Here is a 256,529-nt window from a genome sequence, read left to right as displayed (position 1 = left end):
CCTGTCTGTAGCAGAATTACTTGAATCAAGTGAAGGCCCTACAGTTTCCAAGTAAGGCATCCAGGTGCTTCTGAAAAGACAGGTCGTGATGGAGCAGAGGTGCCACAACCTGCCTGCTCTGGGCTCTGAATTTCTCCAAGATGTTCTGCTGTACTTTGGGAGACACTGTCACTATGAAAATATGAAGTGTTGGAATGCATGAAATAGAAGCCTCTCAGAGAGTCCCTCAGAGAGATAAAGGAATTCAGGGATTGAATTGGAACCTTTAGAGAAAGGGTGCAAGTTTCAGTTCTGAGTAAGTAGAAATATATCTTAAGTGCCTTAAGAGACTGTGTTAGATAGTAAAAAGCCCTAAAACCTAGTTTAAAGTTCAGTAGTAGTACCTTTCAAAGGTTAACTTAGCTCCAGACAAAACGAAACATAGCAGGACACTGCATACATTTCTAGACAGAATAGACAGAACTACGTGTGTAGATTTTGTGTCAGAACTGACACTATTTTTGTACATTAAAATTAAGCTCAGATAGGTGTAGGAAGAATGTTTTAGAATTGTGTTTTTAGTTGACTGGTTGATTTATGAGTACAATCCCCCTGTATTGGGGTGCAAAAAAAGATGTGGTAGTAGCTTCTGCTAGCTGCTTCTGCTAGGAACATGGGGACTCTATGCCAGAAAGCTCTTAGCACAGACTTTAATACTCTGAACTCTTTACCTTGGAGGCTGATGCATTCATGCAATAAACAACTTTACAACAATCAACAACTGTCCCTGTCTCTTTAAAGACCCAAGACCCATGCATAACTCAACAATGAAGAACTAATTTTTTAACTAAGCAGCATTATTAGGTTCAGAGTGCTGCTTGTGTTTGTTACGTTACAATAAGTGACTCATTGGAAGACTTATCAGTAACTGTGCTTAGATAGTTTTTAAATATTAATGGGACTCCCACCTTTTATTTTCTTTCCCTTGACTTTTGGAACTGGACTCCAACAACTTCTCTCTTGGGAGAAATGGCCTCAAGCCTGCTACCAGCTCTCCTTTAGTTCCACCCTTGGGATATTAGTGCTTTGACAAGTACAAAATTCTTTTACAAACCTGAAAGGAGTATCTTGAGACAAGTAAATTAAAAATGACCAGAAATTGTATGGGATGTGCCAACTTGAACATATGTTCTTCCAGAAAGGCTGTAGATTTTTTACAACTTGCTGTCCTGAACAGATCTTCCTTTTATCTCTTGACTTTCTCCAGCATGAAACAAGAAATCACAAATGACTGCAATCATCTAGCTGCACAGAAGGGAACTGGAGCTCTTTCTAATGCAAAGAGCCCAAAATTAGCAAGCCCCAAATGGCCAAAACCCTGCAGGTAAGAGCACAGACTAAGTAGAAGCAGTTAACTCTCCTGGAGCAGACTATAAATGTGTGCTTTACATGACTTTTTGGTGCCTTCCATCATCACATGGAACAGATAATGGAACCCTGTTCAGGACACACAAAGGGCAAACCAGTACTAATAGTCATCACCAGGGAACTGCTCCTCAATGCCTTTCACCTACAGTGCCAACCCCCAGCCCTTTTGGAGGGATTGTCTGACCACCACCACAAACCTTTCAGAAGAAAGAGGGACAAGCAGCTCTCATAGGCTGGGTCCCATGGCTGACAAGAAGACTGACACTTGTAAAAACTACTCACATCACTATTCTCTCTCTCACTTCACCCAAAAAAGATAAGAAGCAGCTCCAAGCTTTTCACTGACTGCCTTCTAGGTGAGGATCAATCGGAAGCTGCAATGACACACCGAAGTCTGTATTGCTGCAGTGTCTGTCAAGAAAGGAAAACTAGGAATTGAGACTCTCAATACCAGGACAACTATGTATTTGACAGAAATACAATCAAATTAAAAGCTGAGCCACAATCCATAGTTCAAGTTGGGCTTTTTGTTGTTTTTGTTTTTTTTTTTTAGGTCTGCAATACAGAAAGTCATTTACACCATCGTTAAATGAAAAGTATAGAACTGGCAACTTCTCCACTGTGTAGGTTATAAGAGCATGATTCCCATGCAGGGCCCCCTCCACCCACTATCCAAGCAGAACACAAGCCTGGCATGTTCTTGCCCATTCATCTCTGAGGCAAATCTTATCACCTCCAGCACCAAACCCTCAGGAAAAAGTATAAAAGCAGAGAAACATCTCCCAGCAAACCAGTCTCAACGTTTCTGAACCTGCAACAGGATTCCTGTAGTCAGTGCTTCCTAGACAGGCTTCAGTACCAGCACATGGAGGTGACTCCCATCTCAAGGCACACCACCTCAGGGAAGGACATGTGTAACAGCTTTGAAAGCTATGAGCTAGAAAAGCTAAGTCAAGTTTAAGTCAAGGGCACACACCCAACTGAGTCAAATGAAACTTGGCTGAGGGATTTCTAAACCATTCCCTCTTTTAGAAAACACAGCAGGTAACAGATCAATGCAAATGACTGAGCGCCAAATTTCCATCCTCAGTTCTGTCATAGGTCTCCAATATTCAACAATGGCTCTTTATGATTACAGATCCCTTCTCCTGGGCTTTTATCACTCTTGGAGCACATTCCACCTCTCCATGAATGTTTTGAATCTCCACAATATTCTGTGGCAGGTCTGAGGCAACTGCAGTCTCACAGCCCAAATCCTCACCACCAACATCATCAGGGAGACAATGCTTTATATTCCCCCCTCCACTTTTCATGCAACATTTAAGAAATTTACAGATGTGGTCCACAGCACCTCCCCAGGCAGCAGTGGCACAGCTGGGAATGGAGGGCAGCAACGGCAGGAGGCAGCACCACACCCCTGCTGAATGTGTCACCCTCAAGGCGAGCAGCTCCGAGGCTCCAGTTTCTCTATTGAGACACTGGGCCTCCACAGCAGCAGAAGCACCCCTTCAACCTACCCAAACCACCTCCACTGTGGCTTTAGAAGTTGTCCTCCTGCTCAGCTTTACCCTTGTTCTTCAGCACAAACTGGGGAAGGCAGGCTTTATGCAGCTAGGCCAGTGCCAAGGACTGTTAACAGACAACCAGGGCCTCAAGCCAGTGAGGTGACTGTGCCAGGCAGGGGCAGCACGTGGGGACTGCTCTCCTCTGCTTGCTACACAAATAGACAGAGATAAAAAAATTATTGTTCCCCCTTACACTCACAGCAGGATGAAGATTTACTACAGAAATTACAGGCCTAGCTCAAGCATAGAATTTCTTAGTGGACCACCAACAAATTCTAAGTAATTGCTTGAAATACAGAAAATATTCCCCCGTGCCTGCATATTTGAGCAAATGAATAAAAATAACTGAGTAGGTCTACAGAGCATATAACTTTTCAGTGAGTTCTCATTTAAAATCGACCCATTTAATTACACTAATTAGCAGGCAATGCCTCACTTTTGCAAAAGAACAGATTAGAATGCCAACTTGGAAAGACTGAGCAGGATAAATCCCTATCACATAATAAATATGGTATTTCACTCTCAAACTACCTTTTTTACACAAAGAAAACCCAACCCATAAATATATTAGTGAGCCATTTCTATAATGTGTTGAATTAGAAGCCTTTAACACCTGTTCAGTACAGAACTTCAAACCTTACAGCACCATACCCAGCCACATCTGCTAACCAGTTGCTAAGGGCACACCAGAAGCATGTTAAATCTGCTTGTGTCAGTCCCAGAGATAGACCATAACAACTTCCCACCCTACTGAAAGCTCTCCAAAACATACAAACCATGATGTAAACCTCTGCTTTTTCACCTTGGCATCACAAACTACCAGAAAACCAAAATAAGACCCTTCTTTATGCCGAATCAGTGGTGCTGCAGAGCAGCATTGCCAGGAGGCTGGGAAGTCCAGGCTGCCTTCCCCAGTCACACCACAGAAATGCATCTTTGCTGGAAGACTCAGACACGCTTCCTTCCTTCCCTGCAGACAGCAAGCACCTGCTGCCAGCCGAGAGGAAAAGCAAAGCTAACTGTGTGCAGCCACAGCCCTCACCAGCTTGCCTGCAACACCAACCCAGCCTCTGTTACCTCCTGAGAGGTGAACACCCACAAGCCAAGACTGCACCAAAATCAAGCCCATCTTGTCCCAGCACAGGCACATGGAGAGTTGGTTTGATGACTCTTACAAAAGCAGTGGCAGAAATACCAGTTCTTTTGCTGAAGGCAGATGTGGAGGAGTACATGGACATTCAAGATAGACAGCGGTTTATCAGGATAAGAGGGTGTGTCACTAAAGGAAGTTAATTAATTTCAGTTCACCTCATCAACACCAATATTAAAATGCAAGGGAAAAAAAAAATCGAAAAAATCCTCAAAGGGAAAGAATCATCTGTGTCCTCTGCCCAGCCCTGTGTCAGGCTGCCACAGCACGACATCCTTCCCCAAAGATCCTTCCATGCCTTTTGCATATTTCTTCCCCTCCCTTCCTGGCATCCTCTTCCCTGTTCTTCCTCCAGCCATCCACACCCAGCAAGACTTTCACAGAAGATTCACTTTTCCTTGAGGTCCACAAACACACAAAGTAAGCAGGCAATTAAAATCTCCCAGCAATTTGAGCAGCCTTTGTTTTGAACCCTTATAACTCAGGAATCTGAACTATATTTATGAGGACTTGAGGCATTTAAGAATGGCAGCAGAAATTAGGTGTTGCTGTCCTAGGTGGAGTTGAGCCAAGTGAGGAGACTGCTATCACCAACTCCTTACGAGACATTACCACCCACTCAGATATGTATGAAAAAATTGTGCATAATCAACTAAATTACTTAAAGAAGTCTCAAAAACGCTCAGATTTGCTCAAATCAGCATCAATTCATCTTGCTTTGGCTTGACTCAATCCAGAAAATAAACTAAACCAAAGACATGCTGCAGCGGAGCTATGACTGTTACAGAAAACTGTTACCGTTCTAAGTTTTTATAGACTTCAACTGGTGTAGCTCTGCATGAGACAACATATAAATTACTGGAGACAGGGACTGTTGGTATTTATGCACTGCTCACCTCTAAGGTGTCCTTACAGTAACAGCGAGCAGCGACCTGAGCCCTGCGGTGCTGCTGGCCCGGAGGGCTCGCAGCAACACGGCTGTTCTGGAACAGTCACGGCTCGGGGGCACGGCCGGCAGCCCCGCGGCCACCGGGTGTGTGTCCCTGCCCTGTGCTTTGTCCCTGGCCCTCCCAAACACCCCGCGCACCGCTCCGCCGCACACACCGGCACACTCCGGAGCTCCGGGCTGCACACTCCGGGCGGTGCAGCGCAGTCCCCGCCGAGCTCCCCTCCCCGCAGCTCCGCTGCCACCGGCCGGGGAGCGAGGGCGGCAACCACCGCTCACCTCCCGCGGGCCGAGCTGGGCCGGGCCGACCGCCGGCCCTCGGTGGGCGCGGCGGAGGGCGAGGCGGGGGCGGCTCCCGCACCGCCCTCCGACCGCCCCTCGCACGCCGGGGCCCCTTGCCCGCACTCCCGCTCGGGGTGGGCGCTGGCCGGCTGGGTCCGGCCGCGGCTTCCCGGCCGCGAGAGCGCCGAGAACGAGGTGCATTGGCCCTTTCCGGGTGCTAACTTCTGAGCAGCCCCTCCCCTGGAATGTCCTGTGGGAAGCAGAGCCCCAGAGGGTCAGCCGTGTCCTGGGGCACGTCAGGGACAGCATGGCCAGCCGGGAGAGGGAGGATCTGTCCTGCTCTGCTCTGAACATAGGCAGCCTCATCTCGAGGGCCGGGGACAGTTTTGGGCACCACAGTATTAGAAAGATATAAAGCCATTAGAGAGTGTCCAGAGGAGGCCTACAAAGATGTCAAAGGGTCTAGAGGAGAAACTGTTTAAGAAGCGGCTGTGGTCACTTGGCTTGTTCAGCCTGGAGGAAGGTCTACTGTGGTCTATAGCTTCCTCATGAGGGGAAGTTGGAGGGGCAGGCATTGATCTTCTCTCTGTGGTGACCAGTGTGGCAGGACCTGGGGGAATGGCCTGGTGTTGCGTTAGGAGAGGTTTAGGTTAGAAATCAGGAAAAGGTTCTTTACCCAGAGGGTGGTTGGGCACTGGAACAGGGAGCCTTGGTCACAGCACCAAGCCTGACAGAGTTCAAGAAGCCCAGGCACACGGTGTGGTTGTTGGGGCTGTCCTGTTCAGGGCTGAGTTAGACTCAATTCTTCCGGGTCCCTTCCAGCTCAGAAGATTCTGTGGTTCTGGGACCCTTCTCACTGCCCCTTGGGCCCAATTTGCAGCTGGCAGCTCCTGTGCAGGGCCAGCAATGGCCAGAGTGGGGCAGGACCCAAGGACCTGGGTTTCCTGGGCAGGCATCACTGGTCTTGGCTGCACTGTAGTGGGTCAGGCAGGAAAATCTGGACTGAAGCCTCCCCGACGCCAGACAGGTCTGTCCCTGCAGCTGCACCCACTGGTGCTGCTCCCAGCCTGCAGGTAAAGCTGCCACGGCTCCCTCATCCCAGGCTGCTGCTGCTGCGAGGGTGAAGGCACCTGGCAAGGGGTCAGGTAGTGCTCTCCAAGACTTTTTGCAAGCTCCTGTAGCTCCCATCAGAACATGCACTAGAGGATGGCAGCACTCTCCTTGCCTGGGATCGGATCAGTCCCAGTGGCGTGAAGGCCCTTTAGGCTGCTGGGATGCATTAATTCTCTCGATTGCCAGTCCTGATAGCCAGCAGGCCCAACAGGTTTGGTGTCAGTTTTTCCTTCAGGAGCTATAAACAACAGAATGACACAGTGAACATACTGTAACCCTTTCAAAACAAAGTATCTTCTTCTGCCTGAAAACCACTCAGAAATAAATTTATAGATCACACAAAACCGAGACACTGATGCTATCTAGATTAGATTGGTGTCTGAGGCTGTTGGTCAAGGATCTTGAATGCTACTTTGGTGTATTGCCAGATCAACCCATTAATATAAATTTGATTCAGCACAGATGCAGGCACACAATTTTGTTTTAGACCAAGCATGGTTTTGATGTTGGTTTTGTATTTTTACAGGAGCTAAAGGAGATGGGTGATACCTGATACAGTATCATTACAACTGCAAAGGCAGGCGATATCTGATCTGGTGTAAAGCTTACCAAGTTAACCTTGTCAACATTTTTTTAAACAATCTAATTTAAACCAAAAAAAGAACAAGACTCATCACTCTGTGTTACGCAGTCTTGACATTTTTGATCCAGCTGAGAGCCATAGTGTTGCATTTACTCTGTCATCACGCCATGACCTAAACTGGGTGAAGTTATAGAGAGTGGAGAGGAAGGGTTGCTTGCTCTTGGCCCCCCTCAAAGGGATGGTCTCAGTTTCCTTATTCTGACGACCAGTGTGAGCTGCCAGCTTTGGCTGTCCTTTGGACTTTTGGCTGCTGACGTCTTCCTGTCCTCCTTTTATAGCACTGATCTTTCAGCAGTGCATTATCTTCAATTTTCTGTCTTCTCAAGCCTGGGAGGTAGGTGGGACTGAGGGATCCCTTGTCACAGCTATCAATCCATTTGCTGTCTTTGTCTGCAGGATCCTGCTCGGTTCTCTGGACTCAAACACAAGGAACCCCACATGATTTGTATATAAAAGAATTTCCTGCATTTACCAAAACACTTTGAAATTCTCATATAAAATTATAAGACTATTTTTAAATTTATCTGTAGCATTCCCTCAGTTAAAATGGACTGCAGAAGATTTACTGACCCATAGGGCACAGAATTACAGTGGCAAGCTGCACCAAAAACCACTTGCTTCCTCTTTGCCATGCTGGAATTTTTGTTAATAGAAGCTCTGTGAGCTTTAGATGGAGAAAGTGAGATTGAAGCAGAGAGACGCCACTGGTCTGCACTTTGCCAAAAAACCTGGTCCAGCCTGGGTGGCTCCACCAGATAAGGTGCAGTCCCAGTTTGCCATAGACAGCAGTATGTGGGATAATCACTGTATAGGCAGCCACCCTTTCATTATCAAGATTCAGAAAGTCGAACTAACAGTAAAAAAGATTTGGGTTTATTCACTGCTTCAGCTGGTGAAATGGTTTGCCAGACCTCTGCATGTAGGGGGCTGCCTCTGCACTGAGGCTTAAAACTAAGCAGATTTGAAACTAAAACTGAGCTCTCAGTACAGACACACAGCCTGTGTGTGCATAGGGTAATCTTCTACATGACATAAAATATATAACCAGATTTCATTATCAACCTATCTACTTCATGTTGCCTCAGATGGTCTTGATACAACTCATATTTATGGACAGCAGGATGGGTACTATCCTGATGGATAGTAAGCACACAAGGATCTCTGTGGTTAGGACCATGTAGTCTAAGTAAAAAACAACTTACACATACTTTACAAGTTAAACTAATATTTAAATCTGTGTCTATTAGTAGCTCCACAGCATCATTATTCTCCACCTCTAAATTGGGAAGGCTATTCTATTGCACAAGACTTGGCAATTACTGCTTATTAAGACTAATTATTTTAATCTATTTCCATGTTTTATTTCTAATTAAGTATCATTAGAATAGAGAATCACTTTCATATTCCTTTAATGCTTAATTTAGTAAACATTCCCTTTGGAAAGAGCACAACTGTGGTTTGCATGCTAAATACTTGGAAATGATGAATGGAAGTTACCTAAAATTCAAAAGCAGGAACTAGCCCTTGACAGCAGACAGATCTTATGGATCTGTTCTTTCAAGGAGGCATTTAATTTTCCACATAAAATGTTACTCTTGACACTGACCTTTGCTGAACCATATTATGCTAATTAAAAAAAAAAAATCTCCTTGATTGCTGGCAAGGTCAGGCACAGAAGCAGGCAGAGAACAAGGAAAGTGCTCCCCAGGCTGTGCTGGGAAGCATCACCTGGACTTTGCTGCAATTCCAGGGCTGACCACCACAGCAGCTGCTGCTGAACACCTGCTCTCCACTGAGGTGCACAGATAAATGACATGAAAATCTTGCTGTGGAAGGGTTTGGCTTGGTTGTCATACACAATTCGTCGTTGTGTCTACAGACAGAGCCTGTAGATGGTGGCAGTTAAAAGGGAACAAGCATCTTGAACAGTGAGAGGGTCTGGTGCAGTCAACACCCACAAGATGATTTTGATCCACCACCAAGAACTGCTGTCCAAGGTTAAATCATGGTTTTACCAAGTAACTTCTCATAATACCTAAAGGGAAATGTTTTCTTTTGTACCTCACTGTCTTGTTATGCCTCCTGATTAGGTTTGCATAGCTTCATTAACTTGGATCTCTGCTTTTGAAGGAGTTTCACATTCATGTTTCCTTCTGCCTCTCATCTATTCCTACCCCTTAGTGCAACCAGGGCTTTTTATATCAAAATGCTTTCATTGAACCACAAAGTCTGTCTCCTGTTATGAAATGAGAGTGAACTGCCTAATTCTTTGCAGGCATGTTGGTTGTTTGCTTCTTCTAGTGGTAGTAATTAAAAAATATTTCTATCATTCAGTGGAACAAAATTAGCTAAACATTTAAGTCCCCAGCACAGGAGCATCAGCTCTTTCTCCTCATTTATAAAAAAATTAGACACTGGGGTTTAAGTCTATTCCTGAGGTTATTTGTCAAAGGAACTTCAAATCTGTAATACCTTATGCAGAAACTTCAAATCTGTAGTACCTTATGCAGACAAGACAAGAATATGTTCCAGAATGAAGCAATAACAGCCAAATTCAGTCACAAGAACTTTCTTTATCAGTTTTCTGTGGACACTTTTCCAGTCTAGGCTCAAAGCAATAGATAACAACTTCCTCCTTCATTGAGGAAATACATCCTACATTTTTAGCCTCGAAATTTAAGGAAAGCTGGAAAGTAATTGTTTAATTAAAACCTGAAGGAATGTGAGAGGATGACTAACTGCATGACTTGGCTCCAATGGCATCACCAAATTACTCTTCAAAGAGCCTCCAGCAAGCCTGGGCTCTCATGACGTAACAAAGCCAGTGTTTTATTTATAAGGTTATCGTGGCTTTGCTGTAACAACACATGAAAATGTGCCATTGCTGCTGGGCATACAGCCCATGTGAACTTGGTAGGGTGTTGGCAAAATACCAGTGCAAACAGTCTCAGTGTATGAACTAACACCAATGTGTGACATAAATGCAGTAAGAAGATTTTAAAAACAAAGGCTTTGAGGTTATCATCCAAGAGGCCAAAGCAGATGAATTTGAGGAGGAAGGCAGAGGTGCAAAAAGGCTGCAATTCTTTCCTTGTGCAAAAACCAGGTCTTGGAAAGATGACAGAAGAAGAAATTGCAGTAAAACAGCAGGATGAAAATCTGACTGAGGAGAGAGAAAATTTCACACTGTCCAGTTTGAGACAACATTGTGGGCATGACTGATACTGATTTGCCTTAAGAATTTTAATAGAAATTATGTGGTAATAAATATGTGCCAAGTGTCTTAGCATTCTTCAGTGACTGTGACCTTCATCCATTCATCAGCTCATTTATTTGCTAAATCCACCAGCAGTTTCCTTTGCTACAGGACACCTGCCCTAAAGCCCAGCACTGGCCCAAGAACATTGGCATAAATTAACCTTGTAAAACTGTAGGTTAGAAATACAAATAGTGGTTGCTTGCCAGAAGGGAAGAACTACTGACCCAGTCTTCAGCTGGGGAAGTTTCAGCCACGTCTGACCAGGACTGTACCTGCTGCCCATGCCAGCAGGGCTTCAGTGCTGGCTGGGACACACTACTGCACACAATCAGTCTTTGAAAGACTCCTTGGACTTCTGTTCCTGTGCCAGCTGTGGTGTGGGCAGTCTTTGTCCAGGAACTGAGAGAACAAACCCATTTCAGCAGGCAATGGCCAGAATTTGTATTTGTTTGAATTTCTGTATTTAAACTCATAAGAGGTCTAAGGAAAACAAAACAAAACAAAAAAAAAGTGAAAAATATTCCTGATTGAGATTTCACACCAGGAAAATTAGAAGTCACTCCATAGAATTTAGTGGTATAAACCCCCACAGCTTAGCATGTTTAAGGTGCTAAAAATGATATTTCAGACAATGCTGCCATCTGTATTTCAAAAGAGAGGTTACTCTGAAAAGGGATGTGTGTGCATGTTAATACAGGGTTACAGGTATTGCCCTGATCCTGCTTATTGTGCTCTTACTGAATTTGGTGAGAGAAACTATTTCTAGACAAAAAAAAAAAAACACCCCAAAAACAACAACAAAAAAAACCCACAAAAAAAAAACCAACCAAAAAAACCCCAAAAAAACCCCAAAAAACAAAAAACCCCACCCCAAACCAAAAAAAACCAAAAAAACCACCACCAAAACAAAAAACCGACTGATAAAGTAATTTCTCAGATTCTGAATATCTTTTACATAAATTTTTTTTCTTCAGTTATGCAATTTTATGTCCCTTGGGTCCTTTATTGTACAATGTCAATCACCTACAATTGCAGTGGACTTCAAGTTACTGTCGTGGGCACAGCAAGATCTAAAGTGATAAGCAAAGCTGCTGGTTTAAGCTATTAATGTAACTATTTTAAAAAGTTATTGTTAGAGAAAGAACTTCCTGGAACACACAGTTCATTGCTTATTGCTCCTTCTATTCCTTGGATCTCTCCTGCATCATAGTTGGTTTTTCTCTGGAAATCATTAAGGCTTGATTATAGCAAGGATACACATCTATTTTCGTAAAGCTCCCAAGTGAACATGACATGCCATCTTCCAGAGCCTCTATTTTGATCCTGAAAATTGCAGGCCTCAGGTTATCATCAAACCTACTAGATTAAAAACATTACTAAGCTCAGTCTTGAATAATCAAAATGCTGTAAAACATATACAAGCTGCAGAGCAAACAAGGCTGCTGGGAAGAAAACAAGTATCTAAAATTCTGATGATCAAGAAACCATTTTCTTATACTTTAGGTAATCGTTTTTAAAAGCTTAAATATAATTTCTCTTAGAGTTTCTGCCTGCAGTTTTAAGGACTTTTCCACTTCACATGCTTCAACAGACATGTTAAATTGGAGTGAACAGCATCACCTACTCCTCAGCTGTAGGACATCATAAGGATATGATAAATGATTGATGGGATAAAAAAGTGGAGGAGAAATGAACATTCTGGCTGTGTTCTGGACTGGCATTATTGCACTAACAGCAATAACAAAAATGTATCTGAATATCTAAAGTTTTATGTTATTTTTAAGTGTATGTATTCTGGAGAGATTGAATTTAAACCCTGCTTTCCTCAAGATTAAAAAGAAAATCCAGAGAAAATTGCATTCAGTCATAACATACAATATATTTTCCAGATTACAGCATTGTGGCTCAGCAGTAATAATACATTTTTCAGAATTTCATATTGATATTGAAAATCAATATCCATCCCTAGTGTCAGATAACTGACACTGCCCCTTTAGGTCCCTTTGTGCACCCATAAAAGTGGCAGCACAGGTGAACCACCACTCTCCACGCTGGTTTTGGAGGCAACCAACAGCCTGAGCAACATTATCTGAAATGAAAGCAAATGAAGAGACTTTTTTCAGTTCCCATCTTGCTCCTGAACAGGGAGGGAGAAGGGAGAAGTAAGGCAGAAGTTCCACAGGTCACTAAATCAGGAAAAGGAGCAGCATATGACCACTGATTCATTTGTGCCACTTACAGCACTTGTCCCTCTTGTGCAGGACACAGGCCAGGCTTAGAGAAAACAAGATATAAACCTCAGAGTCTAGATTTCAGCTCTTGAATATTGAACTACCTACATTTTAATACAGTTTAAACCTTAATGAGAAGGATTCTTCCTCTAGGGTTTCCAGGCTGCTGTGCTGCACTGAAGCCGTTATCCTGGGATGTCAGGCTTCTCCAAACAGTGTGATCAATGCTGAAAGCCACTGTGTCACCCTGGCCAGTACAAGGGCTGCAGTGTCACACTGACAATGCCTGGAACAGGAGTAGGGTGGTGGCAGGGACACCTGAGCTGTAGTTGCTGTCAAGATGGGACTGAGGTGGGGTGGGAAGCAGGGAAAGGTGATGCTCTTTTTATGAAAGGGGGAAGATCCCCACCCTGCCAGCCAGAATACCAATCTGTGCTATTTCTGCAGCTTTCTGCACACATCTCATTAAAGGAGAGATGATGATGAACTCTGCTTCTAGCTGTTCATCACCAGATGAAAATACAGCCTGGGGGTCCAGATCCACCCCTCACTGATGCAATTTTATTTTGAAATGAACTCCCTGGGGAGACGAGATCTGGTCAGAGCCTTCACTGTGGTCCAAGGCAAGCTCTGGGTGCCATTTCCCTGAGCAACACCATGTAAATTGCTGAACCTAAAGAGAAAGCTAACTGTGATGCCCAGTTACCCCACAGGTAACTGGTGTTATTTACCTATTAGAAACTTACTGATAGTTACATAAAATACCAGCAGAAAAGCTCTACAAGGACTTGTGTGAATCAATAGTGATCCTTTGCTGCAGTTGCAAGACCACTGACAAATTCAAAGTAAAGCTCATTGCACAGTCTTGATTCACAGCAGCAAACACTGGGATGGTGCTGCTATGAAGAAGTTATATCAGTAAAAAAAAAAAGAAGCAATTTAACCCCTCAGCTGAGAGTACCTACTCCAGATATTCAGCCAAATTTGCAAAAATTACATTTGAAAGTGAATATAAAGGTAAATATGCAATTTCTTCACAAATACTCATCCTTCATACTGTTTCCTTCAATCTTAGTAAATAATCAAGTGGACAAATAACATGAATGTTTCAGAAGTCAATATAAATGAAATGAACTGTCACCATGGAAAGTATTAATATACTTAATCATAAAATTAGATTGTCTTATTTGCAATTTTGACTGAAGTGATGGTTTAAAAAAAATATTTAAAAAAATCTCCTCAGTATTACACTAGAGAACTATCAGCAGCCCCAGGCTGGTCACGTTCCAAGCAGCAGTGTGTGCACAGAGCTTGAAGACAAGTTCAGCATTTATGTCATGGGCACTCTTACAGAACTCTCAGACACTAAACAGAAGTGTCTACTTACCACAGCTCTCAAGCGTTCTTTTGCTTATTTTCTTTGCCAGAGAGCAGGGGCTGGGGCTGCAAACTGGCCCTACACTGTCACCAGCCCTCTGGATGCCACAGTTTGGAGTCCTCACCTTAAGGCTCTTTGGCCACCAGCCTGCATTTCCCCAGTGTATTGGCAGCACCTCAGAAAGCAAATTAATATATGGCAATGGGAACAAGGGTGAAATATTCTGAGGTTTTGACAACCACTCCTTCACTCAGCATTATACCCTCCTTCAGAAAATACCTCAGAACAAATTAACATACATGTATTTTTAAATCAGTCATACTGTTGTGGGAATAAAAAGTGCTAAGAAACAAGTCAGATTCATAAATGAAAATGTATTTCACCTTTATACATGCTATACAGGTCATGCAAATACAGAAATCTACAGGTTATACAATGACACCATAGTAAAATATAATATGACATTTGTCAAACACAGTGTATTACAGCAAAACAAACTGTTTCTGTTTGTTTATTATTTAGGAAATAGATGAAGGACTAATTTGGAAGACACAGTACCATGCTACAGCTTACTGCACAGTCAAAAGAAAGTATTTCTTTGAAGTACACTAACATAAATAGAGCTGGGTTGTTGTAGGTATGATTTTTTTTTAGCCATTGCACATCATGTCACTGGTTACTTTCCCACTGCTGACTTTTAAGAGCACAAGAATGGTGCTACAACTGAGGTCAATCTATGCTGTGAACTCTTACACATGGAAAAAAAAGAAGGAAAAAAAAGCCAAACACCCCCCCCCATCCCAAGTTTTCATATCTTTTGTGTTAGTGTCCAAATAGAGTTGTATTTATAATTTATTCTTATAAGGGACTGGACAAAATGTCATCAAAGCAGCACCTGATCTAGCATAAAGGTTCACCAAGAGAAAGAAAGTTAGCACTGTGCAGCACATGACGTCCTGACCTCGTACACCTCGACGTGGGCTGTTCCATAGAGATGTTTACAGAACGTTAAGGGCGCCCAGTGTTCCCGACGTGCATTTTGGCCTTTGTGTTTCTGACACTCACATATTGTTTTGCTGCTGACCAAATCCCATTTTGTTGAGCCTACAGGAAGACAAAATACTTCTCTGTGTGATAGAAAGCCTGCTGGTATCAATCAAGTGTCTGCATATTCAAAGGTTAATGTGTCACCCTCCTGATCACTCACTCGGATCTACTACAGCTATACTACACATATATTAAGGGGTTATACTTGGCATTTTGCCTAATTTGCTTACAAGTGTTACACAAATATGATTTCAAACACAGTTGATAGTTGCTCCCAGACTAATTAATATTAACTGGTAAGTGCCACTAGTGACTAGAAGTGTCAACATAATCATAAAGGGATAGTTCCCCCACTCCACAGTCAATAAGAAGGCTCTTTTGATTCCAGCAGCTATATGTTTTTCAAGCCTCTTCAGCTACAGTTTTGAATTACACACCTCATAAAAGTTGCCAATAACTCCTTATTAAAGACAAAAAAAGATAGGCACAAAGCTAAAGTACAGTATATTATTTTGTTTCAATGCACTGTGGACAAACCCCATCATTATTTACAAGAAAAAGATGTCTAAATGGATGTATGATCAAGCTTAGGAAGGAATTATTTAAAAATAAAATGCACAGGTAAAAATCACAGTGAAGTGTTGAGATGAATTTTAAATTAAAGAAGAAATAAGTGCTTTATTAGCAGCTAAAGCTCAAATTCTAATGCACGCTCTGTCTTCCCTGAAAATCAAGGCTCTAGATCATTGGTTTCTACCAAAAGCAGCCAATTATTCAACATATTCCCTGGGAAGACAAGGTATATTCAGCTCTGATTATTTGAAATCCAGTGTTCAAGGACTGCAGAAGCTTTTTCAAGTGACAAGTTCATATTTTACTGCCAGTAGCATCACAGGGATATATATCCTCCAGAAATGGTTACCTCTGTCAATCAAAAAGAGAGAGAATATCAAGTCAGCTACACAGGTTTGATGACCTCAGTTTTGCTATTTAGAGAATATACTCTTCCAAAAAACCTGACCCACGATTTTGTACTTTGAAACTGTGACTGAAGCCCACTATGGGTTTTTACTATGCTGGCTTTTCAGGGCATTCTACACTGCAAGTTTTACAGCAGCAGAGAAAAGAGTAAGCAGCAGCAAGAAGTACCATGGCCTAGACTGGCCCCACTTTTAACTGTTTTCTTCATGCAAATAGGCTCCAAAGACATACAGGGAAAGTATTGTATTAATGAAGAAATTCTGGATGCCTAAATGAAATGTTTCCATTTACCAGATACTTATGGTTGCTATGATACAATCAGTTTGCATATGATGCCAATTCACAGGCAGCTGCAAATCTCAAAGATTATGTTGAATTTAAATACCTAGGAGAACAGCTTTCTTTCTCTCCCCACACTGCCATGTACAAATGCTGGAAGCTGGGAAGTAATCACAGCAATTTATCATAAGATGTTTATCACAATACTGTACCTCTATCTGTTCTGCTGAAAAGCAAGGCTGTCAACAGATAGAATTAAGTGTATTTTCTTGTCCTGGGCTGTTAAATCCCTCAATCAAGTTTTTGTTACAGTCATCTAGGCTAAGGGTATCACTGGACATCTTGGAGTAGGTAGCTTGGCCTGTGAAATCCAAGAGGTCTTCAAGAGCCTTGGCATTACTTGTCCCATTTTGGTCCAAAGAAACACCAGGCATGAGTTCATTCATGGGTGAGTATTCAGGGATAGAGATAAGTTCTTCTTTTGAAACCGGGCTATAAAAAAGATAAAGGAAGAAAGACACAGAATTAGAGGTCTCTAACTTTTCATTAAGCAACAATCAAGTTAAACTTCTGACTTCTTAAGTCAGAAGGCATCTTAAGGCAGCTGCAGCAAGCTTTTACCTAGAGAATGTCCTAATCCAAAGAAAAAAACATTGGGCTGTTCAGGATGGAAGGTCATACCTAACCTATCCCTTAATGGTTAAGGTTTGTGGTAGCTGTGTAGCATGAGCACTCATCTCCTAAACCCACATGTCTGATAGTTCACTGAACATTATTTCAGTCCCTGCACCATTCCTTTACCTAAATGTTTATTGCATCTTTCACATTGCTGTCCTGATTCCACAAACACTTCCTTAAAGCATATACATTTCAAAACTTAAATAAAAATTTATTTCTTAAGACCTTATGATATGCTTCAGACATAAAAATCCCATAATTAAACAAGAAATGCTCCAACCAGCTGCTTTACTGAGACTAACAAGGCTAGTGCATTTTAGTTTGGAGAAGGCAGAGGAAGGCTTTCACAGACATTATTTAAACTGTGATGTGGTGGTGGATGAGTTGAAGGCAAAACTGTCATACATGAAATCCTACAACACTAAACCTACACTGCAAGTTTTACAGCAGCAGAGAAAAGAGTAAGCAGCAGCAAGAAGTACCATGGCCTAGACTGGCCCCACTTTTAACTGTTTTCTTCATGCAAATAGGCTCCAAAGACATACAGGGAAAGTATTGTATTAATGAAGAAATTCTGGATGCCTAAATGAAATGTTTCCATTTACCAGATACTTATGGTTGCTATGATACAATCAGTTTGCATATGATGCCAATTCACAGGCAGCTGCAAATCTCAAAGATTATGTTGAATTTAAATACCTAGGAGAACAGCTTTCTTTCTCTCCCCACACTGCCATGTACAAATGCTGGAAGCTGGGAAGTAATCACAGCAATTTATCATAAGATGTTTATCACAATACTGTACCTCTATCTGTTCTGCTGAAAAGCAAGGCTGTCAACAGATAGAATTAAGTGTATTTTCTTGTCCTGGGCTGTTAAATCCCTCAATCAAGTTTTTGTTACAGTCATCTAGGCTAAGGGTATCACTGGACATCTTGGAGTAGGTAGCTTGGCCTGTGAAATCCAAGAGGTCTTCAAGAGCCTTGGCATTACTTGTCCCATTTTGGTCCAAAGAAACACCAGGCATGAGTTCATTCATGGGTGAGTATTCAGGGATAGAGATAAGTTCTTCTTTTGAAACCGGGCTATAAAAAAGATAAAGGAAGAAAGACACAGAATTAGAGGTCTCTAACTTTTCATTAAGCAACAATCAAGTTAAACTTCTGACTGTTCAGAAACTACCAGGCATCTTAACGCAGCTGCAGCAAGCTTTTACCTAGAGAATGTCCTAATCCAAAGAAAAAAACATTGGGCTGTTCAGGATGGAAGGTCATACCTAACCTATCCCTTAATGGTTAAGGTTTGTGGTAGCTGTGTAGCATGAGCACTCATCTCCTAAACCCACATGTCTGATAGTTCACTGAACATTATTTCAGTCCCTGCACCATTCCTTTACCTAAATGTTTATTGCATCTTTCACATTACTGTCCTGATTCCACAAACACTTCCTTAAAGCATATACATTTCAAAACTTAAATAAAAATTTATTTCTTAAGACCTTATGATATGCTTCAGACATAAAAATCCCATAATTAAACAAGAAATGCTCCAACCAGCTGCTTTACTGAGACTAACAAGGCTAGTGCATTTTAGTTTGGAGAAGGCAGAGGAAGGCTTTCACAGACATTATTTAAACTGTGATGTGGTGGTGGATGAGTTGAAGGCAAAACTGTCATACATGAAATCCTACAACACTAAACATAAGGGGTGTCCAATGCTACCAATAAGAAACTGGGTTTAACAGGGATCAAAGAACATCATCTACCAGTGAGACTGTACTGTACAGACTGCTTCCAGGTGAGGTCCTAGACACAAAGAGGTGGTAAAAAAAAAAGGAGTTGGAAAAACTCAAAGGCAACATGTCAACCAGTGGCCATTTAAAAGATCAAGGCAAACTTGTGCCTTGAATATCCCTAAGGCTACACTTCAGTGATTTGGGATTGCAGGAAGTGGTAGGCTCATGTGCTCTCCCTCACTAGTTTTTCTTCTTGATACTTTCTGAGACCAAATAATGGGCTGTACAGTCTTCTGCTTGGTCCCAGCAGGGCATTTCTTATATATTTATGCATATTTGCTGGAAATACTAAGACAGTATAAGAGGTTCAACTGACTGAGGAAGAACAGTATTAAAATTCCATGTTTAAAATTCAGATCTAGCTTTGACTTAGCAGCCTTAAATTGACTGCCTAGATATATATATGCAAATAAAAAAACCTTAAAATTAAAATTCCTTCTTTTCTGCACATCCTTTGATGTGAATGTGAAAGTCTTTAAAAGCACAAAGTTATTTACTGATTTCTATACATTTCTACTTGTTAAGTAATTAAAATTCTACATCCATTATTTTCTTTATTCTGTTTGTATGGAGGCAGAAATGCTCATGAATCACAGCTATGCAGCCAAATCAAAAAATAGTGACATCAGAACAGTATCTACAGTAGCTGCTTTCACAAAACTGTCTGAAAGGTTTGGGCAAACTTGCATGGAATCCATAAGTAAGAACTGTGGAAGGATTTCAGAGTTCCCTCCCCCACATACGTGAGAGTGAGATGAGGTTTTGTGGCTCTTGTGCCAAACAGCCAGGAGCATCCTGGCAGGAGCAGAACACATCCAGTGCACACCCAGCTGTCACTGTGGGGGCACATGAGAAGGAAAGCAGTAAAGTATTAACAAACAAAACCTAAAATCCTGTCTCATATGAATTCCACAGCCCTGTAGGTAGATCCAGTCTGTACCTCACATCCATGGACTGAACCTCATCTGTTGAATCTTCCATGCTGTTAGATTTCCCATCAACAGCTTCCAGCTGAATAAGTCCTGAAACTGACTTCAGTCCATTAGCAACTACATCTTGGGAAGGGATGACAGAAGCAGCACTTTCTAAGCTTTTATTTTTCAGGCAGGTTGCCAATCCATTGATCTCTGTAAAAGAAAGTTAGAGTTATGACAGTAGAAACTTTATTATTTAAATAGTTTAAAGTTATAGACTGAGTAGAAAGGAAGACTGCCAATGCAGTAAGACTCAGTTTAATCCATGACTCATCATACTGTACTGTCATTCCTCTATTCCACTCCAAAACTGCTCTTTATGCTACATCTTTTAAATTTGAGAAAACAGGAAGAGAATGTTCTATATTTTATGTCATGTAGTAAAAACCTTAGCCTGGGGAAGTAAACAAAATATAGATAATGTCAGATATATTTTATTTAATAATCCTTTAAAATGCATATGGGGTTTTTCTTATGAAGTGAAATTAAATATAAGATTTAGAGTCATAGTCTAAAAAGCTTGGCTGTGTGCAAAAGTTTTCTACTTACAAAATCTGAAGGTAGGTTGCAGCAATCAAACCAAACACCAACACTGGCAGACTAGAACTTTTCATTTACAAAAAATGCTACATCAGGTACTAAAACGAAAGAGAAACTTTATTCTGCTTTTGCTTAAGTGGCAAAGCAAAGCTGTCTCCAGTTTCTAACATTTGTCACTGATGCAAATGCAGCTGTTCTTTTTGAGATGAAAGCAAAGAAGGTATGATAATACACAGTGCTCTGCCTCAGATCAAAAAAATCTGAAGAGATTCAACTGTGAAAACAGGTCAGAAAAGTATGGCAATTTTTACCTGGCTGGTTGAGAACAAGGGCCTTTGGTTGCTTTTCCACATTCAAAGTTGAGGGGATCTCCAGTTTTGGCTCTTCCTTCTGAAATCAAGTAATGACTCAGCTGTATTAGAGGGAGGACTGTAACCTTCATGGAACTGATTGGACTCAAAATTTGTCAGACTGCCCAGGGCCACAGGGTAACAAAGACCACCAACAGCAAGACAGGACTTTTTTTCCCCTTTTTAGTTAGGCATAGCATTTTTTTAAATTAAAAAAGAAAATATTCACTGAAAGTAACTGAACAGTTTCCTTAGTAGATTAGTGTGATAATCACATATCCTCTGAACAGAGAGAGACACAGCTCTCCCAGGATTTTCCTGGGAAGCTGTGAGAAAGCTAAGAGAAAGAATTTAAAACTATTATCTCAATCTCAGCAGGCAATCTCTGTTTGTCAAAGATGTTTACAAGAAGGAGTTGTCCCTTCTTGACCAGTAGGTGAGAGAAAATTCCTAAAAGCCAATCAGGTCTTAGGCCCACCATTGTTTCTATAAGAACTGTGAATTTCTAATAATAAAGCGCTTTTTCATGCCTTCTCATGGAGTCTCTGTATCACCTTTGTCTGTCCCCGATACCCCTTCAGTGATAAGATCAGGACACTCCTTAGCTGGACACAACTGCCTTCTTTTCATTCCCACATTCCTGACAGGGTAACAAAGAGTGCTCAGTAACTAATTCACTGGCTGGTACAAAGCAGGAAGACGCATCAACAGCAGCAAACATTACAGCTCCAGCATGCAGGAATGAGCTGTTGCCTCTTGCAGTAGTGAGGGGGACAATTATCCTACCTGCAAAGGCTGCAAAAAAGCTGTGTCTCTGTAGCAGTGGCTGTGACACAACAACAGTTATTCTCAGTTTGAAATGCATCTAAAATTTGGGTCTAGAGTGTACCTAAGTACATCTACTAACATGGAACTACCCTAGAATTTAATTTCCACATATGATAATAAAACAAAACAAAATAGTCTGCAAACACAATGTTTCATACCTTTGTTTCTGGGGTTTCACTCTTCCTTGTTCTCTTCATTATTTCATCTATTCTCTATAAATCAAAATAAATTTCAGGATGAGATGGCAGACAGAATATGTAACATAAGAGAAGGGAAAAAAGACAAAGAACCTTTTCTTTACTGTCATGACATCCTCTCTGCCTGTCTTGGAAAAGGGAGAACAAATAAGAAAAATAAAGAAACTTAAAGATGAAAAACATCTTGCAGCTGGCTTTAACCTACCAGATCTTACAGAATATGACTTTCTCAGCAGATGCACTTTAGAACCAAGTATTTTAATATCAGGTGTTTGCAGCTATGAGTTATGCTCAGCTCTGGAACAAGACATTTATTAAAAATCAACAGCAGTTATTTTAATCTAGGTGCTTTTCCAACTATTTCCAAACAGTGCCTTTAAAAATAGTTAGGCTTTTTGGAATAGAAGAGCAAAATGAAATATCTGAAGTTATTCTTGCTAGAAATGTGTAAGGCATTATCCTAAAATACTTCTGTTTTCCTTCTTCATTAAAAAAAATGTTCTTTGAGATGTAAAACACTTTGGTTTGATATTCTAATCTGCAACAGCAACATGCCTCCAGTTCAGTGGCAAACAGTTTAAAACATATTGGAATAACATGTATGAATAGATGATTGTTTGTAACCAGGCAGGGGCTCTGCAGCTGTTCTCTTTCCTGCTACACAGCTGTAAACAAAGCTAATTTATGCAGCTTCAGCCACTTCCGTGTGCAGCAGTGGCCAGACAATCCTGTTCCTCTGCATAATGCTACCAGAGACAGCCTGGTGGGGGGAAAACTGTTTGTTAATCACAAACTTTCTCAATTAATGACACAGAGCTTTTGTTGAGCAAGATTTAAACAAAGTCACTCATGTTTCTCAGTAGTTAGTGATGTCCTGGGTTGGACAGCAACTGACATTTGCCTTGGCATGCCATTCCTTGTTTGTCTCAGGCATTTAACTTTCAGGTAGAGGCTGGCTCTGTGTTTGCTCAGTGCCTCGGAGAAAGTCATTTGCCTCAGGCAATTCCACTTTGTTCAAATTTTGATGTCCATGTTCCCCCTAACAGGCAAGTAACAAATACTACGTTTGCCATAACCATTCACCTCTAATCCCTCCAGATTATTGTTATTAGATACTACTGGGTGCTTCCTGGGTTATGTATTTAAACAAGAAATGAAATAATTATCCTGAGATGCAAATACTCACCTTCTTCCGCTCCAGCCTTTCTTGCTCAATTTGCTGCATGATTTGCTCCCTTTCAAGACGAAGCTGTTCAGCTGCCTCACGGGCTTTGATTTCTGCTTCTTCCCTCTAATCAAAATGTGTAAAATATGTTAGGGCCATTATTTATTTCAGGCAGAGTAACAAATATTAAGAAGTATTTTTTTAACATGTATAAAAAATTCACATTTGTGTTTGAGATGATACCTGTTTCTCAAGCTTGGCTTGGAGCTCTTTTTCTTGCTTTTCCTTTAGCATTTGTTCTTCCTCAGCTCTTCTTCTGGCTTCCTCTTCTGCCTTTTTTCTAGCTGCCTCCTCTTCACGTTTTCTTTCCTCCTCCTTCTTACGAGCTTCTTCTTCCAGACGAAGTCTTTCTTCTTCTGCCTTTCTTTTCTGCTCTTCTCTCTCAAGCCTGCAAAAAATGTAACAGAAGGTTTAAAAGGCTTCATCTTGTTTAGCATGAATCCTATTGAATGTACATCACTAACTGGTAACACATGCATCAGCACATATTTTCATTAAAGATGCCAGGATACAGTGAAGACATTGAGCACATGCTCAGAATTCAGGTTGCTATCAAGGTTTTACTTCAATCTTACTTTAAATGCCTGAAATACTTCATAGAAGTTATCATTTCCATTGAAAAAAACATGCGTGATCAAAGAAAACATTCATGTTCTAATTTCAATTAGAATGTCAATAATAAAATTAAGTATCAAGAACAAAGACAAACCTCTTCCCCTGTACTTGATACCCAGAATGCTGGTATCTATAAACAAGCAAGTTCTTTTATCCTTTGCTACATCTGAAGATAAACAGACGGGATGAGTAGCAGCAAATTCCACAAAACACAGTGGAACACTGGAAGGAGTGGGTCTAAACCCCCCCTGTGTTGTTCCCTGGCCCACTGAGGGGCATCTTGCTCCTTAAGAATTGCTTCTTAAGTGATGATTCTTATCATTCTATCAGGGCCAAAATGGCAGGAGCTGGTCATTCCACTCCCACCCTGAATCAAGGGTTTAAAGAAACTGAAAAAGTTAAAAGTTTAACTAAATTTAGTGAGGGGGATCGAAACAAGTAAGAGTATAGCACAAAGAGTAGAAATAATAAGGGAGAGTTAATTATTAGCAGATAAAGTAGGTAAGGAGAGAGTGACATATCACCTGCCTGTCTTTATTATGTTTAAAGAAGCAGGATGGGATGTGGATTTAATTGTGAAAAAGAAGAGGACCATAGCCTGCACATGGGCCCCCAAACCTGAGCTACAGGCAAGGGGTCCAAAACCTACCAACAAGGCAAAAGTAAAAGGACGCTTTGACCTCAGGAGACCAGGACCCATTTCAAAACCCACCAACCCAGTGAGGTGAAAGATTGTGTAAGTGTAAAGGAACTTTGGACTCGGTTATAATACATTTCAGCACGAAGTGGGGTGGGCGGGTTAGGTCATGAATATGCATTAGGCATTTTGGGAATTACATGAATATGTAAGACTTTTCAGATACATAGAGAGCTGGAGCCTGTGATTCTTTGCACATGATTCTGGGAGATGGCTCCCATGTGTCTGGTGCTGTCAACAAACATACCCCTTTCTAAGTTTAACTAGTTGGAGAGTTCTATTCTGCGCTTCCACCCTGCCCACTGTGTCTGTAGTAAGAAAACCCAAAGTTGAATCTAGACATGCAGAATTAGTGATTTATTATTACAGGGTTGAAGGAAGTGCAAGGTTTGCTGACATTTGCAACCAGCATCCCACGTGGAAAACCACCAAAAAGCCTGTTCCCAGAACAGGGCCAGAACTTCACAGCTCAGACAGCAACCTTCATTCTGCCCACACTCTGCCCTCAATGCCTGCAGCAGAGTTGGGCAGGAAGAGGAGCTTCAGGTTAATTATGAATGATTCAAGATATTTTATGCATATCCTGCTGCTGCAAGACATTTTCTGCTACAACATCTAGCTCATTTAAAGCTACCTAAAATATTTTTTTACAATGTAGAATACTTCAGGTATGTCCAGAATGCAGGGTTAAGTACACTTCAGCATGGACATGCCTGAATTATTTGGAAAAGTAATAATTTATTCAGGGTTCTTGAAGAGGCCAAATTATTATTTTTTAACTTCACTAATCACAGAAACTGCAAAAGACACCAATGAAATTAGTCTGAAATTAAAGAAATTAACAAATACATATAAAGCAGCCTCTTGATTCCAAAACTACCACAGTTTCAAGCAACCTGTATCTTCAGCAATACAGGTTAAATTATTAGGTTATAATTTTCACAAAGCAACAGAGAGACCTTTCTCGTTCTTCTCTTTCCTGTTTCTCCTTTTCCTCTTGTTCTTTTTGCAGGCGTGCCTGTCGTCTTTTTTCAGCTAGAATTTTTGCAGCTTCTTCTGCATCACTTGTTCCTGCTGTGATCTTCCCTAGGAGAAGAAAACCAAGGATGGAAAGTCAGGCAGGGAACAAACAGAGTGCCCAGCAATTCCAGGTTCATACAGATGCTGAAATGGGCCTGGTTCAGAGTGGTGAGACACCTTTTTAAAAGCACATTTCAGTATTTTCCGCAGAAAGAAGATGGAATAGATAAGGGCATCACATCTTCATTAACAATTGGTACATTTGGCTTTTGGTACATTAATGAAAATTGTGTATTCACAGGTTCCAGTATGTATCTTTACACATTCTCATAAGCCTGTGACTGAGCAGCCTCATGAAAAGAACAGCTCATGACCATTTAAAAGTCTCAGGGACCCATCATACCTTGCACTAACATCTTGCAGCAAGGCTCACCTTCACTGTTCTCAGCCTTTCCAGCAGAAGGCATGTGCTTCTCAGGAGCCACCTGGCCCACGTCATCAGTGCGTGCTCCTGGGGACTTCAGGTGACTGACATTTTCTTTCTCCTTGTCTGCTTTCTTTTTAGGTGTTTCCTGGCTGCTATTGGAAGTGGCACGATGCTTCACAGGAGAAGCTGGATATTGTTTGGTGTTTTTAGGAGACTGAGGATAAGTCTTTGCAACAGTCCTGATGAGGGAAAACAAAAATCAAACAAGGCCAGATGTTACACAGCTTTGAATCAAACTCTATCTTCACATTTCTCATTCTTTCTTGTCTCCAGCTACAGAGGAGTGTCAGCTGTTCTGCACAATACTGAAAAGAACCACCTGGATGCAATCAGAACTTAAAATGCACGGAACTGACAGAGAAGTGTACACGATTACAGAAAATTGCCATTAAAATACAGGAATAACACTGTCTAAGGTCTAGGTGAGAGATAGGAAATTTTGGACAACCTAAACCAATGATTTCAGTAATGCCCATTTCAAAAGAATTCTGTCAACTTTACTGTTTCTACAGTCCTTCTCAACATGTAAACCAAAACAATGGCTGCTCTCTGTCTGTAGAAATCATAATGAGCTACAGCATGCTGCTGTCATCTGAATACCACCTTGCCAACCATGGTCTTTTTCCAATCGTATCTGATTTTCCAAAACAGCACCAAATATCTGTATATACAAAGGTAAGGCTGGGTACTACTGAAAGAGACAGAACTGATAAAACCATTATATTGTCAGCAACACTGTTTGAGTCAGTGCTCTTTTCAGCACCAACACAACAGACTCCAGACTCCAAACTCAGCACCTGCAGCTTTTTAGAAGCTGCACTTGTGGTGATGGTGATGCACAGCAGCAATGCAGCACATTGCTCATCTGGCTGCTGCACACTTCAGGTGAAGTGATAGCCCCGAAGTCAGTTCTGGGAAAGTGGAAGGGTAAAGATACCTGATATTCACTGAAAATAGGTGCACATAAAGAGAACAGATTACCAGGAAACATAAAACTACACATGAATACTATTCATTATTCATGTAACACCAGTAACTAGCACTTATAACATTAAGAAAGGCTGGGATGTGTGACTAAGTAGTATAAGAATAAAGAGATTACAATCTTAAAATAATGATTTATGTGAGTCTCATTAGAATAAATTATCTTACATTAAAGTGAACGTTACACATGTATTTCTAACCTTCTTCCTGGATATGCAATTATGATATAAATGTATTATCCCTTATCACTTTTTTAATCTACACTATATAGAGCTTCATATACCATAACATGCTTTCCGGACTATACACTCATTCTGGCAGACCACAAACAAGAAAAACATGATCAGCAGCTAAAAATTAATGGACTGGAGTGCCAAGGTTTGTATAGATCTAACTATAGTATTGTGTGGTCAGAGACTATTATAACTAGAACAGTATTTGCATTACAGAACAGACAATAAAAATAAGATATCTTATATAACTCCTTCCCAAACTCATGAATTCTGTAGAAAAAAGGGCTCTTTTCTACCATATTAGACTGCATTTGAAAGATGTTGAGACATTAGACTACAAGGAGCTCACTCAGAGCTGCCTGGTTTGTGGGGAGGAAAACACTGCAGAGTATTGCACCATCCTTACTCTCTTACTCCCACTGAAGAGCCACCACAGAGTCCAAAAGCCCTCGGGCTGCAGGAACAGTAGCACCCAACTAAATTCGAAGTTCAGCTCAGGTACCCCCTGCCCGCAGGCCCAGGAGCTCCCTGTCAGCTCAGCTCCTCGCCCTTGGTCCTTGGCTGAGCTCAGCTGTAGGTAAGCCTGTTCTTCTTAGCTTCCCAACCTGCTGATCCTGACATGATGTCCTGGCTTGTCCTTGCACTTGCCTCAGTAAGGCCTTTGTTGGCTGTCACTGGGCTCTTGGTAAACCCTGGTCACCTCTTTTGCCTGCCATGGGATGGGATGCTATGGGCAAGGTCCCTGTCCTTGTCTGTCCTGCTGCCACCCATGACTCCTGCTGTTCCATGACAGAAGTAGGCTTTGGAAGATGTAAACAAGCAAGTCTGATTTCAGTTATTGAAGAAAACAGCAATGAGAGAAGCCAGTGAGTTTGGTTGGGTTGACCAAATCCGGTTTTAGCATTGTCTTCAGATTCCTCTTTAGGTTACAGATGCAATTCCAGGTCCTTCTGACAGCAAAGGCAGATTTCAAGGCCCCACCTACACATGTATATCTCACATGTGCCTCATCACTGCAGTAATTTCCAACTGTATTTCATAAAAATATAATTGGTAAACAGAAAACATTTTTCTCATATTTTTCTGCAGCACAGAGGGTGTTTCTTGCTAATTAGACACTTCAAAGCAGAGTCCCTTCTCGCTGTCTTTGGTTCACATTTCCAACTTTACCGCACGTTCCTTGCAATGCTTTTGATTTAACTTGTTGTGACAGAAGGAGCAAAACAGGCTAATAACTAAGGCTGAGTCATTCTCAGTATTAGTAGAGAAGTAATTGTTCTCTAATAAAGACATGACAATCAAAGAGGTCGGTAGGAAGGAGTCTAGTCATGAGAGCCACATATCTTGCACTGCACAGGCATTAGAGCAGACTGGTTGTACAACTCAGCTGGTGGATCAGAAACATGTGCTGAATGTATTATTTAGCTACTGCATCTTTGAACTTTTAGACTTACAGTAATTTTTTTTAACCGAAGTGCTACAGGCTCTTAGACCAGAACAACAAGAAAATAGTAGTTTCATACAAAGTAGCTAAAAGTGAGAAACATAGAAGACTGATTACTGCAAGGATGAGAATAATGCAGTGTGTGAAGTGCAAAGCTGAAAAAGCCCATCAGGAATAAGAATATTTTTTCAGAATTTTTATATAATTTACTGGATGCCAGTAGAAAGTATTAAATTAACATTGTATTTTAATTGTATTTAAAACATACTCTCAACTCAGCATCTTTAACATTCCTTGACTCAGGCAGAATTGTTACTGGAAAAAGCACTCCTCCTAAATAACATTTAAGTTATGCTGTTTTACACCAAAAAGAGCCAAACTTGACTGAAAAGGCAGAAAAATGGAATTATTAAGAAGAAAAAAATTATAGTCACTTGTATAGAAGCCTTTTTAGGTTTAAATCATGGTAAGAAAGTAGGAAACACAGAATTATCCCTGATAAGGATAAGAGAATTAAGATAACAAATCACTGAAGTACAAGAAGTGGTAGCATGTCAGTGGTCAGACAGCTTACTCATTCTCAGTAACTGGATTTTACAGGGGGATACAGAAGCACCTTCCTCTCTCCAAGAAGACATTAGTTTTCTCACCTAACTGCCCTGAGCTGACATGAGGGCAGCAGCATGAAAGAAGCTGCCCCCTACATGCTCTGCTAGAACCTCTATCAATGAGCATCCACTGATTCTTAATTACCATGGCTCCTATTTAATTATGAAAGGGATAGTCCATTCTGCAGAACAATGTCTCAGGAAGAGCAGGTGAGGGGTTCTGAGCTTACTTTTGCTAAGCAGAGAAAATAAAACACATGTGGCACACAAATCAGATGTCACACCCAGCTCTGGCCATAAAGAGCAGGGCAGAGAACAGCATGCTCTCCTGAAAAGCCAGCTCTGTGGCAGGTCACTGATTATAGCTGTCCATGAGGCTGACTGTAAATCAGAAATCTTCAGCAATGCCAGAGATGCATTATTTTCCTCCTTTCTCCTCATTAATTCAACAAAAACTCTGCTGAAACCACACCAAGGACCCGCATGTTCTCAAGCCTGCTTTCTGACATTGCTCTGATCCAAGCTATTTTTGCTCTACCTGTGACACTTTCTCAAAAGCAGCTTTCTTTCACTCTTAGTTTTGATCTTTTGTAACCAAAGACAGATTCATTTCACTTTCACATTTCTTAAAAAAGAAAAAAACTCAGCATAGGTCTGTAGAATAGTCTTTTGAATAGTTGAATTATTACAGATATTTTTAAATGGTGAACCAGCCTGTTATCTAGCGAACTGCTGAAAAATCCCTCAAAACACTCTTGATCCAACATTCTACCCACTGTTTTTATCTTTCCAAGTCAACACAAAAACTAAGAGTAGTAAATGTAGCACATACAAAGTAAAAATCAAAAATGGGTCACTGCAGAACATAGAAGCTACTTCTGTGGGGAATTCACCACATGCAGACACCTTTCCAATAACTCATTTTTAAACATTTTACAAGTTTGAGGGGCACTATTTTTTCTACTAGTCTAGGTTCATATTCCATCAGTATTCTGCAATTTGACTGAGCATGCACATTAATTTCTGACATCAAAAGTGTTTCCCCCAAGCTACAGGGGGCTGTCACCCAACAGGCCCGCCAGGTGAGGGGTTCAGTTAGTGAAACCATGAGCAAAGGACAATGACCAACCTGGATCTGGAAAGGAACATGAACCACCACCCATAAGCAGCACCACCCATCAGTCACCTTCCTCCTTCTCTCATGAGGTTATGCTTTGGCAAAAGAACGTGATACAGAGGCTTGTCAGAGCTTTGAGTTTTATTCCATGGCTTACACTGTGGCTCATCTGAAGATACTTAAAACTAAATCCTACTTCCTTGATTCAGTCAGATGCTATTGATTTATTTAGGGACTATTTACCCAAAGACATGTGAAGGACACAGGCTTTATTGCCTTCCTGATCTATAAGAAAGCACACTTACCTATTCTCTTAGGGATACTAAGAAGAAAAAAATTATAGTCACTTGTATAGAAATCTTTTTAGGTTTACATCATGGTAATAAAGTGGGAAACACAGAATTATGCCTGATAAGGATCAGAGAATTAAGATAACAAATCACTGAAGTCCAAGAAGTGGTAGCATGTCAGTGGTCAGACAGCTTACTCATTCTCAGTAACTGGATTTTACAGGGGGATACAGAAGCACCTTCCTCTCTCCAAGAAGACATTAGTTTTCTCACCTAACTGCCCTGAGCTGACATGAGGGCAGCAGCATGAAAGAAGCTGCCCCCTACATGCTCTGCTAGAACCTCTACCAATGAGGATCCACTGATTCTTAATTACCATGGCTCCTATTTAATTACAAAAGGGATAGTCCATTCTGCAGGACAATGTCTCAGGAAGAGCAGGTGAGGGGTTCTGAGCTTACTTTTGCTAAGCAGAGAAAATAAAACACATGTGGCACACAAATCAGATGTCACACCCAGCTCTGGCCATAAAGAGCAGGGCAGAGAACAGCATGCTCTCCTGAAAAGCCAGCTCTGTGGCAGGTCACTGATTATAGCTGTCCATGAGGCTGACTGTAAATCAGAAATCTTCAGCAATGCCAGAGATGCATTATTTTTCTCCTTTCTCCCCATTAATTCAACAAAAACTCTGCTGAAACCACACCAAGGACCCGCATGTTCTCAAGCCTGCTTTCTGACATTGCTCTGATCCAAGCTATTTTTGCTCTGTGACACTTTCTCAAAAGCAGCTTTCTTTCACTCTTAGTTTTGATCTTTTGTAACCAAAGACAGATTCATTTCACTTTCACATTTCTTAAAAAAGAAAAAAACTCAGCATAGGTCTGTAGAATAGTCTTTTGAATAGTTGAATTATTACAGATATTTTTAAATGGTGAACCAGCCTGTTATCTAGCGAACTGCTGAAAAATCCCTCAAAACACTCTTGATCCAACATTCTACCCACTGTTTTTATCTTTCCAAGTCAACACAAAACCTAGGAGTAGTAAATGTAGCACATACAAAGTAAAAATCAAAAATGGGTCACTGCAGGACATAGAAGCTACTTCTGTGGGGAATTCACCACATGCAGACACCTTTCCAATAACTCATTTTTAAACATTTTACAAGTTTGAGGGGCACTTTTTTTCCTACTAGTCTAGGTTCATATTCCATCAGTATTCTGCAATTTGACTGAGCATGCACATACATTTCTGACATCAAAAGCTACAGGGGGCTGTCACCCAACAGGCCCGCCAGGTGAGGGGTTCAGTTAGTGAAACCATGAGCAAAGGACAATGACCAACCTGGATCTGGAAAGGAACATGAACCACCACCCATAAGCAGCACCACCCATCAGTCACCTTCCTCCTTTCTCCTTCTCTCATGAGGTTATGCTTTGGCAAAAGAACGTGATACAGAGGCTTGTCAGAGCTTTGAGTTTTATTCCATGGCTTACACTGTGGCTCATCTGAAGATACTTAAAACTAAATCCTACTTCCTTGATTCAGTCAGGTGCTATTGATTTATTTAGGGACTATTTACCCAAAGACATGTGAAGGACACAGGCTTTATTGCCTTCCTGATCTATAAGAAAGCACACTTACCTATTCTCTGAGGGATACTGCAAGAATAATCAAATTAATGTACAGATTTTCCAAGATGAAGCATAAAACAAAAAATTACTGAAACCTCTCATCCTGTTATTATTGATCCTGTGAAAGATCTGAAGAAAATGAACACTTTGCACCATCAGTATCCAATAGCAATTGAAAAAGATTAAAAACAATTTCCTAATTGTTCAAACACTCTAATCCATTAACTTTCATCTTATCCACATTAAGATTCAAAATAATAGTTTTGGATTTCTTTCTGTGACAATTCTTGACGTATTTACTTTTCCAAATAACATCATGTTTTGAATTCCTTCCCTGCTTTTAATTGTTGTTCAGCACATTTTGATTTTTTCCCCTTTTCTCCTTTTTATATCTGTATCTGTTCACTCGTCTCAGATATTATGTTTTTGGGCTGACCTTTTCTGCTTTCTCAGTAAAATTTGCCTGTCCAAAACACTAGTATTTTATTTATGTAATTACTGCAGTAATTACATAAATAAACTCTCTTCCACCATTAATCAGTGGGTCTCTTTAGGCTGAAATTTTATTGTCTTGTTTGATCCTGCTTCAGTTACTTTACCATGATTAAAGGCACCTTTTATTTAATAAATAATGAAATAACGTATTGAGAAGACAAGTTACTGCCCACTCAGAAACCAAGATGACAACTGTGAAGAACTGGTAACTAGAACAATACCAAGAAAACTTGAATGCCAAGTCACATATTCTTAAGAAAAGAAATGCATACAGCTAATTGTCATGTACTGGCTATACTTGATTCTTTCCTCAACAGCTTTACAGGTTAAGGTGCTATGCAGGATCACTAACTTCTAATGCTGTACAATATGTATTCTTATTTCTTCCAGGGTATTTTTTCAGTCATATAGTGTGCTAGAAGGAGAATGATTAAACATGTAAAAGATTGTTAGGTTTGCAAGAAGAATGAGTGTATATTTATTTAGTCAGACTAAAATTATACTTGAATGTCAGATAATGATCTTGCTGGTTAGTGGATTTAAATACAGGCAGTAAAGATTATACAATCTAAAGGAAGGTTCCAAAAGCCTATCTCCTCAATGAAAATTAACAGTGGAATTTGAGTTGCATGAAAAATGCATATATTATCACTATTATAATCTATACATAATAATACAATATGGTCATTAGGACACTTTTAATTTTAGAATTATGAGGGGAAGTTTTGAAAGTGCTGAAGCAAAACTCTCTGCAATCAGTAATAAACATGGATTTAAACTCCATTTACTGTATCTCTCATAAGGTCAAGAAGGGTGTTCTAATTGGGCCATGTTAAGATTAAATGCTCGGCAATACATTCCTAGCCATGGTCAGAATCATATTCCCTTGAGAAAGAGAAGGAGGGGTGTGAAAAAAGGGATCACTACTGTGGTTCACAATCACAGAGACACCCACCAGCAGGCTTCTTAATTCCTCCATGCAGCAGCTGTTTTTAGAAGAAGAAACAGTATTCCTTATAGGCATGAAAACATTTCACTGTACAAAGTTTATTATAATTTGCACCTCTGGAAAAAATTCTCTATCATTTCCTAATCTTTTATGGAAATTAGTGCTTCAAATTAAGACTGGGCATACCTTTTTCATGAAGCACTAAAGAGCTGCTTCCCAAGAACTTTTTCTTTTAAGCACTGGACATTTCTCTGATGATCTGCACCAACCTTTGCTTGCCCAGCAAGCAGCACTTGACACTAAGCTAATTCATTCCCCACCAATCATTTTGCTTAAATAAATCCGTCTCTTGGTGGATCTCTTTTTTTCTCTTATACTGGCTGAACAAACTGAAAAATGTATTCTGAGCAGGGAATATCAGTACTTGCAGTATAATATACAGTCTTAGAGCTCAAACTTTTTTTTTTTTATACTTTATATTGCAGAGTACCAGTAGACAATGATCTGCCCAAACTGTAATAAGAAAGCTGACTGTCATTACCATTGCATTTCAATAAATTATTCATAAAATGGATGTAGTTCACACCACAGAATCTGATGACATGTATATTATTGAAAGTTTGAGAATCTGTATCTTTATAAAGAAAACCAAGAAATGCAGTGTCCCAGTTACATGCAAGGGGATGTCTAAACCAGAAAATGCTGAGAGTCAGATGGTTTCCTTATGTTGTCTAACATCAGATTCACACAAAATCATCCCCCACTAAAGGGCTATGCCCTCAGAGCTGAAAGAGAAAAGGAACACCAGCTGGTTTTTCAGGCAGAAGAAATCTGTCAGAAAGGGGATCATCAAGCCTGGTTCAAAATATGGCCAGCTTCAGATTAAAAAAGATAAATAAGACAATTTTCAAGACAGAAGTGGCACCCACAAACAAGGTCTAAGAGAAAGTCCAAAACAATCAACCAGCCAAATAAATTAGGCAAGTACTGTAGACGAGGACTGCTTTAGCATACTCCTACATTAGAGCCAGACTTAATATTCTGCTCTAAGAAACCTGGAGACCCATTTGCTTAGACTTGAGTTTCAAGCTGTGGTACACATAAAACAGTTTTCAGCAAAAGACAATCAAGAAAAGCAAGTCAGTTGACAGCAAGCCCAGATAAGCTATAGATCCACAGCTCTGAATTAAAAAAATAAGGCAACAAAACCACAGAGGTCTGCAAATGAGCAAAGGTTAAAACTAATGGTTTAGATGACACATAGTTAAGTGTATTTATGGCACCAGATGGTCATGCCAACAATAGGAAATGCATATATTAAATGCTGGAATTTCTAGTTAGTATTCATGATGAGTGCATTTCTTCACATTAGGCAGTTTCTTCAAAACCAAACAAAAAACCCCCCCATATTTAAATATAAATATGAAGTAAAATTTCATATGAATAATGAAATGCACTGTAATTTCAAGACTGAGGAAAGGTAGAGAGAGCTGTCTCTAGTGGGTACTAACACTATTACAGATATCAGATTTGCCATCTACACCTCTCCTCTCACCCATCTGTATTTGTGCATATTTCATAAATTAACTAGATTTTATACAACGCTTCAAAGGGAGTTCCTTTGGAAGGAAGAATCTATGCCTTATTTAGAGGTAATGAAAAATTCACAGGATATTTTTCCACTAATAAGAAAAGCATACTTAGGTGTTGCAGGCGATGCAGATCTTCTGGACATGGCAGCAGGAGAATCAGACCTTCTCAGAGGAGATCCCATACCAGAAGATGAACCAGGTGTTGCAGGCCGCTTCTCCTTCTTTATCTTCTCAGTCTAGAAGCACAGTTCATTTTAATTTCCATAATTAGGATCAATAAATCAAAATGCATTTGATTGTTTTATTAGCAGGATGGCATATAAAGAGATTTGTGTGGCACACTTGTAAAAGCTTTTTAAACAGGCAGCTCACAAGTAAGGTGGTATTAATAGTTTTTTATTTTACGTAGACATAGCACACACCCACCCCTGTCTTGCACGGGCAGAGCATGCAAATTTCAGATAAGTAACACACATCAGAGCCTCTGCAAGAGTTCTTGGGAGGGGTGGTGGCACTGGGTGAAATCTTCAAAATCATCCATATGCTCCTGCTTAGATAAGATCAGCAGTGCAAACAGGCATCTCAGAGAAATGTTGCTGCATGTAACACTGAATGACACCTAAGAATGACACTACACAAGTCCTTATTCCCAGCTTTGGTTCTCTCACTTGCAGCTAATTTACATGGCATGAATCCCCCCATCATTAAGTATTATAAGATACAGGACCTTACGTGAATATTATAGCCCTAACAGAATTTTTTTAAAGCATGCCTTAAGCTGTGTAGACTCAGCAAAGGTGAGTGACTTGATTTTTCTTTTCTGGAAACTACAATGGATCGCTAATGCATCTTTTAAGCAAACAGCATTAAAAATGTCCACAGAAAGAGTTAAAGCAAATGGTGGAAAACAAAGGCATTATCAATACACTTGGGGAATTTGTGAAATATATGAAGCTTGCTCATATATTTCAGATAGTCATACTCAGGAGGGATACTTGCAGCTAATTTACATGGCATGAATCCCCCTACCATTAAGTATTATAAGATACAGGACCTTACGTGAATATTATAGCCCTAACAGAATTTTTTTAAAGCATGCCTTAAGCTGTGTAGACTCAGCAAAGGTGAGTGACTTGATTTTTCTTTTCTGGAAACTACAATGGATCGCTAATGCATCTTTTAAGCAAACAGCATTAAAAATGTCCACAGAAAGAGTTAAAGCAAATGGTGTAAAACAAAGGCATTATCAATACACTTGGGAAATTTCTGAAATATATGAAGTTTTATCATTAACCAGCAAGCCTGGACAGTCATACTCAGGAGGGAATTCTATTTGTCATCCCCATTCCCAGAAGTTATAAGCAAGTCCAAAACCATACACTTCAGTGCCTCAGTTCTCTGAAAACAGGGGTGTTGGTGTTCCAATACCAGCACTCAGCACTGATTCCCAAGAGGAAGAAGATATTAAAATACTCCTTAACAGGAGCACAAAGGCAACAGGTGTTGGCAGGGCTTACTTTTCTACTGCTGTTTCCTATAGCAGGGGAAACACTTCATTTGTATTCATGTAAAAGGAAAGCTAACAAGCAGAAGCTGCATCAGTTTACCCAGCAGTGAGATCAAAACCATTACAAACTCACCTGAGTAACTTCAGCTGCAGGTGCCCCTTTCATGGCATTGGCAGTGGAGGGTGAAGTTGCCTTCTTCCTGTCAGTGCTTCGGGTGGGGGAAGGCTTGTAGGGAGATTTAAGAGGACTAGCTGGTGCTACACGAGGACAGATATGGAATACTAAAGAGTTATAGTACAATAGCAAGAGCAAAAAGGAGCACGGATAGAGGAAGTAAAGGAGGGGAGAAAACAGCATACTTTTATGTTATAATGTTCAAAAGTAGTTTTAAAGTGGTTTTCAGTGTTTTAAAATATCGCAATACAATGCATTCAACATGATCCCATGTTTATTAAAACTGTCTCAACTGAAACATTTTATAGGAAAAAATTCTCTAAAATAGAATACTCTTTTCTTCATATATCTTTTGAATCACCAATTGACTAATACTGGGATTCTTTTTTCTTCTAAGAAGTCCAGCTTCCTTTGCATATGATAAAGAGTAAGCAGATAATGCTAACTGGGTGACTTTTGAATGCATACTGCAAAACAGGAAAGGTGACAGAAGCATAGGGAGTTTTGTCTTTTTTAAACCCTAAACATGCAAAGGCTCCTAATTAATTACTTTCCAAATAATATTCAAACAAAAAATTAACAAACCTCCCCCCCAAATCTAAACTAAATGCTGCTATAGGTATTTCAGTTATTTGAGAGAGACATAAATTTGAGCATGACACATGCATTACAACTTATAGGGCAGCTTGTTTTACTTGCAATATGATCAGGATTTTTTACTCCTGATTTTGCTCATATTGCCTTCTGAGATGAAACTTTCACATACATGTAGAACAATCAACAGAGTATATGTTCTATCAATAAGACAGACACTAATTGCAATCAAGTGATAGAATGTTTCCAATTTTAGTCAACTAAAGTCAAGAGGGGTATTGACTTTGAAAAAATAGCAATTATGCACTAATGTAAAGAAAGTCACATTCCCAAATTTTTTACTAGAGACAGCCCTAATAAAATTTTTATGAAGTCTTTTTGAATACTTTGAAGTTTAACTGGACCTTTGTACTCTTTGGCCCACTTTCCAACCAACTGGCATCAGGTCACTGTCTATTAATAAAAACATTCAGAAACTTAAAAGCTGCCTAAGATAAATATTTTTACTTCAACTGTTAAAAGAATGAATTATGCATCCAGTAACAATTGTTTGCCTGAATATCTTGACTTCGTGTGACATTAATAATGTGTTGCTGTAGAGTCTGAAATTGAGGCTCCTCATTTCTAAGCATACAGAAAATGCAGTAGCAGAGCAATTTTGACCCCAGCATAAAGACAGGAGGCACAGCATGAGCTCCTGGTAAGGAAGATCCCTCTTCCTTATTCAGAAGTGACTTCTATGGTGAGAAGTACATGACAAATGGGAGACGTCCCTCAACTGTTTGGCTGGCAATTACTGACAAAATGTCAATGGCCTCTGAGATTGTTGTTTTCAACCCGTGCTACAGCCTGATTGCCTTGTGAGGAAATGACAAGAGGATGCTTGCTCAAAAAGCTCTTTCCAAAATCAGCTGCCCTGTTTCAGCTCAATGAAAAAGCAGTTTTCAGAACAAATTGTACCCTTGTCAGACATGCCAGTGTATTACTTTAAAGATCCTGTGATGAAGAGATAAACATGAGAGTTTACAACCAAAATGAGCAAAGAAGGACAAAAGTAATCCTTATTGATTTCTTTGATATCAAATACAAAACAGGAGAAAAAAAAAAATCAACCACAGGTGGCCTCAGCAATTCAGCTTAAAATCTTAAGCAGAATGTACTGATCTAATTTTGACTTGGGTTTTGCTCACTCTTGACAGTTGCTGGTCCCTGAGCAGTAATCAAATTGGGCACTTTCTCAAGTACTATATGAAAACATTTCTGCTTCCAGTAGAGGCTGTTTTTAATGTAGAAACAAGGGAAGCAATTTTAGAGGCATTCAGTATCAATGTCCCTATGCACTGAACAGAGAAGTAATGCACAAGGGAAAGCAGGTTTACTTAGAAATTCATTTTTAAATAGCTTTGCATGAAAAGCACAGATGTAGAACTGAAGCCCATTTTAACCAAGATGTGTGAAAACACCCATCATAAAGATGATCAGTCTTTTATAGTCTAAATAGTTTAATCTTGGAAAAGTGTTTCTTTTTGCAGACAGACATTTGGGTGCATGCTTTGGGGCTCTTTTTTTGTTTGTGTGTTCTATTACAAGTAAAAAGGGCTGTTAAACTTTTGTCTTGTTTCAGCCAATGCTATCACCAAGTATGACTTTATAAGCAGAAACTACTCAAAGTCAGGTATTGTCCAAGTATTAGCAGGACTGGAAACATTATTTTTGTATGCAAAAATGTTTGCAAAATAATGGTTTTATTAGTCTACACTTTACACATAGGAATGGTAGCTATCATCCCTTAAAGATCAATAATTTCTGGAACTGACACCTTCCTATCAATCAGTCTGGTTTTCCGTATGTGTATTTACACCTATACATATATATAGGTGTCAAATACACACAGCTAAAGGCATACTTAAGAGATAGATATAGAAAGTGGTAAAATAATTAAGACCTGGTAAACATAATTAAGACTCAATGGTGCACTGGGATTTTTGTTCTACATGCTATTTGGGTATGACAGGGCTGACGTTAATAAATCAATCAAAGCCTCTGAGAGTTGTCACATCCTTGTCTAAAAACCTGTTTCTTAAATGAATATATTATTTTTTTTATAGTCTGCAGTTTTAATGATTTTTTTTCTAAAACAGATATTCAGAATAGCACAGAAAAGGTAATGTGCTTTTCAAAGATTTTAAATACACTGTTATCTGAAACAACTTAGTTCATCATTGATTTTGTACTGTCCTGTAAATTGCCATTTGTTTCATAGTACTCCGTTTGTGCCATCAGCTACATAAATGCAGCTGAACACAAACCTCAATGGTTTCAAAGTGAGGAAGTCACATTTTTACCTGGAGTATTGTACTGCTCAGAAAGCATTAATGTACTTCTGCTTCTGGCTAAAGATGACTGTGTGGGAGTCAGCAGTCGAGAAACAATAAAGTTTTCCATTGGACTAAGATGCATGCGGTGAGCTGAAGGATGGGAGCAAATAAAATAAAATTTAAAATGCAAAGAAATAAAACAATGTTACATTAAAATAACTGAAACAAAATGATGAAATGATTAAATGAAATAACAAAAAATACTTGAACTTTTTGAGATTTAGAATACTTGAAAATAATTTTCATTCCCTCTGAAAAAAACCTTCTAATTTGGCCATTGTTTTAAGTTTCCCACTTATACACTACACACAGTAAGGTTAAGATCATGTTGTATTTTGTTTTTACTCAGAGGCATGTTCCATTCTGCAAAATGGTTGCTTTCATGACTCAGCAAGAAAAAAGTTTATCCTCTTCCCCAGCAGGAAAGGTAAAACACTTGGTAGATCTGCACAGCTGCTCACTAATGTGCCACCTGTGCTGGGACTGCATTTGAAATCTGCCATCTCACCATGTTACGTAAGCCTTATTTATACAATATGCCTGCATTACTTCCTGCTCCATAAAAATAAGTGTCAACTATATAAGATATATATATATATATATATATATATATATATAGATGTTCCTATTACATGTATATATAGCCATCTGTCATAATAACCTCAAAGCTTCTGATGAGCTTAAGCAATTAAAAAATTAAAATACATTTACCTTCTCTTTTTCATTCTAGAAACAAGCCTTCATAATTGATTTTAGTAAATATATTTTTCCCATTAGACGTAAAAAAAATTGGGTAGAAAGAAATAAGCAAACACAAAATAATCCTAAAAAAATCCAAACAGTTCACAGTGAGATAAACCCTTCAGTGCTCTTTGTAGTGTTTAGCAACCACTAATCCTACAAGATGATCATCTTCTGTGGAGTCACTTGAGGATCAGAGTTTCATAAGAAATTAACGGGCTCTAAACTCTGGTCACCAGATTGCAGTCTCCCAGGTGGCTCATCAGACATATCCCTGCATATGGAACATCCCACATCTACTGCCAGGCCACACCTTTGCTTTGCTTGTTTTTCCTTATTTTGATAGGAGGTCACAAGCAGTGCAGTTATAGGAAATTGCTGCAGTTACAGCCTGCATTTACAACCAGATTTGCTGGAGTATCAGAATTTGGAAAAGGACCAGTAAAAAGCCCATGGCATTTGTTGCTGGACTACGATCTCCAGCATGGCAGCACAGCCTTGGGACAGGCTGCAGGACCATGTTATTAAGAGAATCTCTCAGATGTTTGAGTTCCTTTGAATAACAGACACGAGCAAACCCCAAAGCTCTGTGGACCAGCAGTGCTTTAAGCAGGAGAGTTTGTGCTGGAGAGACCAGCGTGTTCACTTGCCTCTGTCGGGGGAATGCGTTATGGCCGCTGTGGAGGACGAGAGGCGTTTACTGATCGGCGACTCCATTTGCTTGGGCAGATTCATTGTAGAAGCTGAAAGTTTGTCACATGCTGCAGAGAAACGCATTGAAGAAATTTGTATTCACACCACAGTGTTATTAAACTCCAAAAATTAACCTTGCATTTGTTCTCGTGGCCCTTGCACTGATCACAGCACTGACTTGGCATGAGATGAGCTCTTCCTGACCGCTGAGGACCAGCACCTATGACATATACTTTGGCATGCAACTTTTCTGCTTGTGAATTTAACATTCTAGTTTCACAAAAGCTTTTTTTTTATACTGACACTGATAAATAATTATATATCAGCACCAGCATAAAGTTACCCAAAGAAAACAAACTGCATACATGAACTCATCTGCATTCCCCCTCCCCTCTACCTTCAGTCTGGATGAGCTGAAGTTCACATGAGACATTGCTCTAATAAGAAAATGACATAACCAACATTTGTCTATCTACATGAGACCTCACTGTTTTAATGACTAAGCCAGCATCAGCCATTTGTCTTTATCTTTTGTGCTTGGGAAGAACCAAAATAGGAAAAAAAAAAAAAAAAAAAAAGGAAAAAAAAAGGAAAAAAAAAGGAAAAAATAGAGAAAAAAAAGGAAAAAAAAAGAAAAAAAAAAAGGAAGAAAAAAGGAAAAAAAAAGGAAAAAATAGAGAAAAAAAAGGAAAAAAAAAGAAAAAAAAAAAGGAAGAAAAAAGGAAAAAAAAAGGAAAAAAAAAAGGAAAAAAAAAGGAAAAAATAGAGAAAAAAAAGGAAAAAAAAGAAAAAAAAAAAGAAAAAAAAAAGAAAAAAAAAAGAAAAAAAAAATCCAAACCAACAAAAAAACCTAGACAGGTTTTTTGGTATTTTTCTTCTGACATACAATTTGATAAAATCTGTTTGAGCTTAATATCCATTTCCTACCTTGGGATTTATTCAACTGAATTAAAGAGAAATCTTACTCAAGTATTAGCACAGAGTACTAGTACCTGATGATCACTGATGATATGATATTCAGAAGCTAAAAGCACAGATGCTTTGTCCCCTACATTTGAATTTTATTTATTTCAAAACCAAAAATATTTTCAGCTAGACATGTACGTGACCCTAATTCTGCACCTCCTAAGTTACTGCAGTCCCTATTATGTCCATCAAATCATTGTCATAATGTGGTTTCTAAGATTTGCCTCCATCTACTACAGTAAACAATGCAATTCACTACATTTCCTTTTTAAATAAAGCAGATATAATGCTGGTATGTTGCAAAACATCAGTTGCACAGGCAAATAGCTTTGCACATGAACAACAATCAGTAAAAAAACTGAATCTGTTTGCACAGAAATATTAGTTCTCTGAGATCATAGGCAGAACAATATTTACTGTGAATTCTGCAGGAGTAATAGCCATGCTTAACTCCTCCTTTGGGGGAGAGAAGGAATCTACTTCTCAAAAGCACAGGCTGTGTTTTCTTTTCAAAACACCAAGTACATTTGCAATCAAATCAAATCACATTTTCAATTTGAAATCCTATATGCAATCCATTTGTTATTTTGGAGAACTCATCTACTTCAGAGCCCTTTTATGGGAATAACAATTAAAAAAAAAAAACCAAACCACAAATAAAACCCACCAAAAAAAAAAAACCAAAAACCAAAAACAAACCCCGAAAAAAACCCCTCAAAACAAACCTACAAGAACAAACCAAACCTGAACAATATAAAACATGATTGCTTAAACAAAGCCAACCACTTGAGTTTGTTACAAATACCAGCTTGGTCAAAATTCATTCTAGGAAGCTGAAAAACTAACACGGCTGTTTGTACCAAATTTGCTTGTTTTCAAAATATTGCAGAAGAAGGCCCGCCCTTGAGATGGAAAAAGAGGGCTGTTTTGATGAAACATGGTCTTCATAACACATTTTCTTACTGTGCAACTGAAATTTTTGTCAACAGCACCCTGTGCACATCCATTAGAACTGTCAAATATACATGTAATTATACACACACACAGAGCACCCACAGAATAAAAAAAAAAAATAAAGAGAATCTGAGCAGCAGAAGTCTATAGTTACTGAGAAAACCATGAAATGCCTCTACTGTGCTGGAACATGAGGCATGCACTGCTCCACCATGGCAAAATTAAAAGGAAATTAAGACACTGGTCTACATCACTAAGGGTAATGCTGTAGAGTACCAGACTGAAATAATAAGAAAACAGTGGTTAAGAAGAACAAGATCAGTGGATGGATTACAGTGATTAGAACAGTTATAAACGAGACACGATGGTACTGTGATTCTCTGAAATACCATTGAAGGAATCAGCAGGAGCAGTAGAGGTCACAGGGTCTGGAGGAAGGGTGTTGGCAGCTAAACCTAGAACAGGGGGTGGGGTATTTTCTGATTCACCTACACAGCAGAGAAATCAGAGCAAAAAGAGGTGAAAGAAATTACTGAATAAGTTGGGGGAGCTGGAATCAAGCACAAACTGCATCACAAAGAAAACTGGTTTCTTTCTCAAAGTGTAAGAGACTTCTTTCATTATTATAATTTCCTGGCTTTTTAAATGATATATCGTGAAAACAATGATATGAAACAGTTTGTCTTTTTAAAGTTAAGTATACTTATACACTGTTTACAAAAGAGCAATTGTTATATTCCATCAACACCCAAACATGGATTTTTTCCCCTATAACATTAGTTTATTCAAACGTGACAAATTCAAATAAATTATATTATTTAAAAGAGAAAGCATGCACCTTTCTGAAATATAAAAGCAGCACATGACTCATTATGTAATAAAAAGAATTTCCTCTGAAGCCAAAGCAAAAATAGCAGTAACAGAATGTACATGGGGAAAAAACCCAAACTATTTTAAACTGCACATGCTGCACAGTCATCTAGAAATTCTTACCAGGTTTTTAGAAGTACCAAACAAAAACATCTTTTGCAAGCATTATATAGCACTCAGTCCTTTGGTGAATATTAAAATTTGCTAACTGTGTGCATGGGAAGACAATGTGGAAGAAGCTATTAAGGGAGACAGTGCATCAATTTTAATTTTAGCCTTTAGCATCCTCCAAACTGATTCTGGTTCCTCTATTAAAATGATCTGCATTCCTAAAGTTAGGAGGAACCTGTCTCCACAGAAGGTATTAGGGAGAGGAAGCCCGGCAAGCAATTACAAAGCACTTATTCACGCCCCAAGGCAGCGGTACCACCCTGACTATAAACCCATCATACTTACTATCTCCACAATCTCATGCATTTTGCACTTCCAGATCTGCAATGCAGGCAGCCTGTTTCACTTACCATCTCTGCCTCCTGAGCCTGCAGCCAGTGCTCCTCCCCACGACCATCGCTTCTGCTTCTGTTCCAGCTGCTGGCTGCGTTCGAGGGACCGGCGCATCATGGCTTCTAAACGTTCCTGGTAATTTTGGTACAAACCCAGACACAAATCCCAATCAGCTCTTTGGGGGCTTCCTTCCCCCGCCTTCTGAAACCACGCTAAAAATACAGTCCCCCTGTTGCTCCACACAAGATGCTCACAGGGACTTGCTCACAATAAAAGAAAAAGAACTGAATAAAGAAGGTATCAGCATGCTACCTACCTCCAGATATGTGTGTCCTTTGTCTGCAAGCCACTGAGGTCACTACAGAGGCCTAAGTAAATAACACAGGTTGCATCACTGCCTAGCATCTGCTCCTGCTGGTGAGGCTGCTGCTGTGCTCTGGACTTAATTTGTATAAGAATAATGCTCGACAAGCATTAACTCCTTCTTGTCTATGCAGACATCAGAATTTTTTCCCATCCCTTTCTGAGCACAGTTAAATTGCTGCAATGCCAGTGGCTCCACCTAGTCACTCAGATAAATGATCACTTCAAAGCCAAAGTAGGTTACTTTGCAGGATGCCCTACTTATTTATTTATTTTTACAAAAACTCCCTCCTTTCTTCTATATTCCTTAAATCTAGGCATTTGAGACCTTCTGATTTTTTTTCTTCTCTGTGTATTTATTTTAGTACATGCCCACCTCATACTGCTCCCAAGATTTACTTTTTTCCCCTCGCTGCCACCCCCATGTTCTTCTCCACGAGTTAGGATTTTCACAGGGGTAGAATAAAATTAATTTTTTCTCTCCCCAAATCTCTACCTTTAACTTACAGCTAATTATAGTCACTTTATTCTCTCTCCATCACCTCTTGACTCTCAAAGACCTTCACTGAGTTTCATTCCCACCTCCTCCCTCTGCTAGTTTCTCAGTGATTTATTGTTGTGGCAATGATCCCTGCACTTTTTCTTTTCCTCCTTTCAAGCAGATAAAATGTGGTTATTCCCCACCCACAATTCCATCATCTAACAGCCTCTTCCTTTCCTCCTCCCAGTACCTCATTCGCATCTGGCAACCACCTCACCCTCACATTTCAGCAGCCCAACCCCTATTGTGAAAGATAAGTCTACTCTTGCTGCCTCCAGCTCCTGCCTCAGCTAGTTTTAGCCCTTTGATCCTATTAGTATTTTTGGTGCTATTCCTTATTACCTTTGCTATGTCCCTTTGGTCTAGCATAAAACTCCTACTCTTATCCACTTCAAACTGGATCCTTCTGCAGGATGTGATTACATCATACCCATTTTGATTTTTATCAATCCCCTGCTCTATCTCCAATATCTTTTGGCAGCTCAGATAAATTGTGTAGAAAACCCTTCATACATCTCTTGGCCAGATTACTTTCTCTCACTGATTAATGCCTTTGGTCTGGCTTTCCTGAGCTATTTTACCAAAAAATTTCAGTCTTTGTTTAAGTGTTTCCTTCAGGCTCTGCACTAGTGGTGACCCAGTCGTCTCTGATGAAGCTCCTTCAGCACATGAGACCCTAACACCAGGCACCTCCAGTAATCTCCATACTTTCATATATGTACCTGCAAACTTTGTCTAATCTTCCTGGGCTTCTGACCCTGGTCATACACTTCTTACATTAACAGATGTCCTCTCATCATCTTCTGGTTATCTAAAATATACTTCTGCCTCTTCCACATCTTTGAAGTATCTCTTCTACTACCATGACTTGCAGTAATTTATTTCTGAGCTCATTTTTTCCACCTCACCCAACCCTGCCACCAGTTATCCATCAGTATCAACAGCAAGGCACTACCTTTTAATCTTTAAGCTTTCTTCTAATTTTTTTACAAATCACTTGCACTGTAAAATATGCTATTACTCTCTATACAAAGAGTGAAAAAAGGAAATTCTTGCATCCTGTCTCATTCCCAGCTCTCCTGTCCCTGTTACCTTCTGGCCAGGTGACACACCCTGCTGTTACCATTTCTGCTGCTGTGCCCAGGCAGACGATCTTTCAGTCGTGTTGTGAGCTCACAGTCTATCAGGTAACATCATTCAAAGCCCACTGAGAGCAGGCAGCTGCTCCCTGTCCCCCCCCCCCCTTCATCCCCCCCCCCCTCTGTCTACTCAGTGCCATCAGTGTCCAGGCAGGCATGAAAATGAGAGCTCTGCCTCTTTCCTTCTCCCTACAGAGCAAATGAAGGAAGCATCACAAGGCTCAAGCACAGCCTCTTCTGCAAGAGCACAGAAACCCCCCCAGCCCTGAACACCCCAATTGCTTCTTACACATACCCTGTCTCTGAAAAGGAAAAAAATCTTTTTCCACACCCTGGAATCTGAAGTCATTCCTCTCTGCTTTAGTTTCCTACAGTCTTTTTTTCTTCTCTTACAACTTGATGATACAAGTTTCACATTTAAATTCTGTGTGTGCAGGCTTTGTTTACAAGTTTGTGCTTTTTTACTTTTAGCTCCCCACCTCTCTAACGTAATTCTGCCTGAGCTCCTTTTGTTAGTCTTTCCAAACCTCACATAGGTCATCACCAGTTCCTCTCTGAAGTGAGCCTCTTTTCACCACTTTCTTCTGCTATGCAGCTTGTCCCAATCTATCTACCCACCAAGGAAAATCACCCTCCCATTTCTTTCTCATTAAAGCATACTCTTACCCAGAACCTTTCTTTTCCCATTTCTAACGAATATTGTTACTCATTAATCAAAAAAAGATAAGATAAAGGCAGTCATGTTTCAATTATTTCTGTTTGCTCTCTTGTTTGGGGGTTTTAAACAATGCTTGGAGTAAGCAATATTCTATAGTTTGCAAACCACAGAATACACTTATAGCACCTACTATCAAAATATTGTTTCAAGAATAAAATTCATACTGAAATAGACTAAAGAAATTAAATGACATTTCAGACACATTTGAAAGCCCATGCTACCTACAATCTGAGGTTGAAATCTTCAGTTACATTATTTGGAGAGGATCATTCATTTTCATTTGCAAAGAGCCTCTCATTGGAGCACTATAGAATATAATTATTAAAACTCACAAAACCTCCGCAGATACAGGTTAGATAAAGAACAATAGGAAGGCTGCTTTCCACAAAGAAAGGATAGTTATTAAAAAAGATTTTAAGTTGGCACAAAACTAAAAAGGCAAAAAAATAATAAGACTTAAGCAAGCATAGCATAAACAACTCATACATTAATAATTTGTTCCATGATGAAAACTAAACCACAAGCCAAAGCTTTCCTTCATCAGCAAACAATGCGGAAAACCCTTCCAGTCTATGTTATAGGTGAAACACCTTCTTGAAAACATATCAGATTATGCATGGGATCTCATTTGGGAACTCTAACAGCTACAGACAGAGGAAATAATGTATGCTCTCAAGATATAGGGAGTCTTTGCACAAAAAACCTTATAATGCACAAGCACTGCATGTAGGTTAAATTAAGAATGAATAAAATCACAAGACAGAGCCATCTACTTCTAACATCTAAAATACACATTACTTTCCAAAATCCAGTTATTCATGCAAGTTTTCCTCAGTCTGACAATAGAATAAGCACTTGTACTGTCTGAATTAAAAACAAACAAAAATCCACCCCTCAAAACTCCGTCAAATTACTTGTTTCCTCACAAGTAAGTTTTCCTTTTCTCTGTGTAAAATATAACCGAGATGTGACAAGAAAAAAAAAAATGTTTCAAGTATTATGACTTAAAATAATTTGTGCAAATAATTCTAAACCAATCTCCTTATATCTGCAAGACAAACATCTGAAAGAGTCCCAAACCATCTCTTCCTCCTCAGTTTATATATAGCACTGTATGTAAGTATCTCACTGTTTCCTAAGATTATCAGTTGGCTTCATCTTTGGAGTGGAGTACAGGAAGTAATAAAAGCTAAAACATCTTGAGAGTTTTTCACTCTTTTGTGTTTAAGCACATACTTTTTACAAATGCAACAAATAGTGCCCATGCACCAAAACAATCTCTTCCCAATAACCTGTGTACAGCTAGACACATCTATTTACAAGGTATTTCCAAGTTACATGGAAGTTCAAGACAGGCAAAGGAAAAAAATACTTTAACTGAAAAAGTACTATCTTTACTTTTGTCCAGTTCCCTATTAAAAGAAATTTTAAAATCACTTCTATAAAACAACACACTGCTTTCCTCAAGGCTGCTTTTACTAAAAGAAGTGGGCAGCTTTAAAAGTAATACAAAGGGAAGGGCAGTGAAGACCTCTGTAGATAAGAAAGATGCAGTCAATGTAGACAGAATAATTTCTAAACATTATTTATTCAGTTTGAAGATTCTGACACTCACTGTGCTCTGAAACAACCTCCAGCTGCCCCAAAGAACTCTGACAGAATACCATGATTCCTACCAAGAGAGACTTTAAAACCACCATCTCTTATCTGACATTGTAGAGGGGGAAAACTAAGCAAAATAAATCAAAATTTAGCCACCTCTTTAAGAAGTTCTCTGCAAGCAAAACGGTTAAGCAGAAGATACTCTGATATAGGAGCCAACAAGTCCCCACCAACTTGTTAAGATCTATTCCTCTAAGACTCTTTCAGAGGCAACAACAATATTTTGTAGAAAAAGATTTACATGACCTCCTCCTATCATGAATGTGCACTACTTTCTGCTCTGTTAAAAAACAAGGAAAAATAATTCAGGGAAACTATAAAGGGCAACCAGTAAGGCAGAGAGCAAAGAAGAAAATCTCTCTGCTTGTCATTTCAGACAGCTGATGAGCAAGTAAAATGGGTACTCCAGTACCCAGCTAGTGTAAACTGGTCTTAAAAGGAGAAACACTGAGAAGATGGCACAGTACACACTGGCACACACACCCCTACACCCCAGGTGGGGGAAATACATGTTCAAAGCTCTTCCAGTAAAGACAGTCTTAAATGGCCAAAATTACTCACAAGCAGTGAGTAACTCACAATGCCCAGGGAGCTGCAGGTTCATCAACATCTTACTCAGACTTCCACTGTCATGCATACAGAGTCTGAGGAGTTCATCACAAGAGCAAGGGCCAGGGAAGGTGGGACTAAACTGGCAGATCCTTCAGTAGAATTCAAACAGAATTTGAGAAATGAGGGACAAGAAACTGTGAAGGGAGGCTAGGAGGGATGATGCCTCCCATTCCCACTTTCCTTCTTCTCTCACTCTCCCATGTTCTATAGATTATTCCCCTGTGCACCCCTTCTCCTTCAGAAGCTCCTGGACTTTCCTCTCACAGGTTTAATCCATCCCCAAACAAGCAAGCATCCTCTCCTGTCCTCCTGCCCACACAGCCTTCTCTCAGGCTCCTCATCCTGGGGGAGGAGAAGGGTGGAAAGGAAAGGGAAAGAATCCAGACCCAGGTTTAGCTTCCAAAAAGGACTTTGGACACTTTAAGCATAAAGGACTGTCCTGGTGAGCAGAGCTAGCAGTGGTACTCACATTAGGACTGAACACTGGGAATCAGCCTCTCCCTCGCCATTACAGAAGCCTGCCCTCACACGTGCAGTGTCTTGGGGAGCTGGCTCAGACCTGCTGGTGCTGGGGAAAACATCACAGTGTGCTCAGCCTCTCATGCCCCTCTCTGGGGAAGCACAGGAGGCCACTGCAGGAGAGGAGGTCGGCCCCCACTAAACAGATGCCTTGGGTCTGCCCTGTCACTGCCTCTCACATCCAACAACTCTGCTCTCATTTCTTCAGCAAAGGCAAACCTTGGATGCAGGGGAAGCTGGCGGATACTCACTCTTCCGACACCTCTCTGCCCTTCTGCCCTGCTCTGCTGAAAATTTTGAGGACAGGGTTTTGGATGCTTTTGTACCTGCTCCTTCCTCTTACAACCCTCACAAAGGGAATTGATTTTGCTTAGCTGCAGAAGGTTATTACAGCAGGAAATGCTGGGGAAGGAGCACATGACTTCAATGCTGTTACCACAAGAGAGAGACCTCCTACCCTTTGTTTCAGCTTTTTCCCTTTTTCCTAAAAGAATTTGAAACAAAACACATAACAAAATATTTTTAAATTAATTCTCAGCTATTACATAGAAGCCACAATGAGCATGTTAAAGTTGAAAAACAAATGACAGGATACAATCTTCTCTTCAAGTAAAGTGAAAAATCAAACAAAAAATTCAATGAATAGCTGTATGTTATTGTGAAATCATGCAGAAGTGTTTTACCTGTTGTGCAAAGTTATTCTGATGGAAGGACAGGAGGCAGAAAAATGGAGACTAAGAACTCTGGATTTCTAAAGCTTTTTTATCTAGGAATTGAGGAAATATTTTCTTTCGGCTTCTTTTTTTTTTAAACCACTGTCCCCTTTTCCAAAAATCATTAATTCTTTATCAGTTGTGGGTAGCAGTGCTAGTGTTCTCCACATAATGTCATGCAGAGATATACACACACACCCTGCATTCAGAGCTGTACCAGAAATTGGACTCACTAGAGCAAAAAAAGAACCTTAAATGATCTCAGCAGGGAGCCTAGAAGAGAGGAAGGGCATGAAGATGTTTAAAAATATGTGATTCTGTTTTATGTTAGAATTTGAAAACAGCCTAGATTCTTCACTGCTTTAAGTACAAATTTCTGAGTTTCTGTCACCAAAGAAAAATGGAACAACAAATTATTTCTTTCTCATGGACAGTAAACAGAACAGTAAGAATCTTTCCCTTTTTGGAAACACTCATCTTTAAAGACTTCTTTCCAGAAAGGTGATGCTTTATATTTGACAATCAGAGTCCCAGATATGTTAGCAATAGTAGATGACTATTCCAGGAGATCAAACAAAAATTTTTAAAAATTGTTTTGGAAAGTGTTTTTGATGTACAGTGGTAGACTACATACAGCTGTGGTGATGTGCTTTGCAGCTCCTGCAGTAATTGCTCACAAGTCTCCAGTCCTGCTCCCACCCCCCATCGTTTAATGCATGTCAATATTCAGCCATGTTCAGGGCTGCCATACATCTCCCAGTGGACCTCACCTCCTCCTCTTTAAGCTTTTGTCTCCGCTTTTCTTCAACAGCTGCTCTCTTCTGCTCCTCTCTCTGCCTCTGCTCCTCCAGTTTTCTCCATCGCTCCTCCATTTGCTTTTCATACTGAAGTTTTGCTCTTCTCTCCTTCTCCAGTATCTGCTGCTCCCTAGCAGCTTGTGCAGAAAAAAATGTGCATTTCACGTCATGCAAATTTTCTTCTATTTTAAAATTATTTGGTAACATGAAACAATAGTGTAAAACAACAAATACAAGTACACAGGGTTTTAGTCAACTGAGATTAAAAATATAGTGCACAGAAGTGCTGAAATGATTAGTAAATCTAAGCAATTTGTTCAATACATAAATTGGGAAGCCCTTCTACACAAGGTGCCAGTTTGCAAGCCTTATCTATGTAAAAAACAGTGCACAGAACAATTTAGCTATTTTTTATTGTTTCAAGTCCCTCTGAAGCTTAAAGCCAAATTATTTTTTCAGACATACTGTTCCTAGTAATCTTTGAAGGAAATCAGCAGTATATGTTGAAGCAAAAGCCCTTGGGGGGACTTCTTTAAAACTGTGCTTCTTGTTACAGAGCTGCCTTTAAAATAAACACATGTAAACAACATATGCTATGTTTTCTATGAAGTTTTGAAAATACATCTTTCAGCTCATAATTTTGTCCTACATCTTTACCCACTTCTGCCTTTTCATATGAAAAAAAATTACTTCTGTTACTGAGGTTTTGCCCAGCTGTTTATTCCAACTGGAACAATAATCTTCATGGGACATTACCCTGATGTTTCAGAAACTCATACTGCAACAATACATACTGGACTGTTGCTTCAGGTGTACATTGGAGAACAAGTAGCAGGAGTTAATGTGGCAAATTGAGAGGAAAATTCCATTTCCCATGCAAGTGTATTCCATAAAAAGGCAGGAAAGAAGAGTTCTGTAAGCATGCCTATATACACACAAGCCTGTAGTGTCACACACCAACACACATACGGCCAATATCAAAGAAGGAATATTGCTAGGCTAAGAACTTGAAAGTCAGGGAAAGCCAGAATTGACACTGTTTATACAAGAGCTAGTCCTTCTTCCTGCTCACTTATGCCTCTGCTCACTTATGCCCGTGCTTCTTCAGTTGCTGTTTCCTTTTGCAGCACATCATCATGTCTCTAACTCTCCCATTGTTCCTAGGCTCTTGTCCAGCCATTCCAAACGCTTCTTCTCAGATCAGCCTTTTCCCCTCAGTTCCTGCCCCCAGGCTCTTTGACCACAGCTGTGACCTTCTGTCCCTCTTAGCCCTACTCCATCCTCACTCCCTTGGGTGAAAGCCAGTCTTCCCAACACCCAAATCCTTTTCCAACATTCCGTTTCTTTCCCTTAAATACAGAGTCCTTCTACAATACTTCTTCCTCAAATCCAGCCTGCTTTCCAGAACACCTTCTAGCTTATTCTTGTTAGAAATACAGTTGATGCTGTCTTCCCCTTTTCTCCTATGAAAATCCACTCATCCTCCCCACTCGAGACAGGGCAGTATGAGGGGAGTGTCAGTGATGCAGTGAAACTGGATTGAATGCATGAAGTTCAGACTTGTCAACAGAAAAAGTTACCTCAGAGACAGTGGATAAAAAGTGACCAGGCATGAATTGTTCCAACTGCTAGCCACATCAGGTAGAGCAGGTGACAAAGCATGCTGGAGTTCATAAAAACCAAAAATTAAGTGAGGTGTCCAGAGATTGTGCTAAGATTACCTTCTGAGTAAGTAGGTGAAACCTGGGACTGATTCTGGACAGAGAAGTAAACAGATCTGTCATCATGGACACACATACAATTCTTGTTGCTTAATTTAGGGATGCTAAACCACTGATTAATGAGTTTTGGCTTGGGTAAAAAAAGTTACTTAATATTGCTATACAGTACCTGCTGACTGCTTAAAGATTTGACCCCTGGGGGAACACACTGCTTTTTCCTGAACTTCTAAAAGAAAATTCTCACAATCAAACTGTGACCAAAACCCAAAGCTCCCCATTACTTCCAAATCCCTTGGTCCAACCACTCCCAAAATCTCCAGGTTTCAGTTTCCTTTTCATCTCTTCTACTCCAAGTCCTTTCCCATCTAATCATCATACCATTTTCTTGGGAACCAGAAAAGAAGGGATAATCAGGAGGAAAAGAAGAGATAGCCTACACTGAGCATACCTGGAAGAGAAGTAAGTCCCAGATATAGACAGAAGCTCGGGTAAGGTTAAGTACTAAAGAGCAGCAGACGTTCACCAGAACTACCAAAAGGAATCGTGCTGACCAAGCCCATGGTCATGAAAAATGTCAAGTCACTGGTCTCAAGCCCCAGACTTTGCAAAGAAATGGTCAATTTTACAATTCTCTCAATATTTCCCTGGTCGTATTAATAGATTAAAAATAACTGATTGTTTCAAACAAAATCTGAAGTCATGACTTATGTTATTCAGAAACTGAAGAATGTTTTTTATCATTCTCCTGAAAGATTACCCATTTTACAGCTTACAGAAAAGTACACACTTGAATGCTCACTTAACAACTCTATTATATATTTCAATATGGCTAAAACCAAAGAGATTAAAACTGAGGTTGCTTTATCAAATCATCCTACATAATATTCTGAGTATTATTCAAGGCTTATTTGGGATTTTCAAAAACCAGGATCATAACAGCAGTATCTTGAACATAAGCCTATATTCAAAGGCACCACAAATTAAGAAAGTCAACTTGTAAATATAAAATACTAAATATTTGACTGGAAATGCAAAAAGATTATTTTTTATAATTTAAGTTAAAAGAAGTGATTTAAGTTAAAAGAAGAATTTAAGTTAAAAGACCAGGAACAGACTGAACAACAAGATTGAAAAATCAGAACACAAAAATGCTATGTTAGTTAGTTAAGCCTATTAAAATGTATATATGAATAACAGATACACCTCCTGCCAACTTACCAAGGTATTTCTCCCTTTCTTCTCTTCTTTCCTTTGCCAGTCTTTGTCTTTCATCAGTTTTTAGAAATCCATCAATAGCTAAAGAGAGAGGGAGGGGGAAAAAAAAAGCCTTAAAAATCTATTAAGCAAAACTAAAGAAGGATCCAAAAGAAATTAAAAGAATCCATCAAAAAGAAACCATAACTACTGCATTTAACAACTCCAATAACCAAACCAATTTTGCTCTTGTATGTGGGCAGGTTAACGAGCTGGGATTCAGGTACCTCTTTAACAACTCCAATAACCAAACCAATTTTGCTCTTTTGCTCTTGTATGTGGGCAGGTTAACAAGCTGGGATTCAGGTACCTCTGGAGCACAGCCTCCCACCCACTGCTGAACTCCAAGCACGGCTCCTCAGTGGAAATGCCTGACTCCTCTTCTCAGAGCAAACAAGCATGCTGCTAGTGCTTGTTTCAGAACCTGAAACTTCCTTGAGAAAAACGGTAAGGATGCAATTAACGTGCCTTTGCTAATAAGCTCATTTTAACGTTTTTGGCTAGATGGAAAAAGGTAGCTCAGAAAAGCAGTAAGCAGCTACATGGAGTCCCAGCCTTTATATTTATGGCTGACCACAGCCCCCTGGTTTTCTTCCTTGCTCAGCATTTCAACAACCAGCAATTACTGCTGGATGAGGCTACAGAAGCAGCAGCCCTCCTGCCCTCTTCCTCAAGCAGGAAACACTTTGTTTCCTACTGGAGTTGGCATCCAAAAGTAAGATGCTTGTTTGGGACGAGGTTGCCTAAGGTTGTTTTGTACCTGGATCCAGACACCCCAGCTCTTTGCACAGCATGAGCAGCTGAAAAGCCCAATTTAAGGAGGCAGGAAGGCAGAGTGTGACACGCCAGGTGCCCTGGGGTCACCTGCCTGCATGCCCTGGAACAAGCATCAAAGGGACCTAAGATGGACCTTATGCAACAGCAGGAAAAAGGCCACCAATGAGTACCTTGACAGACCATCCAGGGGATGGTATCCTCTTAAAACAGCTGACAGGGCCTCCAGTGCCCTCCCTTCTCAGGATCTCCTGAGGTCTAAGCAGTGCTGCAGTGCAAACAGGCACGGTGTCTCACAGCACAGTTTACATCATTTGCAGTCATTATCTGGACTCCCTACTGAGTTACTGAATTCTAATTAAGTCCCCTTCCTTTTGCTCTGAGAACTGCACTTATTAATTTTATCCGATAAATACAAATGGAAAAATTACATAGACTGTAACCTCAACTACCTTCCTGAAAAGTCACACTTGCAGGTTCCATTCCAAAGGCATCCTGTCTGTGGGACCAAGGATTTTGCATAGGAAATGCTTTTCTATAAAATGCACAGTTGTGTAGGAAGGCTGAAAGCCAGCCTCAGTGGCCCCTGGTGACAAAGGCAGGGTCTCAGCTGTCCCCCATTACAATAACAGCTTGCTTTTCCCCAAGCAGCATCTTCAAAGACCATCTCTAATCCTTCTCAGCACACACAGACTGTAACTACCTGAAGGCAGCCTGGCCCCTGGAAAAATGTGATTATAGCTCCCAGATGGTTAATTACAATGAAATTTGTGGGTCAAATACATATTTATTTATTACCAGAGACTCATCCTACTTCCATACTAGTCCACTTGTTTGTTCACTTGGCTGACATTTGTTTTCAGATTTGACAAGGAAGAAGGAGACAAGAGGTGGCAGCTCAGTGAAGGAGCCATGGCAAAGGTTTGTAACTGCTTTGAAGGGGCCTGCAGTAAGCAGGCAAGAAGGTGAATCAGCATAGGTATTTTACAGCTCCAACTGAAAGTTTTTCAGCGTTCTCAAAGTCAAACAAACATGAAACCTACAATTCAGGTGAGAAGCAGCAGAGCGATGTGAAATTCTGATGGATCAAGAGCCCAAAGATGGAGGACCGGGCTTGGGAACAAGGAGGCTGGAGAAAGGGAAAGAAACAAGCAGAGGCACGAGTTAAGGTCTTCTGTGACAAAGGATGTAACTCAGGTGGAGAGGTGGAACCTAAAGTACAGAAACTGGAATGGGGATAAATGGAAGGATGGAGAGGAACAGCAAGAGAGTTCATGTCCATGAGCTATGGTTCACAAAATCATGCACTGATTCTCATCACTCTCCTGGCTCACAGTAACTATCTCAGAAATCCACCAGCAAAAATGTATCCCATTATGCCTATTAATAAAGTCACAGCTAATGCATCTCTACTTTGATTGCTTCACAAACACAACTGGTAAAAGTGGATCTAAAACCCTTTCCTATCCAAAACTGATGCACAATTTTTCAGGTTGGCTTTCTCAAGCATTTGAAAATACTATAAGACGATCAAGGTTGTAATGTCACATATTAAAGAAAAGAGAATGTATCCAAATGAAACAGTCTGTACAATCTTTATTTTGCCTTTCTTACATATATATTACATTTTTTTCCTTTTAGGTCCCTTTGCTTATTCATTCAGTGCACAAGAGTTGAACCAAGTTCAAAGTTATTAGTGCTTCTTGCACTTTCTTTCTGAAACTGAAAAGCAGACAAAACTACACCTGAAGGCTTTTTGGAGAAGAGCATTCCACACTTGACTATGTCACAGGTGAAAATACAAATACATGAAATTACTGTTCATTACATAAGCAATACACCAATATGAAAAAAACCACAACCCACCAAAAAAACAGTGAAGGAAAACTGCATTCTAACACATACAGGCATCAAACACAAGATGGCAAGAGTAGCATTAAAATAGCACTGGCATTCCTAATGCTGGCATCTCTTAACTCAAGTACTAGACTTTGCAAATCAGCATGCCTGCCAAAATTCAGCAGTCTTACTTCAGAAAGTAAATACAGTTTTGAAGGACAGAACAACTGCTCCCCGGGTGATAGCTTGTACAATGGGATGACTTTCAAAGGCCAAAACAACCACACTTTATGCATCTTCATATAACATCCACAAAACATTATAAATGCAGTGGGCACAGCAGTTACCTGTGGCAAGGAATTTCACTAATGACAAGAATTCAAATCCCGTTTGGCAAAGCAGAGCTGGCAGAGGTAACGATCCCGGGAATAGTGCAAGGGCATCCCTGTCCCCTAACAGGGAACTGCCAGCAGAGGGCAGGAGAAGGTCTGGATAAATAAAACCCCACGGCAAAGTCGCTCTCACTGAGCTGTGACCTCGGGTTAAGCCTGTGTACGCAGCTTTATCCTGAGCCTTCTTCATATTTACAGCTAAGCCTCTGATCCCTCACTTAGAGAGGCACGTAACAGCTAACAACGTGTTTAAGAGTCAGGGCGCAAATGCAGGCTGGCTGTTCTTCTGCCAACCAGAGTAATGAATACTAAGGGATACTGGCAGAAAATTCCTTAATAAACGTTTATTCCCAGACTTGCAGAGGCATAAGGAAACTGCTCCAGTAATAACATCCAAGATTTTACTCTCAGAAAATGCACATATTTCTACTTATTACTCCGTCTTGCAGCCCTCCCCAAAAGTCCTTTGCACAGAGTCCCCACTCTCTAAGGCATGTACTTAGGCACTGGGCTAATTCCTTGAGATTGTGCCTCATTTTTTGATAGAGGAGGGCCAGCTGTTCATCTGGGACTTTATTACAATGAGGATTTCTAAAGAAAAAGAACATAACATAAAACCAGTTCAAATGTCAGCTGCAGACCTGCAGCAATAATGTAACAGCTGATGCTGCAGGATTCCTCCAATACTTCCATGTTACTTGAAAATAAATACTCACAAAAGTAAAATCCAACATGCTTCAACCCTTTTTTATGGGCAAGGCAAACCTATTCAGACTGATGAAACAGTGCCAGAACATGTCCACACACACTGCTCTGCTCCACATCCTGCCTGTGAAAGCCTCTTGTGAAAGCTCAAGACAGAGGAAGGTTGGCCTTTCCTGATGAGACATAGCAAGTTCTGTCTTTTGGAATTCATACCATGTTTTTGGTGAGAAAACAAGTATCCAAGCAGGACAATTAGGTTACTGGAAGCTGAGACTCCATTTCAAAAGGACCAACAGGCTGCTAGGGCATCTCCTCTCCTGAAATTCACACATGAGTAATTGTCAGCAGGTAAGGTCTCTATTAATTTTTCTTTTTTTCTACTTTGTTATTGAACTCACACCACTATCTGTCCTCTCTAATACCCCATGGTATTTGGTTTCACAATATTTTTATACACAGCAGATATCAAAGTCCTTGTTGGGCACCCTGACAGAAGCAAAGTCAGCTGGGCATCTGAGACCAGCTCTGCATAACAGTGCTCCACACAATGAGACCTTTGGCCATCCTGCATGAACACATTCAAGACATTTATACTTTTGTCCATTCTACCTGGCATTGCCCAACACTTTTAGACCTTTGCCACAATATGCTCTGATGCTGCAGAATTAGTGAAATTTCCCAGTTTGGATGCAGTTCTGCCAGTGGGTGGCCTTGCCTGGGCCACCACTGCGCTTACACCCACTGTACTGCTGGGCAAACTCTGCTGTTTCAAATAATAATCTTCATCTATAAAATTGACATTTTGCTCCCTAAAACCTGCTTTGTCTCCCTTGGGACTGTTCTTCGAGAAAATAATGAACAGCCATTTTCTACCTGTCATTGTTTCCCTCTGGGTATTTCTGAATGAAGAAATGTTCAAGTTTTCAGCTATTAGCTACACTTTGAGGAGAAAAATAGTTACAAAGCTACATGTGACTGTACCTGGATGGCACTTTCTATTGCCAAAAGGCACTTTTCCTAAATTTTAATTATTATATAGCTGAGAGGTTTTCAGGTAGAGGCAACATGCAAACACCACAAGAGCTTTGCAGGTAGGTTCAGTAAGATTTAGTGGATTGTTGCCCTTTTCAAAAATTATCTTTTTCTACATTTTTAAAATTAAAAAGCTCTCTATTCTACAGCATTCAGAAATCTTAATAAAAAGAATCAGAATTTCCCCAGTTTCAGATACTTAATTTTATTTTTAGATTTGCCAGGCTGGATTTCAAATATAACCAGAAAAGAAAAGGAGCATTGTCCATTATGTCTAATTAAAATACCAGGATGGCTATTTGTTGTTATAAAGATGTTAAGTGGATGAAGTCATTAAAGACAAACAGTTGCCAAACACTGACATTTCAGAACCCCAGGCTAATTGTCTGAGAGGTGGCCTGGCAAATAGAATAGAGAAGCTGTCAGGGACTGCATGCTCTAGTTAAACAACTAGGACACCTGCCTTATGCTCCTGCTCCCCACCCTGGATTTTCAAATTACCCATTTGAATCGAGAACTTCAGTTGTAAAACATACTTACTCAAAGACTGCAGTAGCAAAATATATCCTACTGGTATGTGTATTTAAATTTAGGGTGAAATTGCTCCAAAATGCTGGCCAAATAACCTTGAAATGATACACAGAGTATATATACATAATTTTGTGATCACATATATTGACAGAAATATCTTAATTACTACATGGGGAGGAAAAAATTGCTAAAATATTAATGGCAAATAATCTCAGTTTTGCACAAGCCCACAGACACCTAATTAGCTCCATAGGATTGTGTACAAATGTGTGTGCAGCCCTAACAGTGCTCCACGGAGACTCCAGTATCAGGCAGAAACAGCAGATGCACCTCAAGAGCACTCAGAAATGGTAAGATACATTAGCAGAACGTTTTTACTTATGAAAACACTAGATAATTAATCTAGAGTTATTATTTATTTAGTTTACTGAACAGGTCCCTGCTATACAGCCCCCCACACAGCCACACCAAGCAGTAGCACCGTGTCCATATTTCCTACACTGATGTTTTATTCATGTGCTTCCATAACCTTTCAGGCAGAAAGGAGTCCAGAGGCTTAACCAGTTCTTGACAATGTCTTTCTCACAGATTTAACACACATGAACATTTACAGCTGTATTTTTCAAACATCCCTAGACCCCAGAGCCATGTGGCACCTACAGGTAGGATCTTCTCTTTTATAGCCTGTCCAGCAACTTTCTGCAAGGAAACACTGTGCATTCTGGAAAGGATTAAAACAAACAAACAAAAAACCAAATAAACCCAAACAAACAACAACAAAAACCCAAACAAAACAAAACAAACAAACAGAAAAAAACACACCAAAAATCCTGTTTCTAATTCACAATTAACATTTTGAAATTCCTAGGGTTTGCCAAGGTGGTACTACGGTACTAGCTGAAAATTTGATTCTAAAACAACAAGCAAACCTGTGAACCCCAAAGCTATAAACATTTCAAATACAAAGTTCTTTCCCATGGCTGAAATATTTTTACTCTTCCATTCACTTACTGCCTATCTTCTGAATTAGCAATAGTCCCAACTTGTATTTGCAATTTATGCATTTATAAACTTGCACAGACTAGTTTCACTGACTTCAGCAGAATGACTTGTGTTAAAACAGAACATATGGAAATACCTCGTTAGGATCAGGAAGCCCATGCTTATCCCACCCAAGTCTGCAAAAAAGGTCCTATCACTCATGTACTATCATACTGAATGAAAAATTCATTTTTTTGGAAGGAGAGTAGCTATAAATACTGTAGACACCACTTACCTGGTTTATTGTCTGCAAGAAAAAGCCTCAGTGTAAGACAATAAACCTCAAGTCAGTTATTTTGCACAAATTATCTAAGGGAAACTATAAGATCAGATAAATTTGTTTCTCCATCACACTAAATTCAATCTCAACAGCCTCATTTTAGGAACACATATATCAAAATGAAAGCAATTCCATTTATTGGTAATAATTTTTGTTACCAAAGTGAACAAGAAAAACTTTGGCTCTATAGTGCATAGGTGTAGTCAGCAGCACTGTGTCCAATGTGTATTCTACACTGATATTTTATTTATGTGCTTCTGTAATCTCTCAGGCAGAAAGGAGTCTGAAGGTTTAACCAGTGCTTGACGGTGTCTTTCTCTCAGATTTAACAGACATGAATATTTAAAACTGTATTTATGTGTATAGTGTAGTGTAGCACAATTCAATTTCTAATTAAAAGTGTTACTGGGCTGACAATACACATCTATGTATCAACATCTGCTGATGCTATATATTGATTATGAGGTATCAGATAACCACAGCTTAGTGAGACACTAGCATCTCACTGAGAAATTCAGATATTTTTAGCATGAGCAGACCAGATGGGAACTGTAAGTACCCATTTCTCCCACCTCCACTAGCTTATAATCTCCAAATGCACATTAAACCCCACTTCCTGCTCAAGTTAATTGGCTTTGCTGGTGTGTGGCACTGAATAGTGATCTTATGCTTTGGTGGTTTTCCAAACGTCACCGCTGTGCTGCGCTCTCAGTGACAGCTGAAGTGCAGAGAGAGAGCAGGAGCGAAGGGAGCCCTGAGCTGCTCTCTGTGCCCAGGCAGGAGCAGCTTCAGCAGAAGCCCCGGGGAGCCCTCGGTGGGTGAGGAGCTGAGCTGCACTGAGGGGCACCACAGCCCATTTTCCTGCTGAACACCCCATCCAACCTCCACAGCAGCACCCCACGCTGCACGTTTAAAACCAAGGGTGCAGGAGCCAGTACTTGTAAATATTATCTACAGGAAACAGAGAGCTTCCAAATGTGAGCACCCAGGTGACCTGGAGCACACTGGGCTGAGCTCCTGTCTTCATGCTCAGGCTCTTTGGCCAAGCAACCCCAGTGGCCTTCCCCTCTGCCCTGGGTGGCTGTCTCACCTCCACCCACAGGCCAGGCACCCCCACATGACCCCCAGCATTCAAATTTAGCTGCACGGAGAAGAGGGAAGCTGGAATGATTTTCCCACTGTGACAGCTACCTGGAACATGTCAAGCTGCCCAGCTCAAGGCACTGAAGTGCACTGCTGAAGGCCATTCTTGTATTGCAGAGCTCCTTCTCACAGCACCAGTCCATAGCAGCTGCAAATCTCTAACTTCAGCTGATTCAAGGGTCACAGGACAGTATTTTGGAGGAAGCCCCAGCAGTCCCTGTACATCCTGCCTTCCACTGTGGCCTTTTTGCAGGCCATGGATCTCTACAGCAAAGTGGCTGCCTGCAGCTGGGGCAGCCAATACAGATTTTTTTTTTTAATCCTATAATCAAACTGGTAATTAACCTCTATGTCTAGGTACCCAAACAAAAGCATAACAAAAATTTACAGCTTGCTTCTAAACCAACTTCAGCCAGAAAGTTTTCTTTTGGAGCCTGAAGTGAAAATGACAAGGATTTATCAGTATGCTCTCAAAAACTATCCTTAAAAAATATTTAAGACAATCCCAGAAGACATGATTAAACAAAAAAACCCAAAAAATCTACAAATCAAAGGCTCACACTTGGGTGACAGAGGCTTGGTGGGTGACCATTTCAGAACTGGTAATTTGTACAGCGCAACGTAGACCATCAACCTTCCACTGCACATTTATGTACAGGGATGGTTCTGATTCCTTTTACTAGTTCTGGTTTCATTTCAAGTCTTATTTAATAGAAATAAGAGAGACACTGGTGCTTTGGGATTTGCTCTGAGTTGCAGCAAAGATTTAGTTAGTGAACGAAGAAAACACCCTTGGCTCCTAACAATGCTTACGGAGGCGTGAGGTGTTGCCAGTACATCTTTTATTACTACAGCACATTGGAATGGTTTCATTTCAAGTCTTATTTAATAGAAACTGCAGAAGAGACACTGGTGCTTTGGGATTTGCTCTGAGTTGCAGCAAAAATATAGTTAGAGAACGAAGAAAACACCCTCGGCTCCTAGCAATGCTTACGGAGGTGTGAGGTGCTGCCAGCAATCTTTTATTACTACAGCACATCGGAATTTTTTTCCCTAGATAGTAAAATTAAGTTTTTAACATTACCTTTATCTACCACTATACTCTGTCCTCCATGAGTAAAGATTTGGAGAAAGCTTCAGTGTGCTTCTGTTCTGCTCTTTCTGGTCAGCAAAGTGAGGATAAAGCATTTAACAAAAGAAGAATCCATTTGCAATTTTCCATTTATATATATCTATCAAAAAAAGTGTTGATGACTTACTAACATGACATGCAGCTATCAAAGACTGACCTAAATAACCTCTACTTTGCTCTACCCACGCCTCATGCCTTGCATGTATATTATGCAATGCATAATATACAGTATATTATTGCAGTATATTATTCCAAAGAGTATATTTTTTTCCCTAGATAGTAAAATTAAGTTTTTAACATTACCTTTATCTACCACTATACTCTGTCCTCCATGAGTAAAGATTTGGAGAAAGCTTCAGTGTGCTTCTGTTCTGCTCTTTCTGGTCAGCAAAGTGAGGATAAAGCATTTAACAAAAGAAGAATCCATTTGTAATTTTCCATTTATATATATATATATCAAAAAAAAGTGTTGATGACTTACCAACGTGGCATGTAGCTATCAAAGACTGACCTAAATAACCTGCACTTTGCTCTACCCACACCTCATGCCTTGCATGTATATTATGCAATGCATAATATACAGTATATTATTGCAGTATATTATTCCAAAGAGTATATTATTCCAAATAGAAGCAGCCACCAGTATCAGATGTAGAAAGCACATTTTCCCCGTGATTTGGCAAAAGCTTCCAAAACAAAAAGAAGCAAAGCTGATTAATCCCCAGCACACATGATCAAGTGAACTTCATCCTCTGTGGACCTGGCTAAGCTCAGGAGCAACAGTTAAAATGTTGCTTTTGCTGTACTTCACACTAATTATATTTCCCAGTCATTTATTTCAGGGAGAACACTCACTGACTATCAAAATCAAAACAATTTATTCTAGGAACATGCACAGTAAACCCTCATAGGAAAGAAAAGCTTTAACAATTAAATGTTTGCTTCAAAACTTTTTATTGCATTTTAGTAGATGAACTACACCAACATAGTTGATATTTATAATGTTATGTATGGACATACAGTTTTAACTATGTTTATGGTCAATGTCAACTCTTCAAAGTGTATTCCACACAGCTCCTGGTTTTGCATCTCCCAGTCTTGGCCCCTACACATAATTCTTAATAAAGCACATAATTTAGTGGTGGGCTCCAAGTACCCTTTTAAATCCAGAGCATGATTTTTTCCCCTCTGGCATTTATGCAGTCTTATCTGAGAATCTAGTAATCCTAGGTCTTCCATCAAGAGCCAATGTCCTTGTTGGGACTTCTGCTTACTCCTCTACTTGTGCTTTAGCTGGGAGCTTCTGACACTCAAGGAATTCCAAGCACGAAGTTTTCAGTGCATGCAAGTCCACCTGCAAGACGCTGCTGAGACCTGACCATGTGCTGGCAACCTCTCTGCCCCAGAGAACAAAAATATTATATTTACATACATCCTTTTATAGATATGTATGCATCTCTGAACAATCATTTATTATGACTGTTCTTGGTCCAACAATTTAATGCTGGCCACTGTGCACACAAAATGTTAACTGCCTCTGTTAGAAACCAATCAAGCCTCCTGAAGGGCTCCAAAAGCAAGAACCTCATTCAACTCTTCCCCTTGAACTGTATTAAAGGGTCTGAATTACTTGAAGCCTCTAGAAATCTAGGAAATATACCAAAGTAGAGACTGCCTTAATACTGACCCAGGCAAGCTCATCTATGCATGGGGCTGGTGTTGAAGGAGTCCAGGTCAGTGAGGAAACTGTGACAATTGAGACAGGCTGGAACCCACCCCCTTGCCTAAATCCTGCTCCATTCTGACAATGTTTGCATTTAATGGAAACAGAAGACCTTAGATCTATTAGGTTAGTGCTTGGAGGATTATTTTACAAGGGCAAGAGACAGCAAGGAGATGGACAGACACACAAATAAGGCTTGAACATTTCTTCATCCCTTGAAGGAGTTATATGAACCTATGTTCTTAAGTGGAATTTATTTGGAGATTCAAGACCTTAACAAAAGATTGTGAAAAAGATTAAGTCTGCCTTTTTAGCACCACAAAACATATATCTTTGTTTGATCTCTAATTTCTCAGAGGATTATTCAGCGTTCCAGTATAAATTATATTAGCTGTTTATGCAAACTCAGAATACAAATGACACTATTCATGGAGCTCTTAACCTACAGAATTAGAAAGATAGTATACCAAACTCAAACTTTACACACAGGAGAGGTGAGTGGATTATGCATCCACTGATCTTTCAAATCTCAAAAAGAAGGCTTTTTCCAGGTAAGAATTTGGAGCATTTACAAAGATTTACAAAAATCTATAAAATTAAAGGATAAATCAGAATATAAAATGACTGAACTGTACACAAAGTGCTTAAATGAAGGTGAAAACATATACTGAATACAGGCTGGACAGCACATTTAAGCAACACAAGGGGCCCAGTAAAACATAGTGGGTCACTAAGCTCTGCAGCAAGGAGCGCTTAGCACAGAGATCAGATCCTGTATTCAGTATTTTCTGTCAAAGTTCATCTGAACTTTTGCAGTGAGGTGTCTCCTACCTTCTTTTGTGATCTTCGTGGCCCACAGAGGAAGAAGTGGAGAGACAGAGTTAATATTCCAGTCAATACCTGCAGCTTTCAGTGCTGTGCCAAGTCTGCCTCTGCCCTGGCTCAGGGGAGCTCCGTGCAGGAGCAGGCACTGCAGGCACCGAGGAGAGCCACGGAGACTCAGCTGGTGCTCCCATGGCACGAGCATTTTAGAGCCTTTAGACACAAACAGGCTCTTGCACATACATGTGCACTCTATAAGCACAGTGTTTTCTTTCCACTGTTACCAGAATTCATTTCAAAGACCAGACACACTAGCCCCACACAAATTTTTTTAAAGAAAATACAGGTACTCATAGAACAACATTTCTTGGAGTATTTCTGTTGATCCTTCAGCCATCTGGAGAAGACTGACTTGATTCAGGACAAAGTCCAAAGCTTTGTGTTAACATCAGTAACTCAGCACCAGAGTCCAGATGCTTTGAGGGCACAAAACAAGCAAAACAGGACTTTAAATATTTAAGAAAAAAAATGTAGCTTATATTTGTCCAATATTGCAGGCATCTATTAACAGGCTCATATGGGTCTTCCACCACAGTATAAGAAAACCTGTTTGGTTCAAAGGCAATTTTTTTATTACTTTATTCCTTCAGCCTCTGTATACTCTTGCACATGATTTTGTAGCATTTTGCAACGCAAACTGCTGTTCTCATAAATAAGGGCAGAGCTAGAAATCTGGGCCACAGATTTTTATTTTTCTGGTAATTTAAATTCTTCAAACAAGTAACTTCAAAAAAGCCTCTACAGGGCACTGAAAAGCCTCATTTCTTACAGGGCTGTGCCATGACACCAGATTCTCTACTGAAATGTTCTCAGAGGTCAGGGTCATTCACAAACAATTCTCTCCTGAAAGTGGTGAATTTTAGGCCCTATAATATAGGGGTGAGCTTTTACTGTATTCTGTGGCATCACCTGGTTTTATCATCTTTGTGGGAACAGCATCATTTATGACAAATCTGGTTGATTACTGTATTCTGTGGCATCACCTGGTTTTATCATCTTTGTGGGAACATAGTATCATTTACGACAAATCTGGTTGTAGTTGACTGATGGCTTCAACAGCTAATTATTGGTGAGAAGAAAGAAGGATGGACAAAAAAATAGATGTGATCCTCCGCATTTAATTTTTTTCAAGAAATACAGACAACTGAGTTCTTGAAATTGTAGTAAGACACTTAAAGCCTGCATCAAAATCCTTATTCATTTGCATGCCTCCAAAAATACGGCATATTAAGTACACAATGTCCTATATCAATAAAGGTTTTCTATCTTCAAGGTCCCAGCTACTCACAGCATGATGGCCTTGAGTAAAAAGAAAACCCACAAGAACTCAAAAAAAATCTATTAAAGCTCAAGGAAGTTTCTACAAAGAACAAATACAGAAATCTCCATATTATGTTCTTTTTGTATAAAAAACCTGTAAAAAATCTGTAGCTTCTCCTGCACATTTTCCAAGTAACTCACCTAGAATAAAGCTAACAATAAAAATGAGAGGACACAGATGAGCCAAAAAACAAATTTAAACACACAGTTTAAATATTTCAGGAAAAAGACATATGATGTTATGCTATAGTGATATTCATCTAATTAACTGCCTGACATTTAAACTGACAAGCTTAAAGGCAGAGACAATATATAAGATGGGAACTGTAAAAGAAGCTTAATCCAGTGTCACAACGTTAAACTGCCAAGATAAACTGACCAACAATAAGGCAGAATAATTTTCACTGGTAATGTCTTTTGGGTTATTTATAAAAAGCAAAACAAGAAATTGAGTGCTTGCAGTTCATCAAAACATCACTGTTTGGCTAAAAAAGTGGAGGCTGACTGATAAGTTTGAAAAAAATATTTGCAGGAAACATACCGACCTCTAAAAGGAAACAAAGATAATTATTTGCACAAGTGAACAGTAGCATGAACGTATGAAGGTTGATGATGGCTGAATTTTCACTCAGCCTTCTCCTGTGTGAGATGCCACACTGAATCCACCAAATCTAATCACACAGTCTGACTCTTTTGGCACACAGATTTATTTAATGCTGTGACATAGTCTAGTAACACGTGGTGTGGATGAGTTTGTGGGGATAAAAAGCAAGCTCTTCAACAGAGATAAATGCATGATGAATGCGAGGAATTGAAGGTCACATATGCTTGGCAGACAATACTTTGTTCTAATTCATTTTGAAAACACTTGAATGATGATTTAGCAATTAAATTATCTACTTGTAATACAATGTAATTATACATTTTGGAAGACAGAGTTTAGTTGGCTTAATTCCGTCTAATGTGTGTTTAGACTTTGTAAGTCTACAATTAGCTTATGTATGGATTAGCTGGTATTTTCTATTTAAAATTGACTTTTAAATTTTCTCTTATTCTTTGTTCCTCCCTCTCCTCTTTTTCTGATGTGTTGAAGTTGTGGTTTTAATAAAACAATTACTGGCATAAAATTTAACCTGACTAATCCTGCAAACAAAACAAACATAGCTTTATTTGGCAGCAAAATGTAGGAACTTAACAGTCAAAAGCTTAAAACTTTGCACCACAAAATAGTAAAATAATCCTGGTTTAATTCTTGTAACAACCTGTCTCATCACCTTTCCCTGCCCAAATATCAACACTAAATCCCAAAGTATTTTCTTTCCTATCTGATTGTTTTTCTTTTCATGTCACAAAATCAGTAAGAATGTTCTAGTTTTATATAGCACTTCAGGACCTTTGCACCATTAAATTTTGCATGTTCAGTAATTCATTGTCTGAGTATCTATTTAAAATTTACTCCTTATCTTTGCCCTTAACATCTCACTGTGGTTTCCAGTGAGACTGTTCACCTCTCAGGCTGCTAGACCTGACAATACAGCTACAGAGTAGAGACACAAAGAAAACTTTCCTCATACCAAGAACATAATAAATTATTTAAAACAATTCCTATTCTGGATCCTACAAAACTGGAGAAGTTTTTATTTTAAAAATATCTTCTCAGCTATACCTCAGGGATAAACTGGTACAAAGCTGCAACACAATTATGGAAATACTGTACAATTATCAACAGACTAAATTTTTTATCTTCCAGCAACCTACCAGGTTTATTCAAGTTAGACTGTCTTTTCATCACTTTTTTTTTTGCTGTTTGCAATATAGTTATTTAGGATTTACCACATATAAACATGTCCTATTGCTATGTTCTACCTCAAAAATAAATGGGCTGTAGCAGGTAAGTTTAATATGATTGACTGAAAGAATTTCCCATAAATTATGCAATCTAAACTAAACAACAAGTGATAAATAGTTGCTAAAGGTATTAAAATGACTTGGAAACCCCTCAATTACAAATTTGTACTGTTTACAAACTGCACAATGGACAACAGAAGGGGTTAATCCAAAGGAATTTGCAAGCAAAACAAAAACCAGAACACACCAGGATCTCAGGAGTCCCCACAAAAGGCACAGTCCCATGCAGTAACAGAGCTACGGACTGCGGGAGAGTTTTGGGTGAACACTGACATCACCTCGCACCTATCTCCCCTCTGCACTCTCTTAATAAAGGCATTAAAAAAAGGAGAAAGATCTCCTGCCCATTTATTTCAACTGACATCACCTCGCACACATCTCCCCTCTGCACTAACTCTTTTATGAAGAGGGTTTTTACACAGGACACCACTCCCTTGGAGACACCTCTGGCACGGAGAAGGGGCCAGTGCCATACGGATGGACCCAAACTGGGTTAAGTCACTGGCAGCCCCATCTCCAACCCAGCTCCTGCCCATCCCATGGCACTGCTATGCCCACTCTGCAGTGCTGGGGGAGAGCACCGAAACTGCTGCGTTATTGCCAAGGAACAAAACTCTGAATTGCTCCTTTGTTTCACGTGAGAGAACCGCCGAAGTGCTCAGAGCTCCGCATCTCTGTTACTCAGAGGCCAGGACCTCCTGTACATGTCTCCTTGTGCATGGAGAGCACAGGCTGCACACCAGCACTGAACAGCCCTGTAAAAACACAGCGCCAGTAAACACTGACCTTCTCCCGGGCTCCTTTTTATTGCTCATCCCTTTTACTGCAACAGAAACCTGCACGCTCTTTTCCACTTCTGGCTTCCAAGAATCACTGACTGACATAAAATAGAGTGATTTTTCACCACATAAACCAACAACAATTAAACCACAACCAAAAAAAGGTAATAGGGTGATAAGTAGTCTGCCCAGTAGATAACAATTGAGGAAAACAATAGCTATGTCGATAGCAAGTAGTGTACCAGGTTTCAGGTATTTTTAAACACAAATGTCTCATCAAGTCCAACTGTTCTGTGAATTGGTTTAAAACAAAACAAGCTTTATACAGTGATATTTACTTCTCTCTCTTGTTTTTTTTTAACAGATGATTATAAAGTGTGAAGTATTTTTGACAGAAAATTAAACTGTTTAATACTGGTATTATTACATTCTTCTATTTCTATTTTAATAAATAAACATATAACATAACATATGTCCACTATACATGCCTACGATCATGCTGGGTCAAGTACTTTACACATAAAGAGGTTCATAAATAAACAATTTTAACACACAGAGATAGTTGCTGGTGCACAAGCAACCAGAAGCCAGGAAACCATCCATTTGCTCACTGCACAGAGGCCACCAGCTGCTAACAGAAGGGAAAGAAAACTTATTCTGCCCCATAATGCACATACCAAGAAACCAGCAGCCAGACCTTCTTAATAAGTAAAAAGTGATCAGATAAAAACAATTTCAGGAGAAAGAAAATGTTAAACATACACAGCTATATTTGCTTTGTATTAACCCCACCTCGCTTTGCATTAACCTCTCACCTTCTTCCTAAGTTTTTGGACATAGTTCTCATCAACATTTCCCTAAACTAAAGGCTGGAATGTCAGTGAGAATCATCAGGTTTTCAGTGATGAAATTAAGTATTTTTATTTTTCCACCTTAAAAAGCAAGACTTAGGATTAAGGGTGTTCTGAATACACATCTGCTGAAGGGCAGATTTCTACTCTGTGTAATCCATCATGGCAGTTCAGCTAAAAGATCAGGGCTACTTGCCTAATAAAATCAGCAGATCTAAAAGTCCAAGGTGATAGGTCTATCAAAACCCAGTTAAAGATCCACATATTAATGAAAACAAAACAAGACAACCCCATACAAACACAGCAAGTTCTGAAATTGATATAGGTAGAACCAGAAGGAAATATGAAAGGTTTCAGTTTGAAAATAGGAAGCATTCAAGGTGAAAATGAAATCAGCCTGCTTTGCAAACTCTCATTATTAATATCATAAAGATCTAGCCAGATGGGAGACAATATCCTGCACAGTGCAGCTGAGACAAACAACAGCAGGGAAACAAAATCATTCTTCTTTTAAACTGTAATAGCACAGCCAGCACTAAGAGTTGTTTTCAGAAAACACTCTGCAGGGTTTATCTTGAATAGAAAGTAAAGTACAGCCTCTCCTGAGTCTTGTCTATAACTGCCACTGCTGCAGACAAGCCACAAAGATTTCCTTCTCTCTGTTGCAGAGGAGCTCTTAAGGATGTTTCTGACAACCACTTAAGCAAACAGCATAATAATCTCAAAAACAACATACCTAAGCACTATTTGAAGAGATCATATACGTCTCCCCCCTCTCAAGAATATAAAAAATGTGTGACTAGAGGCTATTCAGTTGCATTCAAAATTACTTTGGACAAATACATCTGCAGCTAATGATGTTGGCCACTGAGCTTCCTTCATCTCACTGAAAGAGGATGCAGGTTTTGTCTAAGCACTTTCCACACTTTCTGAAAAATTAATAGGTCAATTGCTGTGATTTATACAAAGCTAACTTCTATAGAAGAATCAGTGAGCAGTAAATACTGTCCTTCTAGGCGAAAATATATATACCTTACTTAGTGAGCACATAATTAATTTAAGATTACTTTTCTTGATGGCAGAGTTCTGTCAGAAGTGTTGACTGTTATATGAAGAGCCAAAGACTGGATTAGCTCTTACTCAGCCATTTTAGAATGATTTACAGCATGAAGAGTAAATAGTAAGCTTTAGAAAAAGATTTATGTGTGACTAGATAAATAAGATTCCTCCCACATATGATCGAAGGGGGAGGACAGAAATTGAAAAACAAAAACCATGAAAACTGGAACAGTTTTCTATCAGCAGAGTGATAAATAGTAGTGCTGTGTGAACATCTATCTTTTCAAACTCCTCTTGTGTTTGTTTATTCATTGGAGATCTCATGGCAGGCTTATTTAACCTTGAAAATTGGTGAGCATCCTGGCTAGGAAATAGTCTTAAGGACAGGAAAGTTTTCTTAAGTATCAATGGAAAAATTATTGGCCACAACCTCCTTGTGCAAGGCAGACTGGGAATCGGCCAAATGGGCAGCACTGAACATGTTATAGCCATGTTAAGAATTTTTATGTGTAAAGAACAATACACACATTAAGCTTCGGTGGTGTTGAGTGTTACCCTATGCTTATTTTTAGATTTTATTTAGCAAAGAAAACAAGTTGTATTTATATACACCTGAGTAATTCCAAATATGTATACTATGCTTCTGAGAAGACACTTCAGTGTTACTAGGATCATTACCTATTTCCACTTTCATGGAGTTTGGCCATAGAGAGTACCAGTATGCCGAGTTCTGCAATTTCTCCTCATTCTAAGCAGTTTTCCTCTCTTAAAATTAGAAAGAAGAAATAGATAAATATGTCCTCTCTCTACCTTTCCCCTTCTTTTTTTGAAATAATTTGCATTACATCAAAGCCAGCTCTCTGCCTTCAGGCTCTGCCTATGCATACACACCCCTTTTCTGGCATGCCCTGCACCTTCCCACTTCTCAGCACAAATCTGCATGAGCTCCTGCCTCCCCTCAAAACCTTACCCCTCAAACAGAATGCCATCTCCACATGCAGCCCACTGTTCCTGCAGCCCTGCAGCTTTCAGCACAACTGTCCTGCACCCCACCATGACATACACCTCCCCTGACGCACAGACTGCCCCAGGAAGCTCCTGGGGGATTGCTGGGGATGATGTGCCTTGATCCTTGGCAGGGCAAGTGCCAGCAGCACTCTGCTGTCAGGAGTGGCTGGCACGCTCCAGCACACCAGCTGCAAGCAAACCATGCACCCCACATGAGCCTGCTCTTTTGGGAAGCTTGAGAAGCCAACAGCCAGAAAACAGACATTTTTCAGAACCATAAAGTCTCTCCCCCACACCCAGCCACTCCATTCACAAGGGAAGGTGGTTTTGACACAACCATGGGCTTTGCCACAACCTCTGCCAGCTATGAGACTGGCACTCCCGGCCCAGAGCAGCTCCAGGCCTCACAGAGAAATCAAATATGAGCTTTCCTTACAAAAATCACACATCAGCTCTTACTCCAAAACTTCAGTTTTGGTACTGAATGTATGTAGTTGTACTGAATACATAGTACTGTACTACATATATTCAGTTGGTACTGAATATATGTAGTGAAATTATGTAGTTGGCTTGTTGCTTTATAGAGTTTGTGCACCGAAGGGTTATAGGCTCATACAAACATAGCACTGCCCAGGGAGGAAAGGACCTCAAAAAATCATCTGGTCCAATATTCCATGAGGGAGGGAGTCCAGATGAGATTATCTAACATCCTGTCCAGCCCCATCTTGAAAACGTCCAGTGATAGGGCCTCTACCATGTCCCTCAGGAGCTTGTTACAGTGATTATTGTTGTCACTGTAAAATAAATGTATTTCTTTTATCGAGGTAAAGCCTCTCCTGATACCATTCCTTTTTGCTTTCTCCAGGTAGCTACTTGAGAAGACAGAGCTTCCATTCTCTTTGTAGCCATCCATTAAGTACTGGAATATGGCGATGAGCTCCTGAGCCTTCTCTTCTCCAGTTTAAATGCCTGATCTCCAGCAGCAACAACAGAAAAATGAAAGCAAGTGCCTGCTGATACCCAGTGGAGCATTAGAAAGATGTGAGCAGAAGACCAGGCTGCAGTGCAGATGAAAGGGCAGACACAAGAGGTGAATGCTCTTCTCCTACTGAAACTCTAGGCATAGACCTTCAGCAGGGTCCTGGAGTATTGTAAGCAGGACAGCAGCCTAGTCAGGAGCATCAAACTAATCTGAGCCAATTGCACTAATTATAAGTCAAAGAATTATCATATTTTTTGCATCTGGAACACAACAGAAAAGCATTAAGACAGGACCGTCTTAAAATGACAGTAGAAAAGAACACTTGTTTCCTTACAGTAGCTGACCAGATTCGATACCATTGTCAAATTCATTTAAGAGAGGTGCAAGCATAATTTTCTCCACTATACCTTACACTAAGAGTCTCTTTGTTTTCCAACAGAAGACAGAGAATAAATGCAAACAAATGAATTATACAGTATTAAAATATAAATTATATTCAATTGTATTATAAATAATATCTCAAAGCTCACATTTTATAGAACTTTATCTAGATGCTCCCTGACAAGAACAAGAAAAATGTTTCGTACTTAACTTACTGGGAAAATCTGTTTATTTTTCTTTTTGAACCAAATTAGTCCCAAAATATTTGATAAAAAAATGTCAGTTATTAATCAGTATCCAGATATCAATACAGAGCTTTCAGTACTACTTTAATAATAAAATATTCAGGGAAAATAGCCTAAATTTAGAGATGGGATATAAATCCTCTAGTAAAAAACAGTTCTTACTCTATGTTTAAGAATTCTTCTTATGATCCCTCAATCATTCAAACTTCACTGAGGGATTATTATTCAGCTACAAAATTAAAATCCAAACTGATCCTAAATCATATACGGCTAAAATATTCAAGAAAAATATCCTAAATTTAGAGACAGGATATAAATCCTCTAGTGAAAAACAGTTCTTACTCTATGTTTAAGGATTCTTCTTATGAACCCTCAATCATTCAACTTCACTGAGGGATTATTATTCAGCTACAAAATTAAAATCCAAACTGATCCTAAATCATGTGGTTTTAGAAACCATCTGTTGAATTTTATGCCTCACAATTCTAGATTACATGATTTCCTATATAAAACGTGCACACCAATATTTCAACACCACACTTCCATAAAATCAAGTTTTATTGGATTTTAAAAAACACATATGCCTCTATTTTTAAACTTCCAAGTCATATCTTAATCAAAACGTACATAGGAAGATACTTGAAACAACATTAATTTGTTATACCCAGTTAAACACTCTTCAATAAACAATTCTCTTGTAGCTGTAACAGTTAAAGCTATTAAAAGGGAATACTAATACCATCTCTTCAAAATCAGTTGAAATGGTTTGGCTAAAGGAGATGTGGCAATCAGAAGAACAAGGAAAATTTAACTTGAAGTGTTTTCTGCAAGCCTTGCCTTACGCTTCAGATGTATATAAGCATTGATATTTGACTACCTAAGGAACAAGAGAATGGTAAAAATGAAGTTTAAAAAATTTGAAAGCAATACCAGTACACCAGAACTACCTTAAAGCAAAGACTGAATTAGTTTTTATAAAGTACTTCTTATTGTGTCTTAAAACTTAACACACATCCCAAAATGATATCGAAGTAATCTGCAAGTATTTGGCAAATCTGAATATCCTGGCAATGACCTGACCCAAACTACAGCATCATCAGTTTATCTAAAAGGATTCAAGGATACATAGATGATGTACTGGGCATGCTTTCTGTTATGACTAAAGCTGGCTTATCTTGTGGCATTACTCAGAATTCTAACTCTATCTGCTTTTATGTTTTCCATGAGAGGTAGAAAGGTACAGATTACTTCTTTTTTTAAGTGTAAGAACTATAACCTTAACTTCAAATGGATCTTCTCAAGTTTGCTCATTGCCTCCTTGGACAGCAGGATTCTCAGTTTGTTTCTATTTATACAACCAGCAAGTCCAGTATGTATTTCTTTCTGAAGTATTCACTGTATTTCATAAAATAGAAAAATTGCTGATAACAATTCTGAGATTATAAATGAAAACTATTACATCATTCAGAAATAACACACCACTAAGTTTATAACTATGATTGATATACTGGAAAACCATCTTACACTCTCATTCTTGGCTAAAGCTCTTTTGACTTGACAGTCTCTGAACTCCCTTTAAGGAATATTTCTTCTCTTTTTCACTCCACCTATACTCATCCACAAAGATGTTTAATTCTGTAAAATTACCATTTCTGAGTCCCAAATCTCTCTGCTTTCAAGCTTTAAAGCCTTATTTGCCACCTTCTAAACAACATCTCATCATCTACACAGTCAAAACAACCATAATTTTTACTTCATACACCACTTTTCAAAGTAAGTCTTTGGATACCAAAGCCACTTCAATGCAATGCTCATAAACTGAGGGTGACAGGCTTGCTTGAGTAGAAAAGCTTTGTAAAGATGTGAAGAAACCTCCCCCTGCTAAATGGGATCAGGAGAGGGGAATGGCTCGGGGTCCTTGCGGGCAGGCTGCGGGCTCCTCCTGTCAGCTGCGAGAGCTGAGCGAGCAGGACAATTTAGGGAGACAATTACTGCTTCAGTGAGCAAAAGCAGCTAACACACATCCCAACTTACAGGCCAATTAAAAGCTGCACATTACTGCACTACATCACTGAAAGCAAGATGAGAGAACACAGTCAACTCTGCAGACCTGCTCCTTCGTTATAAATAACATCAGAATAATTTTTTTTAGGCTGCGGGCTCCTCCTGTCAGCTGCGAGAGCTGAGCGAGCAGGACAATTTAGGGAGACAATTACTGCTTCAGTGAGCAAAAGCAGCTAACACACATCCCAACTTACAGGCCAATTAAAAGCTGCACATTACTGCACTACATCACTGAAAGCAAGATGAGAGAACACAGTCAACTCTGCAGATCTGCTCCTTCGTTATAAATAACAGCAGAAAAATTTAAAAAAAAAAAAGCAACAAAAAACCCACACCAAAAAAACCCACCCACAACAAAAGAGTTCTTTCAGTCACTAATTCTGCAGCCATAATTTCAATACAAAAGGATGCCCTCGAGCATCTGTACACGAAACATACACTGTTTGTACTTGGTGAATATTGTGATTACCTTCATGCAGCTAATTTGGAATGAGCCTGCTCATAGTCCTTTAAAAAGAAAATTGCCTCTTTGCTAAAGGAATGTTTTCATAGCACTTTACAGTCAATTTCAGAACAAATTCCCCTTTGCAGGGAGTAGTACTAGGCTCTCATCTACTACACATAATTATAGCAGAGAAGATCATTTGGATGCTATTGCTTCTATGCTACAGCAGCTTCAAATTCAGTAACAAAAATAACCAACATACTGGGGCATTATTTTCCTAGGGCGATCAAAACCAGACACATTTAAGTAGTGATAATCAGCATAGCTACATATCTGATTGGAACCACAGCAGTGTGAGAAGTAACTGTATTACTTTCATTTCAAGATCCAAGTCACAGGAGAGGAACTGGGCCAGCTTACAGCAGCCAAGCAAATGGTATTTTTGATAACTGCCTTCTGGTGCTCAGAATCTAATTTCCATACAAAAATATCCAATTTTTTGTAAGTAGAATAGATCTTTATATATATGCCCTACTACATTGGCTTGAGGAAGCATGGATCACACCTATTTGTTTCACAACACGTGGGATACTGATTTGGGCAACAGGACCTTGTCCCCGACTTCATAATTATTAAAATCTATTAGGTTTATCAAATTATGCAATTAAGAAAAAAACCCTTGGGCAACAGGACCTTGTCCCCGACTTCATAATTATTAAAATCTATTAGGTTTATAAAATTATGCAATTAAGAAAATAAAACCCAAAAAAACCTACCATGAAGTGTCCTCCAGTTCTTCTGTTACTCATTAAATCAGAAATAAGCAGCTCAACATAAGACCATTCAAGCTGTTATGAAATTCACTTATTTGTAAATGACAAATGAAGCTCATTCTCAATATAACAGCTTTTCCTGGGGAGTCAATTTATTTAAAAGAAATTAAGACACTACCATGCCAGGACATAATTATGGGATTGTGTAACAGCTCTGCTTTAAAACTTCTACATCAAAGAAAGGCTTATTAACCATGACATTGTAGACCTGACATATCAGATGTGCTCCAGGAGTGAGGGAGGTCTATAGGATCACATAGCTACCCTGCAGTGGATCTGTACAGTTGGATTCCCCAGCCCCAATCAGGAAGGTTCTGAAGGAAGGCAGAAATCCATTAATGGCCACATGCAAGGCTGTGTCTCCTAGAGGACTGGCTTGCTGCCTGTGACAGCTGGAAATACCTCCACACTGCTGCAGCAAGGCTCCTGTTCAGACTGCCCCTCTGAAATCTACTTGGAAGAATTACCTACTCAATATATATGTCCCAGCAGGGTGCAGCTACACTGCAGGGCTGCTGGCACCTGAAGGGCAAAGAACAGAACAAGCCATCAGAGTCCCTACAGAGTCTATGAATCTACAGCATGCATGATTTAGTATTCCAAAACCAAGGTGATGAGTATTCTACGGATAACTCATGGAGATTACTCTCCCAGCAAGTCTGTCACACACTCAAGCGTGGTATTTGAAAATACTAGCTTGTTTTCTGACTACTTTTTAAGGCTTAGTAAGAAAATCATCATCCTACTCACTGTACCAAAATAGCTTCAAGTAGAAATATTTGGCCTTGGGAACAGAATTACTAAATTGTGTGTGTGTAGGTACACGCAATCCAGAGTGTGCCTAACTGAAATAGCTCAAGCCTGCAAGCAGCAGATCCTGTTTGGGGATTTCTGTTTTACGTTTGCACAGCAGATCCCTCACCTTCCTGCCTGCCCTGGAAAGGTGACTGTACACTGTACACTGAGTACAGTACACAGGGCAGAGAGCTGTGGGAGGGCTACCCTGTGCACTGCTAAGTGCGAGGAAAGTAAGAGACATCCCGAGCAGCACACCCAACACCTCTGCCTTGAGTGGATTGGCAGGTTACAGCTGGAGCAGTCTGATACACGGGAGGGAGGTGACATTACAGCTCTTTACAGCTGGGAGGTAAGTGTTGACCTGCCTAAATTAGGGAAGTTTACACCTAAGCCACACAACCTGATGCGCCTAATTTAGGATTTTGTTTAAGGCTTGAATCTATTTAATTATACACTTAAATATAATGCTATGCCTGAGTAGAACTAGTTTCTTTCAGGCTATTAAATCTGTTGCAGTATTTTAAATTTATCCATCCAAATGTATGCCCTTTTCATGGAATCATAAAATTGTTCAGGTTGGAAAAGACTCCAAGATCACTGAGTCCAATCTCTGACTGAACACCACCCTGATAAATAAAGCAGTCGTTTCTTGAACACATCCAGGGGTGATGACTCCACGGCTTCAGGAGGGAGCCCATTCCAATGCTTAACAACCCTTTCAGCAGAGAATTTTTTCCTAATATCTAACCTGAACCTCCCCTGACACAGCTTGAAGTAATTTCCTCTACTCCTGTCTCTGGCTGCCAACCCCACCAGGCTACAACCTCCTTTCAGGTAGTTTTAGAGAGTGATAAGGTCTCTCCTGAACCCCCTTTCCTCCAGGCTAAGAGACCCAGCTGCTCCTCACTGACTTACTCTCCAGACCCTTCCCCAGCTCTGTTGCCCTTCTCTGGACATGCTCCAGCCCCTCAACCTCTTTCTTGTAGTGATGGGTCTGGAAATGGGCATAGGACTTGAGGTGCAGCCTCACCAATGCCGAGTACAGGGGGACAATCACTGTCCTGGTCTTTGCTTAAGAACCTCATTGTGTGAATCAAAATCAAGGGCATAGATGGCTCTACAGGGCAAGGAGGAAGGGCTTTTACTTGGAGCAACTGAGACCGTTTAATTTTACTTATTTATCTTATTTGTTTGAGAACACTGAGGAGCATATAATAAAGCAGCGGCATCCTCCATCATCTGCACACAAAAAAATCCAGACCAAGCTAACTATTTTGGCATATGGAAACTAGGGAAGAAAGAGCATCACTTGAAAGTCTCCAGAGGCAAAAAAAGCTTTTAAAAAGAAAAACAAGCAAACAGTGTATGTGGGAAGACAAAGTTAGGGTATTATGAGGATTTAACTACATGCTCTTCTGGTCTGTATTATCTGCAGTCACTCAAGCCCTAGTTCAGAATACTTTACAAAACCAGTCAATCTTTTAGAGTAGTCCACTGGAAATTCCCTTAATGTGCACATCCCAGATGCCTAGAGGGGTTCAGAGCACTGTGCCCCTTTTCAAGGGTCAAAACTTCAGTTCTTTGATATCAATGTACTTTTGCATGTTGTTAACAGTAATTCTTCTGTGGGTCAAAAAAGAAAAGCACAAGAAATAGTCTGCACTATCCTGAAATGAGCCAAACTTAGAGCAGACTGTACAGCCTTAAGCTAAGGTTAGTCAAAACAGGCAGAACAGCCAAGCCCAAGGAGCCAGGGCTAGGCAGAAGGCTGTCTCAGAGCAGCATAGGGAGATAAATGGGATTCACCACCAGGACAGGGCAAAGTGCTGCTGCCTGGGATGTGGCAGAGCAGGGAAGGGAATCTCCCTTTCTCCTTGTGTTGTTAACAGTAATTCTTCTGTGGGTCAAAAAAGAAAAGCACAAGAAATAGTCTGCACCATCCTGAAATGAGCCAAACTTAGAGCAGACTGTACAGCCTTAAGCTAAGGTTAGTCAAAACAGGCAGAACAGCCAAGCCCAAGGAGCCAGGGCTAGGCAGAAGGCTGTCTCAGAGCAGCATAGGGAGATAAATGGGATTCACCACCAGGACAGGGCAAAGTGCTGCTGCCTGGGACGTGGCAGGGAAGGGATCTCCCTTTCTCCTTCTATTGACTGAACAGGCATTCACAAAACAAGCAAAAATGCAATCAGGGATACCAGCATTTTAGACAGTGTTCCAAATCCTGTCCAACTGTTGTAAGAATTAGAAGCTAATTTCTGTACCCTACACAGATGCTTGAAGGCAAAACAAGGTGCCCATCTAATAGACATGTAAGAATGAGATTTCAATAAGATACTCCATCAAACAGTTCAAAATTTGAAGAGAGCATGCAGATTTGCAGCACAGCCAAGCAATGCTCTTGATTTGATCTTGAAACCAAATAGAGCCATCATGCATGACATGCTTGGATTGCTTTCCTTTGCAGAGACCAGTTCTGGATGACCAGGACACACATAACAGTACAGAGAGGAGATAAAGAGGTGGACATTTTGACAAGGATGAAAAACAAGCAAATACAATACTGTGATTGCATTCCTGAAGGTGAGAGACAAAAGGGAGAAAAAGCATATTAGGCCATGCATGCAAATTTACATGCAGGAAACTGATGGGGAGAGGTGGAAATCAAGAATGGAAAATGGAAATGTGGGACCATGTTAAGGCTTCAATACAGTAGCTCCACTTACCTTGGAACTTCATTAAGAACTGGCTCATTTACAAGTAAAAGCCATAACATTTGAACTCCATCAGTTACACTATTTGCCTTATTTTAAATGTCAACACAGTAAGAATAAATAGCCTTCTAAAACAGGAGCCAAGAACTCTGACTTGACTTTATACCACTACACAATTACAAGATCATCTGATTATCTACAGGACAAACAACATGCTTTTCTGCTCAGGGGCACCAGACAATTTATGTACCAGAAACAGCATTACTGCAGACGTTTTGAGACAAACTACTAATAATACCATCATCTTCAAAAAAAAAAAAAACTTCTGGGAAAAAAAAAAAGTTGTTTAATCTTGATTAAAACCACCTTAGGATTTTAAAGGACAACTTTAAAAGTCCTTTTGAATATAAACCAATAAGAAAGAATTCATTTTGGTATGGAGGATTACCTTTATATCTGATTAAAGCAGAAAATATTGAATAAGAAAAAAAGGCAATACTCTCTATATAATTAAATTTTCATTCTCAAAATTACTCCAAGCTTTAACAGATAATTGAAAATCTCTGCAAGCCTACACTATGGCTACATATTTACCAAATGGGATGCTTAATCTGTACAAGAAAAGAAACAGAAAATACAGAGTAGACCTGTAGATTTTACAAGGGCAGGCTTGACAAAGTTTTCCTTACTGCATATATTCAGCAGAAAGTTACCTTGCAAATAGATTTGAGACTTCATACTGCAAACAATGGCTAAAGGCACAATCTTTTCACATATGCCAAATTCTGTAGAGAGATTAAGTTTTTTTAAATTATTTAAAATTAACACCAATAATTCTAATATGACTGATACAGTTTCTCTCTAAAAATAAATCATACATCATATTTAGGAAATACTTTTATCGCAAACCCTTAATTACTGGTTTTAAAAAAAGTTTCACATGTATTGCATAGAAAACCTCCACAGAAAATCAGCATCTGAATGACCATTAATACTACTCAGAACAGAAGATTTTTCACAGCTACAGGCAGCTTCACTAACGGTGAGGACACAGGATCTGAGAAGATCCCAGCCAAAGCCATCCTCACAAGAGCAGGAACTTTCTGCAGGGAAGGCTGTCACCCCCATGAACCGGCCCTCCTCCAAGACTGCCTTCCCCAATGTTACTGGGCAATTCACAATACCTCACTGACTATAAATTGTCTTCCACAGGCATTACTCCTGGCATATGTCTGTACCAATGGACACTGAAATTTATCTGCCATTTATTGCTCAGTCACTTGGTGCTCATTTTTCTAACAAAAATACTCTTTTCATGACCATTCTTAAAACTTATTCAACAGAAAACCCCATCACAGTATTCACACTTTTTTTTTTACATCAATCATCAAATCACCAGACAGTAAAGGGCTTTCAAGATGTTTAGTGTCTTTGATGATGGTTTCTACAAACATCATTTAGAAAAGCCAAGCATATTCCTTCTTCTGGACCACTCCACCTTGCCTGTTTGCTGACCTCTTGTGCAAAGCCCAATTGTACAAAATGTATTCCCTTACAGAAAGCTCATAGGCTCTTCCCAGTGTATCATATTTCACCTACTCAGTTTTAACTCAGCTTGAAAACTTTCATTTTTCATTCTTCACTTCTCTAGAGTTTTTAAACCCCTGTATTAAAAGCCTAATTTCCTCTAGCATCAAATATCATTTAAACAATAGATCAAGGTATATTCCATTTTAAGAAAGACTTGGACAAGAAACACCCATAAGCTCCTCCACACACAACACTAAAACAAGTAACTGAGCTTCAGTGATACAGCCTTATGTCTCGTGACTGTTCCTTTCACACAGGGACCATTTAGCAACCTACCACAAAGTCTGGCAGGGGCTGTATCAAGGGTGACATGTTCACTGCTCTTTTTATGTCTTTCCTCCTGAGTTTTCTCCTCAACAATATTTGCCTTGCAATTTTAATTTTTTTTAAATTTTCCAGAGATTATGCTCTCTTCCATGGTTTCATTTGTATATATTCCCCCCTTGTTCCTTTATTTTCAATGTATTCCTTTACTCTGCTGTTTAACTATGCTTTAAGGATTCAAACAAAATACTATTTTGATAGACTTTGTTTTTTTCTTTGGGAGAAAAAAAAATTCTTCTCTATTGTAGGAAAAATTTGCACAAAGTCTTTAATACTTGGCTCAGAGTTGCACTGCACATTAGAATCACAAGATAAAAGGACTCCCTGTCTCCCAGTGATTATAGTTATAATAGTAATAAGGCATTAAAAATTACATAAGGCAGCTCTGGCAGGAGAACTGGTCAAAGATAAAATACTACCTGTATTTAGCAAATGATGCAGAAAAAGGCTTCATTTATTCAGAGTTTTGGTGCATCAGTAATGGCTTCACCTCCAAAGCAGGGGGCTATACAGCCTGCTAATCCTGTGGCCTTCTAGTTGTATCTGGAAAGCAATCATACATTCACCAGGAAGCCCATAATAAGCAAAATATGTATCCAATATCAAGGTCCAATAAACAGAATTAATACAGTATGTTAAGTCTTAATCTTCATGATTACCCTCAATTTAGCAATAAAAATACCCTACATGGATAAACAATTTGTATACTCAAAACTCAAATAAAAAACCTGAAGCTTGATGATTTTGGGGTTTTTTAAAAAATATTTTCAAACCTCATCCCAAATGCTTTGCTAAATGACAGACTTTACAGGAATCCATGTATATATGGTTTATCTTACACAGACTTTTCTAGAACAGCGACTGGCAATTCTCATAACCTCTAACCCACATTTCTATTTAATTACTATATTGCAAAAAGCTAAAACACCATAAAGACTGTTTGCTTAAGTGGCACATGTTGTAACCTCAGTGGTCAAAAGTTAATAGTGATATACAGTATATATGGAACAGCAATTCTTTTGATGATTAGAATAAGTTTTCAGAGACAGAGAAGCAAGAGCATGACAAATATCTTTATGGCACGTCAACACATCTGTAATTGAAAGCAAACATCCTATGAAATTTGCCTGCCTCTTAAATGAAGAAGAGATTTAAATGAAGTGATAAGTGGTTTGAATGATTACCAGCAATCAACTCAGTGGTACCAAACCAACAGCCTCCTGGCCACATCCTGCCCATCACACAGGTCACACGGATCACAAGCAGCTTTCCTCTGCCTAGATGAGACATTTCAAGTCCCACACCAGGGAAGGCCATAGGGGTACTGAGGAAGACAGCAGCTTGGAACAAACTGCTGCCACTGGAAAAGTCCCACTGACAACATCTTCGTGTGTCAACAAAAGGTTTCTGAGAAAGGCTGGCTGAGCCGTGGCTCCGTGAATTGCCAATCAGTAGCAACACGCTGCTACAGAGGGGAAAATGTCAGAGCAGACTGGCACTTAACCTTTGCAACAAAAATGGTAAGCCTGACTTGTAAACAGCAGCCATCTTCCTGCCCCTGGGCTCGCAGGCAGCAGCTTCAGCAGTGCGCAGAGGGGCCAGAACCAGCCCTCCTGTGCCTCCTGAGCATCCTCAAAGCCTGAGCAGCACAGAGTAAAGCAACTGCTACAGCTGTCAGCATATCATGAAGTGGATGGCAGCCACAAATTGTCTCCTCATGTACAGAGCAGTACATTAGGACAGGTACAGCACCTCCAGTGTACCAGGAAGGGTGAGATTCAGCCTCACTTCAGCTGCCCAAGTAAACAGACGCTCACCTCTGAGAGCCAGCAGCTCTCAGCTTCCCTCTCACTCACTTCACAGAGAGCTGGGGTACTTCTCAGACTGTCACCTCCTCCTGAGGGAGGAATTTAGAAGTGCCTGTTCCACTCTACTCAAAGGGAGCCCAAGATAACCAGGGCAGACAGATGTCAGACGAATTCCTGCAGAGAACCTAATTGTGCACAGTAATGCAATTTGTGCACTCTCCCACCAGTGAGGCATTAGGGCACATACAGGGAATGGCAGGATTTTCTACAGGTATATTCAAAATACCAACTGTCTTCATTTGCCTGCTTATTAACAGCTGAAAAATTACACTGCACATGTAATAGCAAAGGAGGAAGTTTTTATTTTAACTTTTCTTTTTTGGGGATTGTGCACAGTAATGCAATTTGTGCACTCTCCCACCAGTGAGGCATTAGGGCACATACAGGGAATGGCAGGATTTTCTACAGGTATATTCAAAATACCAACTGTCTTCATTTGCCTGCTTATTAACAGCTGAAAAATTACACTGCACATGTAATAGCAAAGGAGGAAGTTTTTATTTTAACTTTTTTGGGGGGCAGAATCTCAAAACTCTACATTTTTATTGATGACAAATGAAGAACATTTAGCAGCTGAACATATATCCCTTCAGGGAAGGAACATTTAATGATGAGTTTTCAGCTAAGGATCAAAGGCTTCTAAAAGAGCTCTAAAATCAGGGTTTCTAACAATTTGACTATCTAAAGCTCATATTTTTCTATGCCATTACATATTACTCTACACAGCTCCATCAGCCTTTGAGTTCCTGAATGAAGGCAGCACTTCTGCATTGTCAGAGGAACAGACCACAAGGAAATTTGATAGAACAGCAGGACTGAGAAGAATGGAAGCAACCAGCTAAAGCATCTTAGCAAAGGAATTGAAATACTGTGTATTTAATTTCATAATTATCTCCTTGCACTAATAAAGAGATAAAACAACCTCAAAATTGATTCCATGAAAACTGAAACAATTACGCAGAATGCCTAAAATAGATGAAATGAACCCAGTTCCTGCTGTAACACTGCACTTGGCAACATCTTCTTCAACTGTGACAAACCTCTATAAATGTTCATTAGTGGGTACTGTTTAGCAGAGTTTCACCAAATTAACACAGTAATAGTAGCAGCTTTCCAACATACACTTCCAGGTTCAGCGCTTGCTCTAGATGAATGCTCAGAGCAGCATGAAATAGACAGCGCTCATGCCCTGTTAACCTCAGAGATAAGAAACAAACCCGAGGAGAGTTCAGAGTTTTTGTAGTTTAATGAAAGCACAGCAAGAGCGATGCTTGCAAAAGGTCACGAGAAAACAACAGCAGTGCAGTAATGCCAACATAAAATTCTCGACCTTTATTTAATCTTAACCCCATTATTCTTTTTCCCATCACGACAATAAATCCCACTGAACCAAAGAGATGCACACCATTTTCTTTCCTGTGTGTAGAAGAATTCCAAATATAAATGAACACTGGACACTTCAGAAGAGCTCTTCTGTGTGCATATATATATATGCGCACATAAAAAACTGCAGAAGTTAAATCTGTTAGCAGAAAATGAAAAACAAACTGTAAGAAAAAAATAGTCTTACTGAACAGCATTTTTTTTCTGTTTACATGCAGGATTAAAGATTGCTAAGTCAATGCAGTAGATGTTTCAGTATGCAACTTCATACATTGATTTTCTTTTCCAGGAACATCTAACAGAAGCAGGATACTCTTTTTAAAAGATCCTTTTATGAGCAGAGATTTGACTAAAGGAAATAAAAAAAATCAATACACAAGCCCCTAACATTTTTACATTTATAAATAAATATACAGCAGGACTACAATGAAAATCTATGTAATACTCTCTAATAATGACATTTGCTCACTAAATAAGAATGTATATGGACTTTGTTTATTGTTTAATTAATGTATGTTATTTTTTATTAAGTATGGGTTTGCTCAATTTTAGCTTGTCTTATTTATTCTCCATAGTTTCTCAGAGCTTCAACACTAAAATGATGAGCTTCATTCTTGCTTTTAAGTCAGCATTTCCACCCACTTTCCAACGTCTTGTCTCCTCTCCAACACCTTTTTTTGGTCTTTTTAAAATTGAGTGACTGAAGAGCTCTATGCCCTTCTAGAAGATCAAGTCACAGTCACTGATTAGCAAATGTGTTCCTCGCAAAACTCAAACCTCAATAAGTAAGCTAAGTAGAAAAGGAAACATCAAATCAAATGTCATCAATTAGTGACTTCAATTAATAAAGATTTTTTTACAGTAAGTACTCAATATTGGAGGGGAAAAAAAAATCAATGCATTTTAAGAAGGATTAAGGAAAGCAATACCAATTGCTCATTATTGATAACATATACATAACCACAGCCATGTCTCGGTAGCATGAGCTACCAAAGCAACATACTACCAAATAATACCTGGTAGCATGAGCTACCAAAGCAACATACTATATGTAAATAGCACCAAATAATACCCTTTTCTATTGTTCCCACACAAGACATCAGTGTGAGCTTCCTACCATTTCCCCCTCATTGACAATGTTCTTCAGAAACAGGCAGCTGCACGCAAAAATCACTGAATAATTTGCCAGAACGTACCCAAGTATAGCTGAAGCAGAGATCTTATTTGTTTTCAGAAAAACCTAGAAGCTTCTAGAGAAAAACTGGATTCTTGCCTTACTACTGACATGTGAGCTGTCAATCCTGGGCATGCTACCTCAATTACAGTTCATGTCAGTCATGCTTTAAGACTTAGGCCACAGTAGTGTTAATAAAGGCATAAAAATCAGATTACTAACGTTTTCCCTATATAGTTCAAATGTAGGTTTTTGAAGCTGAAAGCTTTCCATCACTGCCATAAGGTGAGATTAACCCCATGCTGCCTTGCAGCTGCTTATACACCAACACAAGGTCCATCCACAAGACACGTGGATGCTCAGTGTCTCAGCTTTGAACTGCAGAGACCTCACACCTCCTCACTTTCCTGAAATCAGGTATGAGATTCACCTTTGTCGAGGTTACAGTTTCTTCACTTGTCACCTTCTCTAAGCATTCAGCTACCTTCAGCTTTATGTTCCTTGTCAAAAAAGTGTAGTTTCACACCTATTCCTTCCAACTCCTCCTAAAATAAAGTGGGCTGTTCATACTATCCCTGCCAACACACACTGCTCTGTAGTCCACTCCCTGCCTCCACACACACGTATAAGGACACAGTTTAAAAACCCCCTCTGCCAAAGCACATTTGACTACTACTCTCATTCTGTCAGTCAAATGAAACAACACCACCTTTCATCTTGCTGTATTTTAAAAGATGAGACTTGAAAATAGTAAGGGAAATCTCCACCTTTCTCCACAGTTTTCTGTTCCAAAGTTTAACTTTCTATCTCCTCTACATCTGTGCTGTGCACAAAAACCCCTCACTCGTCCTGTCTGCAATTTGTTCTGCCAGCCATTTTAAAAAGCAAGCACCCTCATGCTGCAAGAAAAGTGTTAAGAGCTGATAGTTCTCTATACTTAGCAGGCAATCTGTATTACATACAGATTATATACAGATATATTACACCCTTTAAATAAGGTATAATATATCCTGTTTTCAAAGGCAAAAAAACTTAATGATATTTTACATAACACTCAAAATATGACGTTATTCCCCTCCCTTATTTATGTGGCACTGAACTTTTTGTCAAGTCAAATAAAACAAAGCTAAATAACAAGAACATTTTTATAATTACTTTGAAAGCTCTTAAATCTGAAACTAAGCAGTTGTACTTGGCCTCCTAAATTCCCTTCCCATCAAATTTGCTGAGAAAAATCTGCCCTTGGGCATGTAAGGCTCTGACAGGAGTTCCAGTTATGGCTCCCAGTGAGAACCACAGCTCAACTAAGCAAGAGAAAAGGTGTTTTTCCAGATAACTACTACATATCCCTAACTATGTTAGTAAATCAAATCCTGAAACACTGAAGGACAGCATGTATGTGCTTGGAACAGATCCGGTATTTGCTGATGCTGTAGGTGGCAGCAGGATCTCTTCCTCTCTCCTAGCTCTGGCATCCTCCAGAAAAATCTTGGAGAAAACCAGCAAAGCTGCCACTGCTTTAATGATACAATACACTTGACACCGTTAAATTCCTTGCTACTAAAGAAATGGCAGAAGCCTGTAACAGCAGAGTCCCTGCAAACAGAGTCACAGCAATGTGCCTGCCTGCTCGTTTAGCTCCAGATGTGCCCACAGCCCGCTGCCATAAATGCCACCATATCAAGAACAAAAAATCCAAGCTTGCTAAGTGTTATAGCTGACATTTTTACTTCTTCCAGCAAGCTTTCATTTGACATTTTTCCTTGACAAAGGAAGGTCTCAAATGAGAAAAGTGGAGACTGCATCATGTTTTTTCCATGCAAGCTAACCAGTAGTGCCATTCATCTTTAGTGTACAGTGCAAACCTAGGTGAAAAACTTAGGAACAAATTAACAGCAGCACATGAGAAAAGAGTCTTGCCTGCCTACTTAAATACATTTACTAGACTCAGAAATTTATTAATACTTAGCAATTATTGCAAGAGTGCATTCAAAAGATTGCTGTCTCCAGCATTTAAAAGGAATCTGAAAACCGCATACGGTGATTATACACGTCAGCAACTCTCTCTTGGTTTATTCTTTTAAAAATCATTAAGTACACATCCAAAACATACTGACATGAAAGATTTGTCAAAAGGGGATTTTTGTTTGGGTTGGGGTTTTTGGTTTATTACTTTTTCACACCAGTTTTGTTTTCCCTTGCTAATCTGGAATTCCACCATTACAACTCTAGTTAATAAAATGACTCACCAGGGTTGCCTCATTAGGTGAAAGTAATTCTGGATATAAGCACAGAAAAACCAAAAGCCATCAATGGGTTGTACACTTTGTTCTAAACCACAAGAGATGTGTCTAAACATCACCTAGTCAGTTCTTAAAACATAATAGCAAATATTCACCCTGCAAAGCCAGTAACCCCACTAGAATACTTTTCAAAGCAAATTAGACATCTGAACTTTTACTCCCACCCTCTTGTCTAGTGCTTCTCTAGAGCCTGAACTGAGTTGACCAGAACCACCCTGGGCAGTGGCTGCCACCCTGCAGCAGAGTAAAAGATCACAGGTGCTGTGTCCCAGTATAAAAGGCTGGGCCACAACATCCTGTGTGTCTGTAAGAGCAGGAACCAGCTGCTGCCTCAAGAACCTCAGTGCTTACACACTCACTTGTCCTGTTCTTTTCTCCTCTCCACTTCCACGTATCATGAACCAAGCTGCTCCTTCTCCAGATCGATGGGCAAGGAACCTTGCTTGTTTGGACTGTAATTGGTTGCTCTAATAACAAGAGGTTATCTGTCCACAAACCTTGCCTCACTGCAAAGCCATTCACTGTAAGATTCTCAGCAAAGGCAGCTGACTGTGGAGCTCCTTGCCAGGGTTGATTAGACACAGACTAACTGTGGGCAGAGCAAAGTTCAGGACACACCTGTACAAGGAAAGGCTTTTGTTTGACTGTGGCAACAGAGAGCAGCTCTGCTGAATGTGGAGCCCCATATCACAAACACTCAGGCTGAAAGCCAGCACTCACATGGGAATCCTACACTCTTCCAGAATTTTGTTTCATACATAGATACAAATCAAAAGATACAGAGTCAGGGCTTGAAAAACCTGCCTACCCATAAGCAAGGGAAAAGAGGAGAGGGATGAGTAGGTTGAGTTGGCTGAAGAAATAGAAACGAGTAAATATTTTGGAAGAGGCCAGGAGGAGTTAGGGATGCAGCAAAAGCCACATGCTGTGCTGCACATGTAAGAAGAAGTTGGGAAGAAGGGAAGTGTAGGTCCACACACACAAGAAGGCTGCTCTCAAAGCCTCAGCTGACAGCAGAAGAAAGAACAGCTTCATCTGGCTAACAGGCAATGGGACAAAGAAAATTACAGAGGTATCAGCACAAACAGCCAACTATACCCACCTTCTCTACCTTAATGAGGATTAATGCTATAAACAAAAAACAAAAGTAACACTTTTTTTTTCGAGTAGATCAGCATCTGAACTTCATACCTGAGAATACAAATGAGATCTGAAATTAACTTCTCCCAAATAAGCAAGCAAACATTTTGGTATTGCTCCTGTGCATAGGCAAGTGGACCATCTAACTGGCAAGAAAGAAAATATTTTTGTCTTTGCATTTAGTACTTTTTTACTGATGCACCAAATATTTCTGAAACAAAAGGAGACAGTTGACTAGCAGCAGAAGATTAAGAGATTCTTGTTCCTGATTAAACATTTGAAGACTTAGGGGCAGATTACTTCAGTGTTACATGCTTCATTAAATCCAGAACCAGAAGCCAAATCCTGTACCACCTTCTCAAAGCAGAGCTAGATGATGCACACTGAAAATCTTTTCCTGTACAAACCTGACATCATCAGTTCTTACCAGTTTGTGTAAACTTTGACACAGGAAATTCCCAAATACCCCAACTATACTCAAAGAATGTCACTTTAGCTCTACCTACAAATAAATATGTATATATTTATTTCACTGTTCCCCAATAACAGCACTTGGCATCTGTCAGACAATGGTGAAACTACATTTTTTTTACCAAATGACACCCAAGAAGAACAAATTTGGTTTATTCTGGCAAGGTACAAGGTAATGGACTAGATTACACAGCTGGAAACAGATAGGGGTGGCTGAATGTTTTCAGATCTAAAATGTTGGAATTATAGCTAGCTTTTAGCTGCTGAGCAGTTTTCCATATTTCTTTAAGAATTTTCTTTCTTGGGGTTTTTTGGCTATACAAATTTATGAAGGACTATATATAGGACTGTATAATATAACCAGTTTGAAACATTGCTTCTCAGAATCAGATCCAACAGTTCTGACCTTCATCCCCAATGGCTGAGAATAGGAAAATTACATCTTCCAAGTACTACTTTATACCATGGAAGTTTTGACCAGAATTTCTCAATATGTGTGCATCACCAGGAGACATCTGGATTCATTTCAGTGCAAAATAGCCATTAGCAAACCATCTTGAGGACTTTTGCCCATCTACTTCTCCAAGTCTGTAACTTAAATAAGAATATCACACTTGCAGCATATTAACCAAGAGCTGCTGTGAAGACTAGGAAAACACTCCTCAACCTATTTGTTTTTGTTACCTTTGATTTTCAAAGAGCTCTTTGATATGGTGATTCTCTATTTCTGAACAGTACAGCCTGAAGCAGAGGTTAAATAGCATGGAATGCACTTTCTTTTCCTTTCCACCTTTTTCCTATTCATGGTCTCTTTGCCACCCCTGCAGCTGCCACAAGAAAAACTTCAGAGCTCCTTCAGCCCTCTGGGTTCCCAGTGCAGGAGGCAGGTGGCTGGTGAGAGGTAAATTCCTGCTGGAGCCCATCTGATGGGCTCAGTCTCCTCCATCACACTCTTCTCTTCCTCCACTCCCTAGGCTGGATGGAATGGGGCTCTGCTGGGGCAGCAAGAGCAAGGATAACTGTATTGAGTGTAATTATGAAACTGGGGCAAGAAGCAGACTAGAGCATGGGAATACGTACATACAGAAGACAAAGTCAAGGTGTATCTTCTGGATACATCTCTAAATCCTCTGACCATATTTTGAGGGACTCTAGGAAGCACACTGGATGCTTGCTGTGATCATCCACCCCTCCATTAATGCCTGTTTCTAGGCATCAGGGAGGACAGCAGTGAGACAGTTTCTCTCACTAAGGTGACCACCCTTATGACTTTGTAGACAGGACTGAGTGGATGAGAATAGTGAAGAAAGAAAACACCATTAGAGAGAAAAATAAAAAGCCAACTTCTAAAATCTTAACAGTTATCCTAGTAGGGTCTCATTTTATCAACAGCACAGATGCACCATTATCAGCAAGCAGGCACCAGAAGGTCTATGTAGTGGAGGGGTTTTCATCAACAGAGAATTTAGTGATCTTCCAGGAGCATCACTGTGCTATTTTAAACACTTTTTCAGTTGCTACACAGCCTGTAAGCTTGTCACTATGCTTTAGGGAGCACTCACTACAAGGAGGTTGCATGAAGACTTTCCTTATAGTATTCAGCTCATCTTCAGCACTTCAAACAGACCAGTCATGACAAAAATTGGACCTGAAAGTGGATGTGCTTGTACTGTGTAACATGATTTTCAGTTCCATTCACACATGATTTGGACAACTTCATCACAGATTAAATATATTAAAATTCAAAGATAGGCTACTTTTTTATTACATCCTTTGGTTGTATGAGACTTAAAGGAAGACTGGATAATGGCAGTGACTCTGTTAGAAGAACAGAGATTGCAAAAACCTCCCAACCCAAAACAGGGAAAACATACTGCAAGGCACAAAAGAGATGCAAACCTGCCCATAGAACATAAAAATTATTAGAAAAACCAAGCTATTTACATTATCTATAAATGCCTCAATCTGTTCAGTTATTTCTGTTTCAAGTTTTCTTTCAGTTCTGTAGCTTGATAATGCCATAAAAAAGTAACCTTTCTCCATAATACATTCTCTAAACCATTTCTTCCCTATGCAGGGCTCAAACATTTTCATTCAGTACCATAACCTGGCCTCACTCAAAAAGCCACGAAACACATCCTGGCTCACAACCCTGCAACACAGCATTCACATCCAGAACCTCATCAAAAACTCATTTGTGCCAACGGAAGGTCACCCTCTCATTTCACTGCACCATTAAAACCACTTCCTCTGACTATTGAGAAGTGCCATGTTTACTTGTAACCACAGCACTTAGTGCCACTAAACCCAGGAAACATAATGGAAATACTTACATCTATTAATAGACCATTAAGCATATGGGAAAAGTATGTCCTGTGGCTGATGCATGGTATCAAAAGTCAAGACACCAGCATGAAAGTAAAGCCCTACTGGCTCCCTTTTCTTCAGGAGAGGGAAAGGAGAACTAGAACTCATCCACCATTTATTTTGGAAGCCATAATTTGCTCACTGTTCATCAACTTTTTAAGAGGCCCAACAGCACATTCCAGTTCTCTCCCTGTGGTTTCTTTCCCCTGACACAGAGCAGGTCTGCACACACACACAGATGCCACATTCAGCACAAACACAGGCATGCAAACTGGCAAGATGCAGGCAAGTCACCAGCAAAAGGCAAAGACTTCCCATTTGTTGATACCATCCTCCCATAGGAAGAGAAACCAAATCCCTCAACTTAAAAGATGTAAAATTCACAGTAATAATGTGTGGATAAACACTGCAATATGTCTTGTTTTCCCTTCTGAGACAAAAGCAAAGGGCCTTTCTTGGGTGATTTGTCATGCAGCAAGTGTAGGAGCATAAAAAAAAATTTTTGTTTCACATGGCTGGAGTTTTTTCAAAATTAAGTTTATTTTACTCCCAATATAATTGTATATTGAAAGTTTATTCCAACTCAACAATCAAGGCTAGTTTATTCAAACTGGAGTATGCTTCCAGCTCTCACTTGATCTATCACTAAAGTGAGAAGGCAGCAGAGCTCTGCCCTGACCCCTTCAGCACTCCCGCTGTGGTTACAAACCCAGGCAATGCCACAGCACCTTTGGAAAGTTTGTAGCTATCTTTCTCTTTTGATTGTAGCCACAAAGAATTTCAGTATTCCACACCCACGAGTAAAATGAATTTCACACTATAAATATCTGAATGAGCATTTTTCTGAAATAAAGCAGGGCCTTGATGGCTTCTGCTTGGCATGAGACAAGTAATTTGATAATTCATATAGATTGAACTGGGCAAGGCGTACTTGCAGATCTTCCTAAGTGAAACAAAACCACAACACATCCCCCAGCATCTGGCATCAAAACAGACAAAACTAACTGTAGTAGTGTTACCACTATTTTCTTGAAGATTTTTTGATATGCTTTTACAGTGGCATCCACAAATTGATATATGGTATAGTGTATTTTTATTTAACACACCCATTCCCATCCTATCAAAATCTCAGGTAGAAGTGATAAATTCTCACTCATGTTATTTATTGAAATCACTACTAAAAAAAGAGAAGTATCTAAGAGAAACTATTCAACAATGAAAACTAGATTGATGAAGCTTAATGTAATTTCTTCTAAACTGGTTGAATGCACAACACACCTGTGATGGTGTTAAGGTTATGGGGCATAAAATCCATTTTCCTTTTTGTGCAAGCAGATGTATTACCATGCCAAAGCCAACAAGGCAACTGGCTCTGGCACGAAGTAACAATGCAGAAGACACCCCAGACTAAAATGCTCATCATATCACACTAAGTTCCATACATATTGCATGGACTGGTCCTCCTGGAAGGCAAATGCAAGCACACAGGAACACAAAACAACATATGTAATTATTACTGAAGGGGTTGACTTCCAGAGCTTGGACAATTTCATCTATTTCTGTACTCAAAATACAGAAAAATGAGAGTTTCCAGATTTTTCACAAACCAGAAAAAAGGATTTGAATGTCCAACACTGCATCAAATGTGTATTTACTCTTGTAAGGAAAAGCAGAGCTCAAAAAGTTAAATATTATATGATGCACAGGAAACAATCTCTTCTGTCAAATCGTTAGAAGAAATTGAGTTCAACGTTGTTTTTCCAACTGATCCAATCAAAAAGCACATACGTGTAACACTGGAACACAAAAAAGTTGCATTTTACACATTGTAAAGGAATTAATTTAACACGAGCAAAACATTAATACCAGAAGTTTGCTACTGGCATGTTTATGCCAAGAAAAGTAACATGAAAACACAGTGAAAAAACAAACTTTGGCACACAGAGAAAAACAGTGTAAAGCAAGCTCACGCCTAAGCAAACAGCTAGCACAGCACAACTGTGCAAACCCTGCACAACATCAGGAATACGTCCTCTGTTCAGCACTGCTTTGGACCTTCTCACTGAAAAGCTGCTAAAACAACAAACACCTGCTGTGTGACTGAAGTGTATGCAAAGATCACAGAAATGCTTTATCCATCTCAGCAAAGCAGACGTTTGTCTGCAGCACCTCAATACTACGAGAATAATCAGCTCCCCCTCGATCAAAGGAAAGCAGACACAAACACATGAAAGAAGCAGCAAAAGCCTTCAGATATTCAAGTGCAAAAGCAAAATTGATGTCCCAGAATTTAGGGCAAAACAGTTTGATCTGGCACTTGGCAAACAAAGATGACACACACACAAATAATACATTAAATGAAAAGAAACACAACATTTCACAAAACTTCAGCTCACAGAGGGCATAGATATGAAATAATTATGGGAAAGCGTAACTACTGTGGATAATGCATTTAAGAGTTACAAGAAGAAAATTACAAAAATGAAGAATGTGACCAACAAGCATTTGAATATATTAGTTCATTACAACTGCAAAAAGCCTGAAATGTACATGCATTATATATGTACATACACAGAGGACAACTCAAAGCCAGAAGTAATTCCGTATGAAACATCTGGATTACTATTTAGCTACAACAAGAAGTACTTTACTAGGATTCTTACAACATTCAGATCCACAGAGAGTGCTAGGGTTTTAGGATCTTGATAGCTTCATGGCACAAATGAAGAAAAACAATAGTGTACTATTTGAATGACAAAGTCTGCCAGGTGCATTAGTCTTTTAAACAACATAAACAACATAATCTTGAGGGGTTTTTCAATAGTCAGATAGATTTCCACTTTGTGAAACCCACTTATCTTTGCACAGTGACACATTATCATCATTAATCATTGTGGAGATAAGACACAGTGAAAGGTATTTCTAAATATCCTATCTAAAGTCAGTCCAGGGTAATGTGACTACCCAAGATTTCAAGTCACTTTTTTCACTGGGTAAGCTGCTTGAACACAGGTATATTGGGGAAACTGACACATCCCATGTCCATACACGCACTAATTCCAAGCATAGAAAATACACCAGTAACATATCAAGTTGTGATGAAAATACCAAACATGAGTCAATTACAGCAAAATAGGTCATTTTACATAATTTCTGAGTTAAAACAGGCAGATTAAAGTAAACCCTGTTACAGTACTGAACTTTGCTTTTGATTACTCCAATAACCTTGGCTGAGCATTACTATTCTTTCCACTATTTAAGCGTATTATCCAGATTTTCCCTCTCAACCAGTAGATGTCCAGAAGAAAGTTAAATCTCAGTGTGTAATACAAGTAACTAAATGCAGTTAGCATCCCTAAAATTTGCATTAGCTTCCTGATCAGCTTCATCTCTCTTCATCTCATAAATAACTGGACCTGTACAGTCCAGTTATTTATAAAAATTCCATAAAACAGTATCTTAAACCAAAAAAGCATTCTATAAATTGATGTACAATCTAAACTGAGGATTACTGCTTCTAGGATCTGCTCAACAGCTTGAGCCAATCACAAAAGGCTGGAAGCTGCAATGCCCTATCAGAGAGCTGGTGCAAAAACCTGATTTCACAAGGAGTGGCCAAGATAAGTAAAAGAAAAGAGCCAAACAAGCTACTCAATAATCCTCACACTGGGACCTCCTTGCAAAGGTGAAACACACAAGAAGGAAATAAGATGTTTTTTTCCCAATCACCTAGGCAGTCCAGAATTGAAGGGTGAAACACACAAGAAGGAAATAAGATGTTTTTTCCCATCACCTAAGCTGTCCAGAATTGAACAGAATTTAAAGCCTTGCTCTATTCTGTAGCTTTAGAAAGCATTAGTAAGTGAATGACAGATGTAAGATTTTTAAAGAACTTCCCCTGTCAGTTTTGGTCCACATACATTGAATGACTGATAACCAAAAAAGTTATAATTGCATTTTTTTCATTAATGAGATTTAAACAAGCCCTACTACATAAATCTTTGTACAGTATCATCACACAGGATACGTAGTTTCATTTACATGAAATATGCACATGCTGCTTCAATTAGCACATCTAGAAATAATTACCTAATGTTTAAAAAAGTGTTCCTGCTGCCTTTATCCTGCTATGGATACACCAGCCACCAAAGCAAATGGAGCTTTGTGACACTATACAATGCTGTCCTATAAACACTCAAGCTTTCAGATGCTTTACTTTCCTAACCTGTGCATTTCCAGTGATACACCTTCCTTTTACTTCTGCAGTCCTGGAATTCAAAGGCAAGACATTTTTCCTCACTGATGTTTAGTGAACTTCCCTGGAAAGCAGTTTGACTTTTCTTTTTTAAGGACAAAGCCTTAAAAAATACTTTAAATATCAAAACAGTAACCCTGAGAGTGTATTAAACTGCCCTGAACTTGAGCCAATACTTGCAATGGTAATATCACATGAAAAGCAGCACATGAATTAACCTTGGGGATAAACAACCTTGAGTGTCCACACATGAAAGAAAACAGTACTGTACAAAAAAATGTAAGTACACATTGTTTAAATCATTTTGGCCTATGAGAAATCACTTGGAAAAGCAATGAGATCAAGAAGAAAAACCCACACAGTATTTTTAAAGGAATCCACACATTAATTCCTTTCACACTAACTGGTTTTGTGATATACAGACTAGGACGGCACAACACATTTTTTTTCTCTTAAATTCTTTTAGGCATGATCATGTTTTCCATAAGGAAAAAACCCAAACAACCAACAAACACATTTTACTCTGAAAATCAAAGTGTCCAGTATTTCAACCTCCTAGCACATACATTAAGCAAATCTCACCAGGCAGTAAAAAGGAAGACAAGAGATTCAATACTGAGCCACTTGTCCTTCAAATGCTCTTTAGTCATTACCTTTACTACAGACAGCAGCAGCAATAATGCCTACATTTTGGTCACCTAACACTCTCCCTGACAAAAATACTCCTACAGTGTTTTCTCATGCTATTGTTTGCCTCATGCCTTTGATTTTTGGCAAAGGGATGTAATTGAGCTCTGCAATTATGATTTTCTTGTACCACAGAATTTTGTTCTTTGTTTGCAGAATTGGAAACAATTTTACAATATTCTCTCCTCTAGTAGTAAAGAAATGTAAAAAAAACCCATTATTGCAGGCTTGTTTGTTACAGCTTGGTCTGGCAGACAGTCTGAAGTGCCTTGCTTGCACTGCCATCCCAGCAATTGCCCAGCACTAGAGAATCCTACAGATCAAAGCTCAGAGGCTGCCAGAGAACTACAGGTTGGGAAGGGGAGTGGTGGCTGCAGTCACTGCCTGCTGTTGGGGCAGCACCCTTTTGGGGAAAAACGCTGTGGGAAGGAGCATTTTACTCTGGAACAGAGAGGTAAGATTCTTCCTCCTACCCCCATGACCAAGACAAGGACTCCAGGATCAAGACAGACACACAAACATTAATTAAGAGAGCATCATTTCCACATCCACATTAATAGTTCACTTTAATAGCTGTTGTGCTTGTTACAAAATTGGCAAGTCCCACAAAAAAGAGCCTCATTCTCTGCTGCAGGAGACCAAATGCCATCCATACTGCTGTCTGTAACACACACCACACATATACAATCTTTTATTGTCATGTATTATCTTCTAGCAGACAACTCAAATAACAAATTTGGCCAAGACCATTTTACACATATTGCCTTCCTTGGGCATTAGTGCTCAAATGCCAGTGCTTGACCACAAGTAACTACATCTGTCTGTGCCTGTCCGTGCCCTACAACACATGACCCATTTGATACCATCTCTGTTAGAGTACATGCTACCTTTTCTATGGATTCCCAATCTCATACAGGGTGGAAAATAGATTATGTACTGGTCAATATAAGGAGTGAAGGTTTAAATGTCTGGGAAGAGTGCAAGTGAATATTGGGAAGAATTCCCCATGTTTTAGAAAAGAGGTTAAAAAATACTCACAAATATGAATTCTGAAGATTAATTTCTCCCTGTCTTCCATGTGAAATACTAAGAAATGAAGACCCAAGCCCTAAAAGTGCCTGACTGCTCAACAGCAACAGCCTTACAGCAAAAACTGCAACTGCTGAGCATGTGGAGAAGGGTGAGCAGCAGCAAACACAGGTGTTCCCAGCTCCTTCCTCGGCTCCTCACACTGTGTTGCCTCAGAGAAGTCAAAGTCTCAGATTCCCACTCCATAAATTTGGAAGAGGAATCCTTCTTTATCTCGCAAAGCAATTGCAAAGCTACTTTTAGTCACTACAGTGGCTTAGAACAAACGGGGAAATTAATTCCCTCTTATGCACCAGGTTTAGATGGTTTGCCAACCACAAAAGAGAGGCTCCATACCAGATAATTAAGATAAAGGTGTCATGAGCACCTGCATAACACGTTAATCACCACCCATCTCATGCTAGAGCCCAGGGGAGGTCATGTGAAGAAGGAGCAGCCAGACCCAGCCCAACACCGACATGTGAAGCCAAGAGCCAAGGTCACGACCACCAGCCTTGGCCCCAGCATCTCCTGGTGCCGGAGGAATTGATCCCACGCCAGGTGCTGCTCCGCACATACAGCACAGCAACCTCCACCACATCTCACACACCCTTTTCATCCTCGGAAATTAAAAGTTACGTTCGCCGAGCAGCGAGGAGGAACCTTAACCAGAAGCCGTGTCTATATAAGGGCTCTGTGTGCGCTGTTCACGCCCGATACCCGCTCAACCAGTTTGCTGCCCGGGCCGGGCAGCAGCGGCACGGGCAGGCCCAGGCACCGCCGAGAACGAGCTTTACAAATCGCTGCCTCCCCGCTCGGCACTTCGGGGCACAGCCGAGCTGCCGCCCGCCCGCCCCGGCAGCACCGCCGGCGGCCGGGGAAACCGCGGCGGCACAAAAGCCACCTCATGGCAAACACCTCCCGCACCACAAAGGGCAGGACGGGATGGCCGGGAGCCGCGGGAGGCACCGCTCCGCGTCCCCTCGGGAACAGCCGCCCGGCACCGCCGCGGCTCCCGCCGACTGCGGCCGCCCCATCCCCCGAGATGGCGGCCGGACCCGGCGGCACCTGCCAGGGAGCGACCCCCGCCCGCCCCGTCCCCGGGGCTCGGGCAGCGCCGGCTCCGGGCGGCGAGAGACGGACGGGACGGGACGGCGCCGGGGCAAGCCGCGGGATGCGGGCTGAGGAGCCGCCGTCCCCCGGCACGTCGCGGGGCCGCGGCCCCATCCCTTACCTGTGGCCCGCGGGTGGCTCCGCGCCCGGCAGGGGCGGCCGAGCGGCGCTGCGCTGCCTGGGCGCCTTCACTCGGCTTATCCCCGAGAGCCAAACAACGCGCGTTATGCGGCTTCCCGGGCCGGTCCGGTCGTTTTCCCATATTTTTCCATGCAGGTGTTTGCAGCCTCGTGCGGCCTCGGATGGATCGATGGCACCGGGGAAAGGCACAGCCGTGTCCTTCCCATCCGGCTGCGGCCGCGGTTCCCTCACGGGGTCCCTTCGCGCCGGGCTGGCCCTGCAGCGGCAGGACCGCCTTGTACTCGGTTTTACAAAGGGAGAAATTAACATAATCTTTGTTTCTCCTCATCGTTCACATACTAGTGGTTGAACTCCCCTCCCCAAAATTTTAACACACACTTTCTATACTTCTTTTGCTTCCCCCTTGCTGGTTTTGCTGTTTCCGGACCGTGTTGGGACGCAGCAGTGCTAGGGGAGAGCACACAGCCCCAGGGCTTGTGGCGCTGGGGCAGCTCCTGCTCAAAACATTGCCAGAACTGGTGTTATATGCCAAACGCCTTATTGACCCATCTTCAGTGCCAATTTACCGAAATTTAAATGGAAGGTAAATTTAATCCTTCCACTTTTCATTTGTTTTCTTCTTTTTGCCAAGCAATTATATTACCTTTATATTCTTTACCTGAAAGTACAGACCATAGTCAATATGAGAGGAAGGAGGAGGAGGACAGCATTTACTTTGGTATTCCTGATGTGTCTCCTATTTCCTAAGATTTCCTAATCATTATTTCCTAAGAGGCAATTATTCTGTTGGGGTGCTGGGCAACAATTCTTCCTTCTAGACATTCAAGTGGTGTTCTCATGTTTGGGTTCACATACCTCAGTAAAAGTTTAGCTACACAGATTTAGGGTCTCTGGTGCATATAGTAATAATTATTTCTGATGTTGCTTTAACAATGAAATATGTAATTTTCATTGCCTATAACTCTGCCAAATTTTGAAAGTGCCAAATGATGTTTTCATTTCAGCTGTTTCTCCCACTAACCCTACATCAAGGAGCTCCACTTGTTATTCTACCTGCCTAAAAATTAAATTGTACAGTTTTGGTCACATTACAGAAGAAAAAACCCACCTCTCTTACTGTAGCTGTTCCTCCTAATTTCTCAGGGGCTCCTTTGGCAACAAAACCAAAAGAAGGAAGAATCTCCTATAACAATAATTAATCTTTAGCCTGCTGATGTCTGATGAACACATGGGAAGGAACAGCTGGTCTCAGAGCAAGATATATGGGCTTAGTGATGAGGAAAAGGAAACAGAGAGGAGGAATTTCCAGTACTGGAAAGGAGGGCAGCAGAGAATGGATGTGGGGCATGAAAAGATGAAGAAACTGGAGAAAGGGGTGTGAGGGTATTCAGGCAGTAGCCAGTGGCTGAGAGGAGAGGGATGGATGGGGGCACTGGAGAATCTGCCCCAAGGAACAGGAGCCCACCAGTGCTGGCTCTCAAGGGATCATGAAGCTCATAAGCATAGCATTCACATGGAGAAAGAACTGTTCTCCTACAACTGTAATTTCCTCTGATAGTTGGTTCACAGCATTCAGACCCAGAGTCATGCCATGGGAAAAAAAAAAAAAAAACCAACAAAAAACCCAGGAGATTTTAAAGAAAACCTAAGGAACTATACAGAAAACATGACCCAGAGTCATGCCATGGGAAAAAAAAAAACAAAAAAACAAAAAAACAAAAAAACAACAAAAAGAAACCCAACAAAAAAAACCCCAGGAGATTTTAAAGAAAACTTAAGGAACTATACAGAAAACACGAAAGCTCCAAAGAAAAATCCCTCCCCTACAGTAATGTATGTTGTTTGTGATAGGAATCCATTTTTAAATTACCTTTGCAGAGTGGTTTTTTCCACAAGACTCATGCCTCATTCAATACAAGGATGTCTTTAATTAATGTATAGTTCTTCAATGTTTCTCTTCATTTTCATCAAGTAAAGTGGAATCTTTCATGTCATATTCTCTGTACATTCTTCAAACCCTGCCTTGAAGGCAGGTTAATTAATTTCCATGATGACTTTCCTGTGGTAATCTTATAACTCATTCAAAACATTCATAAATTTAACTTTGTAACAGCCTTCTAAGTTGAAGTAGCACCATTATCATATTTTCCACACAGGGAAGAGCTAACGGAAGGTGATGTGTCTGGAGTTGTCTGTAGTGGTTTGTTAATTCTTTTATGTTGTGGAGGCTGGCAGGTTGTTTTAAAGCAGGGAATAGTGGATTTAATACAGTGTGCATCCACCAGCACCTCAGAAACAAGAGCATAACTGTTCTTGCTCAGGTTTGACTTTAAATACTTTATAGATCTTTAAGCACTAGATGTAGTGGGTTACTTAGGGTAATCTATGAAGCTTTGGTATGCACTTACACCCAGGAATCAGGAGCTAATTTCAGGCATGTCTGTGTATCCTTCTTTATGACAAATAGCAGAACTCTGGGAAATATTTTAATATTCAACCTTCAAAAAGGAAGTTATGATCAGTTTAATTTTACCCATAGTTCACAGAACAAGATTATTTTTTGACCATAGCAGCAAAAGGGGCCTTCCCATCTCTGGTGGGACTACAGTCAGCATTTGCATGCTTAGAATTGGGGATGTTACCATGTTCCTCCCTAACTCTCCACAGCCCACCTTTCTTAAATGCCCCTTCCTATCAGCAGCAGGAATGCATCCTAGAGGTTGCACATCACCAGGAGCAATGAGAGGGTCCACTTTTGAGTGACAGGAGAAGGATTCCACAGCTTTTACACAGTCCTATAGTCTTTGATTGCTGAGGAATGGGATTGGAAAATTTCTCCTCATCTCCTGGGCCAGGAGTGTTTGTTATCACAGCAGTGCCTGCAAGGGCAATGAGACAGCAGGGAGAAGCTGTGTGTTTTCTGGGCATTACCAGTCTCTGATCAGCAGCTCTCTGGCATAAATTATAAAGCAGTGCAGGAATTTTACCAACACAGAACTTAATCTCTGTAAGGCACATCACATTGAGCACTCCATTTGGGAAAGTGTTTATTGCAGATATTTTGGTTATTCTGCTTTCTTCATCTGAAGCAAAGTTTGTCCTGCTATAAATGAAGCCCTGGTAACACTTGTTCTAGATTGTTGTATTTTGAAGCATTGTTCTTTCTTTTAAGGTGTGCTGTGCACTGTTAAAATCAACACCACTTTGAATTTATTTTGTGGAAAACCTTTTTCCTCTCTTCCCACATATTTTCAGGAGATGTTTTATTTAAAAAAGGTCTGTGTTAATGAGCTACTGTAGGTGGTGGTCAGCCTAAGCCTAAGCCTGTGAAAATCTCAGACGTAAATCTGCAGAGAAGTAAATTGTTACAGTCAGCTCAGTATGCAGACAGAAAAAAGCTGGAGAGACTGATAATTTTGCCACCTTAACAGACATTCAAATAAAAACTGTCAAAAGTGTAAACTAAATTTGAAAATCTTGGCTTCTTTTCTGTGTTTTTGAGATGGTGGTATCCATGCAACCAAAGCCATCCCACCCTAGGAATGCTTCTCAGGGAAAACAGAACAGTCAGTCCTGAGCAAACTAGCCAAATTGACAGTGTTACAAATCTATGTTGGTCCACAGTTTTTGCTGTATTTTGTAATTTTGAATCAATAGCCAAGAATTTGAGTATCCAAAAAAAGTAAGGCAAGTAGAATGGCTGCCTGGGGTATTTCAGTTGGAGAAACTGGCCCAGTGCCACACAAACACTGCATGTCAGACATGGTAAATCCATTTCTCCCAGGCAGTATTTGTCTGCTTCCTTTTCTGAAACTCTTGGAAGTCCAGTGCCTCACAACCTCTGGATGAAATTCAGTGCTCAGACCAAAGTATTTTTACAAGCAGGCAAAGTCATCTGAAGAGAAGTGCTCCTCTTCATCAGGTAAGTTTGTGTTCTCTGAGATAAACAGAACGTGACTCAGAAATTAAAAAGTTTTTTAGCACATACATCAGAAACTGAAGAAAGGTGGTGGGTATAACTAAATATAGTTGTTCCTGGTTGTTGAAATATTAACTCAGCATCTTAAGCATTCCCTTAAAATAGATTACAAGGTCAAGTAGGGGGTAAGACAAGGGAGAATGGCTTTAAACTGAAAGAGGGCAAGTTTAGATCAGATAATTAGGAAGAAATTCTTTATTGTGAGGGTGGTGAGGTACATGGACACATTGCCCAGAGAAGCTGTGGATGTCTTATCCCTGAAAATGCTCAAGACCAAGTTGGATGGAGCTTTGAGCAACCCAGTCTAGTGGAAGGTGCCCCTGCTCACCACAGGAGGGTTGGACTAGATGAGCTCTAGAAGGTCTCTTCCAACTCAGATTATTCTATGGTTCTATGAAATGACAGAAACATTCATGGAGTAATGGACTGATAAGAAATCTTCCTCACAAGAGATCAATCTTACATAAAAAAGTCATGGGCACTGAGTCAATAAACTGAAGCACATTGTGATAACAGAGAAAATCTTTTTTTCCAGTAGTTTGAAATCACTCTATAATAAGAATGTGTTGGTGGTAGCAGTCTTGAAGGTAGACACCAACAGCAAAATAGTGCTCTGTTTCAAAACCAGTTTTGAAATCAGAACTCATGGTTGTATTTCTGAAGGACTTCTACCTTTTAGTCAAAAATATTTTTATAAAAAATAGTTGCATTTGCCCAGGTGAAATGCCTTCAACTTTTATTTGTCTCTCACTGTTCAAGAAGCCACAGATACAGGCATTAAACTTTCCTCTTTAGATTCCCCTAATTGAAGAGCAAGAACAATGTGCAGTCTGGAAAAATTTGAACTACATCTGTCTGCTGTATTTTTGTGTATACATATATCTAAGAACTGTCATTCAGTGAGTAATATCAGCCTAGTGTTAAAATAATTTTTAGGATGAATCATAATAGACTGCTTTTGTATTTGTTATTTGACATGTGAAAAGTGTATTCTTTCTCCTTCATGTGAAAGTAATTTTTTTAACATTGTTAAATGTTAAATTGAGAAATCCCACACCCCAATATCCTATGCCATATGTGCTTTTTTTTGTATTCCACAAATGCCTTGAACTAGGGGCATATTTTCACTTGCCTCACATTTGTCACTTTTATCCTTTGAAGTTCAGTCATAGCCATTTGATTTGGAAAAGGTTGGCACTAACAGGGTTGATCTTCACAAAAATAAGTGAAAATAGAGCAGGAGAGGAACTCTCTCATCACCTTGTCTTTTGTTATTTACTGACAGCAGAGGCATTTTAAGTCATGTACAAACATAGCCCTGTATACACACCCTGCTTTGCTGAGCGTGGTTATGGGATAAACAGTAGTGGAATGCAGTACAAACCTATTTCACATTGATTTAAACTGAATAGTTTGTCATCAATATTTCATTGAAAGAGTGATATATATAAATTCTCCAGTTCTCCTGTAAATAAGTCCTTAAATATTTGCCACCAAATACCTGCTATTCTCCTCCAGATTCAAAACCTTGTGAGCCATGAATCTTAAGAGCTGTGTTAATTGCTTTGCAGATTTGTGGGCAGGTATCATTGGGCAATATGATACAAGTTAGATTTTAATGAGTTTTGGATTGCTTTTGATTCTGGGATGCAACTAAAGGTTATTTACTGCAGTATTAGGCAAAGAAAAGGCAAAAGCTCTGTCAGCTTTTCATGCCTTAAGAGGATGTGACAGTCTTACCTTTGCTGGGGGAAGCAGGAGAAGACAGGTCTTGCTTTGGAAAGGAAGAATGTCTGCCCTGCAGCCATAGAAATATTTTTCTGTTTCTCTTCACCACCTGCTGAAATGACTGATATTTGCCTGAAGGATTTGCAGTTATTTGTAGTACTTTCATTTAACTGCACCAGGATACTTTGCCAGGAAGTGGAATATTATTCCCCCAGCAGTACCTCACCTGAACATGCAGGAGAAGATTATGTTATATAGGAGAGAAGCATGGACAGGAATGTTCCTACCTCAGACTGATCATGAACTGCTCTCAAGTTTATGGAATATCAAATCCTAAGATGCTTCTACCCTGATTGAATGCCTAAAATATCATTAAACTAATTATGTTTAGTCATAATTGAATAATAATTATACTGCATCAGATGTCGGTCAGTCAGCAGAGAATTAATTTTTTACTTTTTTGGTTAAACTAACATCCCAAGTATGATAAATTCAGTCACTTTGAAGAGAAGGGAAATCATGACTACCCTGGGGATGCAAAATCTCTGCAACATATAGACCAGGTAGTCCAAGCAGTCTTGAGAGTACATAACTTTATGAGCAGCACTGCAGCTGCACAGCCACAGTGAGACCATTTGCATGCTCTGTGCTCACCACTTCCTAAATGCCTGCTAAGGCCAGTGCCTGCCTCAGCCTCTCTGGGCACCATCCACAAGACAGCTCTGGGAGAGATATGATAATTCTAGGAGAGAAGTCTGTGTGCTTTAGGCCTGCTTTCATAACTAACTTTCAATGATTTTTTAAATCATAAACATTCATGAATTTTTACCTCTTAGGAATCTGTGACAGATGCAGATGTAATTTAAGAAAATACTTAATACCTGCCCAGCATAGGGAAGTAGAAGTCAAATTCTGTTTGCTTTTATTGAAAGAGAGAAAGGACATTGTGAAAAAATGAGGATTTTACTCTTATAACCCATTTTTCATTCTTCCTTAAATTCCACAGACAAGGGTTGTGCCATGTGACTTGGCAGAGGAAGCAATGCTGGTCCCAGTGATTCTGTGTCTGCTTCAAAGCGTGGTAAATCAGGCCATGCCTGGAGATAGTTACAGTATGAAGGCCTCTTGGTTATTAAAATGAGATCAATAATTTTTAAGCAAGCAATGTTTGAAAAATGGTTGAGCAGAATCTGAAATCAATTAGGATAAAATATTATACCAGGCATCTTAACACAAAAGGGGAGGGTCTATTGATAAAACTTGTTCATCAAGAATGAAATGGATTTTCAGGCTGAGATCCACTGCCTTCAACACAGCTACAACAAATTACTCAGTCTGTCTCTGAAGAGAAAAATCAGTTACTGCATTTTATAATGCATAAACATTCGATAAAAAAATCCTAACTAGATATGCTAAAAAGAAAAAATGACAATTCAGCAGACAAGGGTTGTGCCATGTGACTTGGCAGAGGAAGCAATGCTGGTCCCAGTGATTCTGTGTCTGCTTCAAAGCGTGGTAAATCAGGCCATGCCTGGAGATAGTTACAGTATGAAGGCCTCTTGGTTATTAAAATGAGATCAATAATTTTTAAGCAAGCAATGTTTGAAAAATGGTTGAGCAGAATCTGAAATCAATTAGGATAAAATATTATACCAGGCATCTTAACACAAAAGGGGAGGGTCTATTGATAAAACTTGTTCATCAAGAATGAAATGGATTTTCAGGCTGAGATCCACTGCCTTCAACACAGCTACAACAAATTACTCAGTCTGTCTCTGAAGAGAAAAATCAGTTACTGCATTTTATAATGCATAAACATTCGATAAAAAAATCCTAACTAGATATGCTAAAAAGATAAAATGACAACTTCAAGGAATCTCATGCAGATGCATTTAGATAGTTGTCATGTGTTTCAAACTTGACTAGACTAAACATCAGATATAAATCAAACATTAGTTTACCTTAATTTCACAGGTTAAAGGTCACTCTCATGAACAATTAAGCATCCATTTTCTGCCTGCCTGTCAATCCAATCATGGAACATGCTGCTTCCTCTAGATTTGAATTTCATAGGAATTACAACTCAGAAAATACAGTGTATGCTTTTGGTACATGTCTGTAAACTTCTGTAGCCAACATAAGAGAGACCAAAACTAAAAAAAAATAAATTGCTAGTTATTGAATAAAAACAGGCAAGGGAGATTCTGTGGAAATAGTGTTGAGGATGGTTCTAAATGCCTACTGCTGGTTTTGTAGCCATTTTGTGTGTTTTCTGAATTCTAGCTTTTTAGCTTTCCCTCTCCTCCCACTGAAAATCAGAATTACATCTAGCATGTATTTTCTAAATTTTCTCTTTTATATATATTTACTGTATATTAGAATGTTCTTGTTTTTTAATTAATTTGTGATTATTTATGGGAGAAGTAATTTACTCTGTCTTCAAGCTTAGTTTGAAGATACAACCTGATGTAACTATTACAATTAACTGGGGAAAATTGTATGGCTAAAACCAGTGTTTCTACTCAACGAGAATTCTGACATTTCAGAATTTATTTTTATTTCAAATCAAAGTAATGGAAATACTTTCATGTAGTTAAAAATATTTAATAATTCTACAAAGTTCTTCTACAAATATGAAAACTATGGTGAAGTTTTCATAGCACTCTTGCATAACTTCTCACTGCAGTGTAGAGGTCTGTTAGCACATTTAGGAATAGGTCTGACAATGTTATATCTCCATATTTATAGAGAAACTAAAGGTACTTATTCTCTTTTCCAATTGACATGACAGACATCTACATCTCTCTCTAAATCCGGCTCCCAGGCTCTCTTGGATACTGCAGGCTCTCTGATACTCCAGTAAAGCATAGTATTTTTTCTAACTTTTTCTAAACAATCTTTACTTAAATGTGACTCCTGCTATTCACACCATCCCTTTCTTTTCTCTGAAGTCATTAATGTATAATAGCCATTTCACCACCTTTTTTTTTCTTCCTCCATCTTTCCTAAATTATGCATGTAATTCCATCATCCTATTATTCCAGCCACAATTGCTAATCCTCCACAGGTATCTGTGTTAGCCAGTTTTAATTCTGACACAGTAGTTTTGGATCCTCTGTCTTGTTTTGCCAATCCAATATCTTCATGCTGGCCACCACAAGAGGCTAAATTTCAGCCAGCAGTTTCCCACTCCATACATCAGTATTGGCACTTTTATTCCTCTGACCTTTTGATATTCCTTTCTCACTATATTATCATCATGCAGATTACATGGACCTTTCCCAGCTTTGTTCCCTACTTTAAAATTTAAGCTTTTATCAATCAAATTAGTCTTGATCCCAGTCCAGACCTCAAGCTACTCTGTGTGTCCATGCATGTATGACCCTCTTCCAAGAGTGTTTCCCAATGGCACACCAACATCTGTTGGTTTTCACTATCCAGTTGCACCTTCCTTCTAAATCTTTAAAAAATAAAAGAATTCAATTTATTTTTTATTGACATTGTATTAATCACATTTAACTGGGTTGTAATTTCAGACATTTTCCCATGTCTTCCTGCTAGCTGCCAATTGCTTCTACAGTTGGAGCAATTTTTCTATGTTCATTCATAAGTCTTGACCTACTGGAACTAAAGTGTGCAAGAGTCAGAACGACCATCTCTTATATATGGATTTAGATTAGCCACACTAAAAAAAAAAGTGTTTTAATGTTCTAAGTAAATCACTGCCACTTGACAGACACAAAAACACCCACAGTGTGAGGCACTTAGTGTCAAATCCAGGAAACCAGGAATGCCCAGCTGGAGCTGAGACTGCCAAGGGGCACTGGTTGGAACAAAGCAGATTATGGAGATTCCTAATTGGAAAAGCAAGTTCAGGGAAAGTGGACTTCTACTGACAGAGGCCCCTTGTGACAACAGGCATTAACAAAAAAGCTGATTAACTCGCTGCCTTTTTTCTGCCTCTGTCTTCAGAGCCCAAGCCAGCTCCTCAACTTTTGCCTGTACAGACATAACTGGGAGTGAATTGGGCAGCCAGCAAAGGAGGAGCAAGAGGTTAGAGAAGCTCTGTGTATTCAGGTCCCCTGGGCTGCATGGGAATCACCCCAAACTTACAGGGAGACCTGGTGGGCCTGACTGTGAAGCCACTATCAGTCCTCATTCTTACAAAAAGACAAGAAGGAAGACGGGAGTCACAGAATCACAGGATGGCTTGGGTTGGAAGGGGTTGCCCTCTGGATGGGCCAGTCAGCCACACCTCAGTCAATGGAAAGATCAGGGAGCACATAATCAGCAGAGTCAGCCCAGGAAGGCAAACCATGTTTGACCTGCTGCGTGCCTGCAGTGATGAAATGTCTGGCCCTGTGGTGGTGGCTACAACATACCTTGGTTTGAATATGGCTTTTGCCAACACCTTCCCCACCCTTCCCCTCTGGAAACAGCAGAAGTGTGGACTGGTCAAACCACCTGTTTGGATGGATTGGAAGCTGCAAGGATAGCAATCACTAACTCAATATTTGGTTGGTAATCAGCAAAACAGCCTGGGAACAATACTGGCACCCATATTCAGTGCCTTCATTAACAGCTTCTAAGCAGGTAACACTGACGTTGGGGAGCAGCTGCTGGTTCAACCCAGAAGGACCCTGAAATGATCAAGGATTAGACAGGGATGTCAGGATTTTAATAAGAAGTATGAAGTTCTGCCCCTGGAATGGAATTGCCCCATGTATGGGTACAGAGTGGGAAGTGGCTGGCAAGGGCACAGTCCTGTGGGTTACAGCACAGGAACCCATGGATGGCTCTTCTGGAAGGAGGCTCTCACTGGGGTGCATTAGAGGCATGGCCAGCACATCACAGGGAATCTGCTGATAATCTCTGCTGGGTACTGGTGAAGCCATGCCTGAAATAGTTTTGGATACCTCTGATCAGGACAGACAGGGCAAAATTAGAGAGTGTTCAGTGGAGGGCTGATAAGAAAGTTATTGAGGAGAGGCTGAAGGCACTGCACTTAGCTGGCAGAAAGGAAGACATGAAGTAACATAACATCAGCCTATAAATGTCTGAAAGATCATTAGAAAAGTGCCAGAGCTGAATTCTTCTTATCACTGCCAGCAGGTCTAATAGAGTAATTGCCACAGTTTAAAACTTGGGAAGTTCAGACCGAGCATCAGAAAATAAAATTAACAAGTATCTCGGCAGTAGAACAGCTTGTCCAAAGGAGTGGAGGAATCTCTGTCACTGAGGCTTTTCAAGGCCAGGCAAAGGCAAGATTGACATAGTCTAGTGCTGACCTGGTCCAACTGAAAAACAGCCTTCAGAGGTACCTTTCAACATTTCAATGATCTTACAGCAGGTCTCAGGTCTTCACATCTTATTAATAAAACCTATTATTAAAATAGTGTATTTATTAACTTGTTTGGTTTCAGGAGTGGTAGTAAAAGATTGTCACCTAGCCTGTTTGGAGAGAGAAGACTCAATATATTGGAAACACCTTGGTGAGTTGCCTAACTGGGACAACACCTCTCACCAACCTACTTTGTGGAGTTGGAAATGTAGCAAGAGACTTCCGCTAAGGAAAGCTTTTCAAGTCACACTTCTGCTCCACACCCCCTTCTGCTCCACATCCCTAACACCCATTTGCCTTTTCAACTTAGTTGACTTAGACCTCTACCACATTAAAATATGAATATAAACTCAGCTGCTCCTTCCAATGTGTCTGAAACAATAGTAATTAGCCTCTGTCTGGCCTTCTGTTATCAAATCAGTATTCAACTTCTTTGTTCTGTAGAAAATGATTTGATATAAATAGGCACATTCTGTAGTGAACTATATTGATTCCATAATACTCAGCCCAGACTGATCACACCACCAAGAGAACTTGCTTTTACTTGGTTCTTGGGGAACAGTAACCTGCTTGTTTTCTGTTTAGAACTGAATCTTTTACCCCCTGCTCAGAGGGTAGTATAGATCCATATATGCCATACATGAATCCTTTCTTGTATTGTGGATTTGATTTGGGTCCACAATTCAAAGTTTCAGTGGAAAAATGGTAGGACATCATGTATCTAAATGGGAGGAGCCATACTTGGAAAAATTAAAAGTGGAATGTATCTGATGGAATACACCTAACTCACATGGAAGATAAAATAATGTAACTTTACAGAAGTTTCACAGAGCTGCATTTAGATATTTGTCATACATGTAAAAACTTGAGTAAACATATGATATTAATCAAACATTAACTTACCTTAATTGCAGACGTTAAAGTTTACTGTCACATACAACTAAGGATGAGGTTTTTTTCCTTCCTGCAAATCCTGCAATCCATGGAATGTGTTGAGTCTTCTAGATTTGATTATGTAAGTTATAACAGCACAGAGCTGGCTGATGTCACTGTGAGGTCACCCTCACTAATCTCTGAAAGGTGCCAGTGATCATAAGAAGTTCCTAGGGACTGGGGAAAAAAAAGCAAATGTCACTTCTTTCTTCAAGAAGGGCAAAAAGGAGGATCCAAGAACCTGCAGGGCAGCCAGTGTCACCTCAGACCCTGGGAAAGTGATGCTGTGAAGGATTTCCAAACAGATGAAGGAGAACAAGGTGTTGGGGAGTAGTGAGGATTGATTTCTAAAGTGGAGATTATGCCTCCCTATGATGAGATCATATAAGTGACCTGGTGGAGGAAGGGAGAGCAGTGGGTGTTATCTATGCTGACTTTCAAAGCTGTCCCTCATAACATCCTTGTAGAGAAACCAATACAATATGCAGAAGATCAATGGACAGTGGGGTGGACTGGAAACTGACTGAACTGCTGGACTCAAAGGGTTGTGATCAGTGGCATGAGCTCAGGATCGAGGTCAGTCACTTGTGGTGTAACCCTGGAGTTAATACTGCATAACATCTTCATTAGTGGCCTGGATGATGAGACAGACTGCACCCTTTGCAGATGACACAAAACTGGGAGGAGTAGGTGATACATCTGATGAGTGTGCTCCCATTCAAAGGGACTCAGGGACTCTGACTGGAGAACTGAGTCAACAGAGTCCTTGTAAAGTTCAAGAAAGGGAAATGCCAAGTCCTGCACCTGGGGACAATAAGTGAAGTACCTGAGGATGGACTGAAACACTATGTCTGATCTCCTTTTTTCTTTTTTGAAGTCAGAGCAGTAGAAATCTCCTTTTACCTGCCCTTGTCTCACGCAGTACCCGATCCAGTATTTCAATAAAAGCTGGTGCTGTCTGAACCACTGCTGACTGTTGTTCCCATTCCCTTGTGACAGTGGGTACTTAGCCATGGAAGGGCTCTTCAACTTCTGACACTTAGAAGACTGAGCTGAAGACTCTTTTGTCTTAAACATTGCAGATAGAGAACTATGACTTTAGGGGTTGTTGTCACTAAGGCAGTGCCAAATAAATAGGGCTTTGGATTAGATAATAGAGTAGTTTGAATTAGAAGGGAACTTCAAGATAATCATTTCAACACCCCCACCCTGCTGTCCCCCTACAATAAGCAGAGACCTCCTCAGCTAGACCAGGTTGCTCAGAGCCCTGTCCAACTTGAACTGGAATGTTTCTAGGGATAAAGAATCCAACACCTCCCTAGGCAACCTGTGCCAGTGATTCACCACCCACTGCCAACACAAAAAACTTCTGCTTTATAATGAGTTTAAAACAAAAATCTTTCAGTTTAGAACTGTTATGCCGTGTCCTACTGCAACAGGCCCTGCTAAAAAGTTCATCCCTATCTTCCTTTTAAAGCCCTTCTACTACTAGAAGGCTGCCAGAAAGCGTCCCCAGAGCATTCTTTTCTCCACACTGATCAGCCCCAACTCTCTCAACCTTTATTCATAAGGAGTGGTACTTCAGCCCTGGGATTGTAGTTGTGGCCCTCCCATGGACTAACAGGTCCATGTTTTTTCCTGTGCTGAGGACCCCAGAGCTGGATGCAGCATGCCAGGTGGGGTCTCACAAAAGCAGAGTAGAGGGCAAAATTCTTTTCTTCACCATTCTGCCCATGCTGCTTTTGGATTTGGCCCAGGACATGGTTGTTTTTCTGAGCTGCAAGTTGCACATTGCCCATTTGCATCCAGCTTTCCATCCACAAGTATCCTCAGGTCCTTCTCAACAGGACTACTCTCAATCTGTTCATCCCCCAGCCTCTGCTGATACCAGGGGTTGCTTCAGCCCAGGTGCAGCCCTTTGCATTTGATCTTGTTAAACCTCATGAGATTCCCACAGGCCACTCCTGGGATTGTGGTTGTGGCCCTCCCATGGACTAACAGGTCCATGTTTTTTCCTGTGCTGAGGACCCCAGAGCTGGATGCAGCATGCCAGGTGGGGTCTCACAAAAGCAGAGTAGAGGGCAAAATTCTTTTCTTCACCATTCTGCCCATGCTGCTTTTGGATTTGGCCCAGGACATGGTTGTTTTTCTGAGCTGCAAGTTGCACATTGCCCATTTGCATCCAGCTTTCCATCCACAAGTATCCTCAGGTCCTTCTCAACAGGACTACTCTCAATCTGTTCATCCCCCAGCCTCTGCTGATACCAGGGGTTGCTTCAGCCCAGTGAAGCCCTTTGCATTTGATCTTGTTAAAACTCATGAGATTCCCACATGAGGAACCTTGTCCAGGTCCCTCTGGATGGCATCCCATCCTTCAGGTGTGACACACCACTGAGCTTGGTGTCACCTGCAAACCTGCTGAAGGTGCATTGACCCCACCATGTCATTGATGCAGACATTAAAGAGCACTGGTCCCAGTCCAGACCCCAAGGGACAGCCCTTGACATGGTTCTCCATCTGGGCACTGAGCCACTGAACACTGCCCTGTAGATGTGACCACCCAACCCATTTCTCATCCACCAAACAGCCCTCCCTTCAAATCCAGATAGACACAGAAGGGAGTTCAAAACGGGGCTGGGAGAGAGTCTCAGAATAACAACAATTAAATTATTCCAGCGGTTGCACTTATTTCCTCAGAAAGCACCTCCTTAGAAGAAAGGCTGCAAGCTAATTAAATAAAAGGATGAACAAGTGATGCTACAGAATGAACACTCAAACTGATTATAGGCTTAAGAAAAATACTTTGTTTAAACATGGACTTAAAAATAACCCCAGAACCTCACAGCTCAAGCAAGTACACCTTTGAAAGTCCTCCTGCTATGAGAAATATCCTACCCCCTATACCAGAATTTACTTGTCTGAGCTGGGATTCAGTAGATATAAATTACACCTTTGAAGCTTAGTTCTAAGATTTCCAAACACTTCCAGATCTATCTATCTGTGGTTATGACAATAACCAGTACCATAGTCTGTGATGCAGTTTTCAGTAGTTACAGGCACTTCTAATTGTGCTGAAGATAAAAGCTAGTTTAAAAAGAAAATGAAAAAAGAGAACCTCTAATTTTTTATGCAATACTTGCCATTTGTATTTTTCCATTTCTGCTCAGTCAATTGCTCAGTTACCTTCTCTAACAGAGAGGTGAGTCAGGAGTTCTCAGATCCTTGGAGTAAAGTTCTAATCTTGTGATTCAGATCAAAGCTGCTTCAACAGCTCAGCAGTGTACAAAAAATCATGCACCAGATGCCTGGTTCAGACTGCAGTGAAGAACACTGTTATGCTGACACTGCATCCAAAGCACCGTGTCCATTTTGGGGCTCCCCAACATGAGAAAAATGAGCAGCAGATTCCTGAAGGAGCTGGAACACATGATACTGGGGAGACACTCATATATCTGGACTTGCTCATCCTGGAGAAAAGAATGATGAGAGGAAATCTTACTCTTTTCTGCAGCTACATAACTGAGGTGGAGGGGAAGAGAGAGCCAGACTCTTCTTGGCTGCATGTCGTGGGTGAACAAGAGGCAATGGACACAACGCAGGGCACAAGACATTCCAATGAGATGCAAGGAAGTTATTTCATTTCAAACTCTGGAACAGATTTCCCAGAGGGGCTGTGGAACCTCCAACCTTGAAAATACCAAAAAGGCAACAGGACAAAGCCATGAGTAACCTGCTCTAACTTGACCTGCTTTGCACAGAACTTGCAACCCCCAGGGGTCCCTTCCAACCTAAGCAATTCTTTGAGTCAAACAGCTGCTGGAGGCCAGGACTTCCTCAAAGCCTCCAGAGGCTATACCAGTTCACAGCAGTGTCTGTGCCTCCACTGCTCTTCTCACCTCCCAATGTGTTTTTCCTTCAGCTTGGCTGGCATTAATGCAAATAGAACAGTGAAAAAAAAAAATAAATTCTTAAGTAACTAAACTACTAAACTGCCCTGAGATGGTTCAGGCTGTGGTGGACAAACTGTTGTACACACTGTGGCAGAGGTTCAAAATGAGTATTGACAGGGAAGGACCTAAAGATCATTTATCCAAAATTATTGTCTTGCTAGTGATCATTGTTAAGATTTTTACAGTTTCAGAAATTCTCATGTTTTAATAAATGTTAGTTTAATCTTTTTCTCTGCCTTTTATACCAATGCAACATTATTCTGCCAACACAACCACAGAGAAATAGAGTAACACAAATACCAATTTACTAGAGTGGTCAGTACCAACTCTAGGAGTAGAGTTGGTATTGACCACTAATGTGGTATGTTTATGTTTATAAACATAAAACTAACTTTAGTATCATTAAAGGACTACTTTTGCAGAAGAATTACAATGGGGAAATTTGTTGCAAAGATTCCCAGGCTACTGCTAATTCAGTTTAGCCCAAGAGAGAAAAAGGTTTCTGCAGCTTCTGATTTCTTCTTACTGAATAATAAATAGTACAATATAATAATACTATCTGCTGAAGAGATCATATGGATGTAGTACTTCAGCTGTGCAAACTAGGTGCATTCATTAGTGTTACAGTGAAAAATATTCAAATGTATGTAAACAGGCAGGAGCCCCATATCTGAATTTGATTGATAGTTCGCCACTGGATCTCATTTTCTCCTCACATACTGTGTTCTTCAGCATGTTCTAAGGATCAGTGATAACTTCTAAATTATCTTGAAAGTTTAAATTTCTCAGAATTCTTGTTTGGGGGAAGTTCAGGGCTTTACAGCTTACCCTCTTTAGGCATGTGCTCATCAAAACAAATCCCCAAAACCTGTTCAAGAGTAAATAATATTTTGAAAACCATTAATAAGGAAGGCTTGGGTAATAAAGAAGGAAACAATTAGGTGTCATACTCTCCTTCCTTTCCCCTGTTATTTTTGTAATTGATTTAGATGTCAATCTATGCAAGTAATCAGAAACACTCATACTGTTTTCTCAGTATAAAGTTATTGGCTACTTGGCACTTAAGCTGTTTCCTCTAAATGCCTCCCCATGTTCTGGACCAGACACATATCTTCAGTGTTTTTTGATTCTGCAATGTTTGCTTATGTAAGTAACTATTGATAGGTTAACCAAAACTGCCTGTAAACACACACAATCAGCTACTGGCTATATTATGTTCTCTTTCTTTGTAACCATACATTATTTTCTGTATTATCCTATACTAAATATTACAGTTAACCTAGACTTTTGTGGTCCTAAACAGTAGCTTTACATCTGTTTAGTTTAAAACCTTTCACGGAGCATGAGATCACTCTTTCTACATTTGTGGGCAAAGCATAGGGACACACCTGGGAATATGATAGCATCAATTCAAACTGGTGAGAGGAGGGGGAGAGATGGGAGTTGTTGAGGATTGAAGCACAATTTAATACAAAAAAGCACAAGCTTTTTTCACTTTTCAGCAACTGTTTCACTAGTTGGTGCCAGTAACAGTATTTGTTCCACTTACAGGTGGCACACACCCACACTTTTAATGAAACAATCCCTAAGCTGCTGCACATTTCCAACACCTTTGTGAAATTGGTGCCCTGTTTTGGGAAGAGGATTCTGCTCACTCACCCATACTCTGGTTAACAGCAGCAATCCAGACACATTGCCAGGCTGGAACTGGTAAAAGCTGTTATTAAGGGGATGCAGCTGACAACCACAGTGAGATACAGGTGCCCACTCCTTGGGACCCAGTCCCTCAAGAGGACTCCAGTGAGTCTTAGGACATTTTTAAAGATACTTTCAACTAACAGGGCTGCCAGAATCAGATCTGAAGATCCATCTCTGTATATTCCATCACACACTTACTTAGCACTGGCTACTTCTGCTATTTTCAGCAAAACTTATGATCTAGCTGCATATTGTCACTTGTTCAAGACAAAAAGGTCCCTGTGTCAGAGCTGTTGCAAGACTCCCTCTGGTCAGCCACTGCTGCAACTGCTCATTATTAACATCTCAATGTATTCCAGAGCAAGCTGGCAAGACAAGTTGGGATAGTCACTGTACAGTGGGGGAAAAGGCAGCAAGATCTTCCACAACTTTTCAGTCTTGAGCTTCTTGACAAGTCCTGAAGACTACTGCTGTCTAATCACTAATCACTGTAGTTTCTCTAGACATCTTCCTGAGCAGGGTGGAACAATCTACTGGGTCAGGCAGCAAAAGACTAAAATTGTCTTTTGTCGAGGTTTTCTCAGAAACCTCATTAATGCTCCTTTCTCCACCCTCCACCACTGTCTACTACAGTTAGCTTCAAAGTCTTGTAAGTCAGAAGCTGTTTCCTCAGGCTCTGTGCAGCACTTGGCTTTCCTCTCCAAGCACTGAGGCTAAACACAGTCCCCACAGTGTCCTGTCACTGTCCTGAGGACCTGTCACAAGGCTGAATCCTCCCTGACAGCCAGCACCACTGATAGTGGAACACATGTAACCTACACAGTTCTGGGTTTCCCACGGGGATCCTTCAGTATTTCTGCTGCTCTTGGCTGTATTTACTCCAGCTGCCAACAGCAGTATCTGTTGTGTGTTGCTGCCAGTGCCAGAGGTGCATCTAAGCCCACACTAACGTGTTTCAATCAGCTCCTTCTCTAGGAAGGTGACCTACTTTGAAAACCCTAAAAAACCTCAAGTGTATTTTCATTGCTGGCAATACTTACTGCAGACATGGACACCTCAGAATCCCTGAAAGCCTGGACTAGAAACTTCCTACTGAGATGCTGAGGCACCCTGCTTGCTCCTGTATGTCAAGGTCTGTTTGGTTTTTTGTTTGTCTGCTCCCTCCAGAGGCCAAGCACACAAAGGCATTTAGCTGATCATCTTCCTCAACTGGGAATAAAATTCATTAATTTGACCATAATGAAGAGTAGGGCTGATTAAGGAATACAGATGCTGGTGACCACAGAACAGACTCCTACACCAGCACAGCCTAGACACACAACAAGCCACCCACTTTTGCAAGAGGGAAAAATGAATGCCTACAAAACACAGTGGGAGGGCTTCAAAAGAGAATTTACAGCTAAGTGAGTGATGCAGTAAGAGGCCCCAAGTCTCTGTCAGCTTCTGCTGAAGATTTCCTTCCTTGAGCTGGCAGCCTGGATATAAATAAAACTGCTGTGCAAGTGTCCTCTCTACAAACACAGAAAAAAAATGAAGAACAGTCTTATCTGTGCATTTTTTGAAAGTATTTTTTGTTCCACTAAACTAGCTGCAATTATTAAATAAAGGTACTCACAGTTTTCACTTTGCCTCTTTATTTGGTTGTGATTGCATTTTATAATCAGAATGTTGAGCTCTGGCATTCAATCTGATGGGCAAGATAGCACAAGCTGTAACCTGAATCAATCAATGGGAACTCTGACTCTTGCTTGCTGTGATTAAAAATGTAACAAAGCCAAGGCATCCTCCCTTCTTCTCTCTCCCTCTCCAAAACGAAGGGCAATCACAGCCCAAGAAGTAAATTGTGAAGACTTGTTTTTGCAACAAAATGAGAAAGCATTGCCAATAGCTACCTGCAGAAAAGCCAGCCCTGGGCCTCAAGTTTAAAGTGATAAATAAAGCTGCACTCACAATATAACATAATTTCAGATAATACTTCCTTCTTCCCACACATCTTCCAAAAAGCTACATTTAAGTTTTCTTCTATGAAGCAGTCAACCTGCCTATAGGATAGCACAGTGTCCACAGAGGAAAAGCTAGGTTTGAATCCTCCAGGGAACCATAGGGAAACTCAAGTCCCCTGATACTCATAGCCAGTAACAGCAAATAATTATGGATTAGATTGGAGCTTGCTCAACTGCAGGAACAGTTGACACCCTGATTCACCTGAGAGCAGGACTTACCTTATGGCCAGAGGGTCTCGGGGAGCAGCAGTCCCAGCATTATTTCACACTTGGAGATGCCACCAGTTCTACCAGTTTATCATGAAGAACTGTGGAGTGTGGCTGGATACCAGAGCAACCTGCCAGCCTTGGTCATCAGCTCACTGACATTCATGGACATCACCCATGGATGACAAAGGGGGACAAAGCAGCCCCTGTGCCAGCCTAACCTCTGCAGGTTCTGTCTGTACACTAATTTAAGAGTGTGTGTGTATAATATGGTACCATATAGATGAGATTTATGGCATGTACCACATATCTGCATGGCACTAGCACACAGTACTCAGATGTGCATGCTGGCACATGCAGAGCACAGCCATGACACAACCTATCAGCAGTAACAAATAAATGGCACAGAGCTCAGCAGTCATGGGTTACCAGCTCCTCCTTTTGAGGAGGGAACAAGAGGTTGCTTCTCATACACTTTTTTCAGTTGCTGTGTCTGGACTGTATCTAAGGATTAGGGTGGAAGAGCATTAGGGCTCTCCAAGCAAATGTACAGTTGCCCCTACTGTAAGGTGAAGAGACGAGATTTGGAACAATGGACAAAAATAATTTTTCAAAATGTTAATCACAGAGAAAACCTTGAAGTGGCAAACAGAGAACACATTTGTATTTTAGCTGTGGCAGAATAATTTTTGTATCCCTGCTTTCAATTTTGCACTCTAGGGAAAAAGCCAGCTGCAATTCTCACACAAGAATAATTAAAAATTTATCTAGGAAATACTTTTACAGATGGAGTGCCTTTCACAGCTTTGGAGTCAGCAACCTTGCAATGCTCTAGCTGGCAGCTGCTGTTCTACCACTGTCCTCTGAATAGAGACATGGGAAAGACAGTTTCTTGTGCAAGCTGTTTTTCCAGCCCCAAAGGAAAAAAAAAGGCAATAGGAATGATACCAAGCTGCCTAGATTGGACTGTGAAGGGAGCTTTAGCAGAGGACAGAAACAAGGTGACCAAGGATACTCACAAAAGCAATACATCCCAGCTTATGAGTAGAAACCTAAGGGTGTTAAGCTGGTGCTCTAGGAAAAATAGTTAAGTAAGAAATTTCCTTAAAATCTGCAGTTTAGGTTAAGCCAGACATGAATCTGGAGGCAATGAAGACTGGAAGGAACCTCAGGGCAAACCACAACCGATTCTGTGTTCCGACAGGAACAGTTCCATCTTTGACCACAAAAGTAAGAAATTTCCTTAAAATCTGCAGTTTAGGTTAAGCCAGACATGAATCTGGAGGCAATGAAGACTGGAAGGAACCTCAGGGCAAACCACAACCGATTCTGACAGGAACAGTTCCATCTTAGACCACAGCTGAAGTCTGTGTTACACTGAGCACTGCAGCAGTGCCTACGTGTTGCCCCTCACCACTGACCGTGCATTTACATTTCACATACAGAAGATCAGACTGGCAAGCACAGTACCCATAACACCTGAATCTTCAGTACACGTTTTCTGCAATTTAATCACTAACCTTCCTGCCAGTACAACTGAAAGGACAGACACCTTCTGCACTTGCATCTCAAGAACTTTGAGAGCTTTTAAGCATTTTCAGAGCTGCTGAGTCTGCAGAATACAATCAGGAAACCAATGAGCATAGGAGTGGTTTATAAGCCTTATTCAGAAACATTACACCATTTATATTCCTTCACAATTGAACCTTACAGACATACAAAGACAGTAAATGGATACATTTAAGATCAATTGAGTAAGAATGCTGTACTGGTAGTATCTTTCCCTCAATACTTACCAACTTTTTACAACAAATAGTTAAAATACATGAAATAATTACTTAATACTAAGAAAACGTTCTTCCTAGAGGAAGGTACCTGATCCATGTAAGGAAAATAGACACTACAATGAAAGAAAAAGAGAAGACATTTCTACAAAAGCTCTGGATGTTTAAATCTCCTTAAAAATACATATAAAGCAAAGAGGCCACTCTGTATTTAAAGCCATTTTGTTTTTATCTATTGGGGTAGTCACTTTACATCATACCAAAAACACTGTATAAGGAATACAAGTGTCAAGAATCAGATCTTTATGGCACAAAAGGAATTTTCCCATTAACCTGCTTTCAGAGTTGTTAAATACATTATTAAAGACAAAGACACTAAGGCTACCACAAAATAATATTTGCATGATGATGTTAGTCTTTATTCAGTTTCTCAACTGACTCATCCAGTCTGAAGGTGGACAAGAATCTTTCCAGTAGTCTGTTTCATTGATTTATTCTGGATGAAAAGATTCTTTCTACTTTTGACACAAACTTATTTTCTTATTTATATTGTTACTCAAAGTTCACATAGGCTTTTATGTTGCACCTTACAATGTATGGAATTTCAGATTAAAACTCTACTTTTAACATAACCTTTTATATAATGTAAAAATATTCTACATGTTTACCATATCAAGAATGTTAAGCATTTACTTTGGGGAAAACCTATTTTATGCATTTTTCAGTACAAACCCCACTGTGAAGGCTTTGCATTGTGTCTCCCTGTTCAGTCGGGTGCCACCCAGTGCTCATCATCTGCAGCTGCAGCTCGGCCGCAGCAACAACGGCAGTTTCCAAAAAATTGCAAATTTGAGATGCTGCTCACTGTTCATCTTTACTCCTCTCCCACCCCTCCCTCCAGCATGGAAAATTGACATCTTTGAAATAATAGGTGTTTTTAATTATCAAAATCAGTATAAAAATAGCAGCATGCTACTAGACACGAAAAGCAGATTCATCATGCATTGTGAGTTTAAATGCAGATTTCTGCCTCCCTCTTATATTATCAAAATCTTTTTTAAAGTTAACATCAAGGCAAGGGGTATAAGGACAGACACTGCATAGTATGATTTGATACTAATCTGAACTGGGTTATTTGCCTTTAATCAAAATCCATGATAATTACAGGGTAAACAATTTTTATTTCAAAATACAAGTTTAACTGGAATTGTAGTGATGAAAGCAGAAGAGGGAAAAATGCAGTCTTTTACAGCCCATGTCACTGTATCTCACTTACATCCAGAGATAAAAGCTCTAATTGGTGAAGAGACAAAATATTTGTGGCATGTCATTGAACCTTTGTGATAATCCAGCGTTATCCATTTCTAAAGAAATATAAATACTTTAAAACAAACATTGAAAATAAATCCTTTTGATGTAACAAACTACACTCTTTACTGAGAATTTTCAGTCTTCTTAAAAGTAAGGGATGTCACCCAAGAAATAATCGAAGTATCAATGTAGAACAATCCTTGGAGGAAAAAAGTTGGAATGTAAACCTCTGTTCCAAATTAGATCTGAAAAGCAAGAACACCACACCATGTATTTAATCCAAGTGTATTTTTCATCAAACAACTCTTTTTTTAAACTTATTTTTACAGTTCAACAGGAAAATTCCTGAACTTAGCACAGTTTTAGCTGTTTTGCCTCAGCTCATGCCCTGTTTCCTTAACACATGAACAATTACTCCCTGCTTTTGTGCCCACCAGCCTTGGGCATGCAGGTGAGCAATTCTGCATAACCACAGTATCTGCAATACAATTATACATCACTAGAACAGCCATAAACTAGCCCATGATTCTCAAAAACAAAAATAAAACCAAATTTGAGAGTCACTTCCCTAAGTAGTGACTTTCTAATCGTGCTTCTGCTACAAAAAACAAAGGAAAGGCTCCACCAAGTTCCTCCTGTTAACAATGACCTTGGAACTGCACTTCATTCCAGATATAGGATGGTGATCCTCAGAGAGGTTACTCACATCTTTTCTTTGTATCTTTTACTTTCTTAAAGCATGATATTAATATTTTATTGAAGAGCTGCCAAAAGCTTAAGGACAACCATAGCTGCTCACTTAACCCCACACACAGATCCATTAGTTTGCAAATTTGTCCTACAGCTACTTATCTCTTTGATGTTTTACAATAGCCTCTTTATGAAAAGCATGCAGTACTTGTTTTTCTAGCTTCAATGAGCTAAATCTTCAGTAAGCTCAACCACTGACAGGCCCAAAGTGAAATTTTCAAAAGTCTCAAGAAAAATTCCTCAGCATTTTGACTTGATCATATATTGATAACCTCAAAAAAGTCAGAATAACGGAAGCATTTTAAAAGAATTAGTCATATTGTCAACCGAGAGAGAGGACTAAAAAGATGAAGAATTAAAGCATAATAGTATTCTTAGAACAGTCTATCCAATTAAGTTAACTCACTGGCTCAGTAAGTTACTACTTATCCTCTCAGCCAGCTGACCCTGCACACATCCATCTCTCAGCTGTAAATTAAAGTGCATCAACTTAGAAAACATTGCACAGCAAATACTACTTCTGCAATTTACTATAAAATTTGAGTTGTAACAATTTTACTACTATAATTTCAGAGTGTGCATGACCAATTACTACAGTTTAATGGTAAGCAGTAACACAAGTGACTGTGACAGTCAAGATTATGGTTAACTTTAGAAAAACTACTTGGATGTAGCTTTTTGGAGTTTTTATGTAAACAAAAATAGAGCTTTAAAACTGTTGTTTTTAAAAACCAAATCCCTTAATTATTGATGCAGTTCTGGTGGGACAGCAAGGTTGTTAAACCTTGGGAAACTGTGGGGGTGTCAAACAATTGATTTTCTTTTAGGCACCTTCAGACTGCTCTCTGTGGGTGTTTTAGCAGCATGACACCAAGTTTGCCATGAGGCCAGAGCAGGAATGACCGTAGGACACGAGAGAGGACAGAAAGCTGGCACATGAATGCACCACACCACTTCCTGAGGCTGTCCCTGAGGAGCAAAGCTATCCTGAACACCCATGTATTCCTTGCTGTAGAACTAACAACAGCAGCTTCTTGCCAAAGATGAGAACTTCAAGCATATTATAAAAATACACATTTACTACTTACATCATCAATATCTTCATCATCATCTCCAATATCATCAAACTGGATTTCATCATCATCTCCAGGACCAAATGTGTCTGTTTCATTGATTTTAGCTACGAAGGAATTTAGAGAAGTTAAGGAGTGCACTCACACTGTGCCAAGACAGACTGAGTATTCTTATCCAGCATGAACTTCCAGTTTGAAGTGAAAAGATTCTTACCATGTTCTGGAAGCTCCCCATACGCTTTCAGGCTTCTGGCTTCATCTGCATTGTATTTTAGAATAACATCAGCCTTGTTATCCTAAATAAGAATTTATTAGAACATATTAGTCATCTATGAAGGAAAAATAAAACTATTAACTTCAGCAGACTGTATTATTTACAATAACTATGTTATTTACTATATTATTTACACCTATAATATTTATAGAAGAACATCTTATTCTTCCTTCCCCTCCAGTTCCTTTAAATGTGAACTAAACACACTGGAGTATTTTAATTTCTTCTGAGTGATAACTTAATTATCCCCAATTACAATTAATTTATAGATTCACAGAATGGTTTGGATTGAAAGGGACCTTAAAGATCATCTACTTCCAACCCCCTGCCAAGGGCAGGGACACCTTCCACTAGACCAGGGCACTCAATCTGGCATTGAACACTGCCAGGGATGGGGCATCCACAACTTCCCTGGGCAACAAGACAAAAGAGAATTTGAGACAAATGAGAAATGTTGAGTACTCAACAACTTGACAAGTTCAGTTTCCTGCCTTTGAAATTAACCTTTCTTCAGACAATACACGGAGTGAGGTGTTGATGGTCAATCAGGAATCACAGAATCACAAGGCTGGAAGAGACCTTAAAGATCATTGAGTCCAGCCCATGCCCTAGCACCTCAACTTAACCATCGCACTAAGTGCCACCTCCATTTTTTTTAAACACATCCAGGGATGATGACTCCACCACCTCCCTGGGCAGGTTATTCCAGTACTTTATCACTCTTTCCATAAAAAACTTCTTCCTAATATCCAACCTGTATTTCCCTTGGCAAAGTCAAAACCAAAAAATTCCTAGTTTTAAGTACTTTATTATATACAGTAAGTGACAGTATCTTAAATGTTTTATAAACCTAATGCACATTTCAGAAGCAGAATCTATCTTCAACAACTGCTGACAACACTAACATTCCTGAAAGGCATTCACCTAATGAAGACCTGACAACTGTTTCCCATTACTGTCTATATTATGTAAAGTTATGCCTTCATTTTTGGAAATTTTAGTACAAACTAATTACTGATTAATTTGCCTCTTAAGGTAAAAGCCTAAACATCAAGGACCCAAAATTCTGATTATCAACAATTCTAATTATCACAATAAAATGTTTGGTACTTGACTTAATCTCCTTTTGTACCACAGGATGCAAGCACCAAACAGCTACATCTAGAAAAAAAAACAGGTCAAGCTTGATGACAGTAAGCATCTTCACTCACAAATTTAGGGTGAGTGCAATTTAGAAGAACAAGTCAAACCAGAATTTGTCTACTCATTACAATCTTCCTGTAGTACAAGGAAACTAAAAATCATGATTTAGCATAACTTAATACAAATGCAAAGTTAGACAGGAATTTCCTCACAACACCTGCTGCAATTTAACAGTAAATAAAGCTACTTGTAAGATAGTCCTCATAGTGGCATATTCTACTGAATTCTTACCTGGTAGTCTCTTAAGCCAATCAATATAATATCAGATGTATTTATCCAGACCTGAAGGAGAAAACATGTGTTAAAGAAATTCGACTTCTGTTGTATAACACAAGAACCAAAGTGCACATTTAGCTTTACAGAGAGACATAAACCTTTCGCTACAGCCACCACCTTCATTTTCTAACCAGTATGCTAGAAATATCCAATTTAATGTTTTAACAGCAAATCCACTGTCATAAATACTCATAGTTATTTTTACATGTTATGGAGCTATTACAGGGTAATCAAAGTTCTTTGAAGAGCTTCTATCCAACAGGATGTTTAATAAGCCTTAATACCTGAGAAAACAGACTGCATCAAGGCGTCAGTCGTGAACTCTGTGAACTGAGCTCCTCAAGGGCAAAAATTAAAGAAAAAACTGATGAAGGGGGTGACAGACAAGAATAGGAAAGAGCACAAGAAAATGAACCGAGTTGTTTCTAGAAACTATGTTAACCAGAAATCTGCAGAAGAGGACATGCTTTTAAATACAGGGTGGTTCTATGTGGGTTCTATCCCACGTCCGCTTGATTTTTTGAATTGAAACTAATTTCAGTTGGAATTTCCTTTCTTTTAAACATAATGAATAACTAAGTGGTGCTTTTTGTAGCAAGAAATTAATTCTGCAGCACTTGGTGTTTATTTATGCACATTCTCCACTACCTTCAATAGTTTCTTGCAGGCAGCTATAGCATTGCTCACACTGATCCCAAGACACATGCATTCAGTGCTGTCCAAAAAATGGAACAATCCAGAATGGAGACAGTGAATGTCTGCTGTCATTGGAAACAGACTGAGGGATCTTCTCCTTACCATACACCAGCAGAGGACAGCAAGACATAACCCTGAGAAGGGCCAGGGGACACCATCTGAAGATGGCAAAGTTAAGAATGCAAACACTTAACACCTGACATCCCTGAAGGTACAAATCTTCGCAGATTTAGCTTTCAACAGAAATATTTTGGGCATTGATGAAGTGGACAATGAAACAATGGCATTGGAGGTGTATTTTCTAAATAGTCACCAAGCTCCCCATCTGCAATTAGGGAGATTTTTATTATTATGTATATGCATAATTTTCTAAAATATGAAAAGCTTGTCTTTCATAAGCAGCTGAACAAACCTTCCCCTGAAACATGCACATGGAAAGGCAGCCCTTCAACTGTGAGCTTCACCCAAGAGACAAAGACTGCCTATTCTTGTGTCAGAAGGACAGACTAGTTTACTATAAAAAAAAGTAGTTTAAAATATTAAGTGCAGTAGAAATATTAATTTTTGTAACGAGATACATATGTACATTTTTCAATTACATATCATGCATAACATCACTCTTTCCTATTGCAATGCTTCAGAATTACCTTTTTTCTTAGCTTCCCTCTAATATGACATAACCTCTTCACACCATCAAAACATAATGCCTCCAGTCTTCCATTGCCTAACATCTTGATCACCTGGGCATATTCTGAAAGAGATGGTAACAGAAACACAGAATCATTTAAGCTGGAAAACATCTTTAGGATCAACAAGTACAACCATTAACCCAGCATAGTTAAGTCCACCGCTAAGTCACGTCCCAAAGTGCCACAGAGCAAAACTTCTGAACAAATCCAGCTTCAAGACACAACCCATAATTCTTCCACTGTAACCCAAATCTGCTGTAATATTTTATCAAACATGAACTGCTGACAGGAGCTCCAAGCACCCACACAGGCTCCTGAATGTATCACTGTTTTGTATCACTGTTGATGTTAACACTTTCAAATACTGCTCCTTCTTGGTTGCATCCACCCTTTTGCTCCCTCTCAAATGTTGCTACAGAAAACCTCAGAGCTACTGAGTCACACTCAGAGTATGAAAGTACATGACAACATCACAGCACCTTTCTTATAGGACAACATCTCAGTGCTTCACTGAGGCAGGAGGAAGCTGCATGCTGTGTATAGCCACCCACTGAGACTCTGAATCCCTCCTGCAGAGGCTCTGAGGACAACACCCCACTGTCCTTGAAAGGACAGAACCCTTATCAGACACTGCCTGGAAGGCAAACAGCAGCTTCAGCTGAGGTCTGTGAAGCACCTCTCTAACCCTACCCTCAATCTCCTCACCTTGTACTTCATCTTCTCCCTCACCAAGCTACAAAATATAACAATACTGGAGAATTTCACACAAATTAGATAGTCCAGTGAACCACAAGACTGTTCATAACTGAGAATAATGTTTCATTAAATAGATTTAACTTGGGAGATGTAAAGGATCTTAAGTTACAGATGTACATAAGATAAACTCCTTTTCTGCTTACAACCAGCACAAAATACCACAAATTTGTTCAGTGGCACTTCTATAGTGATTTAAATCCCTTTAAAACCCTTCCCATATTTGTAACAAACCAACTGATTACTGGTTACTAGGAAAGCACTCCCATTATGTGAGCAAGCACCAGAGTGTCACACACAAGACAGGGCGAGCTGAAAGGGAGGTGAGCTCACTGTCACCCAAGGCAGGGCAGATGGGAATCCCAGCCATCCCCATGAACTCTCTTGTGCCTCACCTCAGCTGACAGCATCCCACTTACACCTCCTGTTTTAGTAACTGCTAGACTTCAGCCCAGGAGCCAACTGGACCAAACCAAGAGGGGACAGAACAGTGAGATGAGCTGCTCTGCCACATCAGTGACGGATCCAAGAGATGTCAAGGATCCAAGAGATGTTAGAGTCCATACAGAACAGAAAGTGGGACTGTGCATCCCAGGAACAATTACTGGCAAAACTGAACCACATCTGCTAAGCCAGCTGCTCACAGACCCTCACACAAAGCTATCAGATTTCTAGGAAATGTTTAAGTGCTGTTTTACACAGACCATGCACTAAGGTCAAGGACAGGGAAACGCCATTCTTAAGCACTGAAGATATTGAAAATTTCCCTTCTCCTACTGTCTTTCTCTTACATTCAATATGTCATATGGAATTCAAATACAACCCCAATAAGAATACCTGTCTCTATTCTGTCACTTACACAAATGTGACTGAAAACAATGACACTGCCATACTATAGTTAAAAACTCACCTTGCCCATCTTCTTTGAAGACCAGTTCTCTTTTTTCTGATTCATTCTCATTCTTACCTCGTCGCCTGTTTTTACCTCCTTTGCCTAAATTAAGCGGGAGAAGTAAAAAGCAGGTGTTACTGTCTCTAGATACAGTGAGTGACAAGAGTCAGACATATGGAGATTTTTATGTCTGTACTCTAAATGGCTATTTTAAATATCACACCCAGGTCGTGGTTTTTTTGCTTACTTTTAAGTTTACATTTTTAGCTGAGTAGTAACAAAGTAATTAAACATTAGACTCTCCACTGTTTAAACTGTCCTGGTTGCTCTGGAGTGACAGCAGCCTTCCAAATGATTTTCACAAGATGGCCATTTTCAGCTTGTGATCCCTGCTACCAAATACCTCAAAAATAACGGTGGGATTGCCTGATGCACGTAATCTTCAAGAGAAGATGAATAACTTCAGTTACTGTGCTGCTGAAATCCCTGAAATACTCAAGAGGAACCTTACTCTCCAAGTGAAGCTGCCCTTTTTGAAAGGCACACACGTGGCAACAGGATTAGATGCTCTTCACGAAGAGCATAAGAGCAGCTCATACTTGCCCCGCTGTTAAAAATCTGCTGCTCCCTTTCCCTCTGGGTTTCTGCGTTTCTTTCCGGAGTACGAAACAAGGGGAGCGGCAGCAGCGCTGCCCAGCGAGGGCACGGAGGGGCCCGGCGCCTCCTCGGCAGGGCCGCTCCTGACAAGCGAGCCGCGGGCAGGGCCTCCCGCTCCCGCCGGGCCTCGGCGGCCTCCGACGGGCGCCCGGCAGGCGGAACCGGCCCAGGACATCCCGGTCCCGCGAACGGCCCCGGGAATGGCCTCGGGAACGGCCCCGGGAACGGCCTCGGGAATGGCCCCGGGAACGGCCCCGGGAATGGCCCCGCCTGGGCACTGCCCGGCGTTCTGTGGTGGAGCGCAAGGAGAAGCAGGGGGAAGAGGAGCGGGCAGTGCGCACCCGGGACACCGCACAGCGCTCGGGGGGAGCGGTGTTAGGGACGACTCCTTCCAGTACCTGCAGTACCTGCCAGGGAAGATGGGGCAAGGCTATCTACAGGCGTTCGTAGTGACGGAACAAGGAGGAGTGGGTTCATCTTGAGAGAACAGGTTTAGATGAGACATTACAAAGAAAGCCTTTACTGTGCGGGTGTTCAGGCAGCGGCTGCCAGAGGAGCTGTGGGTGCCCCAGCCCTGGGGTGCTCAAGGCAAGGCTGGAGGAGGCCCCGAGCCACCGCCCTGGTGGGAGGTGTCCCTGCCACGGCACGGGATTGGAACCAGAGGATTTTCAAGCTCCATTCCAACCCAAACTATTGTATGATTCTGTAAATCAGAGAGTACGAAGGTGAGGAAGGCTGACAGCAGGAGCTGTGGTATAGCTGCCCCCCCTCTGCCTTTGCAGAGTTTCTGGAGGTTTAGAAATGATCCAGTTTACTTGTAAATAAATTTAAAAATGTTTTTAGCCAAGCATCATAAAGCCTTGTGTGAACAAATGGCCACAGCTATGCACACCTGTGATCCCAGGTGTGAATTTCACTGAGGAAATCACAGTACCCTTCCCCATATCCAGTACCAGACCTCTCCGTGTTACCTGATGCCTTTCTTCTGGTACACTTAGCAAAACCTCTGGTTACATTCCTCACAAATCCTCCATCACAATTACTGCAATGTTTTGTACACTATGCAACCTTTGAAAATCTCATCTTTTCCATGTTGCAAGGTTAAAAAGAATCACAGCTGTAAGCTTCCAAGTTGTATGAGCTGCTACAACAGGGGCCTGTTCGTGGAGTGCTTCTGCATATACTGAAACTTATGTTCCAAATGTTTACAAAGTGCATTATTATCCAACATGCCCATAATTCCAGTGTCCAGAGCACTGCAGGCATTGCAAGTGTTATATAGCAGCCTCCCATTAAGTGGTACTTTAGAGTTGACTGGGATCTGACAGGGTCTTTAAATACAATATCCTTGCACTGTGATCTTGTATGTTATATCAGGTCTATAGGCACCATCGGAACAGGAGTTTTTCCTTTGTCTCCATGTTTACCTTCCTCAACATGCTGCAATGTCAGCACACTTGCTTTTGAGTAACTGATGAACAAGCAATGATTTTTGTAACTGGTCAGAACAAATAATTACACAAACAACCCTTTAAGATGTTTGAAAGTTTATTCATAGTAGAAATTTCAATTTCTTTTGAAGACTACAAAACCTGCCCTTAGACAGGAAAACAAGCAATGATACTTTCCAAAACTGTTCATAGTTACATCTGGAACAGTTTTAATTACACATTAATAGCATGATTGGAACATCTCCTAGATCAGACTCTGAATAAAACAATCATTTAAAGTATTCAGTACAATTAATTTTTTTTTAACTAGCATTTCAGTTCTATGACAGCAGTGCCAAGCATCTAACAGATGCTATTGTAATGGTCTAGAACAAGGTACAATACCACTGATTTCCTGGAACAGTACCTTAGACTCACTTACATGCCATGCTGAGAAAACTAGTATAAAGTATGATTGTATAGAATCGTAGAAAAATATTTTATCTGTGATTTTGTAATTTTTTAAAAATTGTTTAAGTAGACTTCCCCCCCCCCAATTAGGTTGCAAAATAATTACATCCCTCATAAGTACACCTTCCCTTTGATTAGGTCAAGAGTATCAAGATAAAGCTAATCATTTACATCATTTTCATAAGTGAAAATTCATCTATTAACCACTGCTGCTTAGTAAGGGCCAGCACACTTTGAATCCTTTCATTCCAGTAACAAAAGCACAGCTTTAGTTGGTAACACCACATTTACAAAAGCAAAACACACACACACACAAAAATCCCAGACATGTAAATCTATTCTTATGGCCTTGTCTCTTCAGAAAAGAGCTTTAACTATTTTCTTGAAAAAACTCCTTTTAAGTTTTACTCAATGTTATAGTGATTATGAACACAGAACTTTGCCATTACTGGATACAGATGGCATTTAATGGGTATTGCAATTTCACTCTTCTCTCATGCTCTCAAGCACAGTAAATGGTAATTTCACACTAAAAAAATTAAAAACAAACCATGGTCAACACATAGAAAAATTCACCTGTATCTGCATTCTCTTTTTTAATCCTCTATGACTCTGAGTCACTTGCTATGCTTTGCAGACAAGCAGCAGTCCAGCAATGCACGTACACAGTGTGTCATAAACTCACATTCTAGCAGAAAAGTGCTGAGACTCAGAGAAGCATTATGTGGATTTCTTTACAGGTTATAACAACTGCAGCTATAAAAACATTAAAAAAACGTGGAAGTCCTGAACATGGATCCAAACCAGGAAGTAAGGTACATAAACCATGCCTGGCTGTAAAATACACCTCCCTGATTAAGCAGGCCCTTTATACCTTGGTTTAGAAAGTAACTTGAAAATATAGTGGATCTAGACTTCAACACATTCAGCTTAGGGTGTGCTAAATTCTCCTGTTTTGCTACAATTTAAAATGTTCATCATCTGCTGATATATATATACATGACTTAATAGCAACATTTGTAAAGTCTAGACTAAATTAACAGCTCCCTTGAGAGTGTAGATACATAAAATGCAGGAGTTGACTTTGCTTCACTATTTGGCTAATGAGCTTGAGGACAATAAAATAAGGCTACAATAAAACTACTGAAAGTATTTTTATATTATTTTAATATGGATATTGCCAACAGTGAGGCAGCTTAACACTTCCTCTTTTTGGTCTGTTCTTTGCCAGGTACCTATATACACACACTGAACAGAGTAGGAACTCCTTCCTGAAGTGAAATGTTATTACTGACACACTGGCAAGTACTGCCATCCTTCTATTTCAACAGCATTTGAATAATTTGGTTGACTAGATATGACAATCTTCTAATTAACAAACACCTTAAAAGCCACCAGAAAGTACAGTTTCCAGATTTTGAGAAGCCTGATTTAAATTTGCTCACAGAGCTGAAATACATTTTTTGAGAGGTAAGGTTTTACTAAATTCCTCTGGAGCTGCTGACACTGTAAAAAAAAAAGAAAAAAAAAGAAAAAAAAAAAAGACATTTTTCTTCCTCTACTTAAAAATGTTTCTTGAAGGAAGGGTAGATGCATCTGTACAGCTAAAGGGAACTTCAGTGTTAGAGCACCAAGTAAGGGAAAAATACTGTTTGCTTGGGAAGAGCTGTGTTTTCAAATTTCTGAGAGCTAGGCTAATTTAAAAATCCTTGTTTATAAAACCAGTTTCTTCACAGTAGTATCATGGATTAAATATTTAGCAAAATTTTAAGGGCAATAAAAGTGGGATCCTTTGCAGATCTAGTAAACAAAGCTTCCCCAAGGAACTCAAAAGTTCTGGCAGAAGAAACACTCCCATCCAGAGCAAATCTGTGGTGTCATAAAGATGATTGTTCCTTTCAACAAACCACTGATGATTTCAGGGAAATAAGCCAATTAATTACTGTAAAAGAAAGTTAGTATCACTAAGCCAAGAAAATACCTTCTTATGCAAAACACAAAATGGCATTGTTCACCAACAGCCATTCACCCATATTTTATTAAAGCTAGAATTCCCAATAGTCATTTCATATCTGGAAGGACTTTACATAGCCTGTAATTTTGGTGGAGTGGAACAGTCATTGTATTTAAAGACATTCCAGTGCCCCTTCTCATTTAGGAAATTTCATCTTTTCAAGACAAGCCATCAAGATGAGCCTTTAATTACTTGAGATACCAAGAGGCCAAGAATATTAAAAGTTTGTATCAGTATTTAAAGTGAGTCTTCCACCCTCATTACCAACTCACCTCCATCTGCGGAAAAGTGAGAAAGTTCCCTCTGAATGCCTTCACCTTACCTGTCTGGGATGACACTATTTTCATGGTAAATTAGAATGACCCTTTTCTAATCAAACAGATCTTTATGTCCTGCCCCTCATTTTGCTTTTGAAGTCAATTAAAATTATCAGAAAGTAACTGACAGAACATTAGATCCAGCAGTTTTGCAACTGCAATGAATGCAGTTTAAATCTACTCTTTGCAGGCTGCTGCTTATTACGACCTATATTTTTTGCTTTATCTTCAAATGTTGCTTCTCTTCTATAATGCCAACATTCATTCACTGAACAATTCCTTTGAATCTTAAACAAAAGTCATAGAATACAGATAAAATATTAACAATGGATTACAAGAATAAACCATATAGAAATGTCCTCTATCAGAAAGTATTTAGCAATAATTCCTGAGTCCAGAGATTAGATGGGAGAGACTAAAAGGGAGGGGAGGGGTAACAAAGACAGTGAAATATGGAGCAAGTTATCTTTTCTCTGGGTTACATTACCTATAGGATATATAGTATGGTTAGAGATTCACTGTTTAAATTTCATAACATGACATGTGGCATCAAAAACACAGAAATGTAGAAAAAACACAGGCAAGGAAAACTACTTATCCATAGTATTACATTCAATAGCTGTTTAACAGTCAGGCTTCTTTTAGAGCTGTCCAACAATACTGATTATCCAGGTGAACTGTTTAATCAGACTTACTTGTCATAATGATTAATAATATCTAAGTAAAACAAGGCATGTATACATTAAAGAAAACAGCACAGAAATGTACTGCATGTGAACTGTTTACAAAAACATACAAAATGTTGGATGGCACAATGTATAGTGCTAATATAAACAGATTGTTTAAGCTAAGTGCTTAACATAAACTGTCCATCTCGACCTGTAACAAAGGATATTTTAGGGGACAAAAAAAATATTCCTTATAAAAATAATGCTATGTGGTGCAGAGTGCTTTATTCAGTGTATTTTTGACAGAGGTGGTGTTTGTAATTCTTCTGGTTTACTCAGTCGCGAACATGGTGATTTTCATTGTCTCCACTTGTCACTCCATTTGCAGCTCCAGTAAGATCGGTCACTTGCCATCAACAGTTTAAAGCGAGATAGATGAAAGCAGCAGCAGCAGCAGGAGCAGCAGCATTATAGGTACCAGCTGGGACAGAGTGTGCTTGCAGGTATCTGTCAGATATGTGCTACCTGTCGCCATGATTTGTGCTATCATCTTATGCCATGGTACCAAGTGTCTGGTTGAGGTCATTTCACAGGGCTGTTGAGGTAATTTTTTTAATACCTCTCCTCTGAGCAAGAGTAGAACGGCCAACTGGCTCCAAAACTGGTGACTGATTACGATTCAATGCTGAGTAAGTTGCTGCCATTGCACCCTGTGGAGTAAAGGGGAAAAGAACAGTAAGAGAATGTTGTGACTGATGCACACACCACAGCAGTGCTAAATGCCAGAAACTCTGAGCAAGTTTCAACTTTCAGTCTATTTTCATCTACAGAACAGAAACATACTGCTGCATTACTCAAGCCCTAGCAGTGTTAGGAGCGAGTGTTTTTTAGGGTAATAAATAGTTTTACATTGCTTAGAGTCAAACCCAGAAGGTCTAAGTAGGTTGCCAAATTAAGTTCTATCACTGTGTTGTGGGAAAGAGCTGGGGAATGAAATCCCATTGGTAGACTGTCTCTGCTTATCACTTACGTAACCATTTCAGTTTCCAACAAAATATTTAAAAATCTCCCACATTATTCAGCACATAAATTAATTTAAAAAAAATTTAGAAAGTTGTGAGCTGTGGGATCAGAACTCCCCCACTTCCCACTTGTGTTTTGGATGCTAGAACTTTCTAATAGCTGACTCAGAGTGTTAATTATATTCTTCAGATCCCTTTTATGTCACACAAAAAGATTCTTGAAAGTAGGACTGAAAACAATGTTGAGTACAAAGAAGAAGAATTCTATTATTTTTGATTTTCCCCTGCTTGTTCAAAGTGAAAAAGCTCCAGGTTGTTTCAGACAGAGTGCACAAGTGTGATACCATAGTAATTAACACTGCCCTTTTGACTTCTCTTCAGCTTTTACTGTGATCACAAAGTATTCTGTTTTCTTTCAGATACTGGCAAGTACCCTCCTCTGAAACTGTAAAGTTAGCAAACAATTTTACAGCTCCCCTACAGTCACCTGACATTTTTCACTCAGAGAAGAATGATTTAGGTTGGTTTTTAAAAGCACTTAAGTCTTCAGTGTAAGTAAGCCAAATAGATTTCAAACACAAAAAAATTAATTATTTTTTTTCAAATGTATTAGATTTATCATTTGTAAGTGGTTTCACATTAAATCCTATTACATATTCCAAGTTCATTTTATGGCTTAGTGCAACATCCAGTGGTAACAACTTTTTCAGTTTTTAGAAGAAACACATGCTACCCTCAACCTTATAAACACCCTTTTGTTTACATTAATTTTGGCTAAACAGCAAGCTGAAAAAGTATCTACTTACCTTCACTAAATGGGGAGCATCCTGCCTGTTCAGCTGGTATTGAGGCAACTGGTCACAGTGAACTATCCAGGGGTGACTGAGAACTTGGGCTGCAGTCAGTCTTTGATGAGGGTCAACATGAAGCATTTTTGAAACAAGGTCCTGTCAAGGAAGGTCAATAGAAATAACAGCAGAACTTCAACTTTAAAACAGATTAATAGTTCAAAACTATTAAAATATTCTAGAAGTATAAAAATATATTCATCATGTCAGTTTAAAACAAATGAAAAACCACCCAGCAATGCTAACAATGTAACACAAAAGGAAGGTATCCAATTAAACATGGAAAATTTTAGCATTTTAAGCATCCATATAGAAAGGGCATAAAGGACATTGCACACTGAAGTTCAGTCTATTTGCTGTCAAAAATAGAATTCTCAAAAATGTAATACCTCATTGGTTTTCATTATCATGACTCAGACCACCTGTATGATTTTTGAATGTCATGCTTCCACATGAAATTTTATGAAAGCACTTCTCACCATGGATAACCCTGTGTGTGAATACTGATAGAATACACTACATTTCTAAGGACTGTTAACTGCTACAGTGTAAATCACACCTGTTCTTTCCTCCTACATGCAAGTGACTGCTGAAATACGAACAGATCAAAAACAGGAAACAAAATTCTAGCACATAAGGGATTAGATCAGTATCTTAATATAACAATGGGTGGAACTTAGCCAATCTAGTTTATGATATAACATATACATTATAATCAACAACGTTACATTGCAATCCATTCCTGATCCCCCAAGAGAAAAAGCAAATACACTTGCCTTAGCTGTGTCTGAAACACTGTTCCAATAACCACCACTGAGGGAAAACTTCCCACTTCCTATTCGGGCCAAAATCTCCTCTGGGGTGTCATCAGGACCATTTGCAAAAGGAGTGTAGCTATTTAACCAAACAAATTCAGTGTCAGCAACTTCCATAACCTGGGTCTCAGTATTATAAATCTGATTGCAAGTTCAACATAATCATAGGCAACAAATAGTCAAACAGTTGAAAAAATAAATTATTCTTAACACATGAAAATACATGGCACTGACTACAGATCTGTTCTTATTGCACGTATTCCCTCTCTATCTGGTCTGAAAAGCAGATTTTTCCTATAGCAGTTCAAATACTGGTGGTTCCTGAATTACACAAAGTATTTCTTAAGCCTCCATATTCTAGTGAAGTACTAAACCAATCCATTCTGTTGTAAATCGAAATGTCTGAGGAAGAATAAATGCTGGTTTAATGCCAGAGGAAGAAGGGTGCACCAGTCTTCCTTGCTTGACTATACACTCTTGCTGCTATCAGAAGCCCCCAGCCAAAGAGATATACTTAAAACCAAGTATGTTTGTCGCTTATTCATTTTAAAATACAAAAATCTTTGATGATATTAACACTTAACCGAAGTGGTAATTTGAATAACCTAGCACAAAAAGATAAGTTGCTGTTGCATGTACTAAATAGATTTTATTTTGAAGTTCTGGTACTATAGTTGAATTCCTTATCATCTTTTACACAATTCATTTCTGTTGAATGCCTTTCTATTGCATTTGTTATATTCTAACTGCATCACTTCAAACATTCAGTGGGTGGATTTTGCACACAAACATCCTTTAATGCATTGCAATAGTATTTGCAACATATATTTCTTCAGTATATATGCTGCTTAATCAATCTTTAAATTTTCACATGAAACAATAAATTTTCAGTGCAAAATCACCTTTAAGCAGAAATTAAAACCCTAAAATACAGGAGACATTAGAAGCAAAGATTTTTTCACATCAGTCAGTCCCTGAAAACTTGGATTTTACTAAAGGCAAAGCATATTCTCAACCCCACAGATGAGATTAATCAGTGCTTTGACAGAAACATCTGCAACAGTGGGCCTATATTTATTACTGGTTTTGTTTGCATTGGTTTGTTATTCTACAGCAAAGCAAATGATAATCACCCTTACCCAGTGAGCATGGTATAAAGTAGAACACCAAGGCTCCATATGTCACATGCAGCATCATAACCTTGCCTCTTTAAAACCTGAGGGAGACAAAATTTTTTTTTCCTGAAAAAATGCTTGGAAATGCTTTGATTATGCTATAAAAATAGTAAAATTTAAACTTTTACTGTTTACAGAGTGATTCTACTTGTTACACAAGAAAAACAGCAAAAAAATCCCAGTAAAATATATCAAGGCATATAAACTATCCTGGGTTTTACCTCTGGTGCAACAAAATTTGCTGTGTAACATGGAGTCATCAGAAGACCATTTTCCGCTCGCAGTTGTTTTGCAAAGCCAAAGTCACAAATTCGAATTGATTCTGGATTACCAGATTCATCAACATAAAGAATATTGCTAGGCTTCAGGTCTCTGTGAACAACCTAAAAAAAACCCCAAAAAAACCCATTAAATACAATAAATTAAACACATGAAAAACTTCTCATTTTAATTGGCAAGTTGCTACTTAAGTCTCCCATCAGTGTGCTCAGTTTCCAGAGTTTCAGCTTCCACCATCAGCTGCAGTGTTTTGATGCTCCGTGGTGTCTGGAGCATGAGAATTCTAACTTGGAAACTCTTAACTGTAAAACCCCATCCAGACATCCCCACCCCCCTAATTTATTTGTACAGACAGTTCCAGATGTCTCTTCTAATGGTTGAATCATGTATTTCCTTTTTAACATGTATGACTACCATGCTCTTTAAATCAGAACCTTTGGTTTCTGCTATCTTTTGGAGTCAGGGGTGCCCACAGCTGCTGATGTGCCACATTGCTATGTAACCACAGACTAGTTACTGCTGGAGGAACTCTGTATTCCATTCTTTTTATTCAGACAATCTGAATTAATCTCAGAAAAATAATTAAAGCCTGATTAAAACAGATTTTGAATAATAATAATAATAATGAAATCCCAAAGTATCAATGAGGTATTCTCCAAGTACCAAAAGAAACCTGTACTGGTTCCCAAGTGTCTGCTTTTGTCGAGATGTAAAATGCTTGACAATACTAGAGAAGCTGCCAACGTTCTGGCAGAATTTGAAGCTATGTTATAACAAGCCTTAACAAAACCTGGAATGCACAAGGACAGTCTTTGAAATCAGATGACCTGCTCTATTTTCTTTACAAGACTAGACTACAGCCTCCAGAGACTTTGCTCTCTGTAAAGAAGAGGGTACATACCACTCTAAGACAGCAGAGTGGATCTAAGTGTCCTCCTTTAAATATTGAAGCAGAACATGAGGGCCTTTATCTTCCTTGTTGTGCTATGTGTTTCATTAATGTTAAACACAGCTTTTCATGGTTAAATTTAAATGGAAGAGATCGTGAAATATTTCATAAAGGTAATCACATTAGAACAAGAAGATACCCCCAGACTTCTGCAAGTAAGTGATATCTAGAAATCAGAAGCTCAACACACTCATCCAAAACTAGCAGGGCTTCAGGAGAGCAATGAGAGACCAAAGGGTAAGAGCGCAGAGGGTCATGCACATTGCAAAGCCATTCAACACATTAAATCTATTTAGTAGAGACTTCTCCAGCATGCAAATCCCGTGCAATTCTCAGATTTAACAAACCAAGTACCTAAAATTATGGAAATAAGCACCTTGTAAGCTGAAATATACAAATGATATTAAAGAATTTGACTTGGAACAGTAGGTGTTAAGGGGAACATCCTGGCTTGAGATTTCACTGCATGAGAGAATCAGTTCCTGATTGCTCCTGGTTTTTACCTCTTTTCCCTAATAAGAAGTGAAACAACCTTTATTGCTCCAAGAGGCAAATTAAAAAACTCCCAGTTTTGTTCTTGTTGATGTTTTGAGGTGTTTTGAAAAAAGATTCTAAAAGGGGTAGAAAGTAAGAAGTGAGCAATAGAAGCAGCACAGAGCTGAGGATCTGGCAGTTTCTAGAACAGTCATCTTGAGTTGTATGCTTTTTTTGGAAGAAGAGGAAGCAAGGCTCAAGTAGGAGGACGAGTCTGTGTAACAGTGCAGTTCAAATTAAAACACTACTTCCCAAGCAACCAAAATATTTATGTAAAAGAATAAGTGAAACACCTTCCTATATTAAGCTGTTTCCCAATGGTAAATTTTGAAAATTTTAAAAAATATAATTTTTTTTAAAATTGCCACATTGTTTAGATTATGTTGGTATTTTGTGTAGAAATAGAATTTTATTTTAGAGCAACAGAAGAGAGCAAAATAACATGCAGGAACTTTCAGTTCTTTATTTCTCAGCTTTGTGCTTTTGACCAGTAGTCTCAATTACCTATCAGCATGCACAAGTCTGCTGCTCCAAGATGACATGGCACTTCTTGTTTATCTGTTTTCTAATGTCTCTTGTGCCAATCCTTAATCACTGTATGTTGGCCCTCATACTTCTAGAATGCTTTGGGTGAGCGTTGGAAGCACTACCTATCCTCAGGACTTCATTCCTTGCTTAGCTAGTTTCTCAGTTCAGAAATATCTTATGGATGTCCATGAGGAAACCCTTCCTGGGAAGGGTTGTGGAGACTGCACACAGATGCAGAGACTGTCAAACCAGATATTACCTAATACCATATTCAAATAAGCTCCTCCAGTGTCCAAAGGAGTTTCAACAGGAAAATCCATAGAAGATATGAGGAACTCTTCCAAAAAAAAGAATTAGACTACTGAAGTGCTCACTATTTACATATGTGGCCAACTGTCCTGTGGAGGTGTACTTAACATGAGACTTGAAAATTCACAAAAGCAAACATTCCAAAGTGAGTGTGGTCTAATACAAATTAAAATGCCAATATTTATGGATATCTACAGAAAAGAAACAAAACCCCCTAAAATCCCTTACTTGATGCAAGGACTCTGGGCCTCTTTTAGCCACATGTAGCAAGAATGAACCAAGTTATGATTTGTTATTCTATTATCTATATTTCCATACAGAAGTATCGAGGTTTGATCGTAATTCCCATGGGTGCTGCTGGCCAAGGACTATAATCTGTGCACACAGGTCAAAAAACCACACACATGAGAAAGTGACTGGAGTGATAAATCACAGAATGAGATACCAGATAACTGAATGGTTATTTGTTATTTAAAATAATGAGTACTATATGTTCCAAAGCATCTTTTCTTGGGTAACAACATAATGTATTAGCAGCTTGACTTTTTCCTTGCACCCTTATTTTCTGCTTTTTCTCCATCCCCTTTTACTTGTTTACTTAAAAATGCAACACAACTTGTCTTTCTTGCCATGCAATTATCACACTGTCCTCCTCTATATTTGAACTACTTCCTCCGTCTCCATATTAATTTCCCAAAGTGTTAATTTTCTGTCTCCTACAAGTTCCTGACTCTATGGCACAGGAGTTACAAGTCATAAACCATGTTCTTCAAAATCAAGAAGTCAAAGGAATTAAAAGTATGACAGGTGGAAAATAAATTTTCAGGGTGTATCACAGGACAAGACTGAAATTACATTAGGTCCCATGGCTATGCAACAACACTGGTGCTAGCACTTCTTCCTGGACTTTCTTCCCCTCATATCCTCTCTGTTAGTAACTGCATATTCCACAGAACTGCTGACATAATGCATGAAGAACAACAGAAACAGTTGCATCATCTCAGTTATCTGAGCACATACAGAGCTGATAAGGAAAGTTTTGATTTCAACACCAATTCCTGTTGCAACGTAATTGTTTACCAAAAATTAATTAATTACCACACAGAAGAATGTATCAAGATACAAGTTTATGTTTCTGAAAGGGAAGAATATCAATAGCTAAAACCATTTTGTCTGAGATGAAAACTTACCCCTTGTGTGTGGAGATACTCAACCGTTTTTGTTATTGTGAACAGAACAGCACTAGCTTCTCGTTCTGAGAAAAATTTTTGCCTAAGAATTTTATCCAGCAGTTCTCCTCCTTTCATAAGTTCTGTTACTACATACACATATTTTCCATCATCATACACCTGCAAAAAGTACATAAAAATTTAAATTTCAAAATATTTATTCTTTGCTGTTTTCCTATGAAGCACATAGAGATAGTGCAGGTGTGTCCACAAGCTGATTTCTTCAGTTGTTTTCCCTGTATTTCATAACCCACACAATATCCAAATGCTGTTCATCTTCAGAAGTGAACACAAAATCTTCACAAAAAGGCAATGCTGTACCAAAATAACATAGAAATACTAGCATGAAAGTGTTTAAATATAAAAGGATAAATAACAGGTACTTCCCCCACACAGGTTTACTAAAACAAAGGAAACTAGACATGAGAAATTAAGTAGTAAAAAATGGAAACTAGTCTAATTAAGGCAAAACCAGAGATAGTTCAAGCAGCAATTATTGCATCAAATTAAAAATATAAACAGAGATATTTTCAACAGTCAGATAAAAAAAAACAAAACAAAAAGAAAAAAAAAATTAAGTTTATCTCAAATAACTTCTATGAACTGTGAATACAAAGTTGCTATGAAAAAGACCTAAAACTTACACATTACTCTCCACATAAAGCCTATGCCAAAGTCTAAAATTATTAAAATATGCATATTTTATCCCTTACTTCTAGTCATGGAAAATGGCTTAATTTTTGCATGGATTTTATCATCCAGCGAAGCATTTGAGAATTCTTTACATTCTCACCAGAGGGCACTACAGACTGAGTGATACCAAAGCACATTTTAAAGTACACTTGAGCATTTCATTTCACAGAATCATAGAATGGCTTAGGCTAAAAGTGCCCTTAAAGATCATCCAAGTCCCAGCCTTCCTCCATAGGCAGGAGCATGGTTCACTAGATCAGGTTGCTCCAAGCCCCATCCAACCTGGCCTGCAAGTTCCAACTTCATCCAGAAACAATTCCTGCTTCAGTGAAATCTTTTACAGACTGTTCCCTTTAATCGTTTCAACCTACTTTTATGGGGATGTCACAATTGTTATTTTCAGTATGTGTGAAAATGTGTTTAAATAGAATCATCAAAATTATAGTAAAATAAATTTAGGAATAGATATCAGCTAAGTAACAGAAAATAAGAATAAAAAAAAAGAGGTTTTCATCCCAATTCCCTGGTCTTAAGCTGCCTGGGAAAAACATGCTAATAAAGTTCTAAGCATCAAAATTTTTGTTCTCCTAACGATACTAAAAGGATTTATTTTCTCAGTAAATAAAAAAAAGAATGTTAAATAATTCTGTGGGCCTTACAAGCTTATGATCTCAAGGAGATAAAGACATGATGGGCTTCTGTATTCTCATTTAACAGGAATTTTTCCTCCCATGAAATATAAATGACTGAGCACCTGAATTTGTTTGTATTAAGACTTTAAATATTACAGTATTCACAAGCAGAATTATCAAATTTTAGATTCTAAACAGAATTTTTTTTAATAGGCATGTTTCCTCTAATCCTGGTATAACATAAGGAGTTCAGCTTATTTCATTTGACATGACAGAGCATACACATCTCAGGATTGCAGAATTCAAGCAAAATTTGCATTTGATTACTATTTTTTCTGCTGGTCCTGTCTGCCAGCCAAAAAGCCCCACAGATAACTCACCCCAAACAACCCATTCCCCTTGCACCAATTCCTCTAATGGAATTACCAATTTAAATTGGTTTTGGATAAATACTGATGAAGTTTTCTTCACAGATGCACAGTATCATGCTAAGGTCACAAATGTGTCACCACTTTTTAAAATAAACTCTAAGCCCAAGCCACAGGTCAGTCATTATGTTTTCTCTACAAGGTAAAGTGGAAGAAACTATAGTGAGAAACAAATGTAGGTGTATTAACAAAACATAATGCAATGGAGAAAGAAATCAAGGTTTTTGCCAAGGGAAGTAAGATTTTACAGACACATTATGAGGTATTTTGAAATCATGAATAAGCACTTGGACAGGGAGACTGGATATCTTGTATTCAGGATTCTAAAATGCTTCTGAAAAGACTCTTCAGGCAATGCTTTAGATAACTCAAAGCAGGACAAAAGTTCTGTTACAGAACAGTAACTATTACATAAAAAGGGTAAAATACTTATAATGGTCTGGCACAGGAAGTTTCTAGGTAATGTTTTGTTGGAAGCTGTGTGCTTCCTCCCTTCTTACACTGTTTCCTAGGCATGCACTAAGGGCCTCTGTCAGAGGCAGGATATTGGATAAGAAGGATATCTGAATTAGCACAATATAGCTCCTTTTGTTTATATACTGTGTGACCAAAAAGGACCACTGATAACAATCAGAAGGAAAACCCCCAGAGGACTGTGCACTGCAGAAAGAATTTGGTCTCTTGAATATCCATTGTTTCAATCCAAACACCTTCAGAATTAAATTACATAAAAAGGCTGAACAAGAATGAAAATTTCCATCTTAAGCAAAATTCAAATGTTACTGCATTTCTTCTTAAAATAGAAGAAAAGAAAGAAATTATTTCTTGCAGAATAATAATTTCCAAAGCAGGCACTTAAATGCTGAAATATTTTATTTCGGCATTTCAGATTAGAAACATTTAAGTTTTGATGTGGGTCTGAATGAAAAATTGAGCAAATCAACAATGAGTTTTATTTTTATAATAGCACATGGTGCTCTGGAGTTGGAGACCTGAAGGCAAAATTCTCCTTATCTTCTCTGAAAGCTGAATAGCACACCACTATAATGCAGGATATGCAAACAATCTGCCCCATGGGTCTGTATTAGGACAAGAAAAACTTAATGTCAAATTCCTACATATTTATACAAGATTCTATTACATATGAATTCTAGATCTCTTTTCTTACACTGGACATCCTTTCATAATTTTGCTTGGGGAACTGATCTGAAGCAGAAGTGAGTGAGAATTACAGCCTTTCTCCCTTTGTGGGTTTAAGGCTTTTTTTTTTGGTAGTTTCCTATTTGAGTACTGCTGTTGCTGTGCATGAAAGATGGTTCCTGCTGGAAGATGACTAATGATGATAAAAGATTAATTACAAAGTGAAATAATTCAGCATATATTGCAGCTGTTTAAGACTGCCTGGATTTCTGTTCTCAATGTAAAATATTCATCATGCTTAAGTTCAGGTTAAGTGCTCACATTCTGATGTTTGTCCTCCTGTTTAAATAACATAAGCTGTGTATGAATTAAAGTAACACATGAGCTCAGCATGCAGCATAAAAGCACCATGAATGCTGATGCAGGTTCTGTTCAGCACAGCTCCTTTCAAGTAGCTTTACTGTCCAACCACATGAAAGAGAACAGAAAGTGGGACTGTAATTGTGCTGTCTTGCTTACAATAAGATAAGCTCCCTGGTGGGCTCCCCTGAATATCTACCTTATTTTCTCTGTCCAAGAAATGGCCAAACAGTATGATATCAATAAAGTGAAGACAGATTATAGTAGACCAACTTCATGCAGAGTTCTCTAGTGCTCATCTCCACAGTATTTATGAGCTGTTGTCTTAATGACTTCAAAATGTCTGACAATCTCCTTTCAGCTGAGCTCAGCTTCCTGGAAATGGTTTGCTCTTTTGCCTGAGGTTTGGTTTGGGGGACTAGAATATTTCCCTGCAGTCTAAGAAAGTCATTAAGCATACGCCTTTTTAATTTTTAATCCTCTTTAATGAATAACCAAGGAGACAAAGACAATTTTCTTTTTCAGTTAGGTCATCAGAATATACTGTTCACTATGAAAACCCTCTACCTCTCAGCTTATGTTATTCCTTGTTTTTTATGGACAAAGTGTTTCCATGGTCAGAGCAAATAATACAAGGAATAAATACCTAGACAGTGTTCATACAGAGGCCAGACAAAGATAAAAAAGAGTGAAAACCATGGACATGGAAATATTTTGTCTACGACTGAGTAATACTTGCTACTGTCCATGAAAATGACTTTGGGTACTGTGCTAACAGTGAGTCCTTTGTTGTATGATAATGTACATTAAAATTGCTTTTGATTAATGTAGGGAAAAATCAGATTTAAAGTTAACTAAGCAATAAAAAAGATTCCCTGATCCTTTAAAAACACAGCCAACATTAAATAAATTATTGTTGTGCTTGGATTTATGAAGGATGAATTATTTGACTCCTTAGAATAACACTGTACCACAACATATGCATCTTTAAAAGAAAACACAGACATCCGAGTAAGAAACTAGATACTACTGAATAAATTGCATTGTTTTATTTTTAAATACTGAAAAACATGAACATAAATCTAAAATACGTAGCTTCTCATATCTCAAATTAGAAATTATTCACAATTGTAATACACTGAAGGATGTCTTTAAAACACTACTTACATCTTTCAGGGTAATAATATTTGGATGCTGTCCATAGCGCAGCAGGATTTCAATCTCTTCTGTTGGATCTCTTTTACTCTTGTCAATAATCTGTAAGAGCACATACAGACATAGGCATAATTCTTTTTGTGACTCTAGAGTAATGCTTTGGTATGCTTATTAGCATAAACAGTTAAGCAGTATTTATTGTTGCAAAAGGCATAGATTATAACCAGAACCAAGTCTGTTAAATTGGAAAAGCAAGGCAAATAAAAAATGTTGGGAAAAATGAAAACATTTCTTTTGAAAATGATTTTGGAGGATAAGTGACCTAACCTCTTTGGCTGTGATAAATAATGCAAGGCTTTTCAGTAGATAAGACTTAAGTGATGCATTATTTAATAAAATAGCAAGTTCCTAATTTAACACAAGATACTGGTTGGATGATGCTAATCAACCGATTTTCACAATCTAATCTCAAACATTTGGTGCAGCAAAAGAAAGCAGGAGAGAAAGGGAACAAAAAATAGAGAAGGTAAAAATTTCTCAGAGTTAATTCAAACACATTCATTACAAAAGTCCATTTGAATCTCTGGCACTAAAGTTCACCTTGTTCAAGCAAGCAAAATAATATTTTGCCCTACTTAAATGTATTCTTGTTCTTCTTACTTTTTTCCTCTCCTTAACTGCAGAATTTCCTATAATGTCTTTTCCATTGTTGTGTTACCTCTTCATCCTTATGCCTATACTGCTACCCATCCCCTGCTAACATATCAGACACCGGTATCTTATTCTTTTTTTCAAGACTCCTTGAGGAAAAAAATGCCCTAACAGAGGCAATAGAAAAGCAAGTGAATCTTCACAACAAATGTCACAGCTAGGTAGGGAATTATGAGCTATGCCAGGACTTTCTTGCAGTTTCAAGAAATTACTTCAAATTGAAAGCACAGAAGTCAAATCTGTTCCTGGCCAGAACCAGAATAAACACAAGTATTTAACTACCAGATTGAAATGGGAAGGTTTTGAGGACGCAATCTACATACCTGATTCATCTTTGTATTTTATATAATTTAATAGTAAGCTGTTCAACAATTCAAAAAGAGAACTGCCTCATAGAATAGGATTTAAAGACTGCTTTTTTTTTCCATTGATAAAGTCTGCCAATCCATACTCTTGCTTTCACAGAAACCATTTGGTCCCACATTATTACACAAAGACAAAAAAAACCTTATCATTGCAGTTCTGGGAAATCTACTGATTTCAACTGAGAATTTAATGCCTTCATAGAAGTGCTAGAAAGCCCTACAGAATAACAAGAACAACATTAAAAACCTTGCTTAAAACCAGAAAGCCAAAACAGAGTTGAAGTTTATTCTAGAAGTTATACCAGACTAAAGACTGTTATGAACTCCTTACCCATATGAGAATTTATTAATTTACTTTTACAGCTGTATATAAAATATTTTGATATTAAAAAAATACTTTTAATCTCTATGTTTCTCTGTGGCAAATAAAAGATGTCCAGTGCTAAAATCTGAAAAGTGTGGTTTATAACAAAGTAATTACCTTTACAGCATACTCCATGTTTGAAGCTTTATGAACACATCTCTTGCAGACAGAATAAGAGCCAACTCCAATATCTTCCTTCACTTCATATCCATCAGTAAACTGAATGCTGTTCCTGTGCAACTGCTACCAAAATAACATTATCAATTAATGAATATTCTTAATGTGTAACTGATTTTTTTCATTAAAAGAACTTAAAAATTCCTATTGATTTGCTTAAAATTTTAACTGATGACACTACTAGATCAACATGGTCTAAATCCCCACTACCTTCTGTTTAAAATTAATATAAGAAAAATTATATATTACACATGCTGTAAATAATGCACACAGTATTTTAGAAACTTATGGCATTATTTTTCTGATTGCTGCTTTAATAATTTAAAGATAGAAACTCCAAACCAAAGAAAATCAGAATTCAAGATAAAATAGCAATATAATAATAGTAAAGAAGTATCACTGTCTTTATTATCCGAATAGACAGAATGCCAGCTGGAAAATTCAGACATACTGAATAGAATCAGATTGGCTGGAATTGCATGGAATGGCAGTCAAAATTCCTTTCACAGAAATAAAAAGCTGAAAGGAGGACAAGTGCTCACTCTTGTAAGGGAAGGAAATGGTGTTCTAGTGTGTGGAGTTTGTGCAAAGGATGCAAAGCATTTGCAGGAAACCATCTGGGTATCCTGCAGCACAGAAAAGAGGAAATAGGAGTGAGGAAGTTGTTGAGGGGCACAGAGGAAAGGCAGCAGAGAAACAGACCTTTACATGAGAAGGAAACCATACACAAAGAGCAGTAATGCCATCTACAAAACTATGTGAAAATGAAGCAGCACAAAGAAGCTTTCAGAAACTTCTAGCAAGATGCCAGGATCAGAAATAATTCTGATGCATATATCATATGTCAAATCAGAAAGCTTCTTGAGAATAAAAAAAGGATCTGAAGTTATATTTTAAAAAAATGTATTACACATGAAATAGTAATGTGTAGAAAAACATGTTGTGACAATTCTAGACATGAAAGTGTTAAAGAAATACAAGGGCTATTCACATTCTGTATAAATTGTGGGTTTTTAAAAATTTTCTCAGACATTTGCAAAATACCAGTGCACTGAAAAATACAAATAAACCAAATCATACAAATAAATCCAATCATAAACCAAATCATTTATTCCTATCTATACATTAAGAAGTTCTCAACACAATTTAGATAATGAGTTGGTTTTCATGACTCAGTAATTATTAAAAGCAGAGAGAGGAGGTAGAAATACAATTTTTACAGAGGTCTCCTCTTCCAGGTGACAACCTCATAATTATTAATACAGGAGACTCTACTGGAGTCATTCAAACACATCAAGGAAGCCAAAGCTTGAGTGTGCACTCTAACACTGACTTGGTATGATGCACTGGTATCAGCCACAAAAAGCAGAAATTGGCTAACTAACTTCAAAGAACTAACTTCATTTATAAAGAATGTGGCTTAGGAGGGACAGAATATGTCCTGGGCCATGGATTCCAGCAGTCCACAACATCCAGATACAATTCACAGTCACAGTCCAGTGCCTCCTACTACTGCATTGCAGGAGTCAACTGACATTTCCATACATGGGGGAAAAAAACAATAAATCAATTTATCTGTTATTCCACTCCACCTTATAGTTATGGCTTGACATGACAGAGTTAATGCAGTACAGATGGTGGAAGGTTTTCATGTAAGGTTGAAGCCCGTTTCAACCTGTAGCTCAGGTAATTATACAGGTCCTGTACCTTCAGAGATTTTGTTTGGATGAAATAATCTGATCTTTACTTTTCCTGTCTAAAAGATGACAATGATTTTTTCATGATACTTCATTCTTTGACAAGGAAACAATCCATCCACCAAGGGACAGCACTGATTTTTTCTATTAGATGCACTCACCTGGACAATTGAATGCACTCCAACTGTCTGCATTGCTTGGCTTTCATCATCTGATGCAATAGCTACAAAGCTAAATCCCCGAAAAAGCTGATGTGCATTAGCACTGGGTGGAATACCAGGTGAATCTGAAAAATACATCATCTACTTACAAGCAGAGTCTTTAACATGTAGATATGAAATTAAGTACTGAAATTTTGGTAGCACCTTGAATTTGTAAAGATAATTTCTATCAAATTTTGAATTAAAAAATTTGAAATTCAAATTCTGTCTTTTGAATACGTAAATTCTCTCATTCATAGCTCTTTACCTTTTGGAGTTTTTGCTGTAAACTCAGGGTCAAAATAAAATGTATCCTCAGGTCTGCCAGTTGCAGGTTTAAAAGGAGGATGAATTTCTCTCCGGTACAATTTCTGAAGAGAAGTCATAAATTGTAAATGGAAAAGTTATATGATACCATAAAAGACTTAACCAAGAAATTTACTGGATTGATTTTAATTAGATACTCACATTCCAATCTATTTTGGAAAAGAATGCATGCCTCTTAATTTCTTCTACTCCATCTGGACCTGCTCCTTTTATAAGGAAGAAAAATGTCTATGAATTATTTTCTTCTTGGTAAAAGGAATGGCTAGCAAAATTATATTTCTTATTCCTTCTGCATTAATTTTAGATGCATGACTAGCAGAAATGATAATACTTTGGTGATTACTTGAAGGGCAAACTACATTCTTCTTTTAAAGTCCATTTTACACAGGAAACAAAATTTTAGTCAGTTTAATGATCACTGATGTTATGAATATTAGGAACAAACTAAAAATATGCTGCTAAAAACTTTACCTAATCTGTTTGCTGGGTTTCTTTTGAAGAGCATTCGCAGGAGACTCTGTGCTTCAAGACTCAAGAACTGGGGCATTCCAAGTTTGGCCCTAGAGAATAAAAATAATTAATAGTATACAAACGTATCTAGGTAAGAATTAACTCTGCATTCCCCCTGTCCTTTGCCATTCAACAAGTCCATAATAAATGAAGCAGCATCACTGAGAAATTGCCTTCAGACATCAGACACAGAGGAAAAGTGCTGTCAGTCATGTAAACATGTTTGGGTTTTTAATTTTTTTTTTAAAGTACTACAGTATTTTCAGTAATGACTCAGGAACTTAAGTAGAGGAAAAGGTGGAAAAGCACATAGAGAAGAATAGCTAGAGAAGAGCAGTTTATAAACTTGTAAATTTTCATAATATGCTTTGATCCACTTATAGATCCAGTTACTAGCAAATGACACCAAACACAGTATTCTCATAATTATATAATAGAAGGACTAAGAAAAGTACCACACTATGACACACACCAAGATGACCCAGGAAACAAACTAGAATACAGAAGTTCCATTAAGGTAGGACAGATCTTGCAGGATTAGCTGGTAAAAAAACCCAACAAAAAAAAACCCACTCCTCTTTTCCTTTTTGCTCCCCTCCCCAATCTATTTCAAATAATACTTTTACAATTTGCCAGCCTTGAATTTTTAGATTTAAGTTTTTGTACTTTAATTTCATTTTGTTTTGTAATACTTGTCATATTTTCTTCCTCTCCCTTCAATGCTAAGCCTTCATTCTCTCACTGTTTCTAGGTCTGACTTTTTCTTGTAACTATGATAATGGTAAGGAGGGATATAATTCCCTCCTTTCCACCACTAATACAACCTGGAGCTTGTATTTTTCTCTAACAGTCCATGACACAAGCTCTGTGTTTCAATCAGAACTTGATTTGTCCTGTATTCCAGATATTCACCTCTGCATCACTTGTGTAAATGCATACATGTTGCCACTGATTCACTATTCATTACTTTCAAACTAGAACACAGTAAATTTTCCATTCCTTTCAGCATTAAAAAAGCTAGAGCAGGGAAGAGGAAAGTCTGAAAAACATTGGCTTCTTTAGGCTCTTCATTAACATACTACAGACAGATCAAGGCCACCAGTGGAGGGGAGGAATGGGCAGTGGGCCATCCAACTGTTCCTGACTGGCACGCACCACTACCTTTCACAAAATCCTTTATCAGGCACATGACAGAGGAGAAGGAAAGGCAATTGCCAGGTCCTCAGAGTTCCTATATTATGCAACTACATGAGTGACAGCAATTTTTTTCTGATATTCCCGATGGAAAATGGCAAAATTCTATATGAAGGGATACCATTTAAGTAAAGGAGAAAAATGTTTAAAAATTTAACTTAGCTGCAGCAACCTGCGATTTCTTCAAACTGCAGGGTTTCCCAGTTTTAGGTAAAACACACAAGAATAAACAAAAATTTGTCTTGATAATGTTGTGAGAAATAAAGAACCCTCCCCAAAAATTTGTTGTAAGAAGAATGCATTTTCTGTGGATTTTTAGGAACAGAAAGTAAGAAAAGCAGTTTATTGTAAATATACACAATGGAAACCAGAACTCATATGTACATCTGTCCATTTTAAAGTTTTAGGAAAAATTTAAGGAAAAATATACTACATATGTGGAAAATAAAAAGAAAACAGACAAGAAAAAAAGTGTGGACTTAATCAGAAAACACTTCAAAATATCTTCTGTTTTTCAGCTGCTTTTATGACCAAAAGAAAACCAGTTCTATGCAAGATAATATTCATAAGAATACAGAATATTCAAAGGTCTTTACATCATAGCACACTTCCATAGAAACCTACAATTGCTTCAGTTGGAAAAGACCTTTAAGATTATCAAGTCCAGCCATTAAGCCAGCACCACCCAGCCCACCACTAAGCCATATTCCTATGTGCCACATCTTTTTAAAAAACCTCCAGCAATGGTGAATCAGCCACTTCCCTGGGCAGCCTGTTCCACCACTTCACAACCCTTTCAATGAAGCAATTTTTCCCATATCCAATCTAAATCTCCCATGATGCAACTTGAGGTCATTTCCTCTCATCCTGTTATTTCTTACCATGGAGAAGAGACCTACCCCCACCTGGCTACAGCCTTCTTTCAGGTAGTTTTAGAGAGAGAAGGCCTTCCCTGCACATCCTGCAGAATAAACAAACCCAGATCCCTGAGCTGTTCCTCACAGAATCTGTGCTCCAGACCCTTCACTGGCTCCATTGCTCTTCTCAGGACTCTCTCCAGTACCTCACTGTCCTCATTGTGAGAAGCACAAAAGTGGACACAGGATTTGAGGTGCAGCATCACCAATGCTGAGTACAGGGTGACAATCCCTGCCCTGGTCCTGCTGCCACCCTACTGCTGACACAGGCCAGGATGCCACTGGCCTTCTTGGCCACCCGGCCACATGCTGGCTTATGTTCAGCAGTTGTTGACCAACACTCCCTGGTGCTTTTCTGCCAGGCAACTTTGCAGCCACTCTTCCCTAAGCCTGGCATGTTCCCTTAGGTTGTTGTGACCCCAGTGTAGGACCTGGCACTTGGCCCCACTGAACCTCATCCTATTGGCCTCATTCCCATCGATTCAGCCTGTCCAGATCCCTCTGTAGAGCCTTCCTACCCTCCAGCAGATCCATATTCCCTCTTATCCAGGTTGGGGGCACCTGCAAACTGTCACTCAATCCCCTTGTCCAGGTTGTTGATACAGACGTTAAACAGCACTGGCCCCTCAGGAACACCACTTGTGCCAGGCCATCAGCTGGATTTCACTCTGTTCAGCACCACTCTCTGGGCTATGAATGACTATGAACACCAATTACCTGGAGAAATGCAAGGATATTCTACATGGCAGCTGAATACAGAAGATATTTATAGCAACAGTGAAAAGACTGTTGAGGAACAGAGCAGAGTCACATGCAGGCAAAGAGAAGAGAAAGATATGACTCATGAGACACATAGGAAAAATGCATGGCTCCTGAAGCAAATGAGAGTGCAGAACTATCTCAGACTAAACTTCTTGTAAATAGGAGGTGGTCAGGAGGAGCTTATACTTGCTGTGAATAGATAGAACTTTTTAGTTAAAAGACATTGAGTAATCACAACATGAAGATTTGGTCTCACATAGTGCTGAGGCAGCAAAAGAAACTAGTATCACTAAATATATTTGCAAATAAGATGAAGAAAAAAAAAGGGCAAAGAATAACATAACATGTATGCATTATGAAAGCAAAAGCCAGGAAAACAATGAGTGTGTTTTCTAGTGGTTTTCACATTGTAATTATTTAGAGATAAGATGAAAGAGTTCCATATATTTATTTTTCAAAACAGGCTTTTTAGTGCAAAAGAAATTCCAGCTTTGATATATGGGTAGACAAGTGGCTAACAGGACTGAGAACAATGATAAACAATGAGGCAGAAAACAAATGAGAAAACTAAGATAATCTTATGAACTTCCATGGAAAAAAATGTTATTAGTTAAAAATAGATGGAAACAGAGAAGTGAACCTATGATATGAGGAAACAGACTTGTTTGCACAGTGTCTGGCTACAGTCCCAAAAGTGGGGCATTTACGCCACAGGTTGCACTAGTTTAGAAAATATGTGGGGAATTGCAAGGAAAAAAGCAGACCTCCATTAGCAAAAACAAGAACATTAACTGCATGAAGGAAAGTTAATTCCCACTATAGAGCTAATGCAAAATCTATGCTGAAAATTGCAAAGGGAAAAATTGGAGCTAAGGCAAGTCATAGGAAGTACAGAAGGGAGGAGTATTGGGGAGGCAAGTTGTTGGCAGCACCATTAATATAAAGAGGTAGGGTGAGGAGCTGGTAAGATAAAGAAGGATGAGGAGTGAAAATACTTTCTCAAAAAAACTCCAAAAACCTAAAACAAAGGAAAAAAAAAACAACAAGGAAAAAAATGCACATGTTATCAAAAAGGATAAGAAAGTTAAAAAAATATTATGGAAATAAGATGGGAGAGATCACGTGGTTGGAGAAGTTATTATTACAGATTAAAGAGCTGCTATGAAATCCTTTGTACCTGGTATGGTGGAAGAATAGTGAAGCAAATTAGATAGGCAGCAAAGGGAATTAATAATATGGAATAGGGAGTGAGGATTTACCAGTACCTTTGAAAATGAGGGAGGAGTAGAAATTAGATATTGCAGCCCGGAGGGCATCCCTGTAGAATACCTGATGAGATATATAAATAAGAGTGTACTCACTTGAGAATCATAGTCATGGTTTCTTTTCTGTCTTTCCCTTGGAAAGGTAGAGTACCAGTGAGCATTTCAAACTGTATAGAGTAAAACTTTCATCAATTACATTACCTGGACAAAAACTAATTTTTGACAAAACTACTTAGCATCTTAACCTTCCAAAATTCATGCATGTTAACAATCAAGTCTGCGCAAAACAACTTCATTGTACAGTTTCAATTGCTAAGAACATTGAGCAGCCTTTGCCATTTTTAAAGCTGCAAAATATTTTCCTATATTGGTAACTTGCTTTACATCTTTTTATCTGAACAACTTAGACTATAATGTTCTGTGTTTAATTTCTGCCTAAAAATTTTGTTCTAGGAAGACTTGATCTGTACAACTGTATTTTTAGTTTTAAACAAAGGGGAGGAGGTAGGGAAAAAGGTTTTCCTTTCAAAAGTTAGTGATGATTTCTCCTCATGCAGAAATTTTTAAAAAGGTCAAAATTTTGAAAATTGGCATGTACATAGCCTTCACTGGGAAGGGGAAAAGGTTAGCTGATTGACAAAGACATGCATGATGAAAGTGGTTACTGTATGCATACAGTGGAAATAAAGCCTGAAGGAACACGCAAGAGCTACACAGCATGTGCATGCACATTCTACAGTGCCTGGCAGTAAGCAACAGACACTGCTAAAATACTGATTTGTTCTGAAAGTGACTGAGTAAAAATAGATAAATATAAAGGCACTCCTGTTGGACTGCAGTGTGCTGCAGGGATATCAGATCTAAGTGAGGCAGTGAAAGCAGTCCGGCAGCAGTCATGGCAGCCAGCACTTAGGCAGAAATTGGATTTTTTTTTGCTTTAAAGATTGCAAAACAATTTAGTTCAATGCAATTTTATGGCATACAGTTAACAACACCAAAATGAAAATAATTATAAAGGAACTCTCTGAACAGCTTATGCAAACTTAAGTCATCCTGAACACAAGGCATCCCCTATTCCCCTCTTTTCTGGTATGATCCAAACATTCAGCCTTCTACACATAAAAAATTGAGTGGATAACTTGGATAAATAATGTGTGACTACAGTATCTGTAGATTTACAATAAGAGCATGAAGTTGCACTAATAATATTCTTTAAAACATTTCATTTTATTGAAACAAAATTTGAATTTCTAACTGCCATCTCTTCACTACTGGTAGATACTTTATAGTCTAGATAATATTTCTTACTGATACATTAAAAAAATTAAATTTAATAATAATGCCAACACAAAAAAAGACTACTTTTAACTTTAACACCAAGACAATTGTCAGGAAGATGTGAGAGGGATAAATCAGAACTGTAAGTAGAAAAAAAAAATTGTTTGTGGTTTAGAAAGATCTTCACAAGGTGCACTTAAAAAAATTAAATTTACGTTTTTAAAAAGGTAAATTTGGAGTGCTCCACTTACACTTGCATGAAATACAGTTTCTTTAACAAGCTCCTAATTTGTCACAAGCACACATATTTGCATTAACAGCTCAACATGAGTATTCTTTGTCAGCCCTCCCAAATACTATATTCCAACATTAACAGGCCAATAGTACTTATAGAATAAGCCAACATTGGCCTTTCCTACTTATGTTTTGTTTCAGGAGGAGGGTATCTCAGTGCTTCTGAAAATTTTAAATGAATGTTTTCACTTGTATGGCATCCCTTAAAACTGCCACTGTTTTAAAGGACAATTTGGAATATATTTCTTAACAATGGCTTAAGCATACTTCATGTCTGGCAGCACAAGAAAAGAAGCCAAATGATTTGTTGAATTATCTTTAAAGTCTCCATTTCTATAAGTTCTGTTCACTCTAGTTACTGTGTACTTATACCACACCAACCATCACTTGAATTTTTGATCAGCTCAGAAATTAAGAATGAGTTAAAAGTGGATACTTACAGATTGGTTATGAAAATTAGAAACTATAAATGCAAGCAATAAAAATATGTCCTAGAAAAAGCTGCACTGTATTTCATATACTACTTTACAGAATTTGGATTTTAAGGTCATATATTTGTATTCAAAGTAGAAGCCAAAGTATTTAACATGCAGTGCACTTAAGACTGTGAGAGCCAGCCCAATCACAGCTAAACATCTTACAGAAATTCTTAATGATACCATATCCACTTGATAAACATCAAATTATGTTTTCTAGCTTTATAAATTAAAGCTGAAGTTTAATTACGTTTGTGTTATCAACAACAAATATTCTGCAGCTACACTGTAATTATCTTTTAATTGACTGTTCTTAATGATAAAGTGTGTAGTTGTGAGGAGTGTGTGTGCTTGTCGGGAGAGAGTTCAGTTACCAGGTGCTACTTTTACATAGTCAGTTTTCAGATCACAACAGCATTCTAATCATCATAAAGCCATAGGATGACCTATTTTCAGACACAAGAGTCCTTCTTGTACTATAAAGCACACACATTAGTTGTACTGTTACAGTTATGTAGCAGAAGCAGTAAGAAATGAATACATTTATACAATTGCTTAACTTCTGTGTCAAAAATGCACACAAATATTTTAAATATTAAAAGTCTTTCAGCATTCCTTAAATAACAAACATGATATATTATTCTTTTCCAATTTATATTCCATATACATAATATTTCCCCTGACCCTGCAACTTCGCAGTAATTACACCTTGCAGAAACACCATAAGCAACTGAGAAACTGTATCCCATACCAGGTCAGTGTAATTTAAATCAATTTGATGTGTGAGAACAACAGGTGAACAGCCGTCATTATTCTACTAACTTGTAATTACAGCACAGATTCTAATTAGAAAGTTGCCAATCACCTTTTTCCTCTTGAATGTAAATTCAAATTTAAAATTTCAATATGAATTTCTTCCCCACTTTGGAATAGACAGCATTTTTCTGTATACTTCTGTATTTCTCTTGGTCCCCATAACATTCAAACTACTATAGATATAAAATATTTAAATTAAATGACAATAAAAATATGGTATATTATTGGTATTGATACGAAACCTAGTGCATGTTTTTGATCAAACACTGTGGTGTTACTGATTTCACACAATTTAGACTTTCTTTGTAGTTAAAATTAATGTAAAGCTCACCTTAGGGGTTAGTGTTTGATTTGTTTCAGCACACCTTGCAAATCACAATTTTGCTATTATTTACATTTACCAGAAACCTACCATTAAAACACCAAAAGACCACCAGTCTGCACTCTGTGTATGGCCTCGTCTGTTCACAACTTCTGGTGCCATATATTCCACTGTTCCACAGAAAGAGTAGGCTTTTTTTTCATGATCAATTGACTCTTTACTTAAGCCAAAATCTGAAAGGAAAAAAACAATTCCAAATGTAATTTTTTTTAAAAAAGCACATGGTTGATACTTTCACCATAATATGAAGTGTTAGGCTTTTACCATTCGTATAGAGAATTGAACACTAATATGGGACTTAGAGGATTCTCCTTCCCTCCCCACATTACCATAGGTCCATAACATCAGATATACTTGTAAAGCAGCTATCTTGTTGAAATATCTAGATTTTATTTATTTCAAGCTAATTACACTACTTGCTTCCACAGCTAAATTACTGATCAGTTAAAATTACATATCATATTGGTTTACCAACAGGGAAATGCAAAGATTTTACTATGAACAGAAATGATCCTGGTATTGCAATTCATTTATTCACCTGTCAATTTGATATGTCCTTCCTCATCAAGCAGGATGCTAAAAAACAATAAAAAGAATATAAAAAACTAATTAAAATATCTTATGTATTGTTTCAGACAACATACTGACAATATTTAGGAATAAACAGTAGAGGATACACAAAGATGGGGAGAATTAAACATGCATGAAAATGAATTATTAGACTATACATTCAAACTACATATTTTGATTTCCTTCTCTTTCTTTTTAAAGATTAATAAACAAATTTACAAGAGTTTTATTCAAATATTTTATTAAATTCAGTAACAGTTTTGGCTATCTGCAGCACATGCAGCACTACTGTAATTGTCAAAACCAGAGACATAGTTCTATTTCTTTTATATTGGCTATGTTTTCATATGTACACATAACAGGTATTCATTTGTAATTACCATTTCAAAAGTTGTTCACCACTTCAAGTAACATCAAGTAATAAATACCCCCATGTAGTACCAAAGGACAGGACCCACAGGCCCTATACTGGGAGCAGACCTTAGGCCTCCATTTTCACTTCAATCACAAGAAAGGCCAAACTTCTCAGAGATGCCAACTGTTCTTGACTACCACTGAGTATCACTGCATTGCAAAGCATGCAAAGTAGTCAAGAACTGAATTTTGTAACACCTCTGGATTTTGTAATTTAGTTCCTCCACCTGCATTTCATTCTGGGGGTAAGACATGACCCAGACCCCATTCCCCTTCCTCGTTGCAGTTTCCATGGCAGGAACCATTCATGCCATGTGCAAACATTGCCTTCCTGCCCACCAGCAGATCAACACTTCCACCCATCTTGGTGTTGTCTGTGGGTTTGCTCAGGGTGCACTCAATCCCCTCATCCAGATCTCCAATGAAGATGCTAAACAGGACTGGTCCCAACACAGAGCCCTGGGGATCACCACTGGTGACCAGCCTCTGGCTGGATGTAATTCCATTCACCACCACTCCCCGAGCCTGGTCAATAAATCAGTCTTTTAACCAGTGCAGAGTACACTCGTCCACACAATGGGAAGCCAGTTTCTCCAGGAAAATGCTGTGGGAAATGGTGTCAAAGGCATAGAGTCACAGAAGATAAGGGGCTAACACGTATGGCTCAAACACTGAAAGTCATTTGGCTCTGGGGCCAACCACAGATTGTTGGTAATAACAGATAAGGATTGCTAGTAATAAGCAAGGATTGCTGGTAATAACACACTGTGAGAAAGAACGAAATGTGCCTAGAGAAGAGGCCATGCAGAGATAGGGCAGCACTTTTCCGGGACAAACATCCTCGTTCTAATTCCTGAAGATAAGCACAACCCAGTACAGCACAAGGGCAGGAATGAGGTTGAGAAGCAGGCATGGAAGGGGAAGAAAAGACCACCCAATATTCCCAAAGATCCCCAACCCATTTTCCAAAAGCTCTGAAAGAACAGACTGTGCCTAACAACTAATATGTATAGAAAACAAGAAACTTACCTTCATGGCAGGGAAACCTATTTATAAAAACCAACCCCCAGCAAGCCCAGGGATCCCCCTGGACCCTGGATATCCCATCAGTTGGACTGGCACTGTAGCCAAGACTGGTGATCTCTTTTTCTCTCTTTAATTCACCTTTTCTCTCTTCCTTTTCATCTCACCCCTTTACCTAAACCTCACTGCATGTGCTTTTATTGTAAGTCAGGGACTAAAACACCAATTTCCATGCCAGGTATATAATTTCCTTTCTACCATGAGCATTTACAAATCCTGGGTGGTCCTTTTCCCTTAAGGGTTGGATGTTAGAAAAGGCTTTACTAAAGTCTAGGCAGACAATACTCAGAGAGCCTTTCCCTCATCCACTAAGCAGGTCACCTCATCATAGAAGATGGTCAGGTTGGTCAAGCAGGACCTGCCTCGTACAAACCCAGGCTGGCATGGTCTGAACCCCTGGATGTCCTGTACATGTCACAGGATGGCACTAAAGATGATGACTCCATGACCCTCCCTGACAATGAGGTCAGGCTGACATGCCTGTAGCTTCCTGGCTGGTAGCTTCTCCTTCCAGCCCTTCTTATGGTTGGGTATATTTGCCAACTTCCAGTAGGAATCCATGGGACCTGGACTGGGACCTCTACGGTTGACCCGGACTTCTGATAAATGACTGAAAGTGGCTTGATGAGTTCTTCTACCAGCTACCTCAGAACTCCTGGGTGAGTTCTGTCCGGTCCCATGGACTTTTGGGGTGCTAAATTGCATAGCAGTCTGCTGGCCATTTCCTCCTAGATTATGGAAGTTTAATTCTGCTCCCAATCAGTCTTCCAGCTCAGGGCCTGGGCACTTTGCCAACAACTAGTCTTATTATTAAAGACTGAGGCAAGAAAGGCATGAAGTACCTCAGCCTTTTCTTCATCCTTTGTCACTGTTTCCCCTGACATCCAACAAAGGATGGAGATTCTCCTTGGTCCTCCTTTTGCTGCTCATTTGTACAAATATTTTTTTTGTTGTCTTCTGCTTCTGGGATTTCTAACATACTGATATTCCTTTTATCCTTGCTGCTGAAAGGACTTCCATCCCTTAACTCTACCTCTATGGCAGACCAAACGACCTTGGTAGAACACTGTCCCTCAAAGAGTGGTGTGCCACTTACAGGCTTACCTCCAGCTTTGTCCCCATTCCCCTTCAAACAGAATTTGAAGTTCCCTCAACCCCTCAAGCCCCTATAAGTCCTAAGCTAAGATCCTTTTTCCTTTTTGAGAGAGGTGAAATCCAACCTTTTAAATGAAAGTAGTTCATAAACCTCCCCCACCTCCCTCTGTTCAATTTATATAGTAAATTACCAAAGTTTAACAGTTGGGGAAAAGGAAGAAGTGCTATAGAAATGAAATTAATACACTGCATTTCTCACAGAGGAGGCTTACTTTTCTGGTTTTAGGTCCCGGTATATTATTCCAAGACTATGTAGATGGTCTAAAGCAAGTGCTAATTCTGCCAGATAAAATTTAACGTCGTCTTCTGTGAACATCACCTGAAAAAGTAGCACAATGTATTTCACATGTGAAATCTGTACAGGTTACACCAGCACAAACTAAACAACAGTGGTTTTTCAGAAGGGTTTCTTACAATACTTGAATTCGTTGCTACACAAAACACTAGAAAATTCAAATATCTTGGTCACACAAAAACTAGGATTTTATAACCCACACTATTTCATACTTGAAATACTTGGACATACTTGAAAAACAACTTTTAAAGGCAATATATTCTTCTTTCTGCAAATTGGGGAGATTATCTGTTTCTGATTGTTCAAGAAAACAGACAGACACATTGTACTGAAACTGAAATACTTTGGAAGCACTTACATGTGACTACTTCTTGGTTAGATAGGACCATTTCAATTACAGATAACAAATGGACCAAAGAAGTCCAAATGCCTGAATTTCATCCATTAAGTAAGAGAGAAGAAAAGAATATACATCTTGATTTTGGAAGGACTGCTCCTAGGTACTTTGAGAAAGAAGTCACAGCAATGGTAAAGCCCCAAGGCGCAGCCTGAGGTGTAACTGCAGAAAGGCAGATCAAGGAGTAAACTAACAGGAGTTAACAAAGAGTAAAATGAACAGCCTGTCTAATAGCAAAGGGATGATCCCAGGTAGCAATCCCACTTTTGGGGTTAGGAAGGTAAACGACTCACTGTTTACGTTCATTGAAATGAACATATTGTCCCAATATATCAACTGTTGTGATTCCTGACAGAATACCTTACAATTCAACTCTTCTCAGAATGCAGAAAAAGATCCTGCATGACTTGATTCTATTTCAGTTGTGACTCAGATATTTTACTTGCTTTGTTTTTAGAATCTAAGACTAATACCTTAAGATAAACTATATAGACCCAGAAAAAAATGGCAATTATTATTTGTGCAAAAGCATAAAGATTGTTTCTGCAAAGCTGAACATTGTTTTAAACAAGAGTGAAGAATAGAGAATATGCTTTCCCCCTAGTAATTTCATGAGAGAAAGCAATACCTAAGCTTGTGCAATAGGTTGTTGCTGATGTTACTTCTACAAAAGAGCCAATATTTAGTGCAGGCATATTCAAGAAAGGAAATCTGTATAAGAAACATTTAAAAGCTCAAATAATAAAAGATCCTGTGAGTAGGATAATACACCCACCCTATGTTATTTGAAACTGTTGCATAGGACTCATCTTTCCTAACCTTAAGCATCTGCACTGTAGACATCTAGCTTTGAATTACTCACCTTTCCCTTTGTAGTTAATAGGAAAAAAGCAACAACTTTCAATCCACCTGATCTATTTCAAAATCACATGGTGTGGTATGAGGATGACATTAATAGCATCCAGAATGCCCATTTCACTCACCAGTTATGAACTCTGCTTAGATTCAGGTACCTATAATGAATATTTCTCATCTAACCATGCTACATTTTATAAAATGTGAGTGGCTCAGGGTGAAAAAGTCATCAGCAGGAAGCCAATATACATTATTTTTTGGGAATCAAGAATGAACTACGAACCTTAAGAGTATCTCAGTTTTAGAGCACTAATAACCCATTACTTACCTGTGGCAAAACAAATAACAAAGGGCAACTTGAAACAGATGCCAGCATCAAAACAAATGTAATTTATGTGGTCAGCACAGAAGTAAAGGTACATCTATATACAAAGTAAATTCCATTGTACTCTCCTCTTAATAACAATAAAGCTTTGTAGTAGTAACCCAGCTGCCCCTGATACTGTTGTGGCAAAGGAAAATGGAAAGCAGCTACAACTGCATGTCCAGGCTACCAGATACCCATTGGATACAATCTTTATCCCAACAGATGTTTGTTGTGAGAACAGGAGCAATGGATAAGAAAAACTTAAAAAAAATATGGTGACATATTAGATGTTAACATTTATTTTAGTAATTATAATCAAATCAAATTGAGGTAATGAAATCCTTTGAAGTTGTTATTTCCTATATCTACACAGATAGATTACCATCATGACATAGGCAAAATATTCGCTTTTTGAAAATTACTAAAATAAGCGGAATACAATTCTCACCTTTTAAATATTCATACATAATGCAATTTTGCATTCATGGGTAAAAAAAGGGAATATCTTATCTGCCCCTGAATTCTGGATGTCAAAACCAGCCATAAATTTACTTTATAAAAATCCAGGTTCTGAGTCTTATATTTAAACATGGTAGCAAAAGGAGAAGATTTTGCCAGGTATAAAAAGCAGCACAGAAAGATGCTTATCCAAGACTTTTTTTCAGAAATAATGTAAATTGCCATCAGCCCATCCATGAAGTGACTGTGCAAAGAAACCAAACCAACAAAAAAATGCACCTGGTTAAAAACAGATCAAAATTTTATTCAATGAAAACTGAATTTAAAACGTAAATTCTCCTAATATAGACAATTTATGGTCAAATTCTATCAACAGACAATTTTTCAAATTTAAAAAGTGTACCTCTTTGGATAAACGTGTAAACAAGTCTCCTCCCCTGAGAAAATCCAAAATAAGATACAGCTTCCCTTCTGTTTGAAAAGCTGAAAAGATAAATTAAAAAAATTAAATATCACCTAACTTTATCCATGATTAGGAAAGTAACATATCAAATAATTCACCCTTATTTTAATTATTAAAATTAATTTCTCTTTCTCCTTTGAGAGAAAATGTATTGAAATAAATTAGGTAACTGATCCTCTACCACGGAACAAGTAATTCCCATGCTATATGCAAGTAAACTGAATCACCAATAAAGTTCCTTAAAAAATCAACTTTACTTAGGTTACCCAGCATTTTATTTCAGATTTTAAAGTAAGAAGCTAGATTTAAAAGGGCAAACTAGTAACTAATGAACTTTTTAAAATCTCTAGAAACTCAGCTTAACAGTCTGCAAAAGAATGGCAAATAAAATAGTGAAACGTACATAATTTAAGCCACTTTAAAAAGCAAGAGAGACATGAGGTTTTAACTATAGGAAAAAAAAACCCTAAACGAAAAATACGAGTTGAAAAAACCCCAAATCAAAACAAACCAGAAACTTCCCTTTTTTTCCATGTTAGAAGTACTGATATCCTGCCCTCTCACACATAAATACTGTGCTACAGATGCTCATACTATTAAAATTAAAAGGCTAATTTCCACCAACCACTGCATACATTTTCTATAGAATAAACACAGCAACTGTAAGAAATAACTTTAAAAACGTATGTCATACAAAAGATTAGAGGTTGGAAAATAATGGCTAGTTATTAATAGGTAACTGCTTTAATAACACAAAGGGCTACAGAGTCTTAGTCTTATAAACATTTAACACTACATGATGTCAGCTTCTTTTGCATGAGAATTATTACAGAGCAAGTCTGCACAACTGCGATTTAACACTCTAAAGTTCTATGATTTTCTGAACCACAGAGGAAATATTAAAAGCTATCTTGACAAACAAACTATGCTATAAAAATGAATTTTTCTGCAACTCACCATAATGTAACTTGACAATAAAAGGATGGTTAACTTCCACTAGGATATCACGTTCCATTTTTGTCCGAACCCGATCTCGAACTACAACAGAACACGAGCATGCAAGATTAAAAAAAACCAAAACATTATGACTCAGTATTTCTCATACATTTCCTGATACACTTCCTTTTGTGTAATATTATAATTGTCTGCAGGTCATTATACTGTACACACCTTAGAACTGAGAGAATTTACTACACATTTTTTTCTAATAAATTTCTTTATACATTTTGATTTGCTTCAGTTTTTGCTGTTGACAAAACCTAACACTAGGCAAATAAATTTAACAAAAGCACATGAGAAAACACAGCCACCCTTCAGTCTGCTCTATACTTAGTAAACCTTTCAAACATCACAGCAAAACTGCCACAGCTATGTAGAAAACATTCTGCTAGTAAAAAGCATAGAGAATTAAAGTCATGGCAAAATAAACACAGCATAAATATAACCATACTATCATAAAGATATTTATATTGGTTTAACTCATTAAATAACTCACACTAATAAAATATCAAATTCTTTACAATGAAGGGATTTTTTTTTTCATTTCCTTTATTATGAACTTAAAATAAAAATGCCATTGATTCAATGTAGTGTATACTTCAGATTATATTTTTGATTTTAAGGACATTTATTGAGAATATATCAGACATTAGAAGCAGTTGCTGCTCAAGCTGCTTGTGCTGTCCATGCATGGTGGCTGTGAACAGAACATGTAAGTGCTCCTATGCCACCAGACAAATGAGCATCACATGCCAGCAATGCAGAAACACAGGCAGGGCAGTCAGATGAGCACAGCACCTGCTTCAGCTGTTCTCCACAACTCCCCTGCCAGCTCCAGGCAGGGCTTGGTTCCCATCTGAAGCTTGGAATCAGCCAGGACACAGACAAAATTCAGCACTTTATACAGGGGAGAACTATCAAAGTTTGGTTTCAGTGGTTTAAGATGTTGCATATTTCCCTTTCCCTCTATTCTATGTTTTGTTACTGCTCCTTTCACAAATGTATCTTCCTGAAGGAAGCACCCCAGAGCAATGAAGTCCCATCCACAGTTTAAGTTGACAGCATTCCTTGTGCAGTTAACAAGCCAGAGTTTTCAGATATTAAAACATAACAAGGCAGAAAAAAAAAGGACAAGAAGCAAAATGGTGTTAAGGTGTTTATCTATCTTTCCCCAGGAACAGGCACTTATGAAAAAGTTATATAGATATGTTTTCATGAATGAGTACAACTATGAAGTTTCCATCTGCCTGCAGAACACATCCCTAAAAATGGAAGCTTATGAAATAAGTGCTCAAATACAAAGCAAACATCACATTTGAATGTTGACCTTTGCATCTAAAGCCATTAAAATGTCACAAGATAGTTGTGCAGTTTAACTGTTTCAGCAGCTCATCTGAATTACAAGACTGAAATTCAGAATATTTTTTTTTTTAGGCAGGTTCAGGTGAGAAAAAAAATTAAAATACTTTCAAATGCCTGCAGCTATGCAGCAGTTACATGGAAAGTATGGACTTAACAAAACTCCAAGCAAAAGAAGTGCAAAATAACTGAGCTTATTTCAGACATTAGCATAAGCCATTATTTGACTTGACATCTGATTTTTGTTTGATTGTAATTTTCCACATGGGTTCTGCTGGAAGCACTGATTTTTCTTAATACATTTGATTCCAGACACTCTAGCAATGTTTTGGCTCTGTTCCTCTCTCCACATCATAAAGGGGCACTGAAAGATAACACCTCCTATCAGAGTGTATTAATAAACTAGTCTCTCCAGTAAACAAAATTATATGTATATATTCTTGTATTTGCTCTTAACATTAGAAGGTTGGACTGTGCAGTTAAATCAATGTGTTCTGGCTAATGCAGCTGCATTTCTACGAAAATATTCTAATTTTCATTTGTGGATTGATCAGGTACACTGTTTTCAAGTGTGGTCTTTTTATCTTTAATTATAGAGCACAAAAATAACTTTATGAAATAGATTTGAAAGAGCTAAAGAAACACAAATGAAGTAATATGCTATAATATTTAAAAATATAGTAGTAAATATAAAAAGTTATTTAAAAAAAGCAATTATGAAAAGCAGAATTAATTCCAGTTAATTTAATATTAAAGTTTCAACAGTAACCTTAATTTTCTTGCAACTCTGCTCTTTCTAAAACATTAATCACAAGCAAGCCATGCATGAAAAACATCTGATAATCCAGATACAAAGTGTTGAGGACTGTGGCATCCTCTTGATATTATCACCTTTCTGCTCAAGCCTTTTGCATCCTTGAATTCTCAGTGCCTCAGTGGGTCTCCTTTCCCAAATAAAAGTCATGCTCTCAATTTCAGTAAATATCAGTCTCTCCCATCTGTAGGCAAAACTAGAACCACAGCCTGGACTGTAATTTTTACATGAGGTTAAATTGCAATCAAAAGGTGATGAAGAGAAGCCCTCGAACATCTTAAAAAAGCAACTGCTGAGTGACCTTTGACCAGTCCTGAGCTATCAACAGGCTGGGGAATGAAAGGCTGTTGAGGACATTAATGTACCTTAAATGAGTGGAAATCAAATTCAGAAAAATAGGAAGTAAATTATGAAAATGACACGTGCCACAAAGCACAAAGGAATCAAAATATAGGAAACTGTTCAAATACACACCTCTCTGTAATAGTTTTAAATGTAAGAACTGTGACATTCAGCACTAGATCTAAAGTGAAAAATGTCAACATTTTAGCAGAAGTTGCTAAAAAACAACAAAAAAAAGTTTTTGTTCCCTCCATCATTCTATAAATGTTTGATGATAAAAGGAGATGTTAAAACTGAAATTCAGTATAATAATCAATAATATCGGTAAAGCACTACAAGCTGTTGGAGCAATCCCAAAATTATCATTTCAGTTTCAGTACAGTTATGAATTAGAAGAACTTCACACAGACAAAACAACTAAACAATGACATAAAAGAACAAGCATACAACCTGGTCAAGGCATTAGTGCAAAAGATGGCTTTCATTTTGATCTATGGTAAAAAATACCTTATTTCTTTTTTCTTGCAGAATTCTCTGCAACAGAATTGAGATCGTTCAGGCTTAGACTCATTTTGCTACTGATAGCATTCAGGATCAAAACCACGCAAGAAACGGATCAATCCACAATTCTTTTTAGCTCAAGTGATCATTTTAGCTTAGATGATTAACTGAAGATTTTATAAAATACATTTTACATCGAGATCACATGCCAAGAGTTTGGGGCAAGTGTACTGTATATGTCTGTTTCAACAAAAAAAGACTAAGTCAGGTGCTTAAGAACTTCTAGAATAAAACAGATGATATAAATATCATGACCTAATAATAAACTGAGCAAAAGGCATTAACTGTATCCTTGGTGACACACAGCAAAGGAAAAACGGAAGGATATTAAGTTTCAAATAACAGCTCAGGAGCAAGTCAGGTGCCAGATGTAACACAACCACTCCTTTAACCCACCATCACCTAAGGAAAGTGGCACAGGAAGGAGCCTGCTGTCCTCTCTAACTAACAACATGGTATTGTTAATCCTTAATCCTTCCAGGTTTACAAAACCAAGCAGTGTATTCTGCTATTTCCTGTTTCAGGGAAGAAAGCTGCAAAACACAATCTGTAGAGCAGCAGCTGTGGAAAGATTAGGTTTTGGTACAATGTCCCTGAGTTATCTTTTTTATTTCTCTTCCCTTGTTCTAAGCAATGCTTACCTTTCAAGGTGGCCTTTTTCAATACCTTCATTGCATAAAGCTGTCTAGCATCTGATCCTGAGATTTTTTTGACAAGGAAGACCTGCATTAAAAATTAGAAAGAATTCTTAAAAGAAAATAAAAGCAAGTCAGATTAATGTATTTTGCAATGAAATTCAAGTAGTCATTATGATACCAATGAAACTATTTGACAGTTTTAGATTCTGCAAAGCCAAACCTCCTTTCATAATCTAAAAGTTTCATTAAGTTCATTCTGAGAACACTCTGCCAAATTAATTTTGGTCTAATTTAAGTAATTTCAGTGAGTGAAAAAAAATTGGATTCTCTCTGAAGTTCTTCCAAATTTGACACACAAAAATCAGCTTTTTAAAATGAATCTCTAGTTTTATCTTATTGAAATTCATAGCATGACACAGGAAATGTGCTGCTAATACAATAATTTTCAGATATGACCATAAATATGTGAACAAAATTTGATCCAGAAGCTCATATAAATCAATGTATAAATAAATTTTAAAAATATCCTAGTGTTGCACGTACCAATAAAGAACAACCAGGCTTAAATTTAAGGGTGTTTCATTTCCTTCTTCATGGGATTTCTTGACTGGTATTGCTTTTAATACCCTTAACACGAAATTAGTTCCAGTAGAGACAAATTTTAGATTTAGGAATGAAAAAAAAAAAAAACAAAAACCCAAAACAAAATAATCAAAACCAATTGTCACAGGTTTTCTGACTATGGACATGTATAGAGACATGTTGTGGTACATGAGGAAGTTATACACGTTGTGTGAAATCAGTTTGATGTCTGGTTTTGTGTCCAATTTTCACTTATGTTAACGTTCCTTGCATTATCCAGAGACTACCAGATCACCATCAAGAGACCTTGAAAAGCATGCAGATTTACTTTTTCTAAACTGAATGGGGAACACTGCCATGACAAATTATTAGAACAAAATATTTATGGATTTTTAAAAAATATTAATGATTTTTGCACTAAAAGGCTAAGACAACTGAGGACAAGACTGACATTTTTGCAGAAATTTGAGTCAGCTAGACAGTTTATTATTTTTGCTTTTTAAAAACTCACACTCCCCCTTCTCTCTCCCATTAAAGTACTGAATTTAGTATTACCAATGGAAGTGATTGCTGAAATGATCATTTATTAGCTCACTTTTCCATGTCCTTGAATGATTTACTTCTCATGATCTGAAGATTTCCAAATAAAAACTGGGTTATGATTCTGGATTAAATCTAACCTTTGCAATCAAGTTTCCCAGTGAATTCTTACTAGTAGGAGTAAAAAATTTTATAGCTTCTAGGCACCTAGATTTCCAAACTTAACTGGTACAATAATGCGACTAACAGTAACTTACTACCACCAAAAGGGAACTACTTTTCTAATTTCCCACCATATCTAAGATGGTTTTTCTACATGCTAGAGCTTAACATCACAATCAGAACTGCAATTAAAGCTGAAAATGGACGTAAAGGCTCTCCTGTCCTGCCTGACATACTCCATTCAGTTTTGGTGGTCTGTCTTGTCATGTGAACTTAATGCTTCACTTTCAAGTTGGATTTGGATAACTAGAAGTATAAAAACTTTATGCCTAGTTAGATCTCAGTACTCATGAAATGCTAGAAACATTGAGTCTGTAACAGATGTTCAGATAAATATCAAGGTACATTGCACTTTAACCAAATTACAACAGATAATGAACATGACTGGGGTGTATCACATTTACTTCAGTAGCCATTATTGTCTAAAATGTTCATTACAATTGCAACATGCTACAAAAAACATCTTCTGTACTGGTGATGCCCTACAATTAGCAAGCAACAAGGAATACTTATCAAAAAAACATTTCAACCCTCACCCTCTCAAATAGAGAAGAGTAGTTAGAGAAGAATGACATTTCATCTCAATAGTAAATACCCAATTATTTCTATCAAGCCATTTTTTCCACTGAACTTTGAAATCCACACATCATGCTAACATGAAAAAGAAATACTACTTTAAAAAGATCTGCCACAATTACAGTGCCTAATTAGCACTAATTTAGAAAGCACTTTTCACTTGCAACATTGCCTTAATGAAAAACCATGACTGTTCTAAATATTTCACAACCAATATTCAATGCTATATTCCTGAATAATTGGCTCCACAAGAGTTCAGTTACCAACCTTTCCAAAGGATCCTTGTCCTAGTACTTTCAGAAGTTCAAACTGTGAAGGGTCTGCTTTCTCGTGGCCTTCCTTTACATGGTGAGTTATTGCAATTTCTTTGATACTTCCTTCTTCCTGGCAGAGGAAACCAGAGGAATAAATTTAGATTAATGGTTTACAAATATTTACAAATCCACAATATATTGAAAAATACCAGTGCCACTGGACCAAATGAACTAGATGATGCGAAATATAGGGAAAAAAACATTTAGCAATGCTATTTGCATAATTAAGACAGACAGCACTAGTTCAGTAACAATGTAGCTTAAACTTTTAGAGATGCACCAGGATCCAGACAACAACAGAGCTGACAGAAGTCAGCAATTCCCAAGCTTTTCCTCTTAGGCATTTCCACACAAAGCAACACTCTCCACTCCCACTTCAGAATCAGGCTCCACCTGCTGCTGACAAAATTCTGATGAAGAAATTATTCTCCCTTTCTTCTCAAGGAAAGTCTATCCTATAAAAGCTGCCCAGTCTTCATACTTTCCCCTTCTGTGAGAAGCTGGTCACCAGAAAGCTTTAAGCAGCAGTGAATCTTATCTTCCTGTGCTCTGCACTTAATTCACTGTTTTCTGCACTGAATTTCAAAATCCTCTGAAAACTGACACTCCTTGCCACACAAGGAAGGAATTCCAGAACTTATCATCATCAAGTAAGAAAAAAGCTGCATGCTTGTTAATGTCATCTGAAGATCTATCATTACATGCAATCCAGTTGTGTGTAAGTTAACACACAACTGACTGTTAGTTAACAAACAGAAAGCAATATATACCTACAGTTTTACCTTCTTGTTCATTCTTTTCTATTTCTTCTATGGGTTATAGTGAATAAAATCAATTTGAGAATACTTTTCATCTATTTATTGAGCAACTCTTAGACCCATTTCATAGAATTACAGACTGGTTGACATTGAAAGGGACCTCTGGAGATCATCCTGTCTAACCATATACCCTCTGCTCAACAGGACCACCCAGAGCCAGCTGCCCAGGACCTGAATATCTCCAGGGATGGTGACAACCTCCCTGTGCAGCCTGTGCCAGGGCTCAGCCAGCCTGACAGTGAGAAAGTGTTTCCTGATGTTCAGACAAAACCCCTGTATTTCCCTTTTTACCCACTGCCTCTGGTCCTGCCACTGGGCAGCACTGAAAAAAGCTTTGCACCCTCCCTTCAGGCTGGTCAAATGCCATTTCACCATTGTGAATCCATGCTGAATAACCCCAGCTACCTTTTTGTCCTCCATGTATACAGAAATGCTTCGTTTCTCCATGATTTCCCTGGAGATTAAGGCCTGGCCGACCAACCTATAGCTCGTCCTTCTTGCCCTTTTTGAAGAGTTGACATACACTTTCCTTCAGCCCTCAGTTACCTCTCCTGGTCATCGTGGTAATTAGAAAATAATCAACAGTGGCCTCACAATGACAGCTGCCAGGTCCCTCAGCACTCATGTGCATCCCACCAGGGCCCACAGACTTAGATACACTCTGTTTGCTTAAGTATTCTCTAACCTACCCAGTGGCAGGACCTGAGGGAATGGCCTGAAGTTGTGTCAGAGAAGGTTTAGGTTGAATATTAGGAAATGTTTCTTCATCCAGAGGGTGGCTGGGCACCGGAACAGGCTCCCCAGGGAAGCGGTCACAGCCCCAAACCTGACAGAGTTCAAGAAGCATTTGGACAATGCTCTTGGGGACTCCTGGTGATGGTGCTGTGCAAGACCAGGAGCTGGACCTCAACGATCTTGGTAAGTCCCTTCCACCTCAGCATATTCTATGATTTTCCTCCAAGAGCATGTTTTCCTTGCTCCAGTCTTTCCCTTCATCTATATGTAATAAAATGTGCACTAATTAGTTATAGTGATAGGTTAGTAGAGGCCAAGTTCTAAAACTGTGTTTCTGAAGCACTAATTTGTAAGCTTTTCAAGCACTTTGCAAAATTTATGTGCATGAATTAATGCTGAAAGTACCCTTTTGCATCTGATCATTTCAGTACTGTATATAAATGCAAAGCAACTGTCCACCCAGGTCAGCATACTCCAACACATGCTTCTCCCAGACTGACAATTCTTTGAAAGATTACAAAGTTGGAAATGAGCTGCACATAAGAAATACTAAGTGGGTATGAGAGTCTGTATATATTATAAAACTCCAGCACGTGATTTGGAATAATGCACAGAAAATGCTGGCAACTTTTAAAATCAGGGAGTGAAAAAAGATACTTCAATGTGAAGAATATAGTTTTAGGAATAGTTTTAGAAGATCCAAGACAAATCCAAGATGCCCTCTAAGTTTAGGTAGCTGTTTCCATTTTAAGACAGCCAAGATTTTACATGTGTGTGCACACAGGCATGCTGGGTACTCCACCTAATAATCTGAACTTCTGTGTCTTTTCAGCAGAAAATGCTACCATCATTGATTACCAGCTGAATCTTTACAGACTCTGAAAGAAATATTTTACTTGTCAAAGGAATAAATTGCTGGTGGACATTTTTGGTTTTATATTTTAAATTATGTGATCAGTTGGATTACATACTACTTAAACCACCCACTGAATCTTAGAGAAACCCAAGGGAGGAATAGAATAGCTCAGCAAAACATACTGCCAAGCACACATTACTTCAGATACTTTGATCCATTTCTGCTTAACAGTTTTATCTATTTGCTCCCTGGCAATCTTGGGAAAGTCAAAAACACGTGAAACACAACGTTTTCCAATCTTTTTAATTTATTGCCTTCAGGGTGCAAAGCAATCAGATGGACATAAGAAGGACATGGAACTGTTGGAGCAAGTCCAGAGGAAGGCATGAAGTTGGTAAGATGAATGGAGCACCTCCCTATGGAGAGAGGCTGAGAAAGCTGGGGCTGTTCAGCCTGCAGGAGAGAAGTTTGCATGGAGACCCCAGAGCAACTATCCACTATCTGAAGGGGACTACAGGGAACCAGAGGGGAATCCTTCATCAAGAACTGTAGTGATGGGACAGGGAGTAAAATGGGTACCCAAAGGGAAATTTAGGTTAGGTAGTGGAAGAAATTCTTTACTACGAGGATGGTGAGATACTGGAACAGGTTGCCCAGGGAGGTTGTAGATGCCCCAACCCTGGCAGTGTTGAAAGACAGGCTGGATAAGGCCTTGAGCAACCTCATCTAATGGGAGGAGTCCCTGCCCAGGGCAAGTGGGTTAGAATTAGCTGACCTTCAGGGTCCTTTCCAACCCAAACTGTTCTATGATTCTATATTGCTTTAAAAGCACTACAAAACTCAACAAGAAGAAAAGAAGAAAATACATTAACTTGCTCTCTATACACAAACGAAAATTATTATTTTTGAATGCTATGCAATTATTATGCAACCAACTTTCCAGTGGTTATTTTGAGCACCCTCTAAAAAACAAAACAAACCCCAAACCACCACTTCACATTCCTGATACCAAAAGAATATTCCCACACTTTGCATTTTCTCAGGGCTCAGTTACTCTTCAGTCCATAAAAGGCAGACCTAGGAGAACTCTGTTTTAAAAGAAAAGGAACTCTAATGATATCCAACTTTAATTTGTTGGTAACTCTTGTTTGGGAGCAAGATTTATGAGTGGTTGCCCACAAATTTGCAGTTTCCTTTTCTGATATAACTGCTGAATGTTTGTTATTTTAACCTAAACAGTGTTCTGCAAATGCAGTTAAAAATACAACAGCTAAGCCTTTATAGAAACACAAATTATATGCAGAGGTAATCAAGCCTCACTATCTACCTGAATTAAAATACAAATCTTACACATCCGATGATAGATGTCATTTTGCAATAAACTGGAAGAGAACCCAGGCATTCCATCTGGTACTGAATTGTTTGATCATTTCTTGGTACATGGCAAAAACACTTGTCCCATGTGATGAATTGAAAATAAATGAGATGCTGGAATACTTGGGTCCTCTGCTCCCTTCTTCCATTCCTTGACAACTTGCATGCAACTACAGACAGTCAGCTCACCAGCTGCAATGGTGAGGTCTTCCTTCCAGTTACAACTGTACCCTACTGCCTACATTTTATTTCTGTTATTTATAAGTTTGGAAAGCTCTCCTTCTCAAGCATTATACTGCACTGGGGCCTAAATAAAAGTCTCAAGACATGATTTTCTCTTCTAGGCACACAGTTCTCTTAAGGCCTTCTTCACACTACAAAGTTACACTGCCTCAGAAAGTAATTTAAAAAATCCCCCAAACAAGCATGTGTGTCAACTTTTAAGTGGTTGCTACTGGCTTCCACTACAGTGAAACTAAATATGGAATACAAGGAAACAAACAGAAGGTAACCTTACTCTGAGTTTACTTAACAATGTAATAGTGTTAAATCAAGTGGCCTAGAAAGGAAGTGAGTGACAAACAAGTTTAGGTATGAATTTAAAATCCCATATTCTAGAACAAATTCTGGTACTGATCTAGTCTGCAAGGCAGAACTATTCCAGGCAGTATCTCCATATAAGTAAGCCTACAGTAATACTCTTCACAATATATGTCTGTGCACAAGAACACACTCACAAACACACAGGAAAAACCATGAAATGGACTGCATGGCACAGACAAATAAAATTGGAATGAAAAATTTTGTAGGAAAAAAGGGGAATTCTGCAACACCAAAGGCAGCTCATTTTTATCTTAAGTTATCAGCTACCAATTGGAATAGGAAACATGCTTGCCAGTAAAACAAGAAAAGGACAGACACCTTCTAGGGAAGCAGTGAAAAACTATTTAATCATTATCAGACTATAAAAACAATAGCCTAATCATGTTGTTGGGGAAAAAACCCCAATATTTTAGGTACTTAATAAACATTAAACACTCAATTTACTTCTAGTAATTGAATTTATGTGAATTTCCTTTACCATCACTGTTTAATTAAAAAGTAAATTAACTGCTGCAACATAAAATATTGTATTTGTTTGAGATCTTATTACAACTAATAGGTAATGTGTTGTAAGAAAACCAGACTTCAAACCCTAAAGGAAGTTGAAACAGAGTCTTACTAAGCATATATTTCTCAGTAGTAATGAAAAAAGCCCAGAAAAGCCAGAGAAAAACATGAGTTTACATAGACTCTTCTGCAATTTATCCTTCAGAATTCTGAATTTTCAATAGGAAACCTGAAAACTGCTCTGTGTAAAGATGTGGCCCATGCGGAGCTGGAAGGCATAAACTCATCAGTGCAGAACAAGCTATGTGTTACCTGCAAACCCTTCTCCAAGCAGTTATGGTCCAGGGACAGCTGAAAAGCTGTCTAGGACTACTAAACTGGATGCTGAACCAGTATTTAGGAGAACTACTACTAAAATCCAGAATACCATTGCGACACTCATTAGTGTTTAAATAGTAAACTTGCAAAAAATTGAAGCATTCTTAGTCTACAGATTTTACATAAAAAGGACAGAGAAATAATCTACTAAAGATTACAATAATTTTTAAAATATATATAAATGCATGCTGCAATATTGGTAAAATCATTCACAAGGAAATACTCCGAATCATCTGATTAGGCAGCACAGGATCAGAGCTGTGCTCTTATTCATAGCAGGAAGAGGAAAGCCATTCAGAATAAGGAATATTAGCACATCCAAACACCACAGGAGTCTCACTGCACCTACAATTCTCAGCTTCAGGTTCCTGAAAAAATGCATAAGCAAAGTGCGAACTTCCACGATGACAAGTGCTTGGCAAAGAAATGTCAAAATACCAAGACTGAAATAGGAAATTCAGCAAGAATTTACTCTTAAAGAGGTGTAAGAACTAGATGTGAATTAACTTAAACACAACATCAAAGAATAAACTGCTATGTTACATATGGAACATGTACTTAGGAAAGCTATTTCTGGAAGACAGATTTCTCCTTTTCTAGATATTGAAAATTATGGGAGTATAAATAGAAATATTTTAAACACTTTGATCTTAATGACAGCATATTTTAGATAACAGTTATTAAAAAAATAGTTTGTTCATCAGCTTCATGATGAGGGACAAAGAGTATATACTTTTCAATATACTGAAAGTATAAATTAAGATTATGATATGCATATATTATTCAAAAGAAAAAAAGCAGCAGCTACCTAAAAAAATGTAAAGTTTTAGTGCAAAAATAATGGACCTGTGTATTTATATTGCTCCTATACAGAGATGACATTTAAGGGGTGTAAAGTCATGAAGTGACATAGAATTGGAAAGGTAAGGAAAAAAAATATAGGGAAACATTTACAGCTTAAGACATTCAAACATTAAAGTCAATAGCACGTGACTCTAAAAGTAAACTGGACCCATCCTGAACAGAAAGACTGACTGCATAGTCTCTGCTGTCCGCTTCAGTGAAATTAAATTAAACAGAAAGTTGACTGAAAGCAAGATACCCAAAACCTAAGATTGCTAACAAAGATAGGCATGCACAACATGACTGGGGGGGTTGGAAGGGTCCAGGAAGATTTTATTTGATTATGTAAGTGTGGGATTTAAAAAAAATCAAATTAAAACAAATCTTTTTTACTAACCATGCAAAGAACAACAAAAAAAAGGTAGGTTTAATTTTTTTATCATATGAAGAGCAAAGATAGGTATGTGCAGTAAATGTCACGAGTACCTACAGATTAAGGCTTTTTGAAAGAACATTCTATTTTTTTTAACATGTTGAACACTTTGAAAGGATTGGCATTACTTTTTGGATTATTCTGAGCCCCATTATTGTGGAAAATAGATGTTCTTATTTGATGACAAAAAAGGAGTAACAGCAGCTAAAAGCTAAAGAAAATAAATTACTCCTTCACCATACCAGAGTTCCACCTGGAACAAATTCAGGAACAGATTTCTGAGAAAGTTCTCTTTATAAAAGGTTGTTTTAGAAAATCCCTGAAGTCATTACTGTGTGAGATATGTGATGAATAACCATCCTATCTTGAGTCCTTTGCATCAGGAAGGGGATATTGAAGATAACACAACATCCGCATGCTGTCACAAGAAGGGACTCACAAGAACTGAGTGCAAAACAAGGCTGGCTGCATGTTCACTTTCCCACGAAATGAGCGTTACCCAGATGAAGGTGAAAATGTCCTCAGAAGTGCAGTAAATTTCAACTGGCAGATGACCAAATACTGATCAAAAAGCTTCCCCTCTGCATACTTGTTGGCTATACAAAAAAATAGCAAGAAATACAGCACCAAACCTGTAACATCAGAATAAAAGGTTTCATGGTTGAAAAAAAGTAAAAGGCCACGTATCAATCCCTTCTGCATCTAACAGAGATGGACGTTATGAAATAAAGGACATAAGAAAGAACAAGGACAAACCATCAACCTCATACTCATTTTAAATAAAATCTCTGAATTTTACAACACAATTTCTGGACAGAAAGAAACCCCTGTCATATCTTTGCTTTTAGAACTGTGAAAAAACTTGACTATCAGCAGGACTTTTAAATAAACTACCATTTTGCACTAACAAGCACACATCACTAGGACAGATGTGCAATACATACTTGAATTCAAAAAACCCAGTAGGAGGGAAATCTGACACATGCAAAAAATCCTTGGATGGGTCTAGTAATCATGAAAGTTCTTCCCAGACATCAAACACTGTTGACATGCTGACCAAAATGTGTAAAAATGAAGTTAAGGCTTTGACTTAAGGTAAGCATAAGATAAGATGATTAACAAATTTTAATTTCAATAAATAATTAAAAACTTTATAATAGCTAAGCCATCTTAAGCAACTGTTGGAGAAATTAATTTAAATACTGATAAACCTGGTTCCAGCATTACCCAGGTTTCGTCTTTACCTGTTAATTTTGTACTGTCTTAACAGAGTAAAAAAGGTACAAAACAGAACCATCTTTGACAGAATTACTTACAGACATGTTTTATTTATGACTTAATTTGCTTCTTAAGAACTTTTCCAGATTTTTACTGTAAAGTGATTTTCTAGCTGGTGTTCTTGTAGTCTTCCCTGAATTTTTTATTTTTACTACTTGATTGTTCATGTTATTATGGAAGCCTCTGCACCAGTGATTTGTGCTGCACACAGAGCAATAGCCCCACGCTCCCAGGCACAATCCTCCTGGCCCAACCTGCAGTGACCACAGCTGCTGAGGGACCAGCCACGGGGCTGGGTTTAGTTGGTACTGAGAGCCCTGCCAGGAGTGGCAAAGCCAAGACACTCCACCAAACTCTGCAAGATTTTTTTCTTAATACACCATTTAGCACTTAACTGTGCCAGTATCGTGACTTTATTACTTCTTTTAAACAGACCCTATGAATACATTAAAAAATGCTGATGGGATCCCATCAGAAACTCTTTAGGGAACTATTTAGTGAATATGTTCAATTTAAAATCACATACTACAGTATTTTTTGTATCCATTTTGTATGGGGATAATTTACACATGAGAAACAGCCAGAATCACCATTAGGAAAGATTACAGTTCTGGAACTTCAAGTTCTATAGTCAGGAATCAGAATAAGATAAAAAAAAATCCTTCTTGATAGCTTTGATTATAACAATTAAGTCAAAACCATATTGCCCATATTGGTGAACACCTCCCTCAAACACCAGCCATTTTTCAATATAAGACCTAAATCAGTGTATCAGTCCTAAAATCAGAGTATGCTGCTGACCATACAATTTAAAAAAAAAGCAAATCCAAAAGTGCAGCAGCAAAGATACTGCTTTAATAATTTTTCATTTGTTAGTATTGATTATGTAGCAACATAGATTTTTCCATTTCCATTACAGAAGTAGCAGCTTTGTTTTCACCCCACTCAATCTCTTCAGGAATATTTTGCATCCTTTAGACAAATGCCTTTTCCTGAAGCACATGTACATCCAGTACAAGCAAAGATAAGGCTGAAAAGAGAAAAATGGATTCCCCAGCAATTTACTTACCACTGCTCCAACAATGGCTATAGGTTGCCTTACACTACTTTATTAGCCTTCATTGTACTGCTAAGAGCTCTGCTGGACATGGCTGTGTTTGGCAAAATATTTGTCTGTCACAGGTATCATAATGTTGATCCCCATAATCAAATAAACTATTTCTGAAGTATTGACTATGATATTAAACGTTGGTGCTGAAGTTACATAAAGCAGTTATGTCCTGTAAGGACAGTAAGTTTATTGGATAACAAGTGATTTTAAAAGGATGACTCAATGTTGGCACAGTTCCCCAGCTCATATACAGAACTTCCTTTTCCTCCCCTCCCTTGAGTCAGGAAGTCTCCTAGATGCATTTTTACTTTCCCAACTTGTTATGAACACAGGATGAATTTTCAGCATTATCTGCAGAAATTAAAGCCTCCTTTTGAGTTATACTTTTAGAAGTAATAAAGAGCAACAAACTGAAAACCAATTACTTTTACCTCTTTTACCAGAGCTTATAGTAATCTTCATTAAGGTAAAAACTGGAGTTAAAAATGTGAAGAGAGCACCAGTCTAGATGTTTTTAAGTATCTTAGACACATTTTATATACATTCATACATTCTATATTTTTTATACTCCTATCTTCAAATTCAAAGCTACCTTAAAAATAAAACTCACAGCGCAACAAGTACTTCACAATCTCCCATTACTTTGGCAAGCAGTATTAGTGGGCTAAATCATGGACTAAGATCCATTCCTTATAACTGTGAGACTAATATTCAATTTGAATCACTTAATAGAAGTAGCCACTACTTATCTGCTCATACACAAACAATTGTTCTAAAAGCTGATTAAAAATCCTGCTTCTGAAGTAGCAATTATTCCAATACAACAAAAAGCAAACAAGTACCATGCATACAACTAAGTCAAGCTGATCTAAGGATATTCTGTTTATGTTGTCTGTTTTACACTACTACCAAAGAAAAGCAAGAGTAGAGCAGAAGTTCTAAATGTGGACATCTGAAGTCAGAAACACAGGCTTTCACAATTTATGTCTTTTTACAAGATGGAAAAACCTATAATTTCAACTAACATCATATAATTTGTTGCAGACAACATTCTATTGTTTATACCTGATAGAAAATAAGATTTCTTAAAAAAACTTTATTTGTACATGTTTAGCTTTAGGGTCTGGGTTTTTTTTTGTAATTCTTAAATTGTTAAGTCTCTCAGAGGAAAACAATTTGTAGTGATAACAAAGAAAAAATTGTATTAATGTATTTATTCCTTACACTCTTTCTACTCTTTTTCATTTCCGGCTTTTTCTGCAACAATTTTGAGATCTAGAAGGATGCCCATGACTGTATTTGTTCCACAGCCAACTCACAGAATAAAGACTGCAGACCTGGTTACTGAGACAGAACTCCTCCCATCCTTTTGGTTGCACGGATGAAGCCAGACAGGATTTAGAAGAATGAATCCTGTCCCAGAGTGTTGCGGTGCGTTGTCATGGTGTGCCTCAGTTTCCCTGGTTTCCCCCTGAAGTCTCCTTCCCCAGGTGTCAATCACCTCTCCTTCCCCCACCTTGACCCCTGCTGGGCACTATAAACCCCGAAATCCCAGGGGAGCACCGAGTGACCGGCAGGTTCGAAGGATGCTCTCCACCCGCTGGGGGCCCTTGGCCCATCCAGGTGTCCCTCTCACCTGAGAGCCCCTCCCGCCGTACCTGGTTGGTGCTGCCTGGGTTCCCTCCCCGCCCCTCTCCCCCCGGTTAAAAGGACGAGCACACCATGCACTTGGCGTTCTCTTGGAGCTGTTACTGCCTTCAGAGGCCATGCGGCCCAGAATAAAACCTCTGGATTAACCCTCCATGAGGACCGACTCCTTCTTCACCATCGCCTTAAAAGGTTTCTCCAGCACAGGGAGGCCTGAGGAGTGACCGACCCTCTTCCACCGACAAGCCCCAGCCGTAAGCACTGGAGCTCGGACTGGAGCTCGGGACATGCCCGGACCTGTCCCCTCGTGCCCACCGGTGGCGTCTCTGGGGAGAAAAGACCACGGCTGCCGCTGTTGTTTTCAGCAGCAGGGACCAGACAAGCCAAGGCACTCCTGTTCATGCCAGAGGACAGGTAAGCCCTTATGAGAAAAGACCACGGCTGCCGCTGTTGTTTTCAGCAGCAGGGACCAGACAAGCCAAGGCACTCCTGTTCAGTGATACTGGTAAGAACCAATACCAGAGAAACATGCCAGAGGACAGGTAAGCCCTTACGGATAACTGTGTTCACCAGGCTGGGAGTGTAATTCTGAAAATGCTTTCTTTCCTTAGAATGAATACACAAAAGGAGAGGACAGGAATAGGACACTATCCCTTCCTTCCCAAAGGAACTGTGAGCAGTAGGTTGTTTGGCAGGTATGCTGAGGAATTCCTGTAAGCATTTTAAAAGCTCAATGCCACCAAAAGCAGTTTTGCAATGCAGTTCTCTTTTGATCAAACAGCACAAAATTATCTCATGAACTGAAATGTGCTCGTCAGCATTGGAAAAAAATACTCATTGGGTGGAACTTTCATTTCCCAGTAACTCTGATATAAATTTTTTTCCTACTTGGTAAGCACTAACATTTCAGAGAATTGCAATTAAAAAACTAATTAAAATTAAAAAGCCCCAAACTATTTAGAAGGAAAAATAATCCCTGAGCATACTCAGCACTAATCTATAAAAACTATGAATCCTGTTTTATTATCATAATTTCTGAAACATATACTGAACTCTATATGGGTTGAAAACCTGTAGTTTGGTCTGCAATAGCTAGCACTTTAAAATCAACAGAATGTTGAAGAAAACCTAACAATGTCATTGTTTGACCAAATTTCTGAGGAATACATTTTATGTTGCCTGTGGAAAAGAACTATAATCCAGGACTATGAGTTGATAAGTATTTATAAGTTAAAATTTACATTATTTTACATTACATTAAAATCCTCTTGATTATAATGCAATCTATGTTCTATTGTTTTAAATTAATGTCTTGTCTTGGTGTTTCACTTGTGCCAAGAAAATTCCATTTATTTTTTTAATATTGCAAAAACTAATACTGCGTTGCAAAAACTAATACAAATTGTTTAAACCATTACATGGGCTAGTAGGTGTTTACTGCTTTCACAAGTTAATACATCTTCACTTAAGACGTTAAGTCATTACACAAGAAGGTCATCGGGTTTTGGGTTTTTTACCCCCTCACTGAAAATTATTTGCAGACCTATGAAAGGATAAATGTGAAAACTGATTTGACTTCCAGTGATAGAATGTTCTGTCCCATTACATGTTTACATGTAATATTCTGAAACAGTGCTTGGGACAATACAATACTCCACTAGTAATTTTTCTCAATGTAAACCAAACTTTTTAATGCTTAAATATATGCCCAACAAGACAAATTATACAAATTAAACATTTGCTATGACTAAATTATAATTTAAAAGTTAACCCTAACACTGTTATGCAAGCATCACTGCTCTTCATACCATTTCAGAACTAAATTTAAGATATTAATATGCCTGAGTTATTTTAACTATTGCCACACAGAGCCATATTTTGCAGTTTAAAGCACTATATTAAGATGCCACTATTAAAATAACTACTAAGTACTAAAAATACAAAGATTTTTCGATAAAACTTAACTCTCAGTGAGAAAACATGCAGTTAAGCTCACATTTAACAACCCCCGGCTCCCCCTAAAATATAAGTTCTACATTATTTACATACAGGTAACAACTTCATAATAGGGCTAAATTTTATCAGCAGGTACCTCGGAAACTTCTACAACATACGAACATACCACAGACTTTAAGGAAATACAAACCACTTTGTATCCAAACAACACTGATCCCTAAGCAGCGAAAGACGAAAACAGCACTGAAATCAGAAGTTAAATAAAAGCAGAACTTTCCCCCTTATTCTCTTAAATAATAAACTAAGCTCACCCGAACAGAGCGAACACGCAGAGCCAGAAACTTAAACATGACTAAGAAACCATGATGTTTGGATTTTCTGACTGAGCGAGCATAAGTCTAGCAGGGAAGACCAACCCTGGCGTTTTTGCTGTGACCAGCTGTTCCGGCAATTAGAAAATTTCCTGTCAGGCAAGTCAGACACAGCTGGGGGTGGGGAGAGAGAAGGGGGAAAAAAAGGTCAAAAAGAAAAGACATTAAAAAAAAGACATTGATTTCACACACACACATACAGAGCTGTGATAAAGAAAGGCTGGGCAGCAGTGGTACTCAAGCTGCTGATACTTACAGAGATCAGCACAGGAAACTTAAGCAGATTGCCTGATAGCAACAGGCTGTTGCAGATGTTACTGATTCCTGGTTCCCAGAAAAGAACAAAAGAGACCAGCATCTCTTTCAGAAATCACACTACTACACAACATTTCACTGATTAAACACAATAGCAAGTATTTTAAGTCCTATATGTGATTACTGTATTTTTATTAATTTAACTTTACAAAATGTATTAAATTATCACATATCACCTTATAGACTTCAATGCAGAGAATACCTAAAGGTTGTTTTTATTTACTAGAGTTTAGTTAGAGGACCAAAATGACCTTGTGCCTAGTCCTTTGAAATCCTGCACATAGAAAATGCTACACAGATGTTCTAGGCCAAGGCAAACTGCAGAAATATTTAAATTGGATTGCCCAGCTCAAATGTCTGACTTATGCACCAATATTGTATTGCTCTGTAGAAACTGAACTTCTTGAAGTAAAAAAGATCCCTAAGCTTTCTTTCAATGTTTAAAAAGCCCCAAACACTTCAAATGTTTTAGGAATTAGAATTCAGTCTATTTACTGCAAAGAGTAAGAGAGGAAGTTTTTAATTTGATGTCTAGATTTACTATGGGAGCTATTTTCCTGAATATTGACACTATCTTTAGCTTTTTTGATACTTGTTAAAACAATGAATTGTAAAGTACATGCTCCTTTAGTGGAACAAGATGTTTTTCAAGTAATAAGTCAACAAAGACAAGTAAAAATCTTTAGTCAAAGGCATATACGAGTATTCAGCTATAAACATATCCAGGTGATTCCGTTTAGTGACTGTGTATCAAAGGAAACATACAGCAAAATACTGTATGTCCTGCTTGCACAAGACATGAAAACAAACCCACCCTGCAGACAGCTTCCCTTGACTGGGTTCTAACAAATATCTGGATTACTTCATTTTTTGTTATTTTTAATTCCTCTTCAGAAAACAAAGCCGGTAATTTAAGTGACAGAACACATTGCTATCTCTATCCCACATCCTGGCTCCCTACAGTATCAGTTTCTAGCTTTTCCTTTAAACTGGGATTACACATCTCCTCAGCGTGAGCCAAGATCCTCTTGTCAAAATGGAGAGGTGAAATAAAGACCTGACTTTAGCCATATCCCAGAAGCAAAATTGTGCCCTTTTAGTGTTGTCTTGTACTCCTCTGGGTCTTTGTGTCACATCTGCAGGGACCATCTTTCAAACTCTGTGTACCGAATACACACAATTATTAATATAATAAACACAGGCCTTCAGGAACTACTACTACACAAAAGAGGATTTTATGAGCCCTTCAACTGAGGGCTCAGAAATCCTCATTGTGCTTTTTATGGTCCAGTGTGGTACAGCCTTTTTGGAAGAAGCAGGCTTTCCTACAGCAGCATTAACACAGCATAAAGAATTATTAAATATTAGTTTCAAGGTGAACACAGCTTCTTGAACACGAGAAGCTTACTGCAACATAAGGATTTCGAATGTTTCATAAATAGCATAAAATTACTTGAAGCTTTCCTCTCTTCAGTTTGTTCAAACTTGTAGCTACTTCCTCCTTCAAAACTGGAATACCTGAAGAATTTAACTTTGCAGTTTACCAGCAATATAGTTATTTGCACTTGGAAAACTTAAAAGAAATTTAAATTAAAAAATGGGAGACCATTCAAGCTCTCTGCCATTACCTTGTAAAGAATAGATGCAATTACACTAAAAGAAGAGTGACCAGGAATCTTCAAGTCACTAAATTAAATCCTGTTGTACCAAAAAGAGCTAAAGGCAGAAATGGAGAGTAAATGGTAAGAGCAGCTCTAACTACAATATTCCTTAAGAATGAAAAGATGCTGTGGTTAAGTTATTTTCTTATCTTGTGGCTGTAAACCTGCGTGTATTTTGCTGCAGATATGCTGTATCTGCTAAGGGTGATGGGAATAAGGCATTTCAACTGAAACATCTGTACAATTACTGACTAATGCTCTCCAAAACCTTTTATGTGACCTCCCAGAGAAGTACAAAGCACAGTGCTCAGGGGTCAGTGGGGTTACTTCACAACAATAGCTCTCCTATAACTGGCATGAGTCTGGCAGGTGGAAGAAATTTCTTGTGCTCTGGGAGAACACAGCCTGCATGGTTCCCAAAGAGCACCAGCAGCCAACCAGAAACATTAAGATACAAGCTACACAACCTACTTTGAGCATCTCTCAGAAGAGAGCTTGCCCTTTTAAATATTCCTTCATATATGAAGGACACAGGTTAGAGGGCAGCAGCCCCCAACAGGGAAGTCTCTGACAAAAAGAACAAATTGCTCCAGCAAGTTGCTTGCCTAACTTAAAATCTTTGATAAGGATTTATATTATACTTGTTTACCAGGAGACACAACAGTCTCCAAAACAAAGGGAAAGTGGTGTGCCTGTCAGTCACAGTCCTGTCAATCGCAGAACTCCACTTGCACAATGCATTTCCTTCTCCTCCAGTACAGAAACATAAAGTGAGTTCATCTCCCATCATTCCCTCCTCATTGTTTAAATTGGATGATCTGAGTCTATAAAAATTAAGAGAAGTGCTGTCTAGACTTTCAAGAGAACAGAGCTCACAGACACTACAGGGAGCAGAAATGAAAAATGCTCAGGAACTCTCAAAGCAATACAGAACATTGAGGAATCCACGAGTTTTACCGAATGCTGAAATAGTCAATCTAAGTGGGGTTCTTCAGATAAACCAATCTCCTATACCCCCAGTTTGAGAAGTGTAACAATGAAAATTAAGTCTTTACAGTGCTAGAAAAGCAGGGCTCTGTAGTATGGATTGCTTTCAATTATTTGCAAAAACCAAAGAAGCAGTACACTTATGTAATGAAAAGCCCTTGTTTGACAAAGGTCAACAGTTGAGGAACAGCTAATTTTTTGAGTTTTCAGAAGCAGAATAATATACTTTTCTTCATAATAAATACATTTGTATAGCCAAAGCAGCAATATTCTATTAAACAGGGGGTGTGGCAGCTTCCATCTGTCAGTTTACAGGCTTTGCAGGGCTACCATCTGTTTTCTCTCCATGTAACAAGTAAGCAGCTTGACTTTGAACATTGCTTACACTCTCAAATTATTCAAATTTTCTGACCAAGATCCAGAATGTATCCTGCAACTAAGACACCAAATGCAAAAGATGTCACTCAGAAAATACAGTAGAACACATTAATGAAATTTTTGCTGTAATCTTTCCTCAACACCTGATGACATCTTACGGGAAAAAAAGTATTCCAGGGCTTGCCTTCTTTATATATTGCTTTGATACCTAAGAGTTGACATCTCAGACCAAATGGTCTGCACTGTTTACAAGGATGCTGTAACTTCTTACATGAGGACCTACAAGTTCATTCTCAGAAAGGTAATATGCACCATGTCACAAAGTTGCTAACAAAATTTATCCAAGTTTCAGCGGAGCAGAGTGCTTTGGAAGACAATGAATTTCTAATTTCATCACATTAAACAAAAAAAAAAAGTATTCAGCCTTTGACAAAGCACAGTCTGGTCACTGAGAAGGACATGACTCTAATTTCATCACATTAAACAAAAAAAAAGGTATTCAGCCTTTTACAAAGCACAGTCTGATCACTGAGAAGGAAATGACTGGATTTAATTTTTGCAGATGTAAATTGTTTGCCTTAAAAAACCCTTATTTGTTCAAGAATCAAGTTATTTGATTGTAAAATAAAATACATGAGTACATATATCTAAGTATATTTTGTAGAATACACTAGAAGTAATGTAAGAATCACAGAATACTTTGAAGTACAAGTTCAGTATTTTCAACCCAAGCTACAAGTAGCTACACAAGTAGCTGTTTCAGCTAAAATTAAGTAACAGTCTGTAAATAATGAGAAATCCAAAACTTGGATTATGGATTATGAGCACTTGTTAATCCAAACATTTCCCTAATGTTTAAGAAATTATAGCTATGTCTTAAAGCCTCTACCACAGAGCCAAGAATTTTAATCAAAAAACTGACAAACATGCAGAAAACGAAAATTGAACTGTGGAAGTTGTATCAGCAAAAGTAAAATAAACATATCAAAATCAGAAATGCCTTCACTGTCATGTTAACAAACATGATTGTTCTTAAACATGGAAACTGTTACTGATCACCTGAGCAGGAATATCCAACAGCAGTTTAGAGCAGTCCTGAAATGGTGCTTCAACTTGCCAAAAGACAAACCAAAGTTTCTGAAGCATTGTGTTCTCACTAGTACAGAATTATACAAATTGAGGTCAAACTAAAAATCAGCTAAAGCCTCTCTGAAATGTTTTAAAATCTAAAAATCGTTCAGTTTAGTTATGCTTTTTTCCTGAATAACATTCTCATCCTATATTATTTTCACCGATGAAGACACAACAAATGAGATTACCCCAGCTTACTCTGGATTTAGTATTACTGCTTGTGTGATGGGGCTGTTTTGCCCATGGCTGTAACTGGTGAATGAGCTCCCTCTCCTTATCTTGACATCCCCACTCCAGTGCTTTACAGATTTAGTGTAAATTGTATGGTATACATGCATGTAAAATACAGAATCTCAGCGCTGACCAATCAAATGCAATACTTCAAGAGATTGTATTGTCCACATGCTTCAAATTATTTTTCCAATGTACACTGAAGTCTTTTTTAAGATCACGCTTTTCTTATAAAATCTTCTAATAAAAAACACTGACTAGGAAGACAATGGTCTTAATTTTCATCTCTCCTGACTGCAAACAGATGTGTTATTTAAATTCTACCAGGAAAACATAAATTAAAAATACTTTTTAAACTACTGACTTCTCTTTGCAAACATTTCTTACTCTACCTTTTGACTACCCACTGACTCGTCATTGTTACCTTAGCAATATATTTTTAGTAAGAGGATGACAGCTACTGAGATTTAATTTTTTATCACCCCAATTAGCATATTTTCATATTATTTGTTTTGATTTAGTTTTAATTCTATGTACGCTTTAATTCTGCTTGTTTAAAAGTAGGGCCAAAGCAAGAGGTTCAACCCAGGTTTGAGCCTGAACAGGTTCCACTTCTGCCTGTACTGGAAAAAAAAACCCTTTAGTCCTTGCAGGTTACCAAAAAGAAATTTTCCCGCAACCTCCAAATGAACACTTCACTTCTAGTGAAAAGAAAACTTTTTACAAATTATTGGAACCTAGTATTTTTATATGATTAATAATTAGGCTTAAGCTAGTAGAACACAATGGTAATGCATCAGTTGTACTATGTTTAATCAGCTACATAGAATCCAGATAACAGAACATAAAGAACACAGCACAAATATGATATGCTCTTCACATGCACATAAAATGGGAAGCCACCTGTTAGACTACCTGCAGTTTCTGGTTAGCTTTAACTAGCAATAAAGCATGCAGCACGATTGCAACAGCTCAAAACAATTAATTTGCTCAGTTAACTTACTCAATCTCTATGGACATAGATGTACAAAAAGCAATGGCAGACAGCACAAGAGTGAGAAAGGTAGCAAATAAAAGGCTTTAAATAGCTTCCCCTTTCAGTAATGCTCACTTAAGTTTTCACATCAGGTTAAGCTTCAGCCAGCTGCTATTACGTTTATTTCCTGCTGGTCCCAGGTCATTTATGAGATACAGATAAAAAAATGCTGGCAACAAGCTATAAAGTCAGCTATAATCAGCACACTTGCTGCAATAAAACCAGAGTGCTGAATGAGTCCCCTTTTAAAAGAAGCAAGACTTTGAACCATACAGCATCTTGGACTTCTTAGAAATGGGTATCTTTATAGCTCCTGATTTTCCTAAAACAACTACCAAACTTGAATCACAGCCATGTAACTCAGGCTTTCCCGTTAATTAACTTTACTTTTGACCAAAAGAACACTGATCTAATGAAACAATTTATCTTCTGTACACAGTTCCTATGTACATGGAACTGTGTTAAGTTTTAATATTAATTTTAAACTTCCTGTCTTATTTGCATTATCAACATTCTATCCTACCACTTACAACAGCAAAAGGATACAGATTTCAAGCTTTCACCTTCTATCTCCACAGAAGTATGGCAACTTTCTGTCCTGAACTTGCATACTTTACACACCTACCAAAGTATTTTGTCTTCTGACCTGATCTGCTAGTACACTCTACGCATTCTACTCTCCTCAGTCACAGCTGAGAAATTTCAGAAATTGTAGCAACTATGTAAGTGCCCCAAGTCCATTTAAGTGTGAAGTTAAACAGTACAACTTAAATGAGTTTCAATGGTAATTTACAATTGTCTGTATCTTGCACCAAAACAGACTATGAAGGACTGACAGAATCTCACACCCCAGCTCAAGTAGTATTTCATCACCTGACTGACAGCACTGGTTATCTTCCAGCTATAACTGACTGAGCAGCTGAAGTAACACATTGTTTAAAAAACCCTAGAATAATTTACACCACAACTGGCAACCTTTTACTCACCACAGCCTAGAAAGAAATGCAAAGTATACTCCTAAAATACTGGTCTGAGACATTAAACAGCTAAAACAATCATAACCAAGCAGCTCAAGCATGACAGAAAGAAACCAGAGTAATGTTTTAACTTTTTGATGGTTATACTGTATTAAAATCAGTTGCAGAAAAGCAGTAATTTGGAAGCTCCCAAAGGAAATACAGGGAAACATTTGTAAGCATTCTGTAGTTATCAGATATTGAAAGAGAAGTTTGATAATTTTGAGGGATAGACCTTAGCTGACCCACCCAGCCACTTTCTCAATCCCCCTCCTCAGCAGGACATGTAGGAGAAAAGCTCATGCCCTGCCTAAGGAACAGGGACAGCACACACCAGTTGCCACCATGGGCTAAAGAATATCAATTTAGGGAAAATTTATTTCACCTGTTGCCAGGATAGTGAGAAAAAAAGAAGAAACTAAAACCACCTCTTTCTCCACCCTCCCCTTCTTAGGCTGATACTACTCTTCTACATCCTCCCTGTCAAGCAGCACAAGTGGAATGGGAAATAGCTTGGACCATCTACTCACAACCTGAAGTCTGCACAATATCCAATAGCAGCATATGAATCCTGAAGTTCAACCAAATATGGAGTTTCAAAAATTGTCTTTATTGGCAAAGCCATTTATTACCAGACCTAAGATTCAGCTAACATGAAAGTACAGGTAAACTTCATATTTGACAATTCACAGGCATTGCAACAAGAAAACTGAACTCGGTATCTTCACATTATGAAATTGTGTAAACTGCAAGTCTGACACGAAGACAAGGAACCTTAAAAATTATCACAGTCAGGAAGGTTCATTGATTCTCTCTTTAGTAACAATCTCCATTTTTAAGAAGCCTAGGTTAAGAATTCCTTTGATAAATGCCTTTCAGTAACAAGCACAATGGAAACTACACTTTCACAGCTGTTCTTCACACTTGATCTTCCCTGAAACGCTATTAAAAGCTGAGGAATGAGTTTTGAGAACAGTGGGATACCAAACTAGACCTGAGTCAGTGAGAAAAAAATCACACTCTCAAAAATATTAAGATCTGAGAGTGCACCCCATGTCCAGTAATCTCAAACAACAAAACACTAGTGGCAAACTGCCATTATGATTAAATGATGTCAAGTGTGCTCCAATATTGTACTGCTTTTATTACAGCCATATTTTACTTACAGTTTGTTGGTTGATATCATCTTCTCCCATAGGTTCATCCACAATTTGCTGTCCATTCTGTAAAAAAAAAGACAAAGTAAAAATAAATACTGAATCCAAGTACAGAAATAAATATATTGGAGATAGGCTTTCATAGCATATTCCTGTACTCTCTTCTCCATATTCTACAAAAGCAGGTAATTGAAAGTAAACATGGAAAACTCCCTATTGCTGGCATGTAATGCCACTCCTGCTTTGATCCTTGTGTATTCTCAACCTGGATGAAGTCACAATAAGAAATACATAAAACCACCTGGCATTTCAAGTCTCACTGCTACACAGCTAGACACTATTTTCCATTACTACAACCTCTGCAAAATAGTTAAACCTGATGAAGACTGAATGGCAAAAAGCCACACAAAGGGGCTCTAAGAGCATGACCTTACATATAGGTCTATAGCATAGACTTAAAAAAAACATTGAATGCAATTCTGATTTTACTATCAATTTTACAGCATTTACCACTTTCTATACTTTCCCAAGGGCCATTCTAACAAGCCATACAGAAAAAGGCTTTTGAATTTGAAATTTAGACATAAAGTTAAAAAAAAAATCTTAAATACCTTGTTGGTCAACAAAGGCTTTCTTTTGCTTGACAGTGATAATATACTTGGAGAATTTCTAAGAAATATTTTTCCCTGAAAGACTTTGAATGACTTTGCTTACACAACAAGCATGACCAATAGCAAGTTGTAAGTAAAAGTATGTATTTCCTAAGTTATGGTACAGGGCATCACCTCAGGCATTAATTCTTAGTTTGTGCCTAAAGTTTAACAGCAATTCAGTATCACATTTCAGAAAGAAATGAAAAAAATATTAAAAAGGGTTACCATTCTCCATTACCATTGGAGACAGAATTTTAGCTCATTTGTGCATTGTTTCCCTAGAGAACTCAAAGTCTAATTAATCAATTTTTTCAAATCCTAATTTACTTAAAAGTTACATACACGTATAGATAGTTACCTTTTAGATGTCAGAAAGTTAATGAAAGCTGTTCAGAAATTCAGATTTCTGCTTATACCCTCCTTCCCACTACTCAGTTTTTCAACAGAATTCTTCAGAACCTTTCTACTAACAACTTCTGATTAATAGAACCTTCTACCTTGCATATAGCTACAGGAGAGTCTTTCCTATGTGACAGATTAAATTCTAACCACTTACAAATTCTGATTTTCAAATATTGCAAGCACACTGAATGGTCAATCAGATGATTACCAGCTCTCTAGCAACTTTTCTCTTGTGCATTTTTTTTTTCTGGAAGATGCAGCTAGAAAAAGCTAAATTATAGGAGTCATGGATTTCCCCAATATGACACAGGTGGGTTCGGGGGGGGCGGGGGGGTTGTGTTGTTTGGGGTTTTGTATGGGTTTTTGTGTTTTTTTGGTGGTTTTTGTTGTTGTTGTTTTTTGGTTGTTTTGTTTAGGTGTTGTTGGGGGAAGAAGACTGGGTTTTCTGATTGTCTTCCTAGTGCAGACATCTGGCACATGGTAGTAGTGCTATTTTCTCATCTTTCCTGGCTTCAGGAAGATACTAGAGATTTCTGGCATGACTCTGGTCTACTCTAAAAGTCATCTTTCCATGACGGAGGACTAGTGAGAAATCAGTGGCATATGCTATACATCATTACAGCAATGAATAGAATCTTTAAATGCTGTCTCAGTTAAGGGCAGCTAATACAACCTTTTATGTGTACAGCAAAGGGTAATTTGAGAAGATGATTCTCCAAAAAGCCCACATTCTCTACACTGTAACATCTTTTACTTGGAGTGTACAGGCAGTAAATATTGTATTGTACTATCCTGCCTTAAGATACATATAAAGTTGATATTATCAAATGGAAGGCCAGAAGAATACCAACTTAGCCAAGTAACAGAAATGAGTGTTTTTAATAAAGCTTGTTTACAGGGACCAGCTGTATATTGAGTACACACATATCATTACCATCAAGGCCACAAGTCACATACTTCCCCTTCTCTCAAACTTACGACATAAATTAACATTAGTATTTTAGCTACACATATCTACAGCTGTTCATGCTACAACATAGCTTCGTTCAATCTTGCACTCAGGAACAAAAAAGAAAATAAAAAAATCAGTAGAACAAATAAAGTAATTGACTTTAGCTGAGAAGGAGAAGTCTGTAATGTTCTAACAGCAACAATGGCTAAACTCTAGGGCCTAAAATAGGACAATCTGTAGATCAAAACCATGTGCTCTACACTGACTCCACTCCACATGCAGATTTTCAGAAATACTGATTCCTGCTACAATAGTCATTCTGCTAAATAGTAATGTACATTAACTGCAGGTTAAAAAAGAATTTACCACACAGCAAGTTTAAGTTCTCACATCTACTATTTTACGACGACTGAAATCAGTTGGAAGTGAAATGCACTCTCAGAAACTTCAGACAAGCCTCCCTTCAAAGACAAAAAGGCGAGATCAACCTCTGCTTTTAAAAAGGCTCTAATCTTCAGCCTCACTGACTTTCTCAGCAGTCAACCAGAAAAACCACAGCAAACTTCTGCAAAACAAATAAACTGTTTTGCACAATCTGATCTTCCTGTTTAATCCTGCACTCCTTACAGTTACTTTTCAGCTGAACTCAAGCAAAACACACTCACTGGAACTAGGCACAAACTCAAGGAATCAGCATGAGCGCCATGCAGTCCTGTCTGAGCCAGAGCACTGGATTAGCAAGACCTTTTCAAACAGGTCTTCCCAAGCAGTGATTATGCTAAGGGAATCACTGGATGGTAGAACCAGTTTTTCTCAGAGCAGTCTGAGCCATGTAAGGTAAAGAAGAATATGTATATATGATTTATGGTTTGATGGTATATACCATTAAATGGGAAGCAGCTGTGTATTCAGCAAGGCTACAAAGTGCACAGCCTTTCTTAGGAGTTAAAATGGAAAGCCCAAAGTTCCTGTTGGAAATGGCACTATTGAAACCACTGTGGAGTGAGGAGGTCAGCAGCACGCTTAAGAGGTGAGCACATGAAATATGTTTCCTTTTGCTGGGCATACACTCCTTCTAGTATTTAACTAGCACCAAGGGCATGCCTCAATGACATAACAGGCTGGGAGCAGATATAATAGTCTGATGAACACAGACTAAGAGAAGGCTGAACATATATCTTTCTCAGATTAGTTTAATTCAAAAGACAGAGACTCTTGATTGTACTTCAGGTGCTCTCCTTCCATAGCAGGACAACCAAGCAAGCGGAATTGATCCAAGATCTGGCTATTTCCAGTACTCTGGTTCCAAAAGCAAAACATATTTCAGATGGCAACACAGGAGAAGTATAAGAAAAATAACAGAAAAGGTCTACAGAAAATTTCTACTTATACCTGAACACATCAACAATCAATTTCTGCCAGGGAAAAGGAGGGTGCACAACCTACAAAATGGTCTTCCAATCCACTCTGATTCAATATCCTATTCTGTTTTCCAGTTTAAAAAGTCATGTTAATTAAGGTACAATATTTGTTTCCCCAAAGCTTTTAAACCTGTTGCCATATCTCACTAAATTAGTAGAAATCAATACCTAAACACAGCTGGGCTCCAGCAGTTTTCCTGAAGGCACATGGACAGGAACACAAAGAGATCCTACAGGTTCTCCACCAGGTATAAAGCAGACACACACCAGGGAATCTTTATCAGGCAGCTAGTACATGAATGTCCCCCAAATAATATGACAGAACATCTGACACAAAAGTCAATCAATCAATCATCAATATTTCTAGCAATCAAGAATTACAGGTTTCAACCCACTGAACTCTCAGAATGTAAGTACTCTCAGGAATTTCCTGGCAGAAAGACAGTTTTAAAAAAGCTTTTTTAAAATTCAGATTATTTCAACTCTGGAGCAGTAATGCACACCCATGAAAACCACAGTACAGGAACAATGTGGTCACAAGTAGCGTCACATGTTAAGGTACTGGCACCAAGAAAACACAGTCATACCAAACTCTTTGTAAGAAAGAAGTACACCAAGAAATGCAGCCCACATCTCCCTACAATCAATTAACCACTTCCTTTGAAGCACTGAATATCCTGCACTTTACACACTACAGTTACTTATTGATCTGCAAGTTGTAATGCCACTTTTTTTAAATTTTAAATTATGGTTCCAGCATTTACTGCAAGAGATCCAATTTGTCTCAGAAGTCTGGCAAAACTCACCAGCACAATAAACCTAATGCTTTTCACATCTACCTTTCTGTTTAGTACCAGATCCAGATGGATAATTTTCCATGTACAATACAGCACCTAGCATCCATAAATACAATTAGGATTTAGCAATCTGGGGCAAGATATCTTGTTTTAATAATAATGTCAGATAACCATCATTCCCATACAGTGTTTTTTACATGTATCCAAACCATATCAATTGAAATTTTAAGTGGGAAAATCATTATGTTTCCTATTGTACCCATTTTTCATATTTTTCCCTTAGTATACACTTGAAGTTTTTAGATTTAGTTTAGCATCTCCATTCCTACATTCTGTTTTCAAATCCAAGTTCCATTGATTTGGACCTACCTTGCTAAAAACTTTGTTCTTTTCTACAGTATAAGAGTATTTTTTTTTCTGAAGGGCATTAAGTTTCCAGACCTTCTTTGATTTTTGACACCTTCTTCCACCCTTTGCATTTAGAATATTGTTAGATTATTTCAGGGTGTTTACTTATTCTTTCTGGTAAATATTTTATCTTTCTTCTTCAACTATGTTTGTCAGCCACTTAAAAACCCCTTATGAAACTGATACCAATTGCATCTTTTGGAATAATTCTTCTGCCATTAAACTCAACATTTCCTAATTATTATTACTGGAATTGAGCATAAATTAGGAGGCAGACCTTATACTATTAACAGAGTTTAGCAGACTTGGCAACTACTGGCTTTTCCATGTAATTGGTGCCTTCTAGGAGAACCACAAAACTCAGTAAAGAGAAAAAATGTTATATTCCTAGACTTAGCAATTAATCAAGACTTAACAAGAGTTAAATCAAGAATTGAAGTGTGTATCAGTGCAGAATGATGCTTTGATGACACAAATAAGCAAAAGAGGTAAGTTGTCTGAATCAGGCCCCTTACAAATTGTTCTGTGGAAGTTTTAACTTGCCAGTGAGTAACATAGGTGATGAAGGTTCTCTCGGGTAACTCTGAGTTGTCAACAATGAAAACTTCCAGACTTACCCAACAACTGCAGTTATTGGAATTAAACACGTGAGAACTTCCAGTATTATTTAGTCATTAAAACACTGGGTATATATAGATCCGAGCTCTTTCCTTCTGTGTTTTCAAGGGACTCTCAGCTGACAAAGTCCAAGAACTGTGAGGTCCTTGGATAGAGTAAAGCTGTGACAATGCTTCTGGCTTGTTTCAAAGCAGCACAAAATGCAGCATTCCCACTGAAATACTTGTAACATATTGTTAGTAACACAAGGCACTGTGTGGAACCACATTTTCAAACAGTGCACACTCAAAATTGCTATTCTAAGCAGCAATGAGCTACCCTGAGAAAAAATTTGTTGGTCTGCAAAAAATAGTTGAAAATAGACTAAGAGGACCTTAAGAGGTCATCCAATCTATCACCATGCACCAAAGCTATTGCTACAATGCTGCTCACAAGACATTTATGTCTAAGCCCTTCTTAAATCTTTAGGAGTTTTCACAATCTATTCCAGTGCTTAAATAAAATATAAGGCTTTAATAGGATCTGAATTAATGACTTGTGCCCTAACTTCTGAGCTGTGAAGCCACACAGATCCAAAGCACTTATCTAAATCCTGACCTGATTAAAATTTACTAGATGTAAATAGCAGAAGTGAGGCACCATCTTAGACTTCTCTAGCTGTTCTCTTGTAGCATATATCCAAAACATTTTGCATATAGTGTTACAAATAGTACATGCAAATATTAAAAATTCCTTAAAAAAATCCCAAAAGCATTTTTTTATATAAAACTTTATTAACTCAAGATCCATGAATTCCACCAAATTTATTTTCAATTTTATTGTCTAAGGTGACTGACTTCTTCCTTTGCTGAGTATTAAGAGAAACAACAGGATGTTGAAACTTGCCTCTCCATAGACAACCTCAGATAAAAGCTATTAACTTGCAAATCATTTAGGTACAAAGCCAAACTTCTTTAAGTTAGGATACTTGGGCAACTTTAACTATGTGATTTTGTAAACCCTATCTATTTTGCCACCTTCTTCCTATCTAGTATGACTCAAGAGTATAGCTGAACAATACAGAAAAGCAGTCCTGTTTCCTGCACTGCAATGCTTTCCTTGGCTGGCATTTGTCCAGCACTGTGCCAAGTCACATCAGAAAAGAATAGTAAAAAGGTTTGCAGCTCTCACCAAGTTTTTTTTCTGAATTAACTCATCTTGAAGTCAAACAAGTGCCACAATATTACTCAAGGTGCTGTGCATATACTGTTATAAAATCTTCGTCTTGGACAAGCAGTCTATGTAGCTAAAACCAGCTCCAAATTGTGTGTGGTTATGTGTTCACAGAAAAACCCAACCAATCAACCAAAAATCCAAGAAAATGAGAAAAAGACAGGGAAGAGAAAGTCTCCATTTCCTACCTATACAAGTGGGTGGGTAGTAAATTATTATGCTTAACACATAAATTCAGCAGCCTTAATAAAACAAAGCCAGAAAACCCATAGCACCTAATGTCTGTTCATCTGCTCCAAAGAGGAAGAAGAAACATACACATCATTAGAAAAAGCCTACCTTAATATATCCAACTACTGCTGCACACCTGAAAACAGAAGATATTCCTTCTGCTTGCACACAATCTGGAGTGACTCTGGCACCTGATAGTGTACAAATCTTATTACCAAGCCTGCATCTGCACGAGAAGGCAGGTGCATCTCACCTTCCTGCCTCCTGCAGTCCCAGGCTCACGGAAATGCCCTGTGCCTTCCTGGCTCCTGCCAAAGGACTGGACACACACAGGGAGAACGTGCCAGGCCCTTCCCCTGCGAGCAGGGGCAGCCAGCAGGCACAGCAAAGCTGCACTGCACTTCCCTGTGTTGCACACACAGGTTTTCAGAAGTTTCTCAGAATTCATAATAAATTCAAAGGGTGAAATTTACACTTTTTAATATTTATTTTATAATTTATTGTTTTGATACATTCTGCTAAGAATAGAGAATAAGCTGTAGAACAACTTCACTATTTCCTAAAATTCAGGATGTCTGTAGTGTAGTTCTGACCATGTAACAAAAGTCAGCTACAGGAAGACAGAAGTAGAAAAAATTCCCAGGAAGCCAAAAGCATTTTTTCACAAGTTCGTATAAGTTCTAACAGTAACTAATTTTGGCAAACATGTTTTGCAAGAAATAATTCAAATAATATTTACATCCTAAAGCCATCACCTTTTGAGTTTGCAGGACAAAGAGGGTTTTATTTTTCAGAGCTATGTGTTGTCGGATATTTAAAATCACAAAATACCATTTCTTCACATCATCTGCATATAGCGATGCATGTTTCAATAAATTAATGCTTGGATTAAATTATTTAAATATTTTTCTAACATTTATTTTAATTTAAACTTACAAACTGTCAGGAAACACACCCAGACCATAATAAAATATTTTTAAGATACATACTCACTTACATAAAATTGAATGGCTTCACTGAATAAATAAATTAATAATAATTTAAAAAATGGTAGCACATTTCCTCCAAAAATAGTTAAATGGAGTGTTAAGCATACCACAAAGATTTCTTGCATCAAAGGCAACATATGGTAACTCTTACTGATAGGAGTGAACTAGCAGTAACTTTGTGGTCAAGGCACCGGAGTAGGTCCCAAAAAATCCAGAGTTCATGTAGACTCAATGAATGATGCTAGATGGGGTCACTAAGCTGTTGAGCCTCATTTTCCCATCTGCTACATAGGATTTTTTCTCCCCTCTGTTTCCAGTGGGTGAAGTATTTAATCTTATTTCAGGGAATAAGGAGAGAATAAGTAGCACAGTATCACGTATGCAAGCACACAGCACAGCAACTGTGGTAGTCAACCACTTTGCCTAAACTTAAACATTCCCTGAAGGAATTCTAACTTTTCCCAGTTTTACTGATTAAATTGTTCTCTTGAACATCACCAAAATTGAAAAAAAACCCAATTATATGAATCTACTCTGGCCTGAAAAATTGCTTAAAAGTTTCACTACTGGAATATGGTTATGAATTATATCTGGTGGAAAAAAGAACCCAAACAAAAAAAAAAATCCAAAACAAAACACCTCAAAACACCCAATCAAGTGCTACAGAAAAAAAACCACAATTCCAAACCAGTATCTTAAGCAAGTTCTTAAAGCTGGTAGATCTGCCAACTGCCAAGATCAGTCAACACACAAAGCTAGTATTTTTGATGTGCAGAAATAATTAAACGCCCACCTCAGTCTTTGTATCAATGTGACTTTAAGTCTAGAATTTCAAATGACAAACAACTACAGTCAGTGTGACAGACCACAACCAATTCAAAGATAACAGACACGCCTTTAAATGTGTCAATCTGCTCATATCTACTTTGTGTTACACGTCCCAGCTGGGGCAAGAAATATTGCCTGCACTACAACAAACAAAACAATAACAGGATAAGAACTGCCAGTGTCATAAGAACAAGGAAACCAAGAGCTGCAGAGAGCACGCATGAAGGTACTGAATTCAACAAAGCAAAGCTCCTGCCTTTTCCTGCCCCACTCAGCTGACCACAGGACATCACTACTATGTCACAGACTAGGATTGTGTTAACTGAAAAACAAAGCAGATAAAATGGTACCAATAAGGATATGAAAAATCTGAACACACCCCCCCCAACACTTTTCATGCAGATTATGTGTTTCTCAAGACAGTATTTACATACATATAAGATCTGTTATCTGTCTCTCACAACAGTTTGTGGAATATAGTGTATACTACTTATTTAAATGAGAATTAAATTTACAATTCCCATTTTTAACTCAGTACAAGAAAACATCACCCCACAAATCAGTGAAAAATTCAGACCTGAGAATGCACCATGCTGGCAGCAGCTCTGCATGAGAAGCAACAGCCAAGTGTTGCACAAAATTTTGTCTATAATGGAGAGACAATGGAGAGTCTTCAAAACCCCTACAGACCAGTCCATTTAGGCGATTCCACTTTGGCTTTAACTATTTACCTGTGTTTGCTATACCAGAAATAACTGTAAATATAGCCTTTGTTCCTGTGGAAAACAAGTACAACACTGATTACATGGTACAGAATGTGAAGAGACAATCACAACCACAGGCTCAAGGCTATAGGTGGCAAGACATCTGACAATTTCAGCTTCCAGGCCAGAAATGTATGTTGACAGAGAATGCCACACTGACAATCCAAATGAAACTACAAAGCAAAATTTGCATTATACTAGTTTCTTTAAAATATCAGCATAACTGTTAAATGCTAGCATCCCTTGTCTCATGCAAAGTTCAAATAATCCTGGATACAGAATATAAAATTTGTGAAGGAAGACTCATACCACCTATTTAAACACCTGAACAAGTGACCATAAAACCTGTCAGGACCAGTGGGGGGGAAAAAAAAAAAAAAAAAATCTTTCTCCACAGCCAGCTTACCTGTGTTTGCTATACCAGAAATAACTGTAAATATAGCCTTTGTTCCTGTGGAAAACAAGTACAACACTGATTACATGGTACAGAATGTGAAGAGACAATCACAACCACAGGCTCAAGGCTATAGGTGGCAAGACATCTGACAATTTCAGCTTCCAGGCCAGAAATGTATGTTGACAGAGAATGCCACACTGACAATCCAAATGAAACTACAAAGCAAAATTTGCATTATACTAGTTTCTTTAAAATATCAGCATAACTGTTAAATGCTAGCATCCCTTGTTTCATGCAAAGTTCAAATAATCCTGGATACAGAATGTAAAACAAATTTGTGAAGACTCATACCACCTATTTAAACACCTGAACAAGTGACCATAAAACCTGTCAAGACCAGTGGAAAAAAAAAAAAAAATAAAAATCTTTCTCCACAGCCAGTCTGGAGCATCTAAATTAAAACTGAATGACAGCTGTCACAAATGCTTCCCAGAAAGTCCAGCAAATGGCATCTCCTTATGATGGCCAGTTCTTTCAACACACTGGTGTCCAAAATTTGGCTGCCATAACTGTATTCGTTCTCCTCCAGTTGGTATCAATATGCACGGCTGGGAGCACAGATCAAAGGATCAGACTAGTTATTCAGGCATTCAAATGCAAACTCGAGTCATCAATACTTAATTTGCTCGAAAGCAGATGACTTGCAATAACAGGCATATTCTCACCATGAAAATCAAACCTATGGTTGTTATGAATCCTGAGTAGACCCTGAGTCAGTAATAGACAGCATAATTCCACAAGCTTTAAAGATGCTGTGATTTACATCATGAAACTGAAACTACACTTACAGACAAAACATTTTAAAAATAGTGTAACAACTTTACACATTAAAAAAGCTGTCAGAGATGCAATGTGGATCACTGACCTATTTCCACCTGTAGAAACAAAAGTCCTGAAAATGATCTTTGAAATCATAAAGCCACATTTTATCTAAAAAAAAAGTCTGCTTTATTTTTTAAAAAAGAAAGACTATATTCCACTGTTCTGCACACCTAAGTTATAGCAGCTGTTTGTGGTTAAGTACACTTCCAAACTAAAGCTATTTAAAGGCATTCTAGTCCTCCTCCTAAATCTGCTCACCCATCACAAATATCACCTCCTTGGTGGTACCACTGTAACTACAGGACTGCACCGGGAAACAAATGGAAAATCAAGTCAATTAAAAATTCCATGAATTGTTTAGACAAGGAGTCTTAAGTCTGAGCTGAATTTCAGAACTCAAAAATTTGTAATTCCATATGCGGATAATACAACATTACAAGAACTGTGTCAGCAAATCTGAGAGGTTAGCAGAAATGAATTTACTCAGAGTTACAGCTAAAGACATTATTAGTATCAAACTATGACTGAAATCACAATGAGTTTCAGGCAAATGTAAGAACATTTTTGCCCAAGGACACTCTTGCAGAATAGGGTCTGTAATTAGGATATTGCTATGCTACAGATAAACACAACTCATGCAAATCAAAAATCCAAGTTATGTATTTAGGTCACTTGTCTATGTATTTGAATTAAACTTATCTATTTTTACTAAAATATCTTTTCTTAAATAGTCATTTCACATAAGCAACCTTTCTAAGTAACATCGTCCTTTTGAGTTTCATCTGAGAAGCTTTTGCAGGTGCAGCCTGGTCTTTTCAAAAATTGTTTATTCTACACTAGGGCCTTGGAGTGCAAACCTGTCAGTTCATGCTGTTTCATGTTTTATTATTGGTCCTAGACATTTTTGGTGATAAACCACTCTACATGGTAGACTCATGTGAATATAAAAGTTTAATTATTTTTAAGGAAGTGATAAAATACACTTGATTCAAAAAGTTTAGGACAGCAATTTAAAAAGAAATTATGTCTGTAATATGCTAAAACAAGTGAAGTATAATCATGCATGTACACACACTGCAAATAATGCATGTACACACACTGCAAATAACAATCTATTTTTCTACATATCTAGCACATATACTATTACTGAAGTTAGACAGCATGCAGTGAGCACCAAAGTCTAAAGCAACAGTTATTTTCTCTAAATTATGAATCTATTCTCCCCTACCACCCTCTGCCCCACCCTCAAGCATCACACTACTATTGTAGTTACTCCCAATTTAATATAATCTAAGATCACTACTCCAGAAGTTAGTGAATAACTAGCATGAATTTAAAAGTAACTACAGTACCTGGCAAGAATTAAAAAAATGTATGTGCCTGTCAGATCTGAACTGTAGGTTGTTCTGACTTCCTGAGATACAGGGACTTTCAGGAGAAGGATGACAAGACAAAGATCAAAAGGACAAATCCTAATACTGCAGAAACTCTGCATTGGTCCCTCTGTGCTCGTCTCACTAAGGAGAGAGTCCTAACCTTGTGACTAATTGTTGTGAGCTGGCCTGGGTCCACACCGTTCCACATCAGCATCACTTGAAGCAGCCTGGCTGCGTATCAGCTGGAGCCGATTCAGGTCGAAGCTGCACTGTCAAAAGCAGCAAGCAGCTTTTTCTTTTCAGATGGAATCTGGTCACAAAGTAGCACACGCGCTGTGGTCTATTAGGGACTGACGGAGCAAGCACAACTGACTGTGTAGGTGCAGTGTTTACACAGATCCAAACCAACAGTAGTAGGAAAAATATTAAAATAGCTGAAAGCTTCTATGGCCTCGGTGTCAAGTGACTCTAATTTCCAGCCGCTCTCATTATTCCAGCCTGGGAAAGCTGACACGCGTCCTGCCTAACAAGGACAGGCACAACACGCTCTCCCCGCTACCACAGCGGGAAACCCACACTGCGCGGCACCCCGGGCTTGTTCCCGGCAACGCTGCCGAGCACAAAGCTTCACCCATGCCTCACCACCCTTCACGTCCCTGCGGTTTCCCAAATTCTTGCGAAACTGCCGGCAACCCCATCCTGCCGAGATAAGGGGGCAGCGGCACCGGGCGGGGACCCACACGGGCAGCGGTCGCAAGGCGAGGGCACCGGGCTCGGCGAGGGCAGGCCTGGCCCTCCTGCCCACCTCGAGCCGCGTCGGCGGAGGCGGCGGGGCCGCCCTGGGAAAGGAAACTCGCCGTGACAGTAACCAGACACCGCGCTGGAACAAAAGCGCCCGAGCCGGCGGCCACCGCGGAGGCAGGTTACTCCCTCCCGGGAACGGGGCGGAAGGGGAGGGAGTGCGCCGGGAGCAGCCCGGTCCCGGGAAACACGCCCCGAGCCCGGCGCGGGCGGGGGAGTCCCGGCCGGTGCCGGCCGTGAGTCAGTGCCCCGGAGAGGAAGCGGCGTGCAGGGGCCGGCGCTCGCCGCGCTCCCCCGCGGGGCCGCTGCCGCCCGGCCCCCGCCCGCTGCCCACCCCGAAACCTCGCCAGGGGGAAACTCTGCCCATCCCCTGAGCGACGGCGGCACCAGGACTCCCGGTCCCGTCCTTACAACTTTCCCCGCAGCACCCCCCGCCCTCCGCATACCTCGGTGCTGCTCTCGGCCGTGCTCTCCACAGCCATCTTCTGCCAAGGGTCTGCCAACTGCGCCAGGGGCATCTTCCCCGTCCTGTTCCCGCAGCCTCCGCGCTCCGCGTTCCCGCTACCCGGCGGGGGCGGCCAGGCAGGCAGCGAGCGCTGCGGAGGGCGCGGGACAGCCCGGCTGGCTCCGGCGGCGGCTCCTGCGGCGACTGCTGCCCGCTGCCGCCGCCGCGGTGCNNGGGTCCCGCCCGCGCCTGCGCCCGGCGGCCCCGAGCGGCGCCGCTCAGTGCCCGTGAGGGGCTGCGCCCTCAGCGCTGCCGCCGGGCCCCTCGGAGCCGGGCTGCGGGAACCGGGGCTGAGGGGAATTGGAGACACGGAGAGTTTGTTTGCACAAACAGGCGCGGAGGGAGAAGTCGAGAGGCGGGCGAGACGTGGTGTTGTGTAGAATATCATTAGGCAAAGAGGGAAAGGAATTAAGGTGTAGGAATTTGTTTTTGTAGCAGCACCGTTTAAGTAGTGGTTGGGCTGCGTGAGTAGGAGTTGCCTTGAAGTGGGAAAGTCGTGCTTCCCCAGGCCAAGAGACGTGACAGTAAAGCTGTAAAAAAAAAAACAAAAACCAACAACAAAAACCCAACAAAACCAAACAAACAAAAAACCAAAACAAACAAACAAACAAAAAACCCAGAAAAACCCCCAAAAAATCCCCCAAAAAACAAACTAAATCCCCCAAAACAAACAAAAACCCCCAACAAAACAAAACAAAAAAAACCCAAAAAAACCCCCCAAAAAATCCCCCCAAAAACAAACAAAATCCCCCAAAACAAACAAACAAAAACTCCCAACAAAACAAAACAAAAAAACCCAAAACGAACAAACAACAACAGAAAAAGAAAACAAAAACCCAAACAAGCAACCCCCCCAAAAAAACCACCAAAAACCCAAAACAACCCAAACAAACAAAACAAAACCCCACAGGTTCTGAAAACGGCCCTTATTTTACCATTTATTCTCAGCTGTTAGCTGGTATGCAAACATATGCATTGAGACCCACAGCCTATGGGTTGTTACATGGTTCTCCTGAAATGCTAAGCAGTTGTCATAAACAACCATCATCTTGTAACATTAGATGGCTTGGCTGATGCTGAAGAATCCTTGAAACATGAGACCAGCAACTGAAGGTGGGTGAGCACTGGTGTCAGACTTCATGCTGTTGAAGCCAAACTTTCCAGAATTCTTTGAGAAGGCCACTTAGTTTTTGACAGCCCCCACTGCCCTGGCCATTTCTAGATTTTTGACAGGTCACATGATTTATTCCATCCTTTATAAAAGTTAACATTATTTAAATGTTAACTTGGAAGTTTTTTTGGAGTGGGAGAAATGGCAAGAGTGCTAGTAATTAAAAGTGTGTGTATGTTCATGCACACACTGTTGTGATGAACACAGGCTGCTTCTGTTTCTGCTTGGTAGCAGTTTTGATCCCACTTTGTGTTCGTGTAAGCATAAATACCTGTCTACAAAGAGGAATAAAGCAGTGGATAGGCAGTTGCTCTTAATGAATCAATCTTCACTTGGTCCTACAGAGACTGCCATATCTGGAGGAAAAGATCATAGCTGACTGATCACCTGAAGCTAGGAAAAGGAGATGTGCCTTCCCCTTGTTCACTGCAGTTCAGCCTGACCCTTACATTGGCATCTCTTTCAAAGGGGTGCAATTGCTTGTGTGCTATCATGTGGTGAGTTATACCAGGGAACAGATCCACATCAAAATTTACCCTACTGTAACCTTTTTACTTCCTGTTATCCTCAAAAAAACCCTACTAACCAACCCACCCTATTAAAGGCTGAAGAGGAGTTGGGACTGCTTCTTTCCAATGTGGTCAAATTGCAGAACTCTGGCTGGTTAATGATATGAAATTTAGAACAATGCAAACATTATGATATTAAATATAATGCAAGAAATAATTTTTGTAGTCTGATCAGCACCAGGTCACTTCAGTCTCAGACTGGCTGCTGGAATGTTGGACACAAAACAAATTTTTTACAGCAGTCATACAGTATGTGGTTGACACACAAATCAGGACTTTAAAAAAATCCCTGAGTTCACATAAAAATTCATGATGTTGAAAAAATGTTACCTTACACCCCTCTGGAAATACAAGTTTCTATTGCCCCACAGGGATATTTCACTTGACTTTATCAAAGCTCATACATTTGTACCTGCATCAACTGCACAGTCAGGTACATCTGAAACATGCCATGAGGTAGAAGAACCTGAGAACTGAAAGGTGGCAATCACAAGAAAAATACTCCAAACCTAAGCTTGCATTCACATAGTTCAACAAGTCCCTCTTTATAAAGTCTCTTTATAAAAGACTTCCTTTCTCTAACTAAAAAACTCCACGATCTCTTTTCCTTTCATAGTTGTCTGGTCCTTTCTTGCCATGGGTACATACTCTAAATTATTTGTTTGAATTTTAAACTCTTTTTAGAAGGGGAGGGGGGTCAGAGTTTGGTTATCATTTTTTACAAAGATCCTCTTTTGTTCTTCCCTGTATGCATCTTACAAATCCAAAATAAAACAGGAGCAAAGATCTTCTGCAGTAGCAGGTAAGAGGGCTGCAAACAATAGGAATGTGACCTTTTCTGAGGCACTGGAGTACAGAGAGTAGGTAGAAGTATGCCATTTCATTGTTCATGGGTTTCAGTATGACCGCAGCACACATTTAAATTTTATAAAAGAGAAAGCTGCATCAGGATTTTAGTAGGAGCTACTATGCAAGAACAGACTTCAGGGCAAGAAAATCATCTGGAAAGTGTCTCCACAGGGAAGACAAACATATCAGTTAATCTCTGGGAGATGCAGGGGATTCTGACTTTCAAATCCTGCTAAGCTCGGAGTTGCATCATCCTCCCAGCAAGAGGTAAGATGCTGAAGATATTTTGCCTCAAGACAGTGGCTCCTATTTTTCATTCCTTTTGTCTCAGGCCAAAGTAAAGTAGTGCCTTCACCTGTGGCAGCAGACCTCTCCTTGTACCCTCTTTCCCTCTAGGCACAGCTATCTCTGCTTGACTGCAGTCACTGCTAGTAACTGTCTGTCACCAGCCTCGGTTGTGGGCGTTGATTTCACCTTTGCATAAGTGGTTGCAATTGTGGTGCATCCACAGGGATGTTTTATATGCATTGCAGCTGAAAATCTGATCACGTTAGGAAAAGGGTAGCATATGGCACTGAAATGACAGTGCTGTATAAAATCCCATTAACTTGTCATATGAATTAGATGGGCTTCATATGCTGCACCATTTTTTCCCCTCTTGTTTCTAACAAACCTCACTAAAATGTCACTCGATTACAAGGGAGACATCAGCTTAATAGTACTTACCTGTCTTTTCCCACAGGCAGCCTCTTGATATATATGTAACAGAAATTAGGGAAGCTTGCTTAGGGATGGTGGTATGTAATGCTTTGCTTAGCCTTGAAGTAGTACCTACTTACTCTTTGCAATTAGTGCAAATTAATTGCAGAATTAGTAAATCATCATAGTCATGCCCCCCAAAATGTAAGTATAAAACAAAATTAGTTTACTAATATTACTATCAGAATACTATTTTGGAACTTGAACTTGCATTTTCAAAAGACACATAAACACAGGGAGAAAACAAAATGAAACTATGGCAACAAACCCCACAATCTGACACTCATCTAGAAGGTCTAGTAGTGCACTAGGTGTGAATTATGATGCAATATCTTCTGAATAGAATATGAAACAGTAAATACAGTGCAAAAGTGTGAAATTCAGTTTCGAGTATTATGACCATAGCACTGAGGTGTATCATTTGAATTTAATGCACAGGAAAATATACAAAAGGTGCTGTCCAAATTTATATAGGGAAAAAACCTCTAAGGAGTTAAAAAAAAATAATCAGCATTGTTTATTTGTATAGCTAATAGACAGAGAGAATCTCTTACTCTCAAGACACCTGGATTCAATTCCTGGCAGAACACAAAGGACAATTGTGTAATTTAGTCACTTCATATAGATGAGATTCAACTAAGAAGACTTAGTCTATCTTCATGATCTTTTCAAAATTGTGAGGAGCCTTGATTGAAGAAGTGTAAATACATTCTGCCAAAATAAACTAGCACTAAGGAAGCCTTAGTGCTAGTTAGAATTGGTTGCTCTGTGTTTTAGGTGCAGATATAAAGAACATCTCCTTAACCTCATTGGGATATTGAAAGGATGGTTTCAGTGATGTTTGGAAAGCTGACGAAGACCAGGGGAAGAGACAAAGTGCTGCAAGAAGTTTCCAGCTGGTGTGAGTTGTCATGGCAGAGACACCAGAAGGATTTGCTGTACGAATCAGAGTTATAATCAATAACTAAAAAGGGAAGAACTGAAATGAATGTCTATTGTGTATTAAGATTGAACCTGACCTTTCAAATAACATCTGCTGAAGGGTGCATTCACCATTACAGGCCCCTGGATGATGGAATCATACAGGAATGCAAACATTTCCTGCATTTTCCTCTGGCAGGCTCTTCTTTGAAGTTCTAATCCTGCAAGTGTAGTAGATGTGATAATGACAATAAGAATGCTTCTAAATCCTATATATGTTAGAGATACAATGTCTGACTCACTGCTTAAAACTATAGCTTTTCTGGATGTAAGTATGTTTACATAAAATTGCACTGAAAGGGTAAAGCATAATGCATCAGGCTCGATGGAATTACTTACCCGAGTTTTATCTGTGGTCACTGTGCTAGCAGGAAATAATTGTGCCTGTGGTTTCTACATCCTGAGTGAAATCTGGAATTCAATAAAATATGGTCTCATTACAGCATACCTGTCTCCAACATATGTTCTCATTTTAGTGTTTCTGTACATACAGATAGCTCAGATTTATCGTCTGAATGTCAAAATTTATCCTGTTCACCACAGAGTATAAGAAACCTCTTGCTGAGCTTTGAAATCTTACATGGAGACCTGCTGTCAAATACTGAATGCAAGTTGTCACCCCTTTGCAGTAGAAAATTGAGAAGCAGATTAGAATTTCAGATTGGGGTATTTTGAGATAAAAAGGAAATGGTGGAGTACGAACAAGCATGAGTGTTCAAGGGTCAGGGCTCTCTTGCATTAAATACAACACAAGATAGCTATTTACAAAAAAAAATAATAAAAAAAAACAAAAAAAAGTTTTTTAAAAAAAAAAAAAAAAAAAAAAAAGAAAAAGAAAACCAAACCAGCCAACAAAAAAGCCCAAAACAAAAACAGTGCTGATAGAGATAAAATAGGATGTTATATTATACAATATAGCAATAAAAAACTCATCAGCTTCACAAATCATTGCTCTAAAGCACACTGTCTAGAGGAGGCCACAGCATTATTTATGTACCCTACCTCCCCAGATCTAGGAATTTAAGGGTCACAGACCCTTTTTTAATTGTTATCAAATTAAAGACCCTACTGACAAGCAAAGCCTACTTTATCTCACTTTTTTGCTATTTAACCTTACTACCTAAATTTTCTGATTTTATGCCTTCACAATTAAATAGTGCCTTTGTCTCTTTGAAAGCTAGTTTCCAAATCTACGCTATCAAATCTTACTCTTTACTTCCTTTTATAAATTATCCAGCATCTCTTAGCCAAGAATCCCTTTTAAATCTCGAAAGCTTCACTTTCTTTTTACTGACCCGTAATTATACTGAACAGGATTCTCCAGACTGAGCTAACAGCTGTCCTTTATCCCGCCTGACAACACCTGATGCTCATTCCCAGTAGTCTGGGGATATTTCCAAGATATGTGCTGTTGAAGTGATCATACCTAAAAATAGAGTTTTTTACCTCTACTGGTTTGAAAGATCCATATATTCCCTCAAGACAGTTCATTTGCTTTTCCATCAGCACCTCACATTTGTGCCTTGCCTTTTCCCCTGTGGAGAACAAAGCAGTGCCAGAGGGGGCCCAGGTTTGTGGTCATGTCCAAAAATGTTCTCCAGTGATCAATAAAACTTGTTACATCCTCAGATGTAAATAAGTAAGGATTGTGATTGTGTACATTGTACAAGAGGCTGTGTAGAGGTAATATTTTCCTCAGCTCCCTGTATGAGCCCTGGGCCCCTCCGTGATTCAGTGAAATGATGGATTCACACTCCTGTGTGCTGTTGATACATCAAAAAGGAACTTCACTGATGACTGCCTTACCCTGAACTGTTTTTTTCAGCACTCAGTATTGGCTGGGAATTATCAAACTCCGAAGTATACTGGCACCCTTCCTTGTGTCCTACAAGTGATTTTACTTGTGAAAAGGTGTCTACTCTAAGAATTTATACTTTACATCCCCAGCAATCATTTCAGCACATTGCAATGACACAGTTCCACTGTGAGTGGATGTTTCTATCTCCCAAAGTCAGTGCTTACTGAAGGGAAGCATGAATGTGAGGGAAGACAGTTCTGGAAGCATTATCTGGAAGCAGTGAAGAGAGAAATATGTTAGATGAAACATCCCTGTTCCCTCCATAAATACCTCACTCTGCCCTGGCTGTGTTGACCCATGTTGCCCTATTTGATGGAGCAAAGACATGCTCAAGAGTCCCAAACCTGCCAAAAGGAGTAGCAGGATGAGGAGGCAGCAACATTTATCCTGTACTGCAGAGGAGCTGAAGACTGTGTTAAGATGTGGTTCCTTATTTAGAGCTTTAGTGTTGCAAAATGGTATATGTGTGACAGGTGAGTCAGCAACTGTAAAGTCTGTGCTATCTGATACCTGTTAAAGGTTCTGGGCTTAAGCTGGTGAGTGGTATGGACTTGATCTACTCCTAGATGGGCAAGATACCGGAGGAGAGGAGATTGTGGAAGATTTTTGGCTTGTTGGTCATTCTTCATTAAGTGCCAAGGAAGGTAAGGTAAGATGTAGGATAAAATGGAGAGGGAGTGCTGAGAATAGAAGATGGCTTTTTAAAAAGGGAAAAGAGCAGAACAGTTTTAAAGACTATGAGGAGCACTTGTGTCATGGATGTGACTAGCCAATTAAAGCTATATACACTTCAGTATATATTTAGTGAATCACAGAAAATTGTGAAGGCTGTTGTGTTCATAGTGATAAGCCAGAGAGATGCTCTAAACATTTGTACAAATCCGTCAGTATTTTATTTTTTAAAGTCACTTGATACAAGATTAATGAAACAAACAACCATTCACTGTCTCATTAAATCTGTTACAACTGGATGCAATTTCCAATGGCTTAGCTTAATGCTAGCAGTAAGAAGTAAATTTTAAGCTCATGAGTGGACGTATAAGTTAATGGAGTTTTTGGTATTACATCACCACAGACAGTGGAAGGGATTAAACGAGTTGTCAGCATTATATTCTTCCTCTACTGATTCACTTTCAGCAAACTGAAACTTTGTCTGACTTCAAAGAAGCTATTTTAAAAATCACAATTTTCAGGAAGGAATGACATTATTTTGCCTGCTTCATCAGAATGCATGCTCCTCTGCTGTGCACAAATGCACTGCTTGCCCTAGTTGAACAAAAGCTACGATGAGGGCTTTGATCAGTGTTGACAGTGTTCCTGCAGTATTTCAGTGCTTCATTACTTTTTGCTTTCTAGAACCCCTACTAATGACGTTGGTTAAGAGAGACTGTAAATTGCAATAAGATGGCCATCTCCAAAGAGTGCTGAATTGGTCTGTTGCAAGGCTTCCTTAATTATTAATTTCATTACTACAGATTTTTTTGGTTTAATAGTTTCTCAGGACAAAGAGATATTTTATTAGCTCCGTTAAGGCACCACTCATCTGTATGACAAAAGTTGTACACTTTAGTCAACAGAACACCTTGTACATTCATGACATATCATGTGATGAATGTTCTTGTCCGAAGTGTGACATTCCACATTGGGCTTATTTTTTCCTTAGAGACAAGCAAGAAATCTGTCACTAATTTCCTTCCATCCAGCTTTGACTGCCGTTTCTCAGTCCTCTTAGTCCTCTGTACATTTCTGCTTCCTCATTTCAGCTTCTGAAGAGAGACAGTTTTCTTAACTTCTTTCTCATGTTTCTTTCAAGGTCTTCTTTATCCTTCTCACGCAGCTTAAATCTGGCACTTGGCAGAAGATTGCCTGCTCTCCTTGCATTATATTCAGTAGATCTGAGGTGCCCACTCACCTCATGTACATCTATTTACTTGCTTACTATGACTCCTCTTTCTGCCCTGTCATCATTATTTTTTAATTATCTGCATATTTTATGTGGTGCATCCAAAAATTTTCTCCCCCTTCTCTGAATAACTTCCCACTTGCTGCACAAGAAACCAACCTCTCTAATCCTCCTTGTCAAGTCATCAGCTTCTCACTAAATCATGTACCTTCAGGAACTTCATATTGGCTATTCAGCATTTCCTTCCTGTCTGTTGCCAGTGCCAGGAGTTGCAGTCCTGTTGCTGCAATGTTCTCATCACCTCACATCTCATCACTCACCAACACAACCAGGCTGCTCCCATCTCCCTTGACACTTCCACACTTTCACTTCTTTCTGCTTCTTACTCAGGTTCAGCCTCATAGCTTGGCAGAACTCTGTCTTGGCTTATTTCTTCATTTTCTCCTTTATCTTGTTCATGGGCCTGTATACTCATGCATCTTCTTTTCTGCTGCTTCTCAGCCTCATGCATTTTTTATGTCACTCTGTGCTTCAGGCTTCTCATGTAGAAAGTCCTGCTTTTTCCCAAATCCCCTCGAGTCTCCCTGTATCCACCTTAATAGTGCCTCTCAGCCACTGTCCCAGAAAGTCTTTTTTTTTCCAAGTTAGAAAACTCTTCAAAGCACAGTTTTTGTACTGTCAAAAAGCAGAAGCTTTTCCGCCTCCACTTTAAAAGCAATGCAGTTGAGAGAGAGAGAGGTATTTTTGCAGATGTAGAGCCACATTCTATACTGCCCACAGGGCTCACAGGTTGGGCATCTGAAGACTGACAGATTTCATATAAGGTTACTTTTGAACATTTTGGCAAATGGTTAAGACTCTTCTCTGCTTTATTTAGATGCAATTTTGAAGTATTTGGAGGACTTGTTCCCACTTCATACAAGGATAAAATTGCTGTAAATCTTATGTTTTGGTGCTTCCTAAAGAAAGAAAGAAAAATGTGTTGTATGGTTACAAGCTTTTGAAAAATGCATGTGTACTTTTAAACACAGAATGACAAAAGCAAAAAATACCTAACTTGAGGGAGGGGGTGCCAAGCAAATGTATTAGGAGTAGGCATGAGTAAAAAGTTTAGTTTCCTTTCTCACTTTTATGCTTCTCCTTTACCGGTGCGGTAGAGACTGAAAATAACTCTGCTCTCAGTGATGTCATCACCATTAGAGGCATGCTGTCAGCTTAATTTGTTTTCTGACTTCAACAAAGGAAATAGAATCTGACTGCTGACTCACTTGTTAGGTCTGAAGCAAGTAGTTAGGCTTATTTCATCTATTTTGGCCATGAGTTTGGGTCTTTAAATATCCACCTTCTTTGTAGCAGCTACAGGTACTCCTATTCATGAAGGAAAATGTAAATGAAGACTGAAATAATTTTACGCTTTGTTATTATCCAGCAGATGTTGTTGAAAGCAGGAATAGATACAATTTTTGCAGAGTTGTCCTACTGATGAGTTTTCTCCTTCCATACCAGGCCACAGTGTTGATCTAATTGTTGGTTGTCTGGGATGGTTGAATTGCTGCCTTCACCTCAGCTGATGCAGTGCCAGTGGTGTCAGCAAGAGATGCTTTGGCTGCAGATCCACCACTCAGATGCTTTTATTTTTCCTTCCTGGCCTGCCCCAAAATACCTGCAAGCTAAAGTGAAAATGTCTTGTGGAAAATGAGTGTGCAAATGGACCCTCTTTTGTCAGTTGTATTATCTTTTTTTTTTTTTTCCATGTAGCTGCAAGGTTGGGCAGAATTGCTTCTGCTCACAAAGAATATTTTGATTTCTACATGACATATTTTATGCACGTTATAGGGGAAAAAAAAGGTTGCAGTTTAGTTTGGATGAACAAGGTAGCAGCAAACAGAGGCTTTTCCTGGAAGCTTTTTTTGGCTCTCCCTCCTGTATGTAAGAGCCTTTGCTGGCAGATGATGAAAAGGGCTCTAGCTTTTCTGACCACTTTGCATTTTCAGGGATGCCACTGACTTGCCTAAGTAGAATGGAGTCGTGTCCATAATTGAAAGATAAAGTATATTTGAATGCATTGAATGGCTCTATATGTTCAGAGCAAGGAAGAACACACACATGAAATAAGAATAAGAAAAAATATAGAGATTGTTTCATTTGTGTGTTTGTCCTCAGGATGTTGAAGTAGCATTGCCTTACTTTCACTTTATTTTTCTGTAGGCCTTAGAAGTTATTTCATATCAGATCTCATGTAATTTTCTGCCTTTAGCTTGTTTATTTTTAGTTTCTCCTTTTAAAGTTTAGGTTGGAAGCTGCTCCTTGCTGTTTTTTCACCCTTTTGTTAGAATGCAGAAGAAAAACATGCTGGCATATTTCTAAACTCTCATGGATTCAATGAATCATTTTTTGGTTTGTCACACTTTTAATCATGTGTGTGCATTTCTGTAGGAAAAAAAATCGAGGAATTCTAGAAATTGATGTTACAACAACACTAACAATACTTACAGCATCTCAGAATTACAGAATCACAGAATGGAGTTGTAAGGGACCAAAGTAGGGTCATCTGGTCCAAGCCTCCTGCTAAGGCAACTTCACCTAGATCTGGCTGCACAGGATTGTGTCCAGGCAAGTTTCAAAGATGACCAGAGAAGGAGATATTGCAGTGCTTTGTCACCCTCCAAGTAGAAGTCAAGGTAGACAACATCCACATCTTCCCTCATCTACCTGACTATTTGTGCCATCCAAAGATGTCAGATTGGTCAAGCATGTTTTTCTCTTGTTGAATTCACTTTCATAAGTTTTCCTTTAGACAACCATCCAAAGATGTCAGATTGGTCAAGCATGTTTTCCTTTTGATGAATTATTTTTATAAGTTTTCCTCTAGACATTAATGTCAGTTGTAGAATGTACTTTCTTATAAAAAGCCTGAAACCTAATGTCAACATTTAATTTAAATATGAGGTACATGGAAAGGTAATCTTTTCCCACTGAGACTATTTTTTGATTCTCCAAAACCTGAAAACTAATGTCAACATTTAATTTAAATATGAGGAAATGGAAAGTAGTATCTTTCCACTGAGACTATTTTGTGATTCTCTGATTCTGTAATGTACTAACACAGTAAAACAATGAATAAAATTATTTTCCCATTGAAACCATAAGCATAATTCAAATAAATACCTACAGGAGCAAAAATCAATCTGGCTCTTAAACTTTTATTTTTAAATGGGACAGCTCATCTGGTCATAGAGGATTGCTGCATAGCATCCTTCAAATTAGAAGTTTTCAAAACAGCTTTCTGGTACAACACCATGCATTTACAAGACATGTGAAGAACTTTAATTTACAGAACCAAAATTTCCATGCTGTGTCAGACTGGGAGGGACTTGGGACTGGGAGGACTGTGGGATCTCATCGATCCCTCAGTGGCATCTGCAAGGTTCATGCTTAGTCTTGCTTTTACTCTCCATACAATTTGATGAATTCTTCACATAAGCTGCTCTGCATCCTATAAAACAGCTCATACTCATAGCTTTCAAAAGGCAAGGACCAATCAAATCTCATGGGTGTTTTGTTTGACAAAGAACTGGGTAAACTTTAGATAGACCCTCAGGTTCTGGCCCAGAGAAAGCTCAAGTAAATAATTCTTTATTGTTACTACTGCAAATTATTGAGCTTGTTAAACAAGCTGAAGGAGATTTCAGCTATCAAAAACCAATATCCTGAAAATAAAAAATTATAGAAATAATAAGTAAACAGCAGTAAAAAAAATGGGAATTCAGACTTTTTGATTGATATGTGGTTTTTAAGGTGTTTAAAACCATTATCATTAGTACTTTGTCTAACATAATATTATTCTTTTGTGTATTTGATGATGTTTACAAAAATTGAAATAACTGGACTGATTGTCATTCCTTCATAGGGATGTGTTCAAACATAGAGCCTAAAGGCTGAGGGAACATAAAGGACACCAAAGCCATTTCCATGTTTCGTTATCTGCATATGAAATACAATACAATTCAATATAAATACAATGCAATACAATAAAAGTGAAGAAACTATGGAAGAAAAATTCTTATTGCCTTATACATTGTGTAATTTTGAAATAGAAAATATAAATAGAAATAGAGTAAAGCCCAAGATTTCTAAGGTAATGTCTCAGATCAGACCCTGAGATAAGCTAAATATTTGTTCCATCCATTGGTCCATCCATTGGTCCGTCCATTGGTCCATTGGTCCATCCATCCATCCATCCATCCATCCATCCATCCATCCATCCATCCATCCATCCATCCCGGCAGATCTACCCATTTGTCCTGCTTTTTCTCTCTCACAGGTTAACCATTTATAACAGCAATATTCAGAACAGTACCTGGGCAGCAGCTGATCTGTGTGCTTTATACTTGTCAGCAAAGCAAAAGAAATACAAACCCCAACACAAGTTCAGCAAAAGGTAGTTCAGCTTCACTTTTTAGCTGGAGGAGGAAGCTAATACTGGTGTTAATTACACGCCTTTAAAAATGCAAATCTTCATTACAGCTATTGTTGCCAATTCAAAGTCAGTTAGATTTACTGTCTGTCACAATTCCTATCTGCAACTGCCTCCATACAAAAGACTGCAATCAAGAACTTGCCAAAATTAAATAGATGCGTGCATTGACATGCTTATTATAGCTTTTATGATGCATTAAGTGCCAGGTGGATGCATGGACAATGAGAGAATAAAAAACACAGAGCAATCCCAGTTTTATGAATTTGTATTGCTTTGTGAAACGTATCTGAGGCCCTGTTTTTCAGAGGCATTGAGATCACATACTTTCAAAAATCTTCTCTAGGTGGAGGAGCAGGGTTTATTAAGGTTGAGAAATGTTGATTCTTCTAGCATATCTGTAGCACATTTTTATGGTAAGGCTCTGAAAATTGTAAAGTAGAATGTGGGCATTATCACTGACAATTTTGTAATATTGAGACATGCACTGTTAACTTTTACCAGGCTTTAAATCACGCTAATAGAAAGATGGTACAGATGTAGCTTACCTGTAGTTGTATATTGTGTCAGTGACTGAAGATGAACCTGAAAATGTGAGGATAAGTGTCAGTCCCTTGAAATCAAGCTCAGCATTATATCTGCAGGAGGCTTTCTGCACTCAGACAGTACTTTCTCAAGTGGAGTAGCAAATTAAGATTTTTCTTGTAGACTAGCCTCTCCCAAGCTTTTCAAGCCCATGGACAGCCACTGGCAAGGCCCATGTCTCAGGCTGCTGCTCACACACAGACCTTACCACTCTGAATTCCTTTTTGCTAGGACAAGGCAGATGTGAGAGAGACCATAGCTGACAGAAGCCTTTTCTCTTGCACAAAATCAGTGTTGTACAAGAAGATTATCCAGACACTACAAGGACTTGCTGGGAATCCTTTAGTGTAGTTCCACACAGCTCTGCCCCTGAATTTGAACTCTTCTTGCCTGGAATGCAAGAGCTGCTTCTCCTTTCTCCTCTCAGCCTCATATGCCACAGCAGGAGATGCTCATCTGCCTTCCAGCCCACCATGCCATAACAATAGCCTTGGGTGTCTGGACAGACTTCCCAGCAGCCTCAAAGCTGACAGATGAACCAGGGGTCCAGCTCTGTCAGTGAGAGCTGACCCTTGCTGATAGGAGCAGATTGGTGGCTGCATCTAAATAGGTCAGCAATAAGCTGATCAACCTTCACTCCTCAGACTGAAATGCCAAACAACAACAACGACACAACCTCAACACCAAAGAAATTGAAAAAGTGACTCATAGTGTTTCCAAGTGCCAGAATAGTTGCAGTGATAAGAAAAAGGGGGTTTGTGGTCAGGGAAAAGGATGGGAATGGGCCTGGGATCAAAACATGGAGCAACAGCTAAGCAAATGACAACAACCAGGAGTTGCTCAGATAAGCAGATTCAGAGAAAGGCCTGCTTCCCTGGCCTTGGAATGAACAGACAGACCTACTCCTACCTTACCTACCTGCCTATCAAATCAAACATGACTGCTGGGCTCCTGGGTTTTTCATACATGGAAAAGAGTCAATTAATTTCTAACCATGATTTTCTTCTGGACAGCAACAATAGCTTTTACAGAGATAGTGTGGGCTTGTCACATGTCTGTTCTAGCTCTGCCCATTTCAAAAAATGAGAAAAAAGCTGGCAAGTGTAGTCAAAGGCTACAAGCACTGCTCTGGTCCTGATTGGCCTTCCCGTACTGTACTCAGTGATCATCTGAGAAATTATCCTGGAAAAAAGGCCTCTGCTCAGATCATAAAGAAATGCAATAAACATTTTTGTCTTTAATGTTTTTGAGTGAGAAAGGCCATGGTAGGGAATTTCAATTGTTTCTTTGATATCTAGGAGAAAGTGTTTTCCTCAGGGGCTCCCCTTACCCCTCCTGCAGCCATGGCTTTGGCTGTCCCATAGTCTGTGCTCTCTCTGGTTCACCAAACTTTAAAGCTGTCTCGGGTCTTGGTCTGTCCACACAACTGTTCCAGGAAGATGAGCTGTAGTCCAGTCCTTATCTTCTTGCTAATATCCCTTCCAAGCTCTGTTTCTGTCTTCCAGCCCATCCTACTCAATCCCAACTGGTTTCTGTGAAAACACATCTTATGTATCTCTTTGGTGTTGGGTAGTTCATGGCTGAGGGTTTCAGTATTTACACAGAATGGGTGAACCTGATTGTCGGTATGGTAGCTTTGGTTTTTACGTGTTTGGGTTGGCCAGGAATGGTGTAAGCTCAGAGAGAACTAGGAAGATGATGGAGGAAATGAGACTTATAGGGCTGGCATGTGACAAAATGTATTAGGCAAGGGCTGAATATTTACATGGGAATATGGCCCATGTGTCCCGGACTCTGTGTGACCTTTGGGTGGAGACATCAAGTTAGTACTAGAAATCTACTGGAGATAGATGGAATGAATCACAGTGGGACCAATCTAAATTGCCTTTGACAGATACTTTAAAGTTGATGAGCCTGACCACTAACATTCAAATAGCTAAAATTGTATGAAACTATTCCTGCAGAAATATCTTGAGTAAGTGTTGTGAGAATGCCAGGTGGGAATAACAGAGAGGGTAAGTGCTATGAGCTGTATTAACTGATCAGGATCAGACTATGAGCTACTGATGAGAAGTTGCTTGAAGCACAGTGCTTGGATTTGTCAATTGAAGTAATTGTAAGGAAAAAAGAGATGTATGTATGCAGGTGTAAGTGATTCTGCCAAAACTCCAATATCTGGAGTATTGTGTGCACTTCTGAGCATCAATGACTGAGGGAGAGGGAATTCAGACTGGAACAGGTGCAGAGAATTGATTACAATAATGGAAAGAGTTTTGGACTAGAGAGCTTGCTCAGCTTAGAAAAGCAAATGCTGAAAGAGGACGTGGTTACTCTCTGTGAATGCTAAACTGGTAAAACACCTGGAAGGGAAAGAGCGACTTGTGCTCAAGAACACTACTGGCACAGGAAGTAATGAGTATAAATTGTCTGTGAATAAAACTAAATTGAAAGCTGGGATGGTTTATAACTAGCAGAGCAATAAGGTTATGGTTGCTTTGAAACTACAGTGGAAATAAGGGACAACTTCTAACTTGTTTTAAACCAGGAGTTGGTCAGTTTATAAAAAGGAAGATGCAGGTTTTTTGCCAATAATACCAGATAGGTAGAACTTGATGCACTGGGAAATCCCATCCAGTCCATTGCTCCTGGGTCAGTCTCTAACCTTTATACTTGGGCAGATATAGCATAACAGAAAAAAAATAAAGCTAAACTAAAATTGAAATATGAGTGTCTTTCTGTGGAAGGGTGAGTGATTATTTAGGACACAAAATGCTCCTGTAAATACTAGAATCAAATTCCTGCTGGTAGCATTCAGGTACTTAGTCACGAGTGCCAACATGCAAACCTGATTAGATAAAGACAACTAGGGTAAGATAGGGAATAAGAAATAATGCTTTGTGAACAGAGATTATATTGCAGAGGTGGCTTAGCAAACACTATTAACCTAGAACCTTGAAAGCAAAGGAATATGACATTAGGGAAAAAATATTTTCTTTTCTAAATGGTCCTTAAAACTCAAAATACTCAAGGACTGCAGAGTTTCACTCCACTGCAGCAAAGGCAACAAAGAACCACACAATGTCTGAGCTCTGAAAGAAAACCTTACTGGTGACTGATACATATGACTGGAATAAGAAATACTGGACTACATGGGCCAAATTGTCTGTTCCTAAATTTCTGTGACATTTATTCCTGAGAATTGTTGGCATTTCTATCAATTCTCAGTGTGTTCTTCATCCCACGGAATAAGGATCTCATTTTAGGATCTCTGATGTTAAAATTAGAGTTTCTGGTAATGACAATCTGCAGTGTGAACCTCGAGGATCAAAAAGAATGGCCAAGAAAGAATATAGATGGGAACAATTGAATGAACACTCTGCACCTTCATTTTCTGGCCCTGTAGACTAAAACTTGCTTAAAACACATATACCATACTCAGCAGCTCTGACAAGAGCTGTTATCTTTTTCTCCTGTAGAAAAAGAAGTCTTAAAATCTTTCAGATGAGAACAGTCTCAAAAGTAACCCCTTTTTCATCATGTTTTACATTTTGGGATCTAAATTTCAACACTGAAGATTCCAGATGCTATAAAAACATTACTGAAGTGCAACATGATATTAAGGTCATGTCTCACTGGTGCAAACTGTACTGGTTTAGCCACCAGCCTGGCAAACTGCTGCTAGCGCCAAACCAATATATATATTTTTTTCCCTATAATTATACCATTTTTATCCCTATGTGCGATTTTTCAGACAAGCTATTGTTGTTGGGGATATAAGACTCCATTACCACTCTGCTGCAAATTTTTCTGCCCCCACAATGCATTTAAATATATATTTGCTTTTCCAAAACAATGGTTTCATAATCACATATTGAGCAAAGTATAGTTGTGCTTAATAAAGTGCTGAAGTAGAGACATGGTCATTTTCTTAATTAACTCTAAAAAAAAAATCTCTGTACAATATTACTTTGTTTTTTCAACTGTCAGAATCCCCTTCTAAGACTCACATGCTGTATCACAATTTAAAAACAAGAAGTCTTTGACTGGAGCATGCTAAGACCTGTGGTTGTCATGCCAGAAAACAATTAAAAATTAAAACAAACTGGAAAGCTATATTTCACGTGAAACAGTTACATCAGTGATTGATAAGCAGCTGATATTCCTGTTATTTCCAGAAAGGAGTTCAAAGTCCAGGTTTTAAAAGAAATACCATTTTCATTGTATAAAGTATCACTGCAATTGATAGTAAAGCAGTCACTTACCTAAAAATAGTGGACCAGCTCACCTGTTCAAGGTAACTATTATAGAACAGTCTTATGAAGTTTAATAGTGTCTGTGGCTGGCAGTACGTGGCTGTACAGACAGACAGTGCTCACCCGTGGCAGAAAGGTGTTTGCTCCTTGGGAACAGGCACAAGCTCCAAACCAGCAGCACCATCCTGCTGGCAGGCTCTTCTCCTCGGGGTGATGGTTGGACAGAACCATCATGATTGACTGAACCTGCTCCTCACAAGCAGGGAACTGGTGGTGGCAGCTCTGGTCACACAGGGCAGCCCAGGATGCAGTGACACAAGATGCTGGAGCTTGGTGAGCAGAGGACCCTGGTCTTTGGGGAAGCAAACAGGGACTGGTTCAAGGTTTACCTGGCATGATCCCTTATGGAGCTGCTCTGAAGGAGAAGAGTGCCCAGAAAAGCTGGCTGGTTTCTGAAGGTAACTTACTAAGAGCTCAGGAATTAATCCCACCATGTGGGAAGACTGAATTTTTGGAGAAGGTCTGCATGGCTAGGTGGGGAGCTACTCATTGAACTAGCTCATAAAAAGGAAGTTGAGAAGATGTAGAAGGACAGGCAGTATAGATGGAGCAGTGTAGGAAACTTAGTGTCAAAATTAGGAAGGCCAAAGCCCAGCTGGAACTAAAAATACTGAGGAGCATAGACTCTGGGAATGTTCATTTGAAAGTAAATTCAGGACTCAGGGATGGATGGAGAAGACGCGCTAGTTAAAATGGAGCAAAAATGGCTTAAGTATTCAGTGACTTTTTTGCCTCAGTATTCACAAGGAAAAGCTGTTTTGGAACTGGCATGATATGGGATGGAGAAGGACAGCCCTTAGTGGGGGTAGATATCAAACAAGATAGAAACTTGAAAGAAGCTGGATGTACTCAACACCAGGGGATAAGGATTTATCTGAAGGTGCTGGAGAAGCTGGCCTGTGTAATTGTGGGATCAGTATATGGACAAAACATTTACTTTTTTTTTTTTTAATAACAAAGCTGCTATGAAGAAGAAAATGGAACAGGCATGTGAGCAATTTTAGATGTAGCTGAGCTATATTAGCTGCACTGGTTATTATAATGAAAGAAATTCCCACAACTGACAACTGAGTAGGCCATGGGATTTGATTTTCATATCTCTTGTCCTACTTTTATGTTTATAATACATTACATATAGCAGCTTTCATTTAGACCTGGGATTTGGTGTTTAATATTTCTGAAACAAAAATGAAAGATTTGCTGAATTTATCACTGAGGGAAGAGGGAAAAATCCAACACCAGGTGAAATGGTACTTTTAGAAGCTGGACTTGGTATGAGCTTTCACAGCTGGCCTAGGTGAGATAAGCTGGTAGCCTGGTGAAATACTCATTTGCCATCTGGGGAGGAAATTATGTGAGGAAGTGAGCTCTTATGGACGCTGGGCCAAGTCCCAAAGTTTCTGCTTAGATTTAACTCAGCCAAATGCTTGTCCGACTCATCTGGATTCCTCTTCAGAACTTAGATATTCCCAAGGACTGAAAGTCATGATCAAACTGATCCCTCCTCCTCAAAAGAATAAAAATAAAAATAATAGAGAAAATAACAGAACATCCCGTTTGTGAGTTGTCACTTGTGAATCTTGATTTCCAGTCTGGCATCTGATCTGCCTAAGGCTCCTATCACACTCATCCTGACTCATCCTTCTGTGTGTTCTGTAATACCCAGCTTTCAACGGTGCTATCCGTGCTTCTCAAGTACTGCCTTTCCTAGAGGGGTTGCAGCCTGGCAAAATGAGGGGGAGTAACCATCCCCCTCACACTGCCACCTTTCTCCTAGAGGAATGACTGATCTGGGTGTCTCTGCTCTGCTATTTCCCCAGAAGGCAGAGAAATATAAACTTTTGGAGATCAAGAGCTCTCTCAAGTTAACGTACAATAAGCCAGAGGGTTCAAAATTGAAGGTGAGCAGAAAGACAATGTGGTCAGATAATCCCTATCTCCTTCAGAAACCAATATAAATGTATAGTGAATCTAAGAAGGAAGAGAAAAAAGGAAGCTGAGGCTGGGAGTGAAAGATGCCAAAATGTCTTATTTTCCTTTTTTTTTTTTGCATCATTATGTTTGAATAGGAACTGAGCTGGACCCTAATTCAACTATGCATATTTCAAAGAAAAATATTTCATTTGGGCCATAATTAGAAAAGTTGTAATTTAAACAGAGTAAAGAGGAGACAATATAAAAGAAGAAATTGATGCTTGTTTCTTTTTAAAGAAAAAATCTGTTTGATATTAATATTTAGGCATCTATTGACACACTAATAACTGCTTTAGGAAACAAAGGAAAAACAGCTCCTTTGGAGCCAGGTGGCAATATAAAATAAATTACTTGATACACTGGAATAAGTAGAGAAATGGAGAGAAATATTTTATTACCAGTTAAGAAACAGTGAAAGGGACTCATTTAAGATTGAATGCATAACCTCAACATTACTGTTTTTCATCTTGCTGTGCTTAGGCAATTTACATGTTCATTGAATATATTGCTTTTAATGAACATAGGGATGATAAAGTGTCTGTGTATTTACTGAGATAAATTCACTTTCACTTTGGCTATCTGCTGTACATTCTGAATTACTGTAATAACATTATTAAAGACATTTGGTCTCCTAATATTTAAGTCTAAAATTTTCTTAGATCTTTTCTAGCGACATCAACCATGTTAACAAATTTTCAACCTGCTTCTTCAGATTCAGCACAGAGTGAGCACTGGCTTTGTTAGTCTGACCACACAGTTTCATAACCATTGAGCACTGGGGTTATTTGTCCTTATGCCTTTATTTGGCAGGGTATGAGCTAAGCAGTGGTTAAACATTTAATTTCAGCAACAGCTTAAAGTTATGTGAATTCTGTTGGACAAACATGCCCCTTCTTGGAGTTGTGCCTAGGGATGCCATGATTCATCACACATATTCAGGCACAAGAAATAAAAGGCAAAGAGAGAAGGGGAAAAGTATTTCTGAGACCAACTCATCTTCCTAAGACATTGAAAATGGCTCTGGACACCTGCAATGTGCAATCTTCAGATATCTGGAGATGAACCAGACAGGAACTGACTTAGCAACTTAGTTCCTTGACAAGCCAGAGAAAGCATGGACTTGTTAAATAAGAACCCATGCAATTTTTCTACATCAGGTTTAAAGTGCTTAAATTTGCGGGCCATAATTAAAAAAAAAATCAGACTAGGCCTCTTCTGACAGAAGGTTGTCCACTGACTGACAACCTTCCTTGCTTCTGGTTTATAACTCCTCCCGTATTTTTCCAAAAGTGGATCTGTGTTATTCTCTCCAGGTGTATAAGTCAGGGGCTCAGCATCTTCTTATGACATAATTTATTGCTTAGCTATCACTGACCTTGAGTATTCAGAGCTGAAAACTGGTTTGCCCTGGCCAAGAGCCAAGGGTTTCCTAGGGTGGCACGTGAAGCGGCTGGTCAGGCTTCACTGTTCCTGTTCACCCTGTGCTCCGTGCAAGAACTGGCCCTGTGTCCTCCCACAGGTTCTGTGTCAGCTGGGAGGGCAAACACAGGAAAGGAGGCAAAAGAGACCATTCTCAAATTGTTTTAAGCCTGGCCTCTCTATGCAGATGCCTGATGTGATTTAAAAGCCAAGTAAAGACATTTCAGTGAGGTCTGCAGTGGCCAGAACTGGTTGTTGGGCTGCCATACCCCACACAATTTCCAGTCCAAGGCAATAAGCTGTGAAATCAGCTGAAACACAATGTGGTTTATAGGAAATATTCACTATATAGGATGAGTAACTGTATATGGTAGAACTTCATGAGCTTACAAAAGCTGATCTTGGTTATGCAGAGAGAATGGCTGGGATCTGAAACGGAACTACTAAAAATACCACTTTCTCATCTGATTTATAAATTCCAGTTTTGGGCTGTACTTAGAGCTGTAATCAGTGTTTTGAAAGAAGTTAATCCCAGAGCATGAGGAGTGACTAATACTATTACTCTCCTTTTATATTGCTTGCACAGAGCTTCTCTTTCTGATTAGTAAGAGGAATTCTCTACCCAAAAGTCTCATCTACTTGCAGCCTCTGCTGCTCATAGTCAAGGATTACTTTCATTTAGGAAATTACTTGGATAATTTTCATAATCTGCTCAAAATTTTCCTTTCCTATCTCCTGTTTTTTCTCTTGCTTATATTGTTCTCTGTCTTGCACTTCACAGAGGGCTATCCAAAAAAGAGAGAGGTTGCTATGATCTTGCCTCTTCTGCTGCAATAGTTTTAGAAGATTTAGTGTGGAGATAGTTTCAAAATTGCTTCCCCCTTCATTTTCCTTCTCTAAAGAAAGGGATAGCTTCTATTAAAGAGGCTGTCACCGCTGTAGTCAGCAATTCAAAAGCAAATAACAAAATCTCAGCTCTTCTGCCGCTCAGGAGTTTTGCAATTGTTTAAACAAAGTTAAGTCGAAATTATGCACAGGCAGAAATCCTCTGTGATGCACATCCACACATCCAAAACCAGCTTGAGACACCAATGCTTCAGAAAAGGGGAAAGTCCTCCTTGTGCTGCTTCTTTCCAAGACATTACCTTGTTTCCTTTTAATTAGGTCCCTGTTGATTGCAAGGTAATGTGGTTACCAGCGGCTCAAAGCTTCAGCATTTGTTGTTGCTCTTCTTCTGCTTCCCAGTTTCAGAAGAGATCACTGCGTTGGGTTGGGACTTCCCTCACAGATGGTTGTCTCAGTTTCCCAGTGAGTTGCTTTAGTCATGTCGGGTCTAATAACACTTTCTCTTCCTAAAGACACTTTCACAGAAAATCCTCTGGCCTTTGCGGTTCCTTTCTGGGGCTGTTGCATCCTCTCAGGGGGAAGCAGCATATTTCAGAAAGCAAGGGAGTAAAGCTCATCCCCAGAAATGTATCTCAACCCAAATACAAAGTTTCTCAATCCTGATATTCCCATCTCTGACCTGTACATAGTAATTGCTGTGAGCTTAATCTTCACTTGTTCTTTATCAATTTTACATAATGAATTTGTTGGGAATTACAAAGGTTTGATGTAAAACATAATTAGCACAGGAGTATTTTTATGCATTTCAAAGAGCTTTTTATTATTTGATAGTTCTCATTCAGTAGGAGGTAGACAGTTCTGGCTCACAAGTGGATAACATTATTTTGCTTTTCTTTCATAAGCAACACTTAACTACTGTTTCTAATAATATTGCAGCAAAACAGTTTCTAAATATGACAGAGTGTTGAAAACACTGATGTGCAGAGGAAGTTGCATAATTGAAAAAAATCTTCACTTCTTGTGCCCAACACTTTAATCCATCCATTCAAAGCCTAGAGGTTTCTTGGTCTTTCAGCTGCGCTTATCTGATAAATGAGCTTTTAAAAATAGAGATGGCAGTAAATTCAAAAGGAGTTTCAAACCTCTAAGTACTGGGAGGGCATAGATAAACTGAGCTTATATTACAAGCAGCTGCTGTGCTAACCGTCTACAAAACAGAAAATAGGCCTGAAGTTGAATCATTTATTGAAATATCATAGTATTTGGTTATGGTGTAATCTGGTTCTCCATGTGTTATTCTACCCAACAAAACGTGATTTCAGTTTAAGATCAGTGTCATTATCTTCTGGAAGGCATATGCTGTTACTGTGCCTGCAGACAGGCTGCACACATGTGCTAGGAACCGGCTGTGGCTTTGACAGCTGGTCCCAACTAATTGCCTCCAGCAAGATAAACATGGTCTGGATTTTGATCAACTACTTTTTAGGATAAGGGCCCAATGGAAGGGAGCTGTGCGCTGCGGGAATCCAGGAGACTAATGGGGAAAAGATGAACACTGTAAGGATATTGTTTCAAGGCAAAAATACACGTATATTTTATGCTTATAAAGGTACGTTCTATACAAGCAATTTAGAACAATCTGTGATTTTAACTTTGCTGCATCCCACAAAGAGTATCTTCTTTCTTGCAGTGCCATTTTATTCAGTAATTGTCCCAAGTCATTAGACTTCCCACACAACAATTCACAGTCAGAAATGTAAGTGTGAAGGGAAACTCATTGCTTCAGTTTGTGGAAGACTATGTACCTCACTTCCACTTGGAAGGAAATACTGATCTGATTTATTTGCAACAGCCCAAACAACCTATTTTTATTAATAAGCTTTCCACGTGAACTTGTGTCTTGAAGAAAAATTTGCCTAATTGTTTATACTGCTGTTGCACAGGCACAGACTTGATGGATGCACCTCTCCCTTCTCATGCCAAACCCAAGTGTCAAGAGGAATAACATGAAGAATGCTGAAATTTGTATTGAGCTACATCTGGGTTTGTATTTTGTGACATACACTAAACTAATATTCTGTTAAGGCAAAGCAAAAAATTCAGTTTTCACTATGGATTTGTTTCAGTCACATGCAAATTTCTGGCTGGTGAGGCTGCTATGACTTTTCAACATCTATAATTCTTGTGAATTATCACAAGAAACAACTTTGAGAAGGGGAAGCTCAGAGAAGCTAGCAAATTTAACTTCAATGTCATCTAAATTTGAGAGAATTAAGACTCCTGGTTGCCAGCTATCTTGTGGTAGTTCCACTGTTAGCTGCCTTCTGTGAAAACCCAGAAGGTTTTCTGCCCAAACCATGTGCTAAAACTTCCCCAAGGACAGAGGTGTTAACAAGCAAGATGAAACATCCCTACTGTGGCACAGCACTGAAAGGGTGACACCAGGCACCAATGCCAAGTACACGAGTGCATTCAGTGTACAATTACCCTGTTTGTGTGCCAGTTGCAGTAATTGGATAATTGGGTCCACGACTGTCTAACTACATTAGTAACTACTCATTGCTAAATTTCATGTGAGCAATGTATAAAAAGCCCCAGTGTCTAAAAGCCTTTGTTACAGAAACTTTCATTTCATGAAGGCTCATCCTCATTGAGAAAAGCCTGCCTATGCACCATGATCTATCTTTTTGTTCATTCCTTTTGAATCTGGACAGGTCTGAATCTAGGCAGGAAAACAAACACAACTGAAAAGGAAAAGAGGCAGTTGTGAACACAGGCTCTTGTTTTTCTCTCCTGCTGATTCTCAGAGCTTTTCAAGAAGTGCCATGGGAAATTAAATCATGAGGTTTTAAACATTCAGCCTTTAAATGAGCATTCTGACATGGTCTTTAACTGACAGGTTGTTATGACTTTTTTCTCTACTCATGGTCTTTTCACAACTTTCATTTCAGTTAATTTTTTAGGGATAAAAAAATTATTTCAAAATGTCCTGACCTGAAGCAGTTTTGGAGAGCCTTGGCAATTGCAAACCCTAGAAAAGTCAAATTGTCCTAAATGGCCAATGCATAGAGAGTTAGCAGAGATTTACCAGCAGGACCATATTTTTCACTTGAGGGCTCTAAATGGAAGCAAATGAACTACTAGTTTAGTGTACAGCCACTTTTTCTCACCTACAACCAGTAACCTAGATAACAGAGGAAAGGAAATGTAACAAATAATGCTGCCTAATGTTGAATGGAGTTTCAGAGATTTTAGAAGATTACAGACTGGTTTTGTTCATTAATAAAAGAGCAGAATGACTTGATATGTAGGCAAAAATGCTACATTCAGAACAATTCTTGGTGGTTCTGTAAAGGTAGTGAATTTCTCATAAATCTATCTGAGTTCTCTGAAGGAGTGAACAGCCATGCTGGTATGGGAGATACAGCTCATATGGTCTCCTTGGATTCCTGAAAGTCACTGCAAAAGATCATTCACCAAAGGGTCTTAAAGAAATTAAGACTGAGATGAGTTGGACAGTGCTGATGTGGATAGGCAAACAATTAAAAGAAGTTACTTTTCTTGCCAGAGACAGCTTAACACTGTGGTCCCATAGGGGTCTATCTGATGAGCCCTGCTCTTCATTACATTCACAAATGAATGGAATATGAAGTGACAAAGTTCAGTGACTGTTCTGAACTCTTCTTTGTGTTAAAAGCAAAAGCCAGCAAAGTTTGAAGAGCTGCTGTAACATCTTGTGATACTCAGTAACGTGGCAGGGTGGGGAAAGGGAACATGTGAAAATGTAAAAAGAGTTTCAAGAGGAATTCTAATTTAATATATTTGATTGCAGACTCTGAAGAAGCTATTATCAGCTAGTACAGAGATTCTGAAGTTATAATAGCAAATTATGCAGGAACATCAGCATAGTCCTGAATGGCAGCCAGTATGAAGCAAATTACTAGGGAAGAGAGGGAGAATGATGCATAAAACAATATTAAGCTACAGTATCTTGAAGGTTGTGGACATTTTTTAGCCTTCCTATCATTGTATGTGTATATATATATACATATATATATATATACACACACACACACATACATATATATGCATGTATTTATAAAAGAGTATGGCTGAATGACAAGAAAAACCGTGGGTAAAAAGGCTCAACACAAATAAAATAAAAAATGGCAGGACTTTAGCTATGAAAAATGTTGACTCAGAGGAAATATGAAAGTGAGACATAAAATCATATATGGGATGAAGGTCAATAAGGAAGGATAATTTTGCTCTTCTAAAATAAGAGGGAGCATCCAAGGAAATCACTAGGCAGCAGCTCAGCTGTAGAAACCAGACATGGGGATATATGAAGTACTAAAAATTAACTTTGATTGAAAAAGTGATTAAACAAATTCATGAACATAAAAAAACCCCAAACCGAAGTAGAACACAAACTTCTATTTAATGCTGAGGTGAAGTAAGAGATATCTCATTAGCAGACTTTGGCAATGCCTCTCCCAGCAGTCCTTTGTGATGACTCTAACTTTTAACAAGTGTTATACATTGACAATACTTACCTTTTCTTTGGCACATAGTTGCTATGGAAATAAACAGTAACTTGGCACTGACCTCTTTGAGAAACACCAGATCAGTGAGTGTCACAGACATTCACAGTAATGAATTTAATCTTGCAATCTGCACACACAATTCTTGAGCTGACAGGATAATAGTTTTAGAGTAAATAAAACCTATCAAAACCAGTCACCGTGTATGGGAGGTTTTACCAGTTTCACTATTGTTGAAAAAAAGCAAGTGTCCCAAAAGGGAAGGTAGAGAGAGAAAAAAAAAGAAAAACAAAAAGAAAGAAAAAAAAAGTACGCAGCTTATTTTTAAAATAGAATCACTCCCAAATTTTTCAACAGATCATTCATGAAAGGACTTTTTCTTTTTTATTGTATGCAAGCAAGCAATTTTTTGTCTTCCTTGTTCTGGCTTTTGGATTTTGTTTCTGATTATTTGGCTTTTATATCATAATGCCATGATATTCTTGATCCGGGTTTCAACAGTGCGCTCCTACTTAACATGTACTTGAAGTACTTTAGAGAGGTTCCCTGATTTTTTTTTTTTTGTCAGAATATCTGGAACATTATCCTTGTCCTTTTTCATTCTGAGAGCCCTCAAAGAGTCACATTCACACACTCATATTGGACGCACTGGCTCAGAGAAATGACAGCTTCCCTTCAGATTGCCATCTCAATGACTCAGCAAGCATCTTAAAGTGTTTAAAATGAGGATGGCACAACCCAGGGTCTGGAAATTTTGCAGACTGTGAAAGTTATTTAGTAAGTTTTAAAACTGGAAACAGGTGAGAGCACTGCAGAGTTACTAGTAGATGAAGTTGCTGACAATAAATCCTCAGCCCTGTGGGATTTTTTTTCCTTTGGGGAATTATCTTTTTTGTGGATATGCTGCTGAAAGTACTGAAATTCTGTCTAACAGCTCTGGCTTCTGTTCTGCAAGTGCCCTGACCACTCTGTCCGCCAGCCAGCTTGGTGGGTGAGCAAACCACATCTTGCAATGCCTAAAAGCTGGGGTCTCCATGAGTCAAATAATTCTGTGTTCACCTCTTGAATACACAGCAAATATGTGCAGCTCCCCTTGTCAGAGTTCCTGAGGAATCTACCATCGCTTTTGGAAAGTTTTTTACACCCAGGGATGTGCTATAGTCACATACCCAGAAAAAGGAAATGAGAATGATAAAAATAAATGCCAAGGAAAGCAAGAGTTCCGTTTCAGATTGAGTTCACAAGATATATGGTCACCAGTAGAATTTAAGAACCACCCATACACAGCTGCAGATGTTAAAGACAGTTAACTAATAGAGAGATTAGAGGGTAAGGGATTAAAATGGCATCTTAAGAGGCAACTTATGGCCTACCAAGACCAATGCTCCTTGCACCTGTTGCACCCCAAAGAAAACTCATATTGCCATTGCTGTTAATGTTAAAGGCATAATGGTTATAGCTCAGCATAAGTTGTACCCATGGTCTGGTGAGAGGTCGAGCCTGGAATGGAGCCGGTGGTTGGCTGCTGGTGGTTTTGGTGCTCTCATATGTATCTTCTGCCTGTACCTGCCCTGAAGCCAGTCTTGGACTCCAGCCATCATGGAGATGGCCTAAAATGCCAAAGGAAGTGACCTGACACAAGCTACGGCTTTAGGTCAAACATGACCAAAGGACCCAACACTTACATTGGGGTTAGTGTGGGGTGCAGGGTGTTTGCTGCTCTTGGGATGCACTGGCACAGTCAGGCAGCTCACTCCTCTTTGTGGCTCTGACTCCAGGACGTCCTCCCCTAGTGCTGTAGCCCCAAACAGTTTCACTTCAAGAAGCCAAGGTCGCACAGATCAACTTTCAAAAATAACCCAACAACAAAGTATCTTACAGACTCAAACTCTTGTTTTTCTCTTGGTATCCTCATAATTTAAATGTAGAATTTAAAAGTCTTTTTAGTTCTAGGTCTGTGTGTGTGTGCCACTTTTCTCAATTTGCTTAAAAAGTGCAGAGGAAATCATACAGCAAATAATGTAAATATATCAGCAGCTTCAGGATCATGAAACAGTATTTACCAGGTTTGTTTAGCTTAGAATCAGAGTCAAGCAGCATGACTTCTTTTTGCACTTGATAATCTTGGAGAAACAGCCCCGCACAGTAATTAGGCTGATGTACTCAGGTCTCTATCTATGACTAGCATTAGATTCTGCTGAAAATCCCTTATGAGCTGAGTTTTCTTCTAACTTTTAAATGTGGGAGAAGGAGTAATTTCTTTCTGGTTTTAATTCATCCAGGCAGCAGCAGTCTCAGCAATAGCAGAGCAGTTATCCAAACAGAAGATCAGTGTTGGCAGATGTCAGACTTGTGGCTTTCATGGGCACCATCTCCTCCTATCTGAAGCATTCAGCATGGCACCGTAGTATTCCATGCCTTGATGGGGTGGAGTGGAAGTCACTTGGACTAAAAGCCTTTTAACAAAGCCTGTGACCTATAATATTTGTGTGTCATGTGCAATCTCTATGAAAAGCCAAATTAATTGTAAAGATTGTTTGATGACACATAGTTAATAAGAGTATGTACAACTAAAATGTAATTAGTAGTACATGGGATCAGACTTAGGAGTGTCGTAATAACAAGGAAATGCTTTAAACACTTGAGATAACTCAACCCAAGATAAGCCATGAATGCTTCACCTGTACATGAACAGGTCTCTAGGAGCTGATCATGATACACACAAGTAATTTTCCATCTCAATTAGGGAACTGGTAGAAGGAACCAGTAGCTCAAAGAAGATCAACATCAAAAGCAACCTTGAACTATTAAAAGCAACAATTTCCACGTGAAGCCTGAGTACCTCATTTGTAGTGAGGAAGGAGTTTTGAAAGAGTGTAGGGGAGGCTGGCATTTAGCTCTTGGGGTGCTGCTGAAGTAGTTGAATTGACTGACCAAGTTCTGACTTAGGAATCATAGATGAAGGACATGAAAATGGTCTTGAAGCAATGTGTTGGTGAGCAGCCTAAGCCAGGCTAGAACCTGTTTAATTGCTGTTTAGTTCCTGCCTCCAGGAACTTCAGCTCCAGTTTTGCAACAAAGACATCAATATTTGGCTTTTCTGGAACAGCCCCTTCTATCACCACTTGGAAAGAGGCAAGTCCAGAGTAAAACCAGGGGGTTTGGTTTGTCCTCTTTTTCTGGAGGCAGTAAAGCCAAATTAGCCTGTATGCTCTTCCACCCAGAGATGTGTTTAGTGGAGACTTGTCAAAACAGTAGCACTGGTCTGGGCTGGGAAGGAATTTCAATGCAGTGAAGAGTGGGTATTTGAAAGACACTTTTCAGCTTCAGGCAGGCCCTACTCACCACCATGACATCTCTTTTGGATAGAAGGAATAATTACTTTTATCTAAGCATTCAGTATTTCTGGTTTTCAATCATAGCCTGAATGCTGTGGAGATCTTTATACAAACTCCACTGCTAACAGTTTATGTGACACCTGCCTAACTGAAAAACCTCATTGATCTTTTAACAGATTATAATCATTGGACAAAGCTGCTGGATCCCTCAGGAAACTTCAGCTCTGTAGCTGTAGCAGAGACAGTCTCCTCTGTGTACAGGAGCTCATTGTCTCAAGGGGTTGGCCACAGGATCTGGGCTCTAACTCTTGACTCCTTCTCTGTAGTTTAAACATTTCCTTTCCCAGAAGAGCAATGGCAACGTGAGCTTCTGGCTTGTAGCTGAAACCCTCAGAAGCCACAAGACAAGATGCAGATATGCTTTGCAGAAAACTTGTACTCTTGTCAGTACTGGACCTAAGATGAAACCTGAAGGCTTACAGAAAGCACAGGCTTATTCTCCCCTCGTGGGGCAGCTGAAGAGAGAGTCTTTCCCCATCCCACGTAGTGAGGTATGATTGTAACTTATTTTCCAGCTAATATAAATTTCCACAGGAACAGATTGTGTATAATTGCATGATCTTTCTCTTGCTGTACAAATGTGGTTCCCAGAAATGGGTAGATGTAAATTTGTATGTGGTGGTGTTGCAAAATAAATAGCTCATTGCTTTTTAACTTTTGGTGGTTTATTTGTAAATAATTAAATTTTTTTAGAATCATGTTGATAATTTAGTAGCAAAACTGTAATGCGGCTTGGCTTGTTACTGGCATCTCACTGCTTTTCTAAGAATGGCAACAGCCACAATCAATACCCTAAAGATGAAAATGTGGTCTGCCCTTTGGGTTATGTTCTGTCAGTGATGTTACAGTTTCATACCTTTAAACCCCTCTGAATGCTTGATGGAGATGCTCAGTGGACACAGCTCACGGCTATAGTTCTTACCATAGGTGAGATTCATTCGCCCATCCTAAAATAAAGAAATAAAGAAATAAAGCTGATTAATGCTCAGCCCAGCTCAGCCCAGCTGCAGTGGTTTAACAAAGTGAAGCTCTTCCTGTTCCCTCCAGACTCTCTGTTCATGAATGTTTCAGCCTAGCTGAGGGCCAGTCCCTGCTTCAGAGGCATTTCGTGAGTATGAATGGATGTGTGCTGTAATCCTCAGGGATTCCTCCCATCTTGGTGCCAGTGGCAAAATTTTAATGAGAGAGGACTCAATCCCAGTATGGAGGAAGGAACTGGAGCTGTAGTGAGTATTAGCTGCTCACAGGTTAACATGAGGGAGTTCTTTCCCACTGTTTAGATTACAGCACAGATTAGCCAAATGTATCAAAATGCTTTAGTTCTGCCTTAGTATAGAAATAGTTTTAGCTCAAAACCTCAGTGTTAATTTCCTTTTATGCAAGTTGAGACACGCTTGGCCCGGATGGCAGAAAAACTGCTGCAATTCAGTTACACTAAAGCTGAGGAGCAATAAAATGCCAAGCGTTTCATAAGCCAGGAGACCACACACATACTCTTCCTGCTCAGCAGAACAAAACCAGCAGCAAATGCCCTTTTTGCTCGTGCCCAGTGAAGCCTCCCAGGTGCAGGGAGAACTGGAGCAGCCCATCAAGCTGCCAGCCCAGGGCTGGCATGACCTCCCTCAGTCTGGGTAAAACGCACCCCAGCTCCATGCCTGCAGCAGACCTGCCTCCCTGCCTGCACTCTGAGGGAACAGGGCACTTCTTATTGTACAAATTCCTACTGCCCTCCTGGGCTCCCTCTTCTCTTGCTAGCCAAGTTACAATGTTCTTTGTGGGCAGGACTGCATTCAGTCTTGGAAAATTTGGCAAGTGACAGGAATAGAGCTTCCCATCATTCACTGCTGGCAGTCCTCCTTGTCCCCGTCACGTCCTACAGTGAAGCCAATAAACTGCAGCTAGGGACCATCACACTCACTGCAAAGTCACAGCAGTGTCATGGAAAGCCTCCCTCCACATCAGGATTTTCTTAATTTGGTAAACTGAAGAGGGCATATAAGTTGTATACCAGCATTTAGGCACTAATTACTTCTCCAGTGCCTTATGCAATGACATTAAATCACCCTAAGAAGCTGTTAAGTAGGACATGTATTTTTTGTAGGTTCATTATAATAGTAAAGGCTGAAAAAGGAACAAAATCACTGTTGCTTATATATATGCTTTCTGTAGCATTGTATGTATACTTGTGCGACCTTCTGATGTCCTGGGGTGGAAATTTCAAAGCTGTTTCACCTTAATTCCCTGGCAAGGAAATTTCAGAAGAGTTACAAAGGGAGAACTGCTTCTTTCAGGTCTCTTTCACTAGAGAAGGTCACACAGACTTCTTCTGCAGGTGTCACCATGTTGGCAGTGGTGGTGATGGCATTTGTCAGAAATGTACTCTAAAGTCATGGGGTCCCCACTGTGGCATATGGACCCTTTTGATTGGTATAAATGTGACCCAGAAGTTAATTACATGTCAAATTCCATTCAACAGCTAGCTGGTCAAGTGAGGAAAAGAACAGTGCTTCTGGGTGGCAGTTTTATGCTCTTTTGTTGCTAAAAGGAAAGCAGATGAAGATTTACATCAGCTTTTTGTTTGAGGAACTATAACACAGTGGGAGTTACACTCCTCATCCTCAAACCCATTTAATTTTGAGATTATAGAGGTGATCATGGGAAGCAATTTTCTCGTTGCAATATTGAGTTACTGTTATCTCATATCTGTGTAAATGCCTGCATCAAGCACCTTTTTGAGAAATGGTCTGTCAGACAATGTGTAGGAAATGCATGTGAAACAACAGTCACCAGTCCTTTTGTAGATGTAACAATGCATTTTAGATGATAAAGCATAGGAAAGCCTGTTATCATGAAAGCAGAGATGAACGTAAGGTTTTGTGGATTAAAGTGCTTCCTGATGTGTAGCATTTGGCAAAGCTTCCTGGTTTTTTCTCTCGAATAATTATTCATGAGGATATTCCTGGCATGTCACTCTTACTTTGGAAGATGCAAAGTAAGGTGTCCTCTGCTTATTCCATTGTTGGGATTAATGCTCTCCATATGAAGATGTGATGAAGGTGGTCACTTTTACGAGTTTACCAGAAAATATGGGAATCCTGCAGAAAAGCTCACTTGCACTCATAGAGCTATGCATTCTCCCTTCCTACCCCACAGAGGAGTTTCACAGAGGAGTTTCAATGTTTCCTTTCCCTCCCAATCTCTCTCTGTTTATGGGGATGGAAGAAGAGTTTGCCTGTGGTGCACCCTGTGCTCTGCTGAAGGTGAATTCAAACTCCTGTGTGCTGCACACACCCAGATGGTGCAGGAAGGGAGCCAGGATGCAGCCCCGGCTGCTCCTGCAGGTGCCCACAGGACACCTCTGTCAGGGCTGTGCTCTGCTCCTCTGGCAATGTTGTGCTCCACTCATTTTTGCAGCTACAGATGCAAATACAGATGCAAATACACATGCATTCTTGGGATGTCAGAGGAGTTTCAATGTTTCCTTTCCCTCCCAATCTCTCTCTGTTTATGGGGATGGAAGAAGAGTTTGCCTGTGGTGCACCCTGTGCTCTGCTGAAGGTGAATTCAAACTCCTGTGTGCTGCACACACCCAGATGGTGCAGGAAGGGAGCCAGGATGCAGCCCCGGCTGCTCCTGCAGGTGCCCACAGGACACCTCTGTCAGGGCTGTGCCCTGCTCCTCTGGCGATGTGCTCCACTCATCCTCACAGCTACAGATTTCTTGGGGTGCGTTTAGCTTACACAGGCACGTAAATAAGTGGTCAAGGACATGTTAGAAACATGGCCAAGGACACTGAAGGTCCCAGCTATGGCTGCCACCTCCGCTTCCTGCAGCCTTTGTCTTGGGACAAAATGTACTTATTAGTTTGCAGGAGGGTATACATTCTCTTGTTCTTACGTAAGTCACATTCCTCCTTCTGCCAAAGACAGCAATTGCATTAATGTCCAAGGCACTTGGACATACCAGGCACAATTAATGCCTACTCTACCTCCTCTTTTATTGGGGCAGACAGAGCAAGTACAAATCTGGCCAGGAGTGAAACCTCCGCTCAGTGTTGTGCTCCTCATGCATGAATGTTATTGTAGCATTTAAGGAACAATCACTTGCTGACAGGTTTACTGGCAATTACAGGGCATATTTCATTAGTGCATCCACACAGGGCATTGGCCAGCTCTAACAGCTGCCAAGGGTTGCACTTGTGAATGCCAAAGAAAGTTTCTTTTATTTGCCTGCCTGGGTACAGATGTTGGACCGGAATTAACTCTCAGCATGAGGTCCCTCATTGTTTCCCAGTATATCTCCAAGTCACTTAATTCCATCAGATCACTGTACCTGACCTTTAGCTAGAACATCCCAACCTGCTTTTCCCAGTGGGAAACAAGGACTGTGTCCAAGCTGGCAGTGGGAAGGCAGTGCATGCGCACAAGTGCAGGGTGCCTGTTTACAAACAGGAAAAAATACAATGTGAGGGTTGGGAGAACCACAGGAAGGATTATTTGAGCCTGTTTCTTATGTCCATTTGTCACTGGCTGGCAGAGCCATCCTCTGATGGTTCTCTAGGCTGAGTCCAATGGCTGCACCCAAAATGAGACTGAGTGGCTGAGCCTGGCCTAAGTGCCTGAGGACCCGTTGTTGGAGAGGCCCTTGTCTGGGTTTCCTCTTTTCTGGGTGCTTTCTTTCAACTCTTGGGGGTATGCAATTGTTGAAACAAAGACCTGGAAAAAAAACTGGCAAAGCAGTTTTTGAACCACTGTGCTTTTCTCTAGGGCTCTGTGGCTCCTGCTGCAGGCACGGCAGCACTAGCACACCAGTTTCTTCCTCAGTTTCCTTGCTAAAGCCAGGGATCTTCAGGGCTCTTCAGTGGAGATTTCTCCATGCCTGCAATCAGGCACAAGTGCATGCCCATTTGATGAGTCATTTTAACCTCCAGTGACTAACCCATCCAACCAGCGGGAGGGAAGGGAATTATAATAGTAATAACAGTTTATGTTGCCACTGGAGGGTTTCAAAGTGCTTCCTAAGCAATTTTCCTTATCAGGGTGCCTCTGAGAAATGACAAACATGCAACTCATATTTCATGGCCATTTCTATCTATTATCTTTTTAAACTGCTTGTTGCTTTTTGTTGCTGAACCCACAGAAACCTGAAACCCTCAGAATTCTGAAACCCTCCTGCAGAAACCCAGAACGGATCAGGTTGGAAGGAACCACAGTGGGGTCACTGGTCCAACCTCCCAGCTCAGACAGGGCTATCCCAGAGCACATGGCACAGGATTGTGTCCAGACAGCTCTGGAATATCTCCAGTGAGGAAGACTCCACACCCTCTCTGGGCAATCTGTCCCAGTGTTCAGTCACTGCACAGGAACGTTCCTCCCCATTGTCAGGTGGAACTTTTGTGCATCAGTTTCTGCCTCTTGTCCTATTGCTCAACACCACTGAGAAGAGCCTGGATCCATCCTCTTGAATCCCCCCTTCAGATACTTACAGACCTTGATGAAGTCTCCTCTCAGCTGTCTTTCCTCCCAATTCTTCATTTTCCCTGGCCGTAATCAATTATCATTTCCAGTCTGGAAAATAACATGGTGAATTGCACTGTAGTGAAAGCAAAGCTGAATGCATAAAATACCCGTCTGCTTTTCTAACACAATCTGCCAGTTTAAAAAAACATGGATGGTTGCAATGACTGCAAACTAATCAGCTGTGAGGGAAGGCAGAGGAGCCAGTTCCACCTATTTAAACCCTTGGGACTGCTCAGGTACACCTCCAACAGAAAATGAGAGACAGTTCAAGGAGGCAGATATTGCTGTAGTTTTACATTTTATTAATATTAATTTGGATATTTCTTCAGTCAGTTTTTCTCCTGGCTCTTCAGCTGTTTCCCCCAGTGCCTTGTGTACAGTAAGAATGTATACAGGAGAGTCTAATTGAAAAGATACCAATCATAAATAGATTATTGATTGAATTAGGAGACATAGTGGACCAAACTAAAGCTGCTTGGCTGAATGCTTGGGTTGTGTTTTTATTCTATAAATGCAGAAAAATGGCAAAAGGACTGTTCTTCCTGCCCAAAACCTACTTTTCTTGATGTAGTTTGAGTCTGTAACCACTGAGGATTGCATTGAGATCTGTCTGGAGGAGACTTGTCTACTCAGCCCCTTTCCTTCTGTATTTTAACAGCTAATTTTCCTTGGTTGTATCCTCTATTAATTTTTATGAAAGTCACACAAATTGCAGAATACACTTGAAACAACTTTTTGCTTGCATTAGCAACTTAGTGTGAGTGAGGAATCCAAAATTAGCAAAGCTTGATTGGGATAAACACATGGTTACTGTTCCCTAACTATTCCCCTGCCCACCAATCCCTAACAAATCAAATTCACAACAGCAAAGAGAACAAATCAACTGTCCACAGTGAAGTATTGTTTAATAAATGACTCAGCCAGATTACAGGATACTTTATTTATATAACCATTGAGAAATAAATTTTACAGAATGCACAGAAATAGTCTGAATTCTGTCTCAGACACTGTAAATGGCTCCTTTCATGGGGAGAAATTAAATAAAATGTGTTCAGGTGTCCATATTATACAATCACACTCTTTTGTGTATAAGATATATAGATATATTCACTTTCTTTATTAGAGTTATAAAAAATCCCTACTGTTAATGATGCAATCTATGTGCATAGTGTTTGTATGAATATTTAAAGGGTAAGCTGTAGATTTTGCTAAATGTAGGACATATTATCCCAATGGCAGGGAGCAGTTTCTTCTCTTGAGGGACCATCTACCCATAAATATCTGTAAAATGGCTCTTGTCATTTTTATAGCTTTCATGTTATAAAAAGCTGAAAAAGCACACAGATAATAAGGAAGTATGGATGGCTAATTGATCTAACATTTTTTCCCCAGTAGTATTATCACATGATGTCAGACTTCCAGAAAATGTGAGATGTTTTATACTACCTCAGTGATATACAGTTCAGCTGGATGAATTAGAAATTTCTGATCCTATTGGGTCATCACTTTTACCTGCTTGTTAATGAAACTCTGATCCAAACCTTTTTCAGAATTACCAAAAGATGTCTGATGCAAGAAGTTTTCAAAATTTATTTGGTATGCTTTTTGGACAATGATTTATAAGAACGACACAATTGACTGTTAGAAACTAGACTCACATTAATATATTTTCCATGTCATATTAGCATGTTAAGCATATTTCTATGTACATTTAGCATATCTATTTTCTCTATCTGTAGTGTTCCTCTCCATGGTCCCCACAAGTTTATTTTTGCTCCTTATTTTTCCTCTGTTTGACTGCCCAGCCTGTCTATATGTCTGTTTTTCATCATATTAGTGGTGTTAACCTGAGCAACAAGGTATCTAAAATTTAATGCCATTTTTTACAACACCTTGATGAGACGTGTAGAGTTGCTGTTGCCAACCTGGAGAGCAACATGCAGAGAATATTTGTCTGTTTTATGACTTCCTGGTTCTGCACTCTCAGACATTTTATCCCTTCTGCTAACACACACCAGACACTTCTATTACAGTTGCATTTTAGTGCTGGGATTTAGTTTCAGATGTTACTTTAGGTTTTGAGGGCAGAGCTCAGTGGGACACTCTAAGCTGCACAGTTGCTACAGCAATTTCTCTGTACAGCTATAAATAGGATTAAGATGCATCTAATTTAGTTATGCCTTCTAGTTTAGCTTGCTGCTTTGCAGAGGAGGAGTTACAGAAAAGGTGAAGCAGCATAATTGAAGTCCACACCTGATTCCCTTCAGCTAGCCTGCCCAACTCATTACTGACACACATTCTGAGCTGCTGCTTTCTGCCAATCTCAGGCCCCCACTACTGACACTGACACATCTCATGTCAGAGCAGAGGGCTGCACTTGTCATTGCAGGAATACAGAAAAAAAACCCTGTGGAAGATGGATGTAAGTGACTGTCCTCAGCAGCACAAATATACTCCTGACAAATAGTGAGATATATAGGAAGAGCAGAAAACAGTTTAAATCTAATCCTATGATTTGCCTTCCATGCCCCCATTGGATGAACCCCAAATTTGTCAGCTGTTAGCTGTCAGCTGATCAATCACCTAGGTATATTGGCAATAGAATCACTCCAACAGGGGATTTGAAGCAAATGGCTAGCATTGAAATATTTTTATGATTGTATATCTGTGTCTGTATAGCTCTATTCATCACTGGATTATCAAAGATGAACTGCAATAGAACAAGAGTGTCTAATACATCTTAGTTGGCTTCTTCACTGATTAATTTTTAAAATATCCCAGCCACTAGGAAAGTACGTAAAACTTTCATAATAGCATCACATAGAGTTCAAATTTAACAATTGACTGCAAGAGGATCTCTCTTTTTCTTAAAGCTATGCTGATCCTATTGTGTGACTCTGCAAAGTAATCAAACTGAGTTTGTGTAAGTGTTCTCTTTTATGAGGAAAGCTCACCCATGCTGGAAACAATAGCAAAGTATTCATTAACTTTAATGGAAACAGGATTTCCCTCTTACATTTTTTTATTTGGTTTTGGTTTTTTTATGGACAAACTATTGAAATTATATGAATTGAGTTGGTCATATATACTACTGAATGGTCTATAAAAATAGACAGGTACATACCTGTGCACATAGAGTAAAAGTAATCACTGTCACAAAGAAAATATTGTTGCATTACATTAGAAGCAGTGAATTCAATAAGAGGGTTCTCAATACACAAATAAATTCCTTAGAATAGACAGTCCCCAGTGCTGTAGCATACATAAAAATGAAGTCTACTAGATTTTAGTGCAGCTTTGCAGGTCTCCCTATGCAATTCTTGGCTTTTTTCTTGGGTACTGATTTACTTCCTGTGCTCTAGAACACATTATCCTTTTTTCTGGAAGAAGAAAATTAGTTTTGCTGACTTTACTTAAACCCTTGTCATTGGATATTTCCCCTCCTAAAAAAAAAAGCACTGCTGCTTACAGACCACAAAAATATATTCAGTCAGCAATTTTCCATGATGCTTCAATTTTAAAGTTAACAATAATATAATTTCACCTGAACAGAAGTAGATTTCCTGAATCATTATGCATGTATGCCTTACTCGTAGCAAGTAATGAAAATATTCGAGATACAGATTTTGTGATGGAAAGCTGATTATGATGAAAGGAACATCAGGACAAAATCTCTTAAATAAAGGAAAATGGTACAAGACTATGAGGCATGATATGCAAATGGAAATCCATGTCATATATGTGGTAAAAAATTGAATTGTCATGTTCTAGGACCATGATTCTTAAAGTATTCTGGGAGGATTCTCCTCTCCAGCTCATTGCCAAATGCCATACTTTTTTCAGATGGGTTTGCATGATTCCATCACGTTGGAGCAGAGCTCAGGGTGTGATGCTTTGGTTCCTGACTGTGTCATGCTGCATAATAGGGTGAAAATAGTTCACACATTTGTGATGACGCAGTCCAGCATCTGTAGCTGCACAACATTCCCCACTTTTGTACTTTGAGTTTAGTGGCTCCATAAACAAATCCATATGACTTATAGTTCTAATAAACTAATGCAATTCTTTTCCATAGCATATATCTTCAGCATGGCCCAAGTACAGACTGCTCCTCTGGCTACTCTCCTCTGTGCAAGTGGATTATGTACCCTCTGTGTTGCCTGGCTTGTGGTTATCCAGGTCTTTGCAGTTGTACTTACCAGTTCCACCAGGACTAGCAAAAGGGGATCTTTCACCCAAGAAAAGTACATCAGTGGCAAATAATTAACAAAACTCATATATGCAAAATAGATTTGAAATAGTTTCACCTCTACTTTTAAGGTGTATTATTTACTGCTGCAGTGATACTTATCTCGGTAATAGAAGAGGTATTTAACTTATTTTGTTTTCTCTTTTTTTAAGGTTTAAGTGAGATTGTTCATTCTAAAGTTTACTGTAGCTCTGCTGCAGCTCATTACTGTGATCCCTTTTCCTGAAAATTGCATCTTCTGAGTCTTTGCCTTAGAAAACCCTTTTTTCTCCACTAACTCCTCAGACTATGAGTATACTTCTTGATTTGAGTTACAGTAGTGTTCACATGCTGAATTTTTCTTCTGTATTTGGACTCTATAAGTCATTAAAATTCCAAGAAATGAAATTGATTTTTTTTTAAAGCTATTTTAACTGTTTATCCTCTTAAGATAAAAGAATGATTGCAATGCCTAGCATGGTCACAGTTTAAAATGTTGATGTCTAGGAATTCTCTTTTGAAGCTCTCCTACTGTATATACAAAAACATCCCATTGTTCTTGGGCTTTTGAGAAATACAACTGCTGCTGTAGCCTGTTGTGAAATTAATTCTAGAAATTTGTTTCCTGTTCAAAGGCTGGGTGCTTAAGACAGCAGGGGATGTAATTAAAAACCCTTTAAAAAATTCATGGATATAATAAAGCTAACCAAGCCATTTCAGAAGTATGGTTTGTGTAATTGAGAAATAATGAAGTGATGCTTGTGGAGGTCCATGCTGGCATCTGCTCTGAAGAGCAATAGAGCATTTGCAAAGCTTAGAAAGACACAGAAATAGGAGGATCCTTGTATTAAGTCCATCTGATGATTTAACCGAAGTGCATTATGACTTGAAGGGGAGAGTAAAGAGAATGTTTCACCAGGCATGAAGGAATATAAAACTCACCCACACCCTTTCTTCTGAAAACAATAGCTCAACAGCTACAAGTGCTTGGCAAGTTAAGCCATGTAGGCAGTAGGAGGTACAGAGATTATGTAATTCTTCAACCATCTCCCATTTTCATTAAAATGGGTCAGCACAGCTTGTACATAGAGTCTACTACAGGCCATAGTTTCAATTTATCTCTAATTGCCTTGCCCTGCTATGCTCGGTACTTTGCTCCCACTGTTTTTTATAGACTTAGCTTCCCTTAAGAAAAGATTGGAAGAGGTTTAATGGCTGTCAGGGTGGCTGAAAATAGTGCTAAAGAGAGTCAGATAAGAAATGGAAACTTCTTGTGAAGAACCAGCTGCTCCTGGACACATCCAAAGGAACTGCAGGCTGAGCAGATTGGTTTTTGGGAATGAGTGAATCATTAGTGTATGGTGGGGAGTGCTGATGGGTTGGTACAGCTGCCTGCTTGGCTTTCATGGACCAGGAGAGCACAGATTATGGGGCTGGCATTTTGCTGTATTTCTATTTTCTCAGGATATGTAATTTTCTGTTCTTTTCAAAGTCAAATTTAAATAGAAGGAGAAGCTACCTTAAAGCCATATTGCCCCCTGCATTTATATTCTAGTATTGCTCTGAGCACAGAGATGAAATAAAACAGGATCAGGCTCAATTTTTCTCATCTCCCTTACTTTTTGTATTTCCCAAATAAGTGTTCACCTCTGAACCCCTTTTACAGTGTAATTTCCCAAGGCTTACAAACCAACTTTTTAGTCAGCTGACTGTTTTACAAACCTCTTATGTAGCGTTTATTTACTATGTATAAGGATTCCCTTCCTGAAGTTATTTTCCTGTATTCTTTAAAGTCCTTTAAAAGTGTATCCATCTGGCAGTTACTCCATTATCTGCCTCCTCTTGATTTTTTAAAAGGACTGGCTGTGTACAATAGTTATCCTCCTGAGATTTCAACTAACTTCTCAACTGCTTATTGACCTTTACCTTTGATATAGACATAATTTTTAAAGGAAATATACTCTTCAAGAATTTCATTCCTTCTGATTATGCCAGCTCTTTCAGAAATGAACAGCTGGTAAATTCGCTGAAGCAGACCTGTGTGGTGCCACATTAATGGAGTGCTTTCTTGGAGCAGAATAATACATTATAGCTTTAGCCACAAAGTGCAATCTAAAAATAATTCTACTCTGCTCCAGACATATGTATGGATTGATTATTTTTCTCCTTTAGAGGTGATTTAAGCTATTAAAATGTAGGATGAGTTCAAGAAGGGGAAATGTGATTAGACCAGATGCATTATATCTTTATCAGCTTCCGTTTTTCTTGTAAGAATTGTTAGTTTCAGCTTTGAAATGGATCACTTATCACTTGCATACTTAAGTAAAACTTTACTTTTGGCAAACAGTTAATGTTGAAGTTTTAACGTGGAGGAGTGGAAATGAAAAACATGATTGTCAGGTAACTTTGCTAAATTTTATTCAAGATAGAGCTGTGTTTAATTCTTAATGTTTAATGTTTAATTGTTCATTGTCTTTGGTACTGAAAATAAAACAGAGTTCACTCAGTCTGCATGACCTAATAAAATGCCTTTAGAATGTGAAGTTTAGTTCCATATTCTGTGCATGGCATGAACCCACAAAGAAACAAAAAGAAGTGGACAGGGTTCCTCCTTCACTGAAGACCAGCATATTCCTGGTAGTGCATCAGGCTTTGGTGATGCTGAGGGGAGGAGAGGGGGCATTGCAGGGTTCTGCTCTCCAGGGCACTGTCTCCCTTGCCAGTCAGTTTGTGAGGTGCCTCAGCCATGCTCCCCTCTGCCCAACCTCTGTCTTCCTGCACACACTTTTTCTGCAGTGTGTTTTTTCCCTAAAGGACATGCTGTTAAACTCCTTTTCTGTCCACCTTTGGCAAAGTTTCTTAAATAACTGCTATTTCTTTGCCCTTGCCTCTTCCCAAGTACCCAAGAATGCCAGGGTCTCAGCTGGACTTCTGTCAGGTCCTAGAAGCAAACAAGATTGTAATTACCTGCATGATCTGTGGAGCAAGAGCTACAGAAATCTGGCAACATTAACTGCATTGTTTTTCTTAAACTCAAAGCAGAAGAATACTGCTACTTGCACGGTGAATACTCAACCTGCATGATCTGTGGAGCAAGAGCTACAGAAATCTGGCAACATTAACTGCATTTTTTTTCTTAAAGCAGAAGAATACTGCTACTTGCACAGTGAATACTCGGTGGTGGTGAATAGTTCTGTCACGTTGAAGAGCTCAAGAAGTATTTGGAGGGCGCTCTCAGGAACATGGTGTGCCTCTTGGGGATGGTCCTGTACCAGGCTAAGTGTTGGAGTTGATGATCCTTGTGGGGCACTTCCAACTCAGCATGTTCTGGGATTCTGGGATTCTGTGAATACTGAATACATATGGTAGTTTAAAAATCCAGTACAGTCTATAATATAAGGGTTTTTAATGCTGCCCCACAGTTTGAATCTTTAGTGTCTCTTACATTCCCTCAAAGACAGTTCTAACTCAGTTGATAAAGGTGTAAAAGGTGGATAATAGTTTTTGGCAACTGGCTAGAGAGCATCTAAATTATTATATATGGGAGGGTTTTTGAAAATTACCAAAACCCCAAATGACTTGCAACTTCATTAGCATCAGTAACCAGAAAATAACAAAAAATTTGCAAATGAATTGTCATAATTTGGTATTTCAAAGATGAGTTGGGCACTACAAAGGTGGCAATAAGGATGCTTCAGGCTTCTTGCAGTATGACTTTAAAATATTCTGTGGGTTTGAAGATTTTTTGATAACTACCAAAACTGTAAACATGATTATACTATATTTAAGGATTGTGAAATAAATGTGAAATAATTCTTCATGAGGGATAAGAGGGTGGTAGCAAACCAGGGAATGCAAATGGACTTTTTTCACCAACAGTGATTCATGCCTGGGATAGACCCAGAGGCTATGTCTAAACCAGAGACCTGGAACCATTGACATACTTATGGGTCAACAAAGTACTGCAGCCAGCTCCAGAGGAGATACCAATTGCTGGCAGCACTCCCACCCTTTTCCTGCTTCTGCAGAAAATGGGACAGATGATGCACAGTTTGTACAGCCCAGTGGTTAGATGCAGAGTGCGAATAAAACAGTGTCATTACCACGGATATCTCTAATTCCTGTAGTTTCATACAACTGCTGAGTTATACTCAGGGATTAAATAAAAATATGTCTGATTTATTGTCCTGGCTGGAAATCAATGGAAGACGATCAGCAGCAGAAATGTCCATTACTATTGGCATGGCATTCATACAAGGAAGCTTCTTGTACTGCAAACCTAGTTTTCCATTTTGAAGAATGACAGAGATGTTTCAGAAAGATGCTTCTGTATCACTTGTAGTATTATTCAGAAAATAGAATTCAAAGGGAGAAAAAGAATCACCAGCTGTCACATTTGTCACTTGAATGGGAAGTTATCCCAAAGGAGACTGGCAACATGAGTTATTAACTCAAGCTTCTCTGTTAGGGCTGTTTTTTGAGAAAGATTATATACAAAAAATTTGACCACACTTTTTCTTTATAGGTGAATGAGACTATTTTATCATGAAGTGCTGATAAGGCTGGAAACTACAATGGATGCTTACACCAAAACCATATTAGACATCAGTATTTTCTTCTATAAGGAAGAGGAAGGAACTGATTTTTAATTTTTTTCCCTGCTGTCTGGGATGGGGATTCTGAACTTCTGTATGTTTAAAGAAGGACTTTAACAGACTAAGAATTATTTTACACAACTGGCAAACTGCACATGGTCACACCCCACATGTGGACATGCTTTGGGAAATTTCCTTTGCTCTATTAAATGCTAATTTCTGCATGTATGACAAATTTAAGGGGCCAGTGAGCAAACTCAGGGGTTTCTGTGAGTTTTATGTTCCTGATCCTAATTCTAATTGCAGATGGAATTTCCTGTGCATTTCTCCATGTCCTAAAGTCAAACGCTTGCTTTCACTTTCTCTAATTGCTCATGATGTCACATTTTCGATGAAATGATGACTAAATGAAGGACACCCACATTTCCAAGAGACCAGAGAGCATTTCACAGCAAGTAAAATTTACATATATTTGTTTCTCTTTCAAATAAGAATACTTGTGCTTCATGAAGTGTTTTTCAGCAGGGTGCCCACCGTCCCACCAGCATGGAGCCCCAGAAAGACAGGGCTGTATGAGGGGGACTGAGTCCACCACCATCTTTCACCTCACTTTGCTTTTCTGCTTGCCATTAAGCTCAGAGTTCAAGGGCTGGTGGTGCACTTGTTTTTCCTGCTGAGTGAACACAAGGTGGCCTAAAAAAGGGGAATCTTTCAGCATAATGACATTATCAGGTAAGGTGATTTACTACTGGGGAAAGAGCCCATTGCAGCTTTTCTGATCATGTTTCAAGGTTTTGCCTCTTTTCTCTCCAACCCTCCCAATAATAATGATGTAATATATTAAATTAAGTTGTAATAATCTATGAAGCTGTGGTTATAATAAAGTATTTATGCTTCTGGAGTGTTGTAAACACACAGTGCCCTAATTAACCATAGGTAGTCTACAATTATCCTGTGGTAATTACCCTAATTTGAATTGGCTTGTTATGGGAAATAGAATTTGTTTTCTGCTTGGTACTGAAAAACAGAGTTGGCAATTAAGTAAAAACAGCAGTTGCTTCATTCAACTTCAAAAAATTAATTTGCCCTCTTAGAGCTTGTCACAAGAGTTTACACAATTGGAGCAGTTTTACAAACAAAACCAATAATCAGATCCAGCTTCCAAAGAATACATACTTTCATAACCTTGTCTCTCTGTCAGCGTTGACTGATAGCTGTGATACACAGAGATCCATAAAAAAGCTCAAAGGGCTTTCCACAGCACCCAGAGGCACACAGATAATTTGCTTTGTGAAGCAATTAGAGGTGTTAAGGGAGCAGTGAGAAAGCACACACTTTCTTTTGCTCTGGGAATAATTCAGCTGTTGGCATGGAGAGCAGAGTCTCTTGTTTAAGCATGATGAGCAATATTTCTGACCACTCCTCTCCTCCCTTGGCCACTGGGAAACCTTGCAAGTGTAAGACAGGGAGATCCCAGGCTGTTTGCAAGAGAGCAGCCCTACTCTGGTGGAGCTGTCACAGGCAACTGGATCTCTCCAATAGCCCAGGGAACTTGGCACTCTTTCCAAATGCTCATTCCCAGGCCCCTGCCAGCAAGAGAGTGAAACACTCACATGCAGGACATGGCAGGTGGATCCAAATGCTCTTGGGCACCTGAAGCAAAGGAGACATGGAGTCTCTGGACTAGGCTGGCAAGCATGGCTGGACATGCTGCTCTGCTGCTGCCGCTTAGCTCAGTAAAGGTGGTGTTGCCCCCAAAATCCCATCTCTACCCCTCCTTCCTCACCAGACAGCCTTGATTCCTTACACACCAATGTTGGGTGCTGGGAATAACAGGAAGCAGGAACAGCCTTACCTGGAACTGCTCCTGGCAGAAGAGGATCTGTAATTGCAGCATGAGGATTGAGGACAGAATACTGCCACTGTGAGGAATCTCCTGCTTCTAATTTTATTTTCCTATCTGTTCATAAATGTCATGAAAAATTAAAAAAGAAGTGTAGGGTGTTACAAAGTGCTGTCAGACAAATGTATCTTCTAAGTCATAAATTAATGATTTATTTTCTCCATCTGCTTTGCCTGATACAAACAGGAACAGTCTGCTTTTGTTGAAAGTGGAAGTGCCTCTGCTGAAATGATCTCGTGGAAATAGGAAGATGCAAGAAGAAAATGTTCAAGTAGCCTGTAAAGCCTGCACACTGCTACAAACAGAGGAAAGTTCACAAAAGGAAATAAGAGTTGGAGGATAGTGATTGATCCATATCATATGCTGTCCTCATGTGGTATGTATGTATCTGTTTTCCACAACTAATGAAAACTCACTTTTTTTTTTCTTCTCTACTTCTAAAACATGACCTGCCTTTCTTTTTGTTATGTCTGTGACTTTGTGTTGTTGGGACTTAGTTCCATTCTTTCCAGTGTTGTTTTATTTTTTTTTTAAACAATTACATTAGCTACCATCTCCAAGAGGAGTTTTTCCAGTTATAAATGAGGCTAACTGTAAAAGTAAGAGATGGAAGATGCTGAAGATGTGCCTGAGCAGTATTACTACAGCACTTCAAAAAGGTAATATAAGCTATTGCTTTGGAGACAGTGAACAATGGCTTCAGTCAGAGTAAAGAAGGCAAGTACTGTACTTCTAGTTAAATTAATTTTTTATTCATTGCAGGAAATGAGAAAAAAAATCTAAATTTTTTTTCTCTGTTTTCCAAATATCTTGACGTTGGAGGCTAGCTAAACTTTGTGGGTAGATGTTAGATATTTACTTGTGCTTATGCCTGGGACAAGGAGGTATTGCACAGGGAGGTTGTTGGTGAAGTCTTCTGCATTTGCATGGTAAATTTCAGATGATCTTAGGGATAGAAGGTGGGGAAATATGTTGGTCTCATTGGGAGAATCAGCCCTGAGCTGTACCATGGTCTTTGCTTCTTTTCCAGCCTCTAACCAGGGTATGTTGGGACTTCACTTTGTGGGGCTGAGGCAAGTGGAGGCATAATAGAGCAGGTGAGATTATAGAAAACTGTATTTTAGCTTGTTAGCTCAAATCAGTCTTTCAGGAGAAAGATAACTGAGGCAGCACATAACTGGAGAAAGAGCCAGAAAGGGCAAATCTCTTTGCAAGGACAATTTATGGAGTATATTGAAAAATGATGGCTGTCTTTCACAGAAATATTATAAAAGTTGTATTTAAAAGTATGCACAAGCAGGTCAATTTTACCTTTTAATTTCTCTCCCTAAGCTCATCCACATATTTCCACCTCTTGTATTTTCCCTTATATAAAGCATTTTCATTCCAGCTGTCTTCTCTGTGAAACTCTTCTTTCATTCCCAAGCATTTCCAGCAGAACTCAGCACAGTGTGACTCACATGTGACATCCTGCTCAGCCCCGCCAAGGGATGGGGACCCTGGCCAGGTTGCTTTGTTACCAAGGAGGGGTGCAAAGTTATCACTCAAATCAACCCTCCTTCCCGCTCCTGTGTTTCCCGAGATGTTAATATTTTTATGGAAGAGCCACTTCCCTTAGTCCTATTTTCAGGTTTGTGCTAGCAGCCCCTAAGAATTAACATAGAAGACGGAGGTGAAAGAACATCTGTCAAGGTGAAGATCTGCACAGACAAAACAGAATTTTGGTTTTAAATGGAGTTTACTGGCCAGTACTACCATAGGGACTGCAGACATGGATTTTTTGAGCAGTGCAGATTGTCACAAGAGCCCAAAATATGATCCTTTTTCTGTTTGCTTATTTTTGAAGTACCTCACATTTTTTAGCTTAAGCACCAGCTGTATTTTACGAACTTGTTCCCCTTCAGTGTTGAATCTTGTATACAGAGGAATATAATGGCAGAGGGAAACCATGAACAGTATCTGGAAAGATTGCTTGAAAACCTCTGCAAACCAGAATGAGGTTTAGGTGAAGTGTCTAGGTGAATGTAGCCTCCTTCAGGATTTCAAAGGACATTGCCATCCAGGAATTTTGGCACCACTTGTCTGCAAGCTAATTCTGATTCTAGAAGGGACCTGGCCCTCACAGCATGACTCTGCCTTGGTTCACCATCCTTCATAAGCAGCAGCAGTTTTATTTGCATTAAATGTCTCCTTGCTCCTGTGGCAATACCCTTCTCCATCATTCAGTGTAAGGGCATTTTTACATGATACTGCATTGTGCTATACAAACATAACCTTTAAATTTAATGACATTTTAAAAATAAATTTAACTGCTTAATAATTGCCAGAATGACATTTAGCTTTTGCTTTTTGTTTTGAAATATAAATACTTGTTTCAATTCCATAGTCCAGTAAGAAGTAAAGTATTTTTAATGGGCTCAAACACACCATTAAACTATTTTACATGTTACCACAGTGTCTCAATTTTTCTTTAAGTTATTCATTTGTTCCAGCACTCCTTTCTTTGGCAAGAAACTCACTTGCATAAGCTGTGACTGATTTTGAACTCAGTGACTTTTTGCTTCAGCAGAAAGAAGAGCTGAGTAAAAGAGGTTTTAGTTTAGAAATATTTCTTCTTCACCAGGAATCTGGGTGTCTATTAACTCCAGTAAGAATGGAGACTCTTAGCAGTTGGCAGGGTGGGCTTGCCACCTTATCCAGGTTCCAAGGATCTGTGCTGCTGCAGTCTCATTCCCACCTGTCCTCTGTTTCTCACCCTGTGCTTTTCTGACTTTTTTAAGTGAAGGCATTGGTTTTCTTGGAAGGATTTGCATAACCGATCCCTCCCTCTGCCACAAATATCCTGTAAGATGCAATACAGGTAATTTCTTAGAAGTGTGCTTTTTCTTTTTAATGGGCATGCAAAGTGCTGCTAATCATTAGTGGGTGTTTAAGGCAAATGAAAGCCAAGCTGATGAGTGAGTGATGCCTGGCAGGTAAATCCGTTGATTCTCCCAGTTGCTGTTGTTATGTTGCTTGCAGCAACTCTTTCCTTACTTTGCTTCCATGGAGTCCTTGGGAAACAAGGAAAATATTTATTAAAATTATAATACTACAATAGCGTAAGACATTTTTTCCTTGTTGGGATTCATTCTAAAGCAGTACATTACAATGGAAAATGCAGTCCTTTGCATCAGGCACTGCAGCAATGCAAACCTTGAAGTGCTCTTGAAAGCTCTCAGCGGCTCCTCTTGTGGGACGTGTTGAATGTAAGGACTGTGATGAGTGACTCACCTTGCTCAGTCTCACAGATACCAAACTGAAATGCACAGCTGGCTCTTTGGGGCTCTGTAACACTTCTGCTCACTGTGGTAGAGCCAGGATCCAAATGGAAAAGATAAATTCTGTGAGAGAGCCCACATGAAAACCTTGTGTGCCTGAAGTCAGGCTGAGTTGTGTGTCCAGGTTCTCA

The 256,529-nt window shown here is 39.1% G+C and overlaps 3 protein-coding genes across 10 annotated transcripts; all 3 read right to left on the bottom strand.

The window, feature by feature from the left end:
- Positions 1-14,328: 14,328 nt before the first annotated feature.
- MAP7D2 (MAP7 domain containing 2) lies at positions 14,329-99,967 on the bottom strand. 6 transcript variants are annotated; one of them, XR_005628088.1, is made up of 18 exons: positions 99,913-99,967; positions 54,418-54,495; positions 51,452-51,615; positions 44,432-44,546; positions 43,430-43,528; positions 41,078-41,188; positions 39,654-39,776; positions 36,673-36,821; positions 35,141-35,268; positions 25,634-25,866; positions 25,140-25,266; positions 23,052-23,256; positions 22,830-22,934; positions 21,605-21,658; positions 20,580-20,658; positions 19,695-19,881; positions 17,387-18,044; positions 14,329-16,115 (listed from the first exon to the last, which is right to left on the bottom strand). XR_005628088.1 is itself a non-coding variant. In XM_039714410.1 (18 exons), exons 1-17 carry the CDS (start codon positions 99,950-99,952, stop codon positions 17,795-17,797), a joined length of 2,247 nt encoding a protein of 748 aa, XP_039570344.1. In that variant the 5' UTR covers positions 99,953-99,967; the 3' UTR covers positions 14,329-15,945; positions 17,765-17,794. The 6 variants fall into 6 exon arrangements, 1 of the variants encoding a protein (XP_039570344.1); XM_039714410.1 differs by having other exon boundaries at positions 14,329-15,945; positions 17,765-18,044; XR_005628090.1 differs by lacking the exon at positions 39,654-39,776 and having other exon boundaries at positions 36,673-36,797.
- Positions 99,968-123,025: 23,058 nt separating this feature from the next.
- Positions 123,026-130,838, bottom strand: EIF1AX (eukaryotic translation initiation factor 1A X-linked). The gene is made up of 6 exons (XM_039714363.1): positions 130,755-130,838; positions 129,050-129,153; positions 127,662-127,712; positions 126,168-126,249; positions 125,969-126,060; positions 123,026-124,375 (listed from the first exon to the last, which is right to left on the bottom strand). Exons 2-6 carry the CDS (start codon positions 129,131-129,133, stop codon positions 124,370-124,372), a joined length of 315 nt encoding a protein of 104 aa, XP_039570297.1. The 5' UTR covers positions 129,134-129,153; positions 130,755-130,838; the 3' UTR covers positions 123,026-124,369.
- Positions 130,839-132,923: 2,085 nt separating this feature from the next.
- On the bottom strand, positions 132,924-208,192 carry RPS6KA3 (ribosomal protein S6 kinase A3). 3 transcript variants are annotated; one of them, XM_039714107.1, is made up of 22 exons: positions 208,123-208,192; positions 193,961-194,017; positions 173,083-173,199; positions 170,899-170,980; positions 167,140-167,220; positions 166,123-166,202; positions 163,559-163,665; positions 160,663-160,700; positions 160,155-160,297; positions 156,975-157,045; positions 152,702-152,790; positions 152,372-152,436; positions 152,172-152,274; positions 151,865-151,989; positions 149,947-150,072; positions 148,402-148,491; positions 143,943-144,101; positions 140,375-140,536; positions 140,118-140,194; positions 138,940-139,057; positions 138,122-138,262; positions 132,924-137,003 (listed from the first exon to the last, which is right to left on the bottom strand). In XM_039714107.1, the coding sequence occupies exons 1-22, from the start codon at positions 208,123-208,125 to the stop codon at positions 136,881-136,883; spliced, it is 2,157 nt and encodes a 718-aa protein (XP_039570041.1). In that variant the 5' UTR covers positions 208,126-208,192; the 3' UTR covers positions 132,924-136,880. The 3 variants fall into 3 exon arrangements, with proteins under 3 accessions (XP_039570041.1, XP_039570040.1, XP_039570039.1); XM_039714106.1 differs by lacking the exon at positions 208,123-208,192 and adding an exon at positions 207,129-207,385 and having other exon boundaries at positions 149,947-150,069; XM_039714105.1 differs by lacking the exon at positions 208,123-208,192 and adding an exon at positions 207,129-207,384.
- Positions 208,193-256,529: the final 48,337 nt, after the last annotated feature.

This window comes from Passer montanus, unplaced genomic scaffold (genome assembly GCF_014805655.1).
Source record: "Passer montanus isolate IOZ18808 unplaced genomic scaffold, ASM1480565v1 scaffold3, whole genome shotgun sequence".
NCBI lineage: Eukaryota > Metazoa > Chordata > Aves > Passeriformes > Passeridae > Passer > Passer montanus.
The sequence above is the reverse complement of the archived record's forward strand: the minus strand, read 5'-3'. Positions and strand labels throughout refer to the sequence as shown.

Coding starts and splice junctions, on each gene's coding strand:
- MAP7D2 (XM_039714410.1), bottom strand. CDS start 99,952: ATGGAAGACAGGGAGAAATTAATCTTCAGAATTCATATTT. Junction 22,935..23,051: donor AAGCCAAGCTTGAGAAACAG/GTATCATCTCAA, acceptor CATTTTGATTAG/AGGGAAGAAGCAGAAATCAA. Junction 19,882..20,579: donor CCTTGTTCTCAACCAGCCAG/GTAAAAATTGCC, acceptor TTTCTTTTACAG/AGATCAATGGATTGGCAACC.
- EIF1AX (XM_039714363.1), bottom strand. CDS start 129,133: ATGTTAGGCAATGGAAGACTGGAGGCATTATGTTTTGATGGTGTGAAG. Junction 127,713..129,049: donor GAGGGAAGCTAAGAAAAAAG/GTAATTCTGAAG, acceptor TTTCTCCTTCAG/GTCTGGATAAATACATCTGA. Junction 126,061..126,167: donor TGGGGAGCTTCCAGAACATG/GTAAGAATCTTT, acceptor ATTCCTTCGTAG/CTAAAATCAATGAAACAGAC.
- RPS6KA3 (XM_039714105.1), bottom strand. CDS start 207,200: ATGCCCCTGGCGCAGTTGGCAGACCCTTGGCAGAAGATGGCTGTGGAG. Junction 160,701..163,558: donor CGGGACCTAAAACCAGAAAA/GTAAGCCTCCTC, acceptor ATTGTTTTTTAG/CATCCTGCTTGATGAGGAAG. Junction 148,492..149,946: donor ACATGGAGTATGCTGTAAAG/GTAATTACTTTG, acceptor GTGCTCTTACAG/ATTATTGACAAGAGTAAAAG.